This window comes from Hemicordylus capensis, chromosome 4 (genome assembly GCF_027244095.1).
Source record: "Hemicordylus capensis ecotype Gifberg chromosome 4, rHemCap1.1.pri, whole genome shotgun sequence".
Lineage (NCBI taxonomy): Eukaryota > Metazoa > Chordata > Lepidosauria > Squamata > Cordylidae > Hemicordylus > Hemicordylus capensis.
The window spans coordinates 19,073,134-19,318,184 of record NC_069660.1 but is presented as its reverse complement, the minus strand read 5'-3'; the positions used below and the strand labels follow the sequence as shown (position 1 = coordinate 19,318,184).

Below are 245,051 nucleotides of genomic sequence, written 5' to 3'. Positions count from 1 at the left end.
GAGAGGGGGGCTCTTCCCCCTCTAGCTTGTCAGCAAATTTATGGCTTTACAGCTCGCAATTTGGCAAGGCAACTTGCAGACTCTATTAACCATTTCTTGACCAGTGCAAAGACACTTTCCCATTCCATGAGAACAAAGTGATTACAAAGCAGCTTTCAGAAAAGGCATTTTCCCCTCATTCCACAAGTCTAGGTGTAGCTTTCCACCTATGTAGTAGACAATAATTGCTACAAGCACATTATGTGGCAGTATCCTGTAGAACGTTAAAAGGCTGACAGTGGCTGTAATAAATCTGTTGGCTGTTAAGGTGCTAAGAAACATTTTTGTCACAGCCATGCCACACTAACATAGTTTTTCCTGTAGAGCTTGGCTACTGCAAAATTGCTTAAAACCATTACAAACTCATCCTCCAATATTTCACCGATGAAAATAAGAACATGACTGTAAATATGTAGGGAGTATTGCCAACAGCCTGGGAGACATGGTGTATAATAGTCCCTTGCTAACAGGACAAAATGGTAACTTTTAAAGTGGTGATTCTCTTATGTTTCGCAGCGGGGTGGCAACTGGCCCTGTACAACTCCAGCAAGGCATCCAGTGGCTGTTGCTGGTGTTACTTTGCTTCTTTTTAGAGTGTGAGTCCTTTTGGAATGTTTGTTGAAAAGCTATTTATAAATAGTAGTAACTAGCTTAACCCACACAGAGCATCTGCATGCTAGTACTTGATTGATACCCTCACCCCCTGCCACAGCCCCCCGATCCCCCGAGATCTCTCCACCCTCACTATCCCAAGGTAGTATTCTCAGAAATGCTACCTCAGTGAGACAGGCAGAGCTGAAGGGTTTCAATGTGTGGATGAGACGGTGCCGGGAGGAGGGGTTTAGATTTGTTAGGCACTGGGATACATTTTGGGGCAAGCAAGGCCTGTACAAAAGGGATGGGCTGCACTTGAACCAAGATGGAGCCAGACTGCTGGTGATTAAAATCAAAAAGGTTGCAGAGCAGCTTGTAAAATGATGCCTGGGGAATAGCCGCCAGGAGCTGGACAGTATCTGGTTGGGCATATGCCATCCCGTAAGATGCGAGGGTGAAAAACCTTCAGATAAAACAGAAGAGGACAGAGAAGAACCACATAAAGAGCAGACCGAAGGCTGTGCCAGCTGGTCAAAGAGTCCAAAGAAAGATAGCATACACCAGGTATGAGATTCAGCGTATAGGTGCTTATATGCCAATGCCAGAAGCCTCCGAGCCAAGATGGGTGAGCTAGAGTGCTTGGTTGCTAACACAGAAATAGATATAGTGGGCATAACAGAAACATGATGGAACAATGAAAACCAGTGGGACACTGTTATCTCTGGATAAAAGCTCTATAGAAAGGACAGGGAGGGGCGCCTTGGAGGTGGAGTAGCACTGTATGTTAAAGAAGGGATAGAATCTAACAAGGTAGAAAACCTAGGTGGACTGTAGTCCTCCACAGCAACCCTGTGGGTGACAATACAAGGCCTGAAAGGAAATGTGCTACTGGAGACGTGCTATCGCCCTCCGGATCAAAATGCTGACAGTGATTGGGAGTTGCAGGAGGAAATCAGAGAAGTGTCAAGGAGAGGCAGGGCAGTAATAATGGGTAACTTCAATTATCCACATATAGACTGGGTAAATTCACAGGTAATGACAGGTCAAATTTCAACATACACTGAATGACTGTACCTAGAACAGTTGGTCTTGGAACCAACCAAAGAGAAGGCAACCTTGGACTTAATTCTGAGTGGCACCCAGGACCTGGTGCGTGATGTCAATGTCATCGACCCCTTAGGGAATAGTGACCATAGTGCGATCAAATTCAGCATACATGCAGAGAGAGAATCACCAAGGAAGTCTAACACAGAAACTTTGAATTTCTCCAAAATGAGGAGTATGGTGAAAAGAAAGCTGAAAGGGAAAATCAGGAGAGTCACTTCACTCCAGAATGCATGGAGTTTACTCAAAACCACAATACTAGAAGCCCAGTTAGATTGTGTACCCCAAAGGAGGAAAGGTAGCACTAAGTCCAGGAGGATGCCAGCGTGGCTAACAGGTAATGTCAAGGAAGACATAAAAGGGAAGCAGACTTCCTTCTGAAATTGGAAGGCCTGTCCAAATGAAGAGAACAAAAAGGAACACAAACTCTGGCAAAAGAAATGCAAGGTGACAATAAGGGAGGTGAAAAGAGAATTTGAGGAACATTTAGCTAAAAGCATCAAGGGGAATAACAAAAATTTATTTAAATACATCAGAAGCAGGAAACCTGCCAGGGAGGCAGTTGGACCATTAGACAGTGAGGGAATGAAAGGGATTATTAAGGAGGATATGGAGGTTGCAGAGAAGCTAAAGAGTTCTTTGTGTCCATCTTCATGGCAGAGGATTCTGAGCATATACCTGTTCCTGAACCAGGCTTTTTGGGGATGGAGACAAGAGATGATGTTCTAAACTGTCTGGAAAAACTGAAAACTAGCAAATCGCCCGGGTTGGATGGCATCCACCCAAGAGTCCTCAAAGAACTCAAATGTGAAATTGCCGACCTCCTTGCAGAAATATTTAACTTATCCCTGAAATCGGGCTCTGTACTGGAGGACTGGAATGTAACACCGATTTTCAAAAAGGGATCCAGGGGCGATCTGGGAAATTACAGGATGGTTAGCTTAATGCCCATTCCAGGCAAATTGATGGAAAGCATCCTCAAGGATAAAATTGTAATGCACGTAGAAGAACAGGCCCTGCAAGGAGAGAACCAGCATGGCTTCCGCAAAGGTAAATCTTGCCTCACAAACCTTTTGGAGTTCTTTGAGAGTGTCACAAGTGGATCCAGGTGATCCAGTTGACATAGTCTACCTGGACTTCCAAAAGGCTTTTGACAAAGTTCTTCATTAAAGACTCCTGAGGAAACTTGGCAGTCATGGGATAAGGGGACAAGTACATGTGTGGATTGCTAACTGGTTGAAAGACAGGAAACAGAGAGTATGGATAAATGGAGAGTTTTCACAATGGAGGGGAGTGAGAAGTGGGGTCCCCCAGGGATCTGTACTGGGACCGGTGCTTTTTAATTTATTCATAAATGATCTTATGGGTAAACAGCGAATTGGCCAAATTTGCAGATGATACCAAACTCTTTCGGGTAGTGAAATCCAAAACGGATTGTGAGGAGCTCCAAAAGGATCTCTTCAAACTGGGTGAGCGGGTGACAAAATGGCAAATGGGGTTCAGTGTTGGCAAATGGAAAGTGATGCACATTGGGACGAAAAAACCCAACTTAAAGTATACGCTGATGGGAACTGAGCTGTCGGTGACTGACCAGGAGAGGGATCTTGGGATCATGGTAGGCAGCTTGTTGAAAGTGTCGACTCAATGTTCGGCAGCTGTGGAAAAGGCCAATTCCATGCTAGGGATCATTAGGAAGGGGACTGAAAATAAAATGGCTAATATTATAATGTCCTTATACAAAACTATGGTGCGGCCACACCTGGAGTACTGTGTACAATTCTGGTCACCACATCTTAAAAAGTACATGTAGAACTGGAAGAGGTGCAGAAAAGGGCAACCAAGATGATCAGGGGCCTGGAGCACCTTCCTTATGAGGCAAGGCTACAACACCTGGGGCTATTTGGTTTAGAAAAAAGACGACTGTGGGGAGACATGATAGAGGTCTATAAAATCATGCATGGTGTAGAGAAAGTGGATAGAGAGAAATTCTTCTCCCTCTCACATAACACTTGAACCAGGGGTTATCCCATGAGATTGATTGCCAGGAAATTTAGGAACAGCAAACAGATAACACAACAAAAACAGATTCACACAACACATAATCAACTTGGAAAATTCTCTGCCACAAGATGTGGTGAGAGCCAAACCTGGATGGCTTTAAGAGGGGTTTGGGTAACTTCATGGGAAGAGGTCTATTAATGGCTACTAGCTGGAGGGCTATAGGCCACATCCGGTCTTAAAGGCAGGCGTACCAGTTGCCGGGGAGTAACAGCAGGAGAGAGGGCATGCCCTCAACCCCTGCCTGTAGGCTTCAAGTGGCATCTGGTGGGCCACTGTGCAAAACAGGATGCTGGACTAGATGGGCCTTGGGCCTGATCCAGCAGGGCTGTTCTTATGTTCTCACCTAAGCTGTACTCCTGCTCCTCCTCCTCCACCCCCCTCACCCCCCTCAGTCGTGGCTGCAGCGTTGCTGCTGCCTTTTGGCCAAGCTGCAGTCTCCTATCCGCAGAGACCTCCCCACCCTCAACCAAGCCCCACTCCTGCTCCTCCCCACAGGAGCAGCAGCAGCAGCAGCAGCGGATGACGGGGCCCTTCCTTGCTGCCGCCACCACCATGGCTTTTCATTTCCCTCAGGCCACTGACAGACCCAGGCCTATCCTTTGCCTGCCTGCCACCCTTTACCAATGGCCTCCATAGCCCTAAATAGTAGCAGTGGTTGGCTGGGCTTTTCCTTGCTGCCAATAGGTGCTGCCATGGCTGCTCGTTCCCCTCAAGCCACTGACAGGCTCGGACCCATCCCTCGCACTTCCTTCTTTCTCTCTTCCCCTCTCTTTTTCTCTCTTTCTCCTCCACTCACTTTCCCTGTCTTTCTTCCCCTCTCTTCTTTCTCTCTATCCCTTCCTGAGTTAACAGAACTTGCTCATCTTGTTTCCTTCTCTCATTCACACAACGGCAGCCTCTTGCTCCTGAAGGGGCTCTTTCTTCGCAGACCCCAGCCCACTATCCTTTTTTTAATACAGTAAATATATATTCTTCTCCTCTACAATCAAGAACATCTTCCGATCAGTAACAGTTCTATTCCAACTGACCTTAATCAATACAGGCTCCTCCCTGTCTGCATATGGAATCCCCACTGCCCAATCACCATGGTGCCACAGGCTCCTCCTCCCTATCTGCATATGGAATCCCCACTGTCCAATCACCATGGTGCCACAGGCTCCTCCTCCCTATTTGCATATGGAATCTCCACTGCCCAATCACCACGGTGCTTTTGCTTGTGAACTCTCATGAGACCTGCCACACATGGGATTAGCCACGGGTACGCCTTAGAGAGTTTTATTTTTATATATACACACATATACCTTATAGATCTGACTCCAAACAAGCATGCCAGAAATAGAGAGCAGGTAATAAACTGCATGTAGAGATACTTGAAATTACTAAAACAAATTAGCTAAGCCCATACCCTCCAACGTTTTACAGATGCAAATTGTAACCACTTATATCTAGGATTACTGCTCAAGCCTCCCCCACCCCATTACATATTGTGGAAGATTGGATTCCACCCACTAACTGCTGTGCACCAAAGTGCCCTGTGCACTCTTTTCCATGCAAGTGCACCAGAGACACAATGCATTTCATTTTAAGATACTCTGGGGAAGGGAGCTGAATCATGAAGAATGGCGACTGCAGCAACTCACATGGCAAACATATGAAAAAGGCAACCCCAAAGGGCAAGAATAGAGACAGTTTCCAGAAAATAGGGGCTGTCTGGTACAGTAAATAGGGACATTTGAAGCTCATGTGGATTGAGGGTTTTCTAGCTCTTTTCTCCAACCCACTTTTTTCTCTTTTAAAACCTATGACTTAAGTGTTTACTTGGATAGTCCTCACTATACCACAAGAGGCGACAAAAGCTGCTGTGAGACTGATTTCTGTTTTTTTAAAAATTAAGATTGGAAGTTTTCCTTTTCGTTTACATTAGGGAATAGTTTTCTTTCCCCTTCTTACAGATACAAAAAGTGGTTTAAGGGGAAAGCAAGAGCATATGTGGTGATGGTCATGGTGAGATCAGCCATCTGAAAAATAGACAAGATATGTATGACAGTCTCTAGCCCGTAGGATATAGCGCAAACATTTATTTTTCTGTTTTGTTGTAGACAGGTGGAAAGATTCTCCTTGAGTTGGTCTTAACCCAGGTATGTTCTATTATTTCTTTCAGAGGATGCCTCAGAGAAGGTGTACAATGAAGTACTTTAGCAGTTAGATCCCTGGCTCCATCCAACATCCAAAAAGGAAATTCGAATTTAACCTTGGAAGGAAAGAAAATATAAAAATAAGCTTTTCATGGGGGTGAGGGGGAAAGGAGAGATACAAAGATAGCTTCTCCTAAGTTTACCTGCTTCTCTACTCGGGCGTAGCAAGGTTGGAGTGGGCCCAGAGACGAGATTTTTAAATGCCCCCCCCCACACTCAAAGTCCAGGGCCTCCCCACACCCCAGGTCCCCAAGGATTTAAGTCTGATATTTCAAAATAAGTATGCTGCCTGGAAATACATTTCACTGAATACACACATGCACACGTCACAGTATATAGTGATATACATTGAGTACTATATATTTGTGCTACTTTTAATGCCTAGAACACACTAGCAATGCTAATTATTAAAATGGCCCCCTCACTGCAGATTAGCAAGGAGACTTTCAACCATGCAGGGTGAGCCTATGTTTGTTTTCTCAGAATTCTGAACAAATTCAGTCAAGTTTGATTCCAGGAGGTTTTTCACAAGGGGCTTTTAAAGCCCTTTAACACACCTCTCCTCTGGAATGGAGGTGCTGCATTCACATGGCCCGATTTACCCTGAAGTCCCTGCGAGTTATTGGGGAGCAGTTCACACACAAGAAAAATAAAATAAAAGCACCACACATGCTTCACAGTTCTCACTCAGACCTTCTGGGTTGCAAAACAACTTGAACATAAGTATATTTATGAATGAATGAAATATAATACTGTTTGTTCCAATAGTTTTTGTAATTTTCTGCCATGAAACAAGCCACTTATAGGACTTTTTAGATAGTTTTTTTTAAGCCAGCAAATTTTCCAAGCTGTTTTAAAATAAATATTCAGAGACTTCTCAGTCCCAACCCCCATACCAAAGCCCTATGGCAAGCAGATCCCTATATATCCCGGGGTGGGGGGAGGTAACCACAAAAAGGAGTTCACACTCTACCTAGCAAATGCTGGGCTGGGTTGGGCAGGGCAGCAAGGGGTCTTCTGCTGCAGAGAACAGTGGTGGCCACTCTGGCTGCCTCCTCCTTCCTGGCTTGCTTGGGCCCTACTCGAGTTCAGGCTTCACAGAGGCCTACACGGAGGCCTCCGTGGAAGCACCGCCCACCTGCCGATCAGCTGAGAAGCGGGAGAAAAGGAGTTCTTTGCAGCTTGTCTGCTGCTTCCATTGCGGGCCAGGAGAACAAGCAGGAGAGACAGCGAACAGGGCAAGTGGCTGAGGGGCCTTGGGGCTGGGCAGGGGGCAATGGGGAGTCATGTGAGGTGCCTCTGGGGGGCCCCTCCAGGCAGTGGGGCCCCTAGACAACTGTCTCCCCTTGCCTGATCGTTGTTACCCGTGTGTCTCTACTCCCATCCACCTTTCTTACCTACAAGGTAACCTTTTTCTATCTCTACCAATCCTTGCTTTCTTCTCACTCTCACCCACCTTGCAGAGCAGGGGGTAGTCAACCTTGGCTCTCCAGCTGTTGTTGAACAACACTAATCATCCCCAGCCACAATTTATTATAGTTGTAGTTCAACAATAGTTGGAGAGCCAAGGTTGCCTATCCCTGCTGTAGAGCGTCTTAGGCTTCTGAACAAAGACAGTGTCAGTTTTGTTTTCTGTGCAGTACCCTAATGCACATTAATGACTTAATTAATGAGTCATTAATGAGAGGCATTGTCTATCCCTCTCAGATTGGTGTCAAATGGCAGTTGTGCTGGTTTGCTAGGCCCTTCAACTTAATCCTATGAGCTGCTATTCTCTCACAGTTCACAGCAATAGGCCATCAGATTTGGCCCCAGAATTTTGTGTGACTTTGTCAGGTATATCTAGCCACTAACAAGAGCTTCATTCATCCCAATTAAAGTGAACATTTATGGTTATGAAACTGTTTTGCTCTTCATTATTTTTAGAAATACAAAACATCTCTCTCTTATGCTTCTGAAAGTCTCCATACCAGTTGGTGCTTCAAACAGAGCATATCCTGCCAGACACTTATAAAAGGACACCTACACACCACACATCAACATTTCATCATGGGGACTCTTCTATCATTTCTGGAAGAAGGTAGTCTGTGGGACCACACAGTGTTGTCCTCCTGTTTTGGTTAATGTAAAGAAAAAATGGTTGAATCAGGAATATTGGAACCTGCCTTATACTGAGTCAGACCATTTCTTGGTAATCACTGCCACCACACCCTAATTACAGAGTTTAACTCCTCTCTGGTTTTGGGTGAGTGTCCAGGGAGACTCTCTTCCTCTTTTACCAATGAAAAAATACAAAAACCTCCCACATGCAGTCTGCACGTGAAGAGCAAACTTGGTAGGTTGCAGAACAATTAACGTGTCTGTACCAGAGTAAAACCCCTTTTCAAAACATCAGTGTTTACAAGTTTAATATATCATCCCAAGTCCAATGTGCGAAGGACTCTACAAGCCTACACTGTACTTTGGAGAAAGAGGATCCGATTAACAAAAGACTGTTAGGACAAGGAAGTGCCAATCTACATTCTTAGAGAGTGTACATCACTAGAGAGGTTTACCTTAGCCAAAGTCTGCCGACTTTAGCAGCTAGATTTCCTTGTCCCTGAACAGTAAAGGCAAGTAAACCTTTGTGTGATAAAAATTGGAAGAATTAAATCCAAAGTTCATGTTTAAGGAAACAATTCTGCTCAGCCTGGTATCGGACTTGTAACCTCCAAGCATGCCCACAGATGAAAAGTACAGACTTGTCAAAACTCAGCTACTAGAAGGTTCACCATCAAATCTGTCTGATTTTTCTAGTAATTATGTAGGAATTTTTCAGACAACTATAGCAGAGACTTTAAAAGTGTTGGGCCCCAATGTAGAGCAAATAAAGAATAAGAAACAGAGATGAAGGATTCTGCCCTTTGCCTTCATAAAAAAAGTGCAACATGCCCCCACCCTGTTACCCAACCCTTTACGTTTCCAGAATGGCTGGGAAATTGGGCACACATGTAGCCCAAGATTGCAGGACTGTGTATTAAGGAAAGCAGTCGATCTTGTGATTTTAAATGAATTTTCCCCCTACTTCAGTAAAGCTGCAAGAAAGAGTTATCTCTATCTACAGAGTACTTCATACCTAGTGAAAGTGGAACTAACTGGAACAAACAAACAACATTTTTAATGCACTATGCTCAAGTTGCTTTGTAATCCAAAAAGTCACTCTGGCCCCTGGGCATTATGGAGAAGAACACTGCTGTAGACAGGTACACATGTCAACCCTCATGGAATGCAGACGAAGGTAGGATATGAAAGTAACCTACCATTAGACTCCAGGTTTCCTTTGCCTTTGTTTAGGAGCTTCTTGTGCTTTTGAGATGATCCCATCTGAGATGCATAGACTGACATGGAGTAGCTGCTAAGTTGTTTCCTTAGAGGTGTCTGTAGTATGACAGAGCTGTGCATCTTTGGCTTTATGACAAATGGCTAGAATGATATTAGAGACACACCAATACTTAAGATCAGTGGTCCTCAGCATACAAGGGTTGCATAAGAAGTCAGAGAATTGCACAAATCTGTGAGTGCCTTCTGATTACTTCTCAGAAATGCCATGTGGATTTCGGGTTAACAGTCCCATAGCAAAAGGGGGGTCCAGGAAGCAAGAAAGGGTTGTTCCCCAGATTTATCAACAATATTTGTGTGTTGATTTTCAAAGAAGTTCAAGATGATTTATATAGCAAAATGGATGAGAAGATGGTTCCTTGTTCCACATTCTTAGAAGTCAGGTCGACACCAGTAACAGCCATTGGAGACATAGGGGCTATTCCCACAATCAGGCAAAATCGGACTAGGGGAGCCTAGCCTGGTTTCGCCTGATCGTGGGAGCCACTGGGCAGGCGAGCCCGGTGGCTTCCTGGCGGTTAACCCACCAAACTAGCCCTCCTCTTAAACCAGGTTTTTTAAATCGTGAGTAGCTGCGGCGCAGCTCTGCACTGTGGCTACTCATGAGTAGACCTCCAGCCGGGAGGCTTAAAAGCTGCCTTCTGGCTCGGGGGTCTCTCCAGTATGCCCTGAGTGCTTGCGCAGGGCATACTGGAGCTTCTGGGGGCTGTGTGGCCCCCGATCCTCCCAGCATCTGCTGGCTCCGTCATGGAGCCGGCAGTTGTGTGGGCGGCCGATCTGGCCACCCAGGGCTGCTGCCCTGCTCATGTGTGGGCAAGCCCGCTTTCCCCGCTCACCCTCCCTGGGTGGGTCTCTTAGATCGTGAGACCCATCTCATACTGTGCTGGGTTGAACAGGGACATTTGCTCTCTCCTTGCTAGAAATTAAGCAGCCACCACTTGAAATGGTGCTTCTTTGCCTTGTTAGCAGGGAGGAGGGGACTAAACATTTACTTTAAACAATTTTTGATGTATAGAAGTTAGTGAACTCTACTATCTCTCTTGAGTCAGCAGGAGAGATCTCTGAGACTAATCCTAGTCAAAACAGAAGCACTAGGCCTGGGCTCTCTGTACCATTCTGGAGTTTTGCTTATACCAATAGCAGGTGCCTCTTCTGCTCCTTGGCTGGATGCCCTTGCAAAAGTCTTACAAGATCTGAAATGCCATATAGGGACAAAGTTTATATAAATAAGTTTCTTAAGAATGTTGTGCTACAATTTAACTTTGCATTTTCTTGCATGGCGACAGAATTGCAATAACCCAGGCCAGGTTTCCTAAGCCCTGGTCAAATGTATCTATTAATCTTCTCCTTGGCTTGGCTTGGCTGGGAGTCTCCAGGAATCAGCATCAACACCCAGTTGTCTATTGAAAGCATTCTTGGAAATGGCTTGATAGTGTGAAACATATGAAACATATTGGGGAAATATATTGGCAAAATAATCTCCAAGAATAGCTTCAGTCAAGATTTGGCAACCCCAGGGGACCCGCTGGAGGCCCTTACCTAAAAACTGCTCTGGTTCTGGGTATTCCCCTTTCCAAGCCCCCAGGCCGAGAAGATTAGCATTGTAGCCACCCATTCATCTTAAGAGGTCAGCCCAAGTATCAGATGATGAAAAAAGGCACTCCGCTCATGCTCAGAGGTTCTATTTCTGACGGAATCATGGCATTCAAACCAAGTTTTGGTTCAAAACTCTTGACTCAGATAAAGCCTTTTCTTTGTTTAGCTAAACACAGAACCTGAACTGATGTTTTTTGTTGTTTCTGAGGGCATTTTCCTAGGAGTAAGCCCTACTGGGATTTACTTTTGAGTAGATGTGCACAGATCATGTTCCTAATGAGCTATGAGCTTTTCTGGACCACCATGCCTCAATCTAATAATAATTGAGGCCTCTAATGCTAACCCCTGCTAACTGGGCAACCCCTGCTAACTGGGCAAAGAGGCACCTTTTACCGTGGTGATTCTCTTTATTTAGCAGGGGGAGAGTAACTGGCCCTGTCCACCCCCAGCACAGTACCTCCAGTGACTGTTGCTGTTGCCCAAAATTTGGCTTTAAAAAAGCCAAATCTGGCAACAGAGCGTGGTGTCTATCTTATGTTTCTTTTTAGAATGTGAGCCCTTTGAGGACAGGGTTCCATCTTATTTGTTTGCTTATTTCTCTGTATAAACTGCCGTGAGCCATTTTTGGAAGGGCGGTATAGAAATTGAATTATTAAATAATAAAATAAAATAAAATAAAATAAAATAATAATATAATGCTGCAAGTGAATATTGCTTTTTGTTGAGAGATTTCAACAAAAAGCGGTACAGAATTGTTTTAGATAAGTCACAATTCTTAATTAGTTTGCAAGAACTTTTTCTACAATAATCTTAAGAGGGAAACAGACAGTTTTTTCAGACAATGAAAACCCTGTTTCCGAAGGGCAAAAGTAGGATGAGTGTACACGTACCACGAGCACCAGTCCTCTTGCAAATTATATAAGACTTTGAGACAAAATAGACATTAGGCTAGCCTTGTCTGGCCCTTGCATGTTGGTTTCTTGTTAAAAGCCAGCATGATAGGAGAGGGAGTCTGGATGAGGACATAATGGGACTGGGCAAAGGCTTTAACTCTTTCCCTCCACTGTGATCCTGATCTGGATCAGGGCTGCCATTGGCCTCAGTTAGAACTTCCCCCCAGGTGAAATAAGAACCAGTGTTTTCCTGACAAAAATCGCCCGTCCCAGCTTTCTATTTGCTCCTAGAGCTTATATTTGCTACCATTTGCTATTTGTCTCGGGCCTCAGCTCATTTATGTGTGTCTTTGAAAGCGGCCCCTCTGAGCATTAGCCACTAGAGGGTGCAGCAATGCTGTGAATGGAATGGGAGTAACATAGTAATCAGTAGCGATTGACGGCTGCTGTTGCCTTCTGTCTCGGTATTATTCATAGCAGTTCATAACAATCACACCATACTCCGCCCAGGATGACTCTTTGGTCTTAGCCAACTCGTTTTGTAACTTTGCTGCTTGGGAGTGGTTTTATAACCGCTAGTTACGAAACACTCAGTGGCTCCCATTCCTTTCTAAGGCAGTATCCTATGGTTACAGAAACAAGCTACCTAATTCCAAATAAAAATGGGTTTTTTGTTTTGTTTTCTAGACTTAAGGGAACCTACACATCTTTTGAAATGAAATAACCCAAATGAAATAATCCAGGCGGGGGAAGGCCTGGAAACTATTTGATAACAACAGTTGTGGTCACTGTATCCCATAAAGGACATTGTTGTAGAACTGGAAAAGGTGCAGAAGAGATCACCCAAGTAGAGCACGAGGCTAGAGCACCTTCCTTACAAAGCAAGGCTGCGACATCCGGGACTTTTTGGTCTAGAACAGCGATCGTCACTATTTTTCAAGCAGGTGCCACTTGGGCAAAAGACCTTCCATGTGAGAGCCATTTTCTACTGTGCTGACCTCTGCACAGTGTTGCACTTTTCTCAGTGCTGGGAGGGCCCTTTAAAAGCATCAGAGCTCAGCCCTCTCTTAAGAGCTCTGTGGGGGAAGCGCTGGGAAGGGCTACACTTCCTAGCACTCTGTGCATGCCTTCCAAGATGGTGCAGGGGCTCAAAAGGGCCCCGTTTCTCTTAAAGGAGCGGCCCAGCACTGGGCATCATGACAAGCATGGTTGCCTCTGCATGGTGCCAGGGGGACGGTGCAGAATAGTCAGCTTTATTTGAAGCTTCAGTGACGCACCTAGGTCATTTTGGAGCCTGGACCTGAAGGGCTCTGGAGGCCCTCCGGCCACAAGCCTCCCCCCACGAGGCGCCCCCTTAATTTTTTTTTAAAAAAATAACAAAACCTACTAGAAGCCTGCTGCTGCCCTGCCGATCTTTGCCATTTTCACCACCATTTGTGCAGCCGGGGGTGGGGAGTGAGCTGAGCAGGCCTCCAAGGCACATGATCCCATCCTTTGTGCGCATTACAGTCATTCTAGATCTTCCGGGTCTCGCTCCTTCTCTGAGTACAAGGCGGGATGTCACTTTTCACCAGCTGGGGGCGCCAGGTGAGCAGACCTGGGTCTCCAGTCTTGGGAGCGATAAGGATGGAGGCAGAGGTCCTCGCCATGGTAAGCCCGTTAATCGGAGGGAGGTGAGTGCCCTCGTCATGCTCCAGGGGCTGGTGGGCCTGTCCGTCTGGGCACCAGGTTGGGAAGGGGCAGGATGCATCTGGGACTGGGCAATTGGCCACCAGGAGGGTGCAGTTCAGATTTGGGGAGCGCTGGAAACAGCCTGAGGCTGGAGGGGTGCAACCTGCCTGGGGGGTGCTTTTGCCTGTGGCGGGGTGGGTGCAGAGTGGCGACAGGCCTCTGGGAAGGCCCCCCGAAGACGGGAGGCCATGGACCAGATCCCCAAGGTCCGTGGGAAAGATCGCCTCTGTGAAGCTTCACACAGGCCTGACCAACAATTAGTCAGGGAGCTGAACTTCGAGTGGATTGGGGCCTCCACTGGGTCTTTGGCCTTACAATGAAGAATGCTGGTTTAGAAAAAAGGTGACTGGCAGAGGTATATAAAATTATGCATGGTTTGGAGGACATGGATAGGGAGAAGCTATTTTCTCTCACACACAACACTAGAACCAGGGACTACCTCCAGGCTCAGAGCAGTGTTCCTTATAATTTTTTTTCTTTTCTGTGTGAAATGAGTTTTGTTCTGGGTGGCAGTATCAAGGCAGTGTGTGCACATTCAGAGTGGGGCCTTCTTGGTTCAACCTGTTTGTTATTTCTCTGTAAAGCGCCCTGAGCCATTTTTGGAAGGGCGGTATAGAAATTGAATAATTAATAATTAATTAATTAATAATTAATAATCATAATTAACCTGAGCGGGATCTAAAATTAACTGAGCTGACATCAAAAAACTTGTGAGCACATGCACATGCGCATGCCTTAGAGCGAACACGGACTCAGATGCAGGATGCCCCTGAATACCAGTTGCAGGGCAACAAAACCAGGAGAGGGGACATGCCTTCATCTCCTGGCTGTGGGCTTCCCAAGGCATCTGTGATTAGAGGAGAGTAGCACAGAGGAAGATATGGAGAGGCGGTTTAGTGGTGTGGTCCACTTTTCCCCTCTGTGCATATATGATTTTGTAGATTCCTTATACTTATATGTATAAAGGGTTTCATTGCAGACTTTGTAACCTTGAGAACTTGTTTTTCACTAAAGGCTTGGGAATCACTTTCATTTCCAAGTCATGTTTTGAATCTTATATCTTTGTGCCAGTTAGTATAGCGAGATCATGTTTACTTAAAACATACTCCCTAGTAGTTGACCACCTGGAGAAGGGAAGATAGATAAGATGTGCACCAAGGATGGCATCTTAATTAGAATGTCCTTGGCAGCTGGTCAAGTGCTTGGGGCTCACACATACCACTGATAAGGTGTACCCACCAGACCATCTCCAGGTGTTATTTACGAGTCTGGTAAAAGTATAAAAAGGTAACAGGATACCCCAGTATTTTGAACCTCGGTATAGACCTAGAGAACCAGGAAGGTGCTATGTAACCAGCCGGCTTCAGGAGGTCCATCTGTCGTCATCTGGGGTTCCTGACAAGCAGAAAGGACATATGGTATATCCTTTGTTCTATAATCCTCTTTAGGTATTATTCAACTCTACCTAATAAAATGTCTTTGGCATTTACCCTGGTGTGAGCTTGTCTTTGAATCCTAGAACCTGTTGGTCACCAGTGCCAACACAGTAGCAAGCATGAAATGTCCCCTTTGCTAAGCAGGGCCTGCCTTGGTTTGCATTTGAATGGGAGACTACATGTGAGCAATGCAAGATATTCTGGATGGGGTCATGCTCCCCTGGAAGGAACAGGTACACAATCTGGGGGTGGTTCTGGACCCGAACCTCTCCCTGGTGTCCCAGGTTGAGGCAGTGGCCAGAGGTGCTTTTTACGCCGGCTGCGTCCGTTTCTTGAGATGAACGACCTCAAAATGGTGGAATATATGCTGGTAACCTCTAGGCTGGATTACTGCAATGCGCTCTATGTGGGGCTGTTTGTATGTAGTCTGGAAACTACAGTTGGTCCAGAATGAGGCAGCCAGGTTGGTCTCTGGGTCATCTAGGAGAGACCATATTACTCCTGTGTTGAAAGAACTACACTGGCTGCCAATATGTTTTCGGGCAAAATAGTGCTGGTTATTACCTATAAAGCCCTAAACAGCTTAGGCCCTGGGTATTTAAGAGAATGTCTTCTTCACTATGAACCCCACCACTTGTTAAGATTAACTGGAGAGGTTTGACTGCGGGTGCCGCCAACTCGTTTGGCAGCTACTTGGGAACTGGCCTTCTCCATTGCTGCTCCTGAACTTTGGAATGCGCTTCCTGCTGAAATAAGAGCCTCCCCATCTCTGGCAACTTTTAAAAAGGCACTGAAGACACATTTATTCACTAGGGGTGTGCACGGAACCGCCACACTGCGGTCCGGCACTGGGGTGGGGGGTAGCTTTAAGAGCGGCGGGAGGGTTTACTTACCCCTCCCGCCGCTTTCCTGCTCTGGCGCCGTAAAGTTACGAGTAATTGGGGCGGCAGGATACCTCCCTGCCGCCCCTTCCCCGATGTTGCTCTAAAAAAACCTCCCAGTAGTCCTTTGCGCGCGTGCACATCAGAGACGTGAAGCGCGCGCTACTACTGGGAGGTTTTTTTAGAGCAACATCGGGGAACGGGCGGCAGGGAGGTATCCTGCCGCCCCAATTACTCATAACTTTACGGCGCCAGAGCGGGAAAGCGGTGGGAGGGGTAAGTAAACCCTCCCGCCGCTCTTAAAGCTACTCCCCACCCCTGAACCGAACCACCCAGGTCCGGACCAGTCCGGAGGCCTTTTCAATGGCCTCCGGACCGGTCCGGGCCCATCCCTATTATTCACCCAGGCTTTTAATTAGATTTATGGTTTTAAATTTTTATGATGGTTTTAAATGATTTTAAAGTTAATGATTTTAATGTTTAAATGATTTTAATTGTTCAATTGATTTAGTTTTGATTTTAATTCTTAATTGATTTTAATTGTTTTTATTTTGATGTAAACCGTCCTGAGCCATTTTTGGAAGGGCAGTATATCAATCAATCATTCTATCAAATATTCACTTTAGAGGATGGGGCTGCTCTGGAAATAGAATCTGCATGCAGAAGATTCCAAGTTCCCTCCTGGCATCTCCAAGACAGGGCTGAGAGAGCCTCCTGCCTGTAACTTTGGAGAGGCCGCTGCTAATCGGTGTACAAAACTGAGCTAAATGGGCCAATGGTCTGACTTGGTATATGGCAGCTTCCTATATTCCTATAAGCTTAGGTTTGATACCCTTATATTCTTTTGTAACAACAATCCAGTCCAGAACCACCTGTTCGGGTAGGTTTTTAAACCCAAGGGTAGTGGTTAGAGTGTTGGACTAAGGCCAGGGAGACCCGAGTTCAAATTCCCATTCAGCCATGAAACTCACTGGGTGATCCTGGGCCAGTCCCTTCTCTCTCAGCCTAATCTACCTCACAGGATTGTTGTGAGGATAAACATAACATGTATACTGCTCTGGGCTCCACGGAGGAAGAGTGGGATATAAATGTATAAAAAATAAAATAGTTGCCTCTTTTTAAACAGCTGATTTTGCCCCACCTTTTAACAGCTCTCTTATTTCATTGACCTTTTTAAAAAAACGAGGCTAACAAGTGCAACCCTGTGCATTTCTACTCTGAATGAAGTCATACTGAGTTCAATAGGATTCATTCTCAAGTGAGCAAGCATAGGATTGCAGCTTTAATCTATTTCAATAACTTAGAGTTTCCATATTTTTTTTCTTGTGGGGTAAATGGCAGCTGCGAGTGGGTTTAGACTGGGGAAATGGCACAGGGAAAGAGCTTAATCCAACCTTTCCCAGTGCCGTATCTCTGAGGAGAGTCCCCTCTATTGAGAGTTTCTTCTTTTCCAAAACTGGAAAAGGTGCAGAAGATGGCAACCAAGATGATCAGGGGCCTGGAGCAGATTCCTTATGAGGCAAGGCTACAGCATCTGGGGCTTTTTAGTTTGGAAAAGAGACAACTGCAGGGAGACATGATAGAGGTGTATAAAATTATGCATGGTGTGGAGAAAGTGGAGAGAGATAAATTTCCCCCCCTCTCTCATGACAGTGGTCATCCCGTGAAACCAGGGGTCATCCCATGAAACTGAATTTCAGGAAATTTAGGACCAACAAAAGGAAAAACTTCTTCACACAGCGTATAATTAACTTATGGAATTCTCTGCCACAGGATGTGGTGATGGCCACCAGCTTGGATGGCATTAAAAGGGGCTTAGACAAAGTCATGGAGGTTAGGTTTATCAGTGGCTACTAGTGAGGGCTATAGGCCACCTCCAGCCTCAGAGGCAAGATGCTTCTAAATACCAGTTGCAGGGCAGCAACAGCAGGAGAGAGGGCATGCCCTTAGCTCTTGTTTGTGGGCTTCTCAGAAGCACCTTTGGTGGGCCACTGTGTGAAACAGGATGCTGGACTAGAGTCTGTTCCAGCAGGGCTGTTCTTATGCTATTATGGCTGCGTTTAGCTTCAAAAAGGCGATCCAACCATGGATCACCTGCCATCTTGTCTAGTGTGGCCCGGAACTACTCCAAACAATGAAAGTGCAATAAGGATGTAGGGCAATTTGATATCAAGGGGCCCTGGATATTTTACTGATTGCATAGATGGCACCCCAACTCAGATTACTTCATAAGTTTTATTTTTACATGCAACAACTGGACTGTAGGTGATGTCACTATGCCTTTGGGTGGGCTGGCCCTAGCATATTCCTTCACACTTTCTGGGTTTGGCTTTCTAAGGGATGGAACTTGAGGTCCTCCTAGATCAGGGCTGTAGATGCTGACTACAACTCCCTTCACCCCTGCCTATTGGCCACTGTGGCTAGGGATGATGAAAGCTGTAGTTCAAAAACCTCTGGAGGGCTAAATTTGGGCAGCCTTGTCATAGATCATAATAAGCTGCATGACATGAGAAGCTTGTGTGCAAGTTCCAAGAGTGAGTTTCTTCATGCATGCACTTCTGACAGGCTTTCACCTTCCTCCTCAGTGCAAATTCATGCTCTTTCAGTCACAGAGCAGGGTGCTCATGCAATTTCTGCTGTGCCATCTGCCGGCCAGGTCTTGCTTTCCAAGAAGAACTGAATGCTACTTTTCTGACAAATGATGAAAGGGGTTTGTTCTTCTTGGAAAGCAAGAGCTGGCCAGCAGGTGGCACTGCAAAAATTGCGCTGGGGCTTGTGCTTGAAACTTGCATGCAAGCTTCTCATATACCACAGGACCCTTAGAAAGTGTGGAGTGTGCACAAAACACATTTTGCATTTTGTTCTGAGCTTGAACATGTGCAGAGGCCAGAGGAGCACCATTTTTGAATCCAAAATGGCTCTCAGAACGGGACAACATGTTCCACCTCAGAACAGGTCATTCCATTCCAAACTCAAAACAGGCCCCTCTACTTTTAAGGGTGTCTGGTTTCGAGCTCAAAACAGCCCATTTGCAGAACATTCTGCACACCCCTATTAGAAAGACTGTTTTCTGTCTTTGGCCAGGGATGATTATCTTCCTCCATGGTTCCACAGTCAGCGAGCTACTTCCCCTGGAGAAGGTACCCAGCTTCTTCCTCTGGTAGCAACCCATCAGACTATCGGCCCTCTTCAGGCAGGATGGGAGAGATGTTCTGGTTGAGTCCCACCCTAAAGTCTCAATGGTGGTGATGGATCTGGCTGAATTACCCAGTATGGTTCCCGTCTTCCAGGTCCCTAGCTCACTGGGTGTCATAAGTATTTTCCAGAAGTGCTGGGCAAGAAGCTTCATACCTGAAGGGCTATGTCACATAGGAGGATGTTCTCTGCTGCCATAGATCTAATGGGCTTAAGTTACAAGGCAGTCGCTTTCAGCTGAACATTAGGTGAAACTTAATGGTAAGAGCAATTCAACAATGAATTCAAATACTTACAAGGTAACCGGTTCAATTACCTTAAAAGGTGGCAGATTCTCCCTCACTGGAGGTCTTCAAGCAGAGGCTACACAGCCATTTGCTGAAGATGCTCTAGCTCTGGATTTCTACACTGAGCAGGAGGCTGGACGAGATGGCCTTTGAGTCAACTCTAGCTCTATGATTCAGTGCAGGAGAGGCAGATAAGAATACACGTTGGATTCTATAGCCATAGCCAGGCCCAGAAGCCTTCCTGCTCCTCCCAGTAACCCCTGCGGCCTCTGCCACTTGTAGCACCATGCTGCAAGCTGGCAATTCACTAGCAATTACTTAACTGGAGATGCCAGGGATTCAATATGGAGCCTCAGAGGCAAGGGTGCCATTTCAGGTGTGTTTGTTTTAAAAACACGTATCTCTCTTTGCCTCACCCTACATGATGTGCCCAAAACAGCCACCAGAGATAAACCACAGGATACTTGCTGGAATGAAGAGTTTTTAAACAGCATTGGACCACCACCACCACCAGAGAGAGAAAGATGAGCTTCCCACTATGGCAGGGAGTTCCATATGCTTGGTGAGACCACAGAAAAGGCCCACTTGTACATCCATTCCCCACTATCCTCACTTTAGTGATGACGTGCAAGAGGGCCTCACCAGGTGAATGCAGGAGATGGGCAGTCTCACGTGGAGGAACTGGGTTGGTTAGGTTTCTCGTATTTGCAAGCTAAGTTTCAAATGCCTGTTGTTTGATAGATTCACACCTATATTAAAAAACAACAGCTTTTAAAGTTCCATTCATTGTATTGTAGTTATTTTTTTTTAAACCATCACTAGAGATTACACAGTACTGAGTCAGACCTTAGTCCATCTAGGTTAATATTGTCTACACTGATTAGCAGCAGCTCTTCACAGTATCTGGTATTTCTTAGCCCTACCTAGAGTTGCCAGAGATTGAATCTTTTGCATGCAAACCATGTGCTCCATTCCCAAATAGTTACAGCGAGACAATGTAAGATATATAGTTATTCCTGAGGAATAGCTACATGCAGTCTTAATCACAGGTGTTATGCATATGCTCTGTGTGTGTGTATGTAGGGAAAATGGCTCCGCTCATTGAATCAGTTATGACTAAATGAAGATACTGGTACTGTAAGATATGCTATATTGTTTTTAAAAACCTACTTCTTCGGTAAATATCTTTTAAAGGCAGAGATATATTTAACAAATCCTTTGACATCAAAAATATTTGCTGTCCATGCTAATTCCGCACATCTTTATTTTGTTTTTTGACTGCATCTTTCCACAGGATGTCACCAGTTCTGAAGCCTGATTAAAGGAAAGTTGGACAGTTGAGGATAATTACAAATCACCAAATAATGTGAAGAAGTACATGATTCAGAAGTTCTTGTAAAAGTATTAGGCTGAATTTGCTTTGGAAACATTTGCTTTGGAAAAATAGTTGCATCTCTAATAGAATGCCATCTTCACATTTGCTTCAGAAATGTGTATCTTTTAAAAAAAATGCTATTATAAATTATTGGTTTTCTAGCCTTTCTTATATGCATGTTTTTCTGTTGTGAGCAATTCAAATCAAAGCAATAAATCACACTTGTTTGGCCATGACAATCTTTTCAAGATGTTGCATTTTCTTCAGTAGATGTAAGGACCATATGGCAGAAGAAACATCTGCGGTGAAATGTTTTTAGTGTCCAAATTCTGTACACAGATGATCCCCAGATGGAGGCATGTGTGTCCTTTTGAGGGCAGTTTAGACCTTTATGGAAGGGAAGCCTAGTTCTTATTAAAATGGTCCGTGTCTGTCCAGCTTGTGGAAATTAAAGGGGAGGGAAATCTTTCAGTGCTGTCACCAGTAACATCCAGTGGATCATCTGGGATTTAGAACTTCACTGGGTAAGCCTTAAGATAGCCAAATTTGCAGATGACACTAAACTATTTAGGGTAGTGAAATCCAAAACAGATTGTGAGGAGGTTCAAAAGGATCTCTCTTAACTGGGTGAGTGGGTGACAAAATGACAAATGCGGTTCAATGTAAGCAAATGTAAAGTGATGCACATTGGGGCAAAAAACCCCAACTTCACATATACACTGATGGGGTCTGAGCTGTCAGTGACTGACCAGTGGAGAGATCTTGGGGTCTTGGTGGACATCTTGTTGAAAGTGTCGACTCTGTGCATGGCAGCTGTGAAAAAGGCCAATTCCATGCTAGGGATCATTAGGGAGGTAGTTGAAAATAAAAATGCTAATATTATAATGCCCTTAATCAAATCTATGATATGGCCACATTTGGAGTCCTGTGTAGTTTTGGTCACCGTATCTTAAGAAGGACATTGTAGAAGCTGAAAAGGTGCAGAAGAGGGCAACCAAGATGATCAGGGGCCTGGAGGACCTTCTTTATGAGGCAAGGCTACAGCATCTGGGGCTTTTTAGTTTGGAAAAGAGGGGGAGACATGATAGAGGTGTATAAAATTATGCATGGAGTAGAAAGAGTGGACAGAGAGAATTTTTTCTCCCTCTCTCACAACACTAGAACCAGGGGTCATAACATGAAATTGATGGCCAGGAAATTTAGGATCGAAAAAACAATGGATTTCTTATCTATAACTGAGGGTTTTCTAGCGATCTTTCACACCAATGTGCTTTGAGCAGGTATAGACATCTGTTCAGGAATTTTCCAAAGTGCGCTCACTTTCTCTCTTTCTCTCTCTCTGGTGGGAAGCCCCTCCCCCTCAGTATCACTGTGCCTGGCTTCCCTCAGTTCAAGTGTCTGCCAATCTGAAAGAGTTTGCAGAGGGTCATGCCAGGCCACACAGAGGCCCATTGTGCAGGCATGGCAGCCTCCAAAATAGCCGACATGCCAGTGGGGGAATGGCCCGAACGGGCTGAAGAATGGCTAAATGGGATGGTTTTGGATGGATGGGAGGCTGGCAGTGAGAGGGGAAACGTCTGTGGACCCCCCACGCCACCTTGGAGAACCTCCCCCAGAGGTAAGTTTAATTAAAAAAAATTAATACAAAACCTTGCGAACTCCCCAAATGGGCCGGAGAGGGGGGGTGTTTCGGTCTGGGGTTGGACTGAACAGGGGGTGGTTTGGTTCAACCTCGAACTGTCGAACTGAACCGGTTAGATGTCGAACATGTTTGCACATCCCTACTATGAAGATGGCTGTTGCATGGTCCCCCTGCAGTTTCTGGAGGACTCTTGGTATAAATGGGATTGGATGGAAGAGATACAGAAAATTCCTGGTCCATGGAATTGCAAAAGCCTTTGCCATCATGTTTTTGGTTTGTACCTGGACATGTAGGCCTTTGAGGCATGGCAGGAACGCTTTCAGGGCCTTGAAGATTGCCAGGAGTTCAAAGAAGGTGATGAGATTTTTGGCTTCCAATGGTGACCAGTGCTCACTTATCCAGTAACCAGAAATATGGGCCCTACCACCTAGTTCTGACACATCCGCAGTCAGGTAATCAAGGGTCTCCCTGAGCAAAAGGGGAGGCCATGGTGGAGGCAATTGGGGAATGTCCACCACAGCAGAGACCTCGGACGAACCCCAGTGGATAGAGGTAGTTGAATTGTGTGTCCATGTGGAGAATGAAGTGGTCCAAGAACCAATGCTGAAGAACTCTCATCCACAGCCTGGCATGGAGTAAAGCTGATGTTGTGGATGCCATGAGTCCCAACATCCTCTGCACCTTGTGTGCAGTGTGGTGATTTTGTGATAAAAATCTGCATGCCAAGTGGACAACAGTGTGGACTTTCTGTTCTGGGTGGTAGATCTAAGTGGTCACTGAGGAATGACCCTTGTAGGATGCAGTAAGGATTTCTTGAAATTAATTTGAAGGCCGAGATCCTGGAGGAGCACGATAGTTGTGGAAATGTGTCTCTCCAGAATTGTGTACCTCACAGAGCGACTGAGGTCTCAAAGATCTAAAATTGGACACAAACCTCTGTCTGATCTCGAAACCATGAGGAAGGAGGAATAAAACCCCATGTCGGGGTTTTCCATTACTGGTTCTATTACGTCCTTCTGTAGTAGTGCCTCTGTTACTGTCAGCAGATAGTCACAGGGTAGGCCTCCCTATACACAGAGGTGTTTTTTGTATAAATCCTATGGCGCATTCTATTCTGATGATAATGATAACCCATTAATCTTCTGTTAGAGAGTCCCACATTTCCAGGTAAGGCTGAAGATGAATCGCAGGGAGAGACATAACAGACACACTGCTGTTTTGGCTTCTGATGTGGCTGTTTCTGTCTAGAGTATGTGGTGGACTTACAAAAGAAACACGGGAGGTGAGTGAAATGTGGAATCAAAAGGTTGAAACTGGGCAGAAGTTGAGGTCCTAGGTGGGAGAGGCCTGCTCCATTGGCCAGATTTGTAAGGCCGAGATTGTGTAGAACGGGAAGTTCACAAAGCAGGCTATATTGCACACTTTGTGAACATGCTCCATGGTGTCATCAGTTTTGGAGCCAAAAAGGGCCTCCCCATCAAATAGGAGGCCCTCTCTGGGAGATCGTACTTCCATCATGAATCTGGAGGAGCATAGCCATGGTGGTGGCACAAAATTTGTACACTGCCCCAAACTTTCGTCTCTGGGTGGTTAATAATAGTCTCTGGGCGGTTAACATGATAGATGATGCCATTACACATGCAGTACAGTTAGCTTGATGGCGAGATGAATGTAGCTGCTGCTTAGCCAGCTGACAAGCCACCCTTTTAATGGTATTGGCCAATTCTCTTTGGTCAGGGGGTAGTTGTTCTAGGAATGGTGTCATCTTTTCCCATTAAAAATGAGTATATCTACCCATGCAGGTTTGGTACTTTGCCACTTTCAACTGAAGGGTAGAGATGGAATATTGACACATACCAATAGAATCCAATTTTCTGTCTTCACAATCAGTTGGTGCAGTAAGTGCCCTGTTCTTAGATTTAGACAGCAATTTCCACCATGATTGAATTGGGCACCAGGTGTTTCTGCAGAAAGACACAGTTGTCTAATTGTACCCTGTAAAGGGATTCAAGTCTTTTTGACGAAGGTTGTGTGGAAGAAGGCTTTTGCTAACAAGTGTGAGCAATGTCAATAAGTAATCTGAACATTGTCAGAGCAATAGGTACATGGGCAGACGAATCTATAAGACCAAAGATAGGATCTTCAGGGGACTTCTGGGACTGGGAAACTTGGCCCCATCGACTGGGGCTGATGGTTGCTCCACAGGTTCAAAAGGCAAACTGGGTATTGGGGCCCAATCCAAGGACAAGAGGTCTTATGGTGTGAGGCTGAGACAGGTCATCTTGAAGAAGTGTAGAAACTTCCACTTCTGTCAAAATTGGAGTACTTTCCATAGCGAGAGTAACTGGAGCAGTTTTGCTCTTCTTTGGAATTTGTGGCAGGTTTCTGGGTGAATGAACAGGGAGATCCTGCCACTGCTTGACCTTCAGGTCTGTTGCAAGAGGCTTCTTTTTTCCCCTTTTTTAGGTGTTCGGTCTTACACTTAGGGGCTCTCGTTACCAATGTCGAAGTAGAGGCACTCGGTACCATGGAGGTAAGCTACCGAGGTAGAAGGTAATAACAGTACCATGGACGATGATATTAAAACAGGAGGAGCCTCCCTTTCCAGAAATGAGGAGTGGTTCGACGCGTTAGGAGTTATGGTCAAAGATGTAGTGTGCACAGGTACCCCTTAAGGTAAAGGTCCATCTGAGGTATTGTTGGTACCGACAACAGTGAGGCCATAGTTTGAGGCCGGGAAGAAGCTGATAGCGCTTTCCCCCACAAGACGGAAAGGAGACACTAGGCACAGTTTTTCCTTGGCTGGAGGCTTTACACACAGGGCTTTTATTTCGAATCCATTCCTGATTGGAGTGTGCCAGTCCACATATTATCTGCATTTACCTTGATGTCTCTGTGGGCTATCAAGGACTAGTACAGACATGACTCTGTCCCATCCTGCCGCCCGCCCCCCCCGCCCCTGAATCAAGCCTTCGCATTCTGGCTTAGCCTGAAGTATGTTTGGCTTTAAAAAATCCTCTAGTTTCAGCAGCTTTGGGGGGGAAAAAACCCCAAAGCTTCTCTTGTGCCCTCTCTGCTTCTCCTTTGATGTGTTTAGTGGCCATGCCAGTAATTCGGTGTTTTTCAAATGTTAACTCCCTTTCATTGTTTAGGCTTTAGATATGCAGAATGGATGTCACCTGAGCCTTTTTGACTGAGCTGATTCCATTAGCCTGCAGTTTTCTTCAGGACAGAGAGAAAGCACTGATTCTGCTTTAATCTTCCCTGCCTATTAAATCTTCTGGGGTGTGTGTAACCCTACACAGCAGCAGCTCTAAAAAAAGACACTTCTGCCCCTCCCCACCGCATGTGGCAGCAGTCCTCACAAAGCATGGAATGGAAGCAAATACACACTGAAGCCCATCATACAACTGCATCTTGCAAACTCAAAGTCAACTACAACACACATGGTGCCAGGCTTGGATCCCTGTCTTCTCCCCCACCCTCCCCCCATTCTGTGCTGCCACATCTTAGCTCCCTCAGAGGTCCTCTCTCCGCCCCCACTTCTCTGTCCAGGGCAGCCAGCACCAAAAGGAAAGCAAGCAGCCCTAAAATGGCCAGAGCTCCCCACGCCCCCCCATGCCTGCATAGGGAGGGAGGGAATGATTGTGTTGTTGGGACATGTGGTCTTCTGCGGACCACGGTCCATCGGTGGTGGCGGTGGTGGCAGCAGCAGCAGCAGCAAGCCAGTCTTCCGCTCCTCCTCCTCCAAACAGCAACAAAAGGCTCTCTCGCTCTCTCCCAATCTGATGTGATTTGTGACTGGTTGGAGGAAAAACACGGCCTACCCAGTGGGAATGCACAGGAAAAAGATCTGCCAGAGATTGTGTAGAGGATCCGAGCTTATGTGAACTGACCATTTAAATCCCCGAATTAAACATCACTCTTCAGATACCCCAGGGGATGAAGGCAAGTGTGAATGACCTCCTGCTTATTAAATTGCAGGTAGTGGGTGCAAGTATAGATTCTGTGTGGGCATCCCCAAATCAGAGTAAGCATCAGGAATGGCCGCCTGTAGATGAGATTCTTGCACGGCAACCCGAGCAGCATTTGAAGGTTATTTTTCTCTCCATACAACATAGGCAAAAGAAGTGGGAGGGCAGTAACCTTCTCCTCAGAATTTACATAGCAAAGTGGAGTGGAATAAAAAAGAAGTGTTTTTTTTTAAAAAAAACACCCAACAGGGTGGGAGGAGAAGGGAGAAAAGGGTGGGGGAAGGACTGAAAATAAAAACAAAAGATGTAAAATGCAACAGCAAGAAATTAATTGTACGGTATTAATATAGAAGAGAAAGCTAGAATTAAAAAAATACAGAAATTAAGACGGATTTGCATTCTTTTCAATCAGGTAATGAGAGCAATGGAGGAACCTCGAGCTGGAGGTTCCTGTTAACACGGTGGCAGACAATGAACTGAGGGAAACCAGACGCAGTGATACTGAGGGGGAGGGGCTTTCCACCCAAAAGCTTGAGAGAGAGTTTTGGAAGGATTCCAAATTGACTTCTATGCATGCTGGAAGCCCATTGGTGTGACTAGAGACCACAAAGAAGTATTTTTTCACACAGTGCATAATTAATATATGGAATTCTCGCCATGGGATGTGGTGATGACCATTAGCTTGGATGGCTTTAAAAGGGGCTTGGACAAATTCATGGAGGACAGGTCTATCAGTGGCGACTACTCTGGTGGCTATAGGCCACCTCCAACCTCAGAGGCAAGATGCTTCTGAATATCAATTGCAGGGGAGCAACAGCAAGTGAGAGGGCATGCCCTCACCTCTTGCCTGTGAACTTCTCAGAGGCATCTGGTGGGCCACTGTGTCTCCAGTCAATCAGCACTGTGTACTGCTGGCGTCTGCTGCAAGTTATCAGAACCAGATTTCCCCTGAACTTAATCCTGGAGAGGCAATTGTTCATCTGCACACGTATTGATTGGTATCTCAGGCATCTGGCAGCAATGTTCTGGCTCTTGGGTGGCTGCCATACAAGTTCACACTGGGCTAATGGTCAACTTCAAATCTAGGCTATGGCATAGTAGATAGGGCTCCATTCTTCTACCTCCAATGCTTTTTAACAACTACACGAAACTGCTGGGGATCATCAGAGGATTTGGAGCAGAGTGTTTTATCAATATGCTGATGACACCCAGATCTATTTCTCAGTGTCATTAGGAAATGGCCTAACTTCCCTAAATGCCTGCCTGGAGTTAGCAATGGACTGGAGCAGAGAGAACAAACTGAAACTGAATTCAAGCAAGATGCAGGTACTCACTGTGGGAGGTTGAAACTTAGAAAGTGGTTTAGATCTGCCTTTTTGGAATTGGGTTACACTTCCCTGGAAAGAGCAGGTACTGAGGTACATCGTCTGGGAGTACTTCTGGACCCAAAGCTCTCCCTGGTTTCTCAGGCTGGCAGTGACCAGGAGTGCTTTTTATCAGCTTCGACTGATATGCCAGCTATGTCCATTTCTGGAGATAGCACATGCTACACACACTGATAATAGTCTGCACATGCTGGTGATATCCAGGCTTGACTATTGCAATGCACTTTATGCTGGGCTGCCTTTGTACGTAGTATGGAATTGGTACAGAATGAAGCAGCCAGATTGGTCTCCAGGGCAGGCACGGAGGGAGGCCAGCGGCAGCCAAGGCTCAGCCCATCACCATGGCCCCGTAGCCCCCCCCTCGCATCAGCGTCTGATGTCAGACGCAGGGAGCAGTTAGTCATGCCTCCCGTGTCTGATGTCAGATGCGGGGTTTGTGTCTGGGGTGCAAGGCGTGGCCCCTGAGGGTGGCTCCGCCCTTGCTCCAGGGCTACCTGAAGAGATCACATTACTCCAATTTAAAAAGAACCACACTTGCTGTCAATAAGTGTCCAGCAAAATACAAAATGCTGGATATTACCTATAAAGCCTTAAACAATTTGGGTCCAAAGTATTTAAGAGAATGCCTTCTTCTTAATGAACCCCACTACCTATTAAGATAATCAGGAGAGCTCTGGTTGTGGTTGCCTCCTGCTTGTTTGCTGGCAACTCCAAACCAGGTCTTTTCTATGGTTGCCCTGGGGATATGGAACATGCTCCCAAACAAAATTAGAGCCTCCCCAGCCCTGGATGTTTTAAAGAAAAATCTGAAAACATACCTGTTTAATCAGGCTTTTAGTCCATAATTTTAAATTTTTAAGTTCTAGTTATTTTTATCTATATTTTAAACTGTTTAAATTGATTTAATGTTTTAATTGTTTCTGTTTTAAAACTGTAAACTGCCCAGAGAGTTGTATATGGGGTGGTATTAAAATATGTTAAACAAAATAAAATAAAGAGCAGTTTCTATGGTCCATGCCCCCATGTCCAACTAATTTTGATTTCTAGCAGCTGTTATAACTAGCCCTTTGTGTGAAGCTTTAGTGTTTAACCAATTAATCAACATGCAAACTTAGTTTCCATTCTTATTTAATATTTGCTTTCTGAAGTCCTCCTTCATTCTAAATGTTGTTCAAACAAGAGAGAATGGTTTCTTTTCTTGAATAATGTACAATAAAAACACAAGATGAAATTATCCCTAATCATGTGAACAACTGCACTTTCCATAGCATCACTGATTGCTATTCCAATGAAGGAAGAGAGTTTAATATTATATGGAGAGATATTTGATCTGCATGTTCTGTCTTGTCTACTTCATATTAAAAAAATCTCCAAAAAGCACACAAGACATGTGCGTTTGGTTACTATGCAAGTCCCTGTTTTACAAACAATGGCTGACATTTTGCACAAAACAGTGTGGTCTGCATGGCTGCAGGCATCTAAAGCAGTGTTTGTGATGCTCTGCAAGAGCGCTCCAGCGCAAAGTAAAATTGCACAAATGCAGTTTTGCACCACTACATCCATTGGAAATAACTGCACAATCAGTTGCATAACATTGCACGATAACTGCACAAACAAAATAATTATTCACACAAATGAAGTTGCGTAACTGGAAGGTTGGAGGGGAGGACACTGTGCAGAGCTCCTCAGGGAGGGCATTCCAAATACTGGGGGCAGTAACTAAGAAGGCCCTGTCCCACATGCATGACAACCAGGCTTCACCTGGTGTCAACATGTGCAGCAGATCCCTCCCACTGATTACTCTGTCAAGTGAGTAGATTCACTTGGGAGTAGGTGATCCTTCAGATAGCTAGGACCCAAGGCAGAGCTTTAAAAGACTGAGCACTTTGAATCAGATTCAGAAAGAGTTCAGCACATTGCAATTCTTTCAATAAAGGGCTGATATGATTAGCCCTGGCAGTTCTAGATAGCAAACTGGCCACCACATTCTGCACTGATGGAACTTTCTGAATACTTTTCAAGGCCAGTCCTATCTAGAGTAAGTTTATCATTCATTCATTCATTCATTCATTTAATACAGCCTCACTCAGATGGCTCTAGTTGGTTCACAAATATAAAAACAGATAAGAACAAAATTCATAACTCATTAAAAACAAATAAAATTACAAGTTTAAAATCATATCAGTGTTCAGTGTTGTAGTAATCCGAACATCATGTGACTAAGCACAGGAAATAATAGCCAGATCTGCTTTTTCAAGGGTCACAGCTGGCACACAAGCCAGACTGAGCACGTGTCTCATCAGAGGAAGAGCTACTCCACCCAGTACAGGTGGAACCCCTACTTCCCAATTGGTTTTCTTACTGACCTCCAATATCTGCATCTTATCCAGATTAGACATCAGTTTGGTTGCTTCAATCCAGCTCATCAGTGCCTCCAAACCCCAGTTCAGCACATTCACCAACTTCCTGGGAGCTGATAATAAAGTGAGGTAGAATTGGATGTTATCCACATACTGCAACTCAAATCTCTGGATGACCTCTCCCAGTGGTTTCATGTGGATGTTGAACAACATGGGGCATAAGATTAAACCTTGTGGAATCCAAAGGTCAAAGGGCCAATCAGAAGTCTCCTAGTGACACCTTCTGGGCCCTTCACCCAGTCCAGGACTGTTACTTCTACTCCCAACCTGAAAGGTAGCCCAGAAGGATACCATGGTTGATGGTATCAAAGAAGTTATTACAAACCAAGAATCCACACTGTGCAGATTCTCGGTTTGTAATAATTTATTCATAGGGAACTGTGTTCTTCCCTATAAAGAAGTAATTACAGAGAATCCACAACACTAAAACATTCCTAAAAATTCACCCCTTTGCCCGATTCCTTTGGGGGTTGGGTGGTAGTTGGCACCCATGAGGCCTTGCTGCCCAACCTATTTTGGTGTCCCTAGACACTACCCGTGGGGAATTAAGGACTGCTTCGAATCCCTATTATTTCCTATGTCAGAAATAATTACAAAAATAATTACAAAAATAACAAATCGAACATAATGGAGGCTCAAATCAATGAGTCAATTCAAGCTTGAATCTAGAGTGATTCAATTTGATCTCGAATCCGGTCAATGTCTTTGGGTGATTCGATTTGAGGGTGAATCACTCGAATTAACCAGATTAACTACTCAGTAAAATCCATCCAGAAAGGGTAAGAAAGTGGCAGGCAGGATCACAGGCAATCTCTTTTTTCTCCAAAAGCACAATGCAAGCCCAGCCCTCCCATCCCAGAATTAAATTTGTTCTGTGTTGCCAGGTTCAAATGTGGACAGTAATCTTCAGTTTGTGATGGGGGGAAAGGCAGGAATCCCAACAATCCCAGTCAATCTATGACATCTGTTAAGTTTAACCAGCATGACAGATTACTATCAGTTTACTTTTTAAAAATTTCCATCAGTTTGTGATGGAAAAAAAAGGCAGGAATCCCAACAATCATAGTCAATCTATGACATCTGTTAAATTTAACTAGCATGATAGATTACTATTAGTTTACTTTTTAAAAATTTAAGATACTGTATTTTTAGTTACAGTGTTTGGGGAGGGGGAGAAATAACTGAGGATGGATTAATTTACAGAACATGCATGAACTCTGTACAGCTAACTTCCCTTATTGTGTCAAATCTCTTTGAAAGGGCTGTAGTCAGTGGCATGACTCATGTAGTATGTATATTTAATTTCAATGTGATTAGTCATTTTTAATTGAAATGATGCATCATTGATGAAGAGACACAAAAAAGCACCACTTAAGAAAGTTGTATGCCACCTACGTATGACATTCTGGTCTTCTGAAAAATGTACAGAATGTAAATGCATGTGAGTGCAAAATGTTGTCTCTTTCATCATGGTGCTAGTTGAATACGGTATTGTCTTCTTTTTTAAACCCATGTACAGTGATATCTGGTCAATGGCTGGTAAATGTACATGCAAATATGAATATGTTTTTGCAAGATGAAATATTGAGCATCCTTACAGTAAACCACATTCAGCTTATGGTAGGAGCATTCCATTTCTGGGCCAAATCTAGTCTTCTGAGTTTTATTCTTCTCAGATGCTATGAATGTGGAGCTGTTTGGGCTTTGAGCCCCTGAGAGTGTAATTCTGTCATTCTGAGGAATAAACACTCTCATTAAATATCTGTGGGTGGGTGGGGGGGTTTTTTGTCACCAAAGAATGTGATATTTGGCACTACAAGTAATATGACATGTTATATGACTCATCTAACTATAAAATTTTATATTAAGAAATTGAGATTGACCACTGAGTTTCACTGTGGCATGCTTTTTGCTGAGACAAGAGTTTTCTGCTTCTTATTTAAGATACAAATATTACAAATAGATAAGTCCATGAAGTGGATCACAATTCATAGTAAGTAGAAGGGCAGATATTTTAAATAATAATGGCTGACATCCTGAGTTATGAAGCATGGGTGCTAGAGGAGAAAGTGCCAGTGCTGCCTAACTTCTAGACTAACTTCTAGACTAACACAGCATGGTGGTGGAGGGGGTGATTTTCAACCACCTCCTTACCCATGGATGTTTTTCACACCCGTTTTTTAGTTCTCAATGGAGATGTGCATTCACATATTGGCCAAATTTCCCCCGAAACCCCTGTGATCTATGAGGGAGCACTTCACACACAATTCAGGTTTTTCATGGTGCATTAGAGTGTAGCCCGATTAATGTATGAACCCCACCACCTCTTACTTTTTTCAGGAGAGGTCCAGTTATGGTTGCTGCCAGCTCATGGTCTGGTGGCAACCTGGGACTGGGCTTTCTCTGTGGCTGCCCCGGGACTTTGGAATATGCTCCCTGTTGAAATAAAAGCACCTCCTTCTCTTTTCCCCCCCAGCAAGACCCTCAAGACTCACCTGTTCTTGCAGGCTTTTAATTAGAATTTATTTTAATAATTTGTTTTTATTGTGTTTCCTGGATTTTAATCTGTGACTTTTTATATTGTGTTAAATTTTGTACACTACCTAGAGATGTACATATCAGGTGTTATAAAAATATGATAAATAAATAAATATCCGAGCTTAAAAAATCCACTTTTTGTGTCGGTTTTTTGGGGGGCAACTTCGAATTTGCAGTAAAGCCTTGCAGAAAACCTGTGGTAAAGCCAGCTGTCTTGGAAAACTCTAGGAAATGTTCTGTGCCATGCAAAACTATGCCTCTGAGGATTGTGTGATCCTCAGGGACATATTTTCACTTAGCACAAAGAGCTTCTTGGGAAAGAGGAGGTCACCATCCCCCCATGCAATTGCTAGAGCTGCCTTAATAGAATGTAGTCAGTAATGCAGAAACAGCACTGGCACTTCTCCCCTAACACTAGCCAGTAGGTCTGTATAGAGTAACAGAGTACATCCAGAAAAATCTGACAGCTATTTTGAGAAGTCTAATACATTTTGAACAGTTCTGTGTTTTTTAGATCTACTACAGAACAGCCAATCATGAAAGGGATCAAACTGGTTCTATACATGTCAGAACAAGGAATGAGCATTTGGATATAGCCCAGGCAAATGTTCTAAAACAATGTAGCCAAATTTCTGCTTTAAAGCGGACCAAAATGAGACTGTAGTTTTATTCCTTGTTTTTATTTTTACCCATTCTTGAAACCAGAAGAGTTTGTACTACTACATAACTTAAAGCAATTTCATACCAGATGATTGATTAACACTGGGTGATTACCATTCTAGAGTCTTGAGACAAGATGGGAATTGGCTGACGTAAATGTTTCTATGGATAGGTTGCGTAGATACTCAACTGATGACTGTATAAACATTGTGCTAGGAAAAGCAAGTATCCAGTTTATGAATAATGAAAGGAATAAATGGTATCTTGAGAGAGTGGCATCTGTAAGCCATAACAGAAAAGTGATAGGAGAAAAGATATTGGTGTTTCTAGCCATGAAGGGAAGTTAAACATGTTTTATACTGATGGATGAAAAGGGGATGTATTTTTAAATATTATTTACAGTGCTAATCTTAGGTCAAAGGAGAAACATGTGACTAACCATCCAGGGCAGTTAAGCTCCAAGGTTCTGGTTTGATACTTCTGCTCAATTTTTTGAAGTATGCATACTGGATAGCATCCAGATGTTTGACAAAGTGGCACACAGTCAACAGATGCTCCTTTCATGAATGGGAGTTGCTCTCATTCATAGAGTTATTGCATGAGCAGAAGGGGTCATTGTATGAGTGGAACTCTCCCTTCACCATTAGTGGAAGGAGCTTCCACCTATGGTGCACCACCATGCTGAAAGGGTGGATGCTACCCATTCACAAAACATCCTGAAGCTCTGATACAATGGGCATAAGCAAAACAAAAATAGTTAAATATATAGTTCTCAAAGTAAGAATAATGGTAAAATATAGTTAAAACTAATCCTTAAGAACTCAGAAGTCAACACATGTAGCTCTATTCTCAGCAGATTAGCTCTGCCTAGCCACCTTGTCTATTTAGACAACAGATAACCTTACATGTTTCCACATTTTGGGCAAGAATTCTATCTTCTTGGCCACAAAATATACTGATAGGATACCTTTATTTTACTCTTCTTTCACTGGTAGTGGCTATTGCCAGCTGCTACATAGGGCTACGATGAAGACAGCTTTCTAACAGACAGTTAAAGAACAATCTGTTGGAACAACCTTTGGAACCTTTTCTTTATTATTCATTATCTCAAGAATGAGTCATAGAAGCTATTCTCATGAGCAGCAGAAACAGGGTTAGGGGAGCCCAGCCCAGTTTCTGCTGATCGTGTGCACCAACGGGAGCTGTGCAGCTCCTAGCAGCGGTGCGGCAGCAAGCCCACTTACAGGGCCCGCCGCTTAACCCAGATTTTGGGAACGAGCACACCTCAAAAATGTGTTACTGGATCATGTGTCTGCCGCGGCTGTTTGCAGCCATGGCGGACACACTCGGTGGGGGGAGGGGGGAATCCCAGAAATGCACTGCACACTTGCACAGTGCATTATTGGGGCTCGGGGGGGCGTGCCACGCAGCGGAGCTTCCTTTCACCTGACCCCCAGTGCTGCCAGGCAAGGTGTGGGTGGACGGCAGGAGAGCCACCGTTCGTCTACGCTGCTGATCTGCCCATCCAGAGCTCTGGCTGTGATCATCTGCAGGGAGGTATGCACTTTTGGGCTTCCTCCCTGCAAAAGATGGTAGCTTTCTCATGTGACCGTGAGAAGAGCTTCATAATATCCCTACCAAAACTTGTGAAAACATTCTAAATTCTAACAATGAATGTTCTTGTTCTTCCAATAATCATATTTCTGATAGGCTGGTCTTCATGCAACAGCAAATGTGTGCTTAGAAAGACTAATACCAAGAGCCCGCACTGGCCAGACACTTTTGCACCTGAAGCAAAATGTCAAAAATGCCCACTTCACAGGAATGGGGCTCATTTTTCAAAAACTACAATGTATAGAAAAGGAGGAGAATAGAAGCAGGAAAACAGCACTCCTGCTGAGAGCAGAGACTGCTGTCAGAAGCAAGTACTTCATGATGCTTCATGGTAAGGTTATTACTGGCAACAACAATGCAAAACTATTTAGCAAGACATCAAAACCCTGATGCTAACCCAACACTGCAGGGCATTATAAAAGGGTTAAAGTCAGAATGTTCCAATGTAAATATTTAGGAGTATTGAGATAATTAAGTACATGGCTTTGATTCAAGGAAGACCCAGACATTAACAAGAACATTAAAAATGAGATCCTGATGGTTTTACGAGAATGCTATGCTACACATTTCTCTGAGAAATGTTCCTTGAAACCAAGCATATTCCTCAGGGACATAACTGCAAGTTGCACAGAGCACTTCTTAGGGAGGAGGGATCAGCAAAAATCACTTTCTCCCTGCACACAAGCATTGTGCTTCAGAAGTGGGAGTGTAGCCACTGAACACTTGCTTCTTTTGGCTACATGGACTCAGCAGTCAGGATGGCGGGCAGTGATGAGCATGTATGCATTATCCATAGGATTCACGAAACTGGCATGTCTGTGTGAGCACAGCCTGTCAGTATCCCCCATGTGCCTAAGAAAATGGCATGAGGGCCAGGGTCGTGTGAGAGTGTTTCCAATGTTTTTAAATTATGTCTATTTTAGAAAATAACAGAAACATTATTTAAAGGTATTACACAGGATTGAACATAAACTTTTTAATATGAGTTCTTAATATAAGATCAATGTTTCTGACACACTAAGAAAACCTCTGATGGGATATCTTGCTTAGCTTGTTGCATCTACAAGTAACACAATACTCTGGGCTGTATCATGTCAGAAAAAGGATATTTCTAGCAGTTTTCAGAACTCTGAATATCTTTTTGTGATTTATAGACTACATCTGGATAGGATATTTTTATTTTCAGTGAAAAAACACTATCAGATTTTACCATAAGTAATATAATCTGAAAGCCTGAAAATGCTGCACAGTTAAGCAGTGATAAGAGAACACTGGCCAGGTCTATGCTTTGCCCTTCCATTTCAATTAACAACTTTACTCCTTCAACACTAGTGAGTCTTTAATTAGGTTGTTCCAACTGCTTCCTATATGATGGCCAACATCTTGAAATTGTTGAAAACAATAAATAACAATAGATTCCATGCATACTAAAAACTGGGCATTCTCACAATGGAAAGTATTTGTTTCAGGATTCAAGGGGTACAGTTAAAACCATAGCAAAAAAAAGTACATGAAAACTATAAAGTAAAAATGTGGCTTTGCAAAAAAAAATTGAACATAGGCCTCTCTCCTTATCTCTACCAAAAAAGAAAAGAAAAAGAAAAAAAGATAGAAAAAACCCAAATACTGATGTCTAGAGGATTACCAGATATCTAGCTTGTTGCCAAAGATCTGAGCAGAAAGGAAAAACAAGAGATTTAAAAATCTCACCCTGGCTTAGCTCTGAGGAAAAGATTGCTCAGCCTTTATCAAAAAGAAAAGATGACTGATAAATCATTTTGTTCATTTAGCAGGATATTGTCTCCAGCCTGCCAGAAGCCAGATACTGTAATTATTGAAACAGAGGGAAATTACAGCCTCAACCCTATATAGGTTATTGACTGTCTACCATTGACTCATGCGTTGGAGCATTTAGGAGTGTACTGTGTTTGTTCACAAAGATTTATTATTTATTTGAATTTGTATTCTAATCTCATTCAAAGGCTCAGGGAGAAGAACAGAACAATTTAAACCATTTTAAAATGCAGCACATGTAAATGCCCCAATTCCCCACCTAACCTTGCTCCCAAATGATAGAACCACATTTGTTTTAAACATTTTAAAGAAACACCATCCCATATGATACCATCTTACACTGCTTCCTGAAAATGTTCAGGTTTGGCCTCTCTTCTTGCGGAAGGGTATTCAATAACTGTAAAACAGCCACTCAGAATATCCCTTTATATACTGCTGTTGTTTGAACCTGATGTGTGGATAATAGGGATGTGCACGAACTGGTTTGTGCACTCCCGGGAGGCAGTGCGGGTCCTTTAAGGGGCAGGGAGGGTGACCTTACCTACCCTGCCCTTCCCCCCACCCCACTGGTGTTCTCTCCAAAACAGTTGCTACTGTGTACCTCCTTGCAGTCCCGTTCAGCGTAGTACCAGAAGGGGCCAACGCATGTGCGCATCAGCCAAAAAAGGAGCGCCGAACCAGTTCGTGCATATCCCTAATGGATAGCACTGTCAAACCGTATGTAGGACTCAAGTCATTTAGGGCTTATGCGGTGATTCTCTTATATTTAGCAGAGTGAGAGCAACTGTCCCTATCCAACCCCAGTACAGCATCCTTGCAGTGGCTGTTGCTGATGTCTACCTTATGCTTCCTTTTCGATTGTGAGCCCTTTGGGGACAGAAGACCATCTTATTCAGGAATTATTAATTTTTCTATGTAAATTGCTTTGAGAACTTTGGTTGAAGAGTGGTATATACATTTTTGTAGTAGTAGTAATTGTAGTTGTGGACTTTAAGGACTCTGGAGCACTAAAGTAATCCTAGTGGCCCAAAGAGAACAAAATGGAAGCTCGAACTGACGAATCAATTCGAGCTTGAATCTAGGGTTATTCCATTTGACCTTGAATCTGATCAATGCCCTCAAAGGTGATTTGATTTGAGTTCAAATCACTTGAATCGGCCACGAATGGATACACATATCCCTAGTTTGAAAAGAACACTGTATGATGAACCTTGGTCTGATTCAGCAGTGCAATACTTATGCTTTTAACTTTCATTCTGCATGAAGCTGCCAAGTGTAATGCAGCTTCATGCATGTAATGCACATTCATGAAGATGCATACAGATACATGCACACAATCAATTTATATATTTCCAATTTATGACAGTAGCAATTTTGTTAGAAGCATTATTATTCTGTTTTTATACTTATTGATGGCTTGTTTTTAAACTATGTATTTAATTTAGAGTATTTTTTACCCTAACTACATAGGTATCTGAGGAAAGGCTATTTTCAATCTAATTAAAGACTAACCAGTTATGACTGATGCTTACATCTTGATTAAAGCTGCACTCTGCTCCATAAGTGAGCTTGAACTTTTAATGATCTTATACCTTTTCTAGGTTCCTCTCTATGGGGTCTTCTTCCTATGTCTTGCTGGGGGATAAAAGGAACATAATGAGTTTCAGTATATTTTGCTCTTTGGCATAACACATTAACAATAATAATAATGGAAATAGGGCATGCATGCTTGCAGGGCCCATGCACATGCAGCTCTACGCACATGCAAGGGATCCTGACCAATGGTCTACTGAGCTTCTTGCCCTCAGTGAGTTGTGCCGACACTGCCAACCTGCTAAAGAGGGAGAAGGCTGTCTCAGGCAGATTGTTCACCAGATCCCAATTGTCACCTAGTAGGGTGCACACACACCAGCCACAACCACCACCACTATCTCTCCTGACCCTTCAGATGGCAGAGGGTGACTTTGAATAACTTCCTACAGCTTTCTGAATAACTTCCTGACGCTGTGTCCCCTGCCCTCTGCCTTTTGGAAAGGCATAACAGGATGAGGAGTGGTGGCTGTCACTTCTGCCACCACCAGGTAAGCGGAGATGGCAGACAGGAGACTGGGTGGAGGGGGAAATCAGCATAGGGAAATCAGGGTGAGGAGGGACTGGGAAATCAGGAGGGAGACAGGGCAGGGGTGCGAGGAGATTGGCGACGGGGCGGGGGGGGGGAACTGACATGCTATGAGAACCATGGAGGTGTAGTGGGGGCTCACCACACCAATTCAGGGGCCAGGGATGCTTGGGAGCTGGGCCTGTGTGCTGATGCTGCACTAAGAGTACTGCTGCAATGCAGTACTCAAGATAATGTAAGGCCTTACCACACATCACAATAATTCCTCTCCAATCCCCAGTGCGCAACATACTTAGGCTATGTGTGAGAATAGCCTATGTATGAGAGGCAAAGGAGAAAGCTGCTGGATAACTCTATGTACAGTGTGAGCAGGCCTAATCCTAATGGGAACAGCCAGAATATTACAGAGGCTAAAGGTGTGCTGGCATAGTGGGGAAGGGGCAATTTTCTCCGATCTTCCCTTCCCCCTGAAGTCCACAGTGCATCCTGAAAATATGTCTCTAAGGCTTATGCAACCATCAGGGGCATATTGTGGGAGGCACAGTGAGCTTCAGAGGGAAGGGGAGAGTGGCAAAAATCACCCCTCCTTCATAGCGCTAGTGTAATGTTCATCTGGATATCAGCCACAGTTGCACAGTGGTAACATGCCTGGCTGAGAGCCATGGGAGAGGGAAGGGTGCAACAGAATACCTATGGGGATCCCTTCAGTGCACAGTGGTATTCTAAGAAGTAAAACTCTGCTCATCATGTTTACTACAAGTTAAGTAGAAACTTGCTTCTGATTTAAACATTAAAAAGCAGTTTCTCAAGGAAACAACTTAAGAAAATTGCCCACAGTTTACTCTAAGAGCTGGTTTGATGAAGACTGCAGTAAGGCCAAAAGTAAGCTTATTACTGCTTATCAAGCATTCAGGGACTGCCCTTTGTTTGCTTCCCTCCAGAGCGCCATACTGCAGAAAAAACAATATAAGGAGTTGTTGAAAAACAAAAAGAGAGATGCTGTGAGAGTAGACTGGCAACAATTGATAGCAGCCACAAGATCAAAAACACCCTCACTGTTTTGGCGTATGATTGCCCTATATCCATCTCGTGGTATAGCCCACCCGAATTGTGTGAACCCCACCTTGGTTTGGGAGGAACACTTTTGTAAGTTATATAAAAGAGATGAAGAAATTGGCACAACCCCAATATTGGATGTGGGTCAGCTGCCAGAGTGGCCACCTGTGTCTTGTTCTGAAATAGAAGCTTTGGTAAGACAGTTAAAACCTGGTAAAGCCCCGGGATATGACCATATATCAGCAGAGATTATCAGAAATAATCTGGCAAGGTAGACCTTGGTCCTGGCTTCGTTATTTTCATATATTGATAAGACAGCTCATGTTCCGAAGGATTGGGGTGTGGCAGTAATTATTCCAATTTACAAGAAAGGTGATAGGAAGTTCCTTGAGAATTACAGAACTATCAGTCTGCTCAGTGTGATAAGTAAGCTGTATGCCAGACACTTGTATGAGAGACTGCTAGACTGGTTCGAAATGTACAACATCTTGGCTGAGGAGCAATTTGGCTTGATAAAAATTTTGGAATACGCTGAGATTGCAAAATGTACAGCACTCATAAGGGATGAAAACTTGGAATGTTTCAAAGAAGATTGAGAACCATTCTTACTTTACTTAAAGAACTATTTTTCCAATATGGACCTTTCAGCAGGGTTTGAAATTTAGTAACAACAGCAGGTTAAGTAGGGTAAAATTGAGTTTGCAATGTGGAGTACATATATTTTGAATTATTATAGCAATGGTAGATTTGTATAGCTAATATGAACCATGCAGACTGGTAAGCGGGAAGTCAATATTTACTTAATTAAATGTAATTGGATTGTTAAGATATTGTAAAACTAATAAAAAATTTAAAATGCGAAAGAAAAAAGAAGAAGTTGTTTCCGGACTATGTACAAAGGCAGCAACACATAGAGTGCATTACAGAAGTTCAATCTGGAGGTTACCAACAGATGTACCACTGTTTTGAGGTCACTGATCTCAAGAAACTGACGCAGCTGACGTATCAGCTGAAGCTGATAGAAAGCACCCCTGGCCACCGCCTCAACCTGAAAAACCAGGGAGAGGTGCGGATCCAGAAGTACTCCAAGACTGCAGACCTGTTCCTTTGGGGGAAGTGTAACCCCATCTAGGACAGGTAGGTCAAAATCGTCTCTGGAGTTCTGACCCCGCACAATAAGTACCTCCATCTTACCTGGATTCAGCTTCAGTTTATTCTCCCTCATCCAGCCCATTACTGCCTCCAAGCAGCCTTTCAGGGAAGATATGCCATCTCCTGAAGAAGCTGACATGGAGAAATAGATCTGGGTGTCATCAGCATACTGATAACATCCTGCTCCAAATCCCCTGATGATCTCTCCCAGAGGTTTCATGTAGATGTTGAAAAACAATGGAGAGAGTACGGAGCCTTGAGGGACACCATACTTAAGCTCAGATTTTGAAAAGCAACAATCTCCAATTGACACCATCTGGAATCTGTCCGAGAGGTAGGAGCAAAACCACTGTAAAACAGTGCTTCCCACCCCCAACCCCCTCAGACGTTCCAGAAGGATATATGGTCGATAGTATCGAAAGTCACTGACAGGTCCAAAAGGACCAAGAGAGTCACACTTCCTCTGTCAATTCCCAACTGGAGATCATCCATCAGGCTGATCAAGGCAGTCTCCACCCCACAGCCCGCCTGGAAGCCAGTTTGAAATGGGTCTAGATAATCAGTTTCCTCCAAGACCGCCTGGAGCTGAGAGGCCACCACCCCCTCAATTACCTTGCCCAGCCACGGGAGGTTGGAGACAGGGACTCAACTCTGAGGGATCTAATGTAGGCTTCTTTAAAAGAGGTCTAATGATTGCCTCCTTGAGACAAGGAGGCATCCTGCCTTCCCTCAGAGAAGCATTTATGATTTCCACCAGGCCTCCTACAACAGCCTCCCTGCTAGATAGAACAAGTCATGTTGGACAAGGGTCAAGAGAACAAGTGGTAGGCCTCACCGCTCCAAGCAGCTTGTCCACATCCTCAGGAGTCACAAACTGAAACCGATCCAGTCAAACCACATAAGAGGAGTTGTCGGACACCTCCAATTCAGACATCGAATTAATTGTGGAGTCTCTGTCTAAGTCGGCCCGAATCCGAGAGATTTTATCTGTGAAAAATTCTTTAAACACATCACAGAGGATAACTGATGACTCCAAATTCTAGTTCAGGGGAGGGGGACAGATACTAGTCCCCTCACCACCCTGAGCAGCTCCGCCAGATGCGAATTCGCAGAAGCAATACAGGCAGAAAAGAACCGCTTCTTTGCCACATGTATTGCCTGAACATAGATCTTTAAGTGTGCTCTATGACATAATCTGTCGGATTCAAGTCGAGTCTTTCTCCACTGGCGCTCCAGTCACCTACCTTGCTGCTTCAGCCCCTGCAGATCTTCTGTATACCAAGGGGTCAGTTTTGAAGCAGGTCGGAGGGGTCGCTTAGGAGCAATTGTGTCTACTGCCCTGGTGAGCAAGTTGTTTCAATTCTCAACCAGGGCATCAACAGGATCACCGGCAGAGCCAACATTAAATCCCTCCAAGGCTTCTTGGAATCCTACTGGATCCAATAACCTCTTTGGGAGGACTATTCTAATAGGCCCCTCGCCCCTGCAGAAGTGGGAAGTGGCTGTGAGTCTGACCTTAACCAGATGGTGGTCCATCCATGACAACGGGAAGATCGTAGGAGTCCCCACCCACGCAACACCACCCTGATCAGAGTAAAAGACCAGATCAAGCATGTGACCTGCAATGTGTGTCGGTCCAGAGACCTCTTGGGATAGGCCCATAGTTGTCATGGCCGCGATGAACTCCTGTGCTGCCCCGGACAAATTGGTCCCGAAATGAACACTGAAGTCCCCCAGCACCAAAAGTCTGTGAGACTCCAATGCAAGTTCCACGACCATGTCCGTGAGCTCAGTAAGGGATTCCGTTGAGCAGCGGGGCGATCAGTACACCAACAGAAGTCCCAATCTATCCATGGTCCTCAAACTTAAGTACACACATTCAATATGGTCCGATACCCTAACAGGGACCCTGGTAAGGGAGATGTTATCCTTATAGACCACAGCCACTTCACCTCTCCGCTCACATCCCCTCACCCGCTCCTCTACAGAATATCCTGGAGGAAGAAGCTGGGATCAGACTGGGCCACTAGCCTCTCCCAACCAAGTCTCAGTAGTACACACCAGATCAGCCCCTTCATCCATTATCAAATCATGGACGTGTTCTGATTTATTTTGGATGGACCTGGCATTGCAGTGGAGCAAGGTAAGGTTATGTGGGTTGTTGGCAGTGCTCCCTGAGGTCAAAGAGCTGGCAGGACAGCCAGAAGGGGAGACAGCTATTTAGTTTCTGATTACCCTTCCCCTGGAACGGCCTGCTGACCTGCCAACGTTACTTCTTCTATTTCCCACCACCACCGGAATAGCTGCCCCACATTCAACGAAGGCACTCCCTGCCTCCCAATTTCCAGACAAACCCACACACATTACAACTTCAAAACATCTTAAAACTAATTAAACAGAAGCCCACTATTGAGTGCCTCCTTCTATACAAATAGTTGGACAAAATGTCCCGCCCTCGCCCTCGTTTCCACCCCTTCGGTGGCAACCCTGCCGCCACTGGCAGTCTTCCTGTATAGGCTGGGCAGCCAGCTCAGCAGGTGGGACCAGGAAAAGCTGCCCAGCCACCCTTCCAGCCCCAGTCCTGCAAAGCCTCTCCACAACCAGTCCTGGGGGGAGGCAGATGGCAACCAAGGGGGAAGAAGAGAAGAGGCAGCCAGGCAGGCACCCAAGCCTCTCACCCTGGGGTAGATGTTGTCCTCTTCTCTTTCTCTCCAGCAGGATTTTGCGGGGCTGAGGCCACAGGCAGTCTTCCTTATAAGTTCTGCCTTATAGCTAGCAAAATTCGTTCAGAGCTCATTAAGAACTAAATATTCTATGAGATTTAACACCGCTCTATATTAATTACATAATTTTGCTGTCTTGCTACCTTTATACTCAGTGGCATTCTGTTATTAGTGTTGACTAACTTTTATATATAATTTTATGTTCATAGTTTTAACTTCTTCTACTTATTACACTAAGTAGCTTCTTCTACTTATTACACTAAGTAATTTTATAGACAGGCGCAGAGCCAGCCGAGGCAGCCTGCGTCCAGCCCCGCTCAGCGGTCCCCTCCAGTACGCCTGTGCGCGTGACGTCATGCACATGGGGGCATGGCTCGGGAGGAGCCAAGAGCGAACTCCCAGCTCCCACACCCGGGCCACCGAGAGCCTCCTCCCTCCCACACCCAGGCCACCGAGAGCCCAGGCGAACTCTTCGCCAATTATTTCAGGCAGCTCCGACTGCCTGATAGAATGTTTTCCCCTTCCTCTCCCTCTATGGAGGGAGAGAAAGGGGAAAACGTCTTATGAGGCAGCCGACGCTGCCTGAAATGACAAGGGGAGAGTTCGTTCAGGCTCTCGGCAGCCCAGGACACGCCCCCTTGCATGTGACAAGGGGGTGTGGCCTGGGATGCTGAGAGCCCAAACGAGCTCTCCCCTCACCATTTCAGGCAGCGCTGGCTGCCTGATGGGACGTTTCCCCCTTTCTCTCCCTCCAGAGAGGAAGAAGGGAAAAACGTTCTATTGGGCAGCGATGCTGCCTGAAATAATTGGTGAAGAGTTCACCTGGGCTCTCGGCAGCCCAGGTGTGGGAGGGGGGAGTTTGCTTTGGGCTCCAATGGAGCCAGAGCCACGGGGCTCGGTGGCCTTTTCCTATTGGTGGCCTGGGTTCTTTGAACCCGTTGGTCCAATGGTGGCTCTGCCCCTGTTTATAGAGCCTTTAAAAAATTATCCTGTAGGAGTATATTGTTCGAACCATTTTTGTCTATTCTACTGTTGTGCTGGTCAAAAACCAAAATAAAGTCTATGACGATGACTTAGAAGATTTCTCTGTTCAAACATACACTGAATGTTGATATTTTCTAGCCTTATGCAGCTATGGCACTGAAAATACAAATACTGTTTGCTTTACTTACCCCACAAGCTTTTTGTTAGTTGCTCCCCAAGTAAGTAGAAGATCACTAACATAGAGTAGGCAATTGAGATAAAGACTGCCTTTCCATGTAAACTAAGAACTCCTAAAACTGGATATGCCCATATGTCAGCAGCATAGTGTACCCACATTATCCTAAACAAAGAAAAATGAACATGCCATAAATTATGGTTGTGTTTGTTTTTGAAGTCACTTCGACGTACCATTTAATGTTTGTTGATAGCTAGATACATAAAGCAATCAATGATAAATAAATATGCACGCCATTAAAAATACAGGCCAACATTCTGTGCCGTCTAACCTCAGCATTAGGAAGTCGCTGAGGCTGCTGTGCAACTTGAAAGGAAGCCCTGGGCTGAGAATATCCTTAAACCAGTATGCAGGCACTTGCTTTGCACTACTCCCACAGGGGAGCAGTACAAAGCAAATGATGGCACGCTGATAAGAAGATTTTCAACAGCCCTGGGGTTGCCTTTCAAGTTGTAAAGCAGCCTTGGTGGCTCCCTAGGTTAGGTGAGGTTAGACTGCACAGAATGTTGGCCACTGAGTGCAATCCAGACAAAGTTAGGCACATAAAAGGCCCCTGCTAACTTGGCAAAGAGGCACTTTTTAACGTGGTGATTCTCTTTATTTAGCAAGGGGGAAGTAACTGGCCATGTCCACCCCCAGCACAGTACCTCCAGTGACTGTTGCTGGTGCCTATCTTATGTTTCTTTTAGATTGTGAGCCCTTTGGGGACAGGGATCCATCTTATTTACTTATTATTTCTCTGTGTAAACTGCCTGGAGCCAATTTTGGAAGGGCAGTATAGAAACTGAATAAATTATTATTAATAATAATAATAGGATGTGCCTAACTCTTCTATTTAAATGAATACAACATAAAGGTGCTAAATCATATAATGTATATGATTTGTAATTTATAAATAATTTATAATTTCCTAAGCAACTAATTTATATTTAGGTTTTTTTCTGCTGTAAAAATTCTTCCACAGAAATACCAGAAAGGTGTTTTGAAGGTATTCACTATTTACAAAAACTTTGCAGGATTTAAAGGAAAGATGATAAAACATGTGAAAGATATAAGTGGCTGTTCTTTTAAATTTTGAATATTAATATTAGATTCTTTGAGTTTAATTATTTTTTCAGATGTTACCATAAAGGAGGTTCTTAATAGGCCTGTGTGCATTCAGAAAATTGGATTCGGATTTGACCCAATCTGAATTTGACAATTTTGGATTCGGATTCTATGGGCTCTGGCAATATCGGATTGGATTCGGAATCCAAATCATAATTCTGATATAAATTTGGATTTCCCCCAGAGGCAAATCGAGGAAAAAGGTCACCTAAACCCACTTGATTCTAGAGCCCTGAAATCTGCCACACATGTGGGGATGGAGGTCAGAGCCCCCTTTAATGAATTTGAAAAGAATTGATCAATTCCCTGATTTTTTGTGAATTTTTGGTTTAAAATGGCTAAAAATTGTGAAATCTGTCTTATTTCAACCCAGAACTTTACAAAAAGTTCTGAAACTGAAGATCCTTCTTAGACTATCATTCCACCAGCATGTGGAGGAATTTGCCCTTTTGTCACAAGCTTGCCTGACAGCCGACACCTGGCCAGAGATTTATGCCACAGGAGCCAGCAGCTCTGGTTTCAGGCTTCTTTCATGGAAAGCACAGGTCACAGGAATCAGAAGAGAGAAGCCTGGAACTCAAGGTTGCAGAAGCTCCAACAATGGTACAAGCCCAGCCAATGTGTTGTTTCCAGCAGTTGTTCACTGCCCATGCCACCTGATTTATAGTCCTCGGCCTTAATTAACGCTCCACCCCTGCTGGCTGCGAGAGATTCAGCATCTCTCTTGCTGCCTCCTGAGGAGACACGGGCTTCTTTGCAGTTCCTTCACTTGCTGTTGCCATCTTTCTTGTCTGTGTTCTTGAGGAGTCAAGGGCTGCTGCTCACCCTCTGGCTCGGGGTCTGACCCTTCTCCCCCAGGGTCCCCTGAACCTGACGGACCTTCCTGTGCCAAACATTCGCCCTGGCCCATCTCAGCTATCTCCTGACTCCCGAGATCAGACTGCTCTTCTTCAGGTGTCTCCCCACCTACTAGAGGGCTGCCTGCCTCCCACTCCTCTTCACTGTCCTTGAGCGAGGGCATGACACCTTTACCTTCATAAAAAGGGGTAACAGCATGCTCCTTTTGCCCCCCCCCGCCTTTATATTTCTGGAATAGATATGCATACAGTTATGAAATCTGGCACACATGAAGTCCACATTGGCAGGACTCTGTGTTATTTTGTTCAAAGCTATGGGTCACCCCTATGATATTTGTTGAACTTTTTTGGGGGGATTAAAAATGGCTAAGAATTGTGAAATCTGGCATGTTTCAAGCTTGAACTCTACAAAGAGTTCTGGATCTGAAGCTCCTCCATGGACCATATTCCATCCCCATATGGAGGAGAAAGGAAATTCCTTTCATTTTATATTAGTTTTTTTCTTCCCCATTGCAGAAGCAGACAAACCTTTTAAAAGGGACAAAAAGGACTTCACACCTTTTAATCCCTTAATGGCTAGAAGGGAATATGAAAAATTCTTTCTAACTGAACAGAAACAGAAACAGTCAAAGTACCTTCACTTTTACTGACTGTGTGCTTCTGCAATGGGGAAGACAAAAATTAATATAAAATCAAAGGAATGTCCTTTTTCCTCCACATGGGGTGAAATGATGGCTCAAGGAGGAGCTTCAGATCCAGAACCTTTTGTAAAGTTCTGGCATTAAAGAAAGCAGTTTTAGCCCCTTTTCTATTTTTATACCCCCCCCCAAAATTTCCCCAAATCAGAGGAGTGACCAGTAGCCTTGAGGGGAAAAAATAACAGAGTCCTGCCAAAGTAGACTTCATGGGTGCCAGATTTCATAACAGTATGCCCATCCATTCAGGAAATATGGGGGGGGGGGAAGGGGCATGCTGTTACCCCTTTTCATGACTCATGAAGGCAAATTTCACCCTCTTCACATGGGGGTGAAATGACTGTCCAAGGACGGGCTTCAGATCCAGAATCTTTTGTAAAGTTTTGGCTTGAAACAAGACAGATTTCACCATTTTAATCTTTTTTAAAAACAAAAACTTCAAAAAACCCCACAGAAATTCAGGGAACTGATTCTTCAAATTCACTACAGGGGGTCCTGTCCACTGTTCCCTCTAAAGTGTGTGCATGTGCGCGTGCTCACAAGTTTTTGGATGTCTGCTCAGTTCAATTTAGATACTGCTCATGTTCAATCAAGAAGGACCCGTTTTGAATGCAGGTGTGCACACACTGCCTTGATACTGCCATCCAGAACAAAACTCATTCCACAGAGAGATGAAAAAAATTAGAGGGACCACTGGTCCTGTCCTCCTTCCCCACATGTGTGGCAGGTTTCAAATCTCGGGGACCAACTGGTGAATCTTTATGATTTTTTTCCAATTTCCTTGTCACCTCTATGGGGAAAAATGGCACTATTTTGCAAATTCTGAAATTTCAAAGTATTTCAGAAATTAATTTCAATATTTCAGAATTAATTTTGAGTTTATCGATACAATTCTCAAAATAAATAAATATTTATATTTTACAGATTTTTACCTATTTTGAGCCATTTTAGAGAAAATCTGAATTTTTGAATCCGAATTTGCACATGCCTAGTTCTTAAAGGTTCAGTGTAGATGTAATTCTCCCAGTGCTAAACATGGTTATTTTAAAATAAGGCTTTGCTACTTCTGCTTTGAGCTAGCTTTGGTAGTTTTAACATTGGTGTAGATATAAAGTTGCACTACTTATCCTCAAAATGGGAAGAGGCACGAGATTCATGTGTGAGAGAGGAAAGGAGGAAGGAGCCTATGGGATGTTCCCCATTATTTCTTGTACTTTGAAAAAAGGGGGCTCCTCTTTGTTTCCTATTGCAGATGTCAAAGCAACCAGCTTGTGATCAGATGCTGAAGTTCTTTAGAAATAACTGAAGATAATTCATTTAGCCAAGTCCCTTAAAAAAAAAAAATCCTTAGTTGCAGTAAGAGATCTTTAACCCTTTGCTCAAATAGTCCTGATCTGGACTGGCCCCGGCATAAGGGGGGGGGGCAAATAGGAGTCATTTGTGTGTGGGTAATCTGGATTGGGACTAAGTGGGGCGGGGTGAGAGGGATGATGCATGCACCCTTGTCCCACCCTGGTCCCAGCTTAGATTGTTTCCATGGCATGTGCTATTTATGTTTTTAAAAAAACCAAGCACACAGACCGCAACCAGCAGTAGGTGAATCTTCTAGTTTGGCCTTAAATATGTGGGAATGACTGAGCCATGAATTTAGTATTGCATCCGTTGTCAATATGAGGAACTGAAAAAAATCCCATAGCTATACACTACTCACAAATGCTTTATTAGTCAAGAATATTAATGCAACCGGAGAGCAGAAGCTTAAAAGCAAAGTTGGCTGTAAATAATTCTAGCAAAATTCATTCTTAGTGGGGTACCATTTTGGGATACCATGAAACTAGATGGAAGGATATGAACTAAGGTTGTGCTAACTGAGTAAAGAGACACCTTTTAAAGTGGTGATTCTCTTATATTTAGCAGGGGGAGAGCAACTGGCCCTATACAGCCCTAACATAGCATCTCTCCAGTGGCTGTTGCTGGTATCTGCCTTATGTTTCTTTTAGATTGTGAGCCTTTGGTGACTGGGGACCATTTTATTTATGTAGTTTGCTTTGTGAACTTTGGTTGAAGAGTATGAATATAAATATTCATAGTAATAGTAGTAGATGGGATGTTTATAGTAATTAAAAGGTATATTATACAGATAATATCTGTTTCTTATGTTTCTTTTTAGACTGTGAGCCCTTTGGGGACAGGGATCCATCTTATTTGTTGTTTATCTGTGTAAACTGCCCTGAGCCATTTTTGGAAGGGCGGTATAGAAATCCAATCAATCAATCAATCAATCAATCAATAAAACATATCATTGCAATAACAATTACTTGCAATCTTTTATGGCCACTTTAAAAACCTAGATGAATTATAGCAAATTAGTTTAAACAAGTTATTGCAAAAGTACTTCCACGTGCTACCATATATGAAGATGCTTCACTTAGTTTCTTTTTAAAGTGCTTTCAGTTAATATACAAGGGAGCAATCACATCTGAGCAAAATGGATACAAAACATTTAACATTTCTAAAGTGTTTCTGGCAAAAGACTGAATACCTACCATGAGACGTATATAATTGCAAAGAAGGTAAGTCCTAAAATTCCGTCTCTCCTTTGAGGATACTTATGTGCACATATAAACAACTCTATGAAAAGTAGTGGCAGGATGGTAGTGTGCTAAAAATCAAAACCATACAGAAGTGTTACATACATACACACTATTTAATGCATGGCTATATAAGGTCAGTTCATTCTCTTGATGCTGAAAGCAATACATAGCACTGAGTTTTAATCTGATAAATGTACTTTGCATCACTCAAGATGAACATATGGTGAATGAAAACAAAAGTTACTTTAATTTATTGCTTATTCTGCTGGTTTCAGTAGTTGTATGATGTTACACTTTTCCTACTTCTGTTATATATTTTTTTGAAGAAAACTATTTATACAGTCTACCTGAAAAGCAAATGTCCTTTGTGAATTTGCTTATTTTCCCTATTGTTTAAGATACTGTATCAGTGAAAATGTGTGTATTATGTGTGTATATAAAAGTGTATTTTACAAAGACACCTCCTACATGAATGGGAAATGTCATATGAACTATAAAGGAGCCAAACATCGCAAAATCTGTAGGGGAAAACTGAAACCACACATTTTCACCCAGTCTAGCTCTGATGGTAAAAACTCCTTATATGGACATAAATATTGCATCATGGCAATGTGCAGGGTAGCAGTTGGTATACAGGATTCTTGTTTCCTGGGGTTTTAAAAATAAAAGGGCTGTTGGAAGTCTGATCAACATGATGCAATATAATTTGCTACATCATTTATTGTGGAAAATTTTATTGAATTATATTCAAGACAAGACAACAATAATGAAAACTTACATTTGCAGCAAATTGTTGCTTTGGGGGAGATTTTCAGCAACAAAATGACACAAAAGGAACATCTTGACAACTCTCACCCCCTGCACTGCATAGTACATTACTGGCCAGTCCTGGGGCCTCTTGAAGATAATTTTAAAGATAAAAAGGTAACTTCTAGTCCACTTCTACATTACATCTGTTTTCTAATGACAGTTTTAATATTATGTGTAGTTTGGCCCTTGATCGCCACTCAAAGGAATCCCCAGGCTGGGAGGAGGTGGTGAGAGATGAAATGCATCTCTGTGTACAGAGTGCACATTACAGTCTAAGTTGCTCCACAATATACAGGTGAAACTCGGAAAATTAGAATATTGTGCAAAAGTCCATTAATTTCAGTAATGCAAATTAAAAGGTGAAACTGATATATGAGACAGACGCATTACATGCAAAGCGAGATAAGTCAAGCCTTAATTTGTTATAATTGTGATGATCATGGTGTACAGCTCATGAAAACCCCAAATCCACAATCTCAGAAAATTAGAATATTACATGAAACCAAGAAGACAAGGATTGAAGAATAGAACAATATCGGACCTCTGAAAAGTATAAGCATGCATATGTATTCAGTACTTGGTTTGGGCCCCTTTTGCAGCAATTACTGCCCCAATGCGGCATGGCATGGATGCTATCAGCCTGTGGCACTGATGAGGTGTTATGGAAGACCAGGATGCTTCATTAGCGGCCTTCAGCTCTTCTGCATTGTTTGGTCTCATGTCTCTCATCCTTCTCTTGGCAATGCCCCATAGATTCTCTATGGGGTCAGGTCAGGCGGGTTTGCTGGCCAATCAAGCACAGTACACTGTATACTTTTCAGAGGTCCGATATTGTTCTATTCTTCAATCCTTGTCTTCTTGGTTCCATGTAATATTCTAATTTTCTGAGATTGTGGATTTGGGGTTTTCATGAACTGTACGCCATGATCATCACAATTATAACAAATTAAGGCTTGACTTATCTCGCTTTGCATGTAATGCGTCTGTCTCATATATCAGTTTCACCTTTTAATTTGCATTACTGAAATTAATGGACTTTTGCACAATATTCTAATTTTCCGAGTTTCACCTGTATAGGCCTTCCCTCTACACATAAGCTGCCAGTCATAATGATGGGCATCTTGTGAGTACACAAATAAAGGTAAAGGCTGCCTGAAACACCTTTTGCCTTTCTCTATTGCAAGTATAATTCTGACCTTCACATTATTCCCCAGGATTCCTTCACTGATCGGTTGGTTTCCAGTGAATAAGACACAGGAGCCTCGTCACTGCTTATCTACTAACACTATGGCTGCCATATGGACAAGGGGACTGGTCTCCTGTACCTTTAATATATGCACAGAAGAGGGAATTTCAGCAGGTGCAACTTTGATTTCCCCTGCTTGACAAGCTGCACCTGCTGAAATTCCCTCTTCTATGCATATATTAAAAGGTACAGGAGACCACTTCTCTTGTCCAGATAGCAGCCTAACCAAAGTATCTTATGTCATTAAAAACCTGTTTTTCTAACTTGTTTCCTATTCCAAATGCAGTTGTGATCATCACATGATAGATAAGCAGTGGCAGCCGTTATGCTGGGTGGTGCTGGTGGTGGAAACTGAGCTGCATTTGAAAAAGAAATTTATGTAGTACACCGCTCTGGGCTCCTTGGAGGAAGAGTGGGATATAAATGTAATAATAATAATTTGCACTCGTTTCACCCAGTCCTGGCTGCCTCTGTATCTCGCCTTGGCTTTGCCCTGTTGCAACATTAATCCCAAGTCCTGGGAGGATACCAGCCCATGCACCTGGGGTTAATGCCTCAGTGGAACAAGGTGAAAGACAGGGAAGCAGCCAGGACTGGACAAGTGTGAACAAGCTGCACCTGGGGCTCATTTTCCACCCTCCCAGCCCCACCCATACCAACTGCCACTGTAGATAAGAGACATATTGACTAAACTTCCACAAAAGCTATTTTTATAATCAAATAAATAATGAATTGCAAATATCACAAGCAAGACTTTGTTAAACAGTGCACACGTACCATGGAATGATTAAGCCAAGATGGATTAATATCATCCAGCTCCTTAGGATACACTAGTTCTCTGTCATATGCATAAATGCCCCAGAATGCCACAACTACAAACTGAGGTTAAAACATTTCATAATTAACAACAGGAATATAACACAAATAATTATTAAAGACCTCTAATGTTTTTCAACAGATCAAATTATGTTAATCTTTTTCCTTCTTTCTTATGAACAACCCATTTAAGGGAATGTAGAATATTGGGCCTGTTTGGATGATACTTTGTCCACCAGCCCAACCACACACCATAAGGATGTGTTTGTATGTGTTCTATCTCCTTTCTGGTGCACCTTTCTCTAATCACCTGGGGAGGGGCAGTTAATCCAAGATGCTCTTCTACATGTGCTGCAAATACTAATATTTGTAACACATGTAGAGGAGTGGTTTGGATAAACTGCTCTATCCACATAATTAAGGAAATACATAGAGCACCATGATAAACACTCACATATTTATCATGTGTGGTCAGGTCACTGGACAAAGTAATGTCCAACTAGCCCATTGTTTTATTTCATACTATGAAACTAAAAATACCTGGTAACTTTGCAAAATTATCTGTACTTGAAACCGATTCTATTTCATATTCAATCTGTCACTTTGAACAGATTAAGAGAGTTTTCCTAAGTGTTGTCAAGAATGCCTCCTAACCTCTCTCCAGCACCACATGTGCCTACTTATAATATGGTGCATCCTATGCTAGACTTCATCTGTACACAAAGGCTGACATTCAGACTAATGCTGCACACTTGGCTTACACAGAAGGGGAAGTTTTTGTCAATCTTCCTTTCCCCCGAAGCCCACTATGTCTTCTGAAAATATGTCCCCAAGCATTGCAGGACACTTAGGGACATATTTTCAAGAGGCATATTGGGCTGCAGCGAGAAGATGGGCAAAAGTTGTCCTCTCCTATAGCATTTCTGGATATCAGCCAAAATAAAAGATGCATTTGCACAGTCTTGTAATTAAGTTTAAAATATTTACCCACCTGCAGAATTGTTTATTTGCCTATCCTCGCTACTAGTGGATTTGACAGTGTTTATTTCTTAATATTTTTTTCACCACAACTTTGTGGGCAACTGTGGCTTCAGTAATGCCTGAAGTGCTGATAATGCTCCTGGCCTCCAGCTCCTGCTAGTTGCCATTTTTAGCTTACTTTTAGTAGGCTTATGAGATCACCTGGCATTCCATGTGTGTCCGTCCGTCCGTCTGTCTGTGTGTGACCCATCAGCTCCACAATGCTAGGACCAATATGAACCAAATTGGGTACAGTTGTAGGTACACATAGGGACATCTCAATGGTGTAGTTTGTGATGATATCATCTCCCCCTCTCATTCAAGATGGCAGACATGTAAACTTTTGAGGCACAAGTGGGCTAACTTGTGAACCACCTAACTGATTTGAACCAAATTTGCAACAGCTGTAGGGACATATAGGGATGCCTCAATGGCATAGTTTGTAATGATGTCATCTACCCCGATCCAAGATGGCAGACACATGAACATTTGAGGAGCAAATGGGCTAACTTGTGAACTGCTTATATGATTTGGACCAAATTTAGTCCAGTTTTAGGGATAGTGAAAGCAAAGTACGCAGATTAGTTCTTCCTAGAACAACTTGTTTCCTTCTGAAATGCACCAGGAATCTAATTTCCTTGTGCAATCTAGAGGAAAAAGTGGTGATAGGCAGGGGCCAGCCACCAGGAACATTATCAGCACTACAGATGTGGCTGAAGCCAGCAATGTCCATACAGGCATGATGGAAAAAGTAAGAAAAGAAAAAAGAAAAGAAAAAGAAATAAACTCTGTCAATGCCACTCATCCTGACATAAATTCCAGATCACCAATTCTGACCTGGTGAGTGCTTCAAGGCAAAAGTTCATTAGCATCACATGAAACACCTGAGCTTTTCTCCGGAGGGCATGATTTCTCCTGGTCCAAAAGATGGTGATAACATGAAGTGCTGCAATATGAACATTCAAAAGGAGAGCATCTGTCCTTACGAGAATCATACATTTTAAAATGAGATTTCTGTGTCTTCTCCTAAAACAGTTCATTGGTATGATGACAGAACCGTCAATAGCCTTATCTGTAATTATGCCAGTGCAGTTGGAGTGGTAGCAACAGAATAGTGAAAAAACACCTTGTGCTTTGGAGGTATTTGAAATACCTTGACATGGCACAGCATAATTACTATTCTCAAACTACACTGGTGTGCATAAGAACTCTGGGATTAAGAAAAGCAGATTGTTAAGATCCACTCTTCCCCCTACTTGAATATGGAAATTTATCAGGGTGAATTTACCAATCCTCCTTTCTCCTGCATCACAAGATTATTATTTGGAGGTAAAGGGACTACTAAAATGTGGGAAATGGCAAATGTACAAAACATCCAGGGTTTATAAGGACTGAATTCAATGGAATTTACTTACTCCAAAATATGAATAGAACTACACACTCTCTCTCATCATGCAGACCCGAGTTCAAATCCCCATTCAGCCATGATACTAGCTGGGTGACTCTAGGCCAGTCACTTCTCTCTCAGTCTAACCTACTTCACTGGGTTGTTGTGAAAGAGAAACTTAAGTATGTAGTACACCGCTCTGGGCTCCTTGGAGAAAGAGCGGGATATAAATGTAAAATAAAATAATAATAATAATAATAATATTTTTTCAGGAGTAAGTCCCACTGGGTTCAACTGAGCTTACTTTTTACTACTATGTAGGCAGGGCCATCCCTAGTGGGGTGCGGGGCTGGGGGAGAATCATACTGATTGATGACATACTGTGTAACTAGTGCGATTAGGTGAGTGAGGTTTTTGGACATGTCCAACCAGCTTGGACATATAGTGCATTCGTAAGGGGAAAAAATAAAAATAAAAGCACAACACATGCTTCACTGTTCTCACTCAGACCTTCTGGACTGCAAACCAACTTGAGCATAGTGCATTTATAAATATCTTATATACTGTCTGTTTTTTCCAGAAGTTTTTGTAATCTTCTGCCATGAATCAAGCCACTTATAGAACTTTGATGGTTTAAAAAAATATTATTATGAACTAAAAATTTGTCCAATCCACTTTAAATATACATAGCCCTCCCACCCTGGCCTACATCTGTGCTCAGTACCAAAGCCCTATACCAAGTCATTCCAGGTGATCTAAAGGCTAAGGCAGAAAATGGGGTGTTTTACCTTTTTAATGAAGGCAAATGGCAGATTCCGCCATATGGGGGTGGAATGATGGTCTGGGCAGGGGTCTTTAGTAATTTTCTGCCATGAAACAAGCCACTTATAGGACTTTTTGATGTTTCTTTTTAATTTAAAAAATATTAAAAACCAACAAATTTAAATGGATTGGGCAAATTAAATATTCAGAGCCTTCCCAATCTGCCCTACATCTGTGCCTGACATCAAAGCCTCATGGCAAGCTGTTCCCTAAATATTCAAGTGGGGGGGATAACCACACAAAGAAAATCAAATTATACCTCCATTAGTAAGTCTGAGGACAGTCAGCAGGCACAGGCAGGGTAGAGGGTCTGCACAGTGCTGCAGTGGGCATGGGTAACCACTAGCACTAGCCACTCTGCCTCGTTTTTTCCTTCCCTGCTGGTTGCAGCAGGCCGCCTGTCTATAAGCTGGCACTAGAGAGCTTCAGGTTTCAGGGAGGCTCGCAGCTAGAGGCCTCTCTGGAAGCCCTGCCCACCTGCTGAACAGCTGAGAGGCAGCAGTGGAGAGTACTGGTGGAGCGGGACCGCCGGCGGCCTGTGTGCGGCTGCCGCCACGGCCCCACAGACCCCGCGTCTGACATCAGATGCTGGGGCTAGCCACGCCCCCACATCTGACTTCAGACTTGGGGGCGTGGTCTGGCTGAACGGAGCCTTGAGGCTCTGTACGGCCGACTCATTTGCACTTTAACTGCCAAAGGGGCTGGGTGGCCCCTTCAGCAGTTAAACGAAGGCTGGTGCTGCGTTCGCTTCCTGCAGGGAAGAGCTGCTCCTGGGCTGCGTTGCGAAGGCAGTGCCAGTCTTTTAACTCCTGAAGGAGCCGCGCGACCTCTTCAGGAGCAGCGTGCAGCCAGGAGCGACTCTTCCCTGCCTTTGCAGGGAAGAGCTGCTCCTGGCTGGCGCTGCAAACGCAGCGCCAGCCTTAGTTTAGCTCCCGAAGGAGTTGCGCGGCCCCTGCTTGGGAGCTAAACTACCGCCACCGTGTCTGACGTCAGACACAGGGGGCGTGTCAGGGCCGCTCTCGCAGCCCCTGACTGGTCAGCGGCCCGGGTTCTTTGAACCCGTTGGCCCAATAGTGGCTCCGACCTTGGTGGAGAGCAAAGGAGCTGTAGGAACTTTGAGAAGGGAACCTTTCAATAGTAGGCAAGCCTGTGCCTTGTTGAAAAAAGGTTGGCTCCCGGATGGGCTACAGGCGGTGTGTGGAGAGATAAATAGCTAGGATTGAGACTTGGACAGCAGAGCAGGCTGCAGTGTGCCCAGAGCGGGGCCTGTGCCAACGTGGGACTTGGGGTAATTGCACCAGTCGCCCTGCCCTAAGGATGGCCCTGTATGTAGGCTTAGACTATGAGCTCTTGGAGGCAGAGACTGACATTCTGAGCAGTTTGTATGTAACAGGAGCTGCATGTGTGGAAGAGTTCAGTTCAGTATGTCGGAGAGCAGCCCAACATGCATAGAGGGAGAGGTGGGAGCAATTTTTGCTGCTCTCTCCTTTCTCCAAAAGTACTTTTAAACTTCACATATATGACCTTGAGTGCTACACAGCTCTCAGGGACATATTTCTGAAATCAAAAAGTAGGGATGTGCCCAAACCATGGTTTGAAGTTTTAAACCACGTTCAAGCACTTTAAAGGAAATTAGAATGGGGACTTTAAGAAAATGGAGAACTTACCTGCTCTCTGCCACCCCTTCCAGCTTCCTGCAGGGGTGGCACGTGTCCCCAAAAGTCCCATGCACCATCAGAACATACATGTCGTCTGCGCAAGTGTGGCTGCCAGGTGCATGTTGACAGCATATGGAGCTTTTGTACATATGCTAACGGCATATGTAAGCACCTGCTCTCTATTTTCTTAAAGTCCCCATTCTAATTTCCTTTAAAGTGCTCGAACCATGCTTTAAACCATGGTTCGGACATATCCCTATCAAAAAGTACTTTTGGAGGGAGGGGAAAGCAAAAAAGAAAAAAATCATCACCTCTCTTCCTTTGTGTAAGTTGGCCTGCTCGGGCTGTCCTTAGGTCATGGCAAGCAGGGCAACTGCCCCTGGCCCCGCTCTTTTAACCATTAGAATTAACTGGAAGGGGCCCCTGCACTATGGCCCAAGCCTTGCACCCTGCCAGGGCTCTCTAAAGACAGCCCTGTGCTCAGCAACACACTGGACTGAATTCTGCTGCTGAGTCTTCAATGGGTGCAGCTCCTGTTAAATACTCTTGGCAATGCTTGGAATGCCAGTCATTAACCCTTCTCCTTTTAATACTGCAATAATCTACTCAGAGCCCTTGGGTCAAGGCAGGAGAGTTCATTTTTAAAATCAGCTATTTTGCTTAACTGAAGATTAACAAACAACAACTAAAATATCTTGAAAGCCATTCAAAATGGCCAGTTTCATTAGGACAAATGATACTCTGTGCTGCTATGTAACTATTTGAAAGATGGATTGAGTGACTACTTACTAAGCCAACCGGGAATACAAATGTTGCGAAGATGAAATCTCTGAGAGGCACCACTACAGATGATACCATCTTCTCTTTGGAAGGGAGGCACAGAGCTACAACATCAGTTATGACACACAACAGAAACAATACTGTCTGAAAAACCTATGAAATTACAAAGAAGTTTTAATTATTTTGCATATAAGCACATTTTCTTCATATACTGTTTCTTACACAAAACAGAATTTGAAACTGAATACTACTGTTTGGTCTAGTTACATTTGTGTTACTTCTAATAGTCTTCATTCCATGCATTTGCTTATTAAGATTATATCTTAATGCAAACCCAATTAATTAAAATATTAATTAATGATTAGAATTAATTAATCAGGTGATTTTGAGAGCTAGTGTGGTGGCAGTGTGAGATGTAAACTCGGAAATCCAGGCTTTAATAATATCCTTTGTATAGTGCTTTTTCGATTGTTCAAAGAGCTTCATATTGTTGTAATCCCTGTTTGTAACTAAAGTAAGTATTGTTTTCATATTGCAGTTTAGGCTGTGAGAAGGAAAGTTGCTTGTGAGCTCATGACAGAAATGAGATTCTAATGGGGAGCTCCTGATTTGCTGCTTTGTCTCTCAGCAACTACACTAAACCAGCTCATGTTTAAATCTCCAGCACTGTGCACCAACATATGTTTCACCAGCCATGAATTCACTAGGTAACCTTAGGCAAAATACTATCTCTTAATTCTCCACCTGCAAATGGGGTTATTATTACTGTCCTACCTTATAGGGTTATTGTAACAGTTATTGAGATAATGTATATGAAGGGCTTTGAACAACCTAAAGTGCTATTCAAATGCAAAGCATTATAATGAAACCAAAAGCATCTTGATCATTAAATTCATATAATTAATTTATTCTCATATTATAAGGCAGGTTCTGATATCAAATGGATCAACTATGAAGTATCAGATGCTGTATTCTCTTATAACGTGCAACTATCTGGAGGTATAAAGTAAGTATCCCACATTTGTACTGCAGTAGCTTCAACCTTATATTAAAGAGCAACATATTACTGTTTGTCCAAGGTACAGGTGATATCAGGCACATGTCTGTACAACAAAGTGAAATATTATTTGTTGCAATGCTGGATCTTCCTCATGGCATCAAATCTTATATGATACCATGGGAAATGCATCATAAAGTCCCTTATGGAAAGGTCTTTTCCAGCAGCTTAATGTTTTGGGACTTTGGCATATACCAGATATCCTGCTTATGACTTTTTTTTAAGGCTTCAGTCTTCTAAACTTACTTTGAGGTTTATCATCAATGGCTTTTTATAAAAAAATATTTTCATGTCAATAACCTTAGTTTTTGTAAACAGCTTGTAGGAGTCAAATCCCAAAGAACTTTGATGGGAAAAGAATCTACTCATTGTCCCATTATTTTTCTTAAATGTCTTTTGTCATTTTTGAGGCATGTGGGCATAATTTATGGGGTAGCCATATATGAAAACAATAGTGAAATCCTATGTATGTTTCCTCAAAAGTCCCACTGTGTTCAAAAATGGGAGCACAATGTATTCCCTAGGAAGTGTCTGTAGGATCGCAGTCAAAATATCACAGAAATAGCTAAAAAAAACACCTAAAAAACCCAACACCTAACACCTTAAAAACTCCACCAAAGCTTTGGGAAGGGGGGAATATTTATTTATTTTTATTTATTGTTACATTTATGTACCGCCTTTCATTAAAAACAATCCCAAGGCGGTTTACAAAAGTTAAAAAACATACAATAAAAATATTAAGCTAAAAATACAAAACCAATCTAATTTAAAATCTATAAAATACAAACATAAAAACTATACGCGAGTAAAACACATAGAAGCAGCAATAAAACAATCATGTAAAGGCCTGGATAAAAAGCCAAGATTTAACAAGCTTTCTAAAAACTGTGATGAAGTCTGAGGAGCGAATGGCCACTGAGAGAGCATTCCAAAGTCTGGGGGCAGCAACAGAGAAGGCCCTATCCCGAGTGCACAACAGCCGAGCCTCCCTCATTGTCGGCACCTGGAGCAGAGCCTCCTCAGATGACCTTGTTAATGTTAATAATAATAATAATAATAATAATAATAATAATAATAATAATAATAAATAAGTAAGCATCTCAGATGCAGAAAATAAGTGCATGAAGCTTCTCCTCATTACTTTTAATTTCGTGTCAGGAAAAGCTTTACGGGGAAGTCCAGTCTGGCCCATTGGACAGAAAATGAGCCATTGGGGGGCACTTCTGAAGAAAGGACTTTGCTCTGATTCAGTTCCCCTGCCTGCCACCACAAAATGGTCTAGCCAAAGCCTGAAGAGGAGAGCTGGTCTTGTAGAAGCAAGCATTGCTTGTCCACCTAGCTAAGCAGGGTCCACCCTGGTTGCATTTGAACAGGAGAGCACATGTGAGCACTGTAAGATATTCCTTTCGGGGGATGGAGCCGCTCTGGGAAGTGCAGAAGGTTTCAAGTTCCCTCAGGGGCGTAACAAGGCTGGAGTGGGCCCAGAGACAAAATTTTAAAACAGGCCCCTCGCTGATACACACACACACACTTCACATGTGACTTGCCTCTGGGGGGCCCCTCGAGGCATGGGCCCCCCCCCCAGGCAGTCACCTCCCCTTGCCTAATAGTAGTTACACCCCTGAGTTCCCTCTCTGGCTTCTCCAAGACAGCGCTGAGAGAGATTCCTGCCTGCAACTTTGGAGAAGCCGCTGCCAGTCTGTGCAGACAATACTGAGCTAGATGGGCCAACGGTCTGACTCAGTATACAGCAGCTTCCTATGTCCCCTCAGCCCTCCCATTCTCTCCCCACCCCCTTAGCCCTCTCTCTCCTCATTGGCTGTTCCTCCAAAAGGCCCCGCCCTCTGGAGGGAGAGGGTTGTGTGCACAGGCGCTGCACACCACCTGGTTAAGGAAGGTTAGGTGTTTCCAGTGGCCCCCGTAGGTGTACTGCTGCTCTTTGCGGACGGGCTTGGGCACTCCCATGTTCTGGGTGATGGCGAAGACCGCCCACAGGAAGCAGAGGAAGTGCAGGATCGACACGGCCCGCTGGCCCCGCAAGGCTAAAGCCATGATGGTCTCAGTCGGCGCCGCACGGGGGCGAGGATGGACGCGGGGCCGGGGCGGCTGCCGCCACCATGGAACGGCGTCGCGTGGAGCCCCGGGAAGTTCTGCGAGGCCGCAGCAGCGCCTGCGGCACGCGCCGATCGCGAGCTCCGCGCATGCGCTGCTGGATGTTCCGGCCGCTCAGCTGCCCGCTGCCATGTTTGCTGCCTCCACGACTTGCGCGGCTTCACCTCACAGAAGGGGCTCTGATAGGCCGTACCATGTCGACGATGCTGTTATTGGGTGGGGGGAGAAGGGGGTTAGGGGAAAGAAAGAGGGGAGCGTTATGAATGAGCGGCTCCATCTCACTAATAAAATCTCGAATCAACACTCGCTCGCCTGCTCCGGACTGTAGTTCAGCAGGAGTTTCGTTTTTGTCTCCCTTTTATTGGGGTTGGTGGGGCTGTGTTGTGAGCTCCCCCCGCCCCAGCAGGTAATGGTACTGACTTCCGCGGAATTCTGGGGGCAGGGGTGTGGTTGTACCACGTGGCCCTTCACAGGGGCTATGACGTGTGTGTCTTATACTTGGCTTGGACAAGGCTAGTCTTGAGTGATGATTCCTATCGACTCGAGATTTTAAGCTTTTGGGGAGCAGGGACCAAACTGTATAACTGAAAGGCCCTGTATACACCAACGACGTCGTATAAAGAATCCTACCCCTCAAGAAGACACAGGGCATTGCCCCCTTGCTGAATCTTTTGGAAGTTTCCTCTCCACCTCTTGGTCTGCTTTTCCTGACCTGCCTTCAGCACCACGTTTGCTCCTAATCACGTTTTGGATGCATGTGGCAAGATAATCTAACGACTGTCCTGATAACCCAAACCCTGTGTAAGTTTGGGACTACTCGTGTAAACCTGCTGTGCTATAAAACCAGGCAGCTGTATGTACAAGCTAGTTGTCCACTGACTCGCACCGAGTAAAGTATATTGGTTTTGTATCCTGCCTCCATCTCGTTTATTTCTATGTGTTTGTGGGGGCAAACATAACACTGAACATAAATTGTGCATGGGGCACATATCTTTGATCAACTGGGTGAGCTTGATCGTTCTCAAACGATCAAGAGAGAACCCTTAAAACCTATCTGCTTGGCTTGGCCTTCCAGGGTTTTTAAACTGGTTTAAATGTTTTAATTTAATGGCTTTAAACTGTTTAAAAATCGTTTTGTATTGATTGATTTTAAAATGACTGATTCATGGGTTTTGTTTTTGTTACTGTGCACTGCCCAGATTTGTCTGGATGGGGTAGTATATAAATATAATAAATAATAAAATAAATAAACATGAGCGTTGCCAGAATAATTGCTGTAAACATCCCAATGAAACTGGCAGTAGGTTCAAGACCTCATAAAATTATGTACGTTTTCACGCAGTACATGATGATAGAATTCATTGCCATAAGATTAACATCTATAACCGGCCTGGCTTCAACAGCGCTCGGCTCGCTGTACTCGGGATTCCCAAGAGGTCTCCCATCCAGCCACGGAGCAGACCAAGCCTGCTCCAGCAAATTTGCTGTATCACATACCTTGGATGTTTTTTTAAAACTTATGAAAAGAACATGATGATGGCTGCCAGTGACTTAGAGGAGGGTTACATAAATTCACAGAGCTGTCAAGGGCTGTTAGCCATGTGTTTAAATCAGAGAGTCTTAACTTTGGGTCTGTGGGGTAGGTCCACGTGACCAGTGAATAGTTAAATATATATCTCCACAAAAACATCCTAGTCAAATACAGTACGTCCTTTATTTTTCTTGAATTTTAGTGACAAGTGTAACAAGCTTTCTTGTTCCCAGCCTTTCCCAGCAATAAGCCATAATAAAGGTCTTGAAAATAACTAACCTGAGCATTCTTTTCCTCTATTTTTTACTGGAGCCTTATGAGAATATATTTGGGGTTTGTGGGTAATATTTAAGAATCGGGGGAGGGGGTCTGTTAGTGCAAAAAGGTTAAGAATCCTTTTTCTAAACGCTAGTTCCTGTAGACAAGGATAGGAGACAGTTGTTGCCTTTATCGCTGGGATTATGCCCTTCATAGGGACAGTTGCCTGGCCAATGCTGGAAACTGGATGGTGAGCTACACGAATCCTAGACCCATGCAGTTTTTAGGTTCAGATTTGTCAATGTGAAAAACTTACTAATATGTTGAATGTGCAACTTGATCCTATGCATATTTACTTTAAAAAGTAAGTCCCATTGAGTTTAATGGGTTTTCCTTTCCAGTAGGTGTGCATAGAATTGTGGACATAATCAGGTTTTTTAAGATAATACTTTTGTGTTAAATCATTTATGTAGACAGACATCACAAACACAAAAATCAGTTTGCACTCTCTAGAATTATAAGAATGGGAAGCACTTTGAGGCTTTATGAAATTTAAAGCCTTTATGGCTTAATGGGATTTTATAGGGGCTCTCTACTGGTTGTAAACATTACTGAAAAATCAACTTTTCTGGAGAAGCAATATTTTAAATAACTAGTTGGTTTAAAAAACAACACGTCTTTCTGCCTTTCCTTCTGGAGATGGACCCCCCGCCCACCAGTTTAGTTTCCAATGTTGCAATACATAAAGTGATGAATACTTTTTAAAACCTCCGTTAAAAATACTGATAGCAAGAATATTCTTGCTAAATTCCAAGGTGAGTGAATTGTTAGGATTTATAACACCAAAATATTTGAAATTCTTTTTCCATTCTAGCATAACATTGTTTTAACACTTAGATTCAAAAGAAGAGCTTAAATTCAGTTCTACAAATGCTCACTGTGCCTGATCTGTTCTGTGTACAGAACAGAATATTTTAGCTGAACATTGGTTAATATAGCAATATATGTTTGTCTCCCCATCTTCCATTGCTCAGGCACTGTTCTTTATTTGTGATTTGGATTCCTTTAGCCACAGATTATAGATGTCTGGATCTACTGGTATAGATCACCAGTGTGGTGTAGTGGTTAGAGTGCTGGACTAGGACTGGGGAGACCCGAGTTCAAATCCCCATTCAGCCATGAAACTAGCTGGGTGACTCTGGGCCAGTCACTTCTCTCTCAGCCTAGCCTACTTCACAGGGTTGTTGTGAAAGAGAAACTCAAGTATGCAGTACACCACTCTGGGCTCCTTGGAAGAAGAGCGGGGTATAAATGTAAAAATAATAATAAAATAATAATAATAATTGTACTTCTCAAAGCTCTTTGTCATGTTAAAGCCTGAAAAAAATAGTTGAGCATAGTAATGAGGACTTCAGAATCCCAGAAATGCCACGAGACTTGTCAGTGTGCTGCACTGAAGGAGCTTCTGCACTATGATTTCAAACTGGAGAACCCAAAGGCATGGAATGGTGCCTTCCATAATAATGTGAATCATGTTGGCTCTGGATGCTTATTGCACTGCCTTGCCTCTATGATTGTTTATTGTATGGCTGTTTGTAAGAAGCAACATGTTAGAAGCAAAGAGATGATGACAAAAGATGGTGATTAATATCTGCCTGCCTCAAATGATACATGCATTACTGGATATTGTGGGCTTTGATTGCTGCTTTCTAGATCTGGGATAATAATTTTATTTCTATTTACTTTGTATATTTATATATCGTCCCTAACTCATGTCTCTGGGCACTTTACAGCCAACATAAAACAAATCAAAACATTAAAACAGTTTAAAACCACCATTCTGATTAAAAGCTTGGGTGCATAAATGTATCTTAAGAGTCTTTTAAAAAAGCTGTCAGAGATGGGGGAGCTCTGATTTCGGCAGGCAGTGCATTCCAAAGCCTGGGGAGTGGGCAACAGAGAAGGCCTGTCCCGGAGTAGCCACTAGATTAGCTGATGGACCTCTCTGGATGATTTCAGTGGGTGGCGGGGCTCATAGTGAAGAAGATGTTGTCTTAAATACCCTGGGCCTAAGCGGTTTAGGACTTTATAGGTTATAACCAGCACTTTGTATTTTGCCCAGAAACACATTTGTAGCCAGTGCAGTTCGTTCAACACAGGAGTAATATGTCGTGTTTTGAGCCAATTGTAGTTTCCAGACTACATACAAAGGCAACCCCACAAAGGACCGGGTCTCATGATCCGTGAGACCCGGTTTGGGGCAGTGAGCGGGAAGAGCGGGCTAAGCCCATTATCTCTGCTCACGAGTGGGGAGGGAGCCCTGGGCGGCCAGATTGGCCGCCCACACGATTGCCGGCTCCGAGACGGAGTCGGCGGGGGCTGGGGAGCCGTGTGGCCCCAGAAGCCCCAGTATGCCCTGCGCAAGCGCGTAGGGCATACTGAGGAGACCCCTGGAGCTGGGAGGCGGCTTTTCGCCTCCCCTCCGGGGGTCTACTCGTGAGTAGGTGTGGCACGAAGCTGCACTGCGGCTACTCACGATAACAAAAACCAGGTTTGCGATGCGCTCGCTCAGCAAAACTGGTTTGGGGGCAGGGGTTCTTGAGCGGATTACCCACTCCAGAACCACTGGGCTCACAGCCAAGCCCGGTGTTTCTGACGATCGGGAAAAATCAGGCTAGGCTTTCCTAGCCCGATTTTCCCCGATCGTGGGAACAGCCCCACATAGTGTATTGCGGTAATCAAGTCTTGAGGTTACCAGTAGGGATTTGCAGTATGTTCTGATCTCGGAATGTTCCACCTTGAAACAAGCAGTTTTGAGTATTTCAAGCTTGGAACCTTACGCCCTTCAAATGAAGGGCTTCTTTTGAGCTCAGAACAGAGTGGCCCATTCCGAGTCGGAATGTTCTGAGCACTATTTTGGATTCCTAAATGGTGCTCTTCTGCCCTCTGCACACGTGTGGCAGCCATTTGTATGTTCAGCACCACCACACAAATGGCTGCCGTGCATGCGCAGAGGCCAGAAGAGTGCCATTTTGGAGTCCAAAATGGTGCTCAGAATGTTTCAAGTTGGAACGGGGTCATTCTGTAGGAACTACAGAATGACCCCGGAACTACCAGCTAGACTGGTGGTTCCGACGAAGCGTTCTGGGGATTTAGTGTTCCACTCCAAGCTCGAAACAAAACGCTAAATCTTTTTCATGCACATCCTTGGTTACCAGCATAAGCACGACTGTTTTGAGGTTGTTTGTCTCAAGAAACTGCTCAAGTGTCTTGTCATCTAGTCACTCATTCTCATTTGCATTAGGAATTTAGCCACTCATTCTCCTTGCTCTATCGGCTCCTATTGATGTTATATTTCCCATCTCTGCAAAATAGGCTTTGCTGGGGTGGAGCTATATTAGAGAACAAATGCTTCTAACATGCTGTGAATCAATGTGCTAGTACTTCATATGCTTAAATTTGCACAACAAGAAGAAGCATTAATAAGATCACAGCCAAGTATAGCATTTTCTGTCATGATATCAATGTATTAACTTGATTTTGTTTCTTTTCTCCAAGTGTGCTGCCACAGAAAAAATGAATAATTGCTTTCTTTACTGTTGAAAGGAATATACCACATAAGAACCACGCGCTAGAGGGTGCTAAATAGCAATACAGAGTAAGTTTCCCAGATGAATGATGTCACCTTTTGTGAACTTCTAGATCAAGTAGTTTGGTGTATGCCTTTGTAATGATGAGGAATTGTTTATGGATGTTAGTAGGGCTCTCTGCCTAAAATCCAGGAGTATGCCTGTATAAGAATCTTCAGACTGGAATTCTTACACTCTTTATGAAGGATGATGTGTTTTGGAATCCTGTCTTCATTCAGAATTACTTGTAGAAGAGATGTGAATCTTGATCTCAGTCATCTGTACACAGCACTCATTCAGAACTCTCCCACAATTACTAATATCAAATGGAAGTTAAATTAGTAGAAAACCCAAAGAAATAAAATTATAGGTTCTCAAACAACATTCCTGAATTTATTTGAAGGACATAGATTCAGAAATATGTTTATTTAAGATAGAGGAGACTGCCTTATATTGAATCAGATCACTGGTCCATCTGGCTCAGTATTGTCTATACCAGAGGTTCCCAAACTGGGAGCCTCCAGATGTTGCTGGACTACAGCTCCCATCATTCCCAGCCACAATAAATTGTAGCGGGGCTGATGGGAGTTGTAGTTCAGCAACAACTGGATGCTCCCAGTTTGGAAACCACTGGTCTGCACTGACTGGCAGTGGCTCTCCAAGGTTTCAGACAGGATTCTTTCCCAACCCTACCTAGAGATGCCTGGGATTGAACCTGGGACCTTATAATTATGCATGCAAAGCAGATGCTCTTCCACTGACCAATGGCCCAGTGGTAGATCTATACTAAAACTACACAGATTGCATTTCAAGTTTGCAAGCTAGGAACATTCCCTCTTCTTCTGTCTTGCAAAGGATGGACTGTATTTTCCAGGAGTTAATATTAACAGTGTTGAGAACAAATTGGCCAGTCTTGAGAATCCTATATATGCCAATTCATTTAACTTAATGAAATTTCTTCAGTGTGAATTGTTCTTGAGTTCAAACAGCCTGCTTTATTCACAGCATATCTACTGCGCTCAGAATCTTCATTTTGCCAGAGTGTTACTTTCAGCATTCTGAGCCCTTTTGGATATTTTCTCTGCTTGGGTATCTAAACATGCCCAGTATATTGATCCCCAGGATCATTACTATTCCTGCTGAGTGCCTCTGAAGAAAATAAAAAATAGACTGCTTTTTGGTGTTGATCACAAAGTCTTATTTTTTGTAAAACATTATTCTAAAAACTAGCCTATTCACATGATATTTAGAGGTAACTCTGCATGTATACTCCAAAGGACATCTAGCTGAATTAAATGGTGCTTAAAGGTAACGTGTGCTGTCGATGTCAATTCCTGGCAACCACAGAGCCCTTTGGCTGTCTTTGGTAGAATACAGGAGAGGTTTACCATTGCCATCTCCTGCACAGTATGAGATGATGCCTTTCAGCATCTTCCTATATTGCTGCTATGTCTGATATAGGTGTTTCCCTTAGTCTGGGAAACATACCAGCTGGGATTCGAACTGGCAACCTCTGGTTTGCTAATCAAGTCATTTCCCCAGTGCACCAAATAAGTCTGCACAGGATTGTACACTTCAGTGGGACTTCTTAGTAATCATGTGTAGGATTGTGTGGTAAACTAATGTTAAAAATGAGATATATATTTAAAAGTGCAAGGTTTATTGTTGTGGAACTGCAAAAGGGAGTTATGTATATAATGACTGGCAAATTCAATGCAAGCTAAATAGCCTCATAGGGGTTGGCATCCTGATTAAATTTCTCAATAGTACTACTCAGGGAGTAGTCTGAAGGGCTGCTAAATTTCAATAGGACGTACTCTGGAAATTTAGTCAGGATATCAGCCAGTATATCTATTATATAAACTGTCCTACATAACAAGGAATGTATCTCAACTTAATGCATTCCTTCTCAGCTTCCTTAATAAGAGCATATGTATCCTTGGGCTAAAGCACTCAATTGATGTAAGAACTAGCTTAAGTGGTGATGTTCCGATTGCTGGTCTTAGCTGCCCTAATGTTAATATTTCAATTAATGAAAAGATTTACAGTTTGATCCCAACTAATTACATTACATTCTTGAAACTTACTTCTCTGTATTGTGTTGGAGTGCTGACTGTTAAGTATTCACAGAATGGAGACCTTTTGTTAGGTGTTTTCAGGAAGCCAGATTTTAACAAACTAAAACTTGTTGGCTGACACCCTAATGCTGTGCTTATGCAAGGACATTGCACTAGTGCTAAGCCGTTGCACTAGCTCAGGGCTACTCAGCTGCAGCCCTCCAGCTGTTTCTGGACTGTGATTCTGAGCATCCCTAGCCACAGTGGCCAACAGTCAGGGATGATGGGAGTTGTAGGCCAACATCTGCAGAAGGGTTGAAGTTGAGTAGCCCTGGCACTCATTACTTGCCCTAAGTCTGGAGCTTATCTTCCAGACTAATTTTGCACTAGTGCAAATAGATTGATGCTTGCACAACAAAGTGCCTAACCTGCGGCATGCCTCTTGTTTTACAAGGAATTTTTGTGCAATAGCACAATTATTAAAATCCTTATCATTTCACACTAGCACAACTTTGTTGTGAAGTGAAGGATTAATCAGGATGTCAGCATTAGAAAGTTATATTAAGTTAGTATTTAGCAGGGGCATCGCGGATAATCAAAAGGCATTTTCAGACATGATACTAAGCCTCAGTCTTGTCATTTAAGGTGTTAATGTAGGATTGAAAATGGAAGAGAACCATTTCATTCTAGTCAATGAGGCTGTTCACACATGCAGTCCAGCCTGGGCTAGGCTGCCTGTATGAAGTGCTGGGATTGAGCCCGATCCAGGTGCTGCCCCTGCACCTAGCCCCGCTTTTTAATGTGTTGTTTAGCTGAGCAGAGCAGCAAATCTTGAGATGGAGGGAAATTAAATCTTTTTTTAAAAAAAAAGACTTTTAAAATTACCACTGTGTGGTGGTGGTGACAGCTCCTAATTCTGTGGGGCACTCTCATTGTCGGTGGCAAGAGACCTCCTCACACGGGCCCGCCTTCCTCTAAAATTACACAGGCATGCATGTGTGTGCACAGAGGGCTGAAATTGGCCTGACCTGTGTCGTTTGGGAGGAAGGCGGGCCCATGCAACCCTGCTAACTTGGCAAAGAGGCACCTTTTAATGTGGTGGTTCTCTTTATTTAGCAGGGAGAGAGTAACTGGACTATCTACCCCCAGCACAGTACCTCCAGTGACTGTTGCTGGTGTCTGTCTTATGTTCCTTTTTAGATTGTGAGCCCTTTGGGGACAGGGAGCCATCTTATTTATGTATTATTTCTCTGTGTAAACCGCCCTGAGCCATTTTTGGAAGGGCGGTATAGAAATTGAATAAATCATCATCATCATCATCATCATCATCATCATCATCCAGTTGAACAGAAAAGAAATTGCCCGAACACCAGAGGCACAAAAGACCAGCTGCTGATTGACAAAATGATTGTAGAAAATTGCAAGAGAAGAAAAACAAATCTAAGTGTTGCATGGATTGACTACAAGAAAGCCTTCGATTCATTGCCTCACACATGGATACTAAAATGTTTAGAAACAACTGGTGTCAGCAAAAACATTCAGATATTTATAAAAAAAGCAATGAGCATGTGGAGTACACAGTTAACAATCAATGGCGAGACACTTGGACAGGTTAGCATCAAAAGAGGCATTTTCCAAGGGGACTCACTATCCCCTCTGTTGTTTGTAATCGCCATGACCCCACTTTCACAAATACTAAACAAAACAGGCCTCGGATACCAAACATCTAAAACATCAAGTAAAATCAACCATCTGCTTTACATGGACGATCTGAAGTTGTATGGAAAGTCCCAGTCAGAAATCGAATCACTGCTAAACACTGTCCGTATATTCAGTAGCGATATAGCAATGGAGTTTGGACTAGACAAGTGTGCTGCATTAATAATGAAAAGAGGAAAAATGAGAAAAACAGAAGGAATAGAACTACCCAATGGAAGCAAGATCAAGAACCTGGAAGAGAAAGAACATTACAAATACTTGGGCATTCTCCAGGCTGATAACATTGCACACACTGAAGTTAAAAGAAAAATTGGAAGTGAATACATCAGGAGAGTTAGAAAAATCCTCAAGTCCAAACTCAATGGCAGGAACACCATACAAGCCATAAACACCTGGGCTATACCTGTTATCCAATACAGTGCAGGAATAATAGACTGGACCCAGGCAGAGCTAGAGACGCTAGATCTTAAGACCAGGAAAATCATGACCATCAATCATGCTCTGCACCCCCTCAGTGATGTCGATAGGCTATACCTCCCTTGTGGCTCAGGTGGAAGAGGAATGCTACAAGTCCATCAAACAGCAGAGGAGGAGAAAAGAGGCCTTGAAGAATATATAAAGGACAGTGAAGAAGATGCACTTAAAATGGTCAATAACGAGAAACTATTCAACACCAATGAAACAAAGCAGGCCTACAAGAAAGATCAAGTCAAGAACCGAGCAGAAAAATGGAGAAATAAGCCCCTGCATGGTCAATATTTGCACAATATAAGTGGAAAATCAGACATCACCAAGACCTGGCAATGGCTTAAGAATGGCAACTTGAAGAAAGAAACAGAGGGTTTAATACTGGCTGCACAAGAACAGGCACTAAGAACAAATGCAATAAGAGCAAAAGTAGAAAAGTCAACAACAAACAGCAAGTGCCGCCTTTGTAAAGAAGCAGATGAAACAGTGGACCACCTAATCAGCTGTTGTAAAAAGATCGCACAGACTGACTACAAACAAAGGCATGACAAGTAGCAGGGATGATACACTGGAACATCTGCAAAAAATACAAGCTACCTGTAGCCAAGAATTGGTGGGACCATCAAATTGAAAAAGTTGAAGAAAATGAAGATGTAAAAATATTATGGGACTTCCGACTACAAACAGACAAACATCTGCCACACAATGCACCAGATATCACTGTAGTTGAGAAGAAAGAAAAACAAGTTAAAATAATAGACATAGCAATACCAGGGGATAGAAGAATAGAAGAAAAAGAAATAGAAAAAATCACCAAATACAAAGATCTACAAATTGAAATTGAAAGGCTGTGGCAGAAAAAGACCAAAATAATCCCAGTGGTCATTGGCGCCCTGGGTGCAGTTCCAAAAGACCTTGAAGAGCATCTCAGCACCATAGGGGCCACAGAAATCACCATCAGCCAATTACTAAAAGTAGCTTTACTGGGAACAGCCTATATTCTGCGACGATATCTATAACAATTGACAATAAAATCCAGCCATCCCAGGTCCTTGGGAAGGACTCGATGTCTGGATAAAACAAACCAGTCAATAACACCTGTCTGACTGTGTAAACATGAGAATAATGATGTGAGGAGGTTTCTCGCTGCTGTCAGCACGAGCACCCCACAGGATCTGGGAGGTGGGTGCCCACTAGGAGATCTTGCCGCTGTCTCTGCTGTGCTGCTGCTGTGTCGCAGCATTTTTTTTTTAAAAAAAATTAGCCTCCCTCCACCTTCCCGGCGGCAAATTATGGCTGCCTATGGGCGGCAAAAAGCCTAATCTGCCCCTGACTGTTTTTGTGGGTGTACGGCATGGCAGAGTGGAAGGTGGCCACCGTCAGACGCAGGGATCGTGGCTTAGGACGCTGGGGCATGCACGCAATGCGCACACGATGAGGGATGGCTCTCCACAGATTTTGTCCCCTGGGCCCCAGGGGTCTTGCTACACTGCTGGTTGCACACCCCTGGTGCTGTGCCAGTATTGGCTGTAGAATAAGACAGAATCCATTGAGTATGTGGAGAGAGGGGCAAGCCAATATTGGCCCACCATGACCAGGGTGGCAACATAGGATTTGAGCAAGCATAGGATTCCTAAATTCTGTTTCTCCCCCACCATACCCCCACTCTGTCCAGGTTTTCCCTTTGCACTGATGGTGCTCTACTGGTGGGTTCTGCTGGTGGAAGTGTCCCACTGGTGGAAGGATACTGCTACAGCACTGTAATTTTTTTGCTGCCATAGCAACACATTTTGATTGAGAGGAACAAGAATAATCTTATCCTCACCCAGTTTATGTCCTACTATGCATTTTTAGCCTACTTTCCAGTAGGCTTATGAGATCACCTGCCATTCTGTGTGTGTACGTGTGCCCCCCCCCCCCCAACTTTGTAATACCTGGACCAATACGAACCAAATCAAGTACAGTTGTAGGGACACATAGGGACACCTCAATGACATAGTTTGTGATGATGTCCTCCAGCCCTATCCAGGATGGCAGATGAGTAAACTTCGGAGGCACAAGTGGGCTAACTTGTGAACCACCTAACTGATTTGAACCAACTTTGCTGCAGCTGTAGGGACACATAGGAATGCCCAAATGGTGTGGTGTGTGATGATGTAATCTATTCCAATTCAAGATGTCGTCTGTGTGAACATCTGAGGCACAAGCGGGCTAATTCATGGACTGCCTAACCTATTTGAACCAAATTGGGTACAGTGGCAGTGTACAGAGATACCTCAGTGGCTTAGTTTGTGATGATGTCATCCATGCCAATTCAAGAGGCCGGACATGTAAACTTTTGAGGCACAAGTGGGCTAACTTGTGAACCACTTAACTGATTTGAACCAAAATTGCTGCAGCTGTAGAGACACATAGGGACACTTCAATGGCATAGTTTGTGATGATGTCATCCACACCAATTCAAGATGGTGGCCACGTAAACTTTGGAGGTGTAAGTTGGTAAAGTTGTAGTGAGTGACACACAGGGACACCTCAGTGGTGTAGTTTGTAATGGTGTTATTCACCCCAATCCAAGATGGCGGACGCATGACTATTTGAGGTACAAGAGATCTAACTTATAGACCTTGATTTGAACCAAATTTAGTCCAGTTGTGGAGACAGTGAAAGGAAAGTAGGCTGATTAGTTCTTACCAGAACAACTTGTTATAGGTTAGGGTGGTTGGATTTAAGATGGTTAAAACATGGTAGCTAGTTACTGTTTCATAGCTGCTTTCCTTATTGTCTCACCTAACTGTCTAGAGGTTTGCAAATGTCCCAGTCCCTCAGGTGGTTCTTTAGGCCTGGATAATCATAGTTTTTGCTACAATTTAAAGTTGTTAGCTATTCAGGCTGAAATGCTGAAAGGCTGGTATTTAAAGATTAATATTCTATTGAGAGATATTCTGAATGTTTTCTTTTTAAACAAAAGCAACATTCTGTGTGGTGCTGTGGTAGCTGGAGCTTTTTGCTGTGCCTTGACCATACTTAAGGACACAGGTGTAGCTAGTGGAGAAGGGGTCCATGTTCGCCCTTCTCCCTGGCGGTTCCTCGGAGTGAGGGAGAAAATGAAGAAAATGTGTAGCTGAGGCCCCTCAGGAGCTGGGGGAGCTTGGATTCTTTGAACCCACCCTCTCAATTATAGCTACACCCCTGCTTAAGATATAACAATGTGGGAATTAGCCTGGCACACTATCTCCAACAGTTGTCTGATAGAAGCTTTTGGGGGGTTCAGAAGCCAGGGTATGATGGTGATGCTCACCCCTTGCTGTGGCCTCAGCCCCTCTTAGATGCCTCTGAACATTTAGCAATGAATTGTAATTTATAGACTTGCCCTGCACAGATTTGTCCAATCCTTTAAAAAATGTTGGCTGACTTCCAGACTAATGTTTTTTCTGCATGTGAAAAGCTTCTTCATGCACAGTGGGGGAGAGGTGATGTTTGCTGATCTTCTCTCTGCAACCCACTGTGCCTCCGGAAAATATGTCCCCGAGGGTCCTTCAAGCCTCAGAGACATAATTTCAGGAGGCAAAATGAGCTGCAGATGAAATGTTTTCCCACACATATAGCATTAATCTGTGTGTCAGCTGTTATCTGAGCTAGTGACCATCACCATTACTTACAGAATGAATAATTACGTTTTGCATACTTTTGTTAATCATTTGTTATGTAAAGAAGTACTTCTTCTGTTTGTCCTTAACCTACCTCCAATCATTTGACTGACCCAACTCACTTCTATCTTCCAAGTCTGTGCAATGAACGGCCTCACTTTCTTATGCAATGGCATAATTCATAGGGAATTCTTTTATTCTATGATCGCGCTTTCTCTGTAAGTATATTTGGCCTGCTAAATATGAGAGAGCAGTGTTGTGCTTTAATAAGATGCAGATGGGTGACACATGGAGAAGTACCAGGCAAGTATCAGTTCTTGTTTTAGTCTACAGCTGAGTGCATAAGGAGACAACATTTCTTGAAGTGGGGAACGGTACTGAGTGAATCGTAGTTCCTCTGTTCTGCAGCAAACTATGGTGGTAGCTGGTAGGGGAAATTCATGGTTTCTGAGAGGTCATGGAGTGCCAGATGCTTTTGCTGTTTCTGTACCTTGTAAATAGTGCAGCCTCCTAAAACGGTCAATAGGTCAAGTTTCTAGCTGTGAAATACTTCCAAGTCTTCAAGAAAACAGCATTATTTTTTTTTAGGTGTCATCTCTGTGCAGTGATAGGGGGAAAAGAAATCTGCATACATGAGGTCCCAGCATTAAATGTTTAGATGGCTGGTTGAATATGTGTCCTGCTAATATTTAATGTGTAAGTTAGTGCTTATTGTTGGGACTATACAGAACCCAAAGAGGAATATGATGCTGCTTGCTGAGGGTACTCTCTGAGGACAGAAACGAGGGGAGGGGAAAATGCTTGACAGAGAATTAATGTGGTGGACTATGAGAGAAGAGCTGGTCTTGTGGTAGCAAGCATAACTTGTCCCCTTAGCTAAGCAGGGTCTGCCCTGGTTGCATATGAATGGGAGGCTTGATGTGTGAGCACTGTAAGAGATTCCTACTCTGGAAAGAGCAAAAGGTTCCAAGTTCCCTCCCTGCTGAGGACAGTGTTCCCTCTAAGGTATGCGCAATGCCTGCGCTCACAAGTTTTTTCTGATGTCCACTCAGTTAATTTTAGATCCCGCTCAAGTTGAATCAGGAAGGACCCATTCTGAATGCATGTACGCACATACTGCCTTGATACTCCTGCCCAGAACAAAAGTCATTCCGCACACAAATGAAAAAAAATTAGAGAGAACACTGCTGAGAGATTCCTGCCTACAACCTTGGAGAAGCTGCTGCCAGTCTGTGAAGACAATACTGAGCTCGATACGATAGACCAATGGACTGACTCAGTATAGGGCAGCTTCCTATGTTCCTATGACTTGCTTTGTCCAAGTTCTAGGGCAGCTTAGACTGTTACCCCTGGCCCTTTTTCTGTCATGCCACTTGAAAATAATGAGGAGAGGCCCTCTCATGGCCTCACTGTCCCGATCCCATTCCTAATGGGGTGTGGTGCTGTTGACATTTTTGGCAGATTTAGCTATTGCTGCTAGTAGTATGTTAACAGTGCTGTTATAAATTCATTGCCATTAAAATACTAAGGTTTCTCTGTCACTATGGAAACACAGTTCTAGACATTAGCAAGCAAAAGGGAGAAGCTTAGTGTTACCATGACAACTGATACAAGAACCACATCAAAGCTGAAGAAGAGACAGACTTTTAGAATCAGACCAGACAAAAGCCTGGCAAAACAATGTGTTGCATTGAATTGGGAGATAATGCAGAGCAGGTATATAAGACCCTGAACACGGGGTTGGAGTTGCACATTTCACTTGCCAGGTTCCCCTCTGCCCCTTCAAATGAAGAGCCAATTGAAATGTACATGCAGCATAGCTCTTCCTTCAGACTGAGAATTAGATGTTTGTTCCCTAATATAAAAATTTCCCTACATGAGGAAAGCTAGCATGCCACTGAATTACAGCTAGCTTTCTCCTAGCTTTCTCTGTTCTGTTTTTGTTTTGTTTTGTTTTAACTTGGGGATTCTTTCACACACCATTCTGTCCCTTGCATTCTGAAGCGTTCAGGGAATGGAAGAACATTTCTACACTTTTGAATTTGCTCAGAGGTGATTTGAAGTGCATGAACATGAGAAGTCCATAGGATATTGCATCCTACCTGTGCTTTGTCTTGTTCTGCGTTGGCTGCTATTGGGTAGACTCGGTCCTAAATTTCAGAAGAGAGGTAAAAATATCCAATTTTTAGACATACCTAGTTTTCATGGTGGGTTTTATGCATGCACAAAAATCCATCTGTCTACATGTTGGAGAAATATTTTCAAGTTTTGATACCACTGTCAGTCAGTGGAGCACAAGCATGTTTGTATGTAACACATTGCATTGTGTGGAATTTATATGTAAAGTGTGCTGTCGAGTCGGTGTTGACTCCTGGTGACCACAGAGCCCTGTGGTTATCTTTCGTAGAATACAGGAGGGGTTTGCATTGATGGGAGATTGCACCATTGCCATCTCCCGCGCAGTATGAGATGATGCCTTTCAGCATCTTCCTATATTGCTGCTGCCCGATATAGGTGTTTCCCATAGTCTGGGAAACATACCAGCAGGGATTTGAACTGGAAACTGGCTTGCTAGTCAAGTCATTTCCCCACTGCACCATTAGGTAAAGGACTGGAATTTATATGACCTGCCACTAAAAGAAGTTGCTCATCAGGGACTTGCAATCTTTGCTGGAAAAAGTTACCACTGGACATTTGAATAAAGGCATATTTGCAGCAAATGTTACAACTGGAGAATTGGTCTTGTGGTAACAAGCATGACTTGTCCCCTTTGCTAAGTAGGGTCTGCCATGGTTGCATTTGAATGGGAGACTACATGTGTGAGTACTGTAAGATATTCCCCTTAGGGGATGGAGCTGCGCTGGAATGATGCAAGGCAGCCTCCCTTGCATCTCCAAGATAGGGCTGAGAGAGACTCCTGCCTGCAGCCTTGGAGAAGCTGCTGCCAGTCTGTGTAGACAACACTGAGCTAGATGGACCAATGGTCTGACTCAGTATATGGCAGCTTCCTATGTTCCCTTGTGTTACCTACACTCTTTGGATCAGATCTGTAGTTATCCTGGCTATTCTAAAATTGCATTGGATTATGAGATGTGACAGTAAAATGGGTTCAAGATCACCTTGGTAAAAGCTTTGAGAAAACCTTTTACTTTGGAACAAATATGAGAAAGTTCTGCCTTAAGCAGATACAATGAAATTGCTTTCTGAAACATGTTCACATCACTACTTTGGAGGAAGTGATTTAACAGTTGCATCTTTAATGGTGAATAAAGCTTGATAGGTGGTGCTTATTTTAAAAAAACAAAATATGGAATGAAATATGTTTACTTTTCTGTGGACATAACCCTCCCAAATAATAATAGCAGTATAAGTGTTTTGTTTTTTTAAATGTCATTTTAACATTACCAAAATGTGATTTTGACATTTGATTTGAATCACATCAAATCCTGACCTCTAGGCTTCAAAGACATCCAATGCGTTACCTTTACATTTCTAAACTGATTTGTCTCTAACAATTCTGATCTAGATGCTAAACTTCAACAGTAGAAATCTCGTGTTTCCCTGACAACGGATAAAAACACAAGTACCTAAAAACCGAGGTGGAAGGATGCAGCACTCATAGATAGCGTGGGCTGGGACAGCCAGTTACACTACTTGTGGCATGGAAAGCAGGTGGGGGGGATTTCATGAGAAGAGTGGCTATGCACTATTTGAAATCTGGCTGGGCACCAGCAGAAGGCTGTTATGTATCTCCTCTTGTATGTATCGGGATGTAAGAGCCTGGCCAAATCTGATTGTAATTTGGTGTATTGCAGGTATGTCCCCCCTCACCCCACTTTTTGCACATTGTATCTAGACATGATTTAGGAACCCCATCTAGGTCCATAAGATAGACTTCCTCTCCTATTTAAAGCTATGTGCCAGTTAACTTTCCCCTTGCCCATCTTTGTAGTTGTGTGAAGCCTTGTCCTTTCCCTTCATCTTTGAACTACTTGTCTTAATAGGATGCAGTTCTTCACTAAATGGCTTACACTGAAGCCTGTTGAAATAAATGGAATTGATGCATGAGTAAGTAGGTGCAGGATTGCAGCCTGTTGCTGGAGGCTCTGTGGGCAGCAGGGATTGTGCCATTTGTTGTTTTGGACAGTATTCAGCAGCTCACAAAAGGCACCAAATTAATGAATGAATAGCATTGGAAATGTGGATAGCTTTTTAACTTGGTCCAATTTCTGTTTTGTTTTTGTTTTTTAAAAACACCCTACAAAATACTTGGCAGTTAAAAGTGGCATTGCTTTTCAGGAGAGTTAAGCTTTTGTGGATTTTAAAATTCAGACCCTGGGGGCAGGGGGAAATCTCCACAGTCTGGCATGCCAGAAATGTCAGAGGAACTTCACAGTTTACGGGGATAGATCCTGGCAAACTTGTATTCTGTAAATGGCCAGAAGGCATGACTAAAGATGTGATAAAGAGAAGTTATCTGGAAGGAGTTAGTCACTGCATGCTCTTGGGCAGGTGGGGGTGTTAAAACAAGGAACTTGTGTGCTTGCGGTTTCCCCCCCAAACACATCACAGTTGCTGAGGGACAGCTAGCTGTTGTGCTTCACCACAGAGATGCAGAACTTTGCCCTTCGTGCAGATGTTGGTCTACAATTCCCATCATCTCTGACTATTGACCACTGTGCCTGGGGGTAATGGGAGCTGTAGTCCTACAACAGCTGGAGGGCCTTCCTTGACCATGATATCTCTAACATGCTAGACACCTCACACATGCATTTACTGTACTAATGACTGGATGCTGTTTCCAGCATGGCATGCAATGAAATGTAGCAATCCAAGACTTTTAGCTGTGGCTGAACATTCGTGTGCAAAGCTGTTGCCGGCGTTACTTTGAATGGGGAACGTACCTGTACTGGAGCAGCTGCTGTGTATGCAAGAAGCCGGTGTTAAGCGGAAATGGAGAATGTGAGGACAGAAACTCTCCTATATCTTCACAGAATTCCTAACCTTGGTAGTGAGTGGTGAATCAAACTAGTTCGAGTCTCCAGCACTGGAAGACACTATTAACCATTTGAAGACCTTATGTATGGATTAAGGGAAATAGGTATGAAAAGTCTGCCATAACCTTTCACACACAGGAAAACAAGGCAGGGCACTGCAGTTCTCAATTGCCCATGAAGAAAAGGAGCAGCAATTCTGTTACGGTAAGCCAGATTTAACTTGTGTAATAGGAAGCATGTTTGTGAAGGTAATTGACTGAGGAGAAGCACCTTGCCTAGGGAGCAAGAGGCTGTTAGTTCGAATCCTCACCAGTGTGCTTCCCAGACTGATCCTAGTAAATATATATTTGTAGTCACCTATATCGGTGGCAGCAGCAATATAGGAAGGTGCTGGAGGCGGATGCTCACTTCAGTGACAATTGCAAAGGCATCATCTCATACTGCATGGGAGAAAGGCAATGGTAAACCACTCCTGTATTCTACCAAGAAAACCACATGGCTTTGTGGTCACCAGGATTCAACACTGACAAGAGAGGAAGCCGAAGTGCTGACTCAGGGAAGCCTGATAGGCTGCTGGTTCTCTTGAGCCATATATATTTAGCAGTCTCTCAATTGCTCAGATGCTGTTTGCAACTTTTGCTGGCGGCAGACAGTGTGCTATTTACATTCCGGACTTTTCTGAGTTCCAGTTTGCCTTGTTTATACTTTCCTGCTTTGTTCTGTTAATTCCTTGTTCTGGTGTCTTTCACTCATTTCATTCCTTGCTTTGTGTTTTCTTTTCACTTATTACTCAGTTATTGTTAGAGGGGGGTACCTAGTTCAGTTCAGTTCAGTTAATTCATTTTCTATTTTCTTTGTGAGCCTTTTCTTTTCTTTTCCTTCTTGAAGTTTCGCTGCTGCTTTCTGTTATCTCACAGGAGGAGTGCTGAAGGGGGTTGTAAATCCTGTTGGGTTAGCCGAGCTAACAGATTTACGACAGCACATCTATGAGAATTAATAATAATGATGATGATAATGGCTCATAGATAGTATACATATTTGCCAGGGAGCTGAAATTCGTTAGGGCTCCCTGTTGAGTGCACTGTAGTAGCAAACACAGGTTGGTTGCTATTTAATGTGTGAAACAGTCCTCAGTTATCACTTGATAGTCTGAAGATGCTAGGCCTGGTCCAAAGATTCATGGACTAGTTGATTCCACATGATTCAATGTAGCTGAACATCTGATCTGAAAAATATTGTTTATTATCATAAATAGCTGTGTGTGTTCATAAGGTTTGACCTCTGATAAATCACAAGTGTGAAAAGATATCATTTGATGCTTCAGACAGGTAGTCTTTCTCTTTGGAATGACACTGGTGCTATACACAGTCCTGAATCAATACAAATTGTACAAATATAATGAGAGAGGATTGATTCTACAGGGGGGAAACTTAAAAAGAGAGATGTATGCTCTGGTGATGGAAAGAGGAGTCTACATCCTTAACAAAAGATATAAAATACTGACTTTTCTACCCCATTCCTGCAACACTCTTAAAATATTTAGGAAAGGGAAGTTTTGTCAGGCCCCCCTGCCCCCATTAAAACTACACACGTGCACATGTAGTATATTGGATAAGAAAGCACCCTTTAAAACAACAACACTACCCTTCCCTATGCCTGGTGTGGTTTTGTTACTATTTTTAAAGGGAAGTGAAGTGTTTCTCTTCACCATTGATGTTATTCAATAGTTATACTGGGACAGTTGCACAATATATTATACTTCTATAAAAGTTCTGTTCACCAGTGTGGTGTAGTGGTTAGAGTGTTGGACTAGGGAGACCTGAATTCAAATCCTTGTTCAGCCATGAAACTCATTGGTTGACTCTGGAACAGTCACTTATTTTTATTTATTCATTCATTACATTTATGAACTGCCCAATACATGAAAATTACATTTATGAATGTAATTCATAATGATGTTATGATGTTCATAAATTACATTTATGACCTGCCTAATACATACATCCTGAGGTGGTGTACAGCAATTTAAAACAATACAGTAAAGCACATTAAAACAATTAAAACAATATTTTTAAAAATAGATAGCTTATATCTGCTGTGTGGATAAACATAACCATGTACATTTGCAGGAAATCTGGGCACACAGATAAGGCATTGGTTGGGAGGGTGAGGCGCTGGAGACTACAGCTAGCAAAGCTGTTTCAGCAGTCATCTTAGGTTTCTGGGGAGTTTATAACCCCTGCAGCTGACAGCAGGCCTCTTGGTCATTTATGAGCAGCAGCTGGGCCTGGCTCTGATGTCTGCATGCGGGGAGACCTCTTGCTCATGAGCGGGCTGATCTGCTGGTGGTGGTTAGCTGCTAAGCATGCACTGTTCTGTTTTTCCTGCAAGGTAGAGCATGCTTGCTGGCATCTCCACTCCTGAGGGCTTGGGGGTACATCCCCTTCAGGCTCTTGTGGATCCTCCTGAGGTTCTGGCAGAGGAGGAAGGACCCATAAGGTTGGAGAGCCACATCTCCTGGTGGTCCTGGAGTTTCCGCTGTGCTCTCTAAGGCCTGTTCTTGGGGGAAAGGGTCTGTGGGATGGGGACCACAGTTGTCCTCCTCTCTGGTTTTGGGGTTCATCTTTCTCTGGCAAGGGCAGAGGTTTCCCCTGGAATTCTGCTGGGGCTGTTTCTGGGTCCTCATCTGAGGATTCCCCCTGAAGTCCATCCAGGTCCTCAGCCTCATCTGAAGGTTCTCTACTAGGTGAGCAGGGCTGAATCTTGACACCAGGAGTGTTTCAGTGTACTGTGGCTTGCCCACTTCATTCTTGTGTCAGGTGCCTGTCTGGAGCAATTGCACAGGGCAAAGATAATGGAGAATGGCCTGAAATTCTTCAAGAAAGGGATGGCACATAGGCCACATTTTGTATCCTTGGCCTCTGCCAAATGTGGTTCAGTTGCTTGGTGTACGGTTATGATGCTGCTGCTTCAAATATACTGCACTACGTTTTCCCATAAAGACATTTAAAAATGGATAGGCTATTTGGTGCCAATGGTTTCTTTAGTTTCCATGGTGCTTTGGATTTTTGCCAACCAAAATCATATGCAATTATGAGCAATTAAATAGTCATTGCTTGTTCTGCCTTTAATCCTACATACTACTATCACTTTTGCCAGGATTTGTTTGTTCTTTTTTTCTAGTAGGAGAGATGAAAATAATTCTTTCCCTCTCCCCCCACCCCCCAGTTCCATACCATCAGATGATCTGAAGACAGTAACCTTTAATTTTAGGTACAGTATCATTCCCAAAGTAAAATGTAGCTATAATCTTGTTTCAAGATCAAGCAAGGTTGTTTTATTCTAATTGAGCAATTAAAAATTGTGGTTGTTTACTTTGTGGTAATAGTCCTGGGAATATCTAATCATGTGGATATATTTTATTATTATTCCAGTGCTGTGCTATAAAAATAAGAGTTTGCAATGAGCCTAATCTTCAGCATTAATGTTCTGATAAACAGATAATAGTAAGGATTCTAGTGTTCAATCATGTATTCTTAGGTGGTGCTTAAGCAGAACACAAGTGGTAAAATTAACCTTTTGTTCATGAAGTGCTATTAGACCTTGAGATAGAGGAACTGCAGGAGTGCAAATAATTATTAGTATGTCAGTGGGAAAGTGAAAATACTCCAGGTAGTAGCACAATGGAATTAAATTGGCTTGCCTATTAAGTTGTGATTAGTTTGTGAGATGCTGAAATTGTTGCCTAATATTACATTGTAGTGATTGTGGAATTGGGAAGGGATGGTGTTTAGATTTTAGAAAAACTTAGAAAGATTCAAGAAGAGTACTAAAAATAATTTATTTGAGTAGCCAAGTAATTTTATTAGTGAGTTTGACGTGACCGGTGGCTAATTTGCTAGGTGCAGGCCAAACAGAATGGCCATCATGAACAAGATTTGCTCAGCAAAGATGGGACTATGAAAGCATAAAACCATGTCTCTGACATCTTGGTATCAGTCTATGTGGCATATTGCCATATCTGATAAATTGACCCATATTATTCATCTTCGAGTGGGTCAAGCTAATTCTAATGATTTTTTCATGATATGGTCAGATTTTATTCTGTTCACAAATCAAGATAATTTTAGTCATTCTCCTTCATCTAATTACTTACATATCTGGAAGGATGGTTAATGGATGTCATTATGTATCAGTTTTATTATTCATGTTTATGTATTGTCTTTTAAAAATAAAAAGCATAGATGGGACTAGAAACATGGCTCTGTTTGTATCCAGTGATGCCTTTTGTGGTCAGTTGGCCAACACTTGTAGAAGTGAGGGAACCACACTCTGGCTTCTGCCATTAGCCAGAAGGCTTTGTACTATCTAACAGGGGTGACGCTATAATAGAGCAGATGGGTTCAATGAACCCAAGTCGCCTAGCTCCTGCGAGGCCACCTGACTCACCCCAGCCAGCTGGCCCTCTTTTCCCAGCTGTGTGGGTTGCTGGCTGTGTATATTTTGTTTGTTTCCTCTGAATGAACAAAACACAGACCCAGCAACAAGCACAGCTGGGAAAGGAGCTTTGGAGGGCTCACGCAGCCCTGTCTTTGTCTGCGCCCCCTTGCATGTGACCTATAAGGGGGTGTGGATAGAACAAGGCCGGACTGGGGGCACTGAGAGGGCATTGGAATGTATGTGGGGAGGGTGCTGGGTTTTTAACAGAATGGGTACTTAAGGATGGGAGTACTCACTGCTGCTGAGTGCGGCGGGGTGCAGGGGCACACCGCAGGTGAGGCGCACCAGGAATATGCCCTGTTGCCCTGTGGGCCAGTCCAAGCCTGCCTGTTGGGTCTGAACTGAACTGGGTCCGCGTGAGCTCTCTGGAGCTCATTCCCAGCTAGTGCTTCATTGCCAGCAGGTTGTTCTTTCCTTTCCCTTGAGCTTGAGAAAAGGGAAAAAACAGTTACCCAGCAATGAAATGCCAGCTGGGAATGAGCTGTGGGGAGCTTGTGTGGTGCTTCTGGGTCTCTGGCCATGCATCAAATCATGATGCAAGATAGGGACATCTCCGCAACCACTGTCTGGCTTGGTGGCATAGTCTGAGATACTTAAAAGGCCTGGACCCACAGCCCTCTTCTTGATAATTAAACTCAATCATAACAACCCCCACCCCCACCCCCGAATAATGATGTATGTTTTTTAAAAAGTCTCTAGTATTATAATGCAGCACCTGTGAAGGTGGAAGTTGTAGAGAGCTAGGTGAGGCTGAGAGCTCTCTCCCACGCTCTGTGCAAGTGCCACCACTGCTGTACTTCCTTTCTGGAAGAGGTCATGGAGGAGCCAGGTGGCTGATGAGATTTGGGGCTCTGATCAGTTCATTGAGGGCCTGTGCCCCATGGGCTACCCCTAATGACACCTCTACCAAGAGTGCTTGCATTGCATGCCTGGGCAGTGAATACTGAGCACCTAGCCTCAGGTGTGGAGGGGGTCATATTATATTTTGCTTCAAGCAGCAACATGTTTTGGACTTCCCCAACATGTTCCAGTGCTTGGTGTTCAGTTCCCACACCTTGTTCCAGGAGCACCGAAACTCTGTTCACAAAGAATCGGTACTTCAAGATTGCTAGGTGGTTCCGACTTAGGATAGGGAAGAAGCATTGAGTGCACATTAGTTGCATTCATTCATTCATTCATTCAATTGATATACAGCTCTTTAATGTAAAGTGCCTCAAGGCAGTTTACATTAAAATAAAAAACCCATAATAAAACAATTAAAATCAGAAAACATTTAAAACCAGTTTAAAATTAAAACTAAAACTAGATATTAAAAGCCATGCTAAAAAGATTGGTCTTCAGGGCTCTCCTGAAGGCCAAGGAAGATGATCCTCTTATATCCATGGGAAGCGCCCTACAACCCAGGGGCAACAAATGAGAAGACCGGATCCCAGGTTGGCACAAGAAGAACTGGTGGCACCCAAAGATGGCCCCCTCATGATTATCTTAATGAGCGGTGGGGATCTTGTAGAGAAAGGCACTCTCTCCGGTAACCCGGACCTAAGTCATTTAGGGCTTTAAAGGTAATAACTAGCATTTTATATTTTTGCTTGGAAACATTTATGTACATAAAGGGAGAATGAAACAGAGCGGCAGGTGATGTGTGGCCTCCAGCTGTGGGAATGGATTCTACTACTTGGAATGGGAATGAGAGGTAAGACCAGCTGTATTTGTGATCCCCAATAGGCAGTTTTTGATTTTACAAAATTTTAAAATTCCTCACTGCAAACCCATTTGTCCCATTCCAGCCAACCCTGAGTGACGTAGCTAGATTCCCTGTTACATTGGTGAGACACGGGGGCTGTCCAACAAGACAAGAGCAGGGCCTGAAGCAGCAAAGAAGCTTTCCAGTGAAGGAATCTGAGTTGATCATAAGGAGCTGGGCAGAAGGAGGTGTTGCACCACCAACAGTTAGGCAGCATCAGAATATTTTATTGCTGTTCTTGCTGTGTGACTTCCTGGAGCATTGTGGGGGCACGGATCCGGATTCCTTGCTTCCTCTTCCTGTGTAAGACTCAGATATGACTGGCCTTGTGCTACCAGGTGTGTGCTATGCCTTCTGATCTGGGCTTCTGTTCAGGCTCTTTGCCATCTCTGCTTTTTGGGGAGATGGTGGTGGAGCCAGCTCAGGGGGCATTGGGTCCCCCAACTCAGCAGACTGTCTGACAGGGTAGCAGCCTCAGGATATTCATGAGGGTATGTTGACTCATCTTAATTCTTTTATGTGCTGGCATAGGTGACTGATCTGGTCTTCCTCCAAGGACACTGTATTCAGTTCTGGGTCTAGATTCGACTGTCAGCATTATATGAGCTGCCACATAGGCAGAGGTCATCTTGATTTGAAAAATATTCTTTTTGTATAATTATTACTTATATCTTTGCCAGTATGATAAATCTGTAAGCTACAATTGAATGTCTGAATGTTTAGTGTCCAGATATTTTCTAGATTAGGACCAGGTAGTTCAGATCAAAGGTACAGATATATCTGTGGATATATATACAAATTATAAATGCACTGTATCAAGCTTTATTGACTAATAACAACTAATTGACTAATGGTAATCTCTCTCTCTTTGCTTTTATGTAATGTACTAGTATGTGTAAGCCCGTTGTAATAACGGGCTCTAGTGGGGGGGCGGTTCCCGCTGCTGCCTCACCCGCCTCGGGTGCACTCCTTGGGCCGACACCTCCGCTGCCGCCTCGGGCACTCTCTCCGCCCGCCGTTTCTTGTGGCGGCAGCCGCCGCCATCGGAGCCAGTCGCCCCGCCACGGCCACCGCCTCCTTGGCCCGCACTCCTTTGGCCGAGGCCGCGGTTCCGCCGCCGCCTCGGCCGCACTCTCCGCCCGCCGCTTCTGCTCCTTCTGGTCTCCCGTGGCGGCAGCCGCCGCCATCGGGGCCAGTCGCCCACCGGCGGCCGGGTCCAACATGGCCGCCCATCTCCGCGCATGCCCAGAACGGGCGAAAAAGACACGGGCGGCACGGACGCACGCCCAAGGCTTTTATGGGTAAGGATTCTTTCATCAAGATTTTGAAGTGCTTTACCAAATGAAACGTATTTCCCCACTTTACAGACTGAATCTTTGGCACAGAAGGATAATCTTGTCTTGGATGGAGAGCGAAATTTTCAGAGCACTTAGTTCCTTATTGAAATAACCAGTGTAAATGTAGCTGTTGCAACTTGTAATTCTGATACTGTTTTGAGGAAAGGAGCAGACAAAAATGCTCCGTGAGAATGTCAGAAGGGGAAACAGAACTTGAGTTTCTGCTCTCCTGTTCGATGCATATATATTTTCAAGCTAGATCACATGGCTTCCACATTAGTATATCCACCTACTTTGCCTAAAGTATGCACTTTTCTAATTTGCAAATGGAAAGACAACCATACACATTCATATATTTTCTACACAACTTAGTCTCTGAATATTTGGAGGGACCAATTCCATGTTTGCCAAGGACAGAAAATCTGAAACCTGGGAGTCATGGGTTGCTTGGGAGCAGATCAGGTGTGGTCCAAGATATATTAGGAACTTAATGAAGAAGTTTCAAATGCGTTCATGAAGTAAAACTGCCCTTGTCCACCCTCCTCTCTCCCTTGGTCAATCATATATGAAGAATGAAAGGATAATAAATTTGTGACAGTAATTTGATCCATAAAAACATTGGGGTAACATCGTGCGATGGATGTGAGAGTTAGCTTGGTGGTGGGTGAAATGGGGAGGCTCAGTCACTGGAAAAATTAGCTAGCCCAGTACATACTATCAGGGAGAGGGCCACATTCCTGTTGAGCTTGTTTGCCTCAGTTTGAAGCCTACTCTGGAAAGAGAAGAAGCCACCCGAGAAGGTAGCACGCTTTTCTTTTAAAAACAAAACACATTTTCAACAAACAAACAAACAAACAAGAGGAGGGGCAGATTTTGAAGGGCTGGTATCTCTTTAGGGGAGAAGTCTTGGTGTGTTTGTCTGTGTTCGCTTTTTTCCAGAGCTAGTTTTGGGGGCTGTGTAGCATTCAGTTTTAGTTGCTCTCTTGTCTGGAGAGAGATGGTGGGAGGAGCCAGCTAGGTCTGTGGTGAATCACACCAACAGCTCTTGCGAGGGGGCACATTCCTATTGAGCCTGTTTGCCTCCATTTGAAGCCTACATTCTACATAAGCGGCAATGGTCAAGGAGCTTAGCAAACAGAGTTTAGCAAACAGGAATTAACAAATAGGGTCATAAGAGTTTTGCATGGTGTTTAGCAGGGAAGTGTGTTGGAAAGCTTGAAAGGAGCCCCCTTGATCACTAGGAGCCCAGTGGAAGAGAAGGTAAGTACTACTCCATCTTTCATATTCTAAGAAAAGAAAGTTTAAACTGCTGAACAGCTGACAACTGCAGCTGAGACCTAATTTTCAAATAATCTCCAAATACACTAAACTGCCAACAAAACAAACCATAAAGACAGAAAGCCAGCAGAGGAGGGGGTGCTTCATAGTGTATTGCACAGAGTGTTAAACGTATGACTATTTGCTGGATGGGCAGAAGTCATGGGTGTATGCTCAGTGCAAGGAGCTCCTGGCTCTCAGTGAACAAGTTTGTTCCTTCGAAGCCAAGGTGATTGACCTGTAGAAGCTCAGAGAGGTTTATGGACGACACCTTCAAGGATGTGATAGAGGCATGCCACTCTTGGGCTAATGGCTCCTCTGCTGTCAGGGAGAATGAAGGTCTCGGGGAAGGAGGATATCATTCTGAGGAAGAAGGAAATGCTCCTTTAGAAGGGACCCCTTCCATGAATGATGAGCCCATATCGTCTCACATAGGATACTCCTGGGGGGGGGGGGCTCCTAGTAATGGGCAATTCAATCATTAGGGGTATAGAGAGCTGGGTCTGTGACCCACATGTAGGTGCACAGTGACTTGCCTGCCTGGTGTGAAAGTTGCAGACCTCACAAGGCTGTTAGGCAGTGCTGGGGAGAAGTCAGCTGTTGTGGTGCACGGCAGCACCAACGATGTCAGGAAATGCAGTTGGGAGGTCCTGGAAACCAAATTTAGGCTGTTAAGTAGCATATTCAAGTCCAGACTCTCGAGGAAGCATTCTCAGAAATGCTACCTGTTCCATGCTCATGGCCAGCAAGACAGGCGGAGCTGAGGGGTCTCAATGAGTGGATGAGATGGAGGTGCCAGGAGGAGGGGTTTAGATTTGTTAAGCACTGGCATACATTTTGGGACAAAATGAGCCTGTACAAAAGGAAAGGGCACCACTTGAACCAAGACGGAACCTGACTGCTGGTGCTTAAAATTAAAATGTTTGCAGAGCAGCTTTTAAAATGATGCTTGGGGGATAGCCAACAGGAGCTGGGCAGTATCCAGTTCAGCAAATGCCATCCCTTAAGGTGAGAGGGTGTAATGCGTCAGATAAAACAGAGACAGAGCAGAATTGGATAAGGAGCTGAAACTCTTCCAGAAATTGGAAGGCCTGCCCAAATGAAGAGAACAGAAAGGAACATAAGCAGTGTTCCCTGTAACAAGGATTCCCAGATGTTGTTGACTACAAATCCCAGTACCCATAGCTGTAATGGCCTTTGGCTGGGGATTATGGGAGATGTAGTCAACAACATCTGGAAATCCCTGTTACAGGGAACACTGAACACAAACTCTTGCAAAATAAATGCAAGGAGACAATAAGGGGGAGAGGAGAGCTGGTCTTGTGGTAGTAAGCATGACTTGTCAGCTAAGCAGGGTCTGCCCTGGTTGCATCTGAATGGGAGACTTGCTCTGTAAGCACTGTAAGATATTCCCCTTAGGGGATGGAGCCGCTCTGGGATGAGCAGAAGGTTTCAGGTTCCTTCCCTGGCTTCTCCAAATAGGGCTGAGAGAGGGTCCTGCCTGCAACCTTGGAGAAGCTGCTACCAGTCTATGTAGACAATACTGAGCTAGATGGACCAAGGATCTGACTCAGTATATGGCAGCTTTCTATGTTCCTAAGGGAGGCACAAAGAGAGTTTGAAGAACAAGCGAAAAGCGTCAAGGAGAATTAAAAAAAGAAGAAGAAAGCATCAGAAGCAGGAAACCTGCCAGGGACGCTGTTGGTCTGTTAGATGAGGGACTGAAAGGGATTATTAAGGAGGTTATGGAGATTGCTAAACGAGTTATTTGCATCTGTCTTCATGGCAGAGGATATTGAGCGAATACCTGTGCCTGAACCAAACTTCTCAGGGAAAGAGGCTAAAGAACTGAGTTACATTTATATACTGCCCAGAGCTGAAGTTCTAAAACTGTCTGAAAAAATTAAAAAACAAATCACCAGGGCTAGATGGCATCCACCCTAGAGTCCTTAAAGAACTCAAATGTGAAATTGTGGACATTCTTGCAAAAACATATAACTTATCCCTACAATCAGGATCTGAACCAGAAGACTGGAAAGTAGCCAATATAACACTGATTTTAAATAAGGGATCCAGGGGGATCTGGGCGATTACAGGCCGGTTAGCTTAATATCTGTTCCACGCAAGTTGATGGAAAGCATTCTCAAGGATAAAAAGTATATAGAAGAACAGGCCGTGCTGAAGGAGAACCAGCATGGCTTCCGCAAAGGTAAATTTGTGCCTCACAAACCTTTTGGAGTTCTTTGAGAGTGTCAACAGGCATGTGGATAAAGGTAATCCAGTTGACATAGTACAGGTGAAACTTGGAAAATTAGAATATCGTGCAAAAGTCCATTAATTTCAGTAATGCAAATTCCACAATCCCAGAAAATTAGAATATTACATGGAATCAAGAAGACAAGGATTGTAGAATAGAACAATATCGGACCTCTGAAAAGTATAAGCATGCATATGTATTCAGTACTTGGTTTGGGCCCCTTTTGCAGCAATTACTGCCTCAATGCGGTGTGGCATGGATGCTATCAGGCTGTGGCACTGATGAGGTGTTATGGAAGACCAGGATGCTTCATTAGCGGCCTTCAGCTCTTCTGCATTGTTTGGTCTCATGTCTCTCATCCTTCTCTTGGCAATGCCCCATAGATTCTCTATGGGGTCAGATCAGGCGAGTTTGCTGGCCAGTCAAGCACAGTACACTGTATACTTTTCAGAGGTCCGATATTGTTCTATTCTACAATCCTTGTCTTCTTGGTTCCATGTAATATTCTAATTTTCTGAGATTGTGGATTTGGGGTTTTCATAAGCTGTACGCCATGATCATCACAATTATAACAAATTAAGGCTTGACTTCTCTCGCTTTGCATGTAATGCGTCTGTCTCATATATCAGTTTCACCTTTTAATTTGCAATACTGAAATTAATGGACTTTTGCACGATATTCTAATTTTCCGAGTTTCACCTGTATACGTGAACTTTCAAAAAGCTTTCGACAAAGTTCCTCATCAAAGACTCCTGAGAAAACTTCATATTCATGGGATAAGGGGACAGGTTCATGTGTGGATAGGTAACTGGTTGAGGGACAGGAAACAGAGGGTAGGTATAAATGGACACTTCTCTAAATGGAGGGAAGTAAGAAGTAGGGTCCCCCAGGGATCTGTACTGGGACCAGTGCTTTTTAATTCATTCATAAATGATCAAGAAGTTGAGGTAAGTAGTGAGGTGGCCAAATTTGCAGATGACACCAAACTATTTAGGGTAGTGAAATCCAAAAGAGATTGTGAGGAGCTCCAAAAGGATCTCTCCAAATGGGGAGCAGGCAACAAAATGGCAAATGTGATCCAATGTTAGCAAGTGTGCAGTGATGCATACTGGGGCAAAAATCTCCAATTTCACATATATGCTGATGAGGTCTGAGCTGTCAGTGATTGATCAGGAGAGAGATCTTGGGGTCATGGTGGACAGCTCGTTGAAAATGTTGACTCCATGTACGGCAGCTGTGAAAAAGGTCAATTTCATATTTGGAATAATTAGGAAGAGGTTTGAAAATAAAACTGCTAATAATATAATGCCCTGATTTAAAACTATTGTGCGGCCACATTTGGGGTACTGATCACGTGCAGTTCTGGTCACCGTATCTTAAGGACATTTTAGAATTGGAAAAGGTGCAGAAGAGGGCAACCAAGATGGTCAGGGGCCTATAACACCTTCCTTCCGAGGCAAGGCTACAATACCTGCAACTTTTTCATTCAGAAAAAAGACAACTGAAGGGGAGACATGATAGAGGTCTATAAAATCATACATGGTGTGGAGAAATTTGGTAGAAGTTTTTCTCCCTCTCACATAACTTTAGAACGAGGGGTCATCCCATGAAACTGATTGCTAAGACGTTTAGGAGCGACAAAAGGAATTCTCTGCAACAAGATGTGGTGATAGCCAACAGCCCGGATGCCTTTAAGAGGGGTTTATATAAATCCATGAAGGACAGGTCTATCAATGACTATAGTCTCGTGGCTATAGGCCACCTCCATCCTCAGAGGTAAGATATATCTGAATCCCCAGTTCTCCTGCTGTCACTCCCCAGGTGCAGGGGAGTAACAGCAGGAGAGAGGGCATGCCCTCAGCTCTTGCCTGCGGGCTCACCAGAGGCATCTAGTGGGCCACTGTGTGAAACAGGATGCTGGACTAGATGGGCCCTGGGCCAGTTTCAGCAGGGCTCTTCTTATGTTCTTATAAATTAATTTTGGTGAAAGAGTGCCCTTGTCATCTCCTATGCATGAAGGACACAGGTACAGGCTTGACTAACTGTCTTGACTGTTGTTTGTTAGTATACATGTTTCTAGTGTGCATCATGCTTTGGTTGCGTTTTCACAATGATGATGAGCGCAATTAAAGAGTTAACCATAATAGCTAAGCCCCACATGCTGCTGTGGAGCATGGCATGAGAACCTGGAGTGTCTGAGCAATCCCGGTCAAATCCGTGAAGTTAAACAGCATTTAACCGAGATAGATTACCAGGATGAGATCTTGAACCCTTCTCCCAAATGGGCAGTCTCCTGTGGGCATATGAGGTGCAAGAGAATTCTCATGGATATGTGTGTTGCTGGATATTTGGATCAATTCAAACTGCAAACTCATGGAGCAAATGGCTCTGTACGAAGAGGAACAAATATTGTTCTGTGAGTTCCAAATAACGGCTCCCTGCCATGAGCTTTGATTAAACATGACCAAGCTCTGGAGTAACGAACTGGGCTTTGGGTTCAGAGACCTGAATGGCATCTGTGCAGGTGTGTGTTTAAGATGTTTTGAACAGCTGCACATGTTGCAAATGTTTAAGAAGACAAAAGTCAGAGTCTGAACAATAGATTTCATCAGCAGAAATTGGAAGGAGCTACTCTAGATTTTGTTTTGATAGTAGTCTCCATGCATCTGCTATCAAGGTCATGGTTTATCTCTAGGCATTTAATCCCGGCAGCTGAGGAGGCTAACTTGGATCTGAGGTGGCTGCTCTAGTCTAGTGCGTTGAGAAACCTTTTAGGCTGTTTATTGAGACGCATACTGTTGTGGGCTATTTCCCCCCGCCTGTCACTTCCTTATTCTATACCTGTCTGTTACACTTCCTGGAAGTTTGGCACAGATCTTCAGCCCTTTGCAGGAGGCCAATTACTATGCTTTTTGGCTTCCTTTTATCTCTGTTGCTACCAGTTACTGGCCCTTTTTAGCATCCCAGTTTCATCTAACTTCATTTTATCTTAATCTTTACTAGCCGTGAGGTGCTAAGAGAAGCATCATTGCATTTGGGAAACATTATTAACAGTAGCCTTATGTTTAAGGTTTTTTCCTCCACAAGTCAGATACTTAATGTTCTGATCCTCTGATTCTGAGTCACACTGTGGTTGCTGAACGCTAATCAGTTGCCCATAGTGAAAATATGAATTAATGATTTAAAGTAGCATGGCTCTCTGACCCTGCAGCCTGTTCCTTGTGCAACTGGATTAGGACTTACAGCGGTGAAGTAACTTGCCTAGGGAGCAAGAGGCTGCTGGTTCGAATCCCACTGATATGTTTACCAGACTATGGGAAACACCTATATTGGGCAGCAGCAATATAGGAAGATGCTGAAAAGCCTCATCTCAAACTGCGTGGGAGATGGCAATGGTAAACCCCTCCTGTATTCTACCAAAGAAAACCACATGGCTCTGTGGTTGCCAAGAGTTGACACCGACTGGACAGCACAACTTTACTTTACTTTACAGAAGCAAAGTCAACATGAGTGAATAAGGGGTGTGTGTGTGTGTGTGTGTATTATCAGAGTAAATGTTTGTTCTTTTATTATAATTACATGTATTATTTTATTACTTGTCTTGTTCAACTGGTGAGCAGAAACTCTTTTTTGAAACTGATTTATTATGATCTGGCTTGTCTTTACAAATGGACATCAAATTTACTAGTACAGCAAACTAATTTTATCTTAGAATTGTTTATGCTATGGTTAGGCAAGATAAGACCTTGTGGGTAGTGTATGGTTTGTCAAGGCTTTTCCACTGAAAGTAGACTGCATGAGTTTGGGAAAAGGCCTTGGAGGGCAAGATGCACCTCATGGTACTTATATTGACTGCTTATATTGATATACTTCAAGGAGTATGTCCAATGTTAAGGGAAATTGCAAATGAGAACAAGTTGTTCTAGCAAGAACTAATCAGCCTACTTTCCTTTCACTGTCTCTACGTCTGGACTAAATTTGGTGCAAATCAAGGTGCACAAGTTAGACCGCTTGCACCTCAAATCTTCATGTGTCCTCCATCTTGGATTGGGGTGGATGCCATCATTACAAACTGCACCATTTAGGTGTCACTGTGTGTTGTTCACTACAGCTGTTCCAAATTTGGTTCAAATTAGTTAGACAGTCCTTAAGATAGTGCACTTGCCCCTCAAAAGTTTACGTGTCCACCATCTTGAATTGGGGTGGATGACATCGTCACAATCTTTGCCATTGAGGTGTCCCTGTGTGTCACTCACTACAATTGTATGTAATTTGGTTCAAATTAGTTAGTCCACTTTAGGGATGTGCCCAGAACTGCTCCTCTGCGTTTTGGAGGCAGAGAGGGTGCACTTACCCTCCCGCCACATTTCCCCCGCTGGCGCTCCATTGTATCAAAGCCCCTTGGGGCAGCAGTGTACCTCCCTGCCGCCCCATTGCTGTCCTCGGTCGGAAGTGGCCAGAAATACTGGGTGCACATGCATGCACGGCAGACGGGCACACACATGCCCAGTACTTCTGGCCACTTCTGGCTGAGGATGACAACGGGGTAGAAGAAAGAAAAGGGAATGCACAACAAATAGAAAACGTAAGATGAAAAATACCGTGCAAAAATGAAAATTCAAAGATCAGATTACTGATAGGAATGGCAACACTGCTAATACTTAAAAAATGGCCAAGGCTCTTACAAATAAAGGAGGCAAAACGTATGTATCCACATGACTAGTTCAAATTGCTGTATTGTACCATGAACATATCAATCAAAAATCTAGAAACCCAGACAAATTACCATAGGTATAGCACTTAATTCTACACCTGCACAGAGTTAAACATTTAGACACAAATGGAGGACAGTAAACTATGTCCAAAATAGGTATACATATGAACAATAGCACAATTGTACTACAAATGGTGTATGTAAGTCCATATGAAATAAAGTGGATGTTCCAACGTTGATGGAAATTTCAATTGTGCAATGGTGAGTAGATATGGTTGTTAATGTCTAAACACACACAGGAGAAATAAAGCTTCTTGCAAAGCTGAGTTTTGAGTCCTGAGTCCTGTGAAAAAACCTGCAAGGAGGAGTAAAAACTTCTTCCAAGGCTGAATCTTGTAAGAAGGTCCTCAAAATTGGATCCTGTTGCCATTCCTATCAGTAATCTGATCTTTGAAATTTCATTTTTGCACGATGACAACGGGGTGGCAGCATACCTCCCTGCCACCCTGTTGTCATCGTGCAAAAATGAAAATGCTGCCACCCTGAGGGGCTTTGATACAATTGAGCGCCGGTGGGGGAAATGTGGTGGGAGGGGTAAGTGTACCCTTCCCCACCCTTAAGGGAACACCCCTGCCGCCTCTGAAATGGCCCCAGTGGCTGAAACATTTCGGAGGCTTCTATAATGGCCTCCAAAACGTTTCAGGCACATCCTTAGCCCACTTGTGCCTCATCCATCATCTTGGATTGGGGTAGATGACATCATCACAAATTATGCCATTGAGGTGTCCCTATGTGTCCCTACAGCAGCAGCAAATTTGGTTCAAATCGGTTAAGTGGTTCACAAGTTAGCCCATTCATGTCTCAAAAGTTTGTGTCCACCATCTTGAATTGGCATGGATGACATCTTCACAAGCTATGCCACTGAGGTGTGTCTGTGTGTGTCATTCACTGCAACTGTACCCATTTGGTTCAAATAAGTTAGGCAGTCCACAAATTAACCTGCTTGTGCTTCAGATGTTCATGCAGTCGCCATCTTGAATGGGAGTGGATGACATCATCACACATCATGCCATTAGGGCATTCCTATGTGTCTCTACAACTGTATCAAATTTGGTTTAAATTGGCCAAGCGGTTCACAAGTTAGCCCACTTGCACCTCAAAAGTTTACGTGAATGCCATCTTGGATTGGGTGGATGACATCATCACAAACTATGCCATTGAGGTGTCCCTATGTGTAACTCATTGCAACTCTACCTAATTTGGTTTAAATCAGTTAGACAGTCGCAAATTAACTAGCTTGTGCCTCAGATGTTCACGCGCGTGCTGCCATCTTGAATTGGAATTGATGACATCATCACACACCATGCCATGTGGGCATCCCAATGAATCTCTACAGCTGTAGCAAATTTGGTTCAAATCGGTTAGGTCGTTCACAAGTTAGCCCACTTGCGCCTCAAAAATTTACGTGTCCGCCATCTTGGATCGGGGTGGATGACATAATCATAAACTACGCTGTTGAGGTGCCACTATGTGTCCCTACAACTGTACCCAATTGGTTCATATTGGTCCAGGCATTGCAAAGTTGATGGAGGGGGAGAGACACACGGAAACACACACACAGAATGCCGGGTGATCTCATAAGCTTACTGGAAAGTAGGCTAAAACCAACTCCTGGATAATCAGGGGTTCCTTCCTTACTCATATTTGTATTTTGAGATGCCCTATAGACAATATCACAAGCTTTAATTCTGGGCATTTGAATAGGGCAGCAAACCCAGGGTGACCTGCAGGCAAACCAGTGATCAGATAAGCAAATAAGCTCAAGGTAAGACTGATTTTGACAGATCACTGAATAAAAACCTCTATGATTGTAACTGATTTGATTTAAATATTGTGCTTACATGCAAACTATAATTATTGTAGTACAGGGCAGGCCTAGAACAGGCCATGGGGTTTAAGAGGTGCTTTTATGTTTACATCTTGTATATTTGAGTGTGTGTGTGTATGTAAATACACTCACATACACATGTAGGGTACACAGGGTATCTACACATAAAAGAGAGCTGCATATACTCTTTTACACAGTACCGTCATACATGTCCTTTGTATTTGGAGATATGAACATCTGCAGCCACAAAGGAATAATCAGGATTTAATTCATGCTAAACATGAGTTAACAGGGTTTAACATACTTTAAAATGTGTGCCTTAGTAATAACCAATAAATATTTGTATTGTGCACCTTTGTGTACAATTGCCACGTTGCACTGTTTTTTAAAATTCATCTTTACAAGTGGCCCTCATTATTCGTGGGCCCGGCACCCGCAGTTTCGCATATCTGCGGCTGGGCAATGTAGAACTTCATTATCCACTATTTTAAAAATAGGCAGAATTTGCCTATCTATGGATCCTTGGTGACTGGAAATGACTTCTGATGTCATTTACTACTGCAATGTGTTCTACGTATGTAGTTCGGAAACTTCAGTTAGTTCAAAACACAGCAGCCAGGCTGGTCTCCGGGGCAACTTGGAGAGACCATATTATGCCTTTTTTTGAAACAGTTGCACTGGCTGCCGATATGTTTCTGGGCAAAATACAAAGTGTTGGTTATTACCTTTAAAGCCCTGAATGGCTTAGGTTAGGTCTGAGAGAGCGCCTTCTTCTGCATGATCCCCGCCACACATTAAGGTCATCTGAGGAGGTACGTCTCCAGTTACCACCGGTATGTCTGGTGGTGACTTAGAGGTGGGCCTTCTCTGTAGCCGCTCCTGTGGAATGCGCTCCCTGTGGAATGCACTCCCTGCAGAAATCTGTAATTTGAACTCTTTATTGGTTTTTAGGAGAGCCCTTAAGACCTATCTGTTTGGCCTGGCCTTCCGGGGTTTTTAAATTGTTGTAAAGGGTTTTTAATGTACCTGTCTTTCAGGGTTTTTAAACTGTTTTATTGTTTAATTGTTTTATGGTATTTTATATTTTTAATTGTTGATTGATTTTAACTGTTTTTGTTTTATTTGTAAACCGCCCTGAGCCAATTTTGGAAGGGTGGTATAAAAATTGAATGAATGAACGAATAAATAATAATTTTCCAGCCACCATTTTGCAGGATGGAGCCATTTTGTGGCTCTTTTGTTAAAAATAAAATAAAATTCCTGTGGTTTTCATGGAAAATTGGAGAAATTGGTTGCGGGGCAGGGGCATTGCTGGATATCTGGAGACCTGCAGAACTGGTGCAGTAATTTCTGCAACTTATTTCTGCCTCTTCTCAACTGTTTTTAGCCTTTTTTAAAACTTAAAAACCCTAACCCCCTAATTCCCATTGACTTGAAATTTCATTATTTGCATTTTTGAAATCTGTGGTTGTTGGCCAGAACAGAAATCCCACTGATAACAAGAGCCACCGGCATATTAAAGAAAGCCTAAAGGCAGAAATGTTGAAATACAAGTTTTGAAACCCATTTCAAAGTGGTCGCAGAAGTGGAGTAGTCCCTAAGAAACTGGTTGCAGGGAAGTTATTCAGGCAATTCCTGTGTATTTCAGCTACTTTTTGAGTTTTACAGGCCCACAAGGGGACATTTGATAGATTTAAAGGACATTAATTCTACTGTGTCTTTAAAGGGAAGGGAGGGAGAGGGGGAGATATATATATATTTTTTTCATTTGTACCTGATGGTTTTGTTTTTTTATCTGTTTGCAAATGTTGTTCTAATGGTTTAAAACCCAGTCGTGTCATTTCTTTACGCCCACACAGAGCTGCAGTAGTGCAGACACTGTAGCAGGAAAACCATATTACCAGCTAGAGCCATTAAGAGTCTTCCCACGCTAAGTGTGGGTTGAAATCGCCCGCTTCCTCCCTCCCCACCCCAAAGCCCACCACCCACCACGAAGACTTCTGTGCATCAGTCTTTCAAGCATTTAAAAAAAGAGAACCAGAGGAACCGAAAAGAAGATTTGGGATCCTTTTTTTGTTCCACAGCTTTCCCAGAGAAACCTGAAGCTGTCCTCTGGCCTATGGACATGGCCATCTAAAGGTTAGCAAGAGCTCTGTTGTTAATTTCTGTGCTTAAATGTTTGATGAAATTCTGCAAAGAGCATGCCAGGTTATTTAAGTTGTCGGTATTTCAATGCAGTGTTTTGATGGGAGAAAAGGGTTGTTTAACAGATTTTTTTCTTCTTACCTAAATCTGCAGTCAGGCTCTATTGATATATTTAGCATCCTTCAGTTCAATCTCCAAAACTTTGAAATAAGAACCAAGGTGGTGGTGGTTTTTATAGAGATGCAAGCCTGTTGATTTGCAGTGTGTGAGCTAAGGACTGTCAACTCTTTTCTGGCACTACAAAGCACATTGCAGTGCATTTGACCAAAATAATGTCCAATTCTACCCCCCCCCCGGTTTTATTTGTTTTTTATTTCAGAAAGCATTTTGATTGTGCAACTCATGAGGAAAAGGCAGAACCCATTATTAAAGTTGCTTTCCTTTTGAGAGAACTGATCTAAATGTAATTGCCAGGAAAATAATAAACAACTGAATCACAGATAGTGATTCAGTTGACATGCAAACTGTCGCTGGCATTAGAATGGGGAATAATGTTCAAATGACACCGACTGAGATAAGTACCCTAAACAATATTTCCTCAAATATTTGTTGCACAAAAGGTGTCTTTATAAAGGTTGACCTCAGTAATGTCTGGGCTTTGCAAATTATGAAAAGAGGAAATAAAATAAAGCAGGAATCTCCTCCTCTTCCCCCCCCCGCCCCGACACCACCTGCTTTCATAAATTATCTATCTGGTGTGTTGAGATGAAACAGGGATACTTATTTCCTTTGTTTGGGAATTTAAATGAGCAGCTTCTGAATTTATTCTGCAATCTTCAGCACTGATTATCATAATTTGCTCTGTCATCCTATATTGTACTCTGGATTGGCTTTTTATTATTCCTGGGTACAATAGGCAAATGGCTTTTTATTATTCCTGGGTGCAATAGGCAAATATCAGAGAAATGCTTGTATGTTAACTGAGAAGTGATGGGAAGTATAGTAGCAAAAGTAGAGAAGGTGGTCATCAGATGTTTGTTTATAGCACCTGAAGAAAGTCCCATGATCAAAGCACATTTTCTAAACTTCCTTAAGCATCCATATTGTACTAGAACAAAACATCATTTTCAGCAATGAATAGAAGAAACAGAGAACTCTCAGTGGTGTACTCACAGTCAAGATGAGTTCTTCAGAAGGTTAAAATTTCCAAAGATATTGAAACTTGTAACCTGAGCCCAAGTGCCTTAAGGACATGAGCTTCCTCAACTTTTGTTAACTTATGAATGTGTTGCCGGGTTCCCAGGCTGCTAGTGTCAAGTGCTGGAGACAGCACAGCCCAAGATACTGCTGGATGTGTGGCTTTAGTGCCACAGGTATAGGCCCACAGGAGGTCCTCGACAGACTGTTTCATTGGTGAGTCTGCTAATTAAAGATTTGGAAAGTGTTGGTTTAACAATTCTACTAAAGCAGAAGCTTAGGTTATAAGATATTGGGGGATGGTTTCAGTTTCAGCAAATGAAGGAAAAATGAGAAATGTCAGAAGTAAATTGTTTGCAGTCAGAATAGATGGCTAGGGAGAAATTAGTTGCTATGTCTGCTCTAGCTTAGAAGTCTGCAGTCTCTCTCTTCTATATCTTCTGTATATCCAGATAATTCATTGCAAAGGGAACAGATGACTATATTCTGTGCACTAAGCATCCTAGTGAGCCTGTTTTCTACGGAGGTAATACTGAAGACCAGTGTCTTGAATTAGGAGTCACTCAGTTTGGTTCCTTAGGCCATATACCTTGATTTCCATTTTTATTTGCCATAACTATATTTGTAATGGAGTCTGAATTTTGCATACTATGATTGCAGCAAAGCGTAAGTCCTGTTCCCATGTTACGCTCAACACATTTGTAATCTGGGTACAGTGTACACTTGTACAGATCTGTGCACACATACAATTCAAACATTATTTTCAACACATGTTCAATAGTGTGTATACTTCCTGTCTATACCCTGCGTTTGAAGGCCCCTGTACCCAGATTCACTTTTAAAATGTATGCATATACTCAGAAGAACATGCACATCTGTACATGTCTCACCTGCATGTACATATAAGGCTATAGTTTGCATCTAAACCAGAATAGTAAACCCACTTTAGCCCACAGTTTCTACCAGGCTACTTTGCAGGCAGAGTGTACATGACTTTACAGTAACCATGGCTGCTTGGCTGTGGACACAGCAGCAAGCTACGGCTTTTGCAAAACAGGAAGTGACATCATAACAGCAAGCCAGTAAGTGAGCGAGGAAATTGGAACAAGCAAATGGAGGCGGGAGTGCCTGAGCCCAAAAGCACAGCCCTAAGGGCTCTGCCAAGTTCTTCATGCAGCCATTTCTACTAGGAATCCATTTAACTTAACAAATTCAGAGGGAGTCAAATGTAAACTGCCCAGCAGCCTGAGAGAAAGGTAGGAGGAACAGCAAGGAAACACGCAGGGATGGTAGCCAAACCAGCTCACACCTATGCTGGTCCCGAGAGCGTTGGGAGAAGGATGTCCAGAGGAGGAACTGGAATAGGAACATAGGAAGCTGCCATATACCGAGTCAGACCATGCTGGAGGGCTGCAGAGAATGTCAGCCACTATCACTAAATTTCCTTTCATACATTGAAGCAAAAGTATTAGTCTTTTGGGATGGTTCTAAATACCCAAGGAGTTGTGTAAGAAGTCTGCATTTCCTTGACAGGCTATGGCTTAAAATAGTTTTATGCAGAATTAAGGATTACCTGACACTCAGGCTTTCCCCCACCCGCCCATTATACTATTTGTACGATACCTATGATAATATCATGACTTAGCCAAGGTACTGCAAGTTAAGAGTTATGCGCCTTCTAGACCAAGTATGCTCAGATCACGTGCCTCATTCGGACAGTTCCCAAGCCTCAGAGGAATTATATGAACGTAAGAACATAGGAAACTGCCATATACTGAGTCAGACCATTAGTCTATCTAGCTCAGTATTGTCTACACAGACTGGCAGCAGCTTATCCAAGTCTGCAGGCAGGAATCTCTCTTAGCCCTATCTTGGAGAAGCCAGGGATGGAACTTGAAACCTTCTGCACTTCCCAGAGTGGCTCCATCCCCTAAGAAGGGGAATATCTTACAGAGCTCACACTTCTAGTCTCCCATTCAAATGCAACCAGGGCAGACCCTGCTTAGCAAGTCATGCTTGCTACCACAAGACTCTCCTCTCCTAGGTTCAGAGAAGCGCAACAAAGATGGTGAGGGGTCTGAAAACCAAGCTCTATGAAGAATTGTTGAAGGAACTAGGTATGTTTAGCCTGGAGAAGAGAAGACTTTGGAGAAATATGAGAGCCATCTTCAAATATCTGAAGGGAGGTCGTGTAGAAGGAGGAGTGGGCTTGTTCTCTGTTGCTTCTGAGGGCAGGACTAGAACCAATGGCTTGAAATGGCAAGGAAGCAGATTTAGGCTAGACATTAGGGAGGATGCTCTCACTGTAAACAGTGGAACAGTTTGCCATGTGCAGTGGTGGGCTGGGTTCCCCTTTGCTGGACGTTTCCAAGCAGAGGTTGAATGGCTGTCTCTCAGCGATAAGTGTAGCAGTGCAGGGGGTTGGTCTAGAAGACCCCCAAGGTCCATTCCAAGCTTCAGTATTACACAATTCTAAAGGGGAGTCCACAGACAGCCTAGTCTCTAGGAGAGGGGCAGGTTGTGAGATGATCAGCCTTAAAACAACAACATGTAATCCACTTTCTTACTGGTGAAGCTGATTTTAATGGGTAAACACTTAAAATTTTGCATTCCTAATTTCAGCTGGGGCAGAAACAGGCTGCTGCCTTTGAAACCTCATGCTACAGTCAGTTGTGGGCCTTTTGGGGCAGATGGTGTGGCTTTTAAAAGCAGGCATCCTTCCATACACACAAGGGCAGTTGCACAATTATGAGTAGTTGCAACAACCTTGGGGCAGTTTCAGAAGTGATTGCACTGCCCATTCTCACCCACACCTGTTAGGGTATTTTTTATTTGTGTTTACTGAAGAAGAGGAACAGCTCCTAGATTGGTTGGTTTGCCAATTTGTGATTTCTTTCCAGAATCCGGTGTGTTTCAGTAGCTGCTCAATATCTGTTAAGAAGCAACTTACTTCAGATGCCACAAAACTGACCTAGGGTAACTGCATGTTTTTGTTTTTTTTAAAGGGCTAATTTTGAGGCATCTGAAACCTTACAAGACTTCCTGTTGTACAGGAAATGCAGCACATTGCAGTATAAACTGTCTCTGGCAACCCAATGTGCTTTACTCTTTTTTTGTTGTTTTTCTTTATTTCTGAGTGTTAGGGATTTTTTGTTTGTTTTGCCAGATAAATTCAGTCACAACTACTGAAGATTAAGGGCATAAAGTGTCCCTGTATTGGTAAAGTAAAGTTGTGCTGTTGAGTTGGTGTCGACTCCTAGTGACCAGAGAGCCCTGTGGTTTTCTTTTGGTAGAATATAGGAGGAGTTTACCATTGCCATCTCCCACACAGTATGAACTGATGCCTTTCAGCCTCTTCCTATATCGCTGCTGCCCAATATAGGTGTTTCCTATACTCTGGGAAACATACCAACAGGGATTTGAACCACTAAACTCTTGCTCCCTAGGCAAATTACTTCCCCGCTGCGCCATTAGGTAACCTAAAAAACACACCACACAGTATAGGTGATGAGTGCCACTCCTAAAGACGAATTGCATTCAAAGTTGTCTATTGTCCAGCTCAGGCTTCCCCAACCTGCGGCCCTCCAGATGTTGCTGAACTACAATTCCCATCATTCCAGCCACAATAAGTTGTAGCTGGGGGTGATGGGAATTGTAGTTGGGCAACATTTGGAGGGCCGCAGGTTGGGGAAGCGTGGTCCAGCTTAATGATAAAAACCCATGAGTTTTGACATTTCATTTTTCACTAGGACTATAATTTTGATTATCCAAGAAACATCTTGTTTGCAAATATAATAAAAATGGTACTCCCAGGGAACAGCAGGATCTTTTATTTCTCCATAATTAACTTATGGAAGTCACTAGACAAGAAATGGTGGTGGCTGTAGGCTAGATAACTTGAAAAGGGTTTACACGAATGAAGGATGGGTTTTTTTAACACGTTAAAATAGCACGTTAGCTAAATAGGATTCCATGTTCAGAGGCAGGATACCCCTAAAGCCCAGCTGTGCTAGAGTGACTGAGGAGGGATGTTGCCTCTAGGCCTTTCTAATTTTCCCAGAAGGAGTTGATTGGTTACAGCTGGAAACAGAAGGCCAAGCATGATAGACCTTCATGTGCGCAGGCCAATTCTTGTCAAGGAAGAAGGCTATTGTGGCCGGGGCTGATGGGAGTTGTTGTCCAACAACATCTGGGGACCCAAGTTTGAGAACTCCTGGCATAAGGACTTTCAGTTAATATACTACTACTACTACTAAATAATAATAAATAATGAACTTTATTTGTTAGCTGCCCCATAACAAATTGTTCTCTGGGCAGCTCAGTTGGATATTAGATACCTTTGTGGTTTTTTCTTAATGGTGCTCCTGCTGCATGAGGCCCTCCTGAAAGGAGAAAGCTCCAGGGGGGAAAGTGACTGGCAACTGAAAGATTAAGCATCCTCTTCCCCATCATCCTTTCTCCCCTGAGAGCACCTCCTTCTGAGGATGCTCTGTAGCGGCTGAGGGGTTGCCATATATTGTTGTGGTGGGACAAATAGTTTGGCCCTCAGGCATCAGAGATGACACAACTGCGCAGCGTTTTAGTGGTTAGGGGGGAGTGGGATTTGTGTGTCACAGAACTCTTTTTTTTCATGGCTAGGAAGAGTAAATTGTGAAAAGAAAGCAAACATAAACAAATTTATGCAGGCCATTGAGTTTTGCTGAGCGGTGTTACTTTGGGGTGAAATTTTGACTTCTTTAGGGTAGCATGGACACAACCATGAGTGCATGTTATTGGTTAGTAACAAGAATGTATATGCGCATCTGTGATTTCTTGTTTGCTCATCAAACAAACCACATGGCTCTGTAGTCCCAGGAGTTGACACCGACTCAACGGCACAATCTTTCCTTTTCCAGCAGGAGAAATCCTTAAACTCTAGGTCCTAGGATGTGCAACATAACACCCATGTTACTGATTGGCCAATGCTACAGCACATGCAAAAGTCAGTTCTGGCAGTGTTGAGCAAAGGCACAGTTGTGCAACTGTTTAAAACGGTGTGCGTGCACCTGCACAATGGAACATCCATTGTTTCCAATCTATATATTTATTTCTCCTGGGTGTGCCATAGAATGTGCGTCCCGGCACACAGCCTGATTGGCTGGGCGGTGGAGCTGCCTGATTGGCTGGCGCACCCAGGAGAATTGGCCGGGCGGGCGGCTGCAGAGGCAAGGCGGCGGGCCCGGCGTGGCGGCAGTAGTGGGCCAGGCGGTGGCGGCAGGCCAGGCGGCGGCGGGAGAATTGGCTTGCCGGGCAGCCGCGGAGGCGAGATGAGGTGGCGAGCTCGGCGCGGCGGCAGTAGTGAGCCAGGCTGCGGCGGCAGTAGTGGGCCATGGCTGGGCAGCCACGGAGGCGAGACGAGGTGGCGGGTCCGGTGCAGCAGTGGGTCTGGCATGGCTGTGGAGGCGGCGGCAGGCCCATATGCTAGGCAGCGGCGGGCCCGACCACGGCCACGGCACTTGGCCCGGCTGGAGACTGGGGTGGGGGTGGGGGGGAGAGGTATCCAGCCCCAAAGAGCGCACAGATGCTCTGTGCGGGGGTCAGCTTGTGGAAGTTCTATTACATAAGAGTGTGTGTGTTATTTAAGTGGTTGCATCACTGCGCTCTTGCAGCTCTGTGTGGGTGTAAAGAAATGACACATGTGCAGCAGCACCAGCCAATCAGTTGTGCTGGTGTTGCAGGCTGGCCTTTATGTGCACAGCAGCGCTGGTCAATTGGTAATGCCAGTGCTGTGCTGCACATAATGTTGGCCAGTAATCTAAATAATGATGGGTTGCGCAACATGTTGGCTAGTCCTATATAATAAAGCCCTTGAGTGTGCGCCCGTGTCTCTGGTGTCTGCACCTGTGTCTCCCTCGGCTGTTTTGGGCATGCGCGGCGCGCATGCCCAGAACAGCCGAGGGAGACACAACCGCAGGCACCAGGCGGCCATGTTGGGCGGTTGGAGGAGAAGCTGCGGGCCGAGGAGAAGCGGCTGCCGCCGAAGCCAGGGAGGAGGCGGCGGCAGAGCCTTGGCCAGAGGACACGGTATGGCCGAGTGGCCGCGGCGGGGAGACTGGGCCTGCTGGTGGCGGTGGCCGCGACGGGGGAACTGAGCCCGCTGGCGGCTGGTGGCCGCCGGCAGGGAGACTGGGCCCGCTGGTGGCGGTGGCCGCGGCGGGGCGACTGGGGCCGATGGCGGCGGTGGCCGTGGTGAGAGGACTGGGCCCGGCCCACTGGTGGCGGCGGGCAGGGCCCCGCTGGTGGCGGCGGCCGCACTCGGCCCCGCCAGAGATGGAGGGAGCGGGAGGAGAAAGGAAGGAAGCTGCGTCTGAGCAGCAGACTCGGCTCCCTTTGCTGGAGTTCACTCGCTGCACCTGACAGCGGCAGCCTCTCTCTGCACTGTGCCGGACCCAAGTGGGCCCCACGTGCTCTGGCCAGGTTCTCCCGGGGAGGCTGACAGCCGTTAGAGCTGTTGGCTGGCGGGCGGGGAAGCAGCCGCGGGGCTTGACGTTCTGACTGCCACCGCCTTTTCTCTTCCCTCAGAGCCCTGGCTGGCTTCTCCTCCTCTTCCTTCCCCATCTCTGAGCTGCTTCGCTTCTCTCTCTCTTTCCATCGCCCCGCTGCCGCCGCGCCGCTTCCTTGACCTCAGCGGCCGTCCGCTTACTTGACAAGCGCTGCCTCCCGTCCTGCCTGCCTGCCTGCCTTCCCCGATCTCTCCATCCGAGGAGAAGTGCGGCCCCCCCCCACCCAAAACCACCGCGGAAGGCCCGGGCGGGAGGAGGCGGCGGAGGAGGCTACTAGCGCCCGTTATTTCAATGGGCTGAAAGATACTAGTAATCTAATAAATACCTGAGGGCCAAACTAAGTTTAGGATGAAACATAGGAGTTAATAAAGTTGTTCACATGACCGTTACTGGGGCGGGGTGGGGGAGCAGCGCAAGCACACACACAACCCCAGACTTGGGTAAAAGGGGGTGCTTGTGCCCTTTTACCTAGGTAAAAGTACAGGGAAAATTCCCAGGTTACCCAGAGAGGCAATGCCAGGATCAGCCTTGATCCCGGTGATTCACATGAGCAGTCCTGCCCATGTAAAGCTGCCCAAGCTTGCATGTGTGAACAGCCTCAGTGAATCCTTTAATTTTCAGAGTGGGTCATAAATACAGTATTGAAAAACAGATTATTTCAGGGGCTCCTTGGAGGAGAGCTGGTCTTGTGATGACTGATAGGATTGCAACTCTGTAGGTGATGCTGGAAATATCTTGGAAGCCTCAGATGGGCTGGTTAGGACTTCTTGTTATTGGTAATCTTCCAATAACTTAGCATAGGATAGCTGGTCTTGTGGTAGCAAGCATGACTTGTCCCATTTGCTAAGCAGGGTCTGCCCTGGTTTGCATTTGAATGGGAGACTAGTAGTGTGAGCACTGTAAGATATTCCCTTTGGGGCATGGATCTGCTTTGGGAAGAGCAGAAGGCTCCAAGTTCTCTCTCTGGCTTCTCCAAGATAAGGCTGAGAGAGTTTCTGTGTTTTCACAATCGGCTCCACCAGGCTGACTAATCTTGATTAACTATTTAACCTGGATGCTTGGGAATGTGTGAACCCAGCCTAGATAGTCCCCTGGTAATTAAATGAGATATATACATTCGCCCAGAGACGTGAGTTCAGGGTGGTATATAAGTGTGATGAATAACTAAATTATGAAGGGCAGACCTTGCTGTGGTTTAGGAACTTCCAGTGATATTCCAGTGGTACATATCCTTATGATTCCTTAGTGCAGTTTTCAACATACTAATGACTTGCATGAACTCCATTTGAACAAATAGTTACTTTACCCTAAGTCTTGGGGTTGCTTAATGGAAATCTAGTTTGCACGTTATGATGATGTGGCTATGTCCATGGGCATAGGTTGAATTAACAGTTTGTCAATCCACCGCAGACAATCTTGTCTACTTGATTCTCCTGCTGATAGGTGCTTGCAGCGTGTGAAAAAGTAAAACTTTGCATTACCAGAGTGAGGAAAGATAGGACTTTTTGTAAAGATAAATGTCAATAGCAGACATTGAAGTAGGATGAAACTGCTCCCATTAACCTGTGCAAGGCTTCAGTTAAATACAGGAATTACAGGCTCCTATACTAACATTACGCATGTGCAATAATATTTCCTGTTCCGCAGGGAAAAGGTTTGACCTACAGGGATATATTTTGGGGAGGGGCATCGGAGGTAGTAGTGGGAAAGGGAGGGTCAGCAAAATTGCTCCTCTCCCTTGCGTGCAGGAAACATTCTTACATACCTGACGTTAGTATATCAGCAATAAAGCACGTGTTTAATATGGTGGCATTTCAACTTTTGAGAGCAAAAAGGAAACCTTGCTTCAACCAGGCTTCCAACAAAACTACCTGCCAGAGGCGGCTGCTCTTGGGCACTTTCCAGACTAGCTGCTCAAGAGCAGCAAAATGCCTCTGTTCAGGCAAGTCGCTTTTGAAATGTAAACAGCCGGAGGAGCAGTCTCGCAGAAACTAATAGCCCAGAAAAAAACAGCAACTTATTTACGCCGGATATTCGACGTCCTAGCTCTATATCACAGCGAATAAGTTTGAAACAAGGCATTGGAAATGTGAACAGTGCCCTGCTGTCTGCGTAGGGACTGCTGTGTCACAGCGCAGGAAGTGTGGAATAATAATAATAATAATAATAATAATAATAATAATAATAATAATAATAATAATAATTCGATTTCTATACCGCCCTTCCAAAAATGGCTCAGGGCAGTTTACAAAGAGAAATAACAAATAAGATGGCTCCCTGTCCCCAAAGGGCTCACATTCTAAAAAGAAACATAAGACACACACCAGCAACAGTCACTGGAGGTACTGTGCTGGGGGTGAATAGGGACAGTTACTCTCCCCCTGCTAAATAAAGAGAATCACCACGGTAAAAGGTGCCTCTTTGCCCAGTTAGCAGGGGGCACATTTAGCAGGGATTTAGCACATTTAGCAGGGGCCCAGTTAGCAGGGAAGCACATTTCTGAGATCTGACGTGACCCTGTTGCAGGGTCTAATCTGGAAAGCGCCTTGACCTCATGAGGGCTTGTTCTCATAGCAGTTTAAGAAACCCCTCTTCCAGTTCCAGATAGAGATGCTCTTATATTTGAGAGACCTCTAGCTTTGTAACACAAAGACTTCCTTCCCTGTGTTCTTTGGCATTGGCAGAGTTAGTGGCCACAGATTAACATAGGGACATAGGAGACTCTCTCATACTGAGTCAGACTGTTGGTCCATCTAGCTCAGTATTGTCTACACTGACTGGCAGCAGCTCTCTAAAGTTTCAGGCAGGAGTCTCTTTTCCAGCCCTACCTGGAGATGCCAGGATTGAGCCTGGGACCTTTTGCAAGCAAAGCATGTCCTCTGCCGCTCAGCCAGGGCCCCATCCCGAGTAAACTCAGCCAGTCCTCCACTCTCAACCCACAAAGCCTTTTAAGTAAACTTCAATAGGATACACTGTGGGTGGTTATGGTGAGATTGCTAATAGCAATAGGTCTGCGTACTATTCGACAATGGAGTTTTTGTTCATAAATATAGCTTGTGACACAAGTACATGTGCAGGGAAATGACATCGTGTAATTGTAGGAGCAAATAATAATTTTCAGGAGATCCACTTAGTCAAAGCAGAGATCTGATACACCTATACATCATATTATTGCATTTTAAACAAATGCGTCTTAGTGTAAAGGAAATAAATAAAACACTTTAAAAATGCATCTCATAATAATTCATACCTTCATTCATAGATGTAAGTTAGAGTCAATGTTGGGTCACACAGTCCTTGGATGTGTAAAGGTAAAGTGTGCTGTCGAATCGATTTTGACTCCTGGCACCCACAGAGCCCTGTGGTTGTCTTTTGCAGAATACAAGAGGGGTTTGCCATTGCCTCCTCCCACGCAGTGTGAGATGATGCCTTCCAGCATCTTCCTATATTGCTGCTGCCGGATATAGTACCAGTGGGGATTCGAACTGGCAAACTTCTGCTTGTTAGTCAAGCATGTGTACACAATGCTTGCTTTCTATCTAGGCGGATATTTCTGCTAGCTTGGATTCAAGTAGAGTGCTTGTAAATGCAAAGCAACTCTCTGAATGTGACTTCATTGTTTGACATCCAGATTAAGGAAGCACCAGTGATTCTCACAAAGTGCAGATGTTGCTGTGCTACAGCAATTTTTGTCCCCTGCAGCCTGGAAGTAGCTCCATGAGGGCTGCATGACCATCAAGGACCTACTTATGGGGGCAGAGGAGACTGGCAAAAATACCCCTCCCCTTGCATGATGCATTAGTCCAGAATGCAGCACCAGCACTTCCTTGGAAGCACTGGTGCTTCCTTAGTCTGGATAGTAGTCATGGATGCCAACTGTAATTCAGCATATCTCCACAAACAATAATAAAGATGACTTGCTGAATGAAAGTTTATGCCTATGAGGGAGCATGTAGGTGAACATTTCACTGGGATGCCCCAAACTCTAGCCTGACACACATTAAGCCAAATACAAAAACATACAGATACATTCCCAAGGGGTGTGTAAGTTGTCTTTGTAAGCACTGGCAGATATTGCTGGTGTAAAAAGCACTCAAATATTGTTCATTTGGATTGTTTTAAAGCATTTTTGTTTTGTTTTGTTTAGGGGATGTACGTGTGAGGTGAAGCTAGAGGTAAAAGCCTGTATTTTACCCTAGAATGGGGTTGAGATAACAGAATGTTGGGGAAAATCAGAATCACACCTAAGAACAGCCCTGCTGGATCAGGCCCAAGGCCTGTCTAGTCTAGCATCCTGTTTCACACAGTGGCCCACTATATGCCTCTGGGAAGCCCACAGACAAGAGCTGAGGGCATGTCCTCTCTCCTGCTGTTGCTCCCCTGCAAGTGGTATTGAGAGGCATCGTGCCTCTGAGGTGGAAGGTGGTCTATAGCCCCCAAACTAGTAGCCTATGATAGACCATGAATTTATCTAAACCCCTCTTAAAGGCATCCAGGCTGTTGGCTATCACCACATCTTGTGGCAGGGAATTCCATAGGGTGATTATGCATTGTGTGAAAAAGTACTTCCTTTTGTCAGTCCTAAATTTCTTGGCAGTCAGTTTCATGGGATGACCCCTGGTTCCAGTGTTATACGAGAGGGAGAAAAAATTTCCTCTATCAACTTTCTCCACACCATGCATGATTTTACAGAGTTCAGTCATTTTGCCCCCAGTCATTTTTTCTAAACTAAAAAGCCCCAGGTGTTGTAGCCTTGCTTTGTCAGTCAGGTGCTCCAGGCCCCTGATCATCTTGGTTGCCCTCTTCTGCACCTTCTCCAGTTCTATAATGTCATTTTTGAGATATGGCGACCAGAACTGTATGTAGTTTACCTCTACCCAATAGTTCATCAGTTGGGCCATTCAGCAATGGATCTATTTGCTACAAAACAAATTAGAAGTTGCAATCAAATCCTGCAGCAGAGCAGGACACAACCAGTCCATCAGACCATGAGGGATGCCTTCCTTCTGTCCTGGAAGAGGTTGCTCTTCTATGCATTTTCCCCATTTTGGTAGATTACATAAACCATCAGCAGAATAAAACAAAGCACTGCATCCATATGCCGCTCTGGTGCTCTGGTACTCAGACTTGCATGGGGCAATGACTGTCACTTTCCATCATGACTGGATCTTCTGACTCAGGTCCAGGGCTGAATCCTCCACCATGACATTGAGATACAAAAATTCATTGCATGAAGGATCTTACATTAGGTGAAACTCAAGCTGAGTTCCTTGACATCCTGGCAAGCTAGAGAAACCTTTCCAGAACAAAATCCTACTAAGTGGAAGCAATTTGGCATTTACACCTCAAATTGTAATTTTAACCTTTGGAGGTCTCCAGTTGCAACATCCTACAGTTCATTTAAAATCTTAGGGTCTTTCTAACTCCTTAATAGAAGTGCAGCCTTTGGCAGTATTGGCTCTGCATTATTTTTTTGCTTAATATCTTGGTGTCCTGTCTTCTGATGGTGAAGGGATTCCTCAAGGGCTTATTCAAGCGCCAACTTTTACAAGACCTGACTCAACACATGGGCAAGTCCTTTGAGCCATTGGCCAGGACAGGTTGCCACTTATTAACATTCAAGATGGAGTTTCTGCATGGAGTGCTAGTGAGGCTAATAATGTCTTCATGGAGAGCTAGTGCACTTGTCATGGCTCCTACCAGAGCCAGAGGAGGAGGGGAGAGATCACTGGGGTTGAATCCTTGACTGCAAGAGGTTCACAGAAGGCTGCCACCATCCACTTTATTTTAATGTGGGACAACCTACCCTTTACACATAAAATTCCTGTGGGAGGTTAAAGTGGCAAAATCCTCCCTAGAAGGTCTGAGTACTCCGAAGCCTCCAAAGGCAAAGGTGTGACTAAGGCAGACCCAAAATGAAGGGTAGCACACTTCAGCAACAAAGATTTATTAAAAGAAAAAGATATGCAATAAGAACAATTGTCTTTTAATAAAAAAAGATTGTAAGAGAAAGTTTTCATTACCAAGCAAACAGTAAAGAAAAAAAACTTCCGTCACACGTCTAACTGACTTGGTCCTAACTTATTATTCACAAGCCTTCCCATTTCCCCAGCAGCTCTCAGCTTGTTGCTTCCTCAGGGTCCTCCTGGGACAGAACTAACCAATGTAACAAAGCTTTCTCCTCTCCAGGGTAGTTTCCACACAGTCCTCTGAATTGGTCCTTCTGCTTTGAATTTCCTGGGCTTTTTTCCTTCTTAGGAAAGGCCCACCCTCCCAGCAGTTGTTCTAAGTGAGGCCTAGTCCTCCCTCAAATCCTTCCCATCACTACAGCATTCTACATCAGTGTTTCTCAACTGCTGGTCCATGAGGAATTGAGTGCTGGTCCACGAGGAATTAACAACAACTAGCCGACCCCGCACAGAGCATCTGTGCACTCTTTGGGGCCAGCGGTTACCTCTTCCCCCCACCCTCTGCCCCAGTCTCTGGCCGGCCCGTGCCGGACCCAGGCTGCCAGGCCAAATGCCGCTACCATGGCCGGGCCCGCCACTGCCTTGCCACCTTGGCGGCCAGGCCTGCCACCGCCCAATCCTCCTGGGTGCGCCTCAGCCTATCAGGCGCCTCTGCCACCCAGCCAATCAGCTGGGTGCCGGGACGCACATTCCAAGGTGCACCCAAGAGAATTAAATATATAGATAACAACCCCCCTCCCAAAAAAACCCAGTTCCGAACCGGTGAGGGCCGCCACCACTGGCGGGAGCTCTCCAGAGTACATTTCTAGGCAGGCAGCCCTCACTGCTGGGATTACATTCATTTTGCTTCCTTGAAATGAACGTAATCCCAGCAGTGAGGGCTGCCTGCCTAGAAATGAGCTCCAGAGAGCTCACAGTGACGGCAGCCCCCACCGGCTCAAAATTGTTTTTTGGGGGGAGGCTGGGGGTAGGTGCAAGGTGGGGGGGGCAACCCCTTTACTAACTACTGGTCCAGGAAACTACGCACAAAGAATGTACCAGTCCATGACTCCAAAAACATTGAGAAACACTGCTCTACATCATAATTAACCTTCCATCTGTTACCACAAGTAGTCCTGCGGCCATATGTCTCTTTGACCCCAAGTTGCCTCTGGTTTCCATGTTAACCAGGACCTGGTTCTGCCTGTATTTTTCTCTGGCTCAAGCTCAGAAGGAGATAGAGATCTACACATGCTTGGCATGAAACATGCCCTTCCTTTTTACTCTACGCAGGATGTCATCATTTTGGGTCAACAACAGACTATTTCTCTGATACAAGGGTCCAGGCAAAGACAAAAATGTCTTTTCACAGCAACTGGCCCACTGGCTGACCAAAACTATAACCTTAGGATACCAACTGGCTAAGAAAGACCATCTACTTCATTAAGGAACCACCACTACTATGACAACAAATATTTATACACCGCTCTTCGATCAAAGTTCTCAATGTGGTTTACATAGAAAAATAAATAATACATAAATAAGATGGTTTCCTGTCCCAAAGGGCTCACAATCTAAAAATAAACACAAGGCAGTTGCTAACTGCGAGATGCGCCTGTGCAGTAGAGAGAGATCGCCGCAAGCCTGTGATGTCACGGGCTTGCAATGATCTCTCTCAACTGCGCAGGCGCGCCTCGTAGTTAGCAAGAGATGCTGGCCCTGGGCCGAATGGACAGGCCTAGCATTGCTCTGGCTGCCGGCGGTTGGGGTGGAGTTGTGAGAAGGACTGCTTGACTCACTCCTTGGCCGCATGGCGGCTATAATAATCATTTAAAAAAGGAGGTTCAGCAGGGTGGGTGTAGGGTGGCTTCAGGAGCCTCCCCCAACCATTTTGAGCCCCCCCTGGACTGTGGAGGCAATGGGCTGGGGGCCTCAAGGTCTGGGGGTTAGAGCTCCTCTGAACAGTGTGTGTTTTATGATCTTTAATTATGGTGTGACTGCTGCCAATGTACACAAACATTTCCAGTTTTAAGACAGTAACTAGTTTTAAGAAAGTAAAATTAAAAGAAAGTAAAAAAAATCTCCCCCAGTTTGCATTCTCTCTCTCTCTCTCTCTCTCTCTCTCTCTCTCTCTCTCTCTCACACACACACACACACACACACACACACACACACACACACACACACACACCCAACCACAGATGCCATCCCAGTCATCTTCAGGGAGGGCTGGGAATCCTGCCTGAAGCTTTGGTGAGCTCAGCTGCTGCCAGCCAGTGTACACAATATCAATACTGGGCTAGATGGACCAGTGGTCTGACTCAATAGAAGACAGCTTCCTATAGTCGCCTGGGACCCATCTTAGGATTTACTACAGTCTCCATATCCACACAGACATGCTAATCAAGTCAGGAGAGTTTTAAGAAAGCAAACTAGTTTTAAGTAAATAGTTTTGAGAAGGTAAAATTAAAAGTAAGTAAAAACTTGCCCCCGGTTAACACACCCATGATATTCAGTTCAACCTCTCAACTTGTAACAGCATTTGTCTCATGACAGTTTGTGACCGGGAAGACAGAAGATGTATGCATAGTGGTGTGTGTCTGTGTGTATGTATGAATGACAATGTATATATTTTATACATATGTAGATTAAAATTTGGCAGGGAAAAAAATCAAACCAGAATCCATCCCGTCTGCTGGCGGTTGATGTCCAGAGAAGACCCAAGTCAATTGGACAGTACAGTTGATATAATATCAACTGGGGGACTCAAAAGAGCATTTTGGAGCCTGGACCTAAAGGCCTTTGGAGCCCACCCACCCCCATTCCCGCTGCTAGTTAAGCATCATCCCCCTACACACTAGTGATGTGCACGGTCCGGAGAAGTCCGGACCGGCAACGAAGGGGGTCCTTGTTTTTAGGGCGGGGAGGGCTTGCTTAGCCCTCCCGCCTCCTTGCCCCCGCCAGCGCCCGTATTTTTTAGTATAGGGGCGCTGGAAACCAGCCGCCCCCCCCGCGGCGGCGGCGGCGAAAGAACTCCCAATGCCAGCCCTCCCTCCCTCCCAGCTAGCTGCCCGCCCGCCCGCCCGCTCGCTCACCGCTCACCCGCTCACCGGATAGGAAACGAGAGGAGCTCCGGCACAGAGCTCCTCTCGTTTGGAAGGCCTCCGGCAGAATGGTGTTTTGCGCGCGCGCGGAGGCCCGGTCTACCCAGCGATCGGAGGCCCGGTCTACCCGGCCCTTTCCCGGCGGGTAGACCGGGCCTCCGGCGAATGGTGTGCTTTGCGGTGCGCGCATGCGCGCGCGCGCGCAAAACACCATTCTGCCGGAGGCCTTCCAAACGAGAGGAGCTCTGTGCCGGAGCTCCTCTCGTTTCCTATCCGGTGAGCGGGTGAGCGGTGAGCGAGCGGGCGGGCGGGCGGGCAGCTAGCTGGGAGGGAGGGAGGGAGGGCTGGCATTGGGAGTTCTTTCGCCGCGGCGGCGGGGGGGGGGGCGGCTGGTTTCCAGTGCCCCTATACTAGAAAATACGGGCGCTGGCGGGGGCAAGGAGGCGGGAGGGCTAAGCAAGCCCTCCCGCCCTTAAAGGCATACCCCCCACCCGGACCCGAACCAGGCAGGGCTGGACCGGTCCGGCAGTTCGGCCATTCTTTGGAATGGCCGCCGGACCGGTTCGGGCACACCACTACTACACACACACACACACACACACACACACACACACACCCATGAATCCCCAGCAACACTGCCCATAACACAGTATTTTAAACAAGTGGGGTATATTTATGCAAATTTGCAGAAGCAGAAACGTTTCAACACACAACTTAACATATTCCCATCCCACATTTTCTTTCCCCACTCCCCCCTCTGTCTCTAAAGCACCTGGCACAGGTCACAATCACACTCAGCTGCCCTGTGCAGTGCAGGCCTGCAGCGACCACACCACCTGGGACAGTCTAAAGAGGATTTGGGAGCCCCCAAGGGGTGTGGAGGCCCTGGACATTGGCCCTGAAGTCCAGGGGTAAGAGTGCCACTGGGGGGACTACTGCTGGTGCTGGGGGACTACTGCTCGGCTCCTTGACCATCGGTTTGTGGGGTCCCGAAGGGTTCAATCTTGTCCCCTATGCTGTTTAACATCTACATGAAAGCACTGGGAGAGTTCATTGGGGACTTGGACTGAGTTGTCAGCAATATGCAGATGACACTCAGCTCTATCTCTCCTTGTCACCTGATCCTAGGGAGGCAGTGGATGTCCTGAATCGGGGGCTGGAGGCCCTGATGGGTTGGATGTGGGCTAATAAACTGAAATCGAATCCAGACAAGATGGAGGTACGGTTAGTCGGTAGGAAAGCCAATCGGGATGAAGGGATTTGACCAGTTCTGGATGGGGTTACACTCCCCTTGAAAGAGCAAGTGTGCCGCTTGGGAGTACTCTGGACCCAGCTCTGCTCTTGGATTCTCAGGTGGAGAAGGTGGCCAGAGATGCTTTTGCACAGCTTTGGCTAGTGTGCCAGCTGCTGCCCTTTCTCGAGAAGGCAGATCTGGCCACAGTGCAGAATGTAGCTGCCAGGGTTCTCTCTGGGACTGCTCACTTGGAGCATATTACACCTATTCTGAAAGAGCTGCACTGGCTACCAATTTGCTTCCAGGTTTGAGGAATAAAGGAGGTGGCTGGGATCCAAAGGGCTACATGTGGGCTACTATATGTGTATAGGAGGTTTTTTAGCCCCCTCTTTATATTACAACCGCTGGGGTTCAGGAGGCCCTTGCTTTTGCATGAGGTGCAAGGAGCTACTTCCAGAGAGGAAAATCATGATTGCCGCTCTATGTAAGTAGGGAGGCCAGTCAATACTGACCTTTGACACTTAAGTTGCCACAAACTAGGGCAGATGCAATGTAATACTGTTATCCAGAAGCCACAGACTCCATTTCACCAGCTGAACATATGAATAAGGCGTACGTGCTGCATGTTGTTTGAACATAGAATCGAGACTATTGCCATTTAAAGGCATGCTGGTTTAGGAAGGAATGGGACCACCTCTTGGATTCCAGGAAGGAATAGGACCCCCTCTTTATCCTACACTTCTTTGCCAAAATAAATATTACTATTATTTAGTACAAATTAAAGCTCCAGGTTAGCATAATAGCCCAGTTGGCAGCCGCATCCCTGATGAATCTTGTCCAGATGTACTGTATAATAGTCTGTCTTCAGAATGTAAAATCACTGCTAAGGGCAAAAAAACTGAGGGGTTCTAGAGACTCATTTTAGAAAGGTCCTCAACCTTTTCAGACCCGGAGCCACCTTTAACCTCAGTCTGCTACACAGGACTCACTTCTAGTTGTTAACCATCCAAGCCTGTCTTCCAATGCCCCCCTCTCCCTCCCTCCCCTTCCCCCTTGCGGCAGTGGTGGCAGCGGCAATGGCAACAGCAGCCTGGGTGGGGAATGCTTTGTGTTGCACTTGGTTTGTGTGAATGGCCTTGCCCCTGTGGTGCTCCCCACCCAACTTGTGTCCCTTATTTGGGCAACAGAATGTTGGCAACCCTAATCCCGGATCTTAGGGTTGCCATATTCTGGCTTTTCAGATCTGGGTGCCTAATTTGCATATTAGGTAAATTGGCTTGCAAATAATTTTTGAACAGAATAGTGACTGCACGTTTTGTTCCATAACTCTGCTTCTACAAGGGAGTTATGCGCAGCTTTCTCTCCCCCCCCCCTTTCATTTAAATGAAAGCTGAAATCCGGGTGAATCTGGGTGGGCTAAGCAATCTGGGTGAGATTATTAAAATCTAGGTGAAACCCAGAATTTCAGGCGGCATAGCAACTCTACTGGTGCTCCACATGAGCAGCCCTATCCAGGTAGGGCTGTGCAAGCCTGGGTAGAGCTGCTTGTGTGCATGACCTTTCTGTCTTTTTTGCTGATTTTATGGGCAGTGTCGCTGGGAATTTTTTTTAAAACCATGATTAGCTGTCCACTTTGTCGTGGGGGGGGGAGTATTTTTTCAGTAGTACTCTTTTCTAGCATCAACGAGTGGTTCATGATTTTGCACAAGGAGGAAAAGGCACGTACGGCCATAGCACAGCCTGAAGAGCAGTGTTTGCATAGATGGAGGCAGATAGGAAGATAAGCACTAAGTCTATGCCCTGCATGTTCCTTCACTTTTACATCTAAGCACACTTTTCTTCCAGTTCTCACTTTGTGCGGTCCATCCTCTGACCCCCAGCTATTTGATCAATATTACAATCTTTTATCTTATTTATTTATTTATTTATAAATAACATATTGCTATTCTTGTACACTGGTGCTCTTATTTAGCCTTTAAGGAAAGAGAGAAAGAGAAAAGTCCCCCCGCCGCAGTCTCACCTCCTCTCCCCCGCCCCCCGCCATGGTTATTGAGGAAGAGATGGAGTGGGTGGGTGTGTTTTCTTGCTGCCAGTTGGATGCCTGCAGAAGGCAAAGGCAAGGTCTCGTGGATGCTCTTGCAGAGCATCTTGCAGAGCATCTTGCAGAGCCCAACTTGTGGGCGAAAGACTGCCTCAAAGTCACTTTTCTTCCACAGAACTCACTACACTCACTACGAGTGGGGAGACAAGTGCATTTAGCAATTTTGGAAAAGGCAGGCTGCAATAAGCCATGACTGTGGCTGTTGAAATTAGGGTCTGATGAGTACTGACCAACAGCAACAGTTTGAAAGGATGGGGCTATAGCTCACTAGTAGAACATCTGCTTAACATGCAGAAGGCCCCAGGTTCAATCCCTGGCACCTCCTGGGTGCTTCTTAGATTAAACCCTACATCAGGGTCACTACAAATCTCCTACGTGTGCCTCTGTGCTTGCTGGGCTGTGACACTGCAGTCCCTGTGCTGATAGCAAGGTGCCATTCACATTTCCAATGCCCTATTTCAGATTTTATCTTTGCGTTATAGTGCTACAACGTTGCAAGTCCGTTGCAGAAAAACACCTGTATTTCCCTGTTGTAGGAGTTTGAGATTCTGGGGGTCGTTTTCAGTACGGTCCTGCTAAGCCAAAGCATTTTACCCTGTTGCAGCATGTAATCTGGAAAGCGCCCTAGTAGGACTGAGAAAAATTCCTGCCTGAAGCCCTGGAGAACCACTGCCAGCCAGAGTAGACGGTACTGAGCTAGATGGGTCAATGGTCTAACTCAGTAAATGGCAGCTTCCTATTTTCCCTGTGATTGCCTCCATGCACCAAGCATCGACTTTGAATGCTCTGATCTGGAACTAGCACTAGGACAGACCTAAACATACCCTTGGGCACCCAGTATTAAAGACACTGGGTTAGTTACTACACAACGGACCACACGCAAGAGAAATGCTGGCTTTGTGGTTGTCAGCAGCCCATCCATCCTCCTCATGCAGGCAGGGGAGATCCCATAGGAGCAGGGTGGAGCCACTACTGGGCAAATGGGTACAAAGAACTCGGGCTGCCACTAATCAGGGACTGCACCTCGCGGCCCCGACACCCCGCCCCATGTCTGACATCAGATGCAGGGGTGCTGGTATAGCTCACGAGAGGGGGCTGCGTGGCCCTCGTTCGGGAGTTAAAGGCCGCTGCGTTCGCGGTGCGGCCAGGAGTGGCTCCTCCCTGCCTTTAAGGGGCCACGAGGTGTAGTCCCCGATTAGTGGCAGCCCGAGCTCTTTGTACATGCAGCGCCAGCCCCAGTCTAGCTCCCAAAGGGGCCGCGTGCACCTTCAACTTCGGGAGCCAGAGCCGAACTTTCAACTTTGGGAGCCCATTTGGGAGCCAGGCCATGCACCCCGCATCTGACATCAGTCACGGGGTGGTGGCAGTGGCGGCGGGGTGAGTGGGGCCGCTGCGGCAGCTGGACACGGGCTGCTGGCGGTCAGGCTTTGTGCCTGCATAGGAGTGATGCATTGCAATGCAATGCCTGACTCTCAGCATTCCACAAGAAACAGGCAGGCTGTGGAGAGCTGTGAAGCCGGGAAACCTGCATCCCCCTTGGGAGCACAGCTTACTTCATAGTATCTAAGACACTCTGTGTGTACTTGGGATTGTTGGAGAAATAAACTTGCTCCGGTCGTCTGCTACTACGAATATTTATATATCGCTCTTCAATCAAAGTTCTCAAAGTGGTTTACTTAGAAAAATAAATAGCGTATAAATAAGATGATCCCTTGTCCCCAAAGGGCTCACAGTCTAAAAGGAAACATAAAGCAGATATCAGCAGCAGCCACTGGAGGGGTGCTGTGCTAGGGTTGGATAGGGCCAGTTGCTCTCCCCCTACTAAATATAAGAGACTCACCGCTTTAAAAGGTGTCTCCTTTCTCAGTTAGCAGGGGTGAGACATTTAATGGAACATCACAGTCTCATGCCACTGATATTGACTGAGCATCCAGAGTTTACAGCACACAGCCCAGGCATTGGTCCCATCCTTACCTCTGATGTCAGATGCAAGCGGCGGGGCTAGTGCCAAGAACAAGGCCGTCAGCCCCGGCAGAGTTTCATTTCCCCTGTCAGAGGTTTGTGGAATCACTGAAAGGGAGCTCATTAGGAGGTTCCTTTCAGTGATTTCACCAACCTCTAACAGGCAAAATGAAACTCTGCCAGGGTTGATGGCCCTGTCCTCGGTATTGGCCCTGCCCCTTTTATCTGATGTCAGATGCAAGGCTTTGGGCGCACGCGAATATTGTATGCACAATTAATAAACCAGCAAGCGGGGGGGGGGGGCGGTTGGACTTTGTCCCCTGGCCCCCACCAAGCTCCCTATGACCCTGCCAGTATCCCTCCTTATCTATCCATATACAACACTACCAAGACACTTTCTCAACCCGCTGCATATTAAATCATCAGCTGTAGATGCTCATTTACCTCTTGTGTTCAGTGAGACTTACTCTCAGGTAAAAGTGAACAGAATTGCAACCTAAATTTTGTATGCTTAAATCTTACTTGTACATCTTTTGTTTATTTTATTTAGTATATTTATATACGACCAATTATTTGATCTCAAAGCACTTCACAAAGAGATAAAACAATTTAAAAACAATTAAAACAAATTAAAACCAGTTAATAACAATTAAAACCAATAAGTATCAACTAAAAGCCTGACAGAAAAGACTGTGTTTTCAATGCCTTCTTAAAGGCCACCAAGGATTTCAGCCTTCATATCTCAGTAGGGAGCATGTTCTAAAATTCAGGGGCAGCTACGGAAAAGGCCCACATTACTGCCAGACAAGCTGGTGGCAACTGCAGGCAGAGTTCCTCAGATGGCCTCAGTGGGCAGTGGGGATTGTGCAGAAGGAGAGTTTACTTAGGTAACTCAGTCCAAAGCCATTTGGTGGGCTTAGGGTGGCTTCACACAACATGGAAAAGAACAACCTGCCAATTCCTGATCATCATCAGCAAGCCCGACTTGAAGTCCTGGGAGAACAGTGCTAACACTGGGTGTGTCATCCAAGCCCGCCAATGTCAGCATGTTTTGCCCTACTTGCAGTTCAGAATCTGACATCTGTAACCAACTTCAAATCTTGGTTACAGATGTTTGGTTCAGAACTGCAAGCAGGACAGATTGGCTCCATTTGCACATAACGCCAAACTGGAATTGAATGGGACAGAGGTTGGAATTAGTGTACGTCCAAATGTATGAAACTGCGGTTTCGCAGCAAAAGCAACCTGTGGTTTCCCTTGCCAAACTCCAGTTTGAAACTTCGGTTTGTAGTGAGTTTCGCTGTTCCAACCTGAGGTTTGAAGACATTATGTCTGAACACAGATGCCACCATAAGCACGGTTTCATGCTGTTTCTGAGACCTAGAAAGAGCGGCTCAGACCCGCCCAGGAATGTGCCTGCTCCATGCCTGCCATGCTTCTCACTGGCTGCCTCTCTGAGTACTTGCCCTGTCCCCTGACTCTGCTCCTCAGGCTGTTGCCTGGCAACTGGGACACTGCGTTGTACCATCCTGAGCTTCTAAGCCTGTCAAAGTGAAAAGTCACATTGGGTGATGCCTGCTTTCCACTGTGTCTCTTGTTCCTCCCTCTGGCAATCAGAAGAGAAAGGGGACGGGATGGCAAGACAAGCACTATGTATTTTGGTCTCCAAAACCAGATCAATAAAGAAGTAGTTGCAGTGGTACCATAAACCGGGCAACCTGATTAGATTGCTGCAAAGAGAACATATGGTAGGGCAGTGATACCTGGGGTCAGGTTTAAAAGTCAGCCCCACCCAGAAATTCTTGAATGGCTCCACTCTATTTCTTGGACAATGAAGTTGGGAAAGGGGGCCCTAGACCCTTCTACTTGGAAGCATGCAGTCTCTGGTGTTATTCATTCGAAGAAACATCAGCAGGTTCTTTGCCTCCAGTCGCAGGAGAGAACAGGCGCTGTTCCTGAGTGGACCACTCTCTCATGAGAGTGAAAGGCCATGGAGACATGCATGTGGGCCGGATGGCAGCTGCCGCCAAGCCTGGTTACAAAAATTAACCTCAGGTTCAGCTGCCCGCGGTTTGCCGTTACGTGCAAATGTGGCCACTGTGTCGACACTGGCAGATTCAGACAACATGCCCAGGGTTGGCTTAGCCCTCCCAACACTGGAACTCAGCTTGCTGACAGTGACTGGGAACCAGGGGCTTGCCCTTTCCTTTGCTTGGTAAAGCCGCCCTTTATGTCTTGTATGATAAGAATTATTGTACTTTTTCATATAAACTGAATACAATTCATGTTTTAAAGGACTGATTCTGCCCTTTCATTCTGAGTAAAACAATAACACATCAGTTTGCCCAGTGCCATGAAGTTCAAAGACTTGGGCGAGGTCCTTTCAAAACCCATTATCCAGCCCCACAGTGAATCCTCTCGCTTTGAAATAATATTCTGCCTTATTATGGTATACTCTGAAGTGCAAATACAAGATTTTTCTGATGCTTCCAGATAAATTAGTCTTGGTATAGAACAAAGTTGTAGATGTCAATTAGATTTGGGATAGGAGAACAAACCGCATTATGGATGCAAGATCAGATGAAAATGAGTTCAGTTTGTTGCTTAGTGGTTCTGTTTGCTCGGAAAAATAAATAAATAACCACAAAGAAGAACAAGCCAATGAATGTGGTTCAGTTCTCAGCAGGGAGCCTTTCGGTCTTTTCCAGTTTTATGACTCCCTGCCCCCAATTGTAATTAAAAGTGCATATTCATGTGGATATTTGTTTCCCAAACCTTCCCCTTACACAGATTAAATTGTATGGATAAGAGAATAAAATGCCAAGAAAGGCAAAATAATACATGAAGTAAGAAGCACAGTGTTTGACCAAGTATTTATAGAATGAAACTCCTTCCTGAAGGCTGTAAGGTTTGAGTCTTGGCTTGGCTTCATACGCTGTGGTGGCTTCCAGAACATTCATCTGGAAGAGAGATGTCATATTTTTAGAGTGGCGGGGTGGGTGGGTGGGTATGAGAGGGCCTGGGTAGGAAGCGTCCTCATTGTAGGGGCAGCCCCCTCATGAGGTGAAGTGAGGCAGCTGCCTCGGCAGCCGATTACAGGGGCACTAGTGAGGTGACAAGATGTCCTCCTACACCCCCACTTTACAAAAGGGGAGGAGGGTATGCACAAGGGGGTATGCACGATGCCCTGCCTTGGGCACATGGAGGTCTTGAGTCACCCCTACCTCACTGTCCTCAGTAAGAGAGGAGAGCTGGTCTTGTGGTAGCAAGCATGACTTGTCCCATTAGCTAAGCAGGGTCCATCCTGGGTTGCATTTCAATGGGAGACTAGAAGTGTGAGCACTGTAAGATATTCCCCTCAGGGGATGGAGCCGCTCTGGGAAGAGCAGAAGGTTCCAAGTTCCCTCCCTGGCATCTCCAAGATAGGGCTGAGAGAGATTCCTGTCTTCAACCTTGGAGAAGCCGCTGCCAGTCTGTGAAGACAATACTGACCTAGATGGACCTATGGTCTGACTCAGTATATGGCAGCTTCCTATGTTCTTAAATGTACCTTTTGTGTCCTGGGGCAATCAAAAACAAACAAACAGATTTTGACCTTTGTGGTTCAGTTGTGTCACTTAGTTCCTTCTTCCCAAGGGGTACTCATCACTTTTGAGGTCAACAAAATTCAGTGAGGTGAGGCTCCATGCACGACTGCACTGTTAACTCATTTAACATCTTAAAACACACCTTTTTAAGGAGGCTTTTCGATATCATTATTTTGTTATATCTGGTAGGTTCTTTAGCTTTTTACAATCTTCAGTTTTAATTTGAATCTAATAATGGTTTTTAATCTGACTTTTTTTTTTAAAAAAAAAATTAATTTTATTACTTGTATCTGTGTCTATGTTATTGTTGTAAGCCACCCTGAGCAGTATTGCAATGGAGGGGCGGGGTATAAATATTCCAAATAAATAAATAAATAAATAAATAAATAGATAAATAAATAAATAATTTGGGATTGGCTATTTTCCAGCTACACAGGCTTGGTTTCAGATAAGTGAGGAGCAGAATGACTGTACCACTTCAGGAGCAGAATGACTGTACCGCTTCTGCACGTGCAGATCACGTTTTTTTTAAAAAAAATTGCTTACAGAAAGAAATTCCCTTACAAGCAGTAAACCAGTATATCAAGAGCAGTGGTCTGGGTTAGAACCAGCAGCGGCTTGTCCTCATGAGCCAGGGTGGTACCAAATAAGACACAGCTGACTCTGTTTCCTGGCAGTCCAGTTTATTTTAATTTTTATTATTTTTATTTTATTTATTCAATTTCTTTTTATTTTATTTTAAAATTTTTATTGGTTTTTACAGTATCTTAACAATCCAATTACATTTAATTAAGTAAATATTGACTTCCTGCTTACCAGTCTGCACGGTTCTTGTTAGCTATACATATAAACCATTGCTATAGTAATTCAAAACATATATACTCCACATTGCAAACTCAATTTTACCCTACCCAACCTGCCGTTATTACTAAATTTCAAACCCTGCTGAAAAGTCCAAGTTAGAAAAATAGTTCTTTAAGTAAAGTAAGAATGGTTCCCAATCTTCTTTGAAACATTCCAAGTTTTCATCCCTTATAAGTGCTGTAAGTTTTGCCATCTCAGCATATTCCAAAATTTTTATCAGCCAGTCTTCTTTTGAGGGAATTTTATTGTCTTTCAATTTCTGCTCATATACTATTCTAGCCGCCATGGTTGCATACATAAAAAATGTTAAGTTTCTTCTGGAGAACTCTCCTTGAGTTATTCCCAGCAGGAAGGATTCTGTCCTCTTAGGAAATGTCATTTTAAAATTTCTCTTCAGCTATTTATTCGATTTCTATACCGCCCTTCCAAAAATGGCTCAGGGCAGTTTACACAGAGAAATAACAAATAAATAAGATGGATCCCTGTCCCCAAAGGGCTTACAATCTAAAAAGAAACATAAGATAGACACCAGCAAGAGTCACTGGAGGGATGCTGTGCTGGGGGTGGATAGGGCCAGTTACTCTCCCCCTGCTAAATAAAAAGAATCACCACGTTAAAAGGTGCCTCTTTGCCAAGTTAGCAGGGGTTGACCTGCAGTTGCGCCTGTTTCTCCCACCCCACCCCACCCCACCCCATGTTAATGAGAGCCACACTGCCTACAGGCTGGCCATTCATCAGGTAGAGCTATACCCGATGAATGGCCGGCCTGTAGGCAGTGTGGCTCTCATTAATGTGAGGTAGGGTGGGATGGGAGAAACTGGCTCAATCAGGCTTTCAGGAACTGCAGGCAGCTGCATCCTGTTTGGCTTGTTAGGATGAGCTGCAGCTGTTAAGAACCATTTTAACTGATGAGCTGGTTTGCTTCCTTGCAGGGAAGGTTGTTTTTTTGCTGCTGCTGCATAGGAGAGCATGAAGGCACTCCCCGCCCCGCATGTAAGCAAACTAGCTCATCAGCGAAAAGGTGCTCACGCAGTCCACTACCTCCTGGTATATTGGTTTGCTGTTTGTGAGTTTCTTTATGTATCAGAATTTGTTTTTTAATGACATCCCTCAGCTGCACCCTGAAGTATTTCAGTCTGCTCTCCCTCATTGTGCTGAATAGGTAGACCAAGTAGAGTCTCTATGCAAAAGAACACCAACCCTTTTCAGAAGAAGATGAGTCTTCATATCCCCCAGAGCAACAGTCAGCCTGAAATATGAAAAACACCGGATGCCACAAACCGAGATAACATCAGTTTGCTTCAGCTGCACAGCACTGCTGGGATCAGCTAGAAGGACCTGCTGCTTCGTGCTGTATCTGTGTCACCATTTCGCTCAGCCTTTGAAAAACATCTTTCCCCCTGTATTACATGATGTCCTTATGGCCTTCCAGGAATGCAGGTTTTTCAAGGAAGGGAAGCCACCATAAAACGCCTAGCTTTTCCAGTATATTACAGTGTGTGGGCTCAGTCCATTAATAAGAACATAATGTACTGCCTTCTATTTTCAGTGTGCTTGGCTCTTTGACATGCTTATAGCTGGAATTACATGGGTGCATGGGTATACTCGGATGACAAAACATATATCACAAACATAGGCCTGCCACAACTCATCAGAGATCCTGCCCTAAAACTATTACTCATGAACGTTATATTGAATTACTCACCCGTGAATGTTCTTTAGGATTGCAGCCTTGGTGTATTTCTAAACTACAGACCCATATGTTGTTCAAGCTGATGGCATATTCTGCTTGAGATTGGTGTACATTTAGTCTGGTGGGGAGAAATGAGTGATTCCATGGCAACAAAGATTTCTAGCACGCTTTGCAAAATGCTTCACTTACATTATCGGGGTAAACAGCTTAGGCCCTGGGTATTTAAGAGAGTGTCTTCTTCACTACGAGCCCCACCACCCATTGAGGTCATCTGAGGAGGTCCGTCTCAAGTTACCGCCAACTCGTTTGGTGGCTACACAGAGACGGGCCTTCTTGGTTGCTGCCCTGAGATTGTGGAATGCGCTCCCTGCTGAGATACGATCCTCCCCATCTCTGGCAATTTTTAAAAAACACCTGAAAACCCATCTTTTCAACCAAGCTTTCTCAGCTTCCTAAATTTTTTAGGTTTTAATCTCTGGTTTATTTTTAAATTGTTGAATTGTTTTAAGTTTTTGTGTATGTTGTTAACTTGTTTTATGCTATTGTTTACCGCCCAGAGACGAACAATTGGGGCGGTGTACAAATTTGATAAACAAACAAATAAATAATGTTTGTAACAACTCTGTAAGGTAGGCCAGTGCTAAGGATGGGCTGAGAGACAGGCCACATTCATACGTAGCGTGAAAATGGAGGTTGCTGGACCCACAGTTTATTTTTCTCACCGTGAATCACATCACAGAGGTTTGTCCAACCGCAGTCGGGCAACCTTTGTATTGAGGGCAGGGGAGCTCCTCCTCCTTCCCGGTCTGCCGAGGCCACATCCCAGCAAGTTCCATAGTGCTCTCATCGCCAGACTATGGGCACGGCATCAGGACATCTGCAGGGCGGCAATCTTTAAGGGGGTGTGCCGAGCACAATCTTGGCTTTTTTGAATGGTCCACCCACCCTTGTCAGGGAAAGGGCATTTAAATCCCTTTAAATGCCATGCTATTCAAGCCCTTCTACTGACAGCAACTGCACTGCCACCCTCGTAAAAGCCCCACAACAAAACATCGTCCTACCTCACTTTTAGCCTGGGTTTAATAGCAGGATTCCCCAGGGGAGGCGTGGTGGGATCGAGAGCGATCCAAAGCAATGGCCTACAATATAGTAAACATTGTACAAAGTGTGCATGGGGGGAGAACGTGATAGGCAGAGAAGAGGAAAGTGATCAAATACCAACCCTTATATAATGTTATATAACGGTAATGGAATATGCCCTGTTCATTCGTTTTAAACCAGGGTACACCATCCTTGTGTAGAAGAGTGTGTCAGTTAGCCACGCCCTCATACTGATGTGCTCTGTGGCCACGCCCCCGCTCCCCCCCCCAGGTTCAGCATTTGTCTGAGGGCAGCACTGAACTCAGGGACGCTTCCTGCTAAGTAAAGAGAATCACCACTTTAAAAAGGTGCCACTTTGCTTAGTTGGCAGGGGTCAACCTGGTTTTAGAAAGACTGGAGGAGGTGTAAGGAGACAGTGCTGAAGACAGGAGGAGCCGAATGACTGGCATGATTTTAAAATGGAGGCTTTGTAGCTTACATCTCATTCTCCTAAATACTATATTAGTTGTCTGGGAGTATTGCCTCTCTTGTTTTATATTATGTAGGCTGGTGCAAAGACAGCTTCTGAATGCCATATGGGATGGAGCATATTTTAACAGCTGTAACTTCTCTCGCCTGTGTAATGTTGTCACAAGAGAAGCTGCACTTGACAAAGTTCTCCCTTCTACACTACTCTTAAAGGCCCAGATGCCCTGTCTTTTAAAGTGATAGTGCAAATATATTTTTAAGCCCAAACCATTAATATAGTTCATTTGATTCTTAATTATTGATGTGTTTGACCATCAGTAGGCATATTCAGGCTTAAAAATAAAACTCAGTCCGATGAATAACACATGGTCTAGAGGAGAAGGAAACACATTTGCAATGGTAATATGTGAAGAACTGTAGGGTGACAGGGTTTTTTAAAAGCAAGAAATACTCAGTTCTTCTTAATCATTTTTGCAAAGGATCTCTTTATCTCTGCAGTCTTACTCAGATAAGTGTATATATCCAATAAATGCTCAATTCTTATTTATTGCAGAAGACTCAGATCCCTTCACATAAGCAGGGCACTATATTTTGCATTCCCTCACAAATGCATTGTAATTCTGCCTCTAAACATTGGGGATGATACAGCAAAGGAAAGCAGTTTTGAATCCTGTTGATTTTTTGGAGTGTGTGTGTGATCTTAATCACATGATTACAGTAAATCCCTCCCTCCCATTGCACTCCATAGGACCTAAAGATTGACATTTGGTCGAATTGTGCCCTTAATTTGTTTCATGTGTCAACAAGCGTAGGTGCCCTACTTCTTGCTGCCTGCTAGGGAAGTGTATGAATCAAATTTTTGGTTTTCATTTGTACTCAAATTGAAACATCCCTGATTTATTTTGGGTCCAAATCTGACCCCCCCCCCATCACCCTAGATTCGATTTGTACCTGAATTTTCCAAATTTGAATCTGAATCAATTCGGATTTTAAAAAGGGTCCCAGGGCCAAAAGAGTGGGTGGTGGTGGTAGTGCCCAATGGGTGGAAGCTACCACCCAAATTAAAAGAAATTGGGTAAAGGGGTGATTTTTAAAGAATTTGTGAAGTTTACGTGTCTTTAAGATTTTCCCAATAGGGAATAATGGGGATTCCAGCAACCTTATAGCTCCAGGTGGGTGGTACCGGGGTGGCCCAGAGTTGGGTGTGGGAAGCTACCACCTATATTTAAAAGGAATTGGGCAAAGGGCTGATTTTAAAATGATTTTTGAAGTTTACGTGTCTTTAAGCTTTTCCCTATAGGGAATAATGGGGATTTCAGCAACCTTAGTAACTCCCTGGGTGGGGGGTGGTGGCACCAGGGTGACCCAGGGTGGGTTGTGGTCAGTGATAGTGCCCAATGGGTGCAAGGAAGCTATCACCCAGATTTCAAGGAAATTGGGCAAAGGGATGATTTTTTAAATGATTTTTTTGAAGTTGGCATACCTTTGGGGCAGATTTGGGGCAGAAAGGGGGCTTGGGGGGCAGAAGAGTGGGTCAGGCGGTAGTGCCCCAATGGGTGCCTGCTACCATCCTGATTTCAAAGGAATTAGGCAAAGGGGTGATTTTAAAAGAATTTGTGAAGTTTGTATGTCTTTAAGCTTTCCCCCCCATAGGGAATAATGGGGATTTCAGCAGCCCCATAACTCCACTTGGGGGGTACCGGGGTGGCCCAGTGTGAGTGGTGGTGTAGTGCACATAGGGTGGCAACCACTCCCATGCCCACAAGCCCATGGGGTACTGGGTTTTGTAGTTTCTAAGGTGTTCTGAGTGTAGATTGTCTGGTAGCAAAAGAATACAGAATTCCAAAGGTGTGTGTGTGTGTGTGTGTGTGAGAGAGAGAGAGAGAGAGAGAGAGAGAGAGAGAGAGAGAGAGAGAGAGATTGATTATGGAGTACACTCACTCAGTCTAGGGATTCACCCACATTGTGTGTCCAGTTGTCCACTTCTGTGGTCTGGTCACTGAGTCTACTCTTTCTTCTTCAATCTTCTTCTGCTTCGGTCTTCAGATTTGGGGCGGGGGGAGCTGGAAAATCTGGGGGCCAGGTGGCCAGTGGCCACAGGGGCTGAGGCAAAAGCCTGGGAAATGTGGCTGGCCAGGTGGCCAGTGGCCACAGGGGCTGGTGGCTGGGACAGACACAGCAGGCACAGGCAGGCAGTGATTGTTTCAGCAGCAGGAAGGGGGTGCAAAAAGAATTCTCTTCTTCTCGGGAACAAAAAACAAACAATGCAGCAGATATAGTCCATTCCCAGGCTGGCATGCAGCAGCAGGGACAGGCAGGCTGGGCTCAGGCTGGCAAGGCAGAAGGCAATAGGCATGGCATGGCATGGCAAAGCAAAGCAAAGCTCTTTCTCTCTCTTTTTTCCCATGAGGCAGAAAGGCAGAATGGTGGCTGCTGCCTCTTTAAATCTAATTGGAAATCCCTCCTTGAACTCCCCCCCCACCCTTTCCCCTTCTTCAACCCTTCCCCTGGCCATTGTGGGGTCAGTCAGGAGTGGCAAGAGCCAAAAGAGCCAATCTGGAACCAGGAGGGAATTGTCAGCAGATCAGCCCATGCTTTCGTTCACTGATCTGAAGCTTGGTAATTCAAATAGACATCAAATACAAAATGGATACTCCACGGAGATCACCACTAAATGGAGGTCCGAAACAACAAAACCTTCGGCTCCAAAATTCAGGCGATTTGTTTTGTGCCCGAAACATGCAGATTTGGGTACAGATCATTCTGTACCCGAAACATTTCGCACATCCCTACTGCTTGCACTTTAGTTTTGCTTCATTTCTGTTTCTGTTTATTACCAGTGGTCCTCTGAGCGTGAGTCCATGCAAACCTGATCCTCTCTGCTTCATTAGCAGCCTGGCAGAACTCATTGTTAGCAAAACTAAGCCTCTGAATGAGTATTGGCTCAAGTTTCTTGATAATTGTGGCCTGTCTGCAGCCAGCTGTAGTTTAACTGACTAGGTACAGATTAAACTGTAATTTATCCCTCATTTTGGTTTGCCTTGCATGGGGTCTGGAGATTTAGCTTCTTTTTTAGGAATGTTGAAATTATTGTTTCCCAAAACTCTGATCGCTGAGGGCCAAATTAGATATTAAGCTGAACACCCAGCTGCCCCTGAAAATGGCAGCTGTGTGTCCTAGTTATTTCCTCTGTAATAGTAGTAGTAGTAGTAGTATTTTTCAGTACAACCTATCTTTGCCCTGCTGTTAGTTTATTTTAACACATTTCTGTACCACCCTTCATCCAAAGATACTAGTGTGGTGTGCAAAATAGAAACATTACCATTCAAATACAATAGGAACTTAGGAAACATCCTTATACCTCAGGGCTGCTCAACTTCGGCCCTCCTGCAGATGTTGGCCTACAACTCCCATAAGCCCTGGCTATTGGTCACTGTGGAGGGGGGTTGTGGGAATTGTAGTTCAAACACAGCTGGTGGGGTGGAGCTACGTTTAGCAGGCCTGTTATACCGAGTCAGACCATTGGTCCATCTAGCTCAGTAGTGTCTATGTTGACTGGCAGCAGCTCTGCAAGCTTTGAGGCAGGAGTCTCCCCCAGATGCTGCCAGGGATTAAGTCTGAGACCTTCTGCATGCAAGCAGATGCACTGCCACTGAGCTACAACCCCACCCCCTAAGGGGAATATCTTACAGCATTCACATGTAGTCTCCAATACAAATGCAAACCAAGGTGGACTATACTTAGCAAAAGGGACAATTCATGCTCGCTACTGCAAGACCAACAATAGTAAACACAGTGAAGAGAGTCATTGGTTGCTGCTGGAGGGGCCAGGGAGTGATGGAATATCACCTTCCTTTGATGAGAGCTGTAGTCCAACAACATCTGGGGGCCTAGGTTTGAGAACCCCTGAGCTAAAACCACATGGCCAATGTATATAGCTAGGCTTATACATTATTGTTGGTTGGTTTGTACACTGATATCTCATTCTTCTTCCAAAAAGTCCAGAGCGGTGTACATGATTGTTTATCTTCAGAACAACCCTGTGAGGTAGGTTTGGCTAAGAGATATGTGACTGGCCCAGAGTCACCCAGTGAGTTTCATGGCTGAATGGGGATTGGAACTCGGGTCTCCCCAGTCCTAGTCCAACACTCCAACCACTTGAAATTTGTGATCCAGGATAGTTCATTAAAATAGGAATATAGGAAACTGTGATATACTGGGTCAGACTCTTGGTTCCGCCAGCTCAGTATATTCTATACTGATTGGCAGCTGCTCTGCAGAATTTCAGACATTTGTTTATTTATTTATTTATTTATTTATTTATGTTTTCTTATAGACCGCCTCCTCCAAAGACTCTAGGTGGTGTACAACAATACTACTACTACTACTACTACTAATAGGGCAAATGTCTGGAGAAACAGGTGGGTCTTAAGAAGGGTTTTTTAAATGGGTTTTTCTCAGCCCTACCCAGAGATTAAACCATTGACTTTCTACATTCAGAGCATCTACTCTACCACTAATCATCAGATACTGCCATCCTAATTTTACTGATTCATTAATTGCTAAAATGTTGGTATGTGTGCACCTTATGGTACCCCTTAATCTAGAGCTACACAACTCCAGCCTTCCAGCTGTTGTTGGACTACAGCTCCCATAATCCTCAGCCACAGTGGCTAATGGTCAGGGGTGATGGGAGCTGTAATCCACCAACAGCTGGAAGGTTGAGCTTGTGCAGTGCTGCTTTAATCACTATATTCTACATCAGGGTTTCTTAACCTTGGGCCCCCAGATGTTGTTGGACTACAACTCCCATCATCCCCAGACATGGCCTTTGTGGCTGAGGATGAAGATGATGGGAGTTGTAGTCCAACAACATCTGGGGGCTCAAGGTTAAGAAACCCTGTTCTACATGCCTTCTGAATATGGGAAATAAACAAGGTGTTTAATTCAAATATAACTCCATATCTCTGTTTCTTCCACAGATAATTGAACAGAAACTGGTGGAGGATAGGACAGAAATGGAGGCACAGAGACTTCCTGGTCTGCCGGTCTCCCTTGGTGATCAGCCAGTTCAGATCTCTTGCCTTCAAGCAGTCCCAGCTGCATCAAATCTTTCGCTGAGTCCAGTGATTCTTCAGCCGGAACAAGCACTTTCCCAGACAATATACCTGAAAGCCCTGACCATACCCCTGTATCAGCCCCTCCAGTCAGAATGCCCTCGGCCAAGTGGCCAGCTACCCATGGGCCGAACGCATATCAGCTTAGAGAGCAGTCATATGCCTTTAATCCTGAGCCCGTTTTTACATTCAGAGGGGACCGATAAACCTCATACATTTCCTCAGAAGCACCCTCAGACAATAAACATAGTGAGTGGTTTACCAGTTTTGCCACAATCTTCTCCATATACGCCACTTGGAAGCCCGGGGAAATCCAAAAGTGCTGGGAAGTACCTCTGTAAACATTGTGGGCGTGATTGCCTGAAGCCGAGTGTTCTGGAGAAACACATGCGCTCACATACGGGGGAGAGGCCCTTTCCTTGTAGCACATGTGGCATTGCCTTCAAAACTCAAAGTAATCTGTACAAACACAGGAGAACCCAAACACATGTCAACAATGCCAAGTTGCCCTCCGAGTCTGACAGCAGCAGCCCGCTAGAAGAGAACGAGAAGGTGACTGAGAGGGCTGGATCCCAACTGGTGACAAAAGACAAAGACAGAAACGGTGATCATACAAGGGCAGCAATTAAACAAGCGGTTTCAGAATCCACCGGTGTACTTGCCAGTGAGAAGCGTCCACATGAAGTGCCATTTTCTCCAGCAAATGCTTTATCCCGTGTGACTGAAAGCCAGTGGGCAACGACTGACAGCTCCTACAATGGAGGAGTAAATCCAAGTGTCCTTGAGAAAGAAGCCATGAAAGATCCAGGAAACCCGCTCCAGAGGAGGAAGATACAGGAGCAAAGATCCCCAACTGTTGGCAGGCACAGCCAGCTGCAGAGGCAGCAAGCCACATATTCGGACAAGCTCTGGGACAGCAGATCTCCCGACTACAAGCTGAAGAAATGTGAGAGCACAGACTCAGGGTATCTGTCGCGCTCCGATAGCGTGGAGCAGCAGATGCTGTCTCCTAGCCCGCTGCACAGCCTTTGTGAACACAGCACGGAGTTCGAAGGTGAGACTGCCATCAGCCATCTCAGGTGTGCTGCAGGTTATAGTTCAAAAGTGGATTTGACTGAGAAGGCAACATTAGAGAAAAAGAAGTTAGAAGAGCACATCTCAAAACTAATCTCTCAGAATAAAGCAGTGGTGGATGATAGGCAACTGGACAACGTTAGGCCCAGGAAAACAGTCTTGTCCAAGCAGGGCAGCATTGACTTGCCAATGCCTTACACCTACAAGGACTCATTCCATTTCGACATACGGTCTCTTGACATACACAGGAAGAAGAACCTTCCTCTTTGCTCAGCCAAATCTACCTTCACACCCGCAGAGAAATCCAAGCCACTGTTTTTTCACTCTGTCCCCACTCAGTTCTCGACAACGACAGACTGTGTGCCAGTGACCAGAAGTAACTCTTTGCCTTTTGTTGAGAGCTCAAGAAGGATGCAGGACCAAGTGGATAGTTCAAAATTGTCTTCTTTCACAAGAATGCCCCCAAGCACAAGTTGTTCTGCTTTGTTGCATAGCAACAAGTTTCCTGCAAGTACGGCAGATTTTCCCAACAGCCATCCCCGAGCACTGGTCAGGCAGGTGGCTGTTGATGACTTGCTGCTTAGTAACTTGACTGAATCTTCTTGTTCTGCGGAAGAGATGAAAGGTTCCAAAAGGCCTGGAGCCAGAGGGGAAGGTGCGAAAACAAAGGGCAAGAAACCCAGTCAAAGGAAATTAAAAATGTTCTCTCAGGAAAAATGGCAAGTTTATGGGGATGAGACATTTAAGAAAATCTACCAAAAAATGAAAAGCAACCAAACGACCAAGAAGCAAAAGGGAAATAAGGTAACAGAGATGTCAGTCTTGCACTCAGATGCTAAAGAAACAGCTAGTAATGAGGACATTGCTGTGCCAAGGAATGACAGAAGTTCCACAACTAGGAATTTGGTTTCCACAACCAGGAATTTCCCAGCCTCAGTAGGAATTTCTACTAAACTAGAGTCAGAAGGTCATTCCATTAGTAGCCTCATATCCCAGAGTGTTTCCTCACAGGAGAGTTCCAGCAGCTTTGCAGAACGAATGGAGACATCGTATTCAGTCACTGATGGTGCACACAGCAGAATGATGGACACACGGCATGGGTTGAGCCAAGAGCCACATGGCAACCATCAAGAACTGCCTTTAAGTACCGGTTGCGAACTGAGATCCCAGCTTGGTCAAACCAAAAGCCAAGAGAATCGTACCCCACTAAGCACTGCTAGCCTGCAAAGGTTTGATCATGGCTTCGAGGAGGAGAAATGTGTGCAAGGGGAACTGATTAAGTTTGCGCCACTAGCTGAGGATATTGCACTCAGCAAAGGAGAAGACGCGGGTGGAAAAGAAAGCTCCCAGCTTGCACAGGTGACCTCACCACTATATCACTGCAACATTAGCAAGCTTGTGCAGGAATCCCAAAAGTTACCCTCAGAGAGGAAAAAGCTAAAAGTGGATGAGCTGAAAAGCAAAGAAAATGAAGTGTTGAAAGCCGGTCCCAGCAGCTCGGCAGAGAGAATTGTGAAATTGCTAGACCACTGCAACATCATCAATATTGTCTCTCCGGTATCAAAAAACCACTCCATTACAAGAGAAAAGCAGACATTAATGGCAGGAATGAATGCACCCGTTAAAGGAGAAAAGCAGAAGGTAGTGGCAGGAGGGAACGCATCAGCTAGCAGTATGGAATGCATCGATGCAGACCAACAGCCTACAGTAACCTCCAGTCACAGGGATTATATTGCTAATCTTACCAATACAGCAAATGTATCTGCGTTTTCATTTTCCGAACAAATCAGGGCTGAGGTAAAGAAGGAATATATCTGTAGTTCCTACATGTTACAAAAGCTGACAGAACAACCATCTTCCTCAATAACAGGGACAAGAATGTCATCTTCAAGTGGAAACATGACCCCAACATCATCCATAGTAACTCCCCATCCAAGGAAAAATGAATTTCTTCCAAAGTATATCCTAAAACACTCACAAGAAAGGAATAGTACAGGCATGCCATTGGTTATTACAGGAGAGCAGGAGAAAATTCCATTGCCAAGCACGTTGACTGATACCACTTACCCGGCCAGTAACAATAGGTTGCTTGGCACCCATTCTGCAGATCTGTTTTTGTGCCCTTTGCAACTGGGACTGACTCATCCAACCAGAGCTAAAGAGCTAAAATGGGATGTGTGCTCAACTTGGAAGTCTCTCGTTGCTTGCTCACCAGCAATCCTAGAAACAACCAGTATCACCACCAGGGTAGATAGGAGGTGTCCTCATCAAAGCACTGGGCCAAAGGAGAAGGCGAAACATGATCCGTGTAAAGGAACAGATCACTTACACAGCTTAGGTGACCCAAAGAGAGCACAGGAAGAGCAAACAACTGTTTGTTCATCGCACACTCCAGCAGGGAAGAAAATATGCTTCACATCAATGTATACAGGAGGCTTTTTAATATCTTCAGACAGGACAGGGCCGAGTTCGGCCCTACAGTTGATACGCTCAGGGACCAGTTCAATAATATCGGTGTCCTCGTTGGTTGAAAGGACAGCTTTGTGTGGAAATACGGACCAGGAAACAAAGGAATGGGAATCGGATGGTAATTCTTTACCAAGGTTGCAGGACCTGCCCATTTGTTCAGTAGATAATCCCAAATGCCTTTGCCATGCCTCTGACATGCTTTATTGCCATATGCTCTGCACGCAACAAAAGGATGTGCGCACCCTCTCCCAATTCAGCTCGGCTTCTCGCGCAGGAAACTCAAAAACCCCTAGTCTGAGCATCTCTTTCCCAGCTCTCAATGCTGAGCCTCAGCTGACTTGGTGTTGCTTAACCAGAAACCTGCCCCTGCCTGTGGAGCAAAAGGAGAAGAAAGACTCGGCTTATTTTCCCTTGCATAGCTGGAAGAGTGAGAATGTCGTTTCAAAATGCAGCCTCTCCTTTTCCAAAATGAAAAATACCAGGAGGACTGATGGGGAAGGCATGACAACTGGCACCTCAAAAATACCGATTTCTCAGCAGGAGCAGATAGAGAAGGTAATGTATTTACTCGCTTCCTATTCAAATAGAGGTATACCCTTTCCCCGTGGAATAAAATGGAAGAATAAAAGTTAAAGAGCATGTTTTCATCCTGTTTGTTACAATTTCCTCAGTTTGTGACACATTCATATGATGGGTATTCAATGGCCACATGTTCTCCTCTGACAGGCAGGTTATTGGGTGGCAGGAAGTTGGACCCTCCAATTTTGGGGTGGGGTGATCATCTACCTACCCAGTCATCATTATGACAAGTGTTTGCCCATGTGGCTACTGAATATCTCTTTGTTAGAGGTATATCCTGCCTTTATTCTGTCAAATTCAAGATGGCAAACACAGGATTCCCTCCTGACCAGATTAGCTCCAATGTGGTTGCTGCATTAGGCGGCCTTTTTGGACAAGTTCATTTGTGACATAAAATTGTTCCTCTGATAGTCCTGGATTGGGGCAAAATTGAACTGAGGGCAAGTTCTGTCTGTGTGGAGCGCTGACGCAAACAACAGCTGGACAGAGGGATGCTCAGGTGAATGGCCAGAAAGTGTGGTGGCACAGGGACATGGCTATCTAGCACATTTGCCACCAGCTGGCCGCACCCCTGTGCCACTGCATCTTTTGGCCATGTGCTTGAGGATCCTTGTGTGTAGCCTTCATCTGCAGAGGACAGCACTGAATGTTGAAAGAGTTCTTCCATGCTGTTCTGAATCATGGGGTCATTGTGTCTGGGCATGATGGGTGTCATAGTCCAGAAATATTTGGAGACTAGTGTTCTCTGTAACAGGGATTTGCAGATGTTGTTGACTACAACTTAGAGGAGAGCTGGTCTTGTGGTAGCAAGCATGACTTGTCCCCTTAGCTAAGCAGGGTCCACCTTGGTTGCATATGAAATGGAGACTTGATATGTGAGCACTGTAAGATATTCTCCACAGGGGATAGAGCTGCTCTGGGAAGAGCAGAAGGTTTCAAGTTCCCTCCCTGGCTTCTCCAAGATAGGGCTGAGAGAGATTCCTGCCTGCAACCTTGGAGAAGCCTCTGCCAGTCTGTGGACAATACTGTGCAAGATGGACCAATGGTCTGACTCACTATATGGCAGCTTCCTAGGTTCCTCTGTCTGCACCCCTAAGGACTGGTCTGACTCAGTATATGGCAGCTTCCTATGTTCCTAACTCCCATCACCCCCAGGCAAAAGCTATAGCAGCTGGGGATGATGGGAGTTGCAGTCATCAACATCTGAGAATTCCTGTTACAGGGAACATTGTTGGAGACCTATGGTTGAGAACCCCTGATCTACTTAGACGTACACTACTTATGGACATAAATCCATATTTCATTTAACATGAAATACAGACATTTATGCATCAGTAGCAAATTTTTGGAGGGTATACAATACCCCTGTTTTGTTTTTCAAATATGCCTTCAAATGATCTTTGTTTAAATGCACAACCTTTTTTGTTATTTGTTATTCAGATTGCATTGACAGTGGGACTGATATCTTTAACTGATGAGCCCCTGTGATTAAAACAATACCTCAATCACAAATTAAAACATGATTTTTTAAAAAAGACTGCAGCAGTCACAATCTTTCACTTTGTGCGGAAAGATTCCTATGCAGCTTCCACTCCCCACCTTGGCCAACAGATTCAAGCAGCAGACCAAATGGGAGGTCTGTATGTGCCTCCCCATATCCTCTCCACTTCCCTTGATCAAGTTGTTCAAGTTGCATAGGGGAACAAGAAGAAAAAGGGCTCTCTTTTGCCTTGTGGGGATTTCTTTGCAGGGGAAGGATCATAGCTTCATGCGATTTTAATTACATTTCTCTCCTTGCGGATTTAAACAGGCATTTTTAAATGGAGTTGCTTCTAGCAAGAGGATATTCAGGGCTCTTGTAAATAATCGATGGGGATCTCTTGATACAGGCAGTGTGTCTGTGATAATTTTACAGCCAATGAGATCCATCTGTTTACAGATTAAACCAAAGATCTGGACAGTCAAAACACAAGTGCTGAGGACAGGATGTTCCAAGAGCAATGCCAGTCATGGTTGACAGTCATAATGAATAGCTCTTTTGCATGCCTGGTTTTCAGCAGGATGGCTTGGGCTGCAGCATTAATAATGCCTGGTGGAGCCTGATCAAAGCTCAGAGCCCCACCCACTGAGACTGGCACTGAAGTGAGGAGACAAGAATTTGCTTCAGAATTTGATTTCCCTTGGGGGGAGGGAATCAGGAGCAGAGATTAAAATAGTAGCTGCTGTGAGTGGTCCTGTTGGCAGGATCTGTGGTACACCTGGTCAGATGTAGGAAGGCCTGTGTTAAGGTATAGAATCAGGACCGCAGTCCAGCCTGAGCATGCGAGCATGTGGATTTGCCTTATGCAGAGTGAGATCATTGGTCCATCTAGCTCAGTATCATCTTAATTTGCAGTGGATCTAGAAAGTTCCAGGCTGGGGTACATGGGAAGAGAAGAACATGGGTAGCTGCCTTATACCGAGTCAAACCATTGGTCCATCTTGCTCAGTATTAGATACATTGACTGGCAGCGTCTCTCCAAGGTTTTAGGCAGGAGTCTTTCCCAGCCTGACCTGGAGATGCCAAGGACTGAACCTGGGACCTTCTGCATGCAAAGCAGCTACTCTACCATTGAGATATGGCCCCTGCCCAATGGAAATGGACTGAATCTGCACCCTGTGGTGTGCAAAGTGCATTCTCTACCACTGACAGGGGCAGAGCCACCATTGGGCCAATGGGTTCAAAGAACCTAGGCTGCACCCAATCAGGGGCAGTGCCTTGCGGCCCCAACACGCCCCCCCCGTGTCTGATGTCAGGCGTAGGGGTGCTGGTTTAGTTCCTGAGCGGGGCCACGCGCCCCCTTCAGGAGTTAAAAGGCTGGCGCTGTGTTTGCAGGGAAGAGCCGCTCCTGGCTGCGCTGCAAAAGCCATGTGGCCCCTACAGGAGTTGAACTCCAACTCCCGAACGAAGCCTCAAGGGTCAGTTCTTGAGCCAGACCACGCCCCCCGCGTCTGACATCAGACATGGGGGGCGGGGTCAGCAAGGCCGCCACCGCGGCCGCACACGGGCCGCCAGCAGTCAGGCTCCGCGCTTGACCACTGAGCTATGGCCTTCTGCTTCGCCAAAGCTGTGCTGTCTCCTAGAGACAGTAGACAAGAAGTTAAAATGAGCCAGTGTAATATATGCGCTTTAATGAGTACAGTATTACAATAGCACTTTCTCATCCTTTGGACTTGACTTATGGTTGCTGGTTCGAATCCCCGCTGGTATGTTCCCCAGACTATGGGAAACACCTATATCGGGCAGCAGCGATAGAGGAAGGTGCTGAAAAGCATTATTTCATACTGCGTGGAAGATGGCAATGGTAAACCCTTCCCGTATTCTACCAAAGACAACCACAGGGCTCTGTAGTCTCCAGGAGTCAACCCCGACTCTATGGCATAAGCTTTCCTTTCCTAGTAGTAGTAATAATAGTTTAACCCACTAGGAAGTTCTGAACAAGATGGAGCACAAACTGTGGAAGAACATGGCTGTCTGAGGACCACTACAGTGTACAATTCAGTACATCATTGTTCAGCCTCATGTTGGGCTGTTTTTGTTTGTGTGAAGCTAAGTTATAAATACATTAGTTGGTAGCTATGATGGATTAACTTGGTTAGGTTTGAACATTCTAAACTAGTAGAAGAGGGAAGAGCAAGTGAGTGGGGCATTTTCTACTTAGACTTGTTTAGAATGTCCAAAGCCACCATTGTCACAAATGCTTTATCAGGATCCCCAGATGTGAGAGCTGGCAAGTATCTGGAGCAGATAAGGTGTCTGTCTGTCTGGCGAGCAGGAATGCTGGCATCAGGCTCGCATCCAGGTAGGGAAGGTTAGATAGCCTTTCTAATTAACCAAGTACTCAGAATGAGGCGTGTGGCAGATCTGGGAGCTTTAGATCAAGCAATAGCAGAGGATCTGGGATACTGATTCCCAGAAAGATTCTGGGCTGTGGTGCTGAGGCCTGGGCTCAAACTGCCATGGTGGTGCCGGAGTCAGAGGAGTCAGAAGGAGGGCAGGAGCAGAAGAGAAAGAGGAAGCAAACTCTAATGTAGTGCAGAATAATGTGTGGAAATTATATGGACAATATTGGCTGACATCCTGACTTAAGGCTGCATGCGCACAGTGGGAAAAAGAGGAACCCGTGCCGAGGAAGGCTTCCTGACTTCCTGCAGAACCAGCACCTTTGTGTGGTGGAGTAATTTTCAGCAATCTTCCCTTCCCTCAGAAGTACCCTGAGGCACTTGGAAAAATGCCTCCGAGGGCTGCACGACTCTCAGGGACATATTTTTGGGTGGTGCTAGGAACTTCCAGGGGAAGGGGAGATCGTCAAAAATCGTCCCCCTCCAAGACTGCCATAGCTGTTTTAGTAGAAGGCTTCCATTTCACAAGCTCATCTCGCCTAGCGCACATGCCGCCTTAGTCAGGATGTTAGCCATCATCTTTAGACATTAAGCAAATTTCAGGGGGTAGGCCTCCTTTAGGGGCACAAAATAAATTCTCTTGATGACAAAAGTTGCACAGAATGAATGGGAGTGCTACTGGCAAGTCTTTTATCCATTATTCTGCACCTTGCTGGAGCCCCCCTCTCCTTTATTTTCTTTAGGAAACAGGGAATCACTGTGACCCATGGGGAAACGCATGCTCTGTCTCCATATTTGGAATCTCCTTGTGCTCTGTATCAGATATTCTGTGGAAGTGTGGGAAGAAGCAACACAGCTCACAGGCTTTCTCTGTGCGCTAATTTGTTTAGATAGTGCTTCTTCTGTGTGCTCATTTGATCAGGCTAGTCTAAAACTTTTTACACAGCCACTCCCACACTGGTTCACATTAATCTAGGCTAACAACAACAAACCTCCATCTGGATAGAAAATAAGTACCATGGTTGTGTGAATTGTCCCTGTCAATCAGCTTTAATACAAGTCTCTCCAGTGGGTTTTGCTGGTATCTAACTTGTGTTTCTTTTTAGACTGTGGGTTGTTTTGTGATAGAGACCCATCTTATTAGTATCTAGTTTTCTGTGAGAACCACTTTGATAATTTCTGCTAATATAAAGTATGTAAGTAGTAGTAGTAGTAGTAGTAGTACTAGTAGTAGTAGTAGTAGAAGAAGATTTTATATTGGTCTATGCTACAAGAGCCAGCGTGGTATAGTGGATAGAGTGCTGGACTGGGACTGGGAAGACCTGAGTTCAAGTCCCCATTCAGCCATGAGACTTGCTGGGTGACTCTGGGCCTGTCACTTCTCTCTCAGCCTAACCTACTTCAAAGGGTTGTTGTGAGGAGAAACTTAAGCATGTAGTACACCACTCTGGGCTCCTTGGAGGAAGAGTGGGATATAAAATGTTAATAATCATCATAATAATCATAATAATCCTAGTTCTGTATCTTGACTGTCTCGTTGCTACCGTGTTTCCCCAAAAATAAGACAGTGTCTTATATTAATTTTAGCCCCCCAAAATGCACTAGGGCAATTAGCGGTACATCAGAAATTACTGCTAGGGGTATAATGCAAGGGATTCTAAACCCCTGCTGGACTACAGCTGCTATCATTCTCAGCCACAATGGCATATAACAGTCTACATCAGGGGATCCAAGCTTGAGAATCCCTGCTTTAATGTAATGAATAATGTTTTGTAAAATCTTCCATAACGCTCATGTGTCTGGAGCTGTATTTCCATGCCTTCAGTTTGCCATTGTATATATATTTTTAAATCTTCACAGCAGTACTTTTCAACATCCAGGAGTGATGGGCTGCTGGAAGACATTTCAGATCAAGACAAAGCAAAAGAAAAGCTTTGCAAAACGAGAGAACTCACAACACATAAAGCCAAGAAGAGCCGTAAAAGGAAAAAGGTGAAGATCAACCCAAAACGGTAAGAAATGTGGGTTTTAGCCTTAATCTAACAGAACTTTTTCTCTAGATATAGGAACATAGGAAGCTGCCTTATACTGAGTCAGACCAACATTGGTCTATCTAGCTCAGTATTGTCTTCACAGACTGGCAGCGGCTTCTCCAAGGTTGCAGGCAAGAATCTCTCCCAGCCCTATCTTGGAGAAGCCAGGGAGGAAACTTGAAACCTTCTGCTCTTCCCAGAGCAGCTCTATCCCCTGTGGAGAATATCTTACAGTGCTCACATATCAAGTCTCCATTTCATATGCAACCAAGGTGGACCCTGCTTAGCTAAGGGGACAAGTCATGCTTGCTACTACAAGACCAGCTCTCCTCTAGTTTTTGTGTGACAAACAAAAACTATGAAACACTTAAAATGAAAAACTGTCCCCAAAATGTGATTTAACATAAATCATAAACAGTAAAAAAAAACCCTGCTGTCTTAGGACCAGAGTTAAGGCTATCTCAATCTGGCTTAAGCTCCACAAAGCCAGGAAATTGGAACCTAATATACACGAATGGTTCACAAATGGTGCATGAATGGTTCGAAGCAAACTGGTCTGCCATGAACTGGGCCAGTTTGAGCAATTCGACCACGAACCAGACTGGCATTCAGAAAAGAGGGCCAGTCCACAATCGAATTGAGCCCAGTTTGCGGCGGACCTGTTCGCCAATTCAAGCCAGGTTCGATTAGGGAGGTGACTGAGGGGGTGAGGGTGAGAGCAGTGCGAGGGCAGGGGAGAGGCCAATTTGTCAATTTTCAGCCCTTTAAAAGTAAAGGAGATGGCCCCTTACCAGCAGTACCGAAGGTGAGCGGTGGGGGCACTCACCAGCCTCCACGCATGTGCGGAGGCCAGGTGAGTACAGGAGTCACATTGCCACGCAGGGGTTGCTGGCAGGAATGCCACTGCTCCAGGCAGTTTCCAAGTAACCCCCGTCAGTTACCTGGAAGCTGTCTGGAACTGTGCAGGCTGCTAGCGGGTGTGCCACTGCTCACTTTGGGTCCCACCAGTAAGGAACAGTAAGGCCAGCCAGTCGATTTGACTGAACCGGTTCGTGGACTGCGGTTCACTTCGAATTTGGACCGAACTGCAAAAAAGGTACGTGCACACAAAGTTTTGTGTGCCTTCAGATCCAATTTATTTTAATCAAAATATATGAACATATTCAACTCCTGCCTGTGGCTTCCAGCGGCATCTGGTGGGCCACTGTGCGAAGCAGGATGCTGGACTAGATGGGCCTTGGGCCTGATCCTGCAGGGCTGTTCTTATGTTCTTATGTAATCTAAGTGGTCGCTAAGAGTCAACATCGACTTGGCGGTACTTAATCAATCAATCAGATCAGCATTATCTCCCTGAGATAACAATAGGGATGTGCACGGAACCACGGAGGCGCGGTTCGGCACTGGGGAGTATGTAGCTTTAAGGGCGGGGGGGTAGTACTTACCCCTCCCGCCGCTTTCCCCCCTCCAGCGCTCGACTTTTAAGCAAAGTTTTGGGGGCGGCAGCGTTCCTCCCTGCTGCCCCTGCCTCCATCGTTGCCCGCAAAAGGAGAAGTTTAGTGCATGCATGTGCCCATTGCGGTGTGTGCGCACCCGTTGGCTGTGCGGCGTGCACGTGCGCATGGTGGCGATGGGCACGCGCACCACAATGGGCGCATGCATGCACTAAACTTCTCCTTTTGCCGGGCAATGACGGGGGCAGGGGCGGCAGGGAGGAATGCTGCCGCCCCCAAAACTTTGCTTAAAAGTCGAGTGCTGGAGGGAGAAAAGCGGCTGGAGGGGTAAGTACTACCCCCCCGCCCTTAAAGCGACACCCCCCCCCGCCAGACCGGCCCCAGAGCGGCCATTTTGGAAGCCTCTGACAAGGTCCCGGACCGGTCCAGTGCACATCCCTAGATCACAATAAACCTCCCTGAGCCTTTCTGGAAGGGCAGTATAAAAATTGAGTAAATCAATAAATAAAGTAAATTAGATCTCCATATTGCAGATGGGAGGAAAAACCAAGCTGTCATATTTTCCTTTAGATGATATTTGCAGATGAAATTGTGGAATGATTTCTCTCTAGACCGTAGTTTTTGGCAACATGTCAGTCTCAAATGCTTGTTGTGAAATGTGGCTTATGACAGGGGTCATCAGGCACTCTGCATAAATAAAATTAAACTCTGTATGTTACTATATAGGTATAAAGGGAGTTACGGATACAGACACATTCTGCTGAAAAGCAACAGGCTGAGCAAGCAGCACTGGCCGACACACAGAGCCCTGGAGATGCCAAAGAAGTGTCATTCCCATCCTCACACACCTGACAGCCTTGAGTTTTGCCAGAAATGCCTTTGTCTTCCAACAGCCTCACAAGGTTGGTATATCTTTCCAGTACATATGCAGAAGCAGAGGACTACTCCAGTTTGACGGCTTTTTAATAGGAATGGACAATTGGTTGGAGTTGGGTCGAATTGGACCCAATATGTTACTGACACGGGGGATGGGGACCACAGGCGTGATCTCCTGTTTGCTTCCTATAAACACTAGATCCAGCTGCCACAGCTACAAACCTTTGTGTTTTAAAATGGCCATTCCGCACCCCCAGCCCACCCCATTGTGCAAGCTGGCTTGAAAGCATTAGAACCCAGTGTGGTGCATTTTGGGGTGCGTAGATAAGGGAGCTTTTCATTTCCTTAGTGATCATTATTTTGAGGAACTGGGGGATGGCTTCATATGAACATAGGGAGCTGCCTTATACTGAGTCAGACCCTTGGTCCATCCAGCTCAATATTGTCTACACAGATTGGAGCAGTTTCTCCAGGGCTGCAGGCAGGAGTCTCTCTCAGCCCTATCTTGGATATGCCAGGGAGGAAACTTGGAACCTTCTGCATGCAAGCAAGCAGGTGCTTTTCCCAGAGCAGCCCCATCTCCAAAAGTGAATTTCTTACAGTGCTAACACAGGCAGTCTACCATTCAAATGCAACCAGGGCAGCCCCTTCATGCTTGCTAACACAAGACCAGCTCTCCTCCCGATTCTCCCATTTTCTCACTGTCTGTCCCTAAGGATCATTTCACACATCACACAGTAGCAAGCCTAGGTTTGCCCAGCCTAGGGCAATGTACACTTGACAGGCAATTGCTTCTCACCCAAGCTCCCTGTCAAGCATACAGTACACACATTTGCTGCATTCACATTTCACAGTTTTCTGATTGATGAGTTAGAAAAGCAGAGTCCCATGATCGTGTGCACATGAAGTGTTGCTTGAGTTTAACAATCCTTTTTGCTGTTTTAAGTTTTGCACCAGCCTTGCCACTATGTCTATGAAAGGCTTCCCACACATATCTGCATTTTTCTTTATTTAAAAGATTGTTTTTTTTAAAAGAAAAGAACTTCTTTAGTACAGAGTTTCTAGACTTTGGATTCCCAGGTGTTGGTCTACAGCTTCCATCATCCTCAGCCATAATAGCCTTTGGCCATTTGTAGTCCACCAATATCTGGGGACCCAGGGTTGAGAACTCCTGCTTTAATATCATAACTCTCTCTCTCTCTCTCTCTTTCTCTCTCTCTCTCTGGAACATAGCTGCCTTATACCAAGGAGAGCTGGTCTTGTGGTAGCAAGCATGACTTGTCCCCATAGCTAAGCAGGGTCTGTCCTGGTTGCATATGAATGGGAGACTTGATGTGTGAGCACTGCAAGATATTCCCCTCAAGGGATGAAGCCGCTCTGGGAAGAGCAGAAGGTTTCAAGTCAGGGCCCTGGCTTCTCCAAGATAGGGCTGAGAGAGATTCCTGCCTGCAACCTTGGAGAAGCCGCTGCCAGTCTGTGAAGACAATACTGAGCTAGATAGACCAATGGTCTGACTCAGTATATGGCAGTTTCCGATGTTCCTAAGGCAGGCTATCAGTCTACCTTAGTTCAGTATTGTCTACACTGACTGGCAGTGACTTTCCAAGGTTTTGGGCCAGAGTGTGTCTCAGCCTTACCTGGAGATGCTGCCACAATGAGCAAGTATTAGGAACATAGGAAGCTGCTTTATTCCAACTCAGACCATTGATATACTATAGATCAGTATTGTCTGCCCTGACTGACAGTGACTCTCCAAGGTTTCAGGCAGGAGTTTTCCCTAGCACTACCTGGAGATGCCAGGGATTGGACCTTCTGCACAGAGGTGCTCTTAGGTAATTTTGGAGCCTGGACCTAATGGCCTTTGGAGCGCCTCCCCCTGCTGGAGCCCCACCCCTGCAAGTTAAGCATCCTCCTCCTACACCAGGCCTGCTCAGCTTAGGCCCCCGAGCTGTTTTTGGACTACAACTCCCATAATCCCCAGCGTTGTAGGCCAACATGTGCAGGAGGGCCGAAGTTGATCAGCACTGCGCTACACACACACACACACAGACAATCACATTTTTAACACATAGGGTATATTTATGCAAATATCCAGTAGCAGAAACATTTCAACACACAACTTAACATGTTTCCATCCCACATATTTCTTTCCCCACTTTCCTCACTCCCCCCCCCCCCGGCTCTAAAGCATCTGGCACAGGTCATAGTCACACTTGGGCACCCGGCGCAGTGCAGGCCAGCAGCAACCACACCACCAGTCTAAAGAGGATTTGGGGGCCCCTAGGGGGTGTGGAGGCCCTGGACTTCAGCCCCGAGGTCCAAGGGTAAGAGAGCCACTGATTCTGCATGGAAAGACTGGAAAGTAGCCAATGTGACTCCAATTTTCAAGAAGGGATCCAGGGGAGATCCGGGAAATTACAGGCTGATCAGCTTAACTTCGGAGCCAGATAAATTGATGGAATGAATACTTAAGGACAAAATTGTTAAGCATATAGAAGAACAAGCCTTGTTGAAGGAGAACCAGCATGGCTTCTGCAAGGGAAAGTCTTGCCTCACTAACCTTTTGTAGTTCTTTGAGCGTGTCAACAGGCATGTGGATAATGGTGATCCGGCTGACATAGTATACTTGGACTTCCGAAAAGCTTTTGATAAAGTTCCCCACCAAAGGCTCTTGAGTAAACTTAGCAGCCATGGAATACGGGGACAGGTTCATGTGTGGATCGGTAACTGGTTGAAGGACAGGAAACAGAGAGTAGGAATGAATGGAGAGTTTTCACAATGGAGGCAGGCAGGAAGTGGGGTTCCCATGGATCGGTACTGGGACCAGTGCTCTGTAACTTGTTCATAAATGATCTAGAAGTTGGGGCGAGCAGCGAAGTGGTCAAATTTGCAGATGACACTAAACGATTTAGGGTAGTGAAATCCACAACGGATTGTGAAGAAACTGGGGGAGTGGGTGACAAAATGGCAAATACAATGTAAGCAAGTGTAAAATAATGCACATTGGGGCAACCCCCCCAACTTCACATATATGCTGATGGGATCTAAGCTGCTGGTGACTGACCAGGAGAGAGATCTTGAGGTCATGGTGGACAGCTCATTGGAAGTGTCATCTCAGTGCACAGCAGCTGTGAAAAAGGCTAACTCCATGCTAGGAATCATTAGGAAGGGGATTGAAAATAAAACTGCTAATATTATAATGCCCTTATACATATCTATGGTTTGGCCACATCTGGAGTACTGCGTACAGGGTCACTGTATCTTAAGAAGGATATTGTAGAACTGGAAAAGGTGCAGAAGAGGGCAACCAAGATGGCCAGGGGCCTAGAGCACCTTCCTTATGAGGCAAGGCTACAAAACCTGGGGCTCTTTACCTTGGAAAAGAGGCGACTAAGGGGAGACATGATCGAAGTGTATAAAATTATGCATGGAGTGGAGAGGGTGGACAGAGAGAAATTTCTCTCTCACACACACAACACTAGAACCAGGGGTCTTAGGAACATAGGAACATAGGAAGCTGCCATATACTGAGTCTGACCATAGGTCCATCTAGCTCAGTAAGTCTCCCATTCATATTATTATTATTATTATTGTTTACACAGTCAGGTGTTATTGACTGGTTTGTTTTATACAGACACCGAGTCCTTCCCAAGGACCTGGGATGCCAGAATTTTGTTATCAATGTTGTTGCTGTTATTATAGATATCGTCGCAGAATATAGGCTGTTCCCAGTAAAGTTGCTTTTTGTAATTGGCTGATGGTGATTTCTGTGGCCCCTATGGTGTTGAGGTGCTCTTCAAGTTGTTTTGGAATTTCACCTAGGGCACCAATTACCACTGGAATTATTTTGGTCTTTTTCTGCCACAGCCTTTCAGTTTCAATTTGTAGATCTTTGTATTTGGTTATTTTTTCTATTTCTTTTTCTTCTGTTCTGCTATCCCCTGGTATTGCTATGTCGATTATTTTGACTTGTTTTTCTTTCTTCTCGACTACAGTTATATCTGGTGTATTGTGTGGCAGATGTATGTCTATTTGTAGTCGCAAGTCCCATAATATTTTTGCATCTTCATTTTCTACAACTTTTTCAATTTTATGGTCCCACCCATTTTTGGCTACAGGTAGCTTGTATTTTTTGCAGATGTTCCAGTGTATCATCCCTGCTACCTTGTCATGCCTTTGTTTGTAGTCAGTCTGTGCAATCTTTTTACAACAGTTGATTAGGTGGTCCACTGTTTCATCTGCTTCTTTACAAAGGCGGCACTTGCTGTTTGTTGTGGATTTATCGACTTTGGCTCTTATTGCATTTGCTCTTAGTGCCTGTTCTTGTGCAGCCAGTATTAAACCCTCTGTTTCTTTCTTCAAGTTGCCATTCTTAAGCCATTGCCAGGTCTTGGTGATGTCTGATTTTCCACTTATATTGTGCAAATATTGACCATGCAGGGGCTTCTTCTTCCATTTTTCTGTTCAGTTCTGGACTTGTTCTTTCTTGTAGGCCTGCTTTGTTTCATTGGTGTTAATAGTTTCTCGTTATTGACCATTTTAAGTGCATCTTCTTCACTGTCCTTTATGTATTCTTCAAGGCCTCTTTTCTCCTCCTCTGCTGTTTGATGGACTTGCAGCATTCCTCTTCCACCTGAGCTGCGAGGGAGGTATAGCCTATCGACATCACTGCAGGGGTGCAGAGCATGATTGATGGTCATTATTTTCCTGGTCTTACGATCTAGTGTCTCTAGCTCTGCCTGGATCCAGTCTATTATTCCTGCAATGTATCTGATAACAGGTATAGCCCTGGTGTTTATGGCTTGTATGGTGTTCCAGCCATTGAGTTTGGACTTGAGGATCTTTCTAACTCTCCTGATGTATTCACTTCCGATTTTTCTTTTAACTTCAGTGTGTGCAATGTTATCAGCCTGGAGAATGCCCAAGTATTTGTAAGGTTCTTTCTCTTCCAGGTTCTTGATGTTGCTTCCATTGGGCAGTTCTATTCCTTCTGTTTTTCTTATTTTCCCTCTTTTCATTATTAATGCAGCACACTTGTCTAGTCCAAACTCCATTGCTATATCGCTACTGAATATACGGACAGTGTTAAGCAGTGATTCGATTTCTGACTTTCCATACAACTTCAGATCCTCCATGTACAGCAGATGGTTGATCTACTTGATGTTTTAGATGTTTGGTATCCGAGTCCTGTTCTGTTTAGTATTTGTGAAAGTGGAGTCATGGCGATTACAAACAGAGGGGATAGTGAGTCCCCTTGGAAAATACCTCTTCTAATGCTAACCTGTCCAAGTGTCCTGCCATTGATTGCTAACTGTGTACTCCACATGTCATTGCTTTTTAAAATAAATATCTGAATGTTTTTGCTGACACCAGTTGTTTCTAAACATTTTAGTATCCATGTGTGAGTCAGTGAGTCGAAGGCCTTCTTGTAGTCAATCCATGCAACACTTAGATTGGTTTTTCTTCTCTTGCAATTTTCTAAAATCATTTTGTCAATCAGCAGCTGGTTTTTTGTGCCTCTGGTGTTCGGGCAATTTCCTTTCTGTTCAGCTGGAAGCTGTTTGTTAGTTAGTAAGTGTTGCATTACTTCATCTGCTGTTATTCCAGTTAATAATTTGAACATGGTTGGCAGGCAGGTTATCGGTCTATAATTACTTGGAACTGCACCTTTTGCTGGGTCTTTCATGATGAGATGAGTTTTCCCAGTTGTTCGCCATTGTTCAATATCACTTCCTTGCAATATGTTATTGAACTGTTTTGATAGTTGTTTATGAAGGCTTGTTAGGTGTTTAAGCCAAAAGCCATGCAGTTCATCATCGCCTGGAGCAGTCCAATTTTTAATTTTCTTTGCTCTTTCACTTATTAATTCTGGTGTTATTATTAGATCTTGCATTTGTTGGTTACATTTTTTGACCTCTTTCATCCAGCCTGCTTTTTTTATTATAATCAATTGGATTGTCCCTTAGTTTCCCCCAGAATTGTGCTGTTTCTTCTTTATTTGGTGTTTCTATGTTTCTTGCAGTTTCTCCTTCTATGCTTTGGTTGAAACGTCTCTGATTCGACTGGAATTGGAGATTCTGCCCGTGTTGTGTAATTCTAGCTTCGTATCTGCTAATCTTCTTTGACACTGCTGTTATTTGCTGCTTTATTATTTCCAGGACTTCTCTAATTTTCCTTGAATCGAGGTGGTATTTTTGGATCAGATACTGTTTGGTATTTTCATTCTTCAGCTTCTTGTCTTTCATATCTTTCAATTTACTAGCATCCGATCTAAGCCTGGCGATTTTATTTTCTAATCTAATCTTCCATTTAGGTGATGTACTACTTTCTTTTTTGACAGGTCCACTGATCTTATATCTGAGCTCTTGTGTTGTTATCGTTGCTGCACTGTGCATTAGTTGGTTTGTTTCTTGCAAATTATTGGTTGTTATTTCTGCAAGTGCAGCTTTGACATCTTTTAATGCCTGAGCAAGTTGTTTTTTGGCAACTGTTTTTAGAGCTGGAAGTCAAACCCTGTTGGTTGTTTGGTTCATGTGCTCAGTTATTTTTTGCTTTAGTTCTTGTTGCTTGGTTTTTGAGGTGAAGGCAAAAGGGAGGTTGCCTGGTTTTGATTTTGAAACAGTTCAGCAACAGTGGCATCCTCTATTTCCAACACCTCCTCCACCTGCGCCTGAGAAACTTCTTTAGTTGGTGGTAATTCTTCTTCCATATCTTGAGTCTGTGTTGCTCTTTATAGTTCTTCCAGCTCAACTTCTGTGAATACTTTATTTCTTATTAGGAATCTTCTCTGGTCTGCTAGCCTTTGTTCTGTTATTTCTGTGTCTGGATGCTTCTCTTTCCAAATTTGGTACATTCTTTTAAAATAACCTCTTCTAGTTGGACTAGACTTGTAATAGCAGATCATTATTTCCTTGTTGGCATTTTTCGTATATTTTTTCCAGTTAAGTGACGTTTCTTCCAGTAACCCTGCAGTCTCCAGTCCTGGTTGCTCAACTGAAGATCCTGAGTCCTGTAGCCCACTTGCCACCAGATGTTCAGGGACTCCAGCACCTGGCGTGGTCCTTGTTGACCCGGGCGACGACCGATTCAGTATAGATTAATTAAAGTTACGTCTCACCATATTGTTGATGGGAGAGGCACTCTTTGTCTGGCTCCTCTGGTGAGGAGGAGTGACCAAGAAGTATGGTTGGACCTCTGGCATAGCTCTCACCTTCCTCAGAGCACGCAAGCCCCACAACCACGCCAAGGTAGTGCCTCACTGGGGGTTGTTATTATTATTATTATTATTATTAAAACATTTTTATACCGCCCAAAACTTATGTCTCTGGGCAGTTTACAACAGAATAAAAACAAAGTAAAACATCCATTAAGACAAAAATGGGGGGGGGGAGACACACACATTACAACAATTTAAATTTTTTAAAATAATATTTTAAAAGAGCATTAAAACCATTAAAACAACATTAATTAAAAGCCTGGGTGAAGAAATGTGTTTTTAAAGACTTTTAAAAAGCTGTCAGAGATGAGGAGGCTCTTATTTCACTAGGGAGCGCATTCCAAAGCCTTGGGGCAGCAGTGGAGAAGGCCCGTCCCTGAGTGGCCACCAGATGAGCTGGTGGCAGCTGCAGATGGACCTCTCCAGAAGATCTCAGTGGGGTGGTCGGGTTCATGCCGAAGAAGGCATTCTCTTAAATACCCAGGGCCTAAACTGTTTAGGGCTTTATAGGTTATAACCAGCACCTTCTGTTTTGCCCGGAAACATATCGGCAGCCAGTGTAGCTCCTTCAATACAGGAGTTATATGGTCTCTCCGAGATGACCCAGAGACCAGCCTGGCTTCTGCATTCTGGACCAGCTGTAGTTTCCAGACTACGTACAAGGGCAGCCCCACATAGAGCGCATTACAGTAATCCAGTCTGCAATATGCAAGCAGGGTGGACCGTGCTTAGCTAAGGGGACAAGTCATGCTTGCTGCCACAAGACCAGCTCTCCTCTTCTTTCACCCCATGAAACAGAAGGTCGGGAAATTTAGGACCAACAAGAGAAAGTACTTTTTAACACAGCACATAATTAATCTGTGGGATTCTTTGCCATAGGATGTGGTGATGGCCACCAGCTTGGATGGCTTTAAAAGGGGTTTACACAGAATCATGGTGGACATGTCTATCAATGGCTACTAGTCTGGTGGCTGTGGGCCACCTCCAGCCTCAAAGAGGCACGATGCCTCTCAATACCAGTTGCGGGGGAGCAACAGCAAGAGAGAGGGCATGCACCTATCTCTTTTCTGTGGGCTCCCCAGAGGCATCTGGTGGGCCACTGTGTGAAACAGGATGCTGGATGAGATGGGTGTTATGCCTGATCCAGCAGGGCTGTTCTTATGTTCTTATGACTAACTAACTTAGTCTGCATGTTGCCCAGTGAGATTTACTTCTAAGTAAAACATGCATAGACAAACAAACCTGAGGGGGTGGGGAATGTATCAAAAAAGTGTTTTTCAGTTTTTCAGTTTGTTTTCTACAAATAAAGAGAATGACTAACCTTCCAGACTTCAAATGACTCAGTCTGACATCATACAGAAGATAAACAGAAAGGAATATAAGCCTACAGTACTTAACTAGGCTGACCTTGAATATGATGGGGTCTCCAGTGCAAAACATAGTGCAGAAAGAATCCTCTAGCTTTGTACAGCAAAACAGTGTGCTTCAGGTGGAAAAGGGGGCATAGAAATGTAAATAAAACTGAATGGAATCCATCATGTGGTGGAAATGTATAGAAGCTTCTGCTTTATAGAGTTTGTTTGCAACACAGAAGAAAGGCCTGTGTTCCTGAATGATCCCTCCAGGATCACCTAATGCTGTTTTCCTTTATTCAAGTGAACAGTTCTTGTTTGGTCTGTGGAATTTTCTCCATCCCTTTAATTCAGTCCAGTGCCTAGAACTGGCTCCTTTTCTTATCCAAACATAACTGCCAGGGTTTAAAGGCTGGCATTTCATTCACTGCCGTTCACTTGCCAAGCACTGGACCAGAATTCCTGAATTGTTGCCTAGTGTTAGAAGATGGGGTGATGGTTGTACAGAACCTTTTGCATGCTTTGTCTCAGTGGTACCTTCCTCCAGATATTTGTTTGGTTCCTTCACTTTTGGCCTTCTGGCACTGCTGAAAACTTTTGTTGTTGTTGTTCTGGAAGGCTTTTGGGGTGCAGTAGAGGGAATTATTTCACTCCTGGCCTATCCTGCTGGCCTTATTTTGGTTCTTCTCTGCTGTTCTACTTCTTCCTTTATTCTTGTCTACTGTATTTGGCTGTTTTTGTGCACTTTTGATTGCTCCTTTTGTTAGCTGCTCTGTATGCTTTTGAAGCAGACCAGTGGGGTGGAAGTGGTTTACAAGAAATCAATAGAATTTGTAGCCAAATTTACAAAAGGAAAATTGATTTTCTCTTAAATGGGCAGAGAGGGAGAGGTCGGTTACTATTTTGCTCTTAGCACCTGTTTTGCTCTTGCTTCAGAAAGACTGTGACACACCAGTATGGATGAACGTGTGAGGTTTTCTTTAAAGGATGCCACTTGTTCAGGGGTGTATCTAGGGTAGGGCAGGCAGGGCACATGCCCCGGGCGCCACTTGAAGGGGGGCGCCATTTTTCAAAATTAAAAAATTAAATGGCTGCCAAAAACAAAATGGCCACCGTGCATGCTCAAATGGCCTCTGTGAGGCCCTAGGCCATGTCAGGCCTCACAGAGGCCATTTGAGCATGCACGGTGGCCATTTTCTTTTCAGCGGCCATTAAAAAAAATTATTTTAAGAAATGGCCACTGCACATGCTCAAACGGTCCCTGTGAGGCCCTAGAGGCCAGCGGGAGGGAGGGGGAACCTTTGCAGACCCCCCCCGGCTTTTAGGAAGCCCTCCAAAGGGGGACTTGTATGTGACCTTCAGACTTGTAGTTTTCAGCTGATATTATGTTAAAGTTATCTGAAAGATGGGTGTCAGAAGTTTGGACAGGGGGTGCAATTTTAGTGCTTGCCCTAGGCGCTATTTTCCCTAGATACACCTCTGCACTTGTTTCTAATTATGTGTACTTTCCTGCAGTTTCTTGTTATGATTTACAGTCAAACAACAAATGGCTACTACTGCTTGGTCCAAAACACACACACACACACACACACACACACACACACACACACACTCTCTCTCTCTCTCTCTCTCTCTCTCTCTCTCTCTCCTTGGCAAAGTCATTTTATTTACTTCTGTGGCAGTGATACGATGTCACTGTATATTCATGTAGGAGATGGGCAAGAGGTCAACAGGAATGTCCTTGGGTAGCATCCACTGTAACACTCTGTGGTGATTGTCCAGTGTGAGCTGTCAGTCAAACAAATAATTTAAATCTAGACACCTCCTCTTTGGAAGATTCCTGAGGGACGGGTTTTAGAATGGTGAGGGTATGAGGCTATAAATAGAGCTGATGGTTAACTGACAAAGAGAGAGGTCCTGAGGGTTGGAGTGGGAGGTCAGGTGCGACTAAAATATATTTATTCTGGGAAAGTATAATTAATACACAGATTGTACAGCTGGGGAGGCTGGGTTCCAATAAAATATTATAGGTGAAATAAAGCTTGTATATTCCAAACTAGTCATCTCAGAAAGCTGAAAGGAAAGTTTCTGTTAAAGTAATGAGACTGCATAAAACAAGAATTTATTTATTTATTTATTTATTCATTCATTCAGTTTCTAATCTGCCTTTCTAAAGACATCCCATGTTGGTTTACAAAAGTTAAAATACAATAAAACTTCATAAAAATAACATTTAAAACCCTAAAATCAGTTAAACAATAAAAAGCATTAAACACCAAAACTAACTAACTAAATAAATAAATAAATAAGACAGAAGTAGGAAAGCTGAGAGCTCCGGCAGCCCCTAAGGGGGGAAAGCCTGAACAAATAAAAAGGTCTTTAGTTGTTTTTTAAAAGCAGCCACAGATGTCAAAGAGCGGACAATTTAGTTCAAACTCTAGTCTAACATTTGTTTTACTGTCTGTTCAGTTGATAGGATTAAGTCTGTTACTTTGTTTCTGCAAACAATACGCATGTGACCCTACAGAGTAAAACCACAGATGTTGTACACAAATAAAAATTATTTTTGGTTTGGAACGTTTAAACGATAACAATTGAGGCTTTATTCTTCTCCTCACGTTACAATCGGACACAATACTAGTGTCTGATATAGAAACCCAGTTCAGAACAGAATTTGGTGGTGGCAGAATATCACATAAAGGTTTTTTAAGAGTCCCAAATGTATGTTTTATCTTGCCACATACATAAAATATTACCTGCCACTCTAACTCGAGTCTTTACACACTCACAGAAGGGGTTTAAGTTATGCAACTGTTCATGGTTGAAGAGCATGTGAAAGAGGCAGGGTGGCCCTTTCATGAGACAAGGTGAGGCTGTTGCCTCAGGCGGCAGAGTACTGGGCCACCAGGAGGGTGGGAAAATGCTTCCTGCTGCTGCAATCTGGGCAGCTCTTGGGGGCTGACCTGACTCTTACAAGCTTTAAAAGGAGTGCCTCTCCTCACACTTCTCGCAAAGCTTGCAGGAGGCACAAGGAGAGAAAGGGAGGGTACTGGCAACCTCTCCTCCTCCCTGCCAACCTGTGCCACTTTAAAAGCTTTCAAGGGTTGGTTTGGAAAGGGGGCTGCCCCCTGCCAGGACATGGGGCAAGGCAGCATTTCTTGCTTCAGGCACCACCGCAGTACTTTGGGCCAGTCCTGGAAAGAGATGATGCAGCATGTTTTGGAGGCACACAGGAGGGGAAAGCACCATGCCAACAGGTAGGAAGGAAGGAAACAGGAACGGATGGTGCAATACAATTTATTAAAGAGTAGATCCCAACACGTTTTGAGTAAAACTCTTCTTCGGGGGAAGTGGTTTACAGGGCATAATAGCTAAGCTTTTTAGAAATCAGGTATTGTGCCTTGTAAACCACTTCCCCTGAAGAAGAGTTTTACTTGAAATGCATCAGAATCTACTCTTTTAATGGATTTAGCCCAGCCTTTGTCTCAAAGCAAGCCCACATGGGGGAAAGAAAATGCTACATCATTCTCTCCATGTTCACTCAACAAAGGCTGTCCCTTTAAACTTAAACTGTTTCCACAGTAGTGCTGCCACCACACCCTATTTTTTACAGAGTTCCTCCCCGCCTAGATTTGGGTGAATGTCCAGGAAGACTTTCCTTCTCTTGACTATTGGAAAAGTACACAAAAACCTCCATGTGCAAGCCTACATGTGATGAGAACACTTGGTAGTGTTGCTGAGCAATTCAATTTGAGACATATGTTGCACCAGCGTAAAACCCCTGAGTTAAAAATCCACTCAGAGGCAGGTAAAATACAAAGAACAAAAAAAGAAAAGAAAAGCTTTGTTCAAAATTCTACAGACTGCTTCCATCTGAGGCTTTCTCAGCTTTTAGTTACAGGTAAAAGAAACATTCAGTAGTTGCAAGAACACTTCAAAAAGCACCCCAGTTGCTAGGAACAGGGATATAGGAACCTTTAAAAGCCCCTTTCAGAGCCTTTTGCAGCGCCCTGGATGGACTTGAGTACAGGTTTAGCATTTCTTACGTTACAGATAAACAAACCTAGAAACAATTGTAAGGATTTACAAAGCACACCAAAAGAAAGTAATCTAATGTGAGCTAACTAACGAACTGTTTTCTGGTTAAACATCTCTGAAGCCTAAAGCCCTGGCTTCCTTCCCCCTTTGAACTCACCCCAAACTCCAGGAGAGAATTCACAGTTTCTGAAATCCTGTCTCTCAAGGATCTGCAGATGTCCTTCCATGAGAGAATTCTCCCGGCTAGCTGTTGACCATGAGGCAGCAAGATTCCATCGCTCCTCACCAACCCTTCCTCTCGTCCTCTCTCATCTCCTGCCTAGCTCCTTCTGAGGACAAAGAAACGCTTCTCTACCTGCCTCATGGCCCTCTAAGTCCCACCTACCGTGTGCTGAGTGGCTGATCCCTAGCCTGTCAGTCAGGACAGGGTACACTTCTGGTTCACTCTTTACATGAAAGGCAAGGCTGTTATTGCCTGAGAGTTAAAACTTTTTAATAAATTGTATTACACTGTTCCTGTTTCCATCCTTGCAACACGTTGTGGAACATCTTCTACTAGTGTAAGTACTGCTCTGGAGAAGAGGTTGCATTCTCTGCAGTTTTACCTTGTATCTTCCTGTGCAAGAGTGTGCAACACCTGTGCAAGAACATTCCCCTGGGCAAGAGCATTACCACTAGTGGTAAACACTTGTGGGGATGTCTTCTATGGTATGGTTTCTCTTATGATTTTGGTTTTATTGCCGTTATAAAGACTTTGAGCACTGCAGGGCTTTATGTGTGTGTGGCTTATCGTTTATAATTTTCTTCTTGCTTGGACAGACAATAAACAGTTCTTGCTATGGTCAAGCTAACAAACAGTTGACTAACTATTTATTATGTTCTTATTATTCTTATGTTCTTATTATCAACGGCTACTAGTTGGAGGGCTGTGGGCCACCTCCAGCCTTGAAGGCAGGATGCCTCTGAGTACCAGTTGCAGGGGAATAACAGCAGGAGAGAGGGCATGCCCTCTACTCCTGCCTGTGGCTTCCAGCAGCATCTGGTGAGCCACTGTGTGAAACAGGATGCTGGACTAGATGGGCCTTGGGCCTGATCCAGCAGGGCTGTTCTTCTGCTCTTATTTGAAATATAATGTGCAGCCTTGAGAAAGACAGGCTCTCCAAGCATGACTCAGCGTTGCTTGGAGCTCTTTGCTGCATTCAGTTCCAAACAGAAAGGGGAAAGGAGACCAGGGACTTTTACACACAACAGGCTTTACCGCAAGTTTACTAGGAGGTTTTACTGTGAACTCGAAGTTGTCCCAGAAAACCGACACAAAACACAGATAGTAGATTTTTTAAAACTCCGGATATAAATTGGGCTACACTAATGTGCTGTGAAAAACCCAAAGTGTGTGTGAACTGCTCCCTGATAACGCACAGGGACTTCGGGGTACATCTGGCTAACACGTGAGTGCACTCCCTCCATTCTGGAGGACATGCAAGTTAAAGGGCTTTAAAAGCCCCATGTGAAAATTTTTGCGTCAGGGGCGTAGCCAGACCGCTGGCAGCCTGTGTGTGGCCGCGGCAGGCGCCCCTGTAGCCCCGCCCCCTGTGTCTGACATCAGATGCAGGGGGCGTGGTCTGGCTCCCGAATGGAGCCTTGAGGCTTCGTTGCAGTTTAACTGCTGAAGGGGCCGCGCGACCCCTTGGGCAGTTAAACTAAGGCTGGTGCTGCTTTCGCAGCGCAGCCCAGGAGCAGCTCTTCCCTGCAGGCAGCGCCAGTCTTTTAGCTCCTGAAGGGGCTGCGCGGCCCCTGCTTGGGAGCTATACTACCACTGATTGGTCAGCGGCCTAGGTTCTTTGAACCCATTGGCCCAATGGTGGCTCCGCCCCTGCTTTGCGTTATACGGGACACTGCTCCAGCACTGTCTGCCCGATCCTCTCCCCCAAACCAACAGTTTGGAATTGTTATACCTGAAGCAGTCTTGGAAGTTGCACTGACCCCCTGCTAACTGAGCAAAGAAGCACCTTTTAAAGTAGAGATTCTCTTGTATGTCCCTATCCAATCCTAGTACAGCATCACTGGTTGTTGCTGGTATCTACTTTGTGTTTCTTTTTAGACTGTGAGCCCCTTGGGGACAGGGAAGCAACGTTTATTATTTATTTTTCTATGTAAACCACTTTGACTTTTGTTGAAAAGCAGTATATAAATATTTGTAGTTGTAGTCATTGCTCTGACTGAGAATGAGAATTCTTTCCTTGCCTGCCATTTTTCTGCTCCAAATCACCCCCTCCCCCACAAGGTGATTTCCCACCTGCAGGTGAAAGATATGGGAGTTTCATATCTTTTTACCAATGGGTGGAAACCTGCTATTGTGTGTGTGTGTGTGTGGGGTAGATTTTGAGTGAAAGAATGGGCAGAGGGAAAACAATTAAGAACCACCACCTGCCTCTGATTATAGCCTCTGAGGCTGCTTTGCACTAGGGATGTGCACGGAACCACGGAGGCGTGGTCTGGCACTGGGGGGAGTATGTCTTTAAGGGTGGGGGGGGTAGTACTCCCCCCCGCCCCTCTTCCCCCGCCCCCCGCTGCTGGACTTTTCTAAAGCGTTCTTGGGGTGGCAGAGTTCCTCCCTGCCGCCCCTGCCCCCGTCATTGTCTTCCTTCCAACAAGCCGAAAAAGCTGGTGTCACACATGCGCCCATCACGGCGCACACGTGCCTGTTGCCACTGGCATGCGCGCACCTCATACGTCATTGTGACGTATGCGGTGCGCCCAGTGACGGGCGCATGTGTGCCGCAACGGGTGCATGCATGGTGCCAGCTTTTTCGGCTTGTTGGAAGGAAGACAATGACGGGGGCAGGGGCGGCAGGGAGGAACTCTGCCACCCCAAGAACGCTTTAGAAACGTCCAGCAGCGGGGGGCGGGGGAAGAGCAGCAGGGGGGTAAGTACTACCCCCCACCTTAAAGACACACTCCCCCCCCCGCCGGACCAGCCAAAGGCCTTTTGCATGGCCCCGGACTGGTCCGTGCACACCCCTACTTTGCACTAAAAGAAATATTGACTGATATGAAGCACAGTGTTCCTAAACACTTTGTGCTGTGGCTGCTGTGAACATGCAGGGAGCCTGATGCTGTTAAGAATGAGTGGTTTCACAAGGAGTGTTACCGCGATTACTCCCATTTGCTGCAATGGGAATAACTGTGATACAACTGCATGTACAACCCCTTGTTCTTTACAGTGTTGGGACTGCCTGTGCATCTGCAGCAGTCCTGGCATGGAGTGCTCTGGTGATGGAATACTGCTTATAATGTCGGCCATGGTTGGAGAAAGGATTGTGCAGAAAAGCCTCACTTGTTGGAGGCTTAGACTTTCTGAGGACCAACAGAGCTTGCTCTGTACGTTCAACGCCAATTGTTTATTTTCGGTGTGGTCTGTTGCTTTTCAAGCACAGTGTTCAACTGTGCTCAGATCAAAGTGTTCTTAAGAGGGCTCCATGTTGGATGCAAACCATAGTTCAGGCTGAGTACACCAAGTTGAGACATTCATTTGTTATAATGAGGTGCTCATAGGACCTCTTGAACCCAGACAGATGAAAAGCACTAGCATCACAGCAACACTTAGCTGTATGCATGAAGTCCTTCTCGGCATTGATGGGAGGAGAGAGCAGCTGTGGGTCAGGCGAGGGGGCGATACAGCTTGGGACTGTGGCTTAAAGCCCTCTCTCCCCACACTGTGGACTTGCTCTGGATTGGGGCCCCTGCAACTCTTATTTACTAGAGAAAAGTTAAAAACCTCAGCAACATAATATGTAGTTTGGCTTGAATCAGCCATAAATTGAAGCCACTGTGAAAACAGATTGTTTTCTAACCCCCAATTTACCACATATACAAGTGAAATGATGCAGCAGAGAATACAGCTACTGCAATGACTGGTCTTTAGCTTTACAGTTGCTGTTTGCTTGGAAACATGAACAAGGCCTGAAGGATTTAAAAGGAATGTTTAAATGTTCATTTTTTAATATCCTGCTCTTCCTCCAAGGAGCCCAGAGTGGTGTACTACATACTTAAGTTTCTCCTCACAACAACCCTGTGAAGTAGGTTAGGCTGAGAGAGAAGTGACTGGCCCAGAGTCACCCAGCAAGAATCATGGCTGAATGGGAATTTCATTCATTCGATTTCTATACCGCCCTTCCAAAAATGGCTCAGGGCGGTTTACACGGAGAAATAACAAATAAATAAGATGGAAACCTGTCCCCGAAGGGCTCACAATCTAAAAAGGAACATAAGATAGAAAAGAGACCAGCAACTGTCACTGGAGGTATTGTGCTGGGGGTGGACAGGGCCAGTTACTCTCCCCTTGCTAAATAAAGAGAATCACCATGTTAAAAGGTGCCTCTTTGCAAAGTTAGCAGGGGGCATGAATGAATGGGAATTTGAAGTCAGGTCTCCCCGGTCTTGGTCCAGCACGCTACCACTACACCACACTGGCTACTCTGGCTGGAATAGGTGCCAAATATTTGTGAAAGCATATGTGAAAATATATATTGGGAGTAGTGCTTTCTGTACAGCTTTCTGAGCTTTCTTTTCATCCTCCGATTCTGGGCACATTTCCTCCTAATTCAATTGCTTTTTATTTGCACAGAAGGGCAGGAACCAAATTATAGCATAAGAACCACTTGTAGAAAGGAAACATCTTCTGTTTTTACCAATAGAAGAGGCAGAAGACACACCAGGAGATGGAATCTTGGGTGTAAATATGACTACTACAGCGTTCTTTGGAAATATGTACAAGAGCTTGTCTCACAATGGTGGTTTCAGAGTGTGATTCATAGCATGCTTATTTGGAAACATGTGCCCCTGAAATTAGTGGGATCTCCTTGTATGGAAATGTGTTGAGAATCAGGATGACAGATTCTTAACTTAATTGGAAGTGGTGATTCTTCACATCATTAACTTATGGAGTTGGCTGCCTGTTTTATAGCTGCTTCCCTCATAACACAAAGAAATCTTATGTGGATTTAACTAAAGGTCTGTTCAGCAACAACTCCATTTTCTCCTCCTCATTTCGCTCCCTTTTCCTTTCTGACTCCGCCCCCACGCTCTCTACAGGATCTGCCCTGGGACAAATGTCAAAACAACAAACTGCAAAAGATAACTGGATAGGATACAACACTGCTGACTCAAGATGTGGTGATGGACAGTGGCTTAGAAATAGTAAATCAAAGAGAATAGGTCTGTCATCTGCTATTAGCTATGATGGTGAACTGCAACTTCCAGATTCAGAGGCACATGCTGGGGACATAAAACAGAGGACTCTTGCTTTCATTTCCTGCTTGTAGGCTTCTTGGGAGCATCTGTCTAGCCTGTTTCGACACAGGATGTTGTGCTATCTCAGGGTTTCCCTTGTTGGACTACAACTCCCATAATCCCCAGCCACAGTATCCAGAGGTTTTGTGTAAACTGCCATGAGACTCAAGTTTTTGTCAGTGTAGCCAAATAAATAAACACCATCTTGGGATCCAAGGTTGGGAAACCTTGAAATGGTGGGCAACTTTGCACAGTCTTCAAGTAGTTTGGTTCCCAGGGAGTTTGTGCTCTTGGTGGGTGTGTCATCCAAACCTACCAGAGTCCGGATCTTGAGCCTTCTGCCTGACATTCTCTGCCCAGCTTCAAATATAGGTTACAAATGGGTGGAGAATGTCAGGCAAATGTTGGATGGAAGGCTTGGGAATCTGACTGGTGGGATTTGGGCAACATGTGCGCTGGGAGGGTGCATGTACCCCAGGAAGTGGACTATCTGGTGATCATGGGTAGTCCATTCTTATGCATGCGTGCGTGCATGTGAACACCCTGCCCCTCCCCTGCCCCCGTATTAGATATAGTGCAGGATTGTCAAGCCCATTATATGTAACAATTTTGTAGATGCCTTTATATCATAAGAAATTAGTTTTGGCTGCATCTCTCTCTCCCTCTCCATAATGAATCAGAACTGGGATTGTCAGGGCTCCTAAAAGCGGAGTCCCAGCCCTGCTCCCCCATATGCTGTCTGTTCTTGAATTAAGGGAAGGGTTTGGGCCAGTTTCCTTTTCAGCACACACCCTTGTCTTCTAGATTATCATCTTCTTTTTAATCATCTCCACTTAGCTCCTTGGTACCCGTTTCCTTGGAGACATGAACTAGTAACTGGTACACTGAAGAGCATGAGCTGTTTTTCCTGGGATGGATTTCTACCGCCTTTGCTATTGCTAGCAGAGCAGAAACCAGCATAGCATGTATACCTGCATCCTTTAATTCCATCCCTTGATCATTTAGTTGAAGTTTAGCCGGTGTTACATATTCTGAACATTAATTAACATGTTGTGTGCTCTCACAGATGGATAGGAGCAAAAATAGACTGCAAACCTGAGAAATATATAAAAACCATAATATAATAAATAAGTGTGAGCACTGCAAGATATTCCCCTCAGGGGATGGAGCCGCTCAGGGAAGAGCAGAAGGTTTCAAGTTTCCTCCCTGGCTTCTCCAAGATAGGGCTGAGAGAGATTCCTGCCTGCAGACTTGGATAAGCCGCTGCCAGTCTGTGAAGACAATACTGAGCTAGATAGACCAATGGCCTGACTCAGTATATGGCAGCTTCCTGTGTTCCTATGTTAAGAAAAGATAGTCACTGACATCCATCTTGAGATGCATTATGAAAGGCGGTATAAATATTGAACAAGAAATACTGTGCAAGGGAGCTTTGACAGCTGCAGCAAATGCAGCTGTGTGACATGGTGTCTATTATTTCTTATAGGTGTCATATTGCAACTCTAGTTGTGCAACTTAATGACAGAGCACCGCTGCCCTGAAGCACAACCCCGTTTCTGCTAATATGCCAGTTAAATCAGTGATCAGTTGATAAACTAAAACTCATATGATTAATCAACTAAAATATCTTTAAATAAGGTCACCTCCCTAGTCATAATCTGTTAACTCAGTCTGCTTCACAGGTTCATTTGAAGATAAGACATATTCCAACTTAGAGCCCTTTGGATAGGATGGGAAAGACATATAAATAAATAATTTTAAAAGGTTAAATAACCTAAAACTCACCAAAAGCATTTTCAGGATCATTGCTTAGGAAATAAATTCCAAACAGAGATGGCATGAAAGGTTTGCCCAATTCCCAGAAATGTCTGGACAAAAATAAATCACTGCATGCATTATCCTGCTAACCATGTGTATATCTGTATTCTTTTTCCATCAGGAAATGACCCAAATTTACAGCAGGAGACAACTGGCACCACAACTGATAAAGCAGCCTCCCCTGAGAAGAAGAATCATATGGAAGATGTAATGAATAACTCAGGGATCACATGTTCATCTCTTGGCAGCTTAAGTAGCTTTTGGCAAAAAGATAAAGTAAACGGACAAGTAGGTGTTTCACTAGTCAATCACCAATGAAAAGCTGTAATATCTGTAAAAACAGGGATATATGCATATTGATAGAATTATATCAGAGTATATGGGAGGGTGAAGGGAAACAGAACATTGTCTGCAGATTTGGGTTGAGCTGATCATGGCAGAAGGAGCTGGGAAGCCCAAGGTTGCAGGCTAACAAGCAACATGGAACATAGGAAACTGTCTTATACCGAATCAGACCGTTCGTCCATCTAGCTCAGTATTATCTATACTGACTGGCAGTGGCCCAAGAGTATAGTGCTGCAGCAAATAGAATTATAAAGTATATGATCTGAGAGCCAGTGTAGGGTAGTGGTTCAAATGTTAGACTAGGACCGGGAAGACCCAGGTTCAAATCCCCATTTAGCCATGAAACTAACTGGGTGATTCTGGGCCAGTCATTTACCCCTCAGACTATCCTATTTCACAGGGTTGTTGTGAGGATAAACATAACCATTTACACCACTCTGGGCTTCTTGGAGCAAGAGTGGGATGTAAATGTTGTCCCCTTAACTAAGCAGAGTCTGCCCTGGTTGCATATGAAAGGGAGACTAGAACTGTGAGCACTGTAAGATATTCCCCTCAGGGGATGGAGCCACTCTGAGAAGAGCAGAAGGTTCTAGGTTCCCTCCTTGGCATCTCCAAGATAGGCCTGAGAGAAATTCCTGCCTGCAGACTTGGATAAGCCGCTGCCAGTCTGTGAAGACAATACTGAGCTAGATAGACCAATGGTCTGACTCAGTATATGGCAGCTTCCTATGTTCTTACGTTCATATAATTCCTCTGAGGCTTGGGAACTGTCCAAATGAGGCACGTGATCTGAGCATACTTGGTCTAGAAGGCGCATAACTCTTAACTTGCAGTACCTTGGCTAAGTCATGATATTATCATAGGTATCGTACAAATAGTATAATGGGCGGGTGGGGGAAAGCCTGAGTGTCAGGCAATCCTTAATTCTGCATAAAACTATTTTAAGCCATAGCCTGTCAAGGAAATGCAGACTTCTTACACAACTCCTTGGGTATTTAGAACCATCCCAAAAGACTAATACTTTTGCTTCAATGTATGAAAGGAAATTTAGTGATAGTGGCTGACATTCTCTGCAGCCCTCCAGTAATGAAAGGGCTGCATGACCCTCAGGAACTTCTTTATACAAGTGGAAAGAAGTTTTGGAGGGAGGGGAGAGACATGAAAATTGATCCTCATTGTCCCATCCTGTGCCTGGTCTGCTGGGCAAAGAAGTGTTCAGCGCAAGGATGCTGAAGGCTCCTTGAAGACCTGCAGCCCTCCTTCCATTGCTGAAGGGCTGTGGAGAATGTCAGCCACTCATACCTGTAATAGTCAGTGGTTAAGGTGCATGTAGCTCACGGCCAGCATCTATTTTCTTACTGCACAATGCATTTTGGCAGACACTTTCTGTATGGAGCCTGAGCTCATGGAAGGGGGATGGGGGCCAAAGATACACATCGCTTCCATTCACAAGAGCAAGTTTCATGTTGCGCTACATCACAAGATGCCTGCCAAAAGCCTTTTTGCAGACCTCTAGCGGAACTCTGAAAGAGATCACCAGGGACCCAACTCAGTACAGCACTACTGTACTTAATTTCCACAGTAAACTCAACTGCTTGGACTTGAAAGTATAATTAGCCCTATCCAGACATTATGTTGTACCTGTGTTCATGAGTCAGCACACTTGTACATTTGTGTGTGTGAATGACTGTACCTGTGTTTGTTTAAAAAGTGAACCTGGGTATAGGCTTCTTCAAATGCATGATAGAGATAGGAAGTATACTGCTGTACCTGTGTTCAATATAGTATGTGAATCATTGTACCTGTGTACAGATATGTACCTATGTACACTGTATACTCATTGTATGGGTGTTCAACATAATGTCTGAATAGAGCTAGAGTGTTTCATGAATTGATCTTTTTTCTTTTCTCTCTCTTTGGTAGGGAGTTTCTAAACCTGCTAATGAACACCCAAGTGGGAGCCTCTTCCTTCAGAGAACAGCTAACACGCCAGATATAACATATTCCTGTGCATTAGTCACTAATGCACCGACACAGAAAGCCAGCAGACTGGATCTTCATTCCTTGGGGATAATTCAGAAAGAGACACAGACACATGTTCACATTGGTCATTCTTGGCCTTCCATTGGGACTTGCAACTTTGAATTCATAGATACAGGCAAAGTCCATCCATGTCATAATGTGGGTTCAGAGGTTACTAGTCCTCTTTCCACAGAGCTGAAAAGAGGCAGCAAAAATGTACTTTGTGTGGAATCAAAATGTCAAAATGCTGCTGTCTCAGAGCCATCTGTATACACCACAGGAAGAAAAGAACAACCCACAGATGGAGATGTGTGTCCATCTTTAAAGGAGCAGTTCTCCTCTACCTTCCAAGCTCCACGACCTGTTTTGCTTGGATCAAAGCTGCTTACAGAGACATCTGTTTCAAGTAGTTCAAGGCATGTTAGGAAGACGAGCAGCTCTCCAGCCTGCCTTGAATGTGCAGACAAGAACAGCAGTTCCACGCATCTCGGTGGCAGGCAAGAAGAAACGCTTTGTAAAGCTGGGCTTCTGGGTTTCAAGAATCTCTCTGCTCCTTTAGCTAGCTCTGGAATACCAACCCAAGCTTACAAGAAACAGAGCCTGGAAATGACGAACAAGCAAAATCGTGTGGAATATGACGACACAAGCAGTGATGATGAAGACAGGCTAATTATAGAAATATAGTGATGCTGTTGAAGGTTTAACACATAGGGCCATGACTGACAAGAAGAGTCACAGGATCAGCTGGCCATTGATTTCTGATGCACCTTAAGAGTAGAAAAGCCATCCCTGACTTTTTCAGACAATAGATTAATCTCTGCCAACAGTTTGGACTTCCTTACACATGAGAATGCTTTTATGCAGAGTAAGGAAGCAGCCGGCACATGTTTTAAATGCCTACGGTAAGCCTACAGTACCTTAGCTTCATGCTTTATCCAGCTTCTGTTTTATTACCAGCCTGTCACTTGTTCATAGATCAATGGCAGAGGCCTGTTCAGGGGCACAGTTGCTGATCTGGCAGCAGTGACCACGTCCCCCTGCTCTGAGAAGCTAAAGGTTTGATTTCAGAAAACACGGAGGGCAACAAACTCTGGAGTTGTTCTCTCAGCTGTTCCACGCAGCTGATTTCCAGTAACATTTTTTCCGTTTACAAGTTTTGCATGAGGAGATCTATGCCCTCAGGGCACCCCTGACAGCGTTGCCATATTGCTCAAGTGTTCCATGCTTCCTCGTGACAAAACACCACAAGCATGCCTTGCTCTGTGCCTTTTTTGCTGAGATCTGTTTGGAGTACTTTATATTTCCCCTCCCCATCTGAAGGAGTGGGTGTTAACGGTCAACACTGCTGAGGTTTTTGAAAGAGGAATCCTACAAATTCTGGCTTCCGGCTCAGGCAGGCAGCACACTCAGGGCTAGTTCACACGATCAGGAAGTGGGTGCAAGAAGTATCCTGCCCAAGTTTGAGAGCGGTGCATGCTCCCGGTTTGTAATCATGGGCACGCGAAAAACAGGGTAGGAGGCACAGGCAGTGATCATCTACTAAATGTCAGCTGGATTGGAGGGCAACTGTACCCAGCTGTTTAATGAGGCAGGAGAAAAAGCCCTCCCACCCAACTGATGCTTACACAGGAACAGAGTAAGCCGCCTTATACTGAGCCAGACCACTGGTCCCTCTAGCTCAGTATCATCTACACTAACTGGCAGTGGCTTCTGCAAGGTTTCAGGCAGGAGTCTCGCTCAGGCCCATCTTGGGGATGCCAAGGAGGGAACTTGGAACCTTCTGCATGCAAGCATACGGATGCTCTTCCCAGAGCAGCCCCATCCCTTGAGGGGAATATCTTATAGCAGTGTTTCTCAGCCACCAGTCTGTGGACCGATGCCAGTCCATGCTGGTCCATGAGGAATTAATCCCCCCACAAAACCATTTTGAGCTGGTGGGGCCCCCTGCTGCTGGGAGCTCTCCAGAGCTCATTTCTAGGCAGGCAGCCCTCGCTGCTGGGATAACATTCATTTCTAGGAAGGTAAATGGGTGTTCTCTCAGCAGCAAGGGCTGCCTGCCTAGAAATGAGTGGCAGCACCCCCCACAGCTCAAAATTGTTTTGGGGGTGCCTAGGGATGGGGGCAAGGGTGGGGGCAACCCCTTTACTTACTGCTGGTCTGGGAAACTGTGCACAAAGAATGTACCAGTCCATGACTCCAAAAACGTTAAGAAACACTGTCTCATAGTGCTCACACATCACCTCCCATTTAAATGCAAACCAAGGCAGACCCTGCTTAGCAAAGGGGACAATTAATGCTTGCTACCACAAGACCAGCAGACGATCAGCGCCAATGCCTACCTTGCCTATGGCCACAAAATGGAAGGTCGCACAGCTCTCGAGTTTGGGTAGGAAGCGTGTCCTATCCAATTTGTGACCGTGTGAACTAGCCTATAGTTTTGTTCACCTGACTGATAACACTGAGCTTGTCCTCTCTAAAGCTGTTTATCCAAATTATATATACACTCTACTCCACCCCTCATTTTTTGTGCTAGTGTGATCTGAGCACGCAGTTAGCAGCAAAACACCTTTTGCCGAAAAACTCAGGAATTCACCAACTTCCATGTCCACAAAGTCCAGCTGATCCAGTTGCATTTGCTTAACACAACAATTGTTACACTAATTTGAGGGGATGGTAAGTTTAGAACTCAATTGCACTGCTGTATTATAGTCAAGTTTTATATTTAAATTTTCATGAGAGTTTTGGAGTATTTTTTAATTTTGTGCTACAGGGTAACAGAGAAACTTTACTGCAATGCAAAAAATGGCTTCTCTGACCAACAGATCGATCGTGAAACTGGGAACAAGTTGATGCCCAAATCACAAGGGTTCAAAAGTGCAGTACAAGTTTCACATTTTTAAGATTAGAATGACCCAAATCAAAGCAGGTCTCCCTTCTACTAAACAACATAGTTAGTACCAAAAGCAACCAAAACTTCTGAGGTTCACTGAGAAGGGTTTAAATGCTGGCATTTATATTTTTTACTTTACAAAGTTGGTAATGACATTAAGAGTTTTGTACAGATTCCTAACTTTCTAAGTGGGTCATCATGGGAAACCAACAGGCTCAAACTGCTTTACATTTCTTAGAATTAGACCTGTGGGACAGTCTACCGGGCATGCATCTGTGCACACTCTGTTAGAATGAATGGAAGGCAGGAAGAAGATATGGCATCACCCATTCATTGCAAAAGAAGTTCTCAGTAGATGTTCTTGGTTGATTTTGCTTATACCCTGCTTTTTATTTCCATGAAATATTGTGTACTTATTAAAAAAAAGTATTATACTGAAGGTTGTGGTTAATGATTGCAAAGGCCAATGTACTTTTTTCATAGGTGATATTCTCTTACACAAGAGACCCTGCCAGTACAGATCCATTGTTGCCCTAGAGCTACCATACCAGATTATGGCTGGTTATGAGAAACCATTCCCTCTTTTGTGGCTGTTCTTACCTATGTTTCACCCATCCTTCATGTTGCCTCATGACAGATGCATTCTCAGTCTGGATTTCTTTGCCCCGACCACTACAGCCTACAGCCTCCTTGGGACATACACACAGAACACAAGAACAGCTTTGCTGGATCAGTTGCAAGGCCTATCTAGTCCAGCATCCTGTTTCACTCACCAGATGCCACTGTGTGAAAACACACAGAAAGCCACCTTATATTCAGACCATTGGTCCCTCTAGCTCAGTATCATCTATAGACTGGCAGTGGCTTTTGAAGGTTTCAGGGAGAAGGCTTTTCCAGCCCTACCTGCAAGTCAGGGATTGAACCTGGGACCTTCTGCATGCATAGATACTCTTCCAATGACCTTCTGCCTCATCCTTGCCTACAACACACGTATCAAGAGGTAAAACAAGATACCAGATGAAACAGGGGTGTTGTGTGTGCGCCTCAGAAACTGTGACCTATTCAAGTTAAATCTGCATTAATTCTTATAGCTAATGCTGGCCATGGGGGATGGTGCAGAAAACAGCATTGTAGGCTATTCAAGCCCTGCCCTGTAGATCACTTAGCTGTCCTCCCAATTCTAAAGTTTCAGACATTGCTCCCTCATTTGAAGCCTGTTTTCAGCACCAGGAATGCTTTAGTTTAAAACAACCCCTCAAGGTTTCTCAGACTGCTGAATACTGTGTCCATGTGCAAGGTTCCCACACTGCACGTTGCATAGCAATGGTGAGACAAGTACACTGATGATGCATCCTTGGTTGCTGGGCAACAAGGAAACCAAGATGATTTCAGAAGATGAATCATGGCTCTGTGGCCAAGATGGTAAGGATGTGGTTTGTAGACAAGGAAGCCCTGGGCATCTTCTAGGAAATGGCAGAGGGGAAAGAATTAATGCACACTACTTCCTACTAAGGGGTCAATCACAGGGGAGAATGGAAGAACCTGCTCACATAACCACAGAAGGATTAATGTGAGATCTTCTTACATTTCATGGGGGTTTCTGAAGACTTTTAATTTCTATTTGCCAACATGTATTTTTATTTGTAAGCTGTATTAAGTGTGATTTATCACAAAAAGCTGGGATACAGATGTCTCAGGGAAGAGTGAAAGCTTGCAGAGCCTACCAGTTGATATTTAAAGATTAGTGGCTCAGATCAAAGATTCCCCTGCAGCTCTAGCAGGACACCTGGAGCAGAACTGAAAGGGGCAGGGAAGAGAGCAGGAAGGGTTTCTTGTGGATTCAAAGTTCAGAGGAGAGGCCATTTCTGCGAGCTACTGACCCACATTACTCAGCAAACCTTCCACAACCAGTAGCAGCCTGTACAGGACCCTGCCCTGGCTACCTCCCCTCCCCCATGCTAATCCCAGATGCACAGGCTGCTCATTTGCTTGAGTTGGGGATCCAGCTGAATGTGCAACCTGTGTGCCAGGGGCTAACATGGAAATGGTGAGGCAGCAAGAGGCAGGGGATGGGGTGAGGAGAGTGAGAACAAGCTGCAAACTTCAGCTCCTTCACTGCCCCCTGCTCAGCCCATAAAGGCTGCTACTGCTCGCAGCCAAACAGCATTTTTCAATCACAGAGCACACAAAGCTGTGACTGTCAGGGATTTTATATACCACAGAGTCCTAATTTGTAGCACTGGGATCACCAACTTTTTCACTGGCTCACTGAAATGAAAAAAACAGACATCTGAAATCATGTTTATTTGAATACAAAGACATACAAAAGCGCTTTATGCCACTAACACACAAGCTCCACCGACTGCTTTGATTTTCTCTTCTGCTTTTCTGCTGAAGAACTTTGCTTTCACAATTACAGGCTGTTTGGGCAGTTTGCCCTTGCCCAGGACTTTGTAATAACCCTGGAAAGACAGAGACAATTTAGCAGATTCATAAGCAAGCTCAAAGCTAATACATACTAAATCCCTCGCAACCAGCACCTGCTTGGAGTGATTCTAATAAAATGTACAGACTATGTGTAGAATGCTGCAGTGCCAGGACAAGGGTGGGGCAAAGGGGGCTCCTGCCCCAGGTGTAATGCTAAGGAGGTGTCAGGGAGTCCTCCTTGGCAAGTTGTCAGTTCTTCGACACACTCCCTTCCATGCAGAAGCAGTGTGGGGCTTGGCCAAGGTGTCCAGGGCACATCTGTCTCAAATGCAGAAAATGCTTGTGGCAGCACTTGAGTGCGGTAAAGTGTGGCACCCTATAGGGAAGGTATTCAGCTGAGAACAGGGACCAATGCTATTAGCCACAACCACAAATTTGGACCATTTACAAAGGAAGAACTGGAAAATAACTTTGTAATTATACTATTTGTATCCAAGTAGCGGCACTTGCAGACCTTAGAGCATGTGGCAGCAATCATGGCTCTCCAGCTGTTGAACGACAACTCCCATTACCCCCAGCCACAATTTATTGTGGCTGGGGATGATGGGAGCTGTAGTTCAACAACAGCTGGAGAGCCAAGAGTGCCTACCCCTGGCTTAGAATGTGTGTCTCACTATTTCAGGATATTCACAAGACACACTCAAGCATTTTGTCCTAGCATTTCTTTAGAATTTGTGTTGTGTTGAGATAGGATGCAAAGCCAGTTGCTAACAAATTATGAATTTAAGGCTGTCCCATGTCCTCTCAGTGAAATACTGGAACAGTTGCCTGGACATGTGGTGAATCATAAAGCAGAAAGACCCATTTTCTGTTTGTACACAGCAGCTTTCCCTCGCACACAATCCAGTCCTTCCACCACAAGGTGGGTGGCTGGCCAAAGTTCAGTATATTCATTGCAAGCAGAAAGAACAAAGTAGAATATGATGATTCTATATATTTTCCTTGGCCAAGTGCTGAAAGATAAAGAATCAAGCACTGTATAATTCTATTTTCCAGTTAACATCTTATCTAATTAAAAGGAACTGCATTGACCTTTTTTGGTTGGTAATCAGATTTTCAAATATGAAAACAATGACATTCAGAAATCTAGACAAATCCTCAGTTAATCAAATTTATGGATCTGGTGGGAGGCAGGGAGCAAAAAAGAAGCAATTTTGGCTGCAAGATGAAATCTATTCAAAACCAGAAATGGCAAAGTGTATTGAATATAAGCTCTTAACCAAGAAAATTAGTTTCAAAAAAGCGTCGAAAGCATGACTTTACAACACCTGCAAGGATCTTGTGATTTGTGTTTGAATGAATGGCATTTTGCACCTATAAGAATTCTACCATTTTTGATTGCTGTTGACCAAATGGCACTGTGTTTTCCTACTTGGGAAGTCAGCTCCAGAATACTATAGGTTTAGTAGCTACCAGTAACATATGTTGTATTTTTATTTTATTTATTCGATTTCTATACCACCCTTCCAAAAATGGCTCAGGGCAGTTTACACAGAGAAACAACAAATAAATAAGATGGATCCCTGTCCCCAAAGGGCTCACAGTCTAAAAAGAAACATAAAACAGACACCAGCAACAGTCACTGGAGGTACTGTGCTGGGGGTAGATAGGGCCAGTTACTCTCCCCCTGCTAAATAAAAGAGAATCGCCACGTTAAAAGGTGCCTCTTTGCCAAGTTAGCAGGGTTTTTTTTTTTTTAGCATAGATAACATGATACCACAATGTACTAGGATAACAGAAAGCAGCTTACTGGGTATTTCTAACTACAGTTGTGTGTGGAACCGGTTTGCGTGGTTCGGTCCAAATTTGGACAGGTCTGCGAAGGGGTTCGGTTGAACTGACCGGCTGGTCCAGTCCGTCTGACTGAAGTGGTTTGCACACCTGTAAAGGGGAATCCGGTGAGGATTCCCCTTTGCTTCCAAAGGTAATTAATGGTGGTGGGGGAGTGGCAAAGAGAGGCGCCTTTAAAACTGGAAGAGAAGGCGCTTACCAGCAGGCTTGTGTAGCGCTCCCTCTCAGCAGCATGCAAACGGCCTCTGTGCACGCCTTCACCAGAGTCCCCTTTACTGATATTGTTATTTGGAGGCACAAAAACAATTTCTCTCAAACATGTTCCAGTATGAGCAAACTAATGTTACTGATTTGGATGGACTGTAACACAAGACTTGAAATCACAGTCAATCCTATCTGGACTTTCTCTCCGAGAAACAAAGCACACCATAACAATTAGTTGTGTTATGACACTGCGCTGATCTCGTTTAAAGCATTTTCACATCCCCGCCTCTCCCCAACTATCCCAATATTTTAGTTTCATCAGCTGACACTTTACGCAAGGACTATTGCTACAAGGCACAAAGTTATGACACACAAAAATACGCAGTGAAGTAGCAGTAAGGCACACCTCAAAAGAAAGAGTAGCTCTCTCTAGGGGCCTCAGTCTCAAATTACATTTGACATTAGAACAGCTGTGTCCTGATCCAGGAACCCTCCCACAAAATTCAAGAACTGTTCTGTAATGAAATCATTTCAGCCAAGCTAAAACCCTGAAAGATGTCCACCACCCAATACTGTATGGTCTCTTCAATCTATCTTCACAGACCAGACCTGTACAGCTTGTGACCCAATGAGCAGTCTACAGCCCACCAGTCATGTGCTGTAGCTTGTCAGATGAACAAACCCTTCGGACAGGCAGCAAAACCAAAATGCTTGTCAAGCACCAGATGGGCTGCCATACATGGCATATCTTGCAGATAAAGTATCAGGAAAAGAATAAAAGTGAACAAGCTATACACACAAGTTCCGCTTGATCCAAAGTGAAAGGCCCAGAAAAGAAGAACTGACACTTACTGAGCGTACAACATCAATAACGGGTGCTAATCCAGCCTGATTTTTGGCATAGTTGAGTCTTGTCTGCTCACTAACAAGGGTCCAGAGCTTATCTAGGTTGACTGTAGGGCAGTACTCCGCATTCTTCTTCAAATGATAATGTCTCATGCCTACTTTCCCAAAATAACCAGGATGGCTAGAAAGAAAATGTACAATATAAAAACCACCTAGTTAGAGAACATACACATAAGCAGAGAATACAGTTAAATTAATGTCTGTTGGAACATAAACATTACTCTCCCCCTTCATTCTGCTTAGGCCTCAAACATTCTAGAGATCCTCTTGGCCCCTTTCAGCTAGAAAGCTCACTTGAACCTGGTTCTGCTCAGATTCTTTTCCAGTCATCCAGTTCTCCATCAGCTTCAACATATCCCACTCTCCTGCATCATTTCCAGGCCCACAGCAGCCAGAAAGAAAAAGGCCAGTTACAAAAAATGCTCTTGGGCTAGAGTTCAGTGACAGAGAACACCCTTAAAACATAGGCCATTCTAGGTTCAACTTCTGACCACAGTCATAAAGACAAGTATTTCTTGCTCAAATGAATGACACGTAAACTGTAAACCGCCCAGAAACACAGGTTTTGAGCACTATAAAAATATGTTAAATAAATAAATAATAACATTTTTCGTTCTTGGTAAGAATTAGCACAACCTCTACACAGATTCCTGTTAAGTTATTCAAATAGTTGCATGATCAAATCACTAGATAATGCTTTCTATATTATATAAGGACTGCCTAAAATAGACGGTCTCTCTAAGTAAGGGCACCCTTCTAGTATTAAGTTAATCAACTGCACTGGCTTCCTATGCATTTCTGGCCCAATTCAAAGTACTGGTTTTATTTAACCTTTAAAGTCTGCCTTGGGACGAGACTACTTGAGAAAGCATCTTGCCCCATATGTCCCTACCTGGACTGTGAGATCCTCTTCCCAGGCCCTCTCCAAGTACACTTGCCAAATGAGGTGAGGCAAGTGGCTACTAGGACGAGGACCTTTTCTTGCCAAAGAAAACATTAGAAGACATTATCATTTGGAACTTTTCAGTGGTGGCACCCCATTTCTGGAATAGCCTCCCCAGTGAGGTTTGTCTGGCATTATCACTTTGTTCTTAGATGAAAGGTGAAAATCTTTTTAAGGTTTTTAAAGTGTTTTGTATTTTATAGTAATATTTGTTTTTGTGTTAATGTGTTTTAACTGTATGTTTCATTCAATTGTTTTACTTTGCCAAGAGAACAATGGTTATGCGGCAAACAACAAATTAATCAGTATTAATCATCCTGAGGCCTATCCCCTCTCTATGATGTTACTGCCATACTGAGCTCTCGAGGTTCTCATAGCAGACTAAGAGGCACCCTCTCCGTGGGAAATCCTGAGCCTTCACTGTTTCTCTGTTTACTATCAAGGAAATCTGGCATAACACAGTGTTTAAGAGCATAAGTACAACAAGGAAACTCTCCAGTTCAAATGTTAGCCCAGCCAGATTCTAGCCTCAGAATCGTAGATGTTTTGAGATGAAAAGAACCTTGGAGGTCTTCAAATCCAGCCCCCTGCTCATTTGCAGAAAACTGCTGCAACATCTCTGACAGAATAGAATCATAGAAATTCTTGTCCTTAAGCCAGCCACTCTCTCTTAATATAATATGGTCTACCTTGAAGGGCTATTCCAAAGGTTGCAGAGATATTCAAGGCATTGGGCAGGCATTATGTAGGAAAAACACTAAACAAGACATGCAAATTGTTGCCTTCATCCCCCTGGTATCCCAAATCTCTCAGTTTGAGCGGCAGCCCTCTGTTACTAACCTGGTGGCTGACTGTACTACTGAAAAGGACAGTCAGTGAATAGAAGTTAGTCATTACTCTCCGAGGACTATAGCACACCACGATAACGGTCAATATCTAGATGTGACTCTAAGTCTCGGTTATTTTACATACATTGCTTCTCATGCCCAACTCTCAATGAAGTTAACAGTAGGGATGTGCACGGAACTGGTTTGGAGACCCTTTATGGGCTTCCGAACGGTTTTGACAGCCGGGTGTGTCTAAGAGCGAGGGAGGGTGCACTTACCCCTCCCGCTGCTTTCCCCCTGCCGGCATCCATTTTTTAAAAAGCCCATCGGGGCGGCAGCGTGCCTCTCGGTTGCCCGGATATGACTGGAAATCTCCGACACGCCTACACCAGAGACTTCTGGTCATATCCGGACAACAGGGCAGCAGGGAGGTACGCTGCCACCCCAATGGGCTTCTTAAAAAACAGACGCCGGCAGGGGGAAAGCACACCCTCCCCCACTCTTAAAGCAGCACCCCCGCCACCTTTGAGCCTTCTCCACACGGTTGTGTGCACATCCCTAGTTAACAGAGTGAGGTTACAACCCTATACGCTTACCTGGGAGCAAGCCATATAGAACACAGTCAAACTTAATAGTAAAGCTGTATACCATTGGACTGCCTATCTACCAGAGACGTTATATAGCCTGTAAAATTCAGCATGCAAAAGACCTGAGAAATTTACTAAACCTATAGCTCAGCGAGGGAGCTCTCTGAAAAGGTGACTTGACCGGTGGCCATCTTGGACTCAAATCAGAAATGTTATATAGAACTATGCCATGAACTACAGCTGGAGAAGTTCAGTGCTGATTTGCATTTCAAAGTATGCTTGAAATAAATGAGTATCTATAGACTGAGAAAGAATTGATCTTTGTAACCCAAATAGCTATTCTGCTATTATATATTACAACATTACAGTGCAACTGAAGCCCTTGGAACCAAGTGGGCTATGAAACAAAATAAAGAAAGTGATAACTTACTATTTGTCAAAGTTAATTCTATGATGGTGCATGCCCCCAGCATTACCACGTCCTCCAGGATGTTTTCTGTGCTTGCCTAAGAGAAACATTAAATAGAAGATGAAATTGCAAAGTGCCTTTCAAAGTACTGATTTCTCCAAAGGTGGTAACAAATATATACATAACACTCCCAATGTGCATAGGCCACAATCCAGCACAAATTGAGCGAAGCTTAAGACTGCAATTGCATGCACACTAACTTGAGAGCAATTCTCATTGAACTTCCAATTAAACAAGACACTGACCAAATAGCACCCTTGAAGAGAAGGAAGTTTTCAGCAGAAAAATGGCATGATGGTAAAGGTTTAAATGCTTCACACAATCCTGACAAGGCCTTTGCTGGCTATTTTTACTCTAAAATAAATCCCAAACTGGACCATGATGCATTTATGTCCAGTTTGGCTCTTAATGTGACTTTAACTGAACATGCATGGAATTGGGTTGCAAGTCTACTGTGATGTACCACATTCCTATTGGCTATGAGAGCTATATACACTCCATTGAGCTGTGGTCAATTCTTACTGTGAATTCCTGTCTACCAAAGTATTCATTTGTCATCCCTAGATAGTAAATTTGTGAGTTCTGACCAGATTACATCTCAAGCGTCCTAGAATTCCCAATTTGAAATGTTAAGCAATTTGTATATGATGCAATTCATGCCTTGCCTAGTTTGAATGGACCCTGGGACTATTACCTTGTTTCCAAGATGTGATTTAGGAAGCTCAAGAAGCTAGGTGGAGCGACACATCTTTTTCCTGTTCATTCTTTCAAATGCCTGAATAAGGAACATCTAGTTGAGCTAGAGCTGCTCCAGAGCTCATGTGGCAGACACCATTTTGGATTTCCTGAAAATGGCCTGAAACAAAGAACCCTTGAAACTTTTATACATTTTGGAGCTTGGCTTGATAATCCTATTATAGCCAGGCAACAAGGCAGGACTTCTTCCGAAATAACCTCATATCTTATTACTTTTATGCTACTCCTATCTGCAACTTCTCTACAACCAACAACTTTGATTTCATAAACGTTCAAACTGTCAGGCCTTCACATTTTGCTACAGTATCCTAAGATTGGACACATCATGCAATCTTGAGAAGATTGCAATGCTGGGAAAATCTTCCCTTGAGAAGATTGTAATGCTGGGAAAAGTTGAAGGCAACAGAAGAAGAGGACGACCAGCAGCAAAGTGGATAGACTTGATCACGACAGCAATGAATACACTACTGAGAGATCTTAAAGGTCAAGTTGAAGACAGATCACCCTGGAGAGAATCTATCTATGTGGTTACTAAGAGTCAACACCAACTTGATGGCACTTAATCAACTAATCAATCAATTGTAAGACTGCTTTTTTGAAAAAGGCTTCACGTCTAGGTTAGCAAATGGAACTTAGAACCTTGGCTGGGACAAAACAATATTGTTCCAAGCCTTAAAGCAGTTCCTCCCTTATTCCCCAAATGGGTTGTGTGTCCATTTTGTACTTTCAAAGTTTGTGTCTCACAAACTTACTTGTGGCAGTTACAAGAAGATAGTACTTGCTGGTAGACTGAAATACTTGGAAGGAGAGCTGGTCTTGTGGTACTAGCATGAATTGTCCCCCTTGCTAAATAGGGTCTGCCCTGGTTTGCATTTGAATGGGCTACATGTTTGCACTGTTTCTACGTTTCCCGTACGTTTCCCATGACTAAGCATTACTCCCATGTTATACTCCTGTGCAAACTGTACAGGAGTAGAAGCAATAAAAGGACCCAAGAGAGATAAACTCTTAAGATCTCCAGGTACCATTAACAAGAATATTTTTTCTAAGGTTTGTCACCTTGGTTTACTGATAACAGCTGAAGATTTTGAGACACCAAGAACAGACCAAAGCAGTGGAAAAAATCTTAAGGCTGCCCTTAACACATACCAATTCGCCCATGTCCATGGCTAACGTGACCCCTTAGTTTCCTTGTCTTCCTCAATCTGGAAGGCTTAAATAAGAGAACAAGAAATATCCAACAGTCAAACTGTGTCATAAGAGGGCCTCAGGCAAGCTTGGAATCTCAAAAGTTAATTGCTTTGAGTATAACAGTGGGGGATCCCCTGCCTCCAAGGAGAGCTGGTCTTGTTGGAGCAAGCATGAAATATCCCATTTGCCAAGTAGGGACTGCCTTGGTTTGCATTTGGATGGGAGATGTCATGTAAGCACTATAAGATAATTCCCTTAGGAGATGGGGCCATAGTACAGTAGTATAGCATCTGTTTTGCATGTAAAGCAGGCCTGCTCAACTTCGGCCCTCCTGCAGATGTTGGCCTACAATTCCCATAATCCCTGGCTATTGGCTGCTGTGGCTGAGAATTATGGGAGTTGTAGTCCAAAAACAGCTGGGGGGGGTCTAAGTTGAGCAGGCCTGATGTAGAGGGTCTCAGGCTTCAGACAGGCCTGGGAGAGCCTGTCTCCAACAGGGTTCCTAGGTACAATCACCTGAAAAACATTAACCTGTCTTTTCACCCAAGTTTTCTCAGCTTCCTAGAATTCTGGGGTTTAATCTCTGGTTTATTTTTAAATTGTTAATTTGTTTTAAAGTTTTTTGTATATGTTTTTAACTGGTTTTATGCTATTGTTAACCGCCCAGAGATGAAAGTTTGGGGCAGTGTACAAATTCGATAAACAAACAAACTGCAGCTCTGAATGACTGAACGTGCCCAATATTGCATTGGCATGCATTCATTGTTACTAATGAACTTTATGAGAAAATTTTGTTCATAGGAACATAGGAAGCTGTCATATACTTATTCAGACCATAGGCCCATGTAGCTTAGTATTGTCTGCAGACTGGCAGCGGCTTCTCCAAGGTTGCAGGCAGGAATCTCTCTCAGCTCTATCTTAGAGATGCCAGGGAGGGAACTTGGAACCTTCTGCTCTTCCCAGATCGGCTCCATTCCCTAAGGGGAATATCTGTCAGTGCTCACACATCAAGTCTCCCATTCATATGCAACCAGGGCAGACCCTGCTTAGCTAAGGGGACAAGTCATGCTTGCTACCACAAGTCCAGCTCTCCTCTAGTCTTCACCCAGACTAGCATTGCACATGTGTAATACTGCAGGGTTCCAGACTTAAGCTAAGCTATTGCTTGAGCAGGGATGATTTTCACCAATCTTCCCTTTCCTCTGAAATCCGCCAGGCATCAACAAATTATGTCTCCAAGATGCAATCATCATGGATACATTTTGATGATGCACAGTGGGCTTCAGAAGGAAAGAAAAATTGGCAAAAGTCACCCTCACAGACATCATCATCAGGGCAAGGCCAAGCAGCAAGGCCTGTCCATTGATCTGAGGAGCACCGGCTGGCTCTTCACCTCCGAGAACTCCCACTCTTTTTTCTTTTAGAAAATATTGGTAGCTTCTTGGGGACATAACAACAGCCCTGCTGGATCAGGCCCAAGGCCCAGCATCCTGTTTCACACAGTGGCCCACCAGATGCCGCTGGAAGCCACAGGCAGAAGCTGAGGGCATGCCCTCTCTCCTGCTGTTGTTCCCCTGCAACTGGTACCCAGAGGAATCCTGCCTTTGTGGCTAGAGGTGGCCTGTAGCCCTACAGGATAGAGCAGTAGCCTGGAACTTGCCCTACTAGTCTGCATGTCAGCTAAAGGAACTTTAGAAATGGAAAAAAAGAGTCTGTAACATGGCGGTGCGTACGCAAGTGCATTCAGAGGGGAGCCTTCCCGATTCAACCGTTGAGGGCTCTAAAATGAACGGAGTGGACATCAAACAACGTGTGAGAGCACACACACACACACACACACACACACACACACACACACACAGGCACACTCCTTAGAGGGAACACAGCTCAACACACGCACCCGCTTTCTCAGGCTTTTGACTGGAAAACGTTTCGGACCGTTTAGTTTTAGAGACTGTTTTAGCTTTTTAACTCTGTAGCATTGTTTCAATAGGCTTTGCTTCGTTTAACATTTGCACATATCAGGCGGTATGTAAACAGGATAAATAAATAAGAGGATATAAATAAATATTTTGCAAAAAGGGTCCCACCTCCACCTCTCTCGCTCCCTCCCTCCGCCTGGGCACACAGAGCGGCCGGGCCGCTTGAGAACCACCGGCTACGACCCCGCTGCAGGCAGAGACCGAGCGGGAGTGGAAGGAACCGCCTCACCGAAGGCTCCAAAACGGCAGAAACTGCCTTTGCTCAGCGGAGACCCGGCGAAAGCCCCCCAGAAATCCCTCCCGCCACCCTGCCTTACCATCTTGCCGAGAGCAAAAGGAGAAAGAACGCCCCTCTCGCGAGACCTCATTCATAGGGACGCTTCTCTCGCGAGATCTCAGCCTCAAGATGACCTTTTTCTAAAGATAGCGAGGCAAGTGAACTCTCGCGATACCTTTAGTTTTTCGCGCCTTACCCCGGCGCGAGCGGGACGATTAGTTGGTCGTGTGACCTAGTCACGACGAGATTATCTCAGGCGAAGTTAGGCGGGAAATCTGCTTTTCTCTCTCTCGCTCCCACGACCCGGTTTCTATCCTAGAGGCTGAGACCGGGCAGCCGAACGAAACGTAGCCTGGCTGGACTGGGCTTCTTAAGGAGGGTCCCTCTAGGCTGTGGCATCTCTGTAGTGAAAGTTCTCTCTACTGAGTGGGAAATCTGTCCAGTGAAAAGCTGCAAGGACCGATAAGGATTATGACGGTGCGTAACCCTTTATTAATCTCCATGGTTCCTTTATGAGCGGGAGAAATGCTCTGCTCTGCCCCCCAAAGGTTTATGGTATCCTGTTCCCTTTTTTTGTACTGGTAGCCTCACATGCTCGGTTAAGAACCAGAAGTGTCGATATGTTTTGTTGGTGCCTGTTGCCCTTTGGGTTTTCTGAGTCGCGTGGAACGGAGGAGTAGCGCGCACGCGCACTTGTCCGTAACCTACCCGTGGTCATTGTGTCCAACAACTGTCCCTTATTAGTAGAGCCGTCCCTTATGGGAAAGGCCTATGGCTCCGATCAAACCAGTTACTTTCACTAACAATGAAATAATTAATGAGCGCCAACTTCCTTAGGAACATAGGAAGCTGCCATATACTGAGTCAGACCAAAGGACCATCATGCTCAGTACTGTCTACACAGACTGGCAGTGGCTTCTCCAAGGTTGCAGGCAGGAATCTCTCTCAGCCCTGTCTTGGGGAAGCCAGGGAGGGAACTTGGAACCTAGATGCTCTTCCCCCAGTGGCTCTATCCCCTAAGGGGAATATCTTACAATGCTCACACTTCTAGTCTGCCTTCCACATGCAACCAGGGTGGACCCGCCTTCCTACCCTACTAGAGTGTTCTGTGATTCTGGTGGGCTGTAGGCTTAGGGGTTGCCAACAGTTCCACAATGTGGACATTGATAGCCATCAATAATTGGTTAAATTAGCAGTATTATTCAGGGATCAGGATCCAGGTATCAGGATCATGAAAACCATGCAAGCAATGACTACTAGATAGTTCTCATGTGTGAAACCTATTTTTACTGGCTAACACCACTTCATTTTCTAGAAAGCAAAATTACATCACACCCAGTTTGGCTAACCATGATTATTTATCAATGATGCCAGAGCATAATATTTTGATGCCTGAAGCTGCAACTAATGGGAGAGTCAGTCCCACTGATTAGAATGGAACTACTGAGTAAACATGCATAGAACTGCCAATTGCCAGTTGGCTCACAGGCTAAAAGGAAACACAAAGGAGTGATCAGCAATAGTTATTGGGAGAAACACCATGCTGGGATAAATAGGAACAGTTGCTTCCCCCGTCCCCATGTTGAAAACAAGGGAGCTACCATTTTAAAAGGTGCTTCTTTGACCTGTTAGCAGGAGTGATTATGCTGCAAATAAGGCCTACTAGCAGCTATTCTGCCTTTAGGGGTCCTTTCAGAAATATTGTCCAAAAATAAATTAAGTGTGGTTACTTTATCCTCTGGCTTGTGCAATTATGTGTGTGCCCAGATAAATACTTTCCCCCCACATATAGTAATACCCTAGGTCTGAAGGATTTAAGATTAGCATATTTATGCACAAATCAAGAAATATTATGATCCATTTTGAACTTTCACAATTACACCTGTCATTGGAGAAGAGCTTGGCCATTTACATTTCCCATCATTCACATATCCAGTTATCCATGGATTATTTAACTTTCCTTTCATAGTGTCTGCTAAACAAGCAATATTTCCCCATAAATAGTGCTCCTTGGGACATATCTAAAAATTTGGACTGAAAAAGGGATTTAACACACTACATAAAAGCTATGCTGAATCAGACCAAAGCTATTTAGTCCAGTATGCCCTGTGGTAGGGATGTGCACGAATGGGTTCGTGCATGAATGGGTTCACAAACTTCTGGGAGGTAGGGGGAGTTACTTTTAAGGTGCAGGGAGAGTACTCATCCCCACCCCACTGCATTCCCTCTGCTGGCGCTATCGCCAAAATGCACTCACACCAGCCACTTCGGGTATGATGCTGTCCGGGGCAGCAAGGAGGTATGCTGCCACTCCATGCCAGTGATTTTTGGGAGAGTGCTGGCGGGGGAAATGTGATGGGGTGGGGATGAGCACCCTCCTTGCGCCTTGAAGGTAAACCCCACCTCCTAACCAGTCCAAATGCTGGACCGACCTACAAACCGGCTCGGTGGTAAAAGTACCACCAGACTGCTTTGTGTACATCCCTACCATGCTCGGAAATGGCATGCTCAAAAACCACATGCTCAGAAATGGCATGAAGTCAAGAGCTCTTTCTCATTTTGCCTCCCAGCAACTATTCAGTGGCACACTGAAAATATTCAAATATTCATAAAATATTCTGTGGCATACTGTCACTATACATGAGAATTCCATCTAGCCATCATAGCTAACAGCTACAGGCAAACCTCATTATTCATGACGGTTCCATTCCTCAAGTATTACCGCAAGTAACGAAACCTTGAGTAATGAGGAATGCCTATGGGAAAAAGGGGGGTTAGGTTCCAGAATAGACCAAAAAGGTGTTAAAAACATGAAAAAACAGTGAAAGGGCAAAAATAATTGGAACTGTTTACTGTACCAGGCTGCTATGTGCTCATGAATCTCCCTGCCCCTCATCGATGAAATGTCCCCAAAACCACAGGGGAAAATTTTGGGGGTTTGGGGGAAGAAATGAGCCACAAAGTGGTGCCTCCTGACAATGGTGGCCAGAAGTGACCTCCACAGCCACTTCCAGCTCTCTAGGAACCGTGGATATGTGGGTTTTAATCCTTTCATGCCCACAGAGAATGAAACTGGATGTCAATTAGACACCTGTGTATACATGAAACTGCAGATGTAGGGTTGGTGTATAATGAGGTTTGCCTGTATTGATAAACCAGTCCTAATCCCCTTTGAAAGTTGCCCAACAACACACATTGGTAGTTAATTTCATAGATCAATACAAGAAGACTTGCAAATAGGGAAGGTCTATCAGTGACTTGGGGAAGATTTGTGGGTGAGTTCTCATCTTGCTAGGTGATAAGGAATGGCAAGTTCAAGGTGTGATGATGAATTTCATCAAATCTCAAAGAAGCAGCTGTGTTAATCTCTCAGTGCAAATTATCAATGTCAGACAATTTTATGGCCTCTTAAATATAACACATTTATTGTTGTGAGGACAAATTGAGATGCAGGAGGAAGAATAATATATGTTGGTCTGTGTTCCTTGAAGGAACCATGGATAAAAATGCATTTCCCTGCTTTAGTGAGCTGGCAGCAATAGTGCCTTTCAGGCATGGCCCAAACTCCTCTGGAACCTGAGGCTGTGGGGTGAGCCACTGTCCTTACATTGCTGCACATACAGTAGATCACACTATGCACCTATCTTCTCCTCTACCCTTGCATGATTGTATTGGGATTCCCACAGTGAAGGGAAACCAGGGAGGTCAGAGAGGGTGAGGAGGGGGGTAGATTCTGTCAGCTTCCCTGACCTCTCCTGAGGAACAACAGCTGTCTTGCCCTGCCTGTTCATTCCTGCCTTGGCTGAGGTCCGTTTTTGCAGCCCCTGACCTTTTGAAAAACAACTTGCTTGCTGGTTGATTGCTCTCCTGTTCCACCTGTGCCTTCTGCCTGAGTGCTTGCTTGACTGATTCCACCTGTCCCTGAGGACCAGAGATCTCTCGAGCGGGGAGATTTCTGGAGCCCTTGGGGGCATAAATTGGAAGAAGGCATGCCGGTGGTGTAGCTGGCGGATGGTGTGGCCGCCCTTTGGTGTGGGACTGGTGTAAGGGGCTGTTATACTAAGACGGTGTCGACTCTTGGCGACCACAGCGCCTTTGTCTTCGGTAGGATACAGGAAGGGTTTACCATTGCCTCCTCCCGCACAGTATGAGATGATGCCCTTCAGCATCTTCCTATATCGCTGCTATGCCTGATATAGGTGTTTCCCTTAGTCTGGGAAACATACAGCGAGGATTCAAACTGGCAACCTCTGGCTTGATAATCAAGTCATTTCCCTGCAGCACCATTAGTCCTCCTTTTATTGAGTTGTGCCAGGCCTTTTGTCATGTGTTTGGATTCTCTTAGGCAGGGTGGTGTGGGTGTGGGTGTGTCTGGCAGCTCTGGAAAAGCTATTACTGTTGTGGTGATGGATAGAAGAACTGGTGTTGGCAGAGCAACTGGCTGTTACAGGGGAAGGGAAAGCAGTTATTTAGTAACTGTTTCCACTTCCAGCTGCCCTGTCAACTCTCTGGCCTCAGGGAGCAGTTCCAACTATACACAGAACCTAGCCTTGCTCCTCTGCAATGCCTGGTCGGTTCAGAGTAAGACCTAAATAATCCATAATTTGATCATGGATGTGGGAGCCAACCTGGCTTGTATAACTGGGACCTGGATGGCGGAGGCTAGTGGTCCAGTTTGAGCCCAGCTTTTCCCACCAGGCTACTCTCTTGTGGAGCAGGCTAGGGGTTGTGTGTGGAGTGGCTGTGGTCCATAAGAACATCATCTCACTTGCCAGGCCTCTGTGAGACAGTTGACTTATATTGTGTGTATTTCTGAGGCTGGGAACTAGGGATAGATTGGGGATTCTGTTGGTGTACTGTCCACCCCGCTGCCCAACTGACTCCCTGATGGAGGTGGTCTTGGAGTTGGTGTTGGAGTCACCCAGTGCTGGGGAACTTCAGTATCCATTGTGAGGCTGACTCGTCTGGTGTGACTCAGGAGTTCATAGTGGCCATGACAACTATGGGCCTATCCCAACTAGTTTCAGGACCAACTCATATTGCCAACTGCACACTTGATTTGGTCTTTTGTTCGGATCGGGGGGGGGTGTTCTGTGGGTGGGGGATCCTGTGGTTTCCCCAATGTCATGGACAGACCACTACCTGTTTAAGGTTGGTTTCACAGCCACAACCCAGCCCTGCAGGGATGGAGGACCTATTAAGATGGTCCACCCGAGACGGCTGCTGGGCCCAGTAGGATTCAAAAAAGCCTTGGTGGGTTTTAACGTTGGTGATGCCAGTGATTCTGTTGATGCCATGGTGGGAACCTGGAATAGGGAACTCACCAGGGCAGTAGACACGACTGCTCCTAAACGTCCCTTCTGACCTGCTTTAAAAGTGGCATCCCGAGGAGTTGCAGGGTCTGAGCTATCAAGGTAGGCAACTGGAGTGCAAGTGGAGGAGAACTCTGCTCGAAATTGATAAGACACAGCATAGAGCCCATTTGAAGGTTTATGTGGAAGCAGTGTGTGCAGCAAAAAAACAATTCTAGTCTGCACACATTGCTTCTGCGGGTTCGTGTTCAGTAGAGCTGTCCTGGGTTGTGAGGAATTTGATTCAGGCTCCTTTGATTTTGAATCACACCCCGGAGACTTTGATCTTCTGTGATGCTTTTAAATGGGTTCTTTACAGGCAAAGTCTCTTGTATTTGGGCCAACTTGGACTCTACTGTTTTTGCAGAGTCTATTAAGTTGGTGTCCAGTGATCCCTCTTGCGGTATTAGATTGGATCAGTTTCAATCTGTGATACCTGAGAACGTGGACAAGCTGCTTGGGGCGGTGCGGCCTACCACTTGTTCTCTGGATCCTTGCCCAACTTGACTACTTATATTTAGCAGGTAAATTGATGGAGATGGCCTAGTTAATATCATTAACTCATTGCAGAGGGAGGCTAGGTTGCCTCCTTGCTTGAAGGAGGCAATGATTAGACCACTTCTTAAGAAGCTTTTCCTAAATCCCTCAGTGATTGATAGTTATAGGCCTGTCTCCAATCTCCCATGGTTGGGCAAGGTGATTGAAAGAGTAGTGGGTAATCAGCTCCAGGCAGTTTTGGATGAAGCCGGTTATCTAGACCCAGTTTAAACTTGGTTTAGAGCAGGCTATGGGGTTGAGTCTGCCTTGGTCGGCCTGATGGATGACCTTCACCAGGGAATTGACAGAAGGGGTGTGACTCTGTTGGTTCTTTTGGCTCTCTCGGCTGTGTTCGATACCATCGACCATGGTATCCTTCTGGATCATGTGGGGGAATTGGGGATTGGAGGCACTGCTTTGCAGTGGTTCCGCGTCTATCTCTCAGGCAGATGGTGGAGCTTGGTGACAGTTGCTCTTCAAAATGGGAGCTATTATTTGGAGTCCCTTAGGGTTCCATTCTGTCACCAATGATTTGATTGATTGATTGATTGTTAAATTTATATACCGCCTTTCATTAAAACAATCCCAAGGTGGTTTACAGCAAAATTTAAAAACAAGATTGTAAAAAAGACATAATTAAAATATTAAACTAAAAATATAAAACAAATGTGATTAAAAATTTAAAACACAAGCATAAAAGCAATACAGAGTACAAGGAGCAGCAGCAGCAGAGACATTCATATAAAAGCCTGGGTAAAATGCCACGATTTAACATGTTTTATAAAAGCTGTGATGGAGACTGAGGAGCGAATAGCCACTGGGAGAGCATTCCAGAGTGGGGGCAGATTTTTAACATCTACATGAAACTGCTGGGTTTGGTTATCAGTATGCTGGTGACACACCCAAATCTATTTCTCCTTATCATAATCAGGAAATGGCATTCACTCCCTAAATGCCTGCCTATGGGCAGTAATGGGCTGGATGAAGGATAACAAATTGAAGCTGAATCCAAGCAAGATGGAGGTGCTCATCATAGGGGGTTGGAATTTGTGGGATGAGTTACATCTTTCTGAGCTGGATGGGTTTACACTCCCGCAGAAGGAACAGGTATTCCGCTTGGGAGTCCTCTTGGATCCAGTCCTCACCAGTGTTCTAATTTTTTTCATCTGTGTGCAGAACGGGTTTTGTTTTGGGCGGCAGTATCACAAGGCAATGTGCGCACACATGCACTCATAATGGGGCCTTCCTGATTCAACCTGAGTGGGATCTAAAATTAATTGAGCGGACACCAAAAAACGTGAATGCATGCACGTACACATGCCTTAGAGGGAACACTAGGCCTCACCCTGGAGGCTGTGGCCAGGAGCACTTTCCATCAACTTTGGCTGATTCGACAGCTGTGTCCATTCCTTGAAGAGAACAATCTCAGAACAGTGATGCATCAGCTGAGAACCTCCAGGCTTGACTACTGCAATGCACTCTATGTGGGGCTGCCTTTGTACGTAGTTCGGAATCTTCAGTTAGTTCAAAATGTAGCCACCAGACTGGTCTCTGGGGTAACCCGGAGAGATCATATAATGCCTGTTTTGAAACAGTTGCACTGGTTGCCGATATGTTTCTGGTAATTACCACTGTTCCCTCTAAGGCATGTGCATGTGTGTGCATTCACAAGTTTTTGTTTGTCTGCTCAGTTCATTTTAGATCCTGCTCAGATTTAATCAGGAAGGCCCCATTCTGATTGCAGGTGTGCATACACTGCCTTGATACTGCCTCCCAGAATAAAACTCATTCTGCACAGAGATGGAAAAAAATAGAGGGATCACTAGTTATTACCTTAAAAGCTCTCAACAGCTTAGGTCTAAGTTACCTTAGAGAGCACCACCTTCTGTAAGATCACCACCTCACGTTAAGGTCATCTGAGGAGGTCCGTCTTCAGTTACCACCGATACGTCTGGTGGCGACTCAGAGGCGGGTCTTGTCTGTCTGTAGCTGCTCCTGGACTTTGGAAATCCGTTATTTGAATTCATTATTGGCCTTTAGGAGAGCCTATTCGGCCTGGCCTTCCAGGGTTTTTGATTTCTTGTTAATGTTTTTAACTTGCTGTAACCTTGTTTTCCAGGGTTTTTAAACTGTTTTGAATGTTTTAACTGTTAATTGTTTTATGGTGTTTTGTAGTTTTTAATTGTGAATTGATTAAGCATTTTGTTTTTAATGCAAAGCTCCCTGAGCCATTTTCTGGAAGGGTGGTATAGAAATATAATGAATGAATGAATGAATGAATGAAAGCAGGGAAATGCTTTAGTGAGCTATCAGCAACATCTGGAGGTTCAGCAATATCTGGAGGACCCCAGGTTGGGAACCACTGCTCTAGGGAATTATATCTGTCTCTACTCACTGTATGAGGCAGCTTCATATGTATATTAAAAAGATGACTTTCTCATCCCCTTTGCATGCATTTCCACTATCCAGTGGGCATTTAGCTAGTGGAAGAATAAAATTTAGTAATTATTGTGAGGGGTGCCAGTAGGTTTCAATTTTCTGTCTAAGAAGTTTCACATATGCACCTTATTGCTATTCATAAAATGATTTGTATCATTGTGGGAAACCAGGACTGTTGTTCTCATGGCAGACACATTCAAGCTTATGAAAGAGTTTGCATAAGCGTGTTGATTGAGGGGTTGTATAAACTTGTTGGCTTAGAAAGTGTTCAAGGGATTCAAACTGGAAGTATCTCAGAAAGTAAACACATAGTTAGCAAAGCTATCAGAAAAAAAGACCGCTCTTGGTCCAGGGTAAGAATATAGAGCTTAAAGGAATAAAAGAGTGTGCCAACTTTGGTCTAATTGAAAAAATGTGGGCCAAAGGGAAATAATCATTACCTTTGCATGTCTGATATGAAGAGCCTAAACAAAAATGAGATCCTTTGCTTGATACATACCAGATGTGAATATGCAGATGTGAACTGTGGAGTCAGAAAAAGTGGAATGGGGGGGCATAATTTGCACCATGCCCATACAAATACTTTCTAATCTTCAAAGGAATCCAGGTGATATTAGATGAGAGGATGCTGATTTGATCCCCACAAAGTTGACAAATGGAATAGAAATAGGAAGAGAAAAAACAAAATGATTGAAGGGACAGGCAATTTATGAAGAAAGATGAAAGGAACTCTTAGTGTGTGTGTGTGTGTGTGTACGTGTACGTGTGTACGTACATGTACACGTATGTACACACACACACGCATGTGAGAGAGATCCTTTATGTTTAATAAAACAGGCCCAGCATAAATGGGACCACAGATCTACCAAGCAGTGGTGACCATTTTATTTAGGAAGCTGTCTTATATTTAGTCAGACCATTGGTCCATCTAGCTCAATATTGTCCATGCTGACTGGTGACTCTCCAAGGTCTCTTCCAGCCCTTCCTTGAGATGCCAGGGAATGAACCTGGGACCTTAAGAACAGCCCTGCTGGATCAGGCCCAAGGCCCATCTAGTCCAGCATACTGTTTCTCACAGTGGCCCACCAGATGCTGCTGGAAGCCTAGAGGGCAGGGGTTGAGGGCATGCCCTCTCTCCTGCTGTTATTCCCCTGCAACTGGTACTCAGCCCTCCAACTAGTAGCCGTTTATAGACTTCTCCATGACGTTATCCAAACCCCTCTTAAAGCCATCCAGGTTAGGAGTGTGCACGGACCGGTCCGGAGGCCATTCTAGAGGCTTCCGGACCAGTCCGGAATTCTGCCGGTTCGGCGGGCGGGGGAGTGTGTCTGTAAGGGGAGGGATAGTACCTCCCCCGCCGCCGCTCTTCCCCCTTCAGTGCTGGACTTTCTTAAAACTTTCTTGGGGCGGCAGAGTTCCTCCCTGCCGCCCCTGCCCCCGTTGTTGTCTTCCAAGTTAGAAAGCCGAAAAAGCTAGAGCCATGCATGTGTTCTTCGCGGCGCGCGCGGCGCATATATCACATTGATGTATGCAGCGCATGCCAGTGGCGGCAACGAGCGCGCGCACCGTGAAGGGCGCATGCGTGGCTCTAGCTTTTTCGGCTTTCTAACTTGGAAGACAACGACGGGGGCAGGGGCGGCAGGGAGCAACTCTGCTGCCCCAAGAACGTTTTAAAAAAGTCCAGCGCTGGAGGGGAAGAGTGGCGGTGGGAGGGGAGTACTATCCCCCCCTTAAAGACACCCCCCCAGTGCTGGACCACGCCTCCGTGGTTCCGTGCACATCCCTAATCCAGGTTGTTGGCTGTCACCACATTTCGTGGCAGAGAATTCCACGTTGATTATACATTGTGTGAAAAAGTACTTCCATTTGTAGGTCCTAAATTTCCTGGCAATCAATTTTATGGGATGACCTCTGGTTCTAGTGTTATGTGAGAGGGAGAAGAATTTCTCTCTATCCACCTTCTCTACTCCTTGCATGATTTTATAGACCTCTATCATGTCTCCCCTCATTTGTCTTTTTTCTAAACTAAATAGCCCCAGGTGTTGTAGCTTTGCCTCATAAGAAAGGTGCTCTAAGCCCCTGATCATCTTGGTTGCTCTCTTCTGCACCTTTTCCAGTTCTACAATGCTCTTTTTTAGATGTGGTGACCAGAATTGTATGCAGTACTCCAGGTGTGGCCACACCATCGTTTTGTATAAGGGCATTTTTCACAGCAGCCGCACATTGAGTTGACACATGCAGATGCTCTTCCACTGAAGCTATGGCCACATCCTCTCAGGGGAATATTCTAGTGTTCACATAGTCAGTCACATAGTCTCCCATTGAAATGCAAACCAAATTAGATCCTGCTTAGCAAATAGGACAAATCATGTTCACTACCACAAGATCAGTTATCCTCCATTGAGCCCTGTTCTGGGCTTAGGAAAGAATTAAGAAAGAACTGAAAGGGAGGAAAAAGTAGTATTACTACTTCAAGATATTTACTACCTCTTTTGAGAGTACCTCACTTGCCTCTTGAGATATACTCTTTTAAGCCCAGAATATAAGGGTTTAAGAGATTAACTAAACTACACACACTGAGAAGCAAAAAACAAAACAACTTCTGAATCCTTTATTTTTGTACAACAATCCCATAAAAGGATCTAGGGCATAGGAAAACACATTTAATATGAAAGCAGTGCCAAAGTTGACAGTGATCCCAGTTATAAAAACATGACACGGATTGATCAATTTACAGACAGGATTAGACGTGCACTGTTCTCTGCACAGATTACCACCATGGGGTATGGGTAGACTGGCAGAAGGGAATCCCTCACACGGGACCTGTACATGTGGGAATGGGAGATCCAGCTGGAACTTAATCATGTCCTTAGCATTAAGTGTACCCTTGCCTAGTGGGCAAAGAGGCACCTTTTGAAAATGGTGATTCTCTTTATATTAAGTTTAGGGAAAGCAACTGGCTCTGTTCAGCCTCAGCACAGAATCCTTCCAGTTGCTGCTGCTGTTGCTAGTGTCTACCTTCTGTTTCTCTTTAGATTGTGAGCCCTTTGGGGATAGGGAGCCATCTTATTTTTATTTTTCTATGTAGATCGCTGTGTGAGCTTTTTAGTTAAAGGGGCACCTGGGATTAAGCACACCTCTTCAAAATTCAGTTAGCTACACATCTGCTTTGACCCCTTAGTGGAGACAACAGGTCCACCTCTTTGCAGCAGATCTCTAGAGGGAGATCTTTTACAGTAAGCTGCATCACCTTCAGCCACCTCACAGCTCTTTCTCTTTTTGCCCCATTTCCAAATTAAAAAGCTGCAAAGCCTCTTACATCAGACCTGTTAAGCACTAATCCAACACTCTATTCCTGTTTGGTGATTTGTCCTTTCAGAAGGAGACATCCACAGCCATTAAAGCAGGGCTGCACAACTTCTGACCTCCTGTGGATGTTGGACTACAGTTCTGATAATCACCAACTATTGGCCAGTGGCTGGGGATGATAGAGTTGTATTCAAAAAAATAGCTGGAGGGCCAAAGTTGTGCAGCCCTGAATTAAAGGAACATTAAGGTTCTTTTGCACCAAATCACTGGTTTTTACACAAAGTCCCTTTAGGCAAAACCATAATGATGGATGCAGTCAGAGAGCAAACTCACAACACAGTGATAAATGGCTGGCAGCTTGTCTCCCTGTAGGGAAATGGAAAGCACTTCAGCCTCACCTATGCCCAAGTTTTGCCAGCTAAATTGCTGCAGCTCTATTCACCACATGTGTCTACATCCTTCCTTCTGGGGATGCATTTCCCAAAATCATGTTCAAAGGCTTCCTTTTTACTTACTGCAGGCTGCATGTCATCATGCAGAAGAACAAGACAGCAGTTAATGGCTCCTTGACACTTGTGCAGATCCCACCCCCAGGCTTTTGAGGAGCTCTCCCTTCATTTTACTGTATTCCCTCTGCCAAACCTAATAACCTGTATCTTCTGCCCCCAAGGGCATATTTTTCTTCTCTGCCTTCCAAAAGAAATTAAATGAGTTCTTCCTGAAGCTTTCCCTCTGTTTGCACTCCTGCCTTGGCAAAGACAAAATAAACATGTCTGTCTAGCCCAATGTTATCCACTTTGACTGGCCATGATTTTGCAGGGGCCTGTCAAGAGCTGCTACTGTGAGCTTGGAGAAGCCATGGACTGAAACAACCTGAGAGCATCTAAAGGCAAAGCGTGTGCTCAGTCACTCACCCACAGCCTCTTCCCACACTGAAAGGTGAAGGGGTGGGTGGGGACCATTCTAAGCATATTTAGGCCAACCAGAGCAGCACATTTGGTAGAAAACCAAGATTGGGGGGACTGGGGCTTCATCAAACAGCTGCAGACAAGATGGCCATTTGCAGTGATGAAGAGGTGGCTGAGCAAGGATTTTAAGATCTTCTGCCACTCATCTTTATCTTCCTGCAAGCCCTCCCCACAGGCACAGATTCACATCTGCCATGTACAGGAAAAAGCAGCTGGGAGAGGGGTTGTGGGGCAAGTGGTGGGTGGCAGAATTAAACACTTCTTGTGTGTCCCTTACTAACTGCAAACTGTCTCTGTCTTCACCTAGCTGTTTCAGCAGAAACCTGGGTCTGCTGCCCCAACATGTAGTTCCACCCTTAGTTGGTTGCAAATTTTATTTGCAGTGTTTCCATACTTATTGCCCTCCAATGTTTCACAAGTGAGCTGGGCTGTCCCGAGCCCCCCTGGTGCCTGAGACAGCATGGCAAGCCATTATCGCTGTTTGCTCCGTCTCAATCCCAGCTGTTCCCTTCAATCTTCCTGGCAGCACACAAAGTGTGCTGGTCTTCCCTTCCCTGCTGGGGTGCCATTTCTCCTCTCCACTGGCAACATGCAAAGTGTGTGGCTTTACCTCCTTCCCCTCTCTCAGCAGTGTGTAAAGCTAGTTATTCTTCCCCTCCCCCACCTCAGCAGGGCTGCTTTTTCTCCCATCCTGCAGTATGTGAAGCACATTGGTCTTCCTTCCCCACAACTTACACACCAATGCATTGACCTCCTTCCACTCCCACCTCTAGCATTTCAAATGCCAGAGATATAAGTGTGGAGGAGAATGGGAAAGTATAAATATAGCCCACCAGTTCCATACTATGGCTCCATTGATCCTCCTTGCAGACCCAGAGATGGATGGATCACATCCTTCAACCTTGTTGAAGTACTTGCAGTCCTGATTACAGCTGCTGGTGTGGAGAAGTCAATGCCTGGATGCTGTTTCCTGCAGCCTCCCTGAGGAAGTTTTTAAGTCTGTGGTTCCATATGGCCTCATTCAAAAGTGCCTGCAATATCAGCATCACCACTGGGTAAAGATGCATTTCCAATTCCATGCCATGGCCTGAGCATATTTACAATCAAACTTCTGTTACCCCCTCTGCCCCATTCTTTAGAGGCTGAGCTTCAAGTAACCCTTTACAATGAGACAACAGGAATTGTGACTGAGAGGTTGCTCTCTCCTTCTGTAGAAATGTGCTCAAATGTCAAGAATTTGCTTTTTTTAGTATAGTTTCTTTGCAGATGGTGCCTTCCCTCTTTCCAATGCGGAAATGCACTGCAATTCTTGGTTTGTTTTGTTAAAGTGATGAACATATTTGCCCTCCTGCAGAACTCACCTCCCTGCCATTTCATGAGGTGTGGTGTGATGGTTATGAGATGGGGCTCTGGATCAGGACTTTCCTAGTTCAAGTCCTGCCTCTGCCATGAACTCACTAGTTGGCCTTAGGCAAGCCACTCCTTCTCAACTAGTCGGCTACAATGTGGAGATTACACTTTACAAGGTTTTTATGAAGATTACATCAAGATAACACATGTGAGTTCTTTTGATGGCTCAAAGTACTGTACAAATACTTAAAATATTTTTTGTTTCATCTGGACAACACACATGTGGACAAATGTGTTGGGACCCCTCCACAAAAAAAGAACCTAGAGTTGTCTCTGAAATAACTTGAAACTGACAAACGCAATTGGCACCCATCATTGTTTGTTCCGCATTTAACAAAAATCAGACTTTGCTTTAGAGTTCTGATGCAACAGAATATTTCAAATAATAACACAAATGAAAATGGCATGGACAAAAATGATGGGACCCTTAACCTAATATTTTGTTGCACAACCTTTAGAGGCAATCATTGCAAACAAGCAATTCCTGTAGCTCTCAATGAGACTTCTGCACCTGTCAACAGGTAGTTTGGCCCACTCTTCCTGAGCAAACTGCTCCAGTTGTGTCATGTTTGAAGGGTGCCTTCTCCAGACTGCATGTTTCAGTTCTTTCCATAGATGTCCGATAGGATTCAAATCGGGGCTCATAGAAGGCCAGAATAATCTAATGTTTTGTCCTTAGCCATTCTTGGGTGCTTTTAGCTGTGCGCTAAAACTCCTGTTTTGTCCTAAAAAAGCCAGACTGGAATTTGCTAAAATGCATATTGACAACCTACAATGCTTCTGGGAGAATGGACAGATGAGACAAAACTGGAGCTTTTTGGCAAGTCACATCAGCTCTATGTCCACAGTCGAAAAAATGAAGCTTTCAAAGAAAAGAACACCATACCTGCTGTGAAACATGGAGGAGGCTCGGTTATGTTTTGGGGCTGCTTTGCTGCATCTGGCACGGGGTGCCTTGAGTCTGTGCGGGGAACAATGAAATCTCAAGACTGTCAAGAAATTCTGGAGCAAAACATACTGCCCAGTGTCAGAAAGCTCTGTCTCAGTCGCAGGTCATGGATCCTCCAACAGGATAATGACCCAAAACACACAGCTAAAAGCACTCAAGACTGGCTAAGGACAAAACATTGGACTATTCTGAAGTGGCCTTCTATGAGCTCTGATTTGAATCCTATCGAATATCTGTGGAAAGAACTGAAACATGCAGTCTGGAGAAGGCACCCTTCGAACCTGACGCAGCTGGAGCAGTTTGCTCAGGAAGAGTGGGCCAAACTACCTGTCGACAGGTGCAAAAGTTTCATTGAGAGCTACAGGAATTGTTTGTTTGCAGTGATTGCTTCTAAAGGTTGTGCAACAAAATATTAGGTTAAGGGTCCCATCATTTTTGTCCATGCCATTTTCATTTGTGTTATTATTTAAAATATTCTGTTGCATCAAAACTCTAAAGCAAAGTCTGATTTTTGTTAAATGCGGAATAAACTGATGGGTGCCAATTGCGTTTGTCAGTTTCAAGTTATTTCAGAGACAATTGTGGGTTCTTCTTTTTTTGTGGAGGGGTCCCAACACATTTGTCCACGTGTGTATCCTGCTATTGCCCAGAGAAACTTAGTGGGATAGTAATCCATTTCACTGAAGTGTACTATATGTAAATAAAACAAACTATTCACTTACAAGATGTGAGAGAAAGTAACTCCATCATCCTCTTCTCACTTGTGTAGTACTTTAATCCAGGGCTTTGTTGGAGTAGCAGCCAAAAGCAAAACTAGGTAAATTCTCATCCGTTCTGGCAGAATGCGGTTCTACCTGCTCTTGATCACCCTTTATGTAGTGGTGATCTCCGTAGAGTCAATTGTTCAACATTGATCTTTGCCTCAGAACTGCAGCCTTTCCTTTCCTTCTTGGGCTTCCCTCCCTGCTTTGGAAGAGCACAGATAGCAGAGCCAATGGGCAGCCAGAGGCTAATGGCTTAGGCTAGGCATGCAATAGTACACGAGTAATGAAGTGGTATCTTGAGGTGGTTGAATAGCTAATAATATATCATCCAGACTTCCCCCTCCTTGTAGTACTACAGCAACTGGCTTTGCACATTCTCTGGTGCTAGGCAGTGTACCTGCATGGGGCAGGTACATCTGCCTATCAGCTGGAGCTATGAGGAAGAATGGGAGTAGCAGGAAAGATTACATTTCTCTTAACTGCACAGAGAACATATGTAACTGTGCATCTCAGACTTAAATTGGTCAAATAGTCATTCTTTCCCCCCAGGAAACTAGTTCTGCAAGGGAGCCTAGGAAACTCTAAACATCAAGCTCCAGGATTCTTATGAAAAAGCCAAGACAGCTGCTGGTATAAAATGTTTGTACTGTAGAATTTAGTGGATGAAGCTTCTCTGGACATGGGGATATGTGATGGGGAAAGCTTGTTAAACATCTGTGTGTCAAGCTGTTAAAGGCACAGGAGCAGGACAGTAAAAAAAGGAGATGGTCATGCAAAGCACATCCATATTGTCTCCTTGCCTTCTCTGTTTGAAAACTGACTAGAAGAAAGACTTCCTGGCCTCCTACTGTACTCTTTGCAACAGCTGGATCTGCAGGAACAATCTGGTGAAGCTCTTGAGAAAAATATATCCCCTGCTAATTGCTATATACTAAGTTGGTATTCAAGACACAGCTGCAGGCATTGGTTCAAAAGCTAAGGCATCCACATCCCTATTGCTTGCTGGGGTGCAGAGCTCTATCTCTACTACTTAGCAGTGGGCACAGTCCAAATATAGTCTGAGTTCTGCATGTATAAAATTCTACTCAACCCAAAACACCCTAGAACAAGTAAACCACTAAGATGCATTTACTCATAATTGACTGCAGAGGGCTGGTCCATGTGTGTTGCTGCTTTGCATCTCCAAAGGATACAAGAGATTCCCTATGACATTTTAATTAGCTACAGAGATTTCAATAACATGGAAAGAAGGAAAGCAATAGAAGTTATTAAAATAGTGACTTGAGAAAGAGTTAGTGGGCTGGCACGACATGCAGCCTGATCTGCATGGGGGTTTCAGGTCTACTTGTGAGTGCTGTCTAATTTCCTAGCAAGAGACTGACTGGTGGAGGCTCCTGATTTAACCAGACATCAGCTTTTCAGTACATTCCTATATGAAGCTGCCTCATACTGGGTCAAATCACAGGCCCATGTAGCCCAGTAGTGTTCTTTTCTGAGGTCCTTCGCATCTCACCAAGGAGCCCCTGGTGGCGCAGTGGTAAAACTGCCGCCCTGTAACCAGAAGGTTACAAGTTCGATCCTGACCAGGGGCTCAAGGTTGACTCAGCCTTCCATCCTTCCGAGGTCGGTAAAATGAGTACCCAGAATGTTGGGGGCAATATGCTAAAATCATTGTAAACCGCTTAGAGAGCTCCGGCTATAGAGCGGTATATAAATGTAAGTGCTATTGCTATCTCTGCACACAGATCCATTAACTGGAGATTCAAAGCATGTGTTCAACCACGGAGCCATGACTCCTCCTTTGTGATCTTCCTGTGAGGCTGCTCATCACAATCTCCACATTATGGATAAGGACCTGCGGCTTAGAGTGGGTAATCTGTTTCAGGTCACCCTGTGAGTTAAAGGATAAGCAGGTACCTAAATGTAGTTGCCCTTCATCCAAGGCCAACACACTAGCCCAGGGGTGGCCCACCCGAGGCTTTCCAGCTGTAATTGGACTGTAATTTTTTGCAGTTGAGGATGATGGGTGCTGTAGTCTGACAGCTGGAGAGCCTACACTGCCTCTAGAATAGAACCATTCTGCTTCTTAGACTGGAGCCTGGAGGTAGCAACCATTAGGATTGCCACATCTGCAAGGAGGGGAAGTTCCTGTCCTCTTAATAGTCTTGCAACTGCAGAGGATTATTCAGTTGCTGCTCTTCCTACCTGCCCTACATCTTGGTTTAGTCTATTTTCCACTCCCCTGTTACAACAAGCAAGGCTTTTGTACCCACCCCAGAGCACAAGAGGGAGCAGGGAACAGCAGCTAAAGAGCAGTAGGACCAGCGAAGCCAAGCATGCATCCACTGCTTTAGTTCCAGGGTCGGTCATTAAAAAGGCAGCATGAGGGTTGTGACCTGGCAACCCCAGCAATCAGTATTTTACACTCTCCATGGAAATGTGAACATGCCTACTGCTAATCTATAGGCTGGACTCCTGATGGCGAGTACTGATGAAGCATTAGTCTCAGGGGACTTTCCTCCAATATACTTTCTGATAAGTGCATCTAGACTTGGACCCTGCTAGAGCTGCCAACTATCTTCTGCCTGAATCCTGATGCCATTATGTTGTTGTTTTTTTAAGTCTGATTTTTTTCCTTGTTTCTTTAACAGCAGCTTGAGTAGCAGACATTGACAGGTGAAGCTTCCTACAGCATGGTGATAAACATTGTCACCTGCTAATGTCTGCCTGGTGTGAAGGTTGTGGACATCACGCAGTGTCTAGATAGGCAGTCCTGGGGACAGCTGTCATGATGCATGTCAGCACCAATGATGTGGGGAAAAATAGTCAGAGGTCCTGCAAGCCAAATTTAGGTTGATAGGTAGCATACTGAAGTCCAGGACCCCCAAGGTAGCATTCTCAGAAATGCTACCTGTTCCATGTGCAGGTACAGTGAGACAGGCAGAGCTGAGGGGTTTCAATGCGTGGATGCAATGTTGGTACCAGGAGGAGGGATTTAGATTTGTTAGGCACTGGAATACATTTGGGGGGCAAGCAAGGCCTGTACAAAAGACTGGCTCACTGTTCCCTCTAAGGCGTGTGTTCACGGGTTTTTGGATGTCCACTCAGTTCTTTTTAGATTCTGCTCAGGTTGAATGGGGAAGGCCCCATTCTGAATGCACGTGCATGCACACTGCCTTGATACTGCCACCCAAAACAAAACTCATTCCATACAGAGATGAAAAAAATTAGAGGGACCACTGGACGGGCTGCACTTGAACCAAGATGGAACCAGACTGCTGGCACTTAAAATAAAAAAAGTTACAGAGCAGCTTTTAAAATGATGCCTGGGAAATAGCCAACAGGAGCTGGGCAGTATCCAGTTCGGCAAATGCCATCCTTTAAAGTGTGAGGGTGTAAAGGATTCAGATGAAACAAAAGGGGACCGAGCAGAACCACATAAAGAGCAGACAGGAGCCTGTGCCAGCTGGTCAAAGAGTCCAAAGAAAGATAGCATACACCAGGTAAGAAATTCAGTGTATAGGTGCTTATGTACCAATGCCAGAAGCCTCCGAGCCAAGATGGGTGAGCTGGTGTGCTTGTTTGCTAACACAGAAATAGATATAGTGGGCATAACAGAAACATGATGGAACAGTGAGAACCAGTGGGACACTGTTATCCCTGGATATAAACTCTATAGAAAGGACAGGGAGGGGCACCTTGGAGGTGGAGTAGCACTGTATGTTTAAGTAGGGATAGAATCTAACAAGGTAGAAAACCTAGGTGGACCGGAGTCCTCCACAGAATCCCTGTGGGTGACAATACAAGGCCTGAAAGGAAATGTGCTACAGAGGACGTGCTGTCGCCCTCCAGATCAAAATGCTGACAGTGACTGGGAGTTGCAGGAGGAAATCAGGGATGGATCAAGGAGAGGCAGGGCAGTAATAATGGGTGACTTCAATTACCCACTCATAGACTGGGTAAATTCACAGTCAGGTAATGACAAAAAGGTCAAACTTCTAGATATGCTGAATGACTGTGCCCTAGAACAGTTGGTCTTTGAACCAACTAGAGAGAAGGTGACCTTGGACTTAATTCTGAGTGGCACCCAGGACCTGGTGCGTGATGTCAGTGTCATTGATCTTTTAGGGAACAGTGGCCATAGTGTGATCAAATTCAGCATACATGTGGAGAATCACTCCAGAGAGAGAATCACAAGGGAAGTCTAACACAAACACCAGGAGAGCCGGTCTTGTGGTAGCAAGCATGACTTGTCCCCTTAGCTAAGCAGGGTCTGCCCTGGTTACATATGAATTGGAGACTAGAAGTGTGAGCACAGTAAGATATTCCCCTCAGGGGATGGAGCCGCTCTTGGAAGAGCAGAAGGTTTTGTTCCCTCCCTGGCATCTCCAAGATAGGGCTGAGAGAGATTCTTGCCTGCAACCTTGGAGAAGCCGCTGCCAGTCTGTGAAAACAATACTGAACTAGATAGACCAATGGTCTGACTCAGTATCTGGCTGCTTCCTATGTTCCTAATTTCAGAAGAGGAAACTTCTCCAAAATGAGAAGTATGGTGAAAAGAAAGCTGAAATGGAAAATCAGGCGAGTCACTTTGCTCCAGAATGCATGAAGTTTCCTCAAAACCACAATACAAGAAGCCCAGTTAGATTGTATACCAAAAAATAGGAAAGGTGCCACTGAGTCCAGGAGGATGCCAGCATGGCTAACCAGTAAAGTCAAGGAAGCCATAAAAGGGAAGAAGACTTCCTTCCGAAATTGGAAGGCCTGCCCAAATGAGGAGAACAGAAAGGAACATAAACTCTGGCAAAAGAAATGCAAAATGACAAGGGAGGTGAAAAGAGAGTTTGAGGAACATTTAGCGAAAAGCATCAAGAGGAATAACAAAAACTTCCTTAAATACATCAGATGCTGGAAACTTGCCCAGGATGTGGTTGGATCATTAGACAATGAGGGAGTGAAAGGAATTATTAAGGAGGATATGGAGGTCGCAGAGAAGCTAAATGAGTTCTTTGTGTCTGTCTTTACAGCAGAGGATACTGAGCACATACCTGTTCCAGGCTTTTCAGGGATGGAGGCTAAAGAATTCAGTCAGATAAGAAGTGACAAGAGATGATGATCTAAACTGTCTGGGGAAAAAGTGAAAACTAGCAAATCGCCAGGGCTGGATGGTATCCATCCAAGAGTCCTAAAAGAAGTCAAATGTGAAATTTCCAACCTCCTTGCAAAAATATATAACTAATTCCTGCAATCAGGCTCTGTGCCAGAGGACTGGAAAGCAGCCAATGTAACACTGATTTTCAAAAAGGGATCCAGGGGCAATCCGGGAAATTACAGGCCAGTTAGCTTAACGTCCGATTCATCCAAATTGATAGAAAGCATCCTCAAGGATAAAAATGTAAAGCACATAGAAGAACAGGCCCTGCTGGGGGAGAATAAGCATGGCTTCTGCAAAGGTAAATCTTGCCTCACAAACCTTTTGGAATTCTTTGAGAGTGTCAACAAGTGAGTGGATCAAGGTGATCCAGTTGACATAGTATGCCTGGACTTCCAAAAGTTTTTTGACAAAGTTCCTTATCAAAGACTCCTGAGAAAACCTAGCAGTCATAGGATAAGGAGACAAGTACATGCCTGGATTGCTAACTGGTTGAAGGGCAGGAAACAGAGGGTAGGTATAAATGGAGAGTTTTCACAATGGAGGGAAGTAAGAAGTGGGGTCCCCCAGGGATCTGTACTGGGACCGGTGCTTTTTAATTTATTCATAAATGATCTAGAAGTTGGGGTAAGTTGAGAGGTGGCCAAATTTGCAGATGATACCAAACTCTTTCAGGTAGTGAAATCCAAAACAGATTGTGAGGAGTTCCAAAAGGTTCTCTCCAAACTGGGTGAGTGGATGGCAAAATGGTAGATGCGGTTCAGTGCTGGCTAGTGTAAAGTGATGCACATTGGGACGAAACCCCCAGCTTCAAGTATATACTGATGGGATCTGAGCCGTCGGTGACTGACCAGGAGAGGGATCTTGGGGTCATGGTGGACAGCTCATTGAAAGTGTCGACTCAATGTGCAGCAGCTGTGAAAAAGTCCAACTCCATGTTAGGGATCATTAGGAAGGAGATTGAAAATAAAGCTGCTATTTTATTATGCCCTTATACAAAACTATGGTGCAGCCACATCTGGAGTACTGCGTACAATTCTGGTCACTACATCTAAAAAAGGACATTGTAGAACTGGAAAAGGTGCAGAAGAGGGCAACCAAGATGATCAGTGGCCTAGAGCACCTTTCTTATAAGGCTACAACACCTAGGGCTATTTAGTTTAGAAAAAAGACTGCAGGGAGACATGATAGAGGTCTATAAAATCATGCATGGAGTGGAGAAAGTGGATAGAGAGAAATACTTCTTCCTCTCATATAACACTAGAACCAGGGGTCATCCCATTCTTAGGTCTGTAGCAAGGAGGAGGGAGACCTGGAATATTTATTATTTAATACTTTTACATCCTGTTCTTCACTTTAGCACTTCCAGGGTGGCTCACAAAATAAATACAATGAAACAGGAAGATAAAAACATACCAGATAAAACCAGTTTAAAGGATGGTGTCAGTTTTAGTGTCTCCTGTCTGACTCTGCTAACTCCCAACTATAGTCAAATGCTGAAATGACAAGTTTGTTAGGGGATCACCCCTGTAATACCAGTCTTCTTTTCCCCCTCCCCCATTCCAGGAATGGAAGAAATCCAATGATACTCTAAATGAAGACTACTGGAAAGAATATTTAGATGGTGGTAAGAGTTTTGTAACAGACCATATTAATGAACACAACTGATGACCAATTCATCCATAATATTCAGCAGTGAACTTCGTAGGTGTGTGTGGTGGGGAAACCAATCAAATAAATTGTTGCTTAGTAAAAACCTTTAACATTTGGGTACTTTTTTTTTGCATGGTTTAAAACAGAAGAATTTCCTTTCCTTTCACTAGGTTTCCTCTGTTGTAAAATGGTAAATGCTGCAATAAGAGAGGAGACTCTCCAAAGCAGGGGTTCCTATCCTTGGGTCCCCAGTGGTTGTTGGTGTACACATTCACATTATCTCCCGCTACAATAGTGGCCCTAAAGTACTGTCATACCAGTCAGCATTACAAAACTGCTCATAAAGTTGTACTACTGTGTGCAGTTATTGTTTACTGTGAATCATGTGTTCGCCGCCGGCCTCCGCGGCCAGGCCCCCCGCCACCGCCGGCCTCCACCACTGAGACGCGCCTCAGCCAATCAGGTGCGTCCCTCTGCCGCCCAGCCAGTCAGCTGGGTTGCCGGGACGCATCCACACAGAGGCTGAGGCACGTCTACAAGAATTAATATAATAGATTATATCCTATCCTATCCATACTCCAAGGAGCTAAATACACTTGGGGTGCACCACTAAAAGATAAAACAGGCAGGGAACTGCCCATATTTTTTAAAGCTATTTTCAGAGAAGGCCAAAAGCCTGGCAAGCTCCAGACGACAGAGGAAGGGAGTTTTTAAATAAGATAGTAGGTGGCCTGCTAAAAGAGTAGGGGATTCACCACTTTGTCTTGAGCGATGATGTCAAAGCAGGAGTGGAAGAGTTTAATATAACGTTAAAAACAAGAATGTGGAGGTATTTTATTGCTATCTCCACCTTCAGGTATATTGATGTCTTGTCTGAACACCTAAAGAGCTATAACCACAGCTTTCACAGAACCATCCAAACAAGGCCTGTGGATGTTAACCACAAATAAAGCCACGTGCTTCTGGGGATGTACTGTACAAATATTTTGACCCTCTGGCTGCTAATCTGTAAAACTGAGAAGGGGTTTTTCTCTTTACTGGTTAATAATAGTGACTTGGAGTGTTCTTAAGGTATGGGCTGATTTATAGTTTTCTAACTCCATCATGTTCCTCTTTTTAGAACTTGCTGAAGATGCAGCTGAAGCAGGCCTATTCCAGTCGGAGCAGGATTTTGGGGAAGAGGTGGGGGCGCTCAATTATTTAAAAGATATTGCTACGGAGGATTTGAGGATTCTGAAAATGCACGAAGCAGAGGCCAAGAAAGACCTCAGAATTAATGCTGAGTATAGGGAGGCCATCAAAAAACACATTGAAAGGGGTCTAGGAGACATTTTTGGCAAGCCTGGATTATTCGAAATTATGGATGAAATGAAAACCGTGTTGCGTTATCCCCATCCTCCTATTGAGTCTTGGGGCATAAAAACATGTTGGGACAAAAAGCCACCCTCTTTTGCACAACCTGCTGCTTATTCTTTGGAAACCCTTCCCATAGCATCTGTTGCTGATCCTACGGAGGTGCCTCAACCAAATCCATCTGCAGAAGCCAGAACTGCTGCTGATCGGTGGGTTGCTGCTGAACAGTTGGAGCTGCACCCAGGTCCATCTGCAGAGGCAGCACTCAGTGTTGATCCTGCTATGGGGTCCCAGTCAGACATCTCTGCAGAATCTCATGCTAATGAAGATATACATGTATACCTAGACCTTGTCCGGAGGTGGGAGAAGGTCTTTGTTGTGCAAAAGGGTGTTGAGATTGATCAGGAATTTCGTTTTGTGAATTTAGATAGAGCACCCTCCTATCCTGAAGCGATTGCTGGGATGAATTCTGCCATTCAGGAATTGTTGGACACTCTGAACAATAGAATAGGGCTGGATGACTATGTCCAGGTCAGATTAGAGGGGGGTGGTATATCTAAACCATTGCATCCTGTTAGAAGGCACAGAAATGCTTTGAGTGCTGAGGAATTTGTAGCAGCCGTTTGTAACTTGTTCCAGAGTTCTGCAGAAATCCGTGGAGGTGCTACTTTAAAATTAGTTGCTATCATTATTAACCTTCCAGGGGGTTGTGCGTGAAGACCGTTTAACAACTTCAGGCACTACCACCGTCTTTCTAGCTTGTTCTACTACAGACAATAAATGTGTTATGAACCAGGCTAGTCTCCAATGAACCTGCCTCAATTTCTTAAGTGGAAGGCACAAGCCTGGCCTGCTTTAAGTGACAGAATTGGATACTACTATGAACTGATACCTCTTGCTATAACTGTGCCTTTTGATATTGCTATAACTTGTCTATTTTTGTTTTACCTGGACCTCAAGCTTTAAGCAAAGTTGCTCAAACCAAAAACTATGGGAGAAGAAGAATGCTTTTTAATAAAAACTGATTATTAACTGTGTTGAGATAAATGTACCATTGACCTTGTTTACTTGCAGACTATGACATTCCTTTGTCTCTGTATTGCTCATAGTAGTTTACACAGAATGCCAAGTGTTCCCTGTTAACAGTTTCCCCATGTATTGGGGCCCATAGATTAGAAGAAGCAATTTACACTTGTATTTGCTACCATTGGGCCTTTTGACAGCTCAATGTTTGCATCAGAATAGAGTAGTTGTCCCCCTATCCTTTTCCCTCCCTTCTTCCCCGATCTCTTTATTGCTTATCCATGACACTGTCCATCAGAACATCCTGCAACAACAGTAGCGTGTCAAGGGATAAGAATTGTGATGCATAGACACTTTGGTACCAGTGGGCAGATGGAGTGACAACTTAGAAATGGGCACTACAGGAGGGCACGGATGACACCCTGAGAAATGTGAGAAGGCCCTGCCCCTTAGTAACATCAAAGCAAGCCAAGGGTATAACCATTTGAACCCAAGACGACTTGGACAGAGGACCAGATCCTAACTTTCATCGGTTCTCTCCAATGTGTGTTGCTCCACTCTTTAGCTTCTTTGCACCCCCAATGCATCACACCGTAGCCTCTGATTGGTAAGAACCAGGAATGACCTAAGGCCTGTCTCCTGCATCAAACTGGACAGAATCCCCTTCTCCCCTTCTTATTCACTGCCCCCACATACCTTTCTCCTCTTCCTCCATCCATTAGGATTGTTTTATGATAGGGTAGATAGCTTGAACACAGCTGCCAAGTCTATTCTTCTATACGACTTTCACACCTTTTTAGTAAAATCCACAAAAGATACACTTGAATTGGTCTTTGGTCCACAGGGAAACCCTGCCAGGCTATGAATTGGCTTGTATAGGAGATTGCTGCTCTTTGGAAACAGGAGAATGTGGGCCAGGTAGATAAGCATTCTTACTGGGAGATGGGTTTGTGCCCCAACTGGAGTGAGACATGAGGTTGATTGCATAGTCTCACATAATTTCCCTGGGTGGAGCAAAGGCTCTGGTATAGAGGCTACCAATTGATCACCTGCCCTAAGCCAAAGTAGTCTGTGCATTGATTGTGTGGTTCCCCTATGGAGCAGAAGCTTTGGGATTGTAAGCCAGTCTTGGTGGCTTCCCTAGCTCTCTTAGGTGGAGTAGAAGTTTTGGGAATGGAAATCACTGGTCAATCCTTCAGGCAGGCAAAGCCCTCCAGGTGCCCCGCCCAGTACTGGCAAGGGTCCTGAGGCAGGGAATAAGTCCAAACAGCAGGGAGTGAGGGATAGCACCAGCAACTAGGGGTGTGCACAGAACTGGGAAGCCTGGTTCAGTTTGAATGGAGTTGGACTTGAGCTGGGCCCAGTTTGGTTCCGTGCGTGTTGAGCTGGGCCCCAGTTTGACTCAAGGCTGAACTGGTTTGGGCCTGGCTTGCAGGGGAGGGTTTTTTTTTTAATTTTTTTTAAAAAGAAAACAATGCCTGGTCCAGCAGCCTCCGGGGTGTGTGGCCACTGGGTGGTGGTGGTGGTGGTGGTCTCCAACAGTTCCTGCTCCCCCTGGTCTTTTTAGGGCCAGTTCGGCCTGTTTATGGGTTTTTTCCAGCTCTCTCCCTGCTTGTGGTGGCCATTTTGAAGGCTATAGCGTGTGCACACTGGGTATTTGCGTGCCTGGGTAACAACTGCAAAGCAATTGGGCACTAAAAAAATGTCCTGAATGTCCGATTGCGGGCTGGGTGGTAGTTAGCACCCATGGCGCCCTACCCCCCCCCCCCCCAATCCTCTCTAGCACCTAGGAGCTACCCATGGGAAATAACAGGGTGTTGTAGATTGCCATTATTCCTGCAGCAGAAAAAACAAACACTTGGAGAAATGAAAAATTTCCTTTAAAACCACCCATTTGCCAAATAGCTTTGCTGTTTGGGTGGTAGTCATCATTCATGTGGCCTTGCTGCCCAACCTACTTTGGTGCCCTTTAGCAGCCACCAATGGGTGACAATGAGGTGTTTTGCATCCCCACTGTTCACTATGGGTGAAGCAAGCTGCTATAGCCACTCACTATCGGCCCACCCCAAGCAGAAGAGTGACAATAGTATTAAATCCACAGCACAGATAGAACTGTTACAATACTGACCCTCCCACCCAAGCAGAAGAGTGACAACAGCACACACTGCAACAAAATCCACAACACCATCAAGAAGTGCCTGCCTGTTGTAAACATTAAGTTTGAATAAAATTGAGGCTTGACCACTTTATTTGTCATCTGTTTTTATTTTCTGCGAAATTACATAGAACCTCTGCCCCAAATATCATCATGGATAGTAATCATAATTTTTCAGTATATTACTTCTCTTAAGAGAAGAAATCAAATCAGTGTATGATGGATGAGAGAAGATAAAACAGACCAGACCAGATCCTATGCAGGTGAACAAAACAATATCCATGCAGTCCTGATAGAACTTTGTTGGAGTTCATGTATTTTACTATTCTGTTTGTGTGGATTTGAGAGATGCAAACAGCCAACAATGAGGCCTGGTTGCATGAATGAAACTGCTTGAGAAGACTAAGCTAAGCCTTCCTGCCTGCCTGGACTGATGAATAAAAGGTTACCCAAAATACAAAAGGCTATGGTTAAATAAAACTTAAAGTATTTAAAATTTACACTCCAGAATAAAGTGAAGAATCAGAAGAAAAATCTGTGTGTGCTGTGTATGTGTGCATAAAGGTTTTGTTGTTTTTGTTGTTGCCATGGCCTTGGAATGCTGTGCCCTCAGTCAAGCAGGGTGACACATGTGAGGACACCAGCAGCCCACCTTATCACTGGCCATGGCTGGTGGTGTGTGTATGTGTGTGTATATGTATGTACGTGTGTACATGCTGCTTCTCTGGAATGGGGAAAACCGGCAAAGCAAACAATGCAACATTACATAACATTCAAAAATCAAATCAACACCACAGCCTCTGATGGGTGGGTGCTGCTCAGCTTCTGGGCACCAGTCCATCCACCATCATTGGCCTTGTGGTGTGTGCATGCATGTTTGTCTCCAGAGGTTCCCCTCCCCCCACGGGCCTCCATTATGCCTCAGATAACCCTGTACGGGTGGTCTTCAGCCTGTTCTGGGCCTCACCCCATTTTGGAGGCCACCACACATGCCCAATGGGTCTCTGCATGGCCAGGTCATGCCTGGGCCATGCACCCATGACAGGGCAAGCACCCATGATGGGGGTGAGGCCCAGAATGGGCCGAAGACCACCCAAACAGGGCGATTTGAGGCATAATGGAGTCCCGTGTATGTGTGGGGAACCTCTGGTAACCTCTGGAGACCCCCCCCCACTCTCAGAGAAGCCCCCTGGAGGGGGTAAGTTCAAAACAGTAATAATAATTTAAAAGGAAAAGCTAGCAAAACTGCCCCCCTGAACTGTACCAAACTGGAAGGGTAGTCGAGGGGGTGCTGAGCTGCCCGGCTGGTGGGAGCAGGCAGCAGCGGGCTGGCCCAGCTGCCGGGAATTGGTGGGTGGGTGGGAGGAGGTGGCGGGCTGTCTTTCCAGCCAGCCTGCCAGCCATGAGAAGAAGTGGGCAGCCCAGCCACCGGGAGCAGGCGGCAGCGGGCTGTCCAGCCAACCAGAATTGGCGGATGGGCTGGCGGGCGTGAGGAGGTGGCAGGCCGGCTTTCCGGCCACCTGCCAGTCAGAAAGTGCTGGGGGTGGGGGGAGAAGAAATGGTCCGGCCGCACAGTGGAGGCACAGATGCTCTGCACCCGGCCCAGCTTGTTTTAGTTATCATATTCCTATACTGCCTCATATGTACATCTTTAGGCGGTGTACAAAATTTACAATATTTAAAAGTTACAGATTAAAATACATGACAATAAAAGTAGAATAAAGTAGTTATTAAAACAAGTTTTTAAAATTATTAAAATTATTCTAATTAAAAGCCTGCAAAAAAGAGGACAGTCTTGAGGTTCTTCCTGCAAACAAACAGAGAAGGAGATGGTCTTATTTCAGCAGGGAGCATATTCCAAAGCCCTGAGGCAGGCACAGAGAAAGCCCAGTCCCGGGTTGCCACCAAACAAGCCAGTAGCAACCGTAACTGGACCTCTCCAGAAGATCGTAACAGGTGCCAAGATTCATGACAAAGGAGGCACTCTCTTAAATAGCCTGGAACCAAGCCATTAAGGGCTTTATAGGTAACTAGTCATTAGGCCCGTTACGTTAACGAGCGCTAGAAGGGTTGTGAACAGGGGAGCCGGCTGCGCGCCTGCGCCGACTCAGTCCTCTCTCTGACTCACTGGAGAGAGGATGTCCGCAGCAGCTCCTAGGCCGGTCAGGAGCACGTGGCCAGGCCTAATAGGAGCGGCTGCGCTGGGGGCTGTAGCGGTGGCAGAGGGCTCTTAAGCCCCCCTGCCGAGACTCAAGGGCGGCCCCCTGCTTAGAGGCCGTGGGTGCAGCCTCCCTCAGCGGCACCGCGGACGTGGCATAATCGAGCGGCCGCTCCCGGGGGCTGTAGTGGCGGTGGAGGGCTCTTAAGCCCTGCCACTGGGGATCCAGGGCGGCGAGCGGCCTCCCCACCACCGGAGTGGGTGCTCCGGGCGGCGCCACAGACGCGGCCCAATCCGAGCGGCTGCTCTTGGGGGCTGTAGCGGTGGTGGAGGGCTCTTAAGACCTGCCGCCGGGGATCCGAGTGGCCTCCTCACCAGCAGAGCGGCGCACACGCCACGCATGCGCAGAACACCTGCAAGAGACACGGATGCAGGTACCGTAGGGTTTTATTATATAGGATAACCAGCACTTTGTATCTTACAGTGTTCACACTTCTATTCTCCCATTCATATGCAACCAGGGCAGACCCTGCTTAGCTAAGGGGACAAGTCATGCTTGCTACCAAAAGAGCAGCTCTCCTCTCTGTACCAATGGACTGACTCAGTATAAGGCAGCTTCCTATGTTCCTAACCAATTCTCTTACAAGGAATATTGCACAAGCCCTCGAGCCATCATTACATATTGCTAAAGACAGAATTCCACCTGCTATATTTTGTGCACCACACAGTGTCTTAGAGTTCTGCATCCAGTGATATGCAAGTGAACTTGAGATACGAGGCATCTACCCACACACTCAAGAGAGCGGCTTTCTGGAGACTCTGGGGCGGGACCTCAATCCTTAAGAATGACAGCTCTAGCAATTCACACACACAAAAAGGTTGAACAAAGCATCCCCAAGAGGCAAAATCGGGGACATAATAGAAACAGTTATTCTGTTTTCCAGATTCCAGGAAAATAGAGACTGTCCCTGATTAATAGGAACAGTTGGAGCATATAGGAAGCTGACTTCTACCAAGTCAGATCATTGGTCCATCTAGCTCAGTATTGTCCACTCTAGGAAGAGCAGAAAGTTCCAAGCTCCCTCCCTGGCATCTCCAAGATAGGGCTGAGAGAGCCCTATGCCTGCAACCTTGGAGAAGCCACTGCCAGTCTGTGTAGACAATACTGAGCTAGATACACCTATGGTCTGACTATGGTATATGGCAGGTTCCTATGTTCCTATGTTTATTTAGCTCAGTATTGTCTACGAAGACTGGCAGCGGCTTTTCCAAGTTTACAGGCAGGAATTTCTCTCAGCCCTATCTTGGAGATTCAAGGGAGGGAACTTGGAACCTACTGCATGCAAGCATACAGATGCTCTTCCCAGAGCGGCTGCCGCGCATGCCCAATGGGTCTCTGCATGGCCAGGTTATGCCCAGGCCATGCAGAAGCCCATTGGGCATGTGTGGCGATCTCCAAATGGCCATTAGTGCTCAAAAATCTCTAGTGCTCACACAGTGCTCACACATGTAGCCTCCTATTCAAATACAAACCAGGGTAGACCCTGTTTGGCAGAGAGGACAATTCACGCTTGTTACCACAAGACCAGCTAGTTTCAAGAGTGTCCCACTTCTCATCTACGACATTTTGGAGGGTAGGTATAATCTCCAGTCCTTCCATTAGGACTATTATTCAATGTCTTCCTGTGTGCAACAGTTCCAGTCATGACTTGAGAATCTGCCATGGTTGTAGTTAAGGAGAGGTTGGTCCTGTTAAGAAGATAATTGGTAGTGGTAATGCCTAATGACAACATTGTACCCCAGCAGGAAGCCTTTCTTATGAAAAAAACGCCTTGGCTTAGCTGTGCATTTCCTAGGCGATTCCTGTTTCTGCTCAGGCTGATGGGATGTGACAGGCGGCTTCTTCTGTTTCCTGCCTGCCTCTGGGTTTTGTTCCATGTTGATACCAGATGTCTTAACTTGCAAGGTATAATGTTGATGATGCAGAACTTATAAAAACAAGCACTTGCCTCTTGTATATGGCTATGGCCTCCTTTGGCATCTTCACAGACCATGTTCCCAAGGTAGGAGTCATATCAATGAATGAGGCGTTATAGCAATGGAGGAGCAGAGCCAGGAGCCATAGAAATTGGACAGAAGCCTGGTTCATTTGACACCATCAACAGCCCTTGGTGGTCCAAAGACAAATCGCTCATCAGAGAGACTCATCTGCCTTGCTGCAGGAATCCTCAGACCAGCAGGATAACAATATTTCTGCAGGCTTTTAATTAGAATTAAAATGGTTTTGCAGGCTTTGAATTAAAATTAATTTTAATAATTTAAAAACTTGTTTTAATAACTTTTTTCTATTATTTAAGTCACAGATTAAAATACATGACACAATAAAAACAATAGAAAAAATAGTTATTAAATTTTAAATTTTGTACACTGCCTAGAAATGTACGTATCAAGTGGTATAAAAATTAGATAGATAGATAGATAGATAGATAGATAGATAATTTGGAAAATATCTTCCCCAGTGTCTGGATAGCGCATTCTCTCAGTGCCAGAATGCTAATCTTCATGCAGAAGGACCCAGGTTCAAACCTTGGTATCTCCAGGTAGGGCTGGAAAGACCATTGCCTGAAGCTGTGGAGTCGCTGTGGACAGTGCTGAGCAAGATGGACCAATAGTTTGACCCTGTGTAAAGCAGCTTCATATGCTCATTTTATGGAATCCATAATCGTAAGGGCAATATTGTCCATCCATAGATCTGATTTTATTATTGGGAACTTCTTTATGGTTGAAAAGTAGTATAAAAATACTGTGGCGAACATTTTGACTAAGCATGTGGCCACACTCAAGGAAGTCATGAAACGCTTCCTGAGCTCCACAAAGCCTATCACACAGATGTGTGTGTGCGTGCTATATTTTTTGCTGATCTCTCCTTCCCCAGAAGTGCCCTGTACCATCTTCAGGGACATATTTTGGGGTGATGTGGGGCACTTCTGAGTGAGAGATCAGTGAAAATTCCACACACATGGGCCTTTCCCCCATCACAGTGGCCATTTTGGAGGCCATTGCACATGCACAATGGGCCCCTGCATGGCCAGGTCATGACCCAGGCCACTCAGAGGTTTTTGCCTCAAACAAGCCCCATGGAGGGGGTAGGTACTAAAAAAAAAAAATAAATGTAAAAATGCTCATGACCCCCCTCCCCCAAACCAAATTGAAGTGGGGGGGGAGTTTCAATGGGGGGCAAAACTGAACTGGCCTGGTCTGGTTTGGTTCTGATTCGGACTCAAACCAAACCAGGCCAGCTGGTTTTGTGCACACCCCTAGAGCCTGGAGGATCAGGTGTGAGTTTTAATTGGAACAAAAATTAATTTGGGGCTTATTCAACACAGTACTTTGCGACCAAACTCAAAAATGCTGAATGGGCAGACACAATACTTGAGGACTGCCAATCCTACCTTCCACCTGCTACTGCACCATTTTTGATGGGGATTTCGAGTCTTGCCTGATATTAGATGTGAGAAAGACATGCCATGCTAGGGTAGGAGCACATTCTGAAGCTTTCTGAATGAATGAAACTCCTACAACTGTAATGAATGTAATACATATTTAACACTTTATGTACTTCTCACATTGTACCCATCTTCCCTTTAAAGGCAGTATACATGGAGATTGGGAATCCCCCCACCCCCCGCATAATAAAGGCCGTGTTGTGTAGTAGCTACATAGGAACATATAGGGATATAGGAAGCTGCCATATACTGAGTCAGACCACAGACCACTCGCTCAGTATTGTCTACACAGACTTGTAGCAGGTTTCTCCAAGGTTGCAGGCAGGAATCTCTCCAGCTCTATCTTGGAGATGCCAGGAAGGGAACTTGGAGCCTAGATGTTCTTCCCAGGGCAGCTCCATACCCTGAGGGAAATATCTTACTGTGCTCACGCTTCTAGTCTCTCTTTCATTTGCAACCATGGTGGACCCTGCTTAGCTAAGGGGTCAAGTCATGCTTGCTACCATAAGACCAGCATTACATAAAGAGATTAATCTCTGTTCTCTGTTTGCAATACAGCAATGAGAGATGCTTTTCTTTTCTTTTCTTGGCACTTTATTAAACAACACAGTTATAAAAGGATAGACACAGTCACTACATTCCTCTATGCAGTGCAACATGAATTTATAAAAAATAATATGTGAATACACAGCCAAAAAAGGAAGCAAGTCTGCCTGGAAGCAATAATGGGCTGGATGAGTGAGAATACACGGAGACTGAATCCAGATAAGATGGAGGTACTTATTGTGCGGGGTAAGAATTCCAGAGATGATTTTAATCTTCCTGTTCTAGATGGGATCACACTTCCCCAAAAGGAACAAGTACGCAGTCTGGAGTGCTTCTGGATCCCAACCGCTCCCTGGTATCTCAGGTTGAGGCAGTGGCCAGAGGGGCTTTCTATCAGCTTCGGCTGATATGCCAGCTGTGCCCGTTTCTTGAGATGAATGACCTCAAAACAGTGGTACATATGCTGGTAACCACCAGACTTTTCTGCAATGTGCTCTATGTGGGGCTGCCTTTGTACGTTGTCTGGAAACTCCAGTTGGTCCAGAATGCGGCAGCCAGTTTGGTCTCTGGGTCATCTCAGACAGACCATGTTACCCCCGTACTGAAAGAGCTACACTGGCTGCTGATAGGTTTCCAGGCAAAATACAAAGTGCTGGTTATAACCTATAAAGCCCTAAATGGCTTAGGCCCTGGGTATTTAAGAGAACAGCTTCATTATGAAGCCCACCACCCATTGAGGTTGTCTGGAGTGGTCCATCTCCAGTTGCTGCCAACTTGGCTGGTGGCCACATGGGGATGGGCCTTCTCGGTTGATGCCCCAAGACTGTGGAATGCGCTTCCTACTGAAATACAATCCAGCCCATCTCTGACAATTTTTTAAAAGCACCTGAAAACCCACTTCTTCAACCAAGCTTTTCCAGCTTTTTAAATTTTTAAAAGTTTTAATCTGTTTAACCCTAGCCCTATACTGTTTTAAAATATTTAAGATTTAAGATTTTAAACTGAGAGAGATTCCTGCCTGCAACCTTAGAGAAGCCACTGCCAGTCTGTGAAGACAATACTGAGCTAGATAGACCAATGGTCTGACTCACTATATGGCAGCTTCCTATGTTCCTAAGATTTCTGTGTATTTTTAAACTTGTTTTATGTTGTTAACTGCCTAGAGACGAACATTGGGGTGGTGTACAAATTTGATTGATTGATTGAAATCAACTGAAAATTCCAGTGGTTGCAACAGTGAGTCTTTCGGTGTGTGACTTTCAAGCTAGACAAGTACACAGTAATGCCTGTGACAATCACAGTAGTGCAGGACAGTGTACACGAATGGAAAGAAGATACTAATGAAAACCATCTGGATATGAACACAAACATATAGGAGATCAAAGGCAGGCTGGGGCTTTTATGCACAGCAGGTTTTACCGTGTGTTTATGGGGAGGCTTTACTGCAAACTCCAAGTTGTCCCAAAAAACCAACACGAAGAGTGGATTTTTTTTTTTTACCCCAGATATAAATCGGGTTACACTCTAATGCACAGTGAAAAACCTGATTTGTATGTGAACTGCTCCCCGTTAACTCGCAGGGACTTCGGGATAAATCTGGCTGATATGTGAACGCACCCCCTCCATTCTGGAGAATATGCGAGTTAAAGGGCTTCAAAAGCCCTGTGTGAAAAGCTTCCAGGAGATCAAAGGAAAATAAAGCCACACCACGGAAAAATCAGATGCCCAGAAGAAGAAAACTTAATAAATTATTTTAGGAGGACCAGGACAATGTGTCCTTGAATAGGTTGCATCTCGCACAAGCACTTCTGGCAAGGCCCATCTTTTTCTCATTATTAGGGGCTGGCTCTCACATGAAACCACGATGACTGCAGCATCCAGTAATGACTTGCTTGTATCAGGAAGTCATCACAGTTCAGACACCACAGCCATTACTGTCCTGTTACCTCAGATCACCTTCAACACAATGATTATTAGTAGGTTCACGAATTCAGCTGAAAGTTATTAAGAATAATAGTAGTGGGCGATATCCAGAGTAGTTAAGTCAAGACTAAGCAACATTAAAATCACAGGCTGATATCCAGAGCAACAATCTGAGGATGCATCAGCGGCTGTGTCCCTCCTAAGCAGGAGAGTGCATGGGTGTATGAAAGGGGGAAGCGATTCTCATTGGTCTCCCCTGCGTACAGAAGTGCTCTGTACCACCTAGAAATATGTTCCTGAGGGCTGCGACCCGATATGTGACCCTTAGGGATATATTTCTGGAACTCACAGAGGCATTTCTGGAAACATGTGAGATCAGTGGAAATCACTCCCTAGGCATGCACCCTGCTGCTCAGGAAGCCTTGGAGTGCAAGGACATCATCTCTCAATGTGAGTATGCAGCTCTTGCTGCGCCTTGGACTGTTGGTCTGGAAGTCAGCCATGAGACAAATCACATTAATTTCATTGGGACTTAAGTCATGATTAACTTAGCTTTGATGTGGCCTAATAAACAAGACATTAATAATACTTCATATTTATACAAAACTTTCAAGTGTTCAGAATGCTTCACATATTATTATTATTATTGTTTACACAGTCAGACAGGTGTTATTGACTGGTTTGTTTTATCCAGATATCAAGTCCTTCCCAAGGACCTGGGATGCCAGAATTTTATTATCAATATTGTTGCTGTTATTATTATAGATATCACAGAATATAAGCTGTTCCCAATAATGTTGCTTTTTGTAATTGGCTGATGGTGATTATTTTTTATTATTATTTCTTATTTACACAGTCAGACAGGTGTTATTGACTGGTTTGTTTTATCCAGGCATCGAGTCCTTCCCAAGGACCTAGGATGGCTGAATTTTATTGTCAATGTTTTTGCTGTTGCTGTTGCTGCTGCTGCTGTTGTTCTTATAGATATCGTCGCAGAATATAGGCTGTTCCCAGTAAAGCTGCTTTTTGTAATTGGCTGATGGTGATTTCTGTGGCCCTTATGGTGTTGAGTTGCTCTTCAAGGTCTTTTGGAACTGCACCCAGGGCGCCAATGACCACTGGGATTATTTTGGTCTTTTTCTGCCACAGCCTTTCAATTTCAATTTGTAGATCTTTGTATTTTGTGGTTTTTTCTATTTCTTTTTCTTCTATTCTGCTATCCCCTGGTATTGCTATGTCGATTATTTTGACTTGTTTTTCTTTCTTCTCGACTACAGTTATATCTGGTGTATTGTGTGGCAGATGTTTGTCTGTTTGTAGTCGGAAGTCCCATAATATTTTTACATCTTCATTTTCTTCAACTTTTTCAATTTGATGGTCCCACCCATTTTTGGCTACAGGTAGCTTGTATTTTTTGCAGATGTTCCAGTGGATCATCCCTGCTACTTTGTCATGCCTTTGTTTGTAGTCAGTCTGTGCGATCTTTTTACAACAGCTGATTAGGTGGTCCACTGTTTCATCTGCTTCTTTACAAAGGCGGCACTTGCTGTTTGTTGTGGATTTTTCGACTTTTGCTCTTATTGCATTTGTTCTTAGTGCCTGTTCTTGCACAGACAGTATTAAACCCTCTGTTTCTTTCTTCAAGCAACCATTCTTAAGCCATTGCCAGGTCTTGGTGATGTCTGATTATTCCACTTATATTGTGCAAATATTGACCATGCAGGGGCTTATTTCTCCGTTTTTCTGCTCGGTTCTTGACTTGTTCTTTCTTGTAGGCCTGCTTTGTTTCATTGGTGTTGAATAGTTTCACGTTATTGACCATTTGAAGTGCATCTTCTTCACTGTCCTTGATATATTCTTCAAGGCCTCTTTTCTCCTTTACTGTTTGATGGACTTGCAGCATTCTCTTCCACTTGAGCTGCGAGGGAGGTATAGCCTATTGACATCACTACGGGGGTGCAGAGCATGATTGATGGTCATGATTTTCCTGGTCTTATGATCTAGCGTCTCTAGATCTGCCTGGGTCCAGTCTGTTATTCCTGCAGTGTATCTGATAACAGGTATAGCCCTGGTGTTTATGGCTTGTATGGTGTTCCTGCCATTGAGTTTGGACTTGAGGATTTTTCTAACTCTCCTGATGTATTCACTTCCAATTTTTCTTTAAACTTCAGTGTGTGCGATGCTATCAGCCTGGAGAATGCCCAAGTATTTGTAATGTTCTTTTTCTTCCAGGTTCTTGATCTTGCTTCCATTGGGCAGTTCTATTCCTTCTGTTTTTCTTATTTTTCCTCTTTTCATTATTAATGCAGCACACTTGTCTAGTCCAAACTCCATTGCTATATCACTACTGAATATACGGACAGTGTTTAGCAGTGATTTGATTTCTGACTGGGACTTTCCATACAACTTCAGATCGTCCATGTACAGCAGATGGTTGATTTGACTTGATGTTTTAGATGTTTGGTATCCGAGGCCTGTTTTTTTTAGTATTTGTGAAAGTGGGGTCATGGCGATTACAAACAACAGAGGGGATAGTGAGTCCCCTTGGAAAATGCCTCTTCTAACGCTAACCTGTCCAAGTGTCTCACCAGTGATTGTTAACTGTGTACTCCACATGCTCATTGCTTTTTTAATAAATATCTGAATGTTTTTGCTGACACCAGTTGTTTCTAAACATTTTAGTATCCATGTGTGAGGTAATGAATCGAAGGCTTTCTTGTAGTCAATCCATGCAACACTTAGATTGGTTTTTCTTCTCTTGCAATTTTCTAAAATCATTTTGTCAATCAGCAGCTGGTCTTTTGTGCCTCTGGTGTTCGGGCAATTTCCTTTCTGTTCAGCTGGGAGCTGTTTGTTAGTTAATAAGTGTTGCATGACTTCATCTGCTATTATTCCAGTTAATAATTTGAACATGGTTGGCAGGCATGTCATCGGTCTATAATTACTTGGAACTGCACCTTTTGCTGTGTCTTTCATGATGAGATGAGTTTTCCCAGTTGTTAGGCATTGTTCAATATCACCGCCTTTCATAATGTGATTGAACTGTTTTGATAGTTGTTTATGAAGGCTTGTTAGGTGTTTAAGCCAAAAGCCATGCAGTTCATCGTCGCCTGGCGCAGTCCAATTTTTAATTTTCTTTGCTCTTTCACTTATTAATTCTGGTGTTATTATTAGATCTTGCGTTTGTTGGTTACATTTTTTGACCTCTTTCATCCAGCCTGCTTTTTTATTATAATCTATTGGATTGTCCCATAATTTCCGCCAGAATTGCACTGTTTCTTCTTTATTTGGTGTTTCTAGGTTTCTTGCAGTTTCTCCTTCTATGCTTTGGTAGAAACGTCTCTGATTCGACTTGAATTGGAGATTCTGCCTGTGTTGTGTAATTCTGGCTTCATACCTGCTAATCTTCTTTGACACTGCTGTTTTTTGCTGCTTTATTATTTCCAGGACTTCTCTAATTTTCCTTGAATCTAGGTGGTATTATTATTATTATTATTATTATTATTATTATTATTAATTCAGTTTCTATACTGCCCTTCCAAAAATGGCTCAGGGTAGTTTACACAGAGATATAATAAATAAATAAGATGGATCCCTGTCCCCAAAGGGCTCACAATCTAAAAAGAAACATAAGCTAGACACCAGCAACAGTCACTGGAGGTACTGTGCTGGGGGTGGAGAGGGCCAGTTACTCTCCCCTTGCTAAATAAAAGGAATCACCTGGTGATTCTATGTTACCTGGTTCTAATCCTTTAAACAACTTGGTAACACAGACAAATTATAACTCCATATTGCAGATGGGGGACTAAATTTGAGAGCTTGTTAGCAGACAGCCTGCCCCCTCCCTTTCTTAGCAGAAAAAATAGGGATGCACGCCAAATCAGGAGGAAAAACGAAAAAGAAACCGTGCAAAGTGTGGACACAAAAGGGGCCATGAAAAAGATGCCAATAATTGCAAAAACACAAATTGTGCTGCATTTAAAGTTCCAGAGATCTATATGGAGGAAATGAACAAGACACAAATATCCATTTATCAATACCTAAAGATGCTATATTAATGGTCTAGAGTAAATAGATAACAATAACAATTAGTAGTCTAGAATAGCTAGATAACAAAAGCAATTAACTTGCAGATAATATCTGCACATGCATATGACCAAAATATTGCATCTCAATGAATAAGACAAAAGTCATAATAAAAGGTAAATGCACATTCAAACCCAAACTTATAGGTATTGCAAAAAAACAACATAAATGTGTGAAAAATGTTGTACTAGTCCGTATAGAGAATAAATCTGTATCAAAAATAAATGAATGAAAATCTTGCAGTGGTGAAAAATCCTCAAATGAGTAGCAGTGACACTGATCTTGCAGGTAGTGCCTGCACATGCATGTATAAAAAATATAGCATCTCAATAGATAGGACAAAAACTTCTTCTAATTATAGGAGTGAAGTCTTGCCAGGATGAAAAGAGTCCTATAGGCTAGCCCGGGATTCTTAAGCCCATTTCGGATAATCCTTCATCAGAGAACCGAGACATTCTGTAACAATAAAACAAGCACTAACAAATCTCCTGACCAACAACTTACATAGATAACCGTAATGATGTGAATAACAGTATCACCACATTCATTAAGGATGCAGCTTTATCTTGCTTTTCAAATTGTTGACATATCATGATGCTGAGGCTGCCAAAGCTTTTTTCCCTTCAACAAGGTGTAGGAGGAAAGGTTGCCTCCATAAAGATCTGGTTGATTGTGCCATTATTGTTGTTCAAGCTCAGAAAGGAGGAAAAGTGGTATGTATTGGTTTGTGCATAAGGGGGAGGATGTTATTCACATCATTACAATTATCTATGTAAGTTGTTGGTCAGGAGATTTGTTAGTGCTTGTTTTATTGTTACAGAATGTCTCGGTTCTCTGATGAAGGATTATCCGAAATGGGCTTAAGAATCCCGGGCTAGCCTCTTTTCATCCTGGCAAGACTTCACTCCTATAATTAGAAGAAGATTTGTCCCTCCCTTTCTTAGGCCCATTTTTGTCCATGACATTTAACGCCTAGAATGGGAACATGACCAGCAGTGAGATCTGGCATTTTAGCACTTTAGAAAAAGCCATTCTTGCACTGGAGTAAAATGCGCATGGTAACAATCGGGGAAAGGCTCTCTGGGGAATAGAACAAAAGCCACCTGGGCCAATAAAAGCATTAACACTGTAACACTGCCCCTGACCTTGAAGGAGCATAAAAATCATTGGACAAAATAAGGTGGTGTTGGAGATGCAGCTCCTGATGGCATCAACTCTTCACACCAGCAACCCTATTGACTACTAGGGGCATTAGAGGTAGAGACAGCCAGTAAGGGCATTCCCTCTCTGACCACCCTTTCTCTACCCTGATTCCCTTTTGTTAGACTGATAGTCTCAGGTTTCATTCCCTCATCTGAGAGAGAGATTCCCTTCTTCTGCTTTTCCTCTTCCTGTATGTAGCAACCAGCTAGGCATGTAGGCTTAATCTATCTCCCTGCTGGATTTCCTAAATAAACAACTTTATTTAGAACTTGTATCCAGACAATATTAATGAGCTTCCAGTGCAGCTGGGATAGATAAAATAAATCTCTCCTTCAAGCTCTTTAACATGTATGAGGCCTGTGCACCAGAGAAAATGGTACAGTCCAATCCAACTCCCTGACACATGCCTCCCCAGCTTTTGGAATTGGGTTGGAATGAAAGCAACATATCTGTGGAGATGAGGGATAGCAGGCATGACTTCCTCTTCACTCCCTGTGGACCATTGCAGCTAGCTGCCTGGCTTTTCCTCCTCACCACAGAGCTTCTGATTAAACAAACAAACAAACCACCTTTAAAACTTATAAGTATTCAGAAGGACTCCAGCGGCCACTCAGTGCATGTGGGAATTGTAGTTCTTTTAATGGATGCAGCCATGGCTATTTCCTGTTCCTGGGAAATAACTCTTCCTGTTTGGGCCTTTTGGAGATCCATTTTTAAATTTGCATTGCACAGGAATTGCTAGAATTGTCATTCTTGATCTAGCTTGCTCCCTGCCAAGAATCTCTAGAAACTAACAGTTTCTACCTCTACATAACCTCTACATGCAGGCGCAATTGGATGCGCCTGCATGTAAATGGGTGCACAATACTAAAGCACTGTGTTGCGTGCACAGCATACAGCAGGTGGAATCCAGGGAACCTATATAATTAATTCACTTGGCCGGCTATGTGTGGAGACGTGGCAAGGCTTTTGTGGAGGAACTCTAGCGACACGCTGCGAGAGTTCCTGGCATTGGGCGGGAGGACATTGGAGGATGACGTCCGGGCATGGCCACGGTGGGGAGGTGGTGGCAGTGGCGGTGGCATTGCACCGGTCTGCCCGGCCACAGTGAGGAGGCGGCGGTGGGCCCAGCTGTGGTGAGGAGGAGGAAGAGGGGGGCCGAGAGGAGTGCAGCTAGGTGGGCTGTGGAACCCCGCTCGGTGGGGAAGGAAAGCGCTGCCAGCGAGTGGGGAGGGAAAGGTTAGAGGAGCCCACAGGGAAGGCACAGATGCTGGGGTGAGCAGACCTTGGAGAATGGGGCAGAAGACGGGCGGGAGGGCAGGAGAGACTGGGGCAGAAGTTGTGGGGGGGAGGGCAGGAGAGACTGGGGCAGAAGGTGCGGGAGAAGGGGGAACCACTGGCCCCAAAGAGCACACAGATGCTCTGTGCGGGGTCAGCTAGTACCTTATTAAAATGTTTTGTGATACTTGCTCGAACTGCCTTAGGCTTCAGCTCCCTCTTCTGGGTCTCTAGGAGTTTAATCTTGGGGTACAGCAGGGGCTTTCCAACTTTATTTATTTTATTTAACATATTTTTATACCGCCCAAAACTTACATCTCTGGGCGGTTTACAACAAAATAAAAACAGAAAGTAAAACATTAATTAAAACAAAAACAACAAGTTAAAAACATTTCAACAATTTATTTTTTAAAAAATAATATTTTAAAATAGCATTAAAACCATTAAAACAATATTAGTTAAAAGCCTGGGTGAAGAAATGCGTCTTTAAAGACTTTTTAAAAGCTGTCAGAGATGGGGAGGCTCTTAATTCACTAGGGAGCACATTCCAAAGCCTTGAGGCAGCAAAGGAGAAGGCCTGTCCCTGAGTGGCCACCAGACAAACCGGTGGCAAATGCAGACGGACCTCTCCAGATGATCTCAGTGGGCAGTGGGTTCATGACGAAGAAGACGTTCTCTTAAATACCCAGGGCCCAAGCTGTTTAGGGCTTTATGGGTTATAACCAACACCTTGTATTTTGCCCGGAAACATATCGGCAGCCAGTGTAGCTCCTTCAATACAGGAGTTATATGGTCTTTCCGAGATGACCCAGAAACCAACCTTGCTGCCGCATTCTGGACCAATTGTAGTTTCTGGACTAGATACAAGGGCAGCCCCACATAGAGGGCATTGCAGTAATCCAGTCTGGAGGTTACCAGCAGATGTACCACTGTTTTGAGGTTGTTCATCTCAAGAAATGGATTCAGCTGGCGTATCAGCCGAAGCTGAGAGAAGGCACTTCTGGCCAGCGCCTCAGCCTGAGAGACCAGGATAGGCTTAGATCCAGAAGCACCCCTAGACTGCATACCTGTTCCTTCTGGGGAAGTGTATCCCCATCCAGAGCAGGCAGATCAAAATAATCTCTCGAGTTCCAACCCCACACAATGAGTACCTCCGTCTTAGCTGGATTCAGTCTCAGATTGTTATCCCTTATCCAGCCCATCACTGACTCCAGACAGGCATTTAGGGAGGTTATGCCCTCTCCTGATGATGTTGACATGGAGAAATAGATTTGGGTGTCATCAGCATACTGATAGCATCCTGCATCAAATCTCCTGATGATCTCTCCCAGCGGTTTCATGTAGATGTTAAACAACATCGGAGACATTATTGAGCCCTGAGGCACACCATACAAAAGTTCAGATTTTGAAGAACAGCAGTCTCCAAGGGACATTATCTGGAACTTGCCCGAGAGGTAGGAGTGGAACCATCACAAAGCAGTGCCTCCCACCCCCCCACAACCCCCTCAGATGCTCCTGAAGGATACTATGGCCGATAGTTTCAAAAGCCACCCAGAGGTCATAGGAACATAGGAAGCTGCCATATACTGAGTCAGACCATAAGTCCATCTTGCTCAGTATTGTCTACACAGACTGGCAGCGGCTTCTCCGAGGTTGCAGGCAGGAATCTCTCTCAGCCCTATCTTGGAGATGCCAGGGAAGGAACTTGGAGCCTAGATGCTCTTCCCAGAGCGGCTCCATCCCCTAAGGGGAATATCTTATAGCACTCACACTTCTAGTCTCCCTTTCATATGCAACCTGGGTGGATCCTGCTTAGCTTAAGGGGACAAGTCATGCTTGCTACCACAAGACCAGCTCTCTTCCCAAGAGGTCCAAAAGGACCAACAGAGTAACACTTCCTCTGTCCATTCCCAATTGGAGATCATCTATGAGGCTAAACAAGACAGTCTCCACCCCATAGCCAGCCCGAAAGCCAGTTTGAAATGGGTCAAGATAATCCATTTCCTCCAAGACTGTCTGGAGCTGGGAGGCCACCACCCTCTCAATTACCTTGCCCAGCCACGGAAGGTTGGAGACAGGCCTGTAGTTGCTCAGCTCTGAGGGATCGAAGGTAGGCTTCTTTAGAAGCGGTCTAATAATTACCTCCTTAAGAGAAGGAGGCATCCTACCTTCCCTCAGAGATGCATTTATAATCTCTACCAGGCCTTCTACAACAATCCCCCTGCCAGATAATATAAGCCATGCTGGGCAAGGGTCAAGAGAACAGGTGGTAGGCCGCACTGTTCCAGTCAGCTTGTCCACATCCTCAGGAGTCACAGACTGGAACTGATCCAACCTAATCATGCAAGAGGAGTCGCTGGCCACCTCCACATCAGACACTGATGTAATTGTGGAGAAGGAGTCTAAGTCGGCCCTAATAAGAGAGATTTCCCCCACAAAGAATTCATTAAACACATCACAGCGGGTAATTGATGGTTCCAGATTCTGATTCAAGGGAGGAGGGGCACATACTAGCCCTCTCACAACCTTGAACAACTCCGCTGGACATGAACTTGCGGATGCAATAGGGGCAGAAAAGAATCACTTCTTTGCTGCATGTATCGCCTGAGCATAGGTCTTCAAATGAGCTCTATGTTGCAATCTGTCGGATTCAAGCTGAGTCTTTCTCCACTGGAGCTCCAGTCATCTACCTTGCCACTTCAGCCCCTGTAGTTCTTCTGTATACTAAGGGGCCAGTTTTGAAGCTGGTTGGAGAGGACGCTTAGGAACAATCATGTCTACTGCCCCAGTAAGTTTGCTGTTCCAATTCTCCACCAGGGCATCAACAGGATTACTGGCAGAGCCAACATTAAATCCCTCCAAGGCTTCTTGAAATCTTATTGGATCCAATAACCTTCTTAGGCGGACCATCCTAATAGGTCCCTTGCCCCTGCGAAGGTGGGAAGTGATTGTGAGTCCAACCTTAACCAGATGATGGTCCGTCCACGACAATAGAAAAATCACAGGATTCCCCACCCACGAAACACCACCCTGATCAGAGTGAAAGACCAAATCAAATATGTGACCAGCAATGTGTTTAGGCCCTGGGACCACTTGAGATAGGCTCACAGTTGTCATGGCTGCTATGAACTCCTGAGCCGCCCCGGACAAATTGGTCTCAAAGTGAACATTGAAGTCCCCCCGCACCACAAGCCTGGGGGACTCCAACACCAAGTCCGAAACCAAGTCCGTCAGCTCAATTAGGGACTCTGTTGAGCAGCGGGGCGATCGGTACACTAACAGAAGACCCAGTCTATCCCTGGCCCCCAGACTTAAGTACACACATTCGATATGGTCCGACACTCTAACTTGCCTCTCCAGATGTTGTAGTCCAAAAACATCTGGGGACACAAGTTTGAGAACCCCTAGATGGATCACCTCTGTTGTCAATGCATATATTCCTATGGGGATGAAGGCACCATGCAGTGACCAATTTGGTATTTCACAGCCTTCAGCTGCTGAGGTATATTTTGAACTGTCGATAACCTGAGGTAGGATAATTATGTTTTTCTAGGCTAACTAACCTAAAGTGTGGAGGGGAACACCACCCTGGATTTTAAATCAGTGGAAGGCAGGCAATTATAGAGGAAAAGAAAAGTCTCTACAAAAGCTGGAACTGAGCCTTTAATAATGGGTGTGTTCAGAATCACATGGAACCATGGTTTGTTTTAATTGAGGTTTGTTTAGCAAACCTGGATTGGCACCTTAGACATAGGGGCTATTCTCACAGTGTGCAAAAATCAGGCTAGGAGAGCCTAGCCCAATTTTTGCAGATCGTAAGAACCACCGGGCTTGGCTGCGAGCCCACTGGTTCTAGAGCAGGTAACCCGCTCAAGAACCCCTACCCTAAAACCAGGTTTGCGGAGCGAGCACTCCGCAAACCTGGTTTTCTAGATCGTGAGTAGCCATGCCTACTCATGAGGAGACCCCTGGAGGGGAGGCAAAAAGCCACCTCCCGGCTCCGGGGGTCATGCCAGCATGCCCTGCGTGCTCGTGCAGGGCATGCTGGAGCTTGCAGGGGCCAATTGGCCCCCTCTCCCCAAAGCCCCCGCCGGCTCTGTCACGGAGCCGGCAATTGTGTGGGTGGCCAATCCAGCCACCCAGGACTCCCTCCCTGCTCACCGCCCCAAACGAGACCCGGCTCATAATCAAATCTTGGTTTGTTTTGCCATATTGTGGTTTGTTTGTGTCCCGCTCCTTCTCCTTACCTCCCATGATTAACACTTGCCTCTCTCTATGCTAATGCTGTGCAAGGACAGTGCTACCGAAATAGATTAAATGACGACTGCAGATTCATACTTCACATTAGATCAGGGCCTTTTTAAGACTCAGAGGTCAAGGGGCAGAATGTTCTTTTGAGCCTCCCAATTTCTTCTCTCTTGCTTACATGCTGTGTAGCATCACACATAATGCTACTGCAATTGCACAAAAGCACTGTTGTACACGCTCAACAATTGCTCAAGCTGAGTTGTGTGACAGTGTGGGTATTATATATACAGGTTAACGCAATGATCCCAAATACTCGAATAACTCTTGATCCTGGGGTTATATTTTAACTGATTCATTTTATTGTCTTGAATAAAATGGATCAGACTGCTACTACAACTACTACAAATATTGTCTGATCATTTCAAATACTGAATCATATTTTGGATTGGGGCCCTTTCCATGTGTGCAACCCAAGGCAATTGGTCCCCTTGCCTCCCCCCCAAAAAGGCCCTGCATGAGACCATGGCTAGGACAAACCAACTTCAAGCCTTGGGTTCAGATAGTGGTTTGGCTCCCTGAAATGCAACTTGATTTTATTTGTTTATCGGAGCAAGTTCAAACATAGAAACTTACTTGTAGCAATACTTATAATGTGGGCGAGCCCTCCCCCCACATTTATTACACCCTGAGTGGGTTCAGACATCATATGGAACCATGGCTCATTTTGTCTAACTGTGATTAGACAAAATGAGCCATGGTTCCATGTGATGTCTCTGCTCAAGGTGTAATAAGTGTTTGTGCGTGCCCGCCCATGCGTGTCGTGGGGCTCTCCCACCTTAGAAGTATGTTCCCATTTTTGTCTGTGAAACGCTGATGTTTTGTAGAGAATAAGTCAATTATACTTACTGGGAGTTTTGTCTAATAGGATTGAGCTACAGAATATACTGGGGAAACTAAGAGGGTGTGAGTGTGTGTGTGTGTGTGTGTGATGGCTATTACATTTTTCTACACTAAAATAATTTTCCCAGCTATTCTGTTGATTGGGGAATTATGCTTGGAGTTTTTGTGCTTTCTTATTTTTCCCCTGTATCTTAAGTGGGGGATTTAATGTGCTTCTCCCAGGAATAAATGTGGCCATTTGGTTCACTCCCTTGAGAGCCTGGTGTGAGACAGTCTAGCCTGTGTCCTGAAGAGGGCTGACCCTTCTGACTGGACCTACCTCAGCTGTGTTTAAATGGCAGTGCAGATTATTATGGTTTTGCCTGTTTTGACAGACTACTTGTATTTATTCTGGAAGGGTCTGCGTACGTTTCCTGGAGCAAGATTCCCAAGGTTATTTATTCAATTTGATGCTGATTTAATGAATTCTCTAATGGGCTTGCCTCTTGGCTCTCATTCTGTTTCGTTAAGAATATCACTCACCTCAAATACACTGCTTGATCGCTGAAGCAGGGATACCATTACCATGGGAATGGCAGAACAGCATCCCTCTCCCTGGCTTTGCCAATTGGATCCTTTGGAATAAGAACTGCCTCTTATTTGGCTGTCTTCATAAGGGATAAAAACAATGCCTTTTAGTCTACATTGCACAATTTCTGAAAGATGTTAGTGCAAAATAGCAAAAGAGAGACATGTTTCAGTCATGCAGCTTTACCCTTCAGTTAACAGATGCAGGAAATCAAAACCCGGTTCTTGAAAGAATTCTGCTTGCCAGGCTGGGAAATGAGTGTTAAGATGCAGTCCCAGAGCGGGATCTTTCTGGGCGCTTTTGTTTTAGTGACTCAGCCCTACTTCTTGCTTGTTGGCCAGCTGCAACCTGATTGGCCATAAGGCTACTTAGCAACTCTCCTGGGAAGCTCAGGTAAAACTTTGCATCAGAAGTCTAATGTGGTGGAGCTGATGGTTTGTGGTGTACTGCATCTTTAAAAGCAATGCCCAGAAAGCTGCAGGACAAGACAGACCATGGGAGAGAACTGGGGAAATAATTTCAGTTTTGCAGCGCCTGCTTATGTTAGTGGTTGAGCCTCTATAGCAGGCCTGCTCAACTTCATCCCCCCCGCCATCTGTTTTTGAATGAAAGGTAAAAGGTAAAGTGTGCCGTTGAGTTGGTGTCGACTCCTGGCGACCACAGAGCCCTGTAGTTGTCTTTAGAACATAAGAACATAAGGACAGCCCTGCTGGATCAGGCCCAAGGCCCATATAGTCCAGCATCCTGTTTCACACAGTGACCCACCAGATGCCGTGGTAACCTATATGCAGGAGCTGAGGGCATGCCCTCTCTCTTGCTGTTACTCCCTTGCAATTGGTACTCAGAGGCATCCTGCCTTTGGGGCTGGAGGTGGCCTATAGCCCTCCGACTAGTAGCCATTGATAGACCTCTCCTCCATAAAGTTATCCAAACCTCTCTTAAAGCCATCCAGGTTGTTGGCTGTCACCACATCTTGTGGCAGAGAATTCCACAAGTTGATTATGAGTTGTGTGAAAAAGTATTTCTATTTGTTGCTCCTAAATTTCCTGGCAATCAATTTCATGGGATGACCCCTGGTTCTAGTGTTATGGGAGAGGGAGAAGAATCTCTCTTTCTCCACTTTCTCCACACCATGCATGATTGGTCTTTGGTAGAAAAGAGGAGGGGTTTACCTGAAATACAACTCCCATAACCGCCAGCCACAGTGGCCGATAGCCAGGGATTATGGGAGTTGTAGGCCAACAGCTGCAGGAGGGCCGAAGTTGAGCAGTCCTACTTTCACGTTTCATTGCCAGAATGAGGGACACAAGTTTGGAGGGGGGTGGGCGGGCTAGGAGGGTGGAGGTGTATGCACTGGTAATCAAGAGCCTGAGTATCAATGACATATAAGTTATTGAATTATATGCTATTGAATAATGCCAGCATTATTATTATTTAGAACATATTCAGGTTATACCACTTTTCAACCAAAAACTTCTCAAAATAGTTAATGAAGCAAAAGGAAAAAAATGCCCCCCACTGCAAGTATTTTACACTGCTGCTGCTCACCTCTCCACCAAAATGCGGGACAAATGCTGTCCCCATAGGGACCAACATTTCATCTCTGAAATGAGGGACATCCTGCATAACTCCTGAACTGGGCAAAGAGGCACCTTTTAAATGTGGTGATTCTCTTTATTTAGCAGGGGGAAAGCAACTGGCCCTATCCATCCCCAGCACAGCATCCCTCCAGTGACTGTTGCTGGTTTCTATTTCATGTTTCTTGCCTCTTTAAGGACAGGGAGGATTGCAAGCCCTTTAAGGACAGGGAGCCATCTTATTTATCCATCTTTCCCCCCCTCTCTCTGTGTGGCCCTGAGCCATTTTTGGAGGGGCGGTGTAGAAATTGAACAAACAAACAAACAAACAAATAATGTGGGACAGTTGGCAATCTCAATAGTCTCCTTAGGGTTTTAAACAGGCCTAGGCCTGGTCCAGATGGCCGTCCCCTTCGCTGGCTGGGCTGCAAATGGCTTTTAGGGACGGGGACGGCAGGGGAGTTCTCCTGCCGACCCCTTGCAATGGGAAGGGAAGGAGCGGCAGGGGTCTTGGGGGCTCGAAGGGGGCGGCTGGCAGCCGAGCGGGGGCATTGAAGAGGGCGGCAGGGACTGGGAGATACCCTGCCGCCTGATTCAGAATTCAAAAGGAGGGAGCCGCGCCGCGTTGAGAGGGGGAATGAAGCGGGCGGCAGGGAGGTATGCCGCCTGCTTGCTCAATGAAATATGGTGCCGTTCTTGGGAGGGGTAAGTAAAGCTCCCCCCGTCCTTATTTGGAACCCCCCACCCCATTTTCCCGAACCAAAACCACCCCGTGTCCAGACCGGTCTGGAGGCCTTTAGAATGGCCTCCGAACCGGTCCGTGCACATGACTAGGCAGAGCCACCATTGAGCAAACGGGTTCAAAGAACCCAGGCCGCCGCCCCATAGGGGCTGCACCTCACGCCCCAGCCACGGCCCCTGTGTCTGATGTCAGACACAGGGGGTGTCACTTTGCTTGCAAATGGGGACGTGTGGCCTTTTGCAAGCAAAATCCCCAGCCAGTGCCGCGTTTGCAGTGCACTGCAACCGGAGTGGCTCGCCCTGCCTAAAAGGGGGTGGGGCTAGGGGGCAGTGGTGGCAAGCTGGACCCAGGCCACCGCTGGCCTCCCTCTGCCCCTGCCCTCCTATTTTGCTTTTTACCCACAGGCAATCGGAAACGGGGAGCACACGCAACTCCAAAGCTTGGGTAGGATGCATCTCCTACCCTAATGATAGTGTGAACAGCTCTATTGTCTGAATAGAAGTATAGTCATAGCCTCCTCCCCTATTTAGTAGTGTGGGTGGCAGTGGTAGCAGTAGCAGCTCTTCCACTCTTGGAAGATGGGATAGGAGAAGTTCCTGCTGTCACCATATTGATGAGTGAGTGAAGGGGGAGGATCCACCACAGTCTGCAGTCCACCATAAAAACTATCCCATCCTGGAGGAGGGCCCCTTGATGCTCATGCACCCAGGGCTACCAAAGACCTGGAGTCAGTCCTGTTCCTGACAACCACAAGATGTGACTTGGAGGTGCAAGATGGAGAGAAGACATCTGCATTCCCCACCATCAAAGAGTTATAAGTGTGGAACGGTTTACTGAGAGAGAGAAAAACAAAGCACAGCAGCTTTAAGCGGTTAGCCCTGGTCATGCTAATTTCTTTTTTGAGAACCTATGAATCCTGGAAGTATTTAATCACAATAGAGATGGATGCGAAGATTGCTCAATTTTCTTTCTCCAGTGCAACAGAAACCCCCCTTGAGCAAATAAAGTTTTTAACATATGAGTTCCACAAGAATGTTTGGGAGAACAACTGCCCTTGTTACTCACATGAACTCAGATGCTTCAGCTACATTGGTGGGTTAGTGGAATGACTCCAGAATATACCCAGAATATGGTTTGAATCAAATCACGAGAATCTTGCCATATGACAAGTAAACTGGTATTGTTTCGGAATTGGTGTATGGGCTGTTTATTCGAGACCTCATTTGACATGGTTTTTTGTTTGTTCTCAGTGGGTACAGAGAATGTTTTTCTGGTTTAGGATCCTTGACAAGTGGTTGGTCAAATGCTACATTCTGTACATTTGTTGCCTGCTTCTCTCCTTCTGGTCTCCATGCCCGCAAAAGCTGTGCCACTTACAACTTAATCTCCATCATTGCCTGACCCCGTATTTAAGCTCCTTCATCTGAGCATCTCCAATGAATATTGCCCTAGTTTTATTCACTATTCTCCTTGTACATCTGTTGCCAGAAGGACTCTTGAATCTATACATGATAACCCACAATCATCAGTCTGCAGATGTTTTGCAAGCTTTAAGTCACAGAGCAGGCATTACTGGGGTGGCTCATCCATGAGGGGAGGTGTGGTGACAGCCTCAGGTGGTACCTCTGTCCTGGGCCAGTGAGTGCAGATCTCTGGCCCCACCCCTCTCCACCTGTAGGCACCGCCTCATGCTGCCGCCTGCTCTCTGACTCCTGATTGGCCCATCTTTCCCCACAGGGGTGTAGCTAGGGGAGAGGGGGCCGTGTTTGCCCCTCTTCCTGGCGGCCCCTCGGAGTGAGGGAGACAATCAAGAAAATAGGGAGGGGTGGAGCTGGGGGGCCCTCAGGAGCTGGGGGGCCAGGTTCTTTGAACACATCCGCTCAATGATAGCGACACCTGGACCTGGAGCTACCAGAACAGCATGTCTTTCTCTATTACCCTTAAACGACTTGCATCATCCACAATTTACAAAACCTTTTGTTACCACTATTCAGCCTCATTTAAGATTTCTTTACTTCATGAGCTGAGTTTCAGTGAGGGGAGGGCATTTTAAAATCTTGTCTCTGGGCCCCCTCCAACCTTGCTACTCCCCTGCCCGGGGGTATCTTCAGGATGCCATGCAGGCTTGCGTGGGGCATCCTGGAGCTTTCGGGGGCCATGCAGTCCCCGATCCCCGCAGCCTCCATCGGCTCTGTGACTGAGCCGGCAGTTGTGTGGGTGGCTGATCCTGCCGCCCAGGGCTTGGAGACTGCTGATCTGTGGCTAAGCCCGCTCTTCCCTCAGACCCGCCAGAAGCTCTTCTCATCGATCATGAGAAGAGCTTCAATCACTTCTACCCAGGTTTTCCTCTAATCTTGCTTCCACACAAGCAAAAATTGGGAGCACACTCAGCTCCAAAACTCGGTTTTGGAACACAGTTTTTGACTGTTTGAATGACCTCTACTCATCATCATCAATTTTATTACGGCCGTTGGCCAGCAGAAATAGGAGTAACAAATATACTCAATACAACGATCAATAAAACAATGCTAAAACACAATAAAACAGAATACAATCACTCATAATAAATTACTTAAAAACAATAGACAGCTCTTACAATTAAGCACTTAATAGGGACCTTAGCCTGATTGCAATGTAGAAAAATTTAGCTACAGTTGTTGTAATCCCGGGGCTTGAATCCGCGAGGCAGTAATATGTATAAAAGAGCTCACACCAGGGGCGTAACTACCATTAGGCAAGGGGAGGCAGTCGTCTTGGGGCCCCACTGCCTCAAGGGGCCCCCCAGAGGCACATCACATGACTCCCCACCCGCCCATGTTGCAACCCCTATGAATTATGTTGAGTATCTTGGAGATTGGCAGGAGCAGAGAGTAAAAAAACTAGATTCAATGTGAACTAGATATTCACCGTATTAATAATGGGGATGTGAGTGTGAGTGCACAATATATTGTGAAGTGTGTTTGTGTGTGTGTATCAGCGAGGGGCCCATTTTAAAATCTTGTCTCTGGGCCCCCTCCAACCTCGCTACGCCCCTGACTCACACCTTCCGGGAAATTTGAGTAACAGTGGGGAAATAAGTTCTTCTCTAGCATCCCGATATAAAGAGCAATATAGCAGTACATGGGTGACAGTTTCCAGAAGGCTGATGCCACAAGGGCAGAAAACCGCAACAGGATGATCTTTAGCAAATCTCCGTTCCAAAAGAGAAGAAGGCAACACATTAAACCGGTCCCAAGCAAATGAGACCCGAAATTTAGGAAAATGCAGTGTTGTTAAGTAATTAGCACCTCTATCTCCCCAAGGTGGCAAAATCCCAAAACGTAAAGGGGAGCAAGTCCTATTGGCCGAAGACATAAGTTCCTGCCGCTCAATATTGTGCAACCGGAGAAATAATATTTCCTTCACCTTATTATATTCCCAAGTAAGGAGTTCGGAAGGAGAAAGGCCCAGTTGAATAATTTTATTATTTACATACGTTAGCCAAGGGTTGGGATAAGAATCCACCCATAAATATTGGGAAAAAGAAAATTCCTGAATCTCTGAACAGAGTTTACTCCATCTAGCAAAAGTAAGCTCCCAGGCTTTACAGACAATAGAGAAAGACCCAGATTCCAAGCACAGAGCAGAATAAGGCACACACCTAGGCAATGCAAAGATTGCTCTTAGAAAAATAGACTGTACTCTGTCCAGTTCAGCTGTTACTCCCTGGATCCATAGCGGGACTCCAAAAAGTAGTTGGGCCACGATCTTTGCACAAAATACCCGGAGTGCCATGGGAACAAATTGGCCCCCTTCCGAGTAGTAAAATTGCAAAAAGGCACTGAGAGTATTGCGGGCTTTATGAATTGAAGACAGCCTATGGGTTTTCCAATTTAGATTATATTGAAATAATATGCCTAAATATTTATACAGTGGTCCCTCGACTTACAAACTACTCGACATAAGTATTTTTTGAGTTACAAACGGCAGTTTTAGATCCGGTTTTAGATGCGGTTTTTTCGACTTACAAATTTTTAGATGGGGTTTCCTCGACTTAAAAATTTTTAGATGGGGTTTCCTCGACTTACAAATTTTTAGATGGGGTTTCCTCGACTTGCCTGCCTGTTTACTGCCTGTTTATTCTTGAAAAGAAATGTTCCTGTGCAGTTTGCAAGCCTTACTGGGGGTCTGGGTCTTTTTTCTAGGCTCCGGAACGCATTAATCCGTTCCCAATGCATTCCTATGGGAAACCGCTTTTCGACTTACGAATTTTTCGACTTACAAATGTGCATTCGGAACGGATTAATTTCGTAAGTAGAGGGACCACTGTAGTTGTAAACCTGCTCAATGTGGTTCTGATTTATTACCCATTTATATAATTTCCTGGATTTAGAGAAAACCAGGACCTTTGTTTTTTTGTAGTTAACTGTTAGTTTGTTATCATTACAGTAGCCGGCAAAAGTGCGCAACAGTCTTTGCAGACCTAATCTGGACTGTGATAACACTGCTGCGTCATCGGCATAGAGTAAAATGGGCACTCGTTTGTTAGCCAGCTTCGGGGCATGGAAATCCACACTCTCCAGAGATGGAGCCAAATCATTAATAAAGAGATTAAACAGTGTTGGGGCCAAGACGCAGCCCTGTCTAACCCCTCGAGTAGAGGGGATAGAATCAGTTAGGGCCCCATTGATAGCATATCTAACCCATAATGAGGAATTGGAGTAAAGCTGCATCATCAAAAATAGCAATCTCTTGTCTATTGTTGTTTTTCCAAGTTTGGACCATAATAAATATTTGGAGATAGAATCAAATGCAGATTTTAAGTCGATAAAGGCAACAAAAAATTTGCATTTGGGGCCGCTAGAGTATTTCTTTGCTAGATGGTGCAGGATCATACAGTGATTGAGAATAGAGCGGCCTGCTCTAAAGCCTGCTTGTTCAATCCCGAGAATTTGATTTTCTGAAATCCATGCCTCAAGCTTATCCAAAAGATACAAAACATATAATTTGCCAACCACTGACAACAAACTAATAGGTCGATAATTGGATGGATCTGAAGGGGAACCATTTTTGAATATGGGAACAACTATTGCTGTTTTCCATTGCTCTGGAACAACACCTGAACTATTAATAGATGCAAATAAATTTGCTAGAACTAAAGCCCACCATTCTATATTGGCTTTTAATAGTTCAGGAAGAAGAAGAAGATCAGGACCAGGAGCTTTCCCATTTTTAAGGCGACCTATTAAATCCGTTATTTCAGCGGGAGTAACAGGAGGCCAACGGGGCAACTCCCCAATCAGAGGGGGAACAAAGATCTGGCTAGGCTGGGCATCATTATATACAGCAAAAAAGTGAGATTCCCACGATGTAGCCGGAATTCTACAAGGCATATTAACCTGGCCGGTTGCTGAGACCAATCTCCAAAAAGTGTGGCTATCTTTATTAGTAGTAGCCATAATAAGCTTGTTCCAGACATTTCGCAATGCTTGTTTAGCATATTTAAGACGACTTTTATATGCCTTTTTAATCTGATAGTAGATTGGTGGGACTGTTTGTTCTGTACCCAATCTATACTCATGAAGAGTGCCTTTTGTATAATGTCTCAAGAGGGCTCTGATCAGCAGCAGAAGATATTTGGCGGTGGCAGCAGCACTCCAGGAAAGTACGTGAACTAATGCACACAGATTTTCGTTTCCTAAACTTTGGATATGCAGGAATACCACTCCTTATGTTTGGCAAAATAGCCAGTTTTTCATGATGCTGTTTCATTTGAATTTGAGAAAACCTATTTTGTTTTTGTTAAATTGGGGGTGTTTTGTTAATGCAGGGGTGTAGATCCCTCCTAAACACTCAGTGGATTCCTCCTCATTGTACTGAATTTCCCTTCTGCTGAACCTAATAACCCATATAAGCCAGAAGAGAGCCAGCGTGGTGTAGTGGTTAGAGTACTGGACTAGAACCGGGGAGACCCGAGTTCAAATCCCCATTCAGCCAAATACTAGATGGGTGACTCTGGGCCAGTCACTTCTCTCTCAGTCTAACCTACTTCACAGGGTTGTTGTGAGGAGAAACTTAAGTATGTAGTACACTGCTCTGGGCTCCTTGGAGGAAGAGCGGGATATAAAAATGTAAAAATAAATAAATAATAAAATATAATATCTCCCCTTCACAAAAAGTGTTTTTCCTCCCTCCACAAGAAGAACTAAGTAAGGAGTTGTTTCTCAACCTTTCCCTCTGTCTGCACCCTTGGAATAGGATGTGTTTGCCTAGATATGCATATTTTAGTCCCAGGTTTTCTGGGAGGGGGCTTGTGCCAGTATTGTTAGCATAAAATAGGTAAATCCCTCTACATCTTTGAATCCAGTCCTTGATCCTAATACAGCCAAGGTTACCAAGATAGATAAGTATGCCAAAGACAGAGAGGTTTCAGAGAAAAGGTGTGTAGATAGGAAACAGTGTACATGCTTTATAAGTGCATGTTCTGTTTCAGATAAAGTAAGTTCTATTTCAGATAAAATGGAGATGTGCTTGAACTGGAAGTGCAAGTAATTTTAGCATCAATATTGCATCCAAAACCATTCTAAGCTCTGTACATTTCCTGTGATGCCGTACTGATTATTATTAAAATAATAATCTTACATGCTCAGATATCCCCTCCAAATACACATTGCCATAAATGTAAAGGATTTATATACTTTTTTGATGTTTTAATTTGAAAATAATAGTCACTGTCTTGCCTTAGCATATGTTCAAAATGGGAAGAAAGAGGAAAATATGAGAAGCACAGCGGAAAACAAAAATAATAATATTAAAAACAGCTTTGCATGACTGATTCCAGGAAACAACCATAACAAGATGCTTATGCTTCAACATTCAAAGAGAGAATGAACACTTTCCCCTCATTCTAGAGCCATGAACAACTAGAAGTCACTAACTTCAGGAAGGATGACAAACTAGTAATTCATTTGGTTTTGTACAGAATCCATTGATGCTCTAAATTAAAGCAGGAATGTGACAATCAGTTGCCCCACATACCAAGGATGCTTTCACTCAGGGCCAAACTACATGTTACATGCAGCTGACTGTCTCTTTTCAACAATCTTTTCCAATTTTTTTTTTGTTAACCAAAAGCAGTCTTTAAAGCTGCCAAGTTCAGCAGAGGAGTGGCAGAGACTAGATCACAGGCACTGCTTAACACCCTTCCCTTCTGGCCATTTTCCTGCTCAAAATCTTCCACTCTGACATCCTTTTTGTCCCATGGGGAAGTATTTCCCCATCCTCCTGAACAAAAACAGCGTGTGGGCAATTCTGGGTGCAAAAATGTCTGGAAGGGAAAGGGTTAAGCATTACCTCCCCTCCACCATTTCCCCATTCAGACTCACAGCATTGGCTTTGGTTAAAAAAGGAAAATGTTGGGGGGAAGAGACACATGCAGCTGTGTGTCACATGTAGTCTGACTTTCACAGCCACAACTTGCAATGTGACTTGTACTTTAGCCAGACAAGAAAATGTGAGGTGGAACTATTGACACAAGCATGCAGCATTTTCCTCTAGCCCTGGGACTAACACACTCAGGTATTGCCTTCCCTGAAGATTTACCAGGTGGAGCTCAAGGGTCAATCTTAAATGCATACCTCCTCCTTTTGTCTTTCTTTTCTTTTTCTTTTTTAAATGTGTATTTATTACCAGGTTGGGTTTTTTTTTAATTTTAAGATGTGAACAAAGGAAAATAAATGTGGTATAGTGGTTAGAGCTGGATTAGGAGCAGGGAGACCCCAGTTCAAATCCCCGTTCCTCCATAAAACTCAGTAGGTGACTCTGGGCCAGCCACATATCTCTCAGCCTAACCTACCTCACAGGGTTGTTGTGAGGCTAAACATAACCATGTACACCATTCTGAGTTCCTTGGAGGAAGAGCGGGATGTAAATATAAAAAAATAAAATAAGGCTCCCCTACTCACAGCACTGGAGATGGCTTTGGTTAAAAAAGGAAAATGTCGGGGGAAAGAGACAAATGCAGCTGGCTGTCACATGTAGTCTGACCTTCACAGCCACAACTTTCAATGTGACGTATGTCAATAATCTTTATAAAAGTGCTGCTCTATTTGCCTATGTTCAAATGAGTTCCAGCCAAGTCATAAGGGACACCTTGATTAGGTGCTGCTGGTACCTGGAATCCGAAATAAAGCCAGAAGAACAAAAGCAAAATGAAACTCAACAACCCTCAAAGTGTCATTAAGGTTACTAGTTGGGCAGAGGAAAGGTGTGTGTGTGTGGGGTTGCTTTACAAACATTTGCAGGAATCCCCTCTCCCCCACTGACATTACTGTGATTGTCAAATAGGCAGGCAGCAACCTCTGGTCATAAATTCTCACTGGCCGCCTCTCCCCAGCCTCCTCTTCCCCTGCCATGCCCCATTAATTTAGCAACAAGCTGGATGTGGCACTTGAATATATGACCTCTTTCTCTATCTTGCCACCAAAGAGAGACCTCCAGAGTGAAGTAAACAGAGAGGAGAAATCAAATGCATTGATAAATGAGCCTCTGTTACCCAAATGAACTGACTTGCTGAACTGTTGTTCATATTCAGGGTCTCTTTTATAAACAGAGAGAGGTGTGGGGTGAGTTTCAGGCCTGTCGGGAAATCACGCCCAGGAACCAAAGGGTTGTGCATCTTAGACTCAGCTTTATGGGAGATGGCGGGGGCTACTGGTCACTAGTGAGGGCAAGATGATAACCGTATAAAAAACCAAACATATTTATTTTAAAGAAAAGATTATAATACTTAACAGGGTTAATAAAACAGAAAATGGATCACGTACAACAGAACACAGCAACAGAAAGGAAAACTTTGCCACTGGCTAAGCGTTGCCATGGCCAAGGTGGAAAGAAAATGAAACGTCCAGACCTGGAAATTCAATAAAACTATCCAGATCTGGTTTTAGGTAGCTGTTTGGCTTGAGAATTGCTTCGTATAAAACAATAAAAGGTCACCAGTTACTACAAAAGGAAACAGGCTTAGCCATTCTTGCAGAACTTAAGCGGATGAATAGTTTGTTGTGGAAAAAATGAACTGGAATTTATTATGGAAAGCTGCTTCATGGGCTATTTGTTTGTTTGTTTGTTTGTTTATTTAACACATTTTATACCGCCCAAAATGCAAGTTCTCTGGGCAGTTTACAAGACAATAAAAACAACCAATAAAAAGATTAACACATTTCAACAATTAAGATTTAAAACATTAAAACTATTAAAAACACAATGAAAACAATATCTAATTAAAAGCCTGGGTGAACAAATGCATCTTGACTGCCTTTTTAAAAGTTGTAAGAGATGGGGAGGCTCTTATTTCAGCAGGAAGTGTGTTCCAAAGCCTCGGGGCAGCAATGCAGAAGGCCCGTCCCCGAGTATCCACCAGACGAGCTGGTGGCTGGCAACTGCAGACGAACCTCTCCAGATGATCTCAATGGGCGGTGTGGTTTATAGCAAAGAAGATATTCTCTTAAATACCCAGGGCCCAAGCTGTTTAGGGCTTTATAGGTTATAACCAAAACCTTGTACTTTGCCTGGAAACTTATTAGCAGCCAGTGTAGATCTTTTAAGATAGGAGTGATATGATCTCTCCGAGATGACCCAGAGACCAACCTGGCTGCCTCATTCTGAACCAACTGCAGTTTCCCGACTACATACAAAGGCAGCCCCACATAGAGTGCATTGCAGTAGTCAAGTCTGGAGGTGACCAGTAGATGTACTACTGTGCTGAGGTCATTTATCTCAAGAAATGGATGCAGCTGGCATATCAGCCGAAGCTGATAAAAGGCACCTCTGGCCACTGCCTCAACCTGGGAGACCAGGGAGACTTTTCTGTCCAGAAGCACCCCCAGACTGCATACCTGTTCCTTCTGGGGAAGTGTGACCCCATCCAGAACAGGCAGATCAACATCATCTACTGAGTTTCAACCCCGCACAAATAAGTACCTCCATCTTATCTGGATTCAGCCTTAGTTTGTTATCCCTCATCCAGCCATTACTGCCTCCAGACAGGCGTTTAAGGAGTTTATGCCTTCTCCTGATGATGCTGACATGGAGAAAAAGATTTGGGTGTCACCAGCATACTGATAACACCCTGCACCAAATCTCCTGATGATCTCTCCCAGCGGTTTCATGTAGATGTTAAAGAACATTGTAGACAATATGGAGCCCTGAGGGACACCATACTGAAGTTCAGTTTTTGAATAACAACAGTCCCCAAGGGACACCATCTGGAATCTGCCTGAGAGGTAAGAGTGGAACCATTGCGAAGCAGTGCCTCCCACCCCCGACCCCCTCAGATGCCCCAGAAGGATACTATGGTCAATAGAGAGCC

The 245,051-nt window shown here is 44.6% G+C and overlaps 4 protein-coding genes, 1 long non-coding RNA gene and 1 other non-coding gene across 19 annotated transcripts; 2 read left to right on the top strand and 4 right to left on the bottom strand.

Moving 5' to 3' along the window:
* Positions 1–4,998: 4,998 nt before the first annotated feature.
* Positions 4,999–101,540, bottom strand: LOC128322692 (androgen-induced gene 1 protein-like). 11 transcript variants are annotated; one of them, XM_053244447.1, is made up of 10 exons: positions 101,404–101,540; positions 77,434–77,481; positions 61,795–62,228; positions 58,863–59,006; positions 53,148–53,249; positions 50,267–50,382; positions 45,015–45,166; positions 30,133–30,239; positions 9,293–9,455; positions 5,921–6,049 (listed from the first exon to the last, which is right to left on the bottom strand). In XM_053244447.1, exons 3-10 carry the CDS (start codon positions 61,960–61,962, stop codon positions 6,045–6,047), a joined length of 957 nt encoding a protein of 318 aa, XP_053100422.1. In that variant the 5' UTR covers positions 61,963–62,228; positions 77,434–77,481; positions 101,404–101,540; the 3' UTR covers positions 5,921–6,044. The 11 variants fall into 11 exon arrangements, 7 of the variants coding, with proteins under 7 accessions (XP_053100421.1, XP_053100422.1, XP_053100423.1 ...); XR_008305890.1 differs by lacking the exon at positions 9,293–9,455 and adding an exon at positions 38,325–38,423 and having other exon boundaries at positions 6,020–6,049; XM_053244448.1 differs by lacking the exon at positions 5,921–6,049 and adding an exon at positions 14,891–14,986 and having other exon boundaries at positions 9,321–9,455.
* Positions 99,992–172,924, top strand: ZNF831 (zinc finger protein 831). Of its 3 annotated transcripts, none has more exons than XM_053244445.1 (7): positions 99,992–100,224; positions 134,368–134,452; positions 135,014–139,246; positions 145,016–145,164; positions 147,363–147,538; positions 167,350–167,516; positions 169,497–172,924. In XM_053244445.1, exons 3-7 carry the CDS (start codon positions 135,050–135,052, stop codon positions 170,277–170,279), a joined length of 5,472 nt encoding a protein of 1,823 aa, XP_053100420.1. In that variant the 5' UTR covers positions 99,992–100,224; positions 134,368–134,452; positions 135,014–135,049; the 3' UTR covers positions 170,280–172,924. The 3 variants fall into 3 exon arrangements, with proteins under 3 accessions (XP_053100420.1, XP_053100418.1, XP_053100419.1); XM_053244443.1 differs by having other exon boundaries at positions 99,993–100,224; positions 145,013–145,164; XM_053244444.1 differs by lacking the exon at positions 134,368–134,452 and having other exon boundaries at positions 99,993–100,224; positions 145,013–145,164.
* On the bottom strand, positions 124,957–129,782 carry LOC128322694 (uncharacterized). Its single transcript, XR_008305891.1, has 4 exons — positions 129,685–129,782; positions 128,475–128,580; positions 127,970–128,018; positions 124,957–125,278 (listed from the first exon to the last, which is right to left on the bottom strand). It is a non-coding gene; the product is annotated as an uncharacterized LOC128322694 (long non-coding RNA).
* Positions 172,925–174,774: 1,850 nt separating the features above from the next.
* On the bottom strand, positions 174,775–185,025 carry LOC128323542 (60S ribosomal protein L27a). Of its 2 annotated transcripts, none has more exons than XM_053246854.1 (5): positions 184,946–185,025; positions 182,605–182,668; positions 180,661–180,736; positions 177,820–177,994; positions 174,775–174,947 (listed from the first exon to the last, which is right to left on the bottom strand). In XM_053246854.1, exons 1-5 carry the CDS (start codon positions 184,994–184,996, stop codon positions 174,819–174,821), a joined length of 495 nt encoding a protein of 164 aa, XP_053102829.1. In that variant the 5' UTR covers positions 184,997–185,025; the 3' UTR covers positions 174,775–174,818. The 2 variants fall into 2 exon arrangements, with proteins under 2 accessions (XP_053102829.1, XP_053102830.1); XM_053246855.1 differs by lacking the exon at positions 184,946–185,025 and adding an exon at positions 183,481–183,503.
* Positions 179,644–179,776, bottom strand: LOC128325476 (small nucleolar RNA SNORA3/SNORA45 family). The gene has a single exon (XR_008307473.1). It is a non-coding gene; the product is annotated as a small nucleolar RNA SNORA3/SNORA45 family (small nucleolar RNA).
* A 60-nt stretch (positions 185,026–185,085) lies between the features above and the next one.
* LOC128323541 (uncharacterized) lies at positions 185,086–212,062 on the top strand. The gene is made up of 3 exons (XM_053246853.1): positions 185,086–185,382; positions 207,351–207,411; positions 208,558–212,062. The coding sequence occupies exons 1-3, from the start codon at positions 185,377–185,379 to the stop codon at positions 209,505–209,507; spliced, it is 1,017 nt and encodes a 338-aa protein (XP_053102828.1). The 5' UTR covers positions 185,086–185,376; the 3' UTR covers positions 209,508–212,062.
* The last annotated feature ends 32,989 nt before the right edge of the window (positions 212,063–245,051 follow it).

Excerpts from the sequence above, each read along its gene's own strand:
- LOC128322692 (XM_053244446.1), bottom strand. The coding sequence starts at position 61,962 with ATGGCTTTAGCCTTGCGGGGCCAGCGGGCCGTGTCGATCCTGCACTTC. Across the intron at positions 45,167-50,266 it reads GCAATTATATACGTCTCATG|GATAATGTGGGTACACTATG; the intron begins GTAGGTATTCAG and ends TTCTTTGTTTAG. Across the intron at positions 30,240-45,014 it reads ACTAACAAAAAGCTTGTGGG|CTCCCAGGAAGTTGGTGAAT; the intron begins GTAAGTAAAGCA and ends CTTTATTATCAG.
- ZNF831 (XM_053244444.1), top strand. The coding sequence starts at position 135,050 with ATGGAGGCACAGAGACTTCCTGGTCTGCCGGTCTCCCTTGGTGATCAG. Across the intron at positions 145,165-147,362 it reads GTGAAGATCAACCCAAAACG|GTATAAAGGGAGTTACGGAT; the intron begins GTAAGAAATGTG and ends GTTACTATATAG. Across the intron at positions 167,517-169,496 it reads AAGATAAAGTAAACGGACAA|GGAGTTTCTAAACCTGCTAA; the intron begins GTAGGTGTTTCA and ends TCTCTTTGGTAG.
- LOC128323542 (XM_053246854.1), bottom strand. The coding sequence starts at position 184,996 with ATGAGGTCTCGCGAGAGGGGCGTTCTTTCTCCTTTTGCTCTCGGCAAG. Across the intron at positions 182,669-184,945 it reads CTTTTGCTCTCGGCAAGATG|CCTTCCAGATTGAGGAAGAC; the intron begins GTAAGGCAGGGT and ends CTCTTATTTAAG. Across the intron at positions 174,948-177,819 it reads TTATTGATGTTGTACGCTCA|GGTTATTACAAAGTCCTGGG; the intron begins GTAAGTGTCAGT and ends CTGTCTTTCCAG.
- LOC128323541 (XM_053246853.1), top strand. Across the intron at positions 207,412-208,557 it reads GAAAGAATATTTAGATGGTG|AACTTGCTGAAGATGCAGCT; the intron begins GTAAGAGTTTTG and ends TCCTCTTTTTAG.